This window comes from Cebidichthys violaceus, unplaced genomic scaffold, assembly GCF_023349555.1.
Source record: "Cebidichthys violaceus isolate CVI_PGR_0920_01 unplaced genomic scaffold, fCebVio1.0.p SCAF_6, whole genome shotgun sequence".
NCBI classification, from domain to species: domain Eukaryota; kingdom Metazoa; phylum Chordata; class Actinopteri; order Perciformes; family Stichaeidae; genus Cebidichthys; species Cebidichthys violaceus.
In genome coordinates this window covers 2,464,187-2,730,856 of record NW_027176816.1, presented here as the reverse complement: position 1 = coordinate 2,730,856, position 266,670 = coordinate 2,464,187, and the positions used below count along the sequence as shown (strand labels likewise).

Sequence of the window (266,670 nt, the reverse complement as noted above, 5' to 3'; positions counted from 1 at the left end):
GCCTTTGAAATGTAGTAAAGTAGCATCAAAATGGAAATACTCAGTAGCCTATTTCAAAATTGTACTTAAATACAGCACTTAACTTTTCAATGCTGGCAATGTCCATATTATGCATATAAACATACAATTAAATGCCAGTTTAATCTATGATGAAAATGTTGGTGGTTGTCCAATATAATAATTCTTGACCAAATCTTTTTCCTCTAAAATATCAGTAATGTAATGCCAACTCCTATAAAAACTCTTGCCAAGCAGCAGCATAAAATGAAACTAAATAGCCTCGGTACATCCTGTTCCAAACAGTGTCCAGTACAAGACACTGCACAGTAAATCCAAGAAAAAAAGTATACAGTCATAAAAATAACTTCTTCACCTCTCCTATGGCTTGATAAAAATACATGTCTAATTATGGCATAATTAGTGTGGCACCACACGGTGCACCAATTTGATCCAGACTGAAACATCTCAACTATCCGAAATCCATGACATTTTCTACAGACCTTCATGTTCCTCAGAGGATGAATCCTACTGACTTTGATGATCCCCTGACTTTTCTCTAGCGCCAGCGTAAGGTTTACATTTACAATCAATAAACAAGCAATCTTAAAATAAGGCTCTCTGTCGATCTTCTTTTATCAATGTGACATTGTCACATTCTCCAGGACATACGAGTCCTGCACAGTGTGGAGGGAACAATCTGGTCTCGGAACTGGCCTATAATCTTGTAACTCTGTCTGAAGCCTGTGATCCTCTATTATCACTGTCATTTCATACTCTACTCACACAAGCTGCAGTCAAGTTGCTCTCGCCCCAGTTTCCACTGAGGCATGAGAGAGCTGCCCTACTCACCTTATCGTTATCAGTGTACCATCACCCACATGAAGTATGTTCTGTAATCAGAGTGATGCTGGCTTTAACTGCTCTTGTTGCATAAGTACGACATTTATAAAGTTATCAAGACCTCCAACTTGTATATTAAGTTTCATTACAACACCAGACGAAACATTTCAGAATCTGTAACTCAAGAGAAACATGAGACCAGCTACTTCGGATAACGCAGCTGTAAATTACCTCTCAATCCAACAGCAAAGTCTGTTCTCGGTATTTGATATGACATCTGAAGCATATTGATAAACCCACATGTAATGTCAAACACCATAGTGGGCGTTACAATGTGACTGCAACTGAAGATAGATATGCACTGAGTGACTGTGATTCTGAAGTTAAAGATACACCACAACCCAAAATGTGTTGTTATTGATGCCTTTTAAGTAATCTACAATCAGACAAATACATCAAAGTGCAAGTGACCCTTTGTAAAGATCTATACTTTCTTATTGAGCTGTAGTCTGTCTCCAGTCCTCTGAATTGCTGCCCACATTTGAGTATTTTTCAGTTATTCACATAGATCTGGTGTTGTGCTTGAGAAACAATTGAACAATCAGACCGTAGCAGGCGGGGTAAAATACCTAAGGAAAAAAAAAACACTACAGCAGCTTCCGTATAGTATTGACAATTTTCTACCTCGGTCACCCACCCACACCTTCTGCCCCAAGGTTTAAATTGGTGGAGCTGAACAATGGCGGTTGGCCTGCCCGGGGCTAGCTGGTTAACATGCTCATTTCAGTAGATATCTCTGCGACACAATTCATAGACAGTTTTAAAATAATGTCAACACCGTAACCTCTTCTCATTCTCATTCTCATGATAGGGCTGTTAAAACAATTGATTTAAGCATGGTTACAAGTAAAGTTCAAGGGCCTCTGTGATATGAAGACCTGGTTAAGAGAGGAACTGAAAATAATTTGAGTTTCCTTTGAACCCCCCCCCCCCTGACCTCCCCCCCAAAGGAAAGCACTAAGAGGAAACTTAATTGTTAGCTTTGACGTGATTTATTAAGAAAACAACCACGCCCGTATAAGAGCACAAGAAACCTAATTGGAGGAATGTCCACTGGGTTAATCCAAAATGTTTTCTTTTCACCATGTAATCCAACAAAAAAAGGTTGAATTTCCTCCCTTCAAAATACAAAAATATAAACCAGGAAAAAGCAAAGCAATAAAATAAATCTCCATAAAGGAATCAAACTCACTGGATGTTGGGTTGGGAAAAGAATTATCTGGCCTTGGTTTGGTTTGCTGCTCAATCTTTATGGTCCTCGGTACTAACTGGTTTCCACTCTGTCTTCAGTCTGTCGATGTACCACCATAAAAAGGAGCTAAAAGTGGTTATATTCCCCAGAAGAATGTCTTTCTTCGCATACAAAACTAAAATTCCCTTCCCAATCAATTCTCTTCCCTTTGTTTCCTGGGCCACGCCCCCTTACACCTGTGGGGAACAGAGCACCTGACTGGTGTTGACTTGTGGGAGGCGACAAGTTAAAGCAGGTGTAAAAGGAATAGTACGCCATAGGTCTAACCTTGAAGGGCTTTATTAAACCCTCTGTTGCTAATGCACACATATTCTTTCCCTCACATTTGCGGTGGTGTCACACTGTGGGGAAAGCTTATAGCGGGCATTATGTAAGCTAAGTGCAGCTCCCTCCAACAGATTCACAATGTAAGCTATCTTAGCCTCACTGTCGTAGCAAAATGGTTAGGCGCTAAAAGCTAACGGACACTGGGTTAGGAACTCAAGGCAGCTGTTTTAGGACGTTGCATGTTTTGGACCATTATAGTCGATCATAGAGGCCCACGTGCTACAGGTGCATTTAAGTGATCTCTATCCTATTGTCTTTAAATAATATTGTATCAACATTTAATTCAAGCAGTACAAGATGTACATTCGTGTTTTAACACACACACACACATGATTGTGAGAGTGTTGCACTATACAATGATGAAGTAGTCTGAGTCACTTGAGACCGGACTGGGAATTCAACCAGACTCTAAATAGAGACCAGCACATAACTAGGAGGGAGGTGAAGGGGGTTACATTTTTTCAGCAACTGTTCTGTTGCCAACTAAAGAATTTATAATTCACTAAGGCTTACAAGCTGCTGGCACAGCAGCACACAATGGATACACACAATGGAAGAATAAACAGGAGACTAACTTATTTATTATTAAGTAAGACATATTTTTTTACAAGTGCAAGTAGGGACAAATAGTAAAAATGACAAAAGCAGTTGGAATATGCAGTCTTAAATTTTATTTCATGTTTAGTTGCAGTAAAATATAACCTCTTAGTATGTAAAAATAAACCCAAACAAATCTCATTTCACCCAAACTGTAGAATACAGTTCATGTGGCAACAACACCAGCAGGTGTTTAAACAGGTTTAAAACAGATTCAAAATAATCTACATAAGTCCAGTGTATAAGACAATACACTGAATATTAGCTGCACAATGTCAATTCATGATACATGAATGATACCACTGAATGATTCTGAAGGTTTAACCTACTGTATTATCACCAAATCATATGGTGGCATTAGATATGAAGCAAACTGGAGCTCTGAGGGACCCTGAGGCTGAGAAGTGGTATTTGAGTGGTTCTGTGAAATAATTGAAAACATCCTAGAGCACCTGAAGTATTTAATCTAAACTGAAATGTAATAACCTTTTTTAAAATCGTTGAACTGAAGATAACATAATAATGCTTTGTCGGATATTTTGTGTGCAATTTACAGTCGAAAGATTGTTGCGCTTACATCCTTGAAATGATGGTGCAGATATGATTTGTATTCAATTTGTAACTGCTTGGAAAGTGCAATCATCTTCCTTTTTTAGGGCACCTTGTTGTATGTAAACAGTCACCTTTTGGTCCATGAGCTGGCCCGTCTGCAGAGTGCACAATTTCCTGGAAAAACAAACAAGGAAGAGCATTTTGGGACGGCTCCTCGTACATGTTGCTTCTGCAAGTTTTATAACTAATTTGCTTTATAACTCAGCTGAAGGCCTTTTCCTCAAGAGCTGCATAATCCCTTAGAATTATTCTTCTTCAGTATCTTCAAGTCTGTTCTCTTTGGCTCTCATATGAACTGCTCTCCCATCTCACACTCAAAACGGGAGCGTATCCATGAAGATTTTGTCCACAATCTGCGGCGGGGGAACAAGATCTTCTAATTTAAGGTAAAATATACGCTGGTAGCCTTGAGTGCACAGAGTCCTGAGCTCAGGAAGCTTCCCGAGAAGTCTGGACAAATAATTTGGCCTCAACGAGTCGGAGCCGCAGCCAGAGAGGTGATCTTTTAGGCAAGCGATGAGCTGGTTCTGCAAGTCCTCCACACGTTTTGGCTCCTTGAGACCATGTCGGTCTGCAGAAGAAAATAAGACACAGGTTTGAGTACGAGAGAGCCTTATTCGTCATTGTTTTCAAAGACTTTGAAATGCTAAAGTGACACATCTGATCAATAGAACTTATCAACGTTTTAATTAAATATTTTCAATTTTGCTCATTTGATTTGAATCAGCTATAAAAAGAACACAACTCCAAGTTGATTTAGGAATATCGTTATATAAAACATTAACTACTAATAAGGTGGATACTACACTGCTGAAGCGGACACAAACTGGTGTTGTCAGAAGTGTTAATGCTGCTGCATTGGAACAATTCCTTGGCTTTACATGTAAACCTGCATTGTGTTTATGTTTAGTGTGCTGTGATATATTACTTCTTCTCTGCACTATAGAGTACATGAGGTCATGTTACATTCTGTCATATACACCTGTCGCGTCAATCCTGTGTTGTGCAACATCCTTGTATTGTCTGCACCAATGAAACATTGTTCAAACTGTTGTCCTTACTGTAAATAACTTTAAATCTGAGGGGAAAAAAAGTGTGTTGAAGCCTGATACCTACACTTTGAAAGGCAGATGTGTTAAATAGTGTTAAAGGATGACTGAAGCTCTTACCAGTGATTATGACCAGGGCTGTGAGACAGGAGCAGGAGGAAACGTCCAGCTTCATGCGATGGAGACTTTGAGAAAACTCCAAAATGGAGTCAATCCAGTCACCAAAGCCTTGGACGCACTGCGTTTTGTGAAGCACGGTCCCATTACAGAAGATGAGCGTTTTCATTTCAGGATTGGAACTTTAAAAAGAAAAGGCAACGCAGGTTATTGATTTTATCCAAGGCATCAGGAAAATGACATATAATAAACATGACTTTTAGGGGGCTGCACTCACCGATAAGCAAGACGCAAGATGAAGAGTTCGACAAACGCAGATTCCAGCAGCAGTTCCTGGTCTTCTGAGCAGAACTCAGAGTAACCTGGGATGCTCTTCGCCCACTTCCTTATGGCCTCCATGGAGGATGTGAGTAAGTCGTAAAACTGTTTGATGTCACTTGCCTCAACTTTCTGGTTCGGACTGATTTCGGTCTCACCAAACTGAAATTGCAGACAGCAGAGAAGTTCAAACAGATGCCTAAGTGCGTAATCAAATATTCCCAAAGCATAAAAAAAGAGGGATTTTGTTTGTAGTTTATTTTTTGTTTTTTACCTTGGAGTAATCCAGTTTGCCAATGACTGGGTTTGAGTCAATGTGGGCCCTCACAAGTGAAGCAATCATGCTCACTGGAGACACCGTGGTTGTCACATCCTGGACCACTTTAGGCTTTGAAGGCAGGCGACCTCTTCGTCCTTTCAGGCTGTCTGTTCTCACAACTGAAAAAATTGATGACATCAACAGCTATTTTCAGTTCATCTTCACCATCCTAATTCTAGGCCATTCATCTGGGTTTGTACTGAACTCACCTTCCCTCACCATGCCCACAACTAGACATTTTTGAAAACGGCAGAACTGGCATCGATTCCGCCTCCTCTTGTCTACAGGACAGTCTTTGTTGGCGAGGCAAACATACTTGGAATTTTTTTGTACTGTACGCTGTGAAATAAAAATTAAAATTACTCTTAACCTGCCTCAAAGACTGACACAATATGCAATCATCTTTGTATAGAAATAGGGTAATTGTATGCATAGACAAGTCAGATCTTATTACCTTGAAAAACCCTTTGCATCCCTCACAGGTGCGAACCCCATAGTGCTGACAGGAGGCGTTGTCCCCACACACAGCACAGCAGCCCTCATTCCCACTGGGACTTTGCAATTTGGGTGATAAGCTGCCATCCAGCTGGTCAGTGCCATCGAGAATGCGTGCTTGCTCCATCGCCAATGCGGGGAAGGTCAGTGCTGATGGTTGAGGGTGGGTCAAAGTGAAAGGATCCTGCTCTTGTAAGTGTGTTGGACCCAAATGAGACATGTCCTCCACAGAACCAAAAGGGAAGAAAGTGGGCTCTTGTGGCACTGAGGTGTCCTCTGCCGCCCAGTATCCTGGACTGGGTGAGAACGGCCCGAAGGCTGAATCCCAGTTGGACGCATGCTGACTCTGGAACCGGGGGGTTGAAGGAGACAAAGTCGATGCAGGGCTGCCAAAATAATCTGACCCGCCAGGTGACACAGCCTCATCCAGGTAACTCAGCGTGAACGATCCAGGGTAGCAACCGTAAACCTGGAGGTCATCCAGCTTGAGGGGGGTTTCTTGGCCAGATGATGGGGTGACTAAGGCAGGGGCTGCAGTAAACTGACATGAATATGCATCAAAGTCGCCACTGTGAGTGTCCACCAGGGAGCTGATGCTTGGCAGGGATGGAGCAGAGAGGCGGTCCCGTGGGCTGCTCATATTCACAGCCAGCTTGGAGATAAAGTCTGTGCTCTGAAGCTCCGAGCTGCCAAGGCTGTTCTCATACAGCTGAGATCCATGCTGGGGGTGTATGCAAGTCATAGCTGCAAGACTGAAAAAGACGTAATCAAAGATGTTAGCGCCAAACAGATTGGAGATTTTTAACTTTATCTTTAACACTCACTTCCCGGTAAGGGGTCCAATGGTGCAAAAATGAGCAGCTGGGGCCTTTTTTACTCTCCCTCTCTGTGTACAGTATTCATGTGCTGGCATGTAATACACTAGTGCAACACCCGCTCAAAACGTGCCTGTTTGCAACGAGCTGATTGCTTCGCCTCTGGTATTTCTGCTTGCAGCGTTCTGAAACTGCTCAGCCAAATAACACTCAACACTGCACCCCCTGCGAACAGCATAATAATTTCACACCGTTCATACTGTATATCACACATTCATATCCTTACTATTTATAACGTAGTTGTTCTATACCTTACTGTTTATTCTAAATATCCCTCTGCACTTTACTGCTTTTGCGCTTCTGTTAATACGCTGTACTGCATTTCGTTGTCTCAGCACTGTGTGCAATGACAATACAGTTGAGTCTAATTTGAATCTGAATCAGGTTTAATGCCAAGAAGTTTTCACATACAATGAATTTGCCTTGGTGTTTTGATCAATAACAATAAACAAACTGAGAAAATAAAAGGCAAATACTGCAAAAGTTAAGAAAAATTCACAATAAAATATATCATTAAAAAAACGGCACAATATGTTTTGTACTGTAGTTTTGTGCAGGAATGTGCTAAATATTGGCATAAACTAATCCAATATATTTGTGCAAAATAGCTTTTTTTCTATTGAAAAATCTGTCTTTTTCTTGCATACCCAGTTTTTACAGACTTTGAGCCGGGCTGTGACAAATGGGTGTAACACTGAGACATGCAGGAGCTGTAAATACTTCACTTTGCTTTTTGCTGAAAAAAATGGGGAAGGGGCGGCTACTTTCTCTTCGATTTAAACTCATTTTAATGCCCAGGTGTCAGTTGTAACGTCTAAAAAAAGTTTCCGCATTCACGTATAATGTAATGTAAAAAAAGTCATACATATTTCCTACCTGTTGGGCCCGTCTACAAGTGTTTTGAACTGTCTGTAATCCACAAACAGCCGTCAGTCACCTCCAGTGTTTCTCAGCTGAGGAACAAGTCCCTCTGCACTCTCGTCCCCGCAACACATTTATACCATCCGACTTATTGTACCCATGACGTCCGGGAGGTTTCCATACATGGCTGGCGGTGGGCGGGGAGATTTCCAGCCACCGGCCAATCACAGCGCGCGTTCGAGAGAATAGACGTTGGATGACGCACTTCGGGATTCCGTTGACGCGGGTATACCGAAGAACCGCAGCATTGTCCTCTCGACACACTCACACACCCACCCACACACACACGAACACGAACACAGCGGAGAGAAAGACACATAGACACACAGCTAAACAACTCAATAAAACAGAATATAACTTAATATTTTTGCAGGAGTAAGTTGACACACCGCCAGTTTGCATCAGTGTCTCTTGTTGTATAAACAAACAAAAAAGATAAAGATAAATAATTATATCATTTTTTTTAGTTTTTAGTTTTTTATCTGGCATAAACTGATTATCTGGTGTGTAATAGATGACAAATGACTTGTATTTGCTACAGGAGCTGCTTAAAGTAGTTAACTGCCCCAGGGTTTGAGAAGTCAAGGGGTGCAATGCATTTGGAAATATGCAAAAAGCACAATATCCTATGACATGGTGGGTCCTGCTGTGAAGGCCTCTTTCAGTTGTCAAAAGTTGGTTGTTGTCAGTTTTGCATATTGCTATTCATGTAGTAGGTAGTATAGTCTCACATAGGAAAACTGTACACATTGTACAGGGAGTGGGAAGAACAAGGGGTTGGTTAAAAGGAGTAGAAACAGGTTACTTAATCCAGCAATGTACTAAAGCCATGTTCCAACGATAGTAATATGGTGTTCCTATAATTGTGTCTATAGAGGGAGGAAAGCTTTTCATAATCAGGTGCAACAGAGAATGCAGGCCACACACACATCAAATTAAAATTGCAAAAAAAATGCTGGATATTTTAATGAAGGGACTCAGGTGTCTGTCGCACTGGGATCCTCGTTCTTACCGTCTGTTCACAGTCATAGCTGCAATAAGATCAAAAGTTACATGGCTGCCATCAGCTTCGTCACCGAATTCTTGGACGGTACACGTTTGGCTTGTGAGCCCTTGGTAGTAGAAGACTGCAGTGGAATCTAATAACCATCGCATCGGGGGTTTTTTTCCTGTGAATGACTGGGCATCTGTGATGTCATGCCAGCAGTGGCTGAGCCTCCCTGCTGCACAGAAACTGATTTCACTGGTTATCTGATCTTGGTTACCAGACACAGGGCCCATTTTGTGACTTCAACATCCTTTGGGCGCAGATTCATATGAAACAACTTCAAGTTATCTTTCAAAGTTGTCACTACAGTAACAGTTGTTGGTCCGTTGTGATCTTACCGTGTATCTCTCTGTGTTTGAGTAAAGGCTGACGTGAAAGTTTCAACGTTCTGTGACGTGCAAGAAATGTAGCCTCTATGTGCAACGGTTCTCCCACACAAGCACTGTACTTGCTATGTATTATCACATGTGCATAGCCAGAGCTCAACCCACCACCTGTTGCTCCTCCAGAGTGCTATTTTGGAGTTGAGAAGATGTTTGTCATTGTGGAGAAATCCTCTAGTTCTTCAGGCCAACCTTGTCAAACCCTGAAAACACATCTGTGCTTGTTTCTGGTGATATTTCGCCAGCTTGACATCTCATTTTAAATCTGCAAGCGAGCAGGAGAACTGTGGGGGAACCATGTGGGAGATCAGCATTGTAATGACACTGATAACAGAGGGATTTTATCAGATAGACCCACTCCGCCGTTCCAACTGTTAAGGCCGTAAAGTAGTTACAGCTGTTAAAGTCATTTTGTCTATTAGATTCCTGGTTTGCATACGAATGTAAATGAGGCTGTGATGATGCTATCAGTGATGCTTTGCATCTTTTTCCAAAGTTAGAGGATTTCACTGCTTGTGCACAGTTGATAATGGTTGATTTTAGCCTCATTCAAAGATCAGTAAATTAACAGAGATTATGGTTAGTTCTTTAATGTTAAGTGGTATCTTTCATTCTTTTCATACCTGTTCGTATAAATATGAGTGTCATGACATAAACCGATAATCTGTCTATTTGCTATGCAGATACATCTGATATAAGGCAATCTATCAGTGTGCCAGTCTGAAACAATGCGAAATCGTGCAATTAAAATGACCTTATCTTAAATATATAAAAAGGACAAGGAAACACCGACTTAAAACACTGTGTGAATGTGACATTAGTAAAGCAACACCTGCCTCTTTACTCCATCCCTAGTCTGTTTTAGGACTCGGTGTCTGATTGGTGTCTGATGCAGCTCATATTCTGAACCCAAAATATCAGCATCTCCATCGGGAACTCCAGCACGAGGCGATCATGTTCAAACATGCCGTTGTGCACACTGGCGTCTTCATGCTAAGTTGTCACATATAGATGGTTTTATTGGGTGTGCAGAGGGTAGATTGTTTGGAGCCTTGCAACATGATATAAAGTCATGTCTCTGTACATGTGTGAATCTGTATATATTCCCCTGTGAGTTTTATTTACATGTGCACTTGATCTAATAATCAGTTGTACTTATTCATTAAGTGTCTTAAAAATATAGAAACACCTGCATGATGAGATGCAATGCAAAACCCTTGGTAAATTCTTAAAAGGTTTTAGTGAAGACTATTCGAATAAGCGGTGTATTTTGAAGCTGTATTCTGTGGGTGTTTTATTAGACAGAATTGAGAGGCATTTCTAAGATTTTGACAATTTAATTTACATAATGACATTGGCATGCGATTGGGACAACACAGCAATATGACAAACTACAGCCTCCAAAATTACCATAAAGTTGAGTTACCAACATTTTGACTAACAGTTAAACACGTAAAGTAGCTAAAACTGACAAGCTTTATAACGGTAGCATTTACAGGACTGTTTTTCCATGACAACATTAGGGTCACTAATTTTCTGATTAATTAATAGTGAGTGTTTAAGCACAGTGAAGATATGACAATGACAAACTTATGTTTACAAGGTATATTGTTTATTATTGTCACTATCGCAGTTTAGCATGCTACCATTTGCTAATTAGCATTGAACACAAAGTACAGCTGAGGCTGATGGTAATGTCATTAGTTTTGCAGGTATTTGGTCATAAACTAAAGTATTGGACTAATTAAAAATTTGACCTGATGATGATGCAAGAGCACAAGTTAAGGGATCCATTAATCCCAATGGAGACATAATTGTCTGAACCAAATTTCATGACAATCCATTCAATAGTTGTTGAGAAATTTCGCTTTGAACCACAAATATCAACCTTTCGTGGAATTGGTGCGATTTGCATGTTGTCACTCTTCAAAATCAAATTTCGTTGTTTTTTTTTTCTCTTTTTAGCACCGTATATATTAAAAACAGATCTTTAACTATCAAAAAAGAGTAATTGTCAGTCTCAGGCCATTTGATTATTCATAGAAGTAGAAGATGGTTCATATGAGGAACAGGAGTTTATAGTACAGCATAAGATCAAAGCTGAACACTTAGCACCTTCAAATGGTTTATCAAACAATTGATGCACTTATTGTAAGTCGCTTTGGATAAAAGCGTCTGCTAAATGATTGTAATGTAAATGTAATGTCAAAACTATCTTTAGAAAACAACATCTTAGAAATAATTTGGGTTGCAGGATGCATGTATGATGAGATTTACATTCTCAGTCATACTTACAATATTATAAAAAATACAGAAAGTAGAGCGAGAGAACTTACTCTGGTCTTCCCATGGCCCACAGGAAACTAATGCTACTTCCTGTTGATCATGTGACTTGTTGAATGACCCACATTTTTAAAAGGGGAGTAATCTTTCAGGGTAACAGGACTTAATGAAAACCTGAGAACAAGACAACAGAGGGCCCTCGTGGTGGCACTAAAAGGAAAAGTTAGTCATATGGTATGTTGTCTGGGCACCATGATAATCTGTAACGGATTTCATGCCAATTCATTCAATAGTAGACATTTCACTAAAACCTTGAAAATAGTGATTGAAACCATAAACTAATGTTTACTGTGGTACTAAATCAGTGACTGAATTTCTTTTGCATTCATGGGAGTCACCCCCTGCTGGCTATTAGAGAGAATGCAAATTTAAGGTCCTTCCGCATTAGCTTCACTTTACAGACCCTGAGATTGCCACCTGGTCATGTCCTTGAGTAAAGTGCTGAGCCCGAAATTGCCCCCATGTGAATGATTAGATCAGAATCTGACGTCCAGGTGGCACCTTGTATGGCAGCCTCTGCCATCAGTGTATAATGGTGAATGTTGACATTTAGTCTGAAACGCTTTGAGTGGCAATGTTGAAACAAAGTCCTTTTACTAAGTCTATTTTTACTGTCATTGACTACTGAAGCCTCGTTACTTTTGAAGGGAAAATTTGCTACGTTAATGCAAACTTCCCATCAGTGCTGATGGTAGAAATAAATTTCCCAGTGCTGGCTGTGCAAACATGTACCAGGATGAATTGTGCGCAAGCGGCGAGTTTGCTGATATACAAGTTTTCTTAGCTTTTTTTAGTCTGATAAATTAACAAAGTAAACTCACAAATGAAAGAGTAACTCACATGAGTCAATAAAGGAGCCAGGGCAGACAGCTGCATAGAATCAAATGAGAGCGTATCTGATTACAGCAGTGGTCGTTGCAGACTGGTGAAGATCTGCACTTTTCTTGTTTCTCACCGTTTGTATTTCCCCAAAGGAGACATTTGACTAAATTATATCTGTGACAGCGTATCATTGCTGTGATGTATCTTAGACAGCTTTCAATTTATGGCACTAGACGAAAAGTTTAGAAACTACAAGACAGAAACATCATAAAACAAAAATGTTTCTTTTGTTAAACAGACATGTGAAATGTAAGGGAAACATTGCAAGAATTGTCAGGGATACTCCCTGTCTCCTTCTATACCACAATATAAAACAGAATTTACTGACCATAAAATAAATTCACATATTTGAAGAAGCTGCTGCACCAATGACGAAAACATGATGGGGCCTCCTTGAGACTCTTCCTCTTTTTTTAACCAAACATACCAGGCAGTTTTCCGTCACTCTTATGTTCTACCATGAGGCTGAAGTCACGACTGTCCTCATCAGGTTTCACTTTTCAGTGTCAAATGAAAAGAGGATCAGTCACATGTGAAAGATATTCTACATACAGATCCAATAAATTATGGTCTAGTCTTCTCCTCCATGATTCCTCTTCATAGCCTTTACTGATTTTTTGTTTAACTCTTTGTTATATATAATATCCATTACTATGTTTTAATCAGCTGTAACAAGTTATACAACAGTTTACTGCGAGACAATTTATTACTTCAGTACAGGAGCAAATGAAATCTTATCCTTACCGTCTGTTGTCACTTCAGGGTTCTCAACTTTTGCTGACGTTTGCACCAAGGGGGTCAGTGTCACATACTCTTTATGCTCCATCTGGTGGTGAAACACGGGGGCATGACATTCAAGTCTAACTCTCTCCAGCAAAACTGGCCGTCCAAAAATGTCTGGCCTGCCGGATATGTTTGATAATCGGTAGATGATATTATCAACAGTCAAACTGTCCATTGGGAAATGTGCAAAATTAATAAATAAATAGATTTATTAATGGCATATTAAATCGCCCAATATTGTGTGACCATAAGATATGTTTCCATGGCTATTTAAATATACACTTATACAAATGTTTAGTTTTACCTCCACCATGATTTTAATCCAATACAACAAAGTGGCTCCTAAATGGACCAAGCCACTAGGTACCAAATATCATTTATTTTTTACATATGTTAAGGTTTTCAAATAAAGCTTTGACTGAGAACTGAGACAGTCAAAGAGACAAGGAGCGCCTGATAATAACGATAATAAAAAATATGTCACGAATGTTGTCTTCTTTAATGCCGCACAAAACGAAGACATCGGCACACAATTCTTGTTTCTGACTGTCCTACACAATGTAACCCCAGGGGGAAGCAGTTGACTAAGCAGTTATAACAAGACACTGAAACTGTCAAAAATTCCAGTTGCATTTTTTTTTAGCAATTTCCTAAGTTAGACATCGATTATGTTCTGGCTTGTCATCTAATGGGCTGGAAAAAAGTTAACGCGCCCCCACCCAACAGCCCACCTCTCTGGTTATCTGTAAGGTGGCCAGCAACGAGAACTGAAGAGAAATCCTTGGCAACAATGTCTTATACTTTAAAGTCCCCGCCTGAAACTTTAAAAGTCCAATATCAGCTTTGTGATTGGCTGAAATCCAACTGTCCCCCCCTGGCTTCGGACAGTGTCCACTCTTGGCTGACCTCCTTGGCCTGGTCCGCCCCTCCTCATCTGGAGCGAACCCCCCTCGTTCCATAGGGCTGTATTCACCAACATCTCCGCTTGACCGACACGTCTCCTTCCCCCGTTGTTCACACCTTCTCACATTCCTGAAGCCGGCCTCTCAAAACTCATCACCATATGGTCGCTTTTGAATCTGAAAAGCCTATGTCAAAGGTCCCTGTCTCTCCCTCACGGCTCAACTCTATACCTTTAGTTTAATATATTCAATGGTTATGCTTTTATGGTTTAACACTTCTACAATCAAACATGTTATGACATTTTATATAATAATACCTTTGGCTTTAAACTTAAAAATAAACATTGACATGAGATATCCACCACTAGGGGTGCTATTAAACATACTAGGAATGCTTTCTAAACTTAAATTCTTCACAGGACCTTTGTTGTCTCTCTTTCTCCTCCCATTTACAGTCTCTGTGACTGATATGTTATATTACATTGTTGATACTGATGCATTTGTAGCATACAAAAGGTTAATTTTACTGTTGTAGCTAGTTAACTGGTTTATATACACTACAGTGTAAGTAGGTTAGTTAAGGTTCTAAAAGATATACTCGTGTCCCCTTCGAAGGGTCACAAGATAAATCTGAGGGGATGTGGGATGATTAATGGGAAGAATGACAACAACAAAAAAATCGGTTCTGACTCATCAATTTGTATTCCCATTTTGGTCATCAAACAAATCCAAGAGGGGCATAACAGCTAAGATGGTCAGGAACAGGCAACAGGTCAAAACGCAGGAAAAGCAACAACAACAAAAAGAAAGCAGGAAAGGAAAGGTCCAGGTTCAGGTTCAATGATAGTCTAGCAGGTAATTAGTGGAAATGGGCTGGCTATATACTGCATGACTAATTAGGGCAGGTGGAAGCAGGTGAGTGAGAGAGTCAGATGATTGGGACAGGTGGGAGAGTCTGAGGGCATCTGGTGGATACAATGCAGGGGGCTGGAGAAGTGAAGGTGGCTCACTAGTGACACCACTAGTGTAGTGGGGTAGAAATAGAAAGCAGCATGAACTAAAAATACTCTAGTATAGTTTCTCAAAATTGTATATTGGGTAAAAACATTTAGCAACTTTACATTCCACCATTGACTACAATACATAGGTTCTTTCAGTGCAGACATTATTTACATTAATTCTGTTATTCCGGTTTGTACAAACTAACTTTTTTCTAATGAAGCTCTTACAGAAGTCACACCAATTTAATTGTTTCACCTGTAAAAACCTTAAAAGGTATTGGATCTTAAAATTAAATGCGTAAAATGTTGTTTTTAACATTGATGTGAACACTGTAGATTATACAAGTGGACATGACTAATACATCTTTTTCATAAAGACATTTTGACATGTCAGAGTAGGAAAAAAGAATGTAATTAATACAATTAATAATGGCTGAATCCCATTCAGCTGCTTCAGTTTCAGTCACTGCCACACTTAATATGATGAGGACATTGCTAATGTACCCATCACATAGCAAGTCAAGATTTCTCCTGCAAAAATGCCCTATATTTTTCTTGTATCCAACATGACATTAATGGCTCATCCTCCAAACAAAAAAACAAACAATGGCTTTGTATTCTTCAGGAAGTGAATAATTACCTAACCTACCTCCTCAAACAAAAATTGGGAAAACGGATAATTTACATAAATTATCTTGAATGATGCTGAACAGTAAAATAAATATGAAATATCTTGAAATGAGACTGTACCTTTACGCCTATTCCAAAACATATTCTGTATTGCACACTAGTCTTTTTCGCACATCCTCGATGACGAACACACACAGAAAACATGTTGTGAACTGATTTACCACTGGAGGGCAGCATCCTGACACGATTGAATAGCCTCATCTGAGTACATTTCATAATTACTGGACAAACAAATGCTGCTCAACCTTGTTTTATAAAAGGAAAATTTGTGAATAATCATCATTTGATTTTGGCTGGATATTCAGCAGATGTAAAACAATTTTAGAAATGTATTAACCAATACTAGTTTAGTAAATTAGTTGAGATCCACAGAATTGAAAGAAAGTTGTTGGATGTAAACTCATCATATAAATACTAATGTGAGAAACTAATCAATGGGCCATCTACATACTGAACTAAATCCACAAACTCATGATAAACTCTTCATAGTAGCCGTCAGGGCTGAACAATAACTTTCCTTCCAGATTACATTAAGCGAAAATGACGCAAGGCTTGGCTATGCTGTCATCAGAGGCATTTAATCACAGCGCAGTTTGAATAATGAGCACTGTCTTCATGCTTGTCGACGTCGCCCGGGTGGACAAAATCTTTTCTGTCATCCGTTTGCAGGTCACAAGAATGTCCCCCTTTGAGCCTTCCCACTCTCACATTCCTCTCTCATTGACTGCCCACACACACACACACACACACACACACACACACACACACACACACACACACACACACACGCTGGGCTGCTGGACAGTCTAGCACTGGGTTCATTCTCAGGGGCCAACTTGTCCATGTCACTGGAGGACAGTAAGTGACAGTCTCTGGGCACACTTGCTTATTTTAGGTGTGGATTATTGAGCTACAGTTAAATCAGTTAAGAGTAGGTGGTGGAAGAAGTTCTCACTTCCTTTACCAGTAAACTAAGCCAGAGGTAAATATATTTTCACTCTCTCAACACAGAAAACAATAAAAAAAACAATTCTTAGTTTCAGGTCATTATAATGAAAAGTATATGAATATAGTTGTGTATATTATATTGAATAAATAAATCTAACTAAGCATCTTTGAAGAAGATCTGGAAAGAAGGGAAAGATACGGAGTGGTGTTAGCTAAACAAGACCCGTGGGAGATAATCGGGCCGTCGGTTCCTCTGCTCAGCCGAGATGCATTCTAGACGTTTCAACTCCCGGTAAAGATTTAGTTGAAGCACATGGTCAACACACTAATCCCTAAGAAGTGTGGGGGCACCGCGAAAGTGAAAACTCATCCAACTCTGACTGGAGTTGGATGAGTTTTCTACAACTCTGCTAACCCAGTTATACAATTGGAAGTCAAAAAACAGGAGAAAGTAGTACCTGCCAAGAGTGCAATACTTACCCATAAAAAAATATGCAAATTTAAACAAGCACACCATTTGGAATTATTCAAATAGTAATAGTTTAAATAGATCAGCTCATAAAATACTCTTCTAATGGTACAATGGAAGTAAAAATGAATAAATAGCCACTGACTATGGGGGGAAGAGTACTCTGTAAAAAACGGTTAACTCACCACACATGTGCCCGTGCTTTACACACACACACACACACACACACACTGAGGAAGAAAGTTTAAAATTAAGAAAAGTGCAAAAAATTAAAAACAACCACACACTGTTATGGGACAGAGAGAGGCGCATGTGGCCTATACTCGCCACTAAAGCCTCACTCCTAGAACGGCCGCTTGCGCTACTCACGAGTTTGATCCTATTAAAACACAAACAACAAAAAAAGATCAGTTCACAAGATCCTAAGAATCACGAACTACCATCAGAATAAGCAGTAAACTCCTGGGGGTAACCAAAATATACACAATGTTATAGGAAAACACTCAGGAAGCATTACGTGAGGCCCCAAATCACTTGGTCAAGCCAGAAAGCTAGTATGCAGCGCGGCCAACACCTCCAAGAACTCCGTATCTCCTCACAGGCCTACGCGGCCGCCACGACAGGCTGCTGGTGCTTTTGTTTTGATTCCTCTCCAGGCCTGGGACAGTAGCCATCAGTGACTCACACATACTGGCTCTCGGCTGACTTAGGCCCCTTTTTCATCTTCAATGAGTTTCCTCTTGTTTTTCCAGATACAGTCCATGGATGAAATAGCGGCGTTATTGTCTCAAAGTTTCCTGGACCTGTTCAAGGTCAGGAGCCTGTTGTTTAAAAGTAAGCAAGGGGACTTTATAAAGAGTTTGTGTGTGCACCGGGGTTGATTGCACTGATGCAAAGTGAAATCCCCAAACAATACAAAGCCTCGCTTGTCAGTACGAGATAGGGATTGAAGAAACGTTGTAGAGGGTGGAAGAGAAATGTCAGCTGTTCCAGCCACAGCTGCCATTCAGATGGAAATGGATAATAGCTTTGCCCCAATGTGCTTATGTTTGGTCTCTTTTCAAATCACAATGAATTCCCCGGTCTCATCAGCATGCACAGTACAGTCACTGTGGTGCTGAATTTAGCCCAACAAACTGCTCTCACACTTAACCGAAGAGACCAAATGAGGAAGCAGTGAGTCATGTGAAAAGTACAGGTCTATAGGTGTTAAAGATTGGACGCAAAAGAGTGAGGAATGTAACACTGACACAACCGTAGCTCTAAAATGATTGGAAAAACGAAGCACAGTAACATGCTGTGAGATGTATTCTAGTAATCATGTGATCTAAAACCAAATAGAGAAAAAAGAAGAAGAAGCAGTAGACAAACCACACAGTGAGTAGACAGACGCACAAGGTTCCTCCTTTCCCCTGTACGTCTAAAAAAAAAGTTGATCAGTTTGGGTAGTTTAAGCAACGTGATGTCACAACTTGCGGACTCTCTTCTTTCATAGTCGTCATTTGCGTGTCACTAATCCCCCTCAACGCTTCTTTCAGTTCAATATGAAGTGTGTGTGTGTGGCTCATCATCACCACAGATGAGTCACTTCTACCTTCTTGGATTGAGAGTAAAGGCCTTTGAGGTGGAGAGAGTGTGGGCAACAAGTGAGAATATTTTGAACTGCGTCAGATAAAAGCAACTCTGTATACCATGAGACAACTCTCCATATAGATAAGATACTCAAAGTCTGTTCAGACTACACTGTGTATCAATTTCAGATGCTATAAATGACGGAAGGCGCTGTTTTTGTGGGTCATCATCAAAAAAACTTAACAGAAGTTCAGCTTAATGTAATCATTGTGTTTTCTGGGAACATGTTACAGTATCTCTGGGCTCCATCCTCTCTTTTTTCCTGGAGCTTGTTTTTGAAAAAAAAAACCCGGTGAGTCAACATCCTCTCTCCTCTTGGACAAACACCCCAACGTACGGCATTCCTTCAGCCGAGACACTCACTGCTCTGCAGTGTGAGATTTCAGGCCGGCAAGCTGTTTTCATTTGCTCTGACATGGTGGGAGATGACAACAATATGCTGTACTCGCTTGTTGGCTGTACTGTTTCATCAGTGTCGACGTGGTGGTTGTAATTGCTCAACTTACCCTGGAAAGAAAATGTTCAGAACAGGGTGATCCGCACCACTTCCTGTCTTTGGAGACAGGAAGAAGTTGCCGTCTTCCTCTTTCTGTCAAACCATGCGTGGATATCTACTGGTATGCACGTTGTTACACACATCTATGGTAAAATATTTAGCTGTTTCAATTTCTGGGAAAAGGTTTCAAACTGAAGCCACATTGTTTACAGATATAACCCCATGACACTTCCTGCCATTGTATTTGAGGACTTTCTCTTTCTTCCTCACACTCACAGCTGTCAGAGGTTTTATATAACAGCATGTCATTCCTTGACCCAGAAGCATGGTTCAGAAATGACGTGGTTGGTCAGTGGGACTAATAGTAATATAATAACAGTAGTTTCACGCCAAAAACATTTTAGTATTTCATATTACACCTATTACTATTTTGATTCCCCCATTGATTATTTAAAAAATAATGGGTTATTAACTTTCCATAAGTGAGTCAAAAATCACCCCCATGCATTCAACATGGAAATGAATAGGATGTTCTGTCACAAATAAATGCTACAGAAACTCACTTTGGACCACATCCTAACTGTCTTAATGTTCGGTTGATATGTGGCTTGTGAAACACTGTCCAATATTTTCTTGGGTAACTATGGGGAAAAAGAATCGGTCATAATCTCTGTTCATCTTCACTTTTCCCGTTGGAGTTTATAATTCAGGACCTGCCGCTAGTCTCCTTTTAGCAAGTTGGAAAACATTAATTAGTTAGCTAACATTGCTGCAATTGGATGTGTGCCATAACTGAGTAGGCTAGCTAGCTAGCATTTAGCTAAGTAGCAACTTGCTAACATATAGCTAATTAGGGCTCGCTTGCTAGTGTTTAGCTAATTAGCTTATCTTCCTTTTGTGGTTTGCTTCATTTATCTTGATTAACACCAGGGTTGATTGACCTTTTGGATGGAAGGATGGATAAATGGAAATGCATGTGTCAATGCGGCACTAGAAGAAAAAGTGGGTTAAATAATTTGGAAAAAGTCCCCTTATAACTACAAGGAACTGCCTTTAGTAGTGAAAGAAAGACATTTGCTGAGATTTTATTACATAGTTTAGCTAAGTAAGTTAGCTAAGTAGCGTAACTTGGCCTAATTGCTACAGTTTGATATTTTACTGAAAATGATAAATAACATTAAACATTCTTATGATTCTGTTGTATGCAGATATAGCATATATTTAGCATTAACAAGAACAATTGATTCACAGGTACAGGTGGTATTCTGAATTCTGAAATCTGACTTTTAAGTATAGTTTAGTAACATTTTATGTTTTTCTGTTTGTGTGTGTGTGTGTGTGTGTGTGTGTGTGTGTGTGTGTGTGAGTGTAGATCAGACTGGAAGTGACTGAACGTTGGCAGGTGGTTCCTTATCTGACTTTGTGTCAACATAAAACAAAAACCCGTTTAATAACTGAACGTCCAAACTGAGGCGTATCGTACACCATATGTTGCCTACATCCACTGTGTAGCCTACATGTTTCACATCTTGAGTAAAATATCTCAAATCAAAGACAAATAACCTGGAAATGATTAAATTGAATCCAGATTTTGTTCCTGATCTAATGTATTACTAAAGCTTTTAGAAGCAGGACATAAAAGAGAGAGAGAGAGAGAGAGAGATGCAGAGTTTAAATAAAACACAGTCACATGTGTATTGTATTAAGACTAAGTCTACGACTACTAAGCCTACAAATGAGTCATTCATTCATTCACCCCTGAATATACACTGATACTTGCCACATGCTGCTGTTGTGTTTCCTGTGTTAGCCTTAAAGCTAAATGGTCATGACTGTCTGAAATATGAGCAGCACAGTGAAATAAAAGCACAGGCTATTCACTGACAGAGACATTCACACCTGTCACTGAACAGGAAATACATAAACCGCTAGTGTGTGAGAGAGGTTACGTCCGTGCATGTGTATGCGTGTGTGTGTGGGGGGGAGTCATTTAAGGTTTTACTTTGTAACTGGAGATAGCCACATGAAGAGATATGATGAATACAAAGTGTTGCTACAGTAACTGTAAACGTTTGTTTGCAGTGACTTTCCTTTGACCCCCCCAAAAGAAATTAAAACAGCTCTGCTTTATAAAAGATCTATTCATTAAAACGTAATCTTAATTGCTTTTCCCACTATACACCAGCCATTTAGCAATGAGCTATCATCAGGTTGGGGAACTCTAAAGACAGTTAGGAAATAAAATAATAGTCCAATGATGCGTCAGAGGCTGAGACACCCTGGATTTTAGTCCAAAACACTATCCTACAATTCCCATAATGTAACTCATTATGCAGCCTCTTCTATGAGACCTTCCATGTTGCATACTGATGCTTGGTCAGGACCAGGAGGCAACCTTGTGTGAAGTGCTTTAAACCAAGTGTTACTGGAGTTTTGGACACTGTTAAAAATGTTTAAAAACTGTTAAAAACCTCCTCACCTGATATTCATCTTACCTGCTTCATCAGGACTGTGTGGGTGTGTGTGTTTGATCAGATTGTATTGATAGCACCTTGCAACAGTTGCAAACAAACCACACAACTGCCATCAGATTGTGATTCAAACATTGCTCAATTAGGAATTGTAAATGTAAATATGTAAATATATCCCTTTTTTCCCAATTAAGGGCCTGACTTTCAACAAAAACACAACAACACACACCAAAAAAATCACAAAACAGAAATCTTTCATGTACAATAACCAAAAGACTTTGGAAGAAAATTGTTCATGTTGGACCTCATTGCTCATAAGAACCTGATTGAGAAAACATGTTTTCAGAACTTTTAAGATATTCTTTTATATGTCAGCTGTTGTTTTTACATCTTATTGAATGTTATTGAATCAAGCACAATGCCTGTTGAAATGTGTTTTTGGATCTTGCAGCTACTGGAAAACTATTTATGGACTCTATCTAGGGTGGTTGATAAAATACAAAGCTGTCCAGCTCTTAAAAAAGAGGTTCTAATTGTATAAATGAGACGTCCGTAACAAGCTGCTGGGTGGAAATTATGAGCAGCAGTGTCAGCGAAGAGGCTGTAAAAGCCACAAAGAGACAATATGACCTTTAACGTATCAGCTCACTGCTGCTGCTGGGAAACAAAATGCAGAATCTTTATCTTAGTTACAGATTATTAAAAGTGTTAGTGTACCGATTCACTAAAGTCACATTGGACAGTTTTGGTTCCTCTTGATGGCGCTAAAATCACTCTTTTATGGACATTTTTAGAAGTAAAGGATTATTATTATCTGTAAATTTTGATCCTGAACATGTTAATTCTCACCTGTTGTCTCTCGAGGCAGGTGTCAAGTGTGGTGTTACCTGTTCTCTCTCTTTGTTAAACACACACAGTGACAGACAAACATGGAGATAATCACATGCATGCCATGCTGTCTTTTTTTAACCGTTGTATTCTCTTATCTTTATGGTGGATTTCCGTCACATTTGTCGACCACATCCTGGGCCTTGACAGCCCACTCATTCTCCTATATCACTATCAGACGCAACAGACTCCAAAGTGCCACACAGGCCTCCCACGCTTTAAGACACCACAACTTTTTGAGGAATATTTCTGCTTCGAACGGGATTATTTCTTGCGTGGGAACAACATTGGCGGTTTTGTCTGGTGTCTTTTCTGTGCATGTGTTTAAAGATGCTGCGAGTGTTGAGCACAACCACCAAACCGCTTCCTTAATTTTAACAAACAAGAACATCTGCACTGATCCATTAATATGACCAGAGGCACTAACGGCCCATCAGAAACTGTGACGCACGCCATGCTTCAGAAAGAGCGCTCTGGTCAGAGCTGTTTCACCACAGAGACTCAACTATGTCCTGCAGTCCCTTTCTGCTTCCTCTTCTCAAAGCTTCTCATTTCACACCACTGACTGGAGGTAACAGGACCGGACCGGTATCTGAAGACTGCAAATTCAGAAATCAGGCCCACATCGGAAGTTAGACAGTGGGACTTTTCCCATCGGATTTTGGATTATTGCAGAAAATGAGCTCTTTGGCTTTCTTATCCTGCATTATGCTTCTTAACAAAAACAAGGAAAGATATTTTCAGTTTTGTAAATCAATTAGTCGATCGACAGAAAATTAATCAAAAGCAAAAATGACAAACATTTGATGGTTGCACGTTCCTAGTCATACATTATTGTGGAGTTTTTGGACAAGACTCTGAAAATATATATACCGTTTCTGATGTCTTATACAATAAAAATGAATTATTTTTTGTTGCAGTATTTTGCTTTTAGACACCAGTATGTGATTTTGTTGATCGTTTTGTTTTGAGAACACCTTTTGGAGCATTTTCATCAAAACAATGGAGGGAAACTGATTCAGCCTTTCTCAACAGAATACAAATGTTCAGACATTCTGGTGACACTTAGACCCATTTCAATAAGTAATCATACTTGGAATAGTGGGGGAAATCCACTCAGGATGCAGAAACTGACCTCCATCTGCAGTTCAAACTCAGACTGCTGCAAATCAAATTCACCGCATAGTCTTTGAATCAACAGTGGCGTTTTAGCAGTCGGGCAACATCCAAACATCTGAAACAGTATTATTGGCTAGCCATCCCCCCTACACTAAGCGCCCACTGGGTTAATTGCTGAGCACCCTCCTTGTTTAGGCATTGTCTCTGTTAAATGGCCCTTTCGAACATTGTTTTTAGTGTACCATCATCTTGAATAATTATCCCCTCGTTATGCATTCTGCCCATTCGCTCTAAACCCATGTTTCAAGCCCCGGCGAGCTTGCATAACAATCCCTTATGTCACCCCCTCCCTGCTTCTCCTTAATGGGCCCACGACAGTCGGAGGGCTCGGCTCTAACACTTGGCCGCATACCATCGCTCACCATCATCAACAACACTCCTGACGCATCTGTGAATGAGCGGCAGAGGACAAAAGAGATCAACGCTGGAGAGTGACCACCATGACCTCATGGGTCAGCTGGGAGCCAGGAATGAAAAGACTCCAACCAACCCCCGTCCCACTCCCGCGTGCGCGTGCGCACACACACACACACACACACACACACACACACACACACACACACACACACACACACACACACACACACACACACACACACACACACACACACACACACACACACACACACACACACACACACACACACACACGAGCGTGGAAGAGGAGGAATCAGCATTCGTTTGCAGGAGCTGAAAGAAAGCGGTTGCATTTGGAATTTTGGGTCATGCCTTTCTCCGCACATTCCTCACTATCATCCCAACAATAAGCTGTGTCATAGCCGAAACAACAGCCTCCCTTCTGGATACCTTGCACCACAAAAAGCCTCAAACCATCCGAGGCCAGACGTTCACCTCCAGAACTCGAGTGATAACATTCTTAAAATGGAGGAAGAGTTGTGGAACCTTGAAGGCTTGCTATATTTAAAAGTATCACATGGAGTAGGACACATCTCTGCCTGGGAAAATTACAAACAGATTGTGTGTACACTCGAGGTCTGAGTGCTAATTTAAGTTTGGCAGCTACAATTCCCACAAACAGTTGTGGCTTGTGGAATAAAAAAGCTTTTCTTGCAAGTTCTGCACAAAATAATGAGAGTAAAATCTGAAAATGACACAATTTATTTTTAGGAACCTTAAGACTTGGACGAAAAAAACAAAACAGGATCAATATGAATCATCTAAAGTAGATATCAAAGTTGTCTCTTACTAAATGTCGTGTTGCACAATCACAAATCGTAACAGGTCATTTCCTCAGATGTCAAAATAAAAGGTGGTGAATGCTGTAAAAACTGAAAAATCCTTCATTCTGTACAGTAACATGTTAAAATAAATAAATAACTTAAAGAACAAAAAGGAAACAAAAGTTATTTACAGCTGTGAAACATTGAGGGCTACAACGTAGCCACATGATCATTGGTCAAACATGGAGAGGTGCAACTGTAGAGCCATACACTTTGGTCTCTTCACTCTTTGGAGCTGCTTGCACTTTTTTCTTTGGCAATGTAGGTCGACAGTCAGTGGTGCTTTTAAGTCTTTGGGTCTGCGAAGTTTCGGTGAACAGCTCCGTTTGCTGCTCACAGTTTGCTCTCCTCCTCCTCCAGCGGTCGGTTCAAGCCCGGGATGAACTTGAGGAGGCGCCTGCGGAAGCTCTTCTGTTTGGGCTTCCTCTGCAGCGAGTTGAATCCTCCCTGCTTCTCCCCCGAGGTGGACGACGACGATCCCCTCATGTAGCTGCGAGTGCTGGCGCTGCGGGTCAGCTGCGTCTTGGCCGTTGTGAAGAGCTCGCTGGCCGGTCGGAGGCGCTGCTGCCTCTGCGGCGGTTTCTGCTGCTCTTTCTTTTCGTCTGCGGTGGCGCAGACCGAGTCCACGCTGCGGTCCGCCGGGTACAGGCAGGTCTGGTAGAGAGGGTCGTCCTCGGTGGCTGTGCTGAGAAAGCTGGCGCTGCTGCTGGTGCTGCCGGTGCAGTGGAGGGCTCTCTGAGTGGCGGGGCTGGGAGTGCCGAGGCTGCCGTACACCCCTGCTGACTCCAGGGACTCGTAGACCGCAGCATCGCTGAGCACTATGCCTACAGGAGAGAAGGGCAGAGTTAGGATGGTGGACACATATTTAACTAAGTATCAATGGACACAAAAAGACACGCAGGAAACTATTCAAACAGATGAGAACAGGGGATTTCTTAGTTTGAGAACATGTGAATGTTTGTTAGCTTGTTAGTTAAAATGATTTATAAATCTGGACACTTTGCTATGTTTTGTACGTAAAAGCAGCGTTGACACTAAGTGGGTTATCCTGGTGGAATAAAGGAAAATGAACTAACAAAGACATAAAACCTACCATGAACAAGCCTCTGCTCCTGCACCATCAACGACCGATATTCATCCCATTTCTCGTGAAGAGTTTGCTACAAAAGAAAGTCAGAGATATGTTCAATACAAAACCACAACATATTCCTGAAAAATGACTTTCATCATGAAGTAACTTGTGCACAGTTAAAGATGATGCTACAAAGGTTCCTACAAGTTCATTAACACTGTAATGGGTCAACAGTTTGCAGCTCATGTGTAACAGACATTTCAACAAACTTTTCAAAGCAACAAAAAACTAAAAAGTGTGCAGATGCATTGGCCACAGTTACCTAATGTGTCAAGGGGACAGTATGTGTCAAACAGAAAAAAAACTGTTCTGACAAATTGCAGGCTTCAGCTAACAGGAAGATGATTGACCAGTAACTGACATGCAACGTCATATGAATAGGATTGTCGCCGTTTTAGTTTTTTCTTTACCAGGATACTATTTAAAATGTTATATTCACAAGAATAAATCATGGCCCAAAGTGGGCCTATAAAAACAACAAAGCCTGTTTATTAAGCTGTTAAAGTAAAAAGTGTTCTTAACTTAACCTCTGCATATGCAGATACATTGATTATTTATTGCCTTGTCCTTTCCTCGAGGACACATTAAAGATACGATCATTCCCAGAAAAACAAATGTTGAATGCTAATTTAACATGCTAAAATGAAGTCTCCCCCCCCCTTTCAGTAACATGGATAGCACAACTAAGTGATGAATAAATTGTGTTCCTGCGTGTTGAGCAGAAGGTTAATCTTTAAAACGTTGGATTAGTATCTCAGAGAGCGGCTGTGTTGCGGCTCTCACACACTGGTGGATTAGAGCGAGACAGCTGCGGTAATCTCTGGGAGAAAGCTGGCAGCTTTTTAACAGCCACGGGTTTGAGAATGTCGGCAGACATCAGTGAACTGCTGATGCAACAGGTGGTGCTGTGGGGGAGACAGGTGTGGATGTGTGTGTGTGTGTGTGTGTGTGTGTGTGTTCGGGGGGGGGGGGGGGGGGGGGTCTATATCTAGCATGTAACAAATTTTGTGTGTGTGGGTGGGTGGTGGACATAAACAAACAGGCCGACTCACCGCTGACAAACAGTGAAAAACTGCTGCAGCAACAGTAAAAAAGAAACACTCACCTTCAGATACTGCCGCCGGGCTTCCAGCTCCGCTTTTCGGATTGAGTCACTGTAAACCGTCTCCAGCCTTTAAGCAGAAGACCAGAAGGCAATAGAGTTATTAAGCGTAGCGGGAAGCGCTTATTAAAACAACAAGGGTAGAAAATAGCGATTCAAAAAAACCATATGAAAGACTCTTTTCATAAGAAAAGGCGGGAATGAGTCTGGTGTCAAAGTTTACAAGAGAGAGGGAAGGATAAGCAACAAATGCAATTTCCACTCAAGACACTTAAGTGAACTAACTCCTTTGAATTACATGAGTGGGTAAACAATTTACGGCGCTCGTTGTCACTTTAACAGTTTACACAGAGTAATTTCATGATGTCAGTCTGTAAACTCTGTGCTTACTCTGACGCAGTTCACCTCACGTTTTCAGCAGTAGCTCTCGAGGCCTCGCTAATTGTCATTTTAATCTTTTACAAGCAAAGGAGGAGGATGAGGATGAGGAAGAGAGCGCGGTTCAGATTAAACCCCACTCAGCACTCAACTCAACAGCGATGTTCAAGATACTTGCGCTCTGGGTGACAACTTTTTTTTTTTTTTTAGCTCAATAAAATGAAGTAAAACAGGACATTTGAAAGAATGTTATCCCAGGGTTTGATCTTCTCCCTCTAACTCTCTTTTTCCCCTCACTCTTCACACAATAATATCCGGCGCTTTTCATGTGAACATCGGTGTGAGAGACGGTCTGAAAATGTGCGCGGTTATCCCCATATTTTAATGCAGCTCATCCCTCTCTGTGCTGGCCGGCTTTTCACCCTGCTTGTGGCCATTAATATAAATACTTTTGCTTTCCTTCTTTCCAAGCAAAACCTGTCGAATCTGTGAAATCAATTTCTCACAGACTGAGGCAACATTTTCCAATTGCTAACTTTGACTGCCCATAACACAGACATATGCAAATGATAAATATATGAAGTTAGACGCAAGTCCTCACATTTCAGAAGCAGAAACCAGCAAATGTTTAGTTGGTTTTTTTTGCCAAATTATTAAACCAATGGTTGTCAAAGTTGAAAGAATTCATTCCTACACATTTAAACTGACTTAAATTCTTATTAACCAATCGTTAAAACTTGTAACACAAACTCAAGTTTGATTGATATAACAATATCTAGAACTTCGCCCTCCTTCTACTCATACGTTTCTGTTGTTTTTAGACACAATAGACACTGGGCTCTCTATTTGGAATTTAATTGAGTTGTTTGCACGATGAGCGTCTCGTGGAATCTACATTATGTTTTCCTTTGAATAAATCTTTCTAACAGCCTAGTTAGCAGCAGAACACTCTTGTTCGTTTTTTTGTTTCCACACAAATCAAATTCTTTCAACTTTCCATTTTCAATCATCAAATTGCTTCCAACTTGCTGTCAAATTAAACCATTGTTTCAGCACTAGATTAAATGGAACATGTTCATTAATGAATTAAAACCTGAAAGCATTACTGACAATGATTGTGTTAATTGATCTGTGTACCTGAGTGTGTTGCCGCACGCCCGGATGAGCTGAACAATCTCCTTGTGCCGAAATCCCTCCACGGTGGCCTCGTTCACACTCGCGATGGTATCCCCTGAAAAAACACACACACACACACACACACACACACACACACACACACACACACACAGTCTGTTAACCAGCAGCCTCCAGAATGCACTTCAATCAACTGTGGCTTGAATTACTGCAAGATGAAGCCAACTGAGGCTTGTTTGATTCCAAATGAAACCTCGACACATGTGCAACACAAATGTGGAAGCCGTGTGCAGTCGTGGCACGATCGTTAATGAACTGAAGCTGATTTCAACGTGTTAACGCCTTATTTGTTTTCTTTATGTGCGAGACTCTTATTGTTCCACATCAGACTTATTAGATGTGGTGTGGACTCTCATGCGTGACAGGAGCCTTGAAGAGGGTTCAGCACAAAGCCTATTTTCCTCTTTCAAAAACCACCGCCTATTCTGCTTCATGCGCTCATCACTGTGTTCGCAGCGAGACACAGGGAACAATAGAGCGAGCATGTGAGGAATGTAGGAAGTGAAACTGAAGTGACATACGCAGGGTGGATGAAGGAAGGAGGCGGAGGATCACCTTCCTCCTTTTTTGGCACACTGATGGAGACATTAACGCTGAGAGCGGTCATGAGTTTAAAAAAAAAAAAAAAAACAGAGGTAATAAGAGTGCTGCAGGGCCGACATATTTCTGTAGGCCAGCCCAGAAGTTAGCCAGTGGGATTTTCGGATTATTGGGGGGGAAAAAGTTCTGTGGCAAACAAACGTATATGATACTTAAACGTTTTGTTCAGCAAGATAATCTTCAGAAATTAACACCACTTTTATGATTTTGGAAGCATAAATAGAATCACCAGAAGTAAAAAGATAACCAACTACACGAGTCACATGACTTCCCGTCACCACCACTAAGCTAAAGGCGGACTAGCGTTCAGGTGATGACATTTAGTATTCTCATTTAGCAACCGCCTTTTTTTGAGACACAGAAAAGCTTTGAAATTCACAAGTGGGATATTTAGTGACATATTTATACAAATTCATCTCACTTTCACAAATATTTAACTTTTACTTTTAAAATCACTGTCACGCACTTGTTTCTATCTTTGAGGGTTTTCTATTTAAAGATGCAAACAATTAATGTTTGCCAATTAAAATAACACTTCCTTTAAAACTGTAATTTTAGAAGCTGTCTAACCTTATTGACTCTATCTGGCACATGGGTGAGAGTCGTTTTGTTGACTGGAAAATGAGCAAACAAAAAGTTAAATTTGTACTTCCCTAAACAGCCGGCCTGAAACACACGAGTGCTTTTGTTGACGTACGGTACACAGGCGTCAGCTGGCAGACACAAAAAAGAGGACGAGCTGAACCAAAAAAAAAATCTCTATTACGAGTGTTTGCCCAGGCCTAAAATAAGTCCTCCATATAAAAAGGAGAAATACAAACACAAACTCACCAACTTTAAGTCCTGCCTGTTGGGCCGGGCTGTCATCGTGCACCTTGCACACAAACGTGCACATCTCCACCGAGTTTTGGTCTTGATGGTGCAGCCCGTAAGTCTGAAAGAGAGAACAATAACATTTGAATACTTCCTTCTCCTTTATGTATAGGTCTGTCTTACACAATGGGATTGATGTCAACAGTTTTGAAATAACGTGGCCATACACAACACTAGACTGATAAACCACCGAATGACGAACTGAGGAAGCCATGATGGACGGTGCAGGAAGGCAGATCATATCACTGAACACGCAGAGACGTTTGCTTCTCTTTCAGACTGAACAGAAACTGCTGGTAGACTTTCAACATAAAGAACTGGTTCACATTTTTTTTGTGAACCAGTTCATTGAGAACATGTGCTTTGAAAGTCACTGAAATTGTTCCTTCTGTCCATAAATGCCTTCTGAATGCAGTCTGACTGTAAGAGATGGGGAAGAGAGAAACACCTCTATTCTGTGATGAAATATACTCCAAAGTTGCACAAATGACAAATGTTCAGCTAAAAATATGTTGGAGGCTTCAGCAGAGCTTCTTTTTGTGTTACAATCCCTTTCAAGAAAACACACACACACACACACACACACACACACACACACACACACACACACACACACACACACACACACACACACACACACACACACACACACACTTTTAATACATTTTTTACCTTCTGTATTTGTCACTACAAATTTCTGTCCTTGTGCTCAATCAATAAAGGCTGATCTTATTTTCAACTGAACTTTGTTCCAAGTATTTCTACATAAATAATAAAAAAATATATTGTTTCACATTAGGTGGGACGGGGGGGCAATAACACTCATAACAAAGTTCTCAAGCTAACAAGCTATCACCTCCCTTATTATGTATCTAATATTTTGTTGTCTTGGAAACCTTTTTATTGTTACTTCCACATGCATTTGCATGCACTTCCTTGTTTCGGTCTGCATTGTCTCTCTGCAGAAGGTCAGGCCACTGCGGGCCACAGATAGACTTCCCCTCGTCACGCGATCATCAGTCGCTCAATATGCAATTGAAACTGCCGAGTTCCGTTCCCTCAACAAACAAGCTTCAACTTTTCCCATCGGCTACACTCAAGTGCTCTTATTGAAACATGGATCCATGTGTCTTTTATGGAAAAATTTGCAATGATTCAGATCTGCCTGGCTCATTTTCTTCTCAGCCACCTGAAAGACAAACATTAACCACGCAAATATTGTTGGAACGCAAATATAAAATTTGCATGCTGGATCCTCAACTACATTGGTGTTAACATAGCAGGCACTGAGGGAGGGAAAGAGTCAAACAAACTCCTCTTTCTCTCTCTCTCTCTCTCTCCATCCCTCTCTCTCTAACGTCAAACTGGCCCTCATGATCTCACTTCCTCCTGGCCACAGGCGGGCAGGAAGGGCGGGAACCTCCGTCAAAACAGTAAATAGAACAATACGTCTTTTCCTCGATGCAGTTCTCCACTCAAACAGGCCATATCAATATTGAACCATTTCAGGAAGCTATTTAAAGACAGGGGTCCGCACGACAAAGCCGACATTGTGAGGTTGCGGCGCTTCAAGGCGACGAGGGAGATTGAGGTCAAACGAGTGAAGCGTCGGCTTGCTGGGAGGGTGAGAGTGCGGCAGGTATTACATGGGAAGCGTGTGAGCAAACCACACTGCTCAAAATACAGACGCTAGGAGGAAAGAAAAATAGAAAAACATCTCTTCTCTCGGGTCATGGGACTAACACTAACACAGTTATTTGACTGATGCGTGACCTTTCACCCCCGCCGGAGCAGGCAAATGCTGGGATTAAGAGATTTACAGGATAAGATGTACACAAGTTTCAGCATCTGTCAACAGCGATGTGGCCGATCAGGGAAATCCTATTAAATGGCACTCGAGAGGCTACCAAACCCCCCCCCCCCCCACCCCACGGTATACATCACTATTAATCCTCTTACCTGGATCTCGAAACCAAACGACTCCTCCTCATTTTTCTCCAGGACGACCACGTTTCTGCAACAGGACAGAGATTTTGTCATTTTAGGTACATACTGCAGCTTTCACAACTTCTTGTCTTACTCAGATATCCAAAGATCTTCTTTTAAAATAAAATCATCTGTTCTCAAATGTGAGAAATTGCTGCTTTTCTTGAACTTACAATTAAAAGAGGCATTTTAAATTGTAGATGTGAAGTGGTTCATGTTTACATGTGATACAAAAAGTAGTGTGAAGAGGTCAGCTCGGTTTTTTGTAATTGTAACCTGAATATTTTTGGGTGTTGGATTGTTGGTCAGACAAAACAAGACTTTTGATGAAGTCATTTTAGGCTCTAGGATATTGTGATTGCCATTTTTCAATGTTTTCTGATGTTTTATAGACCAAATGATGTGAAGAACCAGTGGAGTTACTTTAAATCAAATAAATCTGGGATTTTATACCCTATCCGTCAGCTTTTACGGCTCATGGTAATGATGATTTTGACTAAGACTAATTTATAAAACAGCATTTATGTACGTAACGCAAGGCCAGGATGAAAAGGAGGTCAACAAGATGTTTACGTCCATCTCTGGATTCCTCGCTTCCATATCTAAATTGCATTACGAGAACTGTCTTCTGGCTGCACAGGACTTCTTCTGTGTCCGGCAGCATCTAGACGTCACAGCTAAACGTACAGTACGGCGGTCTGTTGGGCCCGACGGACGTCAACTCAGCGTCTCTCATGACGGGGCAGCAAAACACATGAAAATTCATGACGACCCTCAAAGAATATCATGCGTAACAATGGCTGCCATCACTGTGGATGGATGTTTGAATGAGGGCCTTTCACTGAGATGAGGAGGCTCACTTGTAATGAGGAATGGGACGATGTAGGATTTAATAAAAAAAACAAAAAACCACTCAATATGTTGATCGTGGTGAATTTCTATTATCTGGATAATGCTGAATATCCTCACATGAGTGACTGTCTAGCTCGCTATCATGGACTAGAGAAGTGAATAATAAAGCCTAATTAAAAATGACAGGAATTCATGTAAGAAAGAACAGACGTATGTATTTACCTGTGATCATTCTTAGGAGGAAGAAGAAAAGATCAGAGTACTTTGGCTCTGAGTTATGCTCTGCTTCATGCTCTTAGATGCTTGTTTGGAAAAGGAAATGTATTTATGACTTCTGGTGACTAGTAGTTCTTTTGATTACCAATGTTGAATGCACTTATTGTAAGTCGCTTTGGATAAAAGCGTCTGCTAAATGACTGTAATGTAATGTAATGTAAAAGTACAGACAGAAGAATCTAGAGTGTACGGGTAAATGAGGGAGATTGTACCTTTGTGGTTCTGGTGTCAGTGTTAAGGGTTTCCACTTCTGCAACCCACCACCCTGCGAGGAGAAAACGAAACAAGAGATGAAGCGTGTCGGACACCTGCTTGAGGTTAACGCAAGATTACTCATGAGGGTTTCCCCCTCCTCCCTCCACGAAATTTCCCCGACACACCTTCTGTACACACCAGTGCATCAGCCGGTTCATCGAGTCCTGAAGCTGCACACGTGCGTCGTTTGTTGCGTTTGTCTTTTTAAGCCACTCAGCCATTACGCCGGTGTGGAAACTTCAGAGGCAAAACCAGAAATGCGTGTCCGGCTGTTTGTTTACCTCACACAGTCACAACATGTTAAGAGAATCTAAATTTAGCCTCAATTTCACGCAACCTCTGCTGCCTTCAGGCCCTCAAACTGATGGCCTGTGTGAAATGTTTAGGTCGTTTAGAGCGGTTTGTACAAATTCCAGCCTATTAAAAGAAACAAATAAGACACGCTGGGCTAAAATAACTATCACAATGACTGCATTGAGCGAAAAACTCAAGTCAACAGTAGGTCAGGACTCTGCCCTACCTGACTGTATAAATAAGGAAGGTATCTGTCCAGAAGGCTCCACTAAATCACTTACAATCAATCCTCGTCTGTTCCAACTCGATCATTTTCAAATGCTGCCCCTATGAAAGGCTGCTTTGTGCTACGGCCTCTCTGCGCAGTAAAATGTTGCTTTCTTTATGTCCCAACACTTACAGAATTGTCCCGCTCAATGAGTGCATTTATTCCCAAATACCCTCAGAGGCCGACGGGGGCGGCTGGAGCGGGATCTCTGAGCCTGTGTGTGCACAATGCCCTGTTGTAGCCACTGCACACACTATGTATGTATGTATGTATGTATGTATGTATGTTTGTGGATAACTGTACCTCTCCTCACTGTACACTGTCACACTAGTCTGTTATCAACTGCTTTCCCACCAGCGATGCCAGAAACCCCAAAGGAAGTAAAGTTACAGAATTGAATAAAAGCTTTATGGAGGGACACAATGGCCAGGAGAATGGGCCAGTTGACCCACGAGCCACGCAAACTTTAAGGCAGTTTTATGCAACAGCGGCTGAAGCTGCTGTCATTCTGGACCATCGGATGAGGGGACGTCAGTCCCTGAACTTCCTTCTTCAATTGTGGCTTCACTCATCCAGGCTAACATATTGTTACCAGGTTAAAACTTTTGATTTGTTCATCTCGGATGAAGCAATCTTCAGTACGCTCTTATTCCCTATTTTAAGGTCAATGTTAAATGACTGTATAATAATAATTTCTTTTGACATTAGTCAAAAAGTTTTATTTAAATTTTTGTCTTATATTGTCTTATAGTATTAGTACCACTTAATTGAGAAAATTAAATTACACCAAACTTTGTAATCGGTTCTCAATTACCTACGTGTTTAATAATCTCTAAAATCATATCAAAGTCAATATATTTCATCATCCATCAAAGGAAAGGAGTCATTAGTCTGTGAATTAACCTGAACATGTTGCTCGTGTCAAATCCTCCTCATTTGAATCTGTTCTCATATGAAGCACCGGGCCCTGGAGGACCTGACCCATCATAAATCAGTCAGTGTCTGGGTGGTCGACACTTGCCCCTGGATGGGCTTCTGTTGACCTTTAGTGAAGATGCTCTCTGGAGATGAACCAGCAGAGCTTCACAAACATTTTCAGATCAAGAATAGGGATGGAACGATTATAAAAAAATGGTGAATTTCTATTATCTGCATAAAAATGGAGACTGATTTAAAATAAAATACTTTTATTTTGTATACTTTATTCATGCAGGAGGACCTAGTGACTTTTGATTACCTTATATAAGATTGCTTGTTCACTAAACAAAGATGTACCCCATTTGTGATGAGATACAATTATTTGTTTCCCAAAGACAAAATGTAAGGTAAAGTTATTCCAGAGAGTTCCAAGAGTTTTTTATGGATATGTTGATGATAATGAATCGCAATTACTCTGGTCAGGATAATCGTGACATGACATTTGTAATATTGTCTAATCAAGACTGACAACACTTCACCTCTCAGTAGACTGCGTCCGACAGTTAAGATTGTTTTCTTTTAGATAAAGCAACACAAAGCCCATGTGCTGTCTAGACATCGTTACAAATGACCTCGTCCTTCTGCCAGGTGAAATAATCACTCAATTTAACACAAAAAAGGGGCGTTTTTGCTGAGCTGGTCGTCTTGTACATCATGTTAAACAACATCCACTAAATAAGTACATCATTTGGCTTAAAAAACAACTTGATATTAAACTAATGATAATTAGATCTTAACAGTTACTTTTAGCGTGCAGCTGTTAACTAAATTGATAACTTCGGACTACTTGACCCAAATGAATGAGGACACAGGAGAAGGAAGCACTCAATAGTTAACTCCTTACCTTCTTGAAGTTTCTGGGCAGCGTCCCTCCAGAGTAAGCCAAAGTCTTGTAGTTGTAAACCTCCGAGGGGTTCGTCGGTAAGTCCACAGTCCTGCAGCTGTCGGACTTTGACGAGGGGAAATAAATGTCGCTGTCTCGAGATGCGTGTCCACTCTCTGGCCCGCTGGAGTTCACCTTCTTCAGCCTCCTGAACGTCATGTTGAGCTCATATAAAGAGTGGTGGCAAAAGTTGTGGAAAATACAAAAAAAAATACAGTTACAATGTCTCGTTGTCCTCAGAGAAGAACCAGCAGCGAGAGATGCTGACCGAGCTGTGAGCTTCAACGTGGAGCCAACAGCTACAATGTGACTTGAGAGTGTTTCTGTTGAAAGAGGCTGGGGGCGGGGACTTTTGTTGTGAAGGACACGAATGAGTGCCAATAGGGATGTTGACGCGCATCCTTCTCTGCTGCCTTCGAGTGCGCCTCGGACGATTCTGATTCACCTTTCGGGAAACTGGAGGCGTTTTTGTTTTGGGGGTCGCAGCTATACTGTAGATGTAGCAAAAAGTTTTATATTCTAGAAATTAGTGGTGAAATCCAGAGGAAAAAAAAGTACACAAAGCATGTAGTCGATGCAGAAGGATTAGTTTATTATTCAATTAGTCCATCAGTATTTGGATAACTGATTAGTCGTTTTAATCATTATGTTTCAAGCAAAAATGACAAACATGTGCCAGTGTTGCTCACTGTTCACTGTTTTCTTACATGTTTTACAATTGATCATGAAGATAGTTTATCAGTTTGCAGACTTAAATCAATATTTGTATCAAAACAATGGCAATAATTGCCCCGGTTCAGTGAATAGTTATGAAAATGCACTACGTAAGTGACTTTACTCACCTAGAAGATATTTATGTGATTTCTTGCACCCAAAATGGAACGAAATGGACACAAACACTGAGATCAGACTTTTCAGTAAAGTAGGATACATGTTGTGTCAAACAACTAAAATTGGGAAACTAAAAAGATGATTGTTTAATGTTGGTGTCAGAGACACATTTTAAGAATTTGTAAGTAGTGCAATATAGTTTTTTGTTAAAAAGACAAAAAGAGGAAATATTATTCAAAGCAGTGTATTTTATATCTCTTAAAACATGTCTTGAGGGGCTCTTTAATGCTCTAATGTATTTCCACAAGCTAAGAATAACTTTGTAAGGCACATATGTCACATTATTTAAGTTTGTTAGCTCATGTTCTGTTCGTAAAGTTACCAAACATACAGTATGGCAGTAATGATTTGTCCAAAAGTATTTGAAGGCAGCATTTGTTGCTGGCAGACAAAACCTCTCATTAAAAGTCAGGGGTAATATTACTCAGACAAAAACAAACAATATTTATTCCCAGCACAGATTCTTGCTTTGACAACAAAGAGATCAAGTTGTACAACGAGGAGTTAAGGACTTAAAGAGGCAGAGAAAACTATTATTTTGAATCAGTGGAGCGGATCATGGTGCTGCCATCGGACGCCCCCTTGTGGTAGAAGAAATAACCTACCACATAAATAATGAGGTCTACCAAACACTGAAGTCCAGATGATTTATTAAAATCTCTACAGTGTGTTATTTCACGCATATTACATAAACATCTTCCAGATATATTGAAATTATATGACTAATGATTAAGCATTTAAATAAGATAAGTTGGAAGTGAACATATCTCAGCTTCCTTCCACACAAACATACTCGCACACGCACACACGCACGCACACACACACACACACACGCACGCACACACACACACACACACACACACACACACACACACACACACACACACACACACACACACACACACACAGACACACAGGAACAGGAACAGTTGAGTGGGCTGACTGCTGCAATGGATCAACATGCGTCCCTCTTTTGGTAATGATTCTCCCATTACTGTTCCCAAAAACACTTTCAAGTATCTTCTGAAATGTACAAAAAAAAAAAAGTGAAATAACTACAGTCATTTCACAGCATCTTTACAGCCACAACGAAAACAGCAATACTACATGGATTATGTCCAAAAAGCACGTCTACACATCGAGCTCTGTAAAGTCTTCTACCAAAGCCATAACCACAGAGAACAGATTGTAAAAGGCACATGAAGCTGAATATTCTTCCTTTAGCATGATATTCACTTTACTTTAAATGTTACTTTAAGTTCCTACAGAGCAGCATTTCCACTAACTGTGAAGCACTGAGACAGAAGCAGCAAGAGAGTCGGTTATTGATATAAACACTGAGTACATTTGGTGAAAATGATTTTGCCACGATGCAAACATTTCTTACCATACAGTTGTATTCATACAGTGCCATGCTTCGGTTACGTGTTACAGAGATGCAGTTATCTAAACTTTGACTGTTACCGTGCCATTATTCTACAACATACACATTCAAACTGATTTATTCTTTTTTTTAAAAGTGTCAGTCCTCTATTTACAAAAAACGTGGCTGCTTCTGAGCAGTTTATTTGTAGTTGAAAAACCCAGATGATTTGGCCTGAGGAGCCATCAACATACTGGCTTGATTCTTGTGTGTGATGTGAATCTGAAAAGGAAATATAGAAAGCAAAATGTCCAGTAAATTACCAAAAAATCAAATCAAAAACATTTCTACAACTTTTATTGTAAAAAGGGAAATTTGCTTTAATGTTTAATTCATGTTTTTTAAGAGGAAACCATGTCTGTGTGTTATGTACCGTGCAGGGAGGCTGCATCCACGGCTCTCCATCTATCTGCATCGGTAAGGCTTTCTTCACCCTGAGGGTAAAGTAGAGAGGCGTCAGCTAACAAAATCAATGACCCTAGTGTGTAATTAAAATACCAAAAGGAAAGCCAGCATAAGTAATTATTGTTATTCAAAGAACCAGAGGATTATCCTCAGCTGGTGATCAAAGTCAATCACGAGCCATTGTCAAGACTTTTGGGAGTAAAGACCAAGGCTTTAGAGCTCAAAGCCGGACGAGTCTGAACATGTCTGTGAGGCCGTTTCTCACCTGATGGTGATCTGCGAGGTTTTTGCAAGCCTCACAGCACTCTTAAGACCCGTGTATATCTGTCCCATCTCCATGGCTCCTTCAAGGCCGACCACTTCTAATCGACGGTCGCTGAGATCTGACAAGAACACACGGACATACTGAACATCCAGCGCTTAGTCTGAGACAAAACACAAATGTCAGTCATCATTTTTATTCTAAGAAAAGCTCTATAAACTACCTTCCAAGACAGACAAAAGTAGCAACTAGCCGGTGAACACAGTGGAGAAGTTTTTAGAGAAAAAGAGAGTCAATATTAGACAGATGGACACAAACACGACTCCAGATGGATGCTAATGCTCTGCTAACAAGTTGTCATAGAAGCTTGTTGTGTTTAGAGCTCGTTTCTGCTGACCTCAATTGGCCAGAAAAATCAGTTAATGCAGGTTTAAGTACTAGAACAGCATGAAAACACATCAGACCAATGCTTTAATCACATGGGAGCCAGTTTCATTTACTGTATTTAATGATTTGTGCAAAAGACCCTCTTAAAGCTACATTAATTGATTTACTTTTTTTGACCACTTGGGAGCAGCAGATCAAGCAGAAAACACAAAGTCTGATATCCGTTGTTCAGTTAAGTGTTTTAGCAAACAGCAGTCACAGAGCAACATCATTTATTTGGGGTCCTGTTTTGTGTCCACCTGACAAAAGCCACTCCATTATTCACTCTCTCTTTAGCTCTGTTTGGTGCTGAACAGGTGCAGTGAGTTTATCAGGACCTTTGACCTTTCTGCTAAAAACAGCCGACGTTTAATGAAAGTGAAGTTTGTTGGTGGTTAAAACAAAACAAAGAGCTGACAGAGGTTTAAAAGCTTCACGTCGCTGAGGGAAACTGCAGATAAATCAGATTAAATCTCATGTGCACCCTGGTCTAATTTAACTAAAGACAAAATACCTTGGGAGGTCACTTTCAGGATCTCTGGGTCGACAATCACCTCGGGCTCTTCCTGACTCGTCATTCCCTTCGTGTCCCCTTTTTTGGTCTCACCCCATAGGTTGGAGCCACCGTGCATGCTGGGAATGTTTAGGACAGCAACCCCTTCCAGAGACAGGCTACTGAGGTCCAGTGGAGTACCAGAGCACTGAAGAAGAAACAGCATAAAGCATCAGTGCTCTGTCCGGTTGTGGGAACAACAACAGTTTGTTTCAAAGACAAAATACAAAACTTGCAAACGCTGATAAAGCTGATGCAGCGTTCTCACCTCGATTGTTAGACTTTCGCTCAGTTTCTTGCAGGAAGCGGAGATGGTTTCTGAAGTGGCAAATTCAAAATACCACAGCTTGTTCTTCATTCTGCAGTTACAATAAAAAAAGTGTGTTTTTCAGATTTAAGTGGTATTTCATTTTCACAGAACATTTTCTCCTTTTATCACACACAGCTCTTTAGATGCAGGAGGAGTCAAGTTGCAACGCTTGCTGCAAGAAAACAAACCTTTGTTCTTTTTTTGAATTTTTTTACTGCAAACAGGAAAAATGAAAGTAAAACAGACATTGCTCAGGTCTGCTTTGTTGTTGAACGGTACATCTGTTCGAGGTATGATTTTAAAACTGTGTTGTGTGTCATTACTGTGAGTGGGATATTGCTCATTGTTTGCTATTCCTGAAGTAGTGCCCTAGAATCTAATACTATGTTTCACCAAATTGTTGAATGCCTACCTGCTGTTAAATTTCTGGGGATGTTTCTCCCTCATTGTGTGAAACCGGTGGGCGATGGAGGCATCCTGTCAACACAACAAAACTCAGTAATGATCCAAACACAAAGCTGAAAAATAAACACTTCCTCTTGTGTGACGTATTTCTGAGAAACTCACCACTCCAATAGAGAAATAGTTGTTGATGATTTCATAGGGCACTGGGTCGCCCTTCTCCGTATTCTCATCTGGGATGACCTGCACACTCCAGCGGTCCATCAGCACCTGAGAGCTCCCCTCGATGTCTTTAAGAATACGACTCAGATCCTCACCATCATATCCTTCAAAAAGAAACAGCATAGAACGATAAACATGACTAATATAGACAAATATTTGGAGAACTTCTCGTTCAATGAATCACATTCAAACAACACACACACACACACACCAACAGCGACAGAGCATATATGCAGCAAGCTGTTTCAATATTTTATTACAAGAAGACACTCATATTAATTTCTCACCTCCGCCCCATCGCAGACATCGCGCAAGGTCATTTCCTGTGCCCAGAGGAAGCACAGCGACAGGTGGTCGTACCAGCAGATTCGCTTTATCTGATAGCAAGAAAAGGAAAAAGGGAAGCAAGTAGAAAGTGCGTCACATTGGTTTTAACAAAACGCTCATGATGTGGTAGCTATCGCGTGCCTTTTATAGAGCTTACTCTTGCAGTGATCCGACAATCTCACCTATTGCGTCTAGAATCCAGCCAACTGTGCCGTCTCCCCCGCACACCAAGATCCTGTAATCCTGCAGATTTCTGAAGAAACTCAGTCTGAAAGCGAGATGATGGGGATTATAACAGCAGAGCTTCAAGTATTCAGGTTAATGTAATATTTAGCTCAGTGTATTTTAAAATAAAAAAATATTAAAAAATCCATTTATTTCTATTTCATAATGCTCATAATCTACTGTACCAATTACTCACCCTGGTCCAGGTCCGCCATTGCAAAGGTTGTGTACCTGCCGTGGATTCAGTAAATACTGAAATTTATGCAGGACTCTGAAATACAGGAAACCAGGCTAAACAATGTGCATGTATTAGACATCCAGTTCTTCACGAACATAACTTTTCTGGACTCACTTTTCTCCCTGCTTGCCACCACTTTTAGGGTTGACAAACACTAGAAGAGGATGGGTGTTTGGCACAGGGCTGATCTGTTGAATGGTAAACAAATGTAGTTTGATTAACTGATTGAATGCCAAATGACTGAACCCTGTCATTGTAAATATTCAGCATTGAAAAGGCTTCATTGGGGATATTAATAATAATACCTGAAGCACTTGTCCATCGGGAGTAGTATTGAGCTCGCTGTCATCTGTTGACCCTGAGCAGCCATTTTTTACATTGTTTGGTCTCTCCTTTAGGGACAAAAACAAAAGGTAAACATGAAATAAACCAGAGAAAATGTAATAGATTTTTCTGCCTTTTGAGAGTACAAAGAAAAATCTCTACACACTGTCAAAATGCCACACGGGTGAGAAAGGTTTACAAACAAGAAACAGCCCTGGGCTGATGTTGTGCTCTGCGTTGGTGTGACAGGTTTGTATTGTAGGTGTGCCCGAGCATAATTCTGTACCTTTACAACAGGATATATTGCCCATGGAGGCAGGATATGGTCTCTGAGGGGCCCACAGGTACACTCTGTTGGGTCCTGGTCTGCACATGCATCATGACGCTGTAAAACATAAACAAAGATACATCAAATGAACTCCCAGCACAACGGTGATGACAACTGACAAGATCCAAATGTATCTTTTAAATTTATTTATTTTTTTGCATTTTTTTGCATTTCAGTGTAAAGAGAAAGGAAAGTTAGGGGAAGGAGAGGAGGAAACCAGCCTTTACAGACTGAATGTGGGTGCCCGATAACACAAATGCATATTTTCTCCTCATTGCCCATAAATTACTTATTCCTAAAAAATCAGTCACACGTCGAAATACGTCCTCACCATCGTGTGGCACCACACACAGTGTTTTCCCGTTAAGCCTTGATAGCTCTTGATCTTCTTCTGGCATTTTTCACACTTCCTTGAGTCACAGTTCCCACTCACCCAGTCGTGTGCTGGAACCTGAAATGTGAGATGAATGTTTTAATACATAAGAGCACTCAGAACACAGGATAACGTCTAATATAGACTGTGAGTGTCACTGTAAATGGAGACATACCCCTGTTTCTTTCTTTGACTTCACATACGTCCTGGTACAGGGGCCTGGGTTCCTGTTGGCACAGCGGCCGTGGACTGTGTATTTGCAGCCTGCACAACACAACATATAACCCAGCTGTCATAGGATGTTTACATTATTATAATTTGAAGGTATCTATCTAAAAATGTAACTGCAATTCTCAACTTTGACGTTACAGTTTGATAAATGTCGCCCTCTTCTGGTGAGTTCAGGTACTCACAGGTGCAGCAGAGTCCTTGTTTCCTCAGCCCCAGCAGCATGCTCTGACACACGTTGCAGTAAACGGGCTTATTGAAATGTTTCATCCTCCAAAGGTGCTGCCCGTCACTCTGAGTCATCTGGTAGTTGTAGGAGCAACCATTGAAGACGGTAATGCAAAAAGAAAAAAAAAGAACATCATGGTTGGAAAGCATTCAAATAGAAAAATAAATGTAACAAAAAAAAGAAGCTTATATCTGTTTGCTTTTGTTACATTTTGGATCAAACAACACAAACCCATGAATCATAAAAATATTGTGGGCAAGGCCTGCGTTTCACAGTTGTTTTTCACACCTACGCTTGACTGACCTTGCGTTAATGAGATTGTTGATTATGCAGTATGTAGAGGCTCTACATATCATGACATACAGTGTAGCACCATATTCAACACTGACTATAATCTCAAATTCTCAACACAAGATTATAAGGTTGCCTTCAATCTGTTTACAGGGCGGCCAGCGCTTTTATCCGGATTACACACTGAAATGCTTTTTTTCCCCGACATGATGAATCATCCTATCACTTACTGCATGACGCATAGCCAGCAGGCCACCAAAAAGCACACAGCAACTGTGAGGGGGCTGAATTCATGCACCCCAGGCTTCAAATGTCCATTGGTGGCTAGAAATAGCCTGAGGGGAAGTCCCTGGCATTGTTGTAGTGGCCAAACCTAGCGGCAGAGTCCAATCCGTGGTTTTAGACCGCCACAGTGAGCGGGCAGGCAGACAGGCAGTCTAACAGTAAGTGGCTCTTACATCCGTGGCAACATATTAAACAAATCTCATAACAAAAAACTGAGCTGTCCTTGTTCTGTGACGACCGATTTTATGTATACACCCAATGTCAAAATGATTCATTTCTTTAGTCAAATATAGTTCATAAAGATTGTTTTTTTAAGAAAGTACTTTGTTTAATGTGGACAGAGATTCCGCAGAGTAAATGGAAAACACTTAAGCACTCTGATGGTGCAGAGCTTGCATGAGAGGAGATGACATTACCACACCCTGTAACACTGAGTCGGCAAAAAGGCCCTTATCGTCTATAAGGGTGTATAAGGGAGGAGGCAAAGGACAGAGGAGAGGCAGGCAAAGTCAAGGTTTCCCAAGAGCAGTAAAGGTGTGTTTTACAACCTGCTGTAAAAAGAAAATATATATCTGAGTTAAGCGTTTAAGGCCAACAATACAAAGAGAAACGTGCTGCTTTTAAAGTACCTTAAGACCCAACAAGACCAGCAAGGGAACGTTGTTCATGCCTCCCTCCACCCACTCCTCCAGAGACACTGTACCGCTGCTGTCAGCATCAATTGCTGTCATCATGTCCTTCAGAACCTGATGAAATGACATTTGATTTGTTATTATCCAATCAGCACACAAACCTCTATTGCTTAGAAAAGAACATATGGTTTCTGAAACCAGTCATGCGTGGGAATTTGTGGATTTTTATGTGTATCTATTGCCATATATTCTATGCAACAATATCTTGTACAAACGAATAAAAAGGATATACAACGAAATTCAGTTGGTGACTCATCAGTCAGTTCAGCAGCAACAAGGTAGAAAAAACATTAAGACAAGACATTTCTGATTTAAAACAAGACGTTAAATAAATATATAAAAGATAAAACACAGGCATCAGGCATCAATGGCTTTAAAATGTGTCTAACTATACGTATATTAACAATATTGTCAGGGCTAAAAGTACAGTGCGTACATGCTTTTCATGATGCTTACGTTTCAGAGTAGAGCATTGTGACACTTACCGGCCTCAGCTCTGACACATCCCATCCGAGGTATTCTGCAGCATGCATCATCTGAGCAATAATCCGATCCACTTCCTGTTTGAAAAACAACAAAAGACTTGCTTTAGTATTGTGGCTGGTTTGATACAGTACTTCCATAACTAAGCCAAACTTGACAATCACACGTAAAAAATTCCCACTACAAACTTACAGAGCTGTCAAGGACTCCGTTGCCATCTCTGTCATAGAGCTTGAAAGCAACTAAAGAGAGAGGGGAAATGAAAGTGGAAGTGCTGGACCAAGTCATCACTCAAATTATGTTGGGCAGAAAAGAAAACAAGGACTCACACTCCAGCTTGTCCCTAGGCTGGCCATCCTCCAGCAGAGAGAAGTAACATGAAACATCCTTCAGAAAGACCTCCTCTACAGGAGAGACAGAGGAGAGAGAGAGAGAAGGATGGCTGTGAACCATATCTGCACAAACAGCAACTCACAGGCTTGTGGTGAGAAATGAAAAACGTGCCAAATAGGCCACGGCGTAAATTGATATGAGCATGCTGCAAAGTAGCATGGAGGCAGTGAGTTGTGTTAAATACACGCTGTATAATCTCACTGGCACTGTCTTCCTGGGTGGGTTCAGAGTTTTGGAAGGAGCGGAAGAGTCGCTGGCAGAGATCCACAGGGAAGTCCTCCACTTCTAAATAAGTCTTCAGGAACAGACGAAAGCCTTCTTCATTGATGCACTGGGAAGAAAAAAAATTTGGAGAGACACAATTATTTTTACTGTGCTTTTTGTGCATGGTCAAATTAAATGTTTTAACCGTCTGTGTATGTGTGTGTGTGTGTGTTAACTTCTGCATTTTTCAAATTCACCGATTCTGAAAATAAGGGAGGATGACAGTCACCATGTGAAAATCTTTTATCTGACGTGTTGTTTTCTCAAGAAAAAAAAACACCCTTGTTTTGAGCTTGAGAGTCATGGACTGTAAGTGCATCCAGTGGGGGTTGAAAGGCTTTCAAAAGCTCATCATGTTTCTGAAAAACATTTAATCCAGTTTTGAAAGTTGGAGTGGTTACAGGGTTTTCTCTGGAAAATGACCAACAAAGAAACCCCTGAATCAGAGATTTCAGTCCATCTGTTTGGCCCTGGCATGTCTTTCTCGCATGATAATGTGCCGCAGGGGGTAACAAGCAACAGTCCCTTGATAACGATGAACCAAAAACCCAATTCTTGTTGACATTATGCTATTTCCCCCGGTTGATACCCCTGCAGAGCTGCCCCAGTAATAAACTGCAAGGCAGCCAGATAACAAAAACAAAACAAAAGAAAAAAGCCAAATGAATGTAAGCCCACGGAATCAGCATCATAATTGAACACACACACACACACCAACATGTACAAATAGCATTATTATTCAGTGTGTTTTAAAAGCTATTAACTAGTACTTTATGGCTGTATTTAGGCTTCCTCTCATAAAAAAATAATTTCCTTCCAATTATGTAATTAAACTGGCAGTAGCCAAATTATCCATCTGAAATTACTGCGTTTTCGTCCTGCACAAATTAGTTGGCAGTGTCACCCACTGACATCACAGTATAGGAAAGATCTTTTTCAATCACATTTGAGCTTACGCTGCACCAGAGCAGCCAGCACACTGTTCGGCACAGCTTTGCTTGCATGGGCAAAACTAAGAAGGTGATTTACATCTGCAACCTCGCTCGACTGCGCTGAAGATATTTCTCTTGGACAGCTTAGTCGACATGATCGATTGGTTTGAATCTAATTAATTAGCGCGAGAAAATCAGTAACTGTTCAATAAACATAAATCAAATGCTTGTTTCTCATTAAACTGCTCCGCCGCTGAGAGATGAAATTCAGTTCAGTCATGTGCCTCGTAGCTGACATTTCTGTGAGTGAGTTTTGGACCTGATGGTGAACAGCAGGACACACCATACCGTCCCCTCACCTCTCCATGTCTGTGCCGGGCCAGACTGCCATCTGCATCAAATTCCCTCAGCACGTCCTTCACCTTCAAGCTGCAGTCTGGAAGCAAAGACACACAGGTCACACAGGGATACACATGCACTTCTGTATGTCAAAGGACAGCTCTAAAAAGTACATTCTTCACATATTACTCTGAAATATCATGTACGCAACTACGCGTACAGTATGAATACACAATGAATCTAGATTTATCTAGAAAAAATAAAAGTGCATGCTTTATTTGAAAAAAATAAATAAAAATGTGGCAGACTGCAACCTCTTCTAGATATGAGCGAGTGTATATGAGTGTGCGTGTGGGTGGAAGTGGAAGTGAAGGGGGGGCGTTAAGCGCTGAGAAAGCTGCCCGCCTGTCTGTACTCACATTCAATGTACTGCTGGAGCTGGATAAAGTCGACAGGGTTCAGTTCCTTTACCTCTGGGTTTGTGGGGGTGGACATGGCGCCTGCTTCTGCACTAACTGCCCGCCTGTGCACAAGCGAGAGAAACAGTGAGACATAGACGGAGAGAAAAGAGAAGGTGGGTGCATAGTAGCCTGCCTCTTTGTAGAACATAAAAGCATGGCTGCAAGCAAAAGATAGCATCTTCCATCTCGCTTTGTGATAAAAAAAAAAACATGATTGTAGACAGGGAGAATCGTACTCAACATCCAAAGTTTGAGTGAAGCAGAAAGAAGGCAGTAACTGTCAGAGAATATATGAGAATATGTGTGCAGAACATCTGCAGTCAACACTGTACACATGCGAAAAATGTCTTTTCTCTTTTTGGTGAACACAATGAATAATAATAATAGGTTTGTGGATAAATAGATTTCCGTGTGTGCTCTGAAATGCTGCTTCCAAGCATTAACAATGGTGTGCTCTCACATCTTTATTTGAAATCTCTCACCACCAGTAACATGTGACTAGCCACTAAAAACTGGGCCAAAAGTCTGGTAGAAATTATGTCAGGTTAACGGTACCCATGATACTTTAACTCCAGGGATTCTCTGCACCTAAATTATCTTTCCATATATTCACTGGCCCATATTTGATTTATAAAATACCAGATATAGGGAGCATTTGGTTTAGTTCAGCTCAAAGGAGTATTGAAATGTGGCAATAAACAAGAAAAAAATCTTATAGAGGTAAGAAAAAGAAACTGGCTTGTCGAGGGACTTCACCTCCAAACAAAAGGAAGAGACTTAAATGTCATAAAGTCTGAAGCATGAAGTCTGGATCAACATTTGGTGGGTTCGTCATGAAAACTTTCAGAAGTAAACATGCAGTTAAAGCATAATGTAAAGAGATTCCCTAATAACAGGAAACAAAGAGACAAATGTATATCCATCAATTATTTAAGAGAGAAGAGAAACAAGTTAATGGAGGGGAAAAAGATGGCACCCTAACATCCTGTGTAGATGGATGCCAGTAAAATGTTGCAAAATACGTAACGCAGTTGATAATCATGTAAGGGAATTTTGTTAGCCAGAAAATGTGATCTTTCCAGGCAGGTCAGTCAGAATAAGCATTAAACAATAGCACACATGCTTTTTTGGGGGTATTTATGAGCATTGGTGTTGAAGTAAAACCATGTAATATTCTTGTAGATGAAATAACACATTCTCCCATTCACAAGCAATAAGCAATAAAATGCATTCTTGCTCCTTTTGATAACAGTAAGGGGTTTTGTTGTTTTTCTGGTATGACCAGTAGCTTATGGTGGCTAATGTTAGCAAACTTTAGATAGATAGACCATTACTGAATCCATTTACTGACTTTTCTACTCTAACTGTAACACCTATAGTTTTTATACTACGGCTACAGCAGTGATTTCACCTGATTTAGTTAAAACATACTCAACTTAACTGCTCTGTGTTATCCATCACAGCAAATTGCATTAAGTTGTGTCTAAATTAATTTTAGGGTACTGCAGTTAAGACAATAAATTCAGTTTTTACACTACTCTGTTGGAGTGCGCAAATCAAGAATGTTTTAACAGTCTACGGACTAATTTGCATACCAATGTATTGAAATGACTGGCAATGGGGGACTGGAATAGGAAAGGCAAATTCATAATGAGAAACTCAAAACAATTCAAAATATACATATACTGAACCTGGCTCAACCGTTTTGAGGAGTTAAATACACACATAGGACACTGTAGATCTGATATCAAAGACCATTCTGTCATCAACTACACAAAAGTGAAGCGTATAAAAGACTGTGTGGTGGTTTTCGGTCCAGGCTGATGAATAGGTCCTCACTGTAAATGTGTTGTTCACACTGTTGTCCGCAGGTGTTATCACACATTAAAGTGCAGCCCGGCGCAGGTATCAGTGATGGCTGCCTGCACTTAACAGAAAATCAGAGTACTTAAAGGACAAAGAATGTACTGAGAGAAAAAAAAAGAAATAATCTGAAATAACACCCACTCCTTACATGTGATTGTATCCATTTGCGGTGTTTGGACTCTGAAAGGTTCACACTGTCCTCACTTAATTCCCTCAAAAGGTCAGCAGCGTTGCCTAGCAGTTCTGTTTATGCAGCCGATCAGGTGGGCCAGGTCTGTATCAACAGCAGAGTGACACATGGAGGAACCATGAGAATCCATCTGGTACCGATCACCCGATTACAGCCTGAACCTCTTTATTCTAAAAATATGCATATGGCTCCATCTTCAAACACTGTCGTATGAATAAGATAAAAATAGTCATAAAAGACACCTCTTATTTTAGATAACTCCTGGGAGGGGTTTGTCATTTCCTGTTTTCATGCTTTCCTGAGGAGCGTGACGTCGTGAGCAGCATCGTGTCTACTTTGTCTCCTTACCAACTGAGTATCATCATCATTATTGTCTGGTTCGACAAGATCTCAAGCCTATCACAGTAATCCGATTCCTCACTTCCTGATTAGATAATGATTTGCATGCACAACGCAGAGTGGAAATCAGGACCAGTCAGAACACGGAGCACAGGAAGAGGCATTCCCTGCACTTACAGAAGAATAGTGTACCGGAACAAGTATGAATATTTTAGGTGATTTTAAGGAATGTCTGAGGCTTGTTAAGACTTATTACAGACCATGTGACGTACTTCTTCTGGGCTGGCCCTCAATAAGGTTACACCGTTGAGCTTAACTTTGACTTTAGATGCTTAAAGAGGGATCGGTTTATGTTACTTTATGAAAACATTTATGAGGTAGAGACTCTGTTGTGTGGACGCAAGATTTAAGTGTGAGCTAACAGGAGCCATCAGTCATTGTGATTTACTTTGATTCGCTCTACCGACAACACAGAGGTATTATTCTGTTTGAACAAAATGTCACTCCAGATAATCATTACAGAATAGATTGTACAGCACAAGAGCTACACTCTCCTGGCTTCATGTGGGGCCCACTAGTGGTTCTTCAAAAAGCAGTAAAGAACAATTTAAATGTTAAAATGTTTTTTTTTCAAGTAGCAACAGCTTGCGTGCGCAACTTTCACTCCCACATAAACCTCTGAAAAACCGTCTGTTTAATAAGGACAACGCTGGCCTTTACTTCTGACCGCTCAACTGAAAAATGCCAAAGCAACTGCTATACAAAACGATCACACGGTGAAATAATTGGAGATTTAGAGTGGACGGTTCAGTTGGCATTTTCCTTCACATATGCATGCGTTTAATTAGGATCCACAACCATAAAGCACTCTCTTCACAAGAATCAATTCAAGGTACACTCGGGGACGACCCTTTTTTCAATGCAGGCTAATATTTGTGCAAGCTGTCATAGCGCCCACGCCTTGTGTCAAGCAAATCTGCTGTTTTGCAACACTTGCAAAGTGCAAGCCCTTGACTTCGTCATTCTGTGGTTGGAAAACACTACTCAGGTTCTTTGAATAGAGAGCGAAGTCTATGTCTAATTCTTGGGCTTTTGTGTTTTCCCCTAAAACTACGTTTCTCTTCAGTGAAGTGCGTACGTATTTCATCAGGTTAACAGAAGGGGGAGGACGGACATGCTCAGTTGCTATGGAAAGTGTTTCCCTCCATCAGCTGCTCTCTGTCAGAGCACTGCCACGGGTGACTAACAGGTAGGACGAAGCAGAGGGGGAGGCAGAGGGGGGAGCCCAGTCAGCATGGCTGTGAGTCTTCCCCCCGCAGCTTCACCTCCTCCCACGCTATGAGCCTCGTTTGGCCTTCAGAAACCAGAGGCCACGCTCTAAATTGCATTCTACATGCAGATGCTACTGTGACTCACCGCGTGAACAAGGGAATACTTTCTTACTACTATAAATGGTCTGTGTGTTCAAGAGGTCACTTTGCAGGCCGAGCTAGAAGTTTCAAACGAGCAGTAATTTTTTACTTCCTGAGTGGAACAATCATAGAAAAAAAGAGAAAAAAACACTTCTTCACATTCATGTATCCCGAGAGCTACAGCCAGTAACCACTACTTCCCCTGGGTGTTTTATATCTTCACGTTATTTCATTATAGTAAATATCGCTGTATTGTGTACTGGAAAATGTGTGGTTGACTCTACTGAAAGCACCCAAGCAGAGATATAGATTATGTTTCTTTATTAAATTATGTTATGCATGGTCCTAGATGAAAATATTGATCCAGCTGGTGTAAGATTTATCAAGTAAAAAATGCAAAAACCAGGGTTTAAAGTAATGAGTATGTTAAATCAGAGCAAAACAGGGGTCTCCCTTGTCTACTGCGACTTGAAGAATTGAGCCTACAGCAGGCTAAAGTTAGTAGAAACACTGGAGAACACAATCAACATGAGTCGTAAATCTGACAAAAACACAAGATGGAAAACAACAAAAGACTTTCACCACAGAATGAATCACAGATTCTTGAAAAATGTAGGCGAGGCTTTTCTCGCTCTGTGAGGACTGCCCATCACTCTGAGTTCAGTCTTGAATGTGACTTATATAATCGCTTTTTTTTTTGTGTGTGTGGAGGCAGCCTTGTAGAACACCACGCTGCGCTGAGAGAAAATAAAACCTCAAACCTGCCTAGACTTGAGAGAGCGCATGCTGTCATACAGCAACCACTGTTTGCACATATCAGGGAGTCTCGCCTGGTTCGCCCACAGATCTATCCACGACTGAAAATGAAACATTAAATGACACTTTTTTAAATAATTCCATCTGAAATGCAGCCACCTACTCTTCTTCACTATCATGTCAGTAATTCAGGGATCTGGGATCTCTAGGGGATTTCAGTATACTCGATTGTATTTGCTCATGTGAATTATTTTTGAAATATGAATGGATGAGCCTAACTAGGGGCGAATGAGTGATTTTATAAGTTAAAGCATTTGAGACTTGAGCTGCACTAAGACTAAGATTTGAATCACTTTACGTGACAAGAAAGTAGTGACTCATAAAAGCAAAAGAGTTTAAAATCATAGTCATCAATACAGGACTCTGGCAGACTCAAGGGAATATTATAATGAAGGCAGTGAAGGCTAAATGGAAGCTATAACTAGTGAATTTAGAGAAGTGAAATGGCTGACAAACCAAATGTTTTCATGTCATTGCTTTGGTCACACTGGCTACCGCCACACAGCAACAGCTAATATGTATGCAATAAACTGCAGATCGCAAAATGGGCTAAATTCTAGTGCATTTACAGCCTCTAGCCTCAGATGTAACGATGGGACAGCTGTCCCGACAACAGTATTGATCGTCTGTGCCTGAAAAACTCTCTTGCAGCTAAAAACACAGAGACTCCCCAGCTTTCAACTAACTTGCTGGTAATAAACACACAGCTCGACCAGGAAAGTGTCACCTGGAAATAAAGTGGCCTTAGTTGAAACCGAGAGTTCAGGAGAAAAAGGAGAAAACACGGACCTGCATGTAAGATTTTGTTTTACCAGTTAGCTTAGAGCACTTTTCCCAATTTGCAAATGCAATGAAAGGGGAGCTTTGACTAAACAATGACCACACAACAGGGAGAGTGCCCACCATCATCTACTTCACACTGTGGAGGATTTAGTTATCCCACGAGTGACAAAAACACAGTGAAAACCCTCTGAGGTGGTTTTATGTGTTTTTTGACTGAGGTTTCACTGTCCCACATTGGAATAGCACCATATCCTGCATCAAACATAATCTCAGTCACTCAGATAAGACCCTGTCAAACATGGGGCAGTAACACCATAAACCTCCGTGCTCAATACAATAGTGATATCATCAAGCGGTAGCATGTGTGTTTAAATAAAACTTGTAGTCCTTTACACCAAAGTATCTTCAGACACCATCTGAGATATGAATTGCTCTATTCTGTAAATAGACAGAGAGGAGGGTTCCACGCATGTAATTTAAGCAGTCTGGCATTAACAGGCATGACACGCTGCAAAGGGAACTAAAATTATGACGAGTTTAAAAAAGAAAAAAAAAAAGACATATAACCGTGCATTAACATACAATAGGTCTGCCCTGTTGTCTGTTGTTCGGCTGAGTGAATTACTCCGCAATTAACACACGGCTATTCGCTGACATGCGCGGAGCGGAAAGCCTTCGATTACTAAATGCGCAAATTATTGACAGCAGCACAAAAAAACAACAGGCTAAAAATTATACAATGTAATAAGACTGTCGTTCAGCTGCAGCGAGCCGCTCGGGGCTGCACAGAAACTTATCAATACGTCGAGTCCCGGACCTCTGTACTGTTTGTTATTGATAGTCATTTACCTTCTCTGTCGCCTTTAACGAGACCGTCGTGGTGCGGTTCAACAACCGGTGAAAAATCCTGCTTTTACAAGTGGCCGTTAACTTTAAATGGAGGCAGCAGCAGTTTCGGCGAAGTGGAAGCAGTGAACTAATGCAGAGCACTGAACTAACGCAGAGCAGTGACTGAGCGAGCGGATCCTCCTGTCAACTCAAGCACCGCCTCAGCTGCTCTGCGCCCTCTTCTTGGCAAGCCCATACATATTCGGTGCACCAACATGCCTCCATCTGCAAAGTTGCGAAAGTAATGCTCATTCAAATAATGCAGCTTTAACCTGTTAAAGGACATCGTTCCTCTAACGCTAAAAGTAAATCAGTGCAATTTATTTTTAAATAATACTATTAACTAACTAATAAGTGCAGTAGCTCCATTTTCCATATGGAGCCACAGTTCATTTGCAAAGTAGTAACTTTCTCAAAAGTATGCAAGCAACTATGTATTTTGTAACTCCCTATATGCTAGGCTAGGCTATGATTAGGTGATAAAATATGAACGCATTACACTGTGAATATTGGAAAATATACTTTACATAAATGTTACAATATATAACATTACAAATTAGCCTACTATAACTGTTTTTCACTAAAATAAATGCTAGCTTACTTATTGTAGCTTAATTTAACGTTTAAACTCTTTGAATGTAACGTTAGCATAGCGCTAGTTAACGTTGGCTAAGCTAACATTAGCTGTTGGCGGTTTGTTGTAGGACCAGTTGTCCTGACATGGTTCATTATTCTCTCATATCTGGACACCTTGGCTTAGCTATATTATTACTGACCAAAAGAAATAAACACTAGTAACAGAAGAAGGGTAGTTGTCAACTATTAGTGTATTTATTACGGACTTGCAGTTCCAACGTGTTTGGCCATTGATTTAGAAGGTGATTAAGTTTAAGGTCCCCTGTAGCCAATCAGAAACGAGTATTTTTATCTACTGGCAATGGTGGAAAGTAACACAGTACAGTCACTATAATACTGCACTAAGCACAAATTTGAGGTACTTGTACTTTAATTGAGTACTTCCATTTTTTGCAACTTTATACTTTTTACTTCACTACCTTTATTTGGCAGCTGTAGTTACTAGTTACTTCACCAAGATTTTACAAAACATGATAAATGACAAATATATTATTTAATTTTCTATCCATATATTTTAACTGCTGCACTATTTTATGTCATAGATTCGCATCAAAATGGTCATTGCCTTTTGACTACTTCTAATTGTTTATGACAAAAATCCCTTGAAACTAATGGGAGTATTTTCAGTGTGGTACTGCTACTTTTACTTCAGGATCTGAATACTTCCCCCACAGGCCTCAAGTATTTGTGCTGCACATTTTGTAGAAATGTTCCTTGAAACATATTCAGTAACATATTCTGAGGAATACTTAGTATGTGGCTTAGTAAGTGGACTGCTGTACGCCTTGCAGCAACCAACCACATCACATAATGTTTGTAGACAACAGAGCCACGGTATTGGGTAAAGCACATGATTTCACATTCCAGTGACCACAATGGTGAGGGATTAGGCTCCACAATGAGGATGAGGCTGGCAAGAGAGGATAACAGACATGGAAAACATGTGGGTGTCTGGGTCAGACAGAGAAAAGGAGAGTGACACAGGTCAGAGCAGTCAGACCTTCGTCCCACAGAGTTTTGTTGTAAAAATGTTCCTTTTAATTATCTTGACCTGGATCTACAGCATGTCACATCCCACATCTCCTCCTTGCCGCCCAGATTTCTAAAAGCAGCACTAGTTTTCTCTATTCTGATGTTTCTACATAACCTAATCAGCCGACGGTCCCTTAAGAAAAGTCCCACCCTGCAGATCTCTGATGACATGATGTGGTAAAGTAAGGAACTGCGTTTTTTTCCCCCCAATTAAAATGCTAAATATAAAATCTTGTTATCCCGGTGAAAAAATACATTCTTTTGGGATGAAGTTTGACATTTTTTATTACTTTCTTGTCTGTACAACACAGTACATAACAGACACAAAACAAACAAAAACATTGAAGAGGGAAAATAATAAAGGGCACAATCTAAAACATAGGTATACTGTACTTCTGTGGGCTTTCATACTGGATGGTTGAAGTATTGTTTGTCTTACTACAGCAATAACCGACTAATGGTGAAACATTTTACCTCTCAAAAGCCAAAAGAGTGACTTTACAAATATTTTTACATTCTCCATGGTTTGTGGTGACATGTCAGTGAACAGATGTTTGCTTACTGTGAAGAACGACAAGATCAATGCCTATATTTCAATCATCAGAAACAGATGCAAGAATTACCTAAAATATCAAGTGAACCATTATGATTTGTCAAACAAAACTCATTATACATAGTTAAATCCAAAATGTTAAACTTCTAATTTAACACTTCAAGTGGACCCAACATACAGACTATATTTACAACTGAGGCAACAAAGAAAACACAAAACCAATTTTCTTCTGAACTTCAAATGCACCGAAAAAGGCAGATTTCCATACATCAAATGGTAACATTTTCAAGCATGTTTGTGTAAAAAGGCAACACAATAAATAAAACAAATGGCACAGAAGGTTTAGACAATCAAAACTCAGAAGCACAAATGTCTTGTGAAATATTCACAACAAACTAAAAACTAAAGCAAGCACACGAAAATATCTTCAGAGTCAAAGTCCCTGCAGACAGCAACACAAACTGACGAAACAGAACTGAGATAATAAAAAAATAATAATCACAATCCAATTACAGTGAGAGAAATAAGAGAATGACATTTATAATTCAATATAGTATTTGTATTTACAAGCATTTATACAACTGAGCGCATTAAACTGGGGTTCAAGCTTATTACTATATTAGGACATGGAGCAGAACAATCAGATCATATACTGCACCAAAATATAAACCTTGTAAACATCACTTCTCAACTTTTATCTCAGATATCAGTCAGATTAAGTTACTATTAGCCAGGTTCCTAATATCTTTGTCCTTACTTTAAGGCATAGGTATCAAGCTTAGGAGTGAGCCTCTTAGAAGATTTTATTTGAAATAAGCCAGAATCAAATCTGAAGGTTTCACTCCAACGAGGAAACGCTCTCCTCCTCAAAGCAAACCCCCCTCCCATGGGCAAAACGTCCTCCCCACTTGTCTCTGGATCAGGTCGGTAAAGTTATAAGATCTCCTCCACTCCGTGTGCAAAGATCATGACCAGGCCCGGCTCCAGGATCATGTCCTCCCCCATATGCTGATTCTCACAGGCCATCACCACCACGGCCTGCTTGCCAGGGATGCGCTTGGCAACGTAGTTCTCATAGTAGCGCCTGTTCATCTGCCGCGTCTCGAGCGTGGCCAGTCCCTGCGGCCAGTTTCGCTCGTGGGCGTTCTCGATCAGGTCGTTCACGATCGAGAGAGGGCAGCCGCTGTCGATGAGGGAGCGCTTGATGACCGCTTGAAGCACAGCATCGGGAGTGGAGATCATGCCACCCCAGCGCGTCACTCTGGCAGGTTGCATGGAGTTCACCCACCTGGAGATTAGATAAAAGTGACAACCACAAGGAAATTAGGGACCGAGCTGCAGCTCTTAGACAAAGTTAATATTAGAATAAAAAGCACGGGAGAGGATGACATTTTTTTACTTACTCTAAGATCTCGTTGTACTCGATGCTCTCCTCAAGGTTTTGGAGATTAGGATTAGCGCTGCGGATTGCTCTCATGTAGGCTTTTAGCAGCTGAATGTCCCGTTTCTGGAAAATAATAGCATCATCTTCAGTGACTGATATCACAAAATACTCCAAAAGATAAACAGGAATTTATAAATAGACCATTTGTAATATTACTGATCCTAAATCGTGTCAGCTTTGTCAGACTCCGACCTAGCTATCAAGAACATGCATAGTAATAGCAGAGCTTTCCAGGAGCTACGATATTATACACATTTTTGATTCTGATAAAATGGTTTTGACGAACAAGTTGCCTGTACATTTTACCACTAGCCTCTTCAAAACAAAGCGAACACGATGAAAGAGAAACGTCCATATCTGTCTATATCATTCCTGCCCCAGATGCTCTAAGTGTGTGTGTGTGTGTGTGTGTGTGTGTGTGTCGTGCTCAGCTGAGAGGTTGTGTGGCGGAGAGTAGTCTTTTAGTGTTTTGACAAATATTTGCAAAACAAATGATGACATAACACATTAAGAAGTGCATTGATTGCACAGACAGGCGGCATCCTAATTAGACGGGCTACCTCGAAACTACTAATTCTATCACGATTGTGCAGTAAGCATTAAAAAGTCCACTGAAAGCACTTTATTTTCCATATACACCACAGACGTTTATATGCTTGATGTATGAATTATCTTTATTACCATTGATCTTTTTACAGCGGAGCCATTTTTAAGATGCACTGCAAACACACACTAAAACAGTCAATGCTGTCAAACAAACAGGCCTATGTCTACATATGTTTATGAAAGGGAAAATAAATAAATAAGGTCTAATGATTCATCATTGGAAAAGCTATGATTAGTCAGAAATGGGCATAGTTTTAAATAGTAATAGCTATTTACAGACTCTGGGCTAAAACACACAAGAAGTCCGATTGTCCTTTACAATAATTCACTACAGGTTTACAATCTAAAATATGCAATAGTTAAGATGAGTGTATATGATGGAACATATACCACCAAATTTGGGCTTTTACAGCCAAATTACCCCCCTAGCTGGCTACTCTTTCCCACTAACCACTCCATATCCTTGTGGAAAGCCCTGTAGTAGCCGTGCCTTACAGGGTTAAGTATATGAATATTAACATTCTGCTTCTTCGTTACATAACTGTATCGTGACAAAACTCTCAGGTCTCATTCGGCAACTGAGTTAGATAGAATCATAGCTACTCCTCAGTAGAAAGTCATTATAAAGTAATCATGGAAAAGAAATATGCTCTTGGCTATTTCAAAACCTGTTCCACAGACTCCAATATTTCTAAGAACTTGGCTCGTAGTCATTTTTTGGTGAACACATAAATAAGCAGGAGAATGTTCTTACTTGTTCCCCCAACTGGTGTTTATGCTCTGCAACTGTTTTCTCCAGGTCTGAAATCTTTGTCTGTTGCTGCTGGACGACGCTCCGCAAGTGTTTGATGCAGTTGTGGTTGGGCACCTCATCTTTGGGCATCTCATGCCTGCAAGTGTCGGGAGAGATAAGAATAACCAGAGGAAAAAAAAAAAAAAGAGGATTTAATACCATAACATACAGAGGACAGCTCATACATTTTTGGATATCATATATTTATTGTATTTTACAGCACAAAGATTCAATGGTGACAATTATTCTTAATTTTGATTGAGCGACTTCCGTGCTCTGATTAGCTACACCTGCCACTTGACACGTCTCTTGAGGTAATCGCTCATAATCAATGTACCCAACAGCTACGACGCAGAGTTCATTTCTGCCAAAACGAAGCCACTCACCCACATCCTTCCTCGCAGTTGACGGGCCTTTTGGGGTTGTGCTCACAGTCCTTGAGGTGTGATTGCAGCTGGTCCAGCCGCAAAGTGGCCGTGCAGCCAAAACCTGCATTGTCACAGTTGATCTGAAGTTTGGACAGCATGTTACGCATGATGCGGGGCACGGGCCGGAGGTGAGCGAGCGTCACTACCGTGCGGTCAACAGGACATATCTGCTGCTGGGCGAACCACTGCGTTATACAGGCATTGCAGAAGGCATGCTCGCAGTGTGGAGCCTGAAATGAAAAGGACAACCCCCCAAAAAATAAAAAACGTTGGAAATACAGCAATATGAACAAGAGTGGGTAATCTTTCAGACAGGGACTTGCCTGCACTGGTTCTTCGAGCACTCCACTACATATAGGGCACAGCAGGTCTTCATCCACCTCCCCTTGGAACCTCGTAATGTCGTACCCCATGGTACATCACTGGGATCCACAACCTCCTGGGAAACACACGACCAAGGAAATTAATAGTAAAAATGCATCGACATGTGACTGTAGATACTCCATAAATATGTACGAATACTTTGAGCCTACCTCACTCACGAAAGGCCTCAAATGCTTCCATTCAGCTCTTGATGTAAAGCGGATACATCACATCTCGCAGAAAGAATCTGTCTGGTGAAAGAGACACAGACACTCCCTGCAAGAAAAATAATGATATTCACACTGATTATTTGGTTTTCTGTGGACTATTGGAGAGCTGATGGTTGGAGCTGAGCTATGCTACATAATCTAAAAATCACATGATGAATACAATAGATGCTGTTTACCTACAGACATATCTCAACTACATTAAGCATTCTGAACAAATGTTAACAACGAGAGGAATATTGCTACCTACCAAACCTATATATTGTGTTATTATTACATCAATAAAAGCTGTAAAAGTACAATGATTCAAGTCATGCGAGTACACAGCCATGTTTGAGCCAAAAAGTGACGTTAGTGATCCGTAACGTTAGCGTGGTCTTCAACATGTGAAACTGCACCATGTGAGGAGAGCACACTGTTGTCCCAGGTGACTTGTTGTGTCTGACCTCATTTCTGTGGAAGCAGCACACACCGGTCCGGAGGCGGTTTACAGATTCCCCTTTTTTTTTTTCCTCCAATCGCACTCAGCATGCACAAGCTAACACTCCAAGCTAACGTTAGCTAACCTACGTGTATGATGCCATTTCGCTGTTACCCGTTACACTAAAACCACCATTTCATTTGCGTTTATAATGAGCTAAACTGGTGTCGTGTTGAGTAAACACCCCAACGCTTGAGTTCAGATGTCAGTATAGCTTGTCAGACATGAATTAAACGAGGCTAACGCTTGCAAAACCAGATAGCAGTGGCAGCGCCTACGGTCCCGTTGGTTTCCTCTGGATGTTAGCATTTGAGCTAACCAGACAGAACCCAGTCTGGACCAACTACACCGACAAACGGCTCATTACAACAAGCCACAATAGGATAAAACAGTACAATGGACTGATATACTTACTTGAACAATGTAATAAAAACAGATCCCAATCACGATGTTTGTGTATTTTCTGACGTCCTACTGTTGCTAGTAGCGCGCTAGACACGTCCTGCGCTACATCCTACACCTCTGTGATGTCGACACGCAGGCGGCTGGATACGTCATGACGTACAACAGGAGCCTCTAATTGGTCCAGAAAATCAATCAATCAATCAATCAATCAATCAATCAATCAATGTGAAATGTATTCTATATTGAAAATGTTGAATTATGTATTTAAATATCATAAACACATTTCCTACAACAGACATGAAATAAAATATAATAAGCGGTTCAATATAGTTAAGTGTTCATGACATTAAAAATGCTAAATAAATAAAGAATTATAAGTAATATTTTACACTCACTGACATGCATCAGCAGAGGAATACTAATATAACTCCATGCTGACTGAATGAAATTCATTTCTACATTAATTTATTTCTCAATTTGTGAAAGTGCATTTTCTTAATTAATTTATTACTTTACACACATTAGGTATGAAATGCCCTTGTCCTCAGCCATGCACTGTTGCAATTCCCTGTATGAAGCAGAAGGTAAACAGGAAGGAAATGAAGAGCAGCCAGCCTACAGAGAGGAAGTGCACTGCATGCAGGGTGTGGGGATTTGGCTTAACAGAAGGAGCAGCACATTGAAAAGATGAGTCATCATCAGTCACTACTAGTGTTGTTTCACGTCTTCACAATGCATGTGGCTGTGTTCAAATTAAATCTAGCCCCAGGCAATGGCAATGTTAGCAACGGGCAACTGATTACTGCTATTTCTACATTGCCGTCTTATTGACTTAAAAATTGACTTTGGGCAAGTAGATTTCTGACCTAACACATTAACGTTAAACCCTGAAGAACCTTGTTCAGTTGTGACATTTTCACATTGAAATGAAGATTTGATTCAAACTTTTTCAGACAAACATGTAGAAGCAACCCCCCCCCCCCCCCCCCCCCCCCCTAAACTGTATTCAGCTTCATGGCTAGGAGCTATTCCAGCGAATTTAACAGAAATGCTAATTCAGGGTGAATCATGCTAGTAGAACTATGTGATCCGAAACATTGATTCATCGTCAAGAAATAACCCCAGACTCAGGAAATATTTAGCAATAGCACTTTATTGAACACAAACAACCCTAAGCCACAATACTGAATGACAAGACCAATTGGCTGCAGCAAACATTTTATAAAATAGATTCAGGTTTAATGTCACTAAATTGTTTTTTTTTCTTTTTCTTTTAACGTCAGAAAGACAGATGCAGGTTTTTCCAAAACAGTGAATGATCTTTTACATATTTAACATTTTTGTAACAAATCATCATTCACATGTTTACACAAAGGAATAACAAGGCAAAGTGCTTTCAGGATTGCATTGTCAAAAAAAACAACAAAAAAAACTGAAAAATGAATGGCTTGAGGTTTAGGTGCGACAGTGGGTGGAGGCGACGGGGGAGTGGGGCCGGACCTGTCCTGGATCAGGTGTGGGTGGATGGGTTGGTGTGGGGGACCCTGGTCAGTAAACCTCAAACCTTTCACCTTGTCCTGCACCCCTTATGATCAAACTGAATGTAAAATGTCAGGGCAGTGTGGAGACAGGTGCCTATGTAGCAGAATTTGGTTCGGCGTGGACAAATGGATTCAAAGGCATACGGCTCGAGGGGCTCAAACTCGCCCCCGTACAGAATTACAAATCCACCCTACTATCTTCTTTTTGACAACCTGTGGTATCATTACAACTGCAGGGCAATGGATAGCTGACCCAGAATGAAGCTGTAAACGTTGAAAGTATGCATACTAAAGGGCTAGACTGGGAAGTATACATACAAGAGGGAACCAAAGAAATGGATGGTGTTAAAAAAAACAAAAAACAATGCACGGTTACTTATTTTCAAAAAAGATGAATCCTCTGACCATTCGCCACTGAATGTTAAAGGGGATAGACTATCTTTATAATCTGCATCATAACATTGTCTGGCTTCACATTCCAGTGGTAATTTGTCGTATAAATGCTTCTCATAAATATTTTTTTTTCCAACGTCAAATAGACATATACACATACAGCACAACCAAGCACACTTTTTATGTATAACTACCATTGCTTATGATAAATCTGTATTCCTGTACTGTGAATAGACTTTTTTTTTTTCTTCTTCTTTTTCTTAAATCAGAACAGGTGGAGCGACAAACAATACTCAAGGCTGCAAAACAAGGAGGTAGGAGAAATGCTACTGAAAAACAGCAAGTGATGCTAATGTGTTCTTTCACTTAAATAATCGTGAGATACACCAGGCTTCGGCTCGACTTCTTGAACTACGCTAGTGCCAACAGTTGCTATTCCAGTCGGTGTTTAAGGAGCAGTGTGTAACAACTGCAATGTTAAGATTTTCACCGTTTACTTCCAAATTAACAATTGCCGCTCTCCTGAAAGCTCCAGATGAAGACTGGTGTAGCAGTTGTGTTGATTTACTAACTGAAGAAATCTTAGAGGGCCATCCTGCCTTACACAAATTTGAATTGTGTCTTGTCCCTATATTTTCAGACTGGTCATGTTCTAAATTGGCTAATTTCAACCGAGGAACTTTCATTGGTCCTGTTGTCATCACAGGTGTAGAGACCACGCTGCTGGTGATGGCATTGACTCCTTTACACACAGTAGAATAGTATATTTGCAGATTTGTAAATGAGGTAATCAGCGTTAGGCTAAATAGGGAACCCTGTCATTGACGCACATGCCCACTTCATTCACCAGCAACAAACAAAAAGATTTCCTCAATCAGCGGGACAGGACTCTGCAAAAATGAAATCAACTTTGGAATGTTGGGATGGACGAGCCGACTTTTTGAATCTCATCTTTTTTTATTTTGAATCGTTTTGTGAAGGTGCACTGTAAAACTATTTGATTGTTACTCATCACATGCCCTGATTCAGAGTCCTTCCCCTCACATTTCCCCAGATAAGCCACTCGAAGCAAACAGGCAACCCTTTATCCGTCATCTTTTTTCCTTTTTAATTGCAATGAAATAAGGCTGCCTCAGCAGCAGATCAGTGCCTGCTTTAAGTCCAGCTGTGAATGGATTGTTAATAGCTTGTGAGTTGCAATGAATAGGCAACATCTACAGTGAAGCGGACTAAACATAAAAACATGAAAAGGGACTAGGCGCTACTAAAATGTCACAGAACATGCAGTATTACATCCTTTCCTATACAGTAGGCTATTCCTAATAGCACATTCAAAGGGGCTCCTAATGGGCAAATTCTCTGATATGGCTCTGCTTTAGAGTAATCAAGCTCGGTGTGAGACTACCTCCATCGTGGACTCACAGAAGTCTATAAAGGTGCTCCATCAAAAGATGGCTGCCTTATTTCACCTGCGCAAATACTTTTGTGTCATTCAGTTCAGGTTCAAGAGTAAACACCGGAAAGTTTTCTGAACATTTGTTTTCCTTTTGTGTTCATGAAATCCCCCCCCCCCCCACACCCCCCCCACACCCCCTCCCCTCCCCCGAAGACACATCCTCTGCTGGTGAAAACAAACGGCACTTTCAAAAGGGGAATGTTTTTCTAAAACCACAATCACAGGACCTCCAAGTAACAAATTCTGAAAACACATGGGCTGTACAGAAGATATAAATCTCATGAGTTTCTTAACTGTACAAGCTTTAGGCTACACGCTGAAAAGGGAGGGGCACGCAAGGACCCTTAATGCTTAACATTGAAAACAAATATAAGGCATTTCATATTTCCTTTTATCCGCATACATCACTGACAGCAGGTCTAAATATTTTTGAGAAAACATTTCATTCAAAGAGGAAGAGGATGCATATACACATCTACACATGCAAATGAAAAATGTCTACCGGCTATAAACCAGAAGTCCAAACTAGAATACCATCAGAGTCCATCAGTAAAAATAAAAAATATGCACCTACTCAAATCTATCAGTCAACTTGTGCACGGTTCTTTCTCTGAGCAGGCAGCTTTTAAAGTCGGATATCACAGTTTTAAGAATGAAATATCAAACACTCACACGATCAAACGCCACCTCTCTGAACACAAACAAAAGGACGACTTGAAATCCTTCATTTGCTACAGATGAGTGACTTTTGGTGTTAACAAAAAGGGCATATTAAATATGGGGTTGTTGTTTTTTTTTTCAACTGAGGAAGCAATAATAAACAAAAGGTTATTGCACTTTTTTATCTTTTGTCTATTTCAAAAACGAGGTCAGCTTGAGAGAAGAGGATTCATGCCTTAATGTCGTGGTAAGACAACAAATGTTACGTCACGTCTATAGTATGATCACACTGTTATTAACACTGCACACAGCTACTACTGCAACCCTACTCGTCGTCAGTCTACCCTAAATAACACAAAAACAATCTCTACAATCAATTTGCAACACAGTCACAACAAACAGTTTGCCTTAACTTGATCTTGAATGCCGGTACCCGCGTCATCTCACAATTTTGGTTCGTATTGTGAAGTTACTAATCGTCGATGAATACCAAAGAGTGGAGAAGAACAAATCAGAACGGAGCTCTGAAATTCCCAGACAATGGTCTTTCTACAGTTAATGTGTTACTGACAATCAAAGCTCATGTTCTCTGCACTCCAGAGGAGTCCAATGTTTCCTCCTCTCATCTTTGCCTAAATTTGGTCTAAAGGCTCCTTCGCGTCTTGGGTGTTGGGGGAGCCAACCGAGCCCCGAGGTGCCTTCTTTGGATTTGTGCTTTCGTACAACTGATCCCCATCCATTCAATGTTTGATGTGCCGGAAATCGCAACAGTAATGTGCAACTTATTCTGCCAACCCAAAGGGAGCACTCAGTCACTGGAAATGCATCATGACATCCAGACTAATAAAAGAAGGAGCTATTTAGGCTGTTTTTTTTTCTCAGATCACATTGGGTTGAAATAATCATGCTCAGAGGGAAAATGAGCCATGTCGTGTACTTTCAGTGTAATTTCTTTTTTTCCCGTTATAAGGCTTCTGGGAAATACAAATGGAAGACCGTACCTTTCGGTAGTAACAAATAAAAGGCACCATGCCACCACTGTGCTCGATATTACACAGGTCCTATTGGTGGGGGGGATTAATAACCAACTGTTCAGGCAGGGAAGGCGGTCAAACTAGCATTAGTCATACAGTCAAATTGTATTGTTTTGACTTTCAGAGGTAAAGTTTTATAGCTACCTTCATTCCCCACCTTAAATTAGACTGAACCCTTTTACCCTTTATGACTTGCACCAGATAACAGACGCATCTGTTGGTTGTAACGAAGAGAACGTGTTTGAAACTGCTTTTCTGTTCTAAAAAGGGCATGTTTATGAACGTTTAGGTTTTGACATGCATATATTGAAAAGTCTCTCACACACAAACTACTAGAGAGAAATCTACACGACTGGCATCAGGAGAAACGAGAAGAAATCACAGAGGATAAATGTCAGCGTCGTCACACAAAAGATCACTGATGAGGTAAAACTGCAGGTCCAATAAAAAGTACAAGGTGCAGTTGGCTGCCCCTTTGTAAAGGTAGGAAACATGAGACGTCTGCCAACACTAATCTAACACTTCCGCGTCGATACATCTCTGATTTAGGCTGGTTTAAGCAGAATTACACTACCCACACAACAAGATAAACCACAAGATTTTAACTCTTTGTTAGCAAAGCTGTACACGCATATTTCATAAGAATTTCCTTTCCATCCGACTCTCTTTTTTTGAGGTACACCACTTTTATCTCCAGGGTTATTTGGCTCTGGATGACGGAGAAGCCAAAGTTGATTGTTTACGAGTGAATTCTGAATTCGTTCATTCACAGTGGCAAATATGGCGATATCCTAACCTCCCACGACAATCTCTGCACCACGGCAACCTTGAGCTATGTGCTACCTCAATTGATTTGTGTGCTTCTCGACACCCAAACAATGTCTGCAAGACCAAAATCTGCCAAGAATTCTGTTTTTTTTTTTATTTAGCAATCCAACCAAGCAGCATAACTCTACAGGTGACGCAACTCATCAGGTACTGCCAGGTATCATTTCCTTTTTCAGCTTTTAAGGCAAAAGGCTCAACAGTGGATCAGAGAGTTGAATTGAAATTTGCCATTTACTTCAAGTAAGAACCGAGACATCCATTGAGGCAAATCAATTCTATACTGTATATACCATGCTTTTTTTTTTTTGGACATCATTTTTTTTTCTCCAGGTAACACACACACACACACACACACACACACACACACACACACACATTATAAACCTTCTTGTTAAACAAAACGCACAACCAAGGGATTGCTTTGCCAATACCAAAGGGACTAACTATATTCTTCAGAAATGTCCAATTATACAATAGACTTCAACCAACACCGAATCTTAACAGAATACTTGCACTTAAGTACTAATATCCCATGCAAATATCTAGTTTTTCTTTGACTACTATAATTGGTGAAAAGACATGCAGCTCCAAACACAAAACTGTAATAATCCTGCCTACTTCTGAATTAGTTACTGACCAAGTAATAATGATTTATGTCTAAAGGCAAATAAAGGTTTCTATGGCACTAAATGGGTGTAGCTTAGGTGCATTTTTGTCAAATATAGGCTATTAACGAGTATGTGTGATCATATCTACTGTAGACCTTTTTGTCCCTCTTGTTTTACTGTACTGTAAGGCAATCTCAATGGAATGGATGAACATGAATGTTAAATTCATCTGAACTCTTGTCTTCCGTTTACCTTGTAGGCTACACTCCACACAAATGTATATATCTATATATATATAGATGAATAGAGAAAGAAGAGCGATATTACACAACAGCAGGCCTATTTTCCAACAATGCCACAAAAAAATAATCCCTATCCAGACCCTCAATGCAGGAAGACTACTATACGTACTGTATAATATGTAGAGAACTAGGTTATTACATGCTACCTGTATAATCATATCTACACAAGACAAATGAAGAGCAACAGTTTAAAGTCGGGAGAAAGCAAATTGTCCTGCTCTAAACTGACCCTACATTCATTTCAGTTAGAAAAATTCATGGCTCAGATTTGATGGTCAGACTGTAAACTGCTTGAACAAATGCATAAATCCATTGCTGCTTTACTAAGAGGGTTTTCCCCTCTCGACACATTTTGGCAATTAGGCCTTATTTGTGACCAAAGATTATAACATCTAACCCGCATTTAAATCTTCCACTGGCATTTATGCTATGATTTACTGAATTGGCCTAAATGGATGGCAGTGCAATGTTTGTGCTGCACACGATTACACTCACTCACACTCACACACACACTCTATTGCTACAATTGGACCTTTCATTGCTTTTCCGTTTCGGACACCAGATATATTGTATATGCTCCACTCGCTTAAATTGTTACTATATCAAAATTGTGATCTAGCTCCATGCACAATCACTCAATTATCACTGGTACACACAAATAAAATAAAATAAAAAGCATGTATAAGAATACTGTGATACAACAAAGGGATTCAGTTACAACTTGTATATAGTTGTAGGGGCAATGGCTCCATTTACTGGTCAGAGAAGGACATCACAAGAGAAAAAAAATCCCTGCCCGAAAAAAAAAGAAAAGAAAAAAGAAAAGCGGTCTGACAGCACCTACCGACGGCAGAGAGAGTATGTCGAGTGTTTGAGGAGCCTGCCTGAGGTGTCTGTTGAATCACTGGACTGACTTTAAGTGACTGAGGCCAGAGGCTGTATTATTAACAGTAGGCTGGGTAATGTAACCTTGTCACTTTTTTTGGGCTGGTTGCCCAGCAATAGATAACACACACAAAAAAAAAAAGAAGTCAGTGGGCAGTGGACACTGTCCCGAAAGTACTTGGAGACACTTTTTTTTTTTCTTCTTCTTTTTTTTTTTTTTTTTTTAAATAATGCATTATTAGAGTACAATTTCGTTGCAGCCTTTGCTCGTCTCTTGTCACCCTAACCTTCCTGTATTCAGCAGCAACACACATGCATGTAAACATAAGTACATACATTACATCTGCTCTATTTTGCACACTTTGAACCTGAACGTACTAAAGTGCGTGCTTGACTATCTAATTAAGTGCTGTGGGATTAAGGTTAAAAAGGAATTAAATTATGGAACATCCCATCAAAAAAAATAAAAAAAATGTAGACATAATCATCCTGCTGAGATCTGATTGGATTAATAAATTCTGCCAGCTGCTATTTCAGCACAGATCCTGAGATTACAAAACGTTTTGTACCTTTCCCTAATGTTAATAATAGAACTTTTCTCATGTAAATTAGAAATTGATCAAGAGAACAAAGGCTGGGGGATCATCAATTACAGTAGCTCCATTATATTTCAGTCAGTTATGGAGGTCAATTGAAATGCAAACTATGAAACACTGACTGACAAATCACTGCTATGAAATGGACTTTGTCAGTTTCTGTTAATCATGTAAAATTCAAGATTTTTCGCAGGGGTATTTAACGACATCTCCTAGTCTAGGTCCTCATCTCTCATCCAGTCAACTAATGTGTGCAATTGTGCCACTTCATTACCAACGGATATGAAGTTATCACACCGACGAAAACATTCCGACTCAGTGTAATTTAACCACCAGCAGATGGTCTAAAAAAAAAAAAAAAAATAGCATAGATATAACATCTAAAAGTCACAAACAGCTCTAGTGGTCCGATACAATCATCTTTAGTACCAGAAATGGGATGAGGAGACAACAATATGAACACCAAAAAAGCACATATTTGGATTTCTGCTATTCCTGAAATCTAAACAACAGGTATTGGCCGAAGCAAAGATCCCTCTCATATTCCTCTTAGCCCTATCTGCCTCAACAAGGGATATCAACTTCCTGGTCATTGACAATGCTGGGACATATAAAGATATGCCCCCCCACCCACAAGATACTATGGGTGCAACTGTGGTTCAATGCTGTTGCTCTCAAAAAGGGTGGAAAAATAATCAGGCTCAGGGCTCATCTTATTCTGCCATTATGCAATCCAACTGAAATGATGTGTTACAGAAGGCATGGGTCAAAAGGCATTTCATGAGATGCCATAAAGGCAATCCAGTGCATTTGTGTTGACACTGACAGTAAAATGCCCGGCACACACAGAGCCATTCGTTTAGTCTTTAGGTAATTTTTTCATGAAATAATAAAAACGGAAAAAAAATCAAAACACATTCCAGGGAAACAAAAGCCCTTGTGACAGTGATTGTCTATTCAAAAACGTTTTAAAAAAAAAAAAAAAAAAAAAAAAAAAAAAAAAAAAAAAAAAAAAAGGCCAAAAGAAAATATTGCTTGAAAACTGCCCAATAAAAATAGCAGACATTACTCTTTAACCGTTCAAATTGATCAGAGACGACCACCGAAAAGTTGAGATATAAGCTATTAGATGTTTAAGACTAGTTCACCAGCTCCAAGAAATACTCTTTTAGTGTGAGTTTGTTAAAACCACAAAGCTGATGGCCGGTTCAACTTCAGAAAACACAAAGAACAACAAAAAAAATAAAAAAAACGTCACGAGTGCCTAAAAACCAAAACTGATTGCTCTCTTTCGATAATTAGGCCTTTCAAATCTTTTCCAAAAATAACAACAAAAAACAAACACTGTTAAATAGATGGGAAATAAATTGAAATGGCTTGTTCATTTATGTGCTCAGATATATGATGCTTTGATGAGGTGTTGTTGGCAGATATTACTAGTAAAGCCTTCATCTAGAAATAAACAAGGCCTCAGTCAGTCACTATCCTACAGTAGTTCTCCAGTCCTACAAAAAGAGAACGTTAGGCCAACGGACCCTGGGTGAAGATGAAGCAGCTGCTAAACGAGTTGACGAGGTATATCAAGATCTATTGTCTTTCTCTATACAGTACAGTTCATCTCAAATAAATAATTTATAGCCATAATAGTGTTGATCAACTTTGGTCATAAGTTATATGCTTAGAAACATTCTAGCTTAACAAACACTTATTTAGCATCTTTAAAACATGAAGTCAGCATTAAGAACAAATCAATGTTACAAACGCCGACCCGAACATCGCTCTCCTTTGGAAGGAGACATGCCAATGAATTCAGCAGCATTACCAAATTATCTTAAAATGCCAAACAATTCTAGGCCGTACATTTAAAGTACACTATGGAATTAACATCTTTGTGACCCTTTTCCAAAATTTCGGATTGTACTGTAGTACACAAGCATTGCACTCTTAAGCAAAAGTTCTGTTTTTCCCTTGTGTGGTTCCTTCATAAAAATTCTAGGCTAACGGACAATTAAAAACGAAAAAAAAAGAAAAGAAAGTATAATTAAAAAAAACAAAACAAAGAAACTCTTTGATCATTCTTTTGGGAAGGCTGTATGTTCCTCTACAAGGTCACCACAACTGATTTAAACATGATATGACTTTTATATTGAGCGATATGAAGAGAGAGAGAGAGACGGGTGAGGATGCAGAGATTTCCATGCTCTTAGATGTCGGTTATATCATTATGGCGACATGGTTTTAAAGGGTTAAATGATTTCGAGATGGCCAGATTGCTAGTGTTTGTTTTGGACGCCACACTTCATCTGAGTGACCTTGTAGAGCAATCCGCCTCTACATATTAAGCACTACCAGGAGATGGAGGAATGGGATCTAATTGCATATTAGGTTTGACTGCACCTCAAGAGAAGAACAAACACTCACGCACACACAGACACACATACATACACAGAGAACAGACATGTGGGTGGGTGCTCTCCTGGTCCTCTGGGCCATGTTAAAGGGAGTCTCCCCCACCCCCCCTCCCCCCCTGGTGGTGATGATGGTGATAGCAGCTGACTGAGGGGGGCCACGTGACCTCACTCAGACAGACACCCGTCCAGGCCAACCGGTGCACCGTGACGGTCTTTGACGTAGCCGTTGTGGAGGCCGTTGCTGGGCAAGGGGGCGCAGGCGGCGGTGATGCCGCAGTGCTTCAGCAAGTTGAGACCCGTGGAGGGGGAGACGGTGGGAGAAGGGCAGGAGCAGGAGGAAGGGTCCCGCTGGGGGAAAGGCTTCATGGTAGAGAGGATCAGAGCCAGGCAGTCAGCCACGTCCTTGTTGGGAGCACAGGCCAGGGCCGGGGTATGGCCTGATTGACAGATAACACATTCACATCAAACCTGAAACGATTACTAAAAAAATCATCGATGCAAATTCTTTGCATCGAGGCTTTTGTTTGACCCCTCCGCCCACACCAACCTCAGCTACAGAGATCTAACAGGTTCACCATAGTCCTTTATAAAAAAAAGGGATATGTCAATGTGATGTTTGACGCTTGTTAGCTGCCCCCCCCAAGTGGGCAATCTGAAACTATGGTGTGCTGTGGAAAACGGTCAGAAAAGCTTTTATGATTTATAGTTTACAAGCTAAATCATAAGACTCCAACTCACTTCAATGTAACACTACATCTAATCAGACTGGATGAGCTCTAATGGCTAACCGAGCGTCGAGAGGCCTCACCTTCCTCATCCACAGCCAGCACAGTGGCTCCTCTACTCAGCAGTGCCTGCACCACCGTAGCCAGGCCATTACGTGCTGCAAGATGGAGGGGCCTGGAACAGAGTGCGGGAAAGAGTGTGAGACACAGCCGGCACATCGACTATTCATTGACAAGTCTGCAATTTTAACATTAGAACATGTTAAGAACACCTCAAACTAGGAATTAGATATATTGTCTTCATCAGTCATCATAGTGGAATGAAATAAATTTACATTGCTGCTTTAGAGGGAATTTTCTTTAGTTGAAGCCAATGGGATTTAAAAAAAAAAATTGAAACCAATGGGAATTTTCATTGGAGTCTATGGGATTTTTTCCATCATTTTCCAGCCTCAGAGCAGTGGCCAGATTAAAACAGATGACAAACATGGCCTGCAAAGTTTGTCAAGGCTATTGTCTTAATCGGGCTTTTGTAGAAATGTAGGCTCACAATTATTTACAGAAAATCCCAATAAACTCCATGATCTTTGTCCCCTTTTTTTTGTTGATGGCTTAAAAGTATTGCTAGCGTTCTCACATTTGCAGAGCGCTGTTGGTGGCATTTATGAGTGTAGGACTGTGGATTTCCCCCAGAATCAGCAGGGCACACATCTCATGGGCCTGTGGGACAAAACGTGAAAAAAAACACTGCATGGGCATATGTCTCCATACTACTTGGTGTTCATACTCAGCACAACACAGTGGAGCTTTGTGTACCTTGCTGCAGGCCAGGTGCAGGGCAGTGTTCTTGTTCTCATCCAGCAGTGTCAGATCAGCCTTGGCCCGGTGGAGAAGGATGGCTGGGGGGGACGGACATCAAGACACACAGACATTTATTTCCTGCTACTACAGATGTCCTGAGTGTGACAATCAGCTATGAAACAACTAGTTATTTAACCCCTCAAGAACAACAGGTCAAAGACTTACCCACGGTGCCACTGTGTCCCTTGTCAGCAGCTACCATCAGAGCAGAGCATCCACTGTTGTCTACTGCGTTGATCTCTGTCCCGTGGCGAAGTACCAGCTGAAGTCCCGCGACATCCTCAGCAAATGCAGCAGCATGCAGTGGGGTCCTACAGGCGCAGACAGAGACGGTCCAAACAATTACTGTATGATCAGTGTTACGGCTTCAGGGGCTGTGGCAGTACAACACAACAATACAGAAATCCTGACGACTCGTTTAAAAAAGGCCCAGTTTCTGAATACGGGCTGTGTGTAATTCTCCATGGATTGAGCGTTAATACTTTCACAGTATATAGTACGTAGACCTGTTTCATAATAAGAAAAGATACAGAAATGGAGCTTTATCTTTTTCTGCATTCTCACCTTCCTTTGGCATCTCTGGTGTTAATCATGTGGACCCCAGCAGACTCCAGCAGCCTCTCTGCAGCACCGCTGTGGCCATTCATCCTACAAGCAAGACCGGAGTGTTACTGAAATGATTTCATTCTAAACCCTACTCATTGGGTCGTTTCTTTTGAGAAACTAGTTTTGACACAGTTATGACATGCGGCAAAAGCACATGCCGGCTGAGTACTCACAGAGCACAGTGCAGGGGGGTGAAAGGGTTTCCCTCTTCATGGATAAATGTTTTAAATTCAAGTAAAACCTCCAAACAGTCTTCATGCCCTAAGAACAAACATTATGGACAACAGATGTGACAGGGATTCATTGCAACATTTAGAGATTAGCCCATTTGCAGTGGATCAAACTAAGCACACCTTTGTAAGCAGCCCAGTGCAATGGGGTGTATTGTTTGTTGTCCAGCAGTTTATCTTGTTGGTCTGTGGCCATGGCGGCCTGCACCAGACTGGCCAGGATCTCCGTATGGCCTCTGGATGCAGCGTAGTGCAGCGGTGTCCTACCCTGAACGTCCCGACACAGTGCAGATGCTTTGTGCTCCAGCAGGGCTGTCACACAGTCATCGTGGCCCAACACCGCCTGAACAAAGACCAGACAATCTCCATTGATACAAACAACTTGGACTGAAAAAAAAATAACAATTATAACATCTTTACGTTATAGACAGACATCATTTCCTGCTCACATTTTCGCTCTTAGGTATTCTACTTATTGATCACAGCAGCATGAATTTGATTTCAGCTACTTTCTTGGACAGGGAGCTCTTATTCTGAGGTCTGTATTTGAAAGTTATTTATAGACCTCTCATTTGAAAAAGGTTTTTAATCCATGACTAAGATAAATACCTGTACAGGAAACTGGCCACCTAGTATGCCTGGGCTCTGTTGCTTTTATCCTTACGCCTCCTTGACAGATACTGCTAGTAAGACTTTAACAAAGGAGCTTTAACCATCATTCCTTTGTTAATATTTCACTCTTTTGTCAACAGGGAAATGTACAAACCCTGCTGGATGCAGCTTAACTTTTTCATCAGGCAGGTGCCCATTTAGCTATATGATCTCAACTACTATTATTGTCAACATTGACAATGTAAAGCGTTTCACTTTAATTCTCACTACCAATTCAAAGTCACAGCCAAAGTCTTGAATGAGTTTCTGTGGTGCAGCTGATGCTCTGCTGTGGTGTTATTTTTTTTTTGACCTACCCCTCTGTGCAAAGATGTGCTGCTCCTCTTGTCCTTGGCATCTGACAAGGCACCCTTCTCCAACAGGAAGTGGACACAGTCGGTGTGACCTCCCAGAACAGCAAGCATCAAAGGGGTCCTGAAGGGGACAGAAGGAACAATTAAGACATGTTTTACTGAGCGCCGATTGGTCCGATTCGCTTTCGGCATTAAACTGTTTTTGAAAAGCTGAATGGACAAAACTGAAGCCGTGCTTTTCGAAGAAAACAACTCACTGGCCGAATTTGTCTGCGACATTGGTGAGATCTCCCTCCTCCCCATAGTCAATCATCATGCGCAGGCAATCCGAGTGACCGTTGGAAGCTGGAAAGAAATAAAGCACAGGAGAGAATTAAAACAACCTATTCTCAAATGTAGACCATTCCGGGTAGAAACAATCAGAAACATTGTCACGAGATCTTCCAGCGGAGAGCCGTATATACCTGCAACATGAATTGGAGTCCACATGAGGCGGTTGTCATTGAGGAGACAGGAGGCCCCCTGAGCCAACAGCACCTCCACACAGCGGGCGTAGCCTTTCTGGGCAGCCAAGTAGAGCACAGAACGCCCTGCGGCATCCTGCATGTCCACATAGGCTGCAGTCTCCGTCAGCACACGCAGCGCCTGCCAGTGGCCCTTATCAGCCTGAGGGAGCAGAGAAGGGCGGTCACAACTTTGCATGTGGTCAGCATTAAGCGGTCGATTAAAACCGGCTTCGACCAGAGTTGGTTAAATGAGAAACACTCACAGCAAGATGCAGAGGACTGACTGGAATACTGCTCTCTATGTCTCCTAGTGCATTAAAGGACATCTCCAGGAGCTGAGAAATAAACCACAAGAGTGGATTTCATTTAATTTACTGAGGAAATAGATAAACATGCTACACATATTGATATCAATCAAAAGTTACACCTCAACATGTTTTCATCATGCACAGCCTGCAAAAATGATCCTATTAATTAATTGTTTTGGCTAAACAACACGACTGGATTTATATATTTCACTCAACAGAATACATAATTGTGTTGACCTCAGTCTTATGGACCAGATCGGTGCCATTTGCTTGAGTGGAATAGGAGTACGAGTGCATGTAATGTGTGACCTTTGAGTATTAAAGCATGTGCAAAGTTTCAGATTAAAAACAGAAGAACTCACCAGCTCCAGGTTCTGTTTGTTGCCATGATAAGCTGCATAGTGAACAGCGCTGTAACCCTTTGAGTTGACCATCGATGGATCAGCACCGTTGTCCAAAAGATGCTCCAAGCAGCTGTTATTAGAAGACGATGAAACATGTAGAGATGGGATAAAGAACAGAGCAGGTCTCAGCACTAACAACCCATACTGTCATTGAGAATCATTTCCTTCAGTGGCCTTTAGGCACAAATCTTTTCCACAAACTTGATGTCCGTTTATTAAATCTAAAGCCTTGATCACATTCGTCATGGTTCAATGGAGAGGAAATAAAACTCACAAGTACGACTCCTTCGCCTCATCCTCATCATTCTGATGGTTCCCAGAAAAATGACGATCAACTCTGAAAATAACAAGAAATGCTCCAATTTAATAAACTGTCTTGATATCGGTTCAACATGCACATCATTAAACCACACATTCCTCTGTGTGTTGTTTGGATGGTTACACTGCTGTCTAATAAAGCTTGATGTTCAGCAAATTGCTTGAACTGCATATGTTTGAGTAATGAGGAAAAAAAGCTGAGAAAGTCAAGAAAAAAAAAAAAAAAAGAAGCAATTTGACAGTTTGACACAGAAAAGTTTTCCAAACCTGCTGAAGGCTTGGGAGGCGGCAGAGTAGTGCAGGGGAGTACAGCCCGTCTGGTCGGGCTCGTTGACCTCAGCGCCAGCGCTCACCAGGGTCACAGTGCACTGGTACCTCCCATTAGCAGCCGCATAGTGCAACGGGGTCCTACAGGGAGGATGAGAGGGGAGAGAAAATCGTCACTCAAGACTAGTTACATGTATCAGCTGGGACTTCAATTACTGTTACAGCAGCAGCTCAACAACACAGATGAGGAGAAACTCACCTTCCCATTATGTCCCTCTTATTCAAGTCGGTACCGCTACTTAAGAGCAAGTTCAGACATTCAACATTTCTGTAAAGGAAGATGAAGTTACAGATGTTACAGACATGTGCGACCGGAACATTTTCAGTCACTTAAATGTGACAAAGTAAATTCTGCATCTTACCCTCCAGAGGCAGCAGCGTGTAGACAGGTCCTCCCAAAGTTGTCAGGGGTGTTTATGTCAAACCCAGCTGAAAGTACGTGCTCCTTACTCATGGATGAAACTATACTGTACAGCTGACCTGTAGGGTAATGAAGGAACACGATGGCGGTAACGGCAACGTCAAAGCGTATAACAATAGAACGATTTTGTTAATCGGAGTGCACATTTTCTGTGGAACAAAGACAAACCTGAGGAGAGTAACTTGCGACAACAGTCTGAAAACCCGTACAGCACCGCCAAGTGCAAGGGAAACATTCCATTTATTCCACGCCTGGAAATGACAAAAACATACAAACAGAATATTAGACAAGAACCTTTTTCAGTCCTGATTCTGATATCTGGGCTTTAGGTATCGGCCAATATGGAGCACTGATCCGATACCGGTGTTTAATTAATGAGCTCTACATCATTCTTTCATGTGTAAGGCTTGACTTAAACATTACTTTATTTACTTAAAAAATGTAAAATAATAAACAGACCTTTACTAAATTGTTATTTTTTATCGGTAACTTGCTATAAAAAAAAATAAATAAAAAATAAATAAATAAATAAATCTATAAAATGAACAGGAATTACAATTTAAGTGTAAAACTTTTAATGCAGCAACAAATTGGTCAAAATTTGTCAAAATTCTAATATAACATATATAGTAAATAAACATGTCAGTATTGGCCTGATATCTGATATCGGTGCATCCTTTAAACGTAACCCCATTCATAACCAACTGTTTTACAGCATGTATACATTAATGCTTTTTTGTATTACAGGCTGTACTTTACTGTGTTTTTTTACAACCTCATTATACCCATCTGTAGTACAACTTAAGGCGTTTCTGGTACCTGGCCGTGTCTGCCCCGTTGGTCATGAGAGTGCTGATCAGCAGTTCATGGCCGTACTTAGCAGCAACATGGAGAGGAGTATTGCCAAACTTATCCACGCAATCAATTTCCCCACCTGATGTAAAGAAGGGAAGAGGGAGTGAATAAAAAGGCTCTTTGGGACAAACATCTTGTCACAGACCAGTCAGACAGCGCGGCCGTCGTTACCGTTCTGGATGAGGATCTGAGAGCGAGTGAAGCGTCCATGAATGGCTGCCATGTGCAGGGGGCTCTTCCCTTCTTTGCTCTGAAAAGAAGAACCAAATATAAAAATCACATTATTTTTATCTTGAGTGTAGTTCAGAGATAATAATAAATTCACAGTTTGGGATAACTTAGCATGCATGTTTTGACAAGTTCTATGCAGTGTTTCTGCAGGAAGCAATAGCTACCAACAAGTAGCTTCCACACCGTCTGCCATAAATTCATATAAATAGAATACATTTTAATGTGACCGGTCTCACGGTATGATTTATAAAAGGTCTTGTTAGCTATAAAAAGATGATTGATTAATAACATGATTTTTAAATCAGGACATTTTCTTTCTCATGCAGTGCTTTTTCACACATACTATGGAAATGTTCTCGTTTCTAGCAGCTTAATACATGCGTGAGATAAATGTTCCACCCCAGCACATTGACAGAAAAAGAGTTTACATAGGTAGGAATAAACTGTGTATTATCTCCATTTATTCTCCAAATCCATTCCTTCATGTTCATGTAATGACTTTGGACCACAGCATCAAACCAAACACTCTTTTCTTTACATCTCCAATTTGAACTTTAGTGTAAAAATCTTTGACAATGGCCCAAAACCAAAACAAAATGTAGTGCACTGCCACATCTGAACACTTCATTATCACCACAGCATATAGTCAACAGTAGGTAAAGTAAATTTAACCCATTTCATACCTGCTGGTTGACATCTGCCCCATTGTTGACCAGCAACTCCAGACAGAGGGCACCGTTGGTGGAGACAGCGGCCAGGTGCAGAGGGGTGTAGCCGCACTTGTTGGGCTGGTTGACATTAGCTCCGTGGTTCACCAGCTCGGTAGCCACAGCCTCCTGTCCCATGTAGCAAGCCACGTGGAGCGCAGTGTTTCCAAAGCCATTGGGCTCATCAATCTGACAGCAAAACACAAACACCGGATCAGACTGAGCCAATGGCCTGAAAGGCACGAGTCCGAGAAACCGTAACATAAGTGTCAAATTTCCACAGATGATAAAAGACTATTGGTTAAACGCTGTGACATTTAATGATCGGACAACGCGGCAGCTAAATAAGCTTGTTTAAAAAAAAAAAAAAAAAAGTAAAATGGCTCACCTCTGTCCCCATCCTCAGCAGGTACTTTACAATTTCGAGGTGACCACTTGCAGCTGCAGCGTGGAGAGGTGTGTAGCCCTGCTTGTCCTTGCAGCTCTTGTCAGCACTGCGGGACACCAGCAACTTCACAATCTCTGAATGCCCTACGGGAAACACAAAAACAGTGGAGAAAACATTTCAGTATCATCTTTAACACAAATCTTTGAAGGATTCATAGCAATAATGGCCACGAACAGAGAGGTCCAAGTATGAGACACAACAATCCATGATTGTAGATAGATAATGACGTAAGGACTTGGCAATGCTATTGCTCATCATTTGAGTGATTCTTGTCATGAACAATAGAAGCTTTTTACTGCTATGTGACAGTGAAAATGTGTGCTGTGTGCAGAATTGGCAAGAAATCGAAACTTGCTTACCCAAGTAAGCAGCACAATGGATAGGCTGTCTTTCCTTCTTATCGATGGCACTCAGGTTGGCTCCTTTGTTCAGCAGCAGCTTCACCATCTGTGAGGCAAATTAAATTAAATTGAAGAAAAGAAAACAACTCATAGGTTCTCAAAATAGGAAGCCAATGACTCAAGATCTCACCTCCTGGAACCCACTCTGAGCTGCGTGGTGCAGGGCAGTTCTGCCAGTGCGATCTGCCATGTTCAGGTTGCTCAGCTGGGTCAGCAGGGCCTCTGCGCAGCGAGTGGCCCGGTTGGCAGTAGCCACATGCAGCGGTGTCTGCCAGAACTTGTCTCGTGCATTTGCCTCCGCTCCGCGCCTCAGCAGCAGACCCACTGCCCTCTGGGGAGAAAGGAAAACCATCACAAGAGCTTAAAGCATATATTATATCTGCAGTTTGCTGCATTTCCTTCAGTCAGCACAATATATTTGGTGCATAAATCTAAAAAGAGTTCTACAATCACGGTCGGTGAATACATAATGGAATTAAGAGGATGAAGTCATCCGACAGAGATAACTGGACTCCTGGATATGAGTTTATTGCTTACCTCATTCCTGGAAGCAGCCGCCCTGTGCAACGGGGTCAACCATACATGGTCTTTAGCATTTACAGTGGCACCTGGCAGACAAAAAAAAATAACACATTTTAAGAAGTAGTAGAAAGAGCAAAAAAACATGGAACGGTGAACTGACAATGAGGGCAATGTTTATTGGAGTGGTGACAAAGATTTGAGTATGCACCACTTTTCATTAACGCAGAAGACTCAAAACGAACACATAGCCAAGTATCAAGTGATGCACACAGCAGCTCACTCACCTGATTCAATGAGGAGGTCCAAGATATGGACGTCACCCACACAGGCAGCAGCATGAAGTGGCGTGCGGCGCTCTTGGTCCTGTGGGTAAAATAAATCAATTAAGGGGAATGTGACGTTAAACCCTTCATGTTTAACGGTTATAGATAGCAGGACCCAAGTGCTTCGTGATAACAGCCCGTTTGCATTGAAACTGAAAGCACGTCATACATACCAGTGCATTGACATCCTCCTTTTTGTGCAATAATAGTTGAACTTCTTCAGCATTACGGTTGAAGATGGCCTGGACCAGAGGAGGCTGCAACACAGAAATACCTGCTAAGTTACCGTTGCACATCATAACGTCAACGACGATTCGCTAGCTAACATGTAATGTCCCATCTCGCTGCGATTTTCTCTGCGCACTATTCAGTGTAATGGGTCAAATGTGCTATCATGATGTTACATGTTGTATTTAGTGCATTGGTTGGGCACCGAATGAGATTCTTGTTTGCTTCCAGGAAATAGACAGAACCCTGGCTGAGGCCTGCAGGCCCTTGTCTAAGTACTTAGTTACGTCAGCTAGCCTCTGTAGCTAATTCTGCTACATTGCTGGCCCCGACCCAGAGCAGGGCCGATACATGAGCTGCAACAACGTACGTAATGCCGAACATCATCGCTAATCACAGGTGATCATGCTATTACGTTCCTGATATGCACTCAAATAAACATGCACCACCGATAAGCTGAAAACAAAACTACTTGCTCCGCGGATAAGACGTAGTACATTGCGCACAAGAACAGGGCTTTTTCCAGCAAATAGACTGCGCCACAGCACAAACACGGAGCGCTTTCTTTTCGTCGTACCTGGTCTGCAATGTTATGTACTCCCATCTCCCAAACTCAGCCAGGACGGAGCTCCTTCATGAGGATAAAACTTCGAGGTATATTGCGGTGCGCTACTGTATCCACTTTGTCAGACTACACCCATAGCTGGTTTGCAAACAGAAATGCGGTCTCGATCTGTCACTGTTGTTGTCTGTATCCGATGTCTGGTTTGACGATACAGGCTACGACCGTGCTGGGTCCGCCTACAGGCGTGGCGGTCTGTGTTCGGCCTCTGTGTTTCGGGTGAAATGGTGCCATCGTGTGAAAGAAAACGGTAAAATCCGTTTACTGGAGGTGACAACATGGAGGGCTCCAAGTTAACTTCTACGAGGTCAAGTGAAACTTTTTAGGGGTCGGAGGGACACCACAACAAAGACTGAAGATTTTTAGTCAAAGTTATGTATTAATAAGTTGTTATTATTATTATAGATACGATAAGATCCTTTATTAGTCAGTGGGGAAATGTACAGGATTAGTGGATAGTGAAAACAAGAGACAGTAAAAAAACAAGATAAAAACAATTATTATAAATAAGTAATAAACAGTAAAGAATATTTACTAAGTAAAAAAGTAAAAATCCCCAATAGTTAAAATATAACTAAAAATATGATATATACAGACAGAATATGTTTTTATTGCACAGTGTTTATATATAATAATATGATTATAACAACATTATTATTATTATAATAATCATATTATTAATAATATTTACAAATGTAAAAACGTTTTTGAAAATGTTCCTTAATTTAGAAGTTGCCACATCCGGTAAAATTAATAATATGCTGACTCTTTTATTTAGCGTTTAAACAAAAATGTGTTTTGTTATTGCTATAAAATAGACCTATAACTAAATAAATCTAGTTATTGTTTTGATCTTACATGTTTAAAAGAAATGAAATTATACAATACAAATACACAAATTAAATCCCTTAAAAATATTATTATTATTGATATTATTAATAAACTTATACTCTGAAACTGCACACTCCGGTACAGTAGGTGGCGGTATGCTTCTATTCAAGCTGGTTTCGATCCGCCAATCAATTTAGAGAAGAAGACGAAGAAGAAAGGAACAGCTTGTCCCACCGGCGTTTTATTTAGGCACAAGAAGGTCGTTGGCGGTTGGGCGGTATTTAAACGATATTTAAAACCAAAACTACCCCCACATAATTTAATTGTATTGCGAGTGTGTGGATCGAAACGTGGAGTGATGCGAGTATTGTCAGGGGAAAAAAAGAGGAACGCGGCTTTATGTCGCGTTTAGCTCGTCCGGGCTCGTTATGAAACCGTGTTAGCGAACGTTGGCTAACGTTGGCAGCTAACTGACGTTACCGAAACTAACGTTGGTTACGCCGACAGCTCTAAAAGCGGCAGGAGGGCGTTGTTGAAGTGACTAAAATCAACTAGCTAGTTATTCGGCTATTAGCTACAACTACACCGACGTTGGCATTGCTATACCCACACGGAAGCAGGGTGTTTGGACCGGATCTTTGAATCCCAGGATCTATCTTCGCTGATTTGATGGCAGCCACGGCCAGTGCCCGGCGGTTGCCCATGGGTGTGCGGACGTTTAGTGACTTTCTCCAGATCGCCTCCGTGGGCTCCCCTCGCTCGTGTCTCACGGGGGTGCAGAGAGGATGCCTGCGACAGAGCATTAGGTAAGCGAGACACAGCGAGTCCTACAAAACGGAGTCAATGACAACCGTCTCTTTTTGGACCGAAGGGTAGAAGAGAGGGAAGGTTACAAGCTAACTTTATCACGGTTGACGTATTTATGTTATCACTAAAGTGTGACAATTCTCCATTAAGGCAAGGACTTTGATATCCTGGTAGCTAATGTCACCGTTTGTAGTTGATAGTTCATAATACATACATATTCAAGCAAAAGACACCTACACCGTTGATGATGTCGAGTTTGAAAATGTCTGTTACAAGATGGTTTATTCTTTTTCTTGCATAAATAAACATTACAATTGTATTGTAATTGATGTAAGTATTATGTAATGTAAGACGGAAAAAGTTAGGGTACAACATACTTCATCCGCATTTGACCAAGTTGAATGAGAGCCAGAAATCACGTGATAGTTTATTTTAAGTATTTTTCATGATTTTATCCCTTCCTCATAAATATGTTACTGCAGAACTACCGTATGATATCGTGATGTTATCAGAAGGCAATGTCAGCTGTCTCTATTGCCAGTAAGTAGTGATGCATCAGCCAGTGTATAGAATAAACAGGTTACATACTGGAGGACACGTTGCTAAGAGGTAGCCTGAGTGGGTGTCAAATTACAGACCTTTTTGCTATTCACATAAAAGGCCCAACTCAGAAAACACCAGCACAGTCACAGCACAGGGACCTTCCACTGCCTCCTGGTTCAGCATATTGTGTGTTCTCTCATTGACTTTAGTATCTAGAAAAGGGGGACGTAGTGGGCCTTTTATGTTGATGTTGTGGAACTGTGCCCGTGGCACGTTGCACTCTTTCCAGAATGTGGCTCAGAGAAAAAAATATTTCTCTTAACTTTTTAGGCACTTGTCGTCATGCGGCATTTTGATGACGAGAACTCCCAAAGTGCTTTGCCTTCAAGACTGGGACACCATGACAGCTGTTCCTCAAAGCAGAAACTTCATCAGTTTCACCAACAAAAGGAAGGAGTACTCCGAGCGTAGGATACTTGGGTAATTATCCACTATGTGCTACTAATAACCATCACTTATGTGTTGTTTTTATTCCTCAACCGTGCAATGCTTTTATTTTTTTTTATTTTTTTGTCATAGCTTTTCTATGCAGGAAATGCATGATGTGGTAGCCAATGTTGACGACTACAAGAACTTTGTGCCGTGGTGTAAGAAGTCCCAGACCATCATGAAAAGAGCGGGCCACTCCAAAGCCCAGCTTGAAGTCGGGTTCCCTCCGGTGGTGGAGAGATACACGTCTATGATCACTTGTGTCCGGCCTCATCTAGTCAAAGTAAGTGCCAGGAGCTTCACAGAGTCTCGTCAGTCCTGTGAATGATTTCATATCGGATGTTTAACGTGATATCTGTGGGATGGCATGGTTGTATTTGATATTGCTGCAATGTGAATACGTTTAAATGTCAGCACCTGACTGAAAGCAACGCTGTCTTGAGTAATGTTTGTGATGCCAACAAGCAGCCATTGTTTAAAAGTCTCATTTCTAATGACAGAATGTCTCCTCTGGGTTGATTTTTAGGCAGTGTGTACGGATGGAAAGCTATTCAATCACCTGGAGACGATATGGCGCTTTAGTCCTGGTATTCCTGGTTACCCTCGCACCTGCACCGTAGACTTTTCTGTAAGTAGCCTGCAGCTTGCTTCCTGTGGTGAAAACACTTTATTGCCAAAAGTTAGATGAGGAGCTCAATACCGTTCTCAAGTCTGTACGGTAAATATGAAGCTTTAGCGTAGCTTTGCATAAAGACTGTAAGTAGAGGGAGACAGTTAGCCTGCCTAGACATGTCCAAACAGCTCGTTCTAGTTTTTCGGGTGGTTACATGTGGGACTATTTCTTTTTCGTGTGCTGTGGCTTTTCTGGAATCTCCTCTCCGGGGCGAGACACCAGGAAGTCTGCTCGACGAAGCTTTACATGAGTGATATCGCTGAACAAGAAAGCAAATAAACATGTTTTCCAAAATGTTGACCTATTCCTATTCAAACTATTGTATAGTTGCCGTATTTTATGACTTGTCTACTCTCTGTCATATCCTAAAGAGATTTTTTTTTTTTTTTTTTGTATCTTTGACAGATATCTTTTGAGTTCCGCTCTTTGCTGCACTCCCAGTTAGCCACCATGTTCTTCGATGAGGTCGTAAAGCAGAATGTCGCTGCGTTCGAGCGGCGAGCCGGTAAGCTCTACGGCCCAGAGACTCGGATCCCGCGAGAGCTGATGTTTCACGAGGTGCATCAGACGTGAACTCAGCAGCCGTCTGTTCTCATCTGGCCTTAAACCATACCAACCTTTTAGTCCCTTTATCAAACCAAACCTGCATGATGCTTCTTAGCCGCCCATCCCTTCAAGACCCCTCCAGCGCGACATAGACATCCTGGCCAACTCTAGTAAGCGTTACGTTGGAATTCCTGCCTCAACACACTCTAGTTTATCTCCTCTGTCCACTTTCTGTCTACCTCCACTTAAAGGATGCTTGTTAATCAGAAGGAACCCACCTTAGCTCTCGCTTCCATGGCAGTTACAAGCTATATTTGTGTAAACAAAACCGTAAATCATTGCAACATCATGTTGGTAGACTGGACTATTATTTAAAAAGAAAAGCACAGTGACACTAAACCAAACCGCCTTTATTATTTTTTTTTAGAAAAAGGCACAGACTTTCGCTCTCGACGGGGATCAAGTTTTGTCGTTCACTGTGATCTCACAGTTCTATTCCACACTGACACGATATCAAATCTCAGTGTTCACTCTTTAGTTTAGCTTCAGCTGCTCATACCGTATAAGGAAAGCTTAATCTTTGCCTCTACTTTCACCATTTACATTCATTTCAAAGTATATTGTTTGACATATAGTACGTATCCTAGTGCAAAACGATAATTCATCTCATCCTTTTTAATTTATTCATCCCTACTGTTTTATTGGGGTTCACATTAATGCGCCATGTTGGGGCGTTGCATGTTGCTGTATGTTGGGACAGTATCATTGAAGTGCAACATTTCTCACAGGGAAGAAAGGTCATTTTTTCATTGGTCGGCTGTTCCCTCGATTCACTTGAGGTTTGGGACATTTTGCTTTAATTTGGACGTTGATGTGCTGTGAGAATTGTGTTTTTGGACATTGAGACTTGGCCTGCCAAATTTTAATAATGTCTTATTTTACAGCCCAGAACAAGTAACTATTAGGTGATAAACGGAGGCGAATAAATGGGATTACAATTGTAGATCTTATATCTTTTCCAGGTTATCACTAAATGATCACAGACATTCTTTTGATGAGCTGAGTTATACAGCTGCCGTGTTAACATCAATATGTAAAACATGCTGTAAACGTTTCCCGACTCTGCGTTTTGTATTTTACAGTTCACAGAAGGGTGTTACATTTCTATCGTGTACATTGTTGCTTTAAAATATACTCGAGGGCTGCAGAATAAAACATTATCAATCATTGATCATTGTCTATGGGTTTCATGCTTATTTTCTGGGAAGTTCAGCTTTTACTTCTATGCATTGATGTAACTAAGAGAGGCAAAGATAGTGTTTTATGGTTTGCAATATTCGTGCGTGACTTAATTAAGTTGTGATTTATGTTTCATGTATAAGCAGCCCGTGGCTTTATTCCACCATAACGGACTCCTGAAGTTCGTTGATTGTATATCTGCCATGTTGACCATGTTCAAGTTGCAAAATGTCAACGGAAGAAGTCGGCGTGACCTTCCTCATAACAGGCAGAGCGCTACGGTCACATGCTCCAAGTCTCACACCCCAATAAAACATTTGAGTATTTTCAAAGCTGTGTTTCGTCCTCAACGCCGACGTGTTTTACCTTCTTTGTTGGTACGGTCGCTGGACGTGAAGGACAGTTAATCATCAATGCATGAAGAATGTTAATTAAATCACTGTGACTTAAAAAAAGAAAGATCACAGTCCAACTTTTAAAAAGATTGTAAAATGTTACGAGTGATGTATCTTTATGAATTAATATAGACCAAGTCTATTTAATACCATATTAGAATTCTATTAAGGCATGGTGCTTATATTGTCAGCAATGTTGCATCTTGTAAGAATGCATTTGAACTCCCTTTAAGTTTGTTTTTCTTTTTCCTAGAAATCTTTTATTTTCAGTACGTTGCCGAAAGATTGAATTTCTTGCCAAGTTGTATTGTAGCTGCCAAAACATTCAAAAACGATTTCAATATAAGTCAAAGAAATATTTAGAGTATTATATGATCAGCTCAGCTCTCCATCCCCACAGTAACAGTCTAGTATGTACATAGAGAAGGAGGCGTGTCACTGTCACTGGCTGAAGAGTTGCTACAACAGAATATATTATTTTGCTCTTAATCTTGCACTTTTTTTCTGTTGCAAGCTTAAATGTGTCCTTGTAAATACTGTGTGTATTTCAGAGCTCTGTTATTTAAATAAAAAAAGGTGTAATTTGTTCCTCTGTGTGCAGTTTTTTTTTAAACTTGTAAAGAAACACATTTAGAAGAAGCACTGCTGAACTTTAACACCACAAACGGTGTCAGAGGGCGGACGCGGCTCTTCAAAAGGCAGCTGACCGGCACGAGAAACCAGAGCAGGGTGATGGTATTTGGGACAGTTATTAATAACAGCAAATAGTAGAGCTGGGTGTTTGGAGCTATCTTCTTTCTCAATCATGTCAATTGTATTTATTATACAAAACTCAGGCCTAACCAAACGTATGTTGTCACAGAGGAAGATACAGAAGTGAATACATGAGGGCTAATGGTGTACCAGGAATATTAGATTTTTGTCTCTGGGCATTCAAAATGTTATTGTCTGATGCTGCATGTCTCAGCAGGAGTGACGCAAAGTTGACAGAGTAAATAGACAGTCTGCTTTATAATTAGACATGATGGGCACGACCCTGACCTCACTCTACAGTGGTTGCGTATGCAGATCAGTTAGAAATATCACATAATTGGAATAGTCTCCTTAAAGTGAGAGCAAAGGACTTATTTTACAGGCCCCTTTCTATACTTTTAAGAAAATGAGACACTCCGAAAATGTTAATAAAAACCTTTATTCTTTTTCTTATTTTTTTTTTGTTAGATTTTCCTCAAGTTTACCTTGCCCTTTTTGACACATCCAGCCCCGATCCCAAAGTGTTTCTCTGATGAATCCACCTGCACCGAATACTCCCAGTTATCATGTCCAACCCTTCCTCTACGATCAAAATAACCACGTCTCTTGAACAACCCACAAGGAAAAACTACAAAAAAACAAAACACGCCTGATAAGAGCCAGAAGGAAGATGGTAGCAGAGCAGAGATCCAAACATCCGAGTGAATCACTGACCAACACAGCAAGAGTGCTTTGGGGGAAAGAAAAAGAAAGGATGCAAGAATTTAAACTACACAAAAATGGAGTGTTGACAAACCCAGAACTTAAGAGCAAGCTTGAAACATTCAAGTGAAACACCTGAAAAACAGCACCGGCTAAGCCCACAGAGCAAGGCAAGAAATCGTGTATATACAAGATAGCTGCAGGTTGTCTTTTTGTTCGTTGTCAGAGTGTCACAGTGAGGCTGGACACTACATTGTTGGTAAACTACGGTAATCATTGTGGTCATTACAAGCAAGTGATCGCACAGAGCTCATACATTCAAGCTATACATATATATACCTATGTACACAAAGTATAAATAAAACCACAAAATGAGAACCCGAAGATTATAGTTTTATACATTTTCAACACCAAAAAAAACCTCTGTAAAAGAGACACAATCAACCTGGGGGGGTCCTCTACTGCTACAAATTAGGAAATCCAATCAAGCAAGTGCTCATTTTGGAGTAGTTGATGTTTAAAGCGCTCTCTTGTGGGGATTAAGTCACAAACATACACTCAAATAAGACATGACTTGTACAAATACAGCCCCCCGATCTCACTTTGTTTGATTCAAGCTTGCTCTTAAGGATTTACTACAGGCTGCCAATTACAACACCCTTTGTCTTTACTGTCACTGTACATTCTGCATTCCCCACCACTCAGGAGACCTCTTGAGCAGAGAACTATTAAAAAAAACAGGAAGAATAATTTCTATATAGACATATCAGTTATTTTGATCATAGAGGCAATACAGGTCATCATTTAAAAAAAAAAGAAAAAAGAAAACTACAAGTTGGAGGAAACAGGAGGGACCAACGATTTAAAGGGGCAGTATCTTTTAACCAATTTTTCACGATTTCTGAATATCTATCTTGAACAGCTGGTTAATTTTTATTGGTTAGGACCTTAATTGTAAGCTGGAGTGTTCATAAATGGGAGTGAAACACATGGATAGACTGGGAGGGACGACATCTGGGAACGTTGCATAGAAGAAACTAACTGGGGAGCCTTAATTGGAGGAAAAGGGTCTTTTGCTTGGGGATATCCTTTAAAACAAAATTACTGGATTAGCCGAAAAAAAAGCAAAGGTCGAGTCACGTATTTAACTTTAGATCTTTAAACAAATACAGAAGGAAGCGTTTATTCACTTCCACAATTCCCTTTGGATGCTGCTGCTTAGTCATAGTTCAGACCCGGTGCCCAGTGACAAACACACAGACGCTGCACAGGGGATGCTAGCAGACTTATAATGGTACATTGTTGGAGCCTACTATAGGGTACATTTATGCGTCTGAAGTTTTGGAGACCTTATGGGAAAACTTGTCTTTTAAACTAAACGCACTCAAACACTAAATAGTGTGACGTTTTTTTAATTTAAAAAAAGGCCCTTCTTTTCTGAAATGACATTAAAAGCGTACTGTCTCTTTGAATCCCTGGGGTTGGAAATGACAGGGGGTCAACCACTTATGTCTGCCTTTTGATGTTTCCACCTCCTCCCCACCCTTCACACTAACACCCCCCCCCCCCAGCTCTTTCTCAGGTGGTTCTTCAGCCGGACTTGGCTCCCACCAGTGTCATCAGTCCATCTGTGCTCATGGACTTGGGGCGCTCCAAGGGGAAGCCCAGGGCTCTACTCCACACCAGCTGAGCCAACACGCCGAGGGCTCGGGACACGCCGAACAGCACGGTGTAGTAATTCATCTCGCTCATTCCGTAGTACTGCAGACAGAGGAGAGAGAGAGAGAGAGAGAGTCAGGCCCGTCGGGGGTCTGTAGTTGCCGCCACAGGATGACGGGTGCGTGATCTACCACATGTCTCTCACCTGCAGCAGCACTCCGCTGTGGGCGTCCACATTGGGCCAGGGGTTCTTGGCCTTGCCCTGCTCCAGGAGAACGTTGGGCACGATCTTGTACAGCTGGGCCACCATCTTGAACATGGGGTCGTTGGGCAAGTGCTTCAGGGCAAACTCTCGCTGACAGGTGTAACGTGGGTCAGTCTTCCTCAGGACAGCGTGGCCATAGCCTGGCACAACCTACGAAGAGAGACGACAACACTTTAGATTACATGTGAACACATCATGAAAACAGTGTAATTTATTTTCACTGAACAGAGCCTGAACGCATCATAATGTAACTCAGCGCTTCCCAAACTTTTTAGGCCACGCACCCCCTTCTACATCCCCACCGGGTTCACGCACCCCCAAATCCCCAATACCTTTATTAAATAAATAAATAAATAAATAAATAAATAAATAAATAAATAAATAAAATTTAAAAAAAAAAGCAACAGAGCCTATTTATAGCCGCATAAAAATCGGACCAATGACAGAACAGTTTGCTCGCGTGCGGCGTTTGTTGACAAGATGTTGCAGTGTGAACACAAACCGAACAAAGGGGCAACTGCAACATTGTATCATATTAATCCCTGAATCGGAACAAAGCAAACAAACTACAGGTGTGAAAATGCCCCGAAACACTGCAACAAAGTCTCAATAAATTTCAGTTACACAAGGCGTCATTTTTAAAGAGCAATAAGGATGGCGAGGACACACGCACAGGCTCAGAGCCTGTGCCGCCGAAAAGGTAACGGACACCAGAAGATTGGCCAGATTGTCTGCAAGTAGACTCGTCTTAGGCGATTGTGTGAGGTAGCCCCTTTCTTGCTATTCTGTAACTGACCAGATATGAAGCCCGTAGTGCGCGTTTTGTAGACCCAACACATGAATGAGACTGCAGTTGTTTTGGGCGGTTTTGTAACTCCTCCAATTTCGATATTATCCGTACGGATCAACGACAGTACATTACAACACTTCTAGAGTTGGTAGAGGAACTGGTGTCTTCACCCTTCCAGACTTCAGAGTGTTCCAGATGTAATCCCTCATCTTCTCATCAGACACCTCTCCTCCCAACTCCTTCTGCAGGGCAGTCAGCCACACCAGTACCTCCTGTGAGATGCAGAATAAAACACAGTCATTATACACAATAAACATTCATTCCTAATAACAGAATGCACACGATTCAGACTTTTCCTTGATATTATATGAGCTTGTGCTGCATTTCAGTAAGAAATACTACGACAGGGAAATGTGTCTCATAATAATACTAAAGATATGTTCAAGTGTCCCAGTAAGACATGAAAACCATAAAACCAAAGCAGCAAAATGTCGCCTGTGAAAGAAATGCCTACTGGGAGACTAGTCGAGGGACGTCGATAAACACGGCCTTTAGCAGAATTGCATTTTCGTGAAAATAATGATTTGCTTGGTACGAACCTGATTAGCGAGGCCATGCAGAGGACCAGCCAGACCGTTCATGGCAGCGCTGAAGGAAAGGTAGGGGTCAGACAGCGCACTGCCCACCAGGTGGCTGGTATGTGCACTGACATTACCTCCTTCGTGGTCACTGGAACATCACGAAACAAATATATACATTCAAATTAAAACAAAACAAAAAGTGACATCTTGTCTGAGATTAAACTGGCATCCACTACATTTCAACAGCGAGTGGCAAACTGCTATCAAATCACTGATTTTAATGTAAAGGATCTATTTACCTGGTTGGTTTAAAAGTGAAATGCATTACTACCTTTGATAGCAGGTTCTGCTTGGTAAGTAGGTCTGACGCCTAATAAAACTACAGGTTGTGTAAAATGATATCACCCAGTATTTATTACTTTGATAACAGTAGAAGTTGCACCACACAAACTTTGACTGACAGGCCCGTGCATGGCATGGCTAAACAAGACCAATCATGTGAGGTGCCTTGAGATAAACTGAACAGTGTATAAAGGTCTAAATGTAGATGTTTTTACAGCGTAGCTCTAGAGATGACAGGCTTTAGCGACACAAGGGTTACTAGAGTCAAATAACACTCATTACTTTAGTATCAAATGTTATTGAAGTATAATATTAGACAGGTTTTTCAGTTGCTTGCTTTACCAAAGCATTACCCCCCCCCCAATGCTCCTCATCTCCAACAAAAACCTACAAACTCAAACTCTAGTTGATAATGTGACAGGTGAGCTTGAAGTTGCACCTGTGGATGGTGAGGTAGAGCCTCATCAGCTCAGTGAACTGGGCATCGCTGTAGCCCAGCATGTTGGTGAAGTTGTGGGACCAGTCCAGGTTTGAGTCGATGGCTCCGATGCTGCTGCCTTCGCGGTACAGGTTGCGGTAGATCTTGGCGGCAATGCAGGGCAGCTTGGCGATCAAATCCATGGAGTCTTCATAGACAAACTAAGAGAACCAAACACAAAAAGGGATGAACTAAAGTAAACGGCAAACAAGCCACCACACCGGTTTAAGATGAGATTTCCATGCGAGTGTAGACGTAAACTCACCTCCCAGTACTTGGACTTGTGGACGCCCTCAGAATAAGCCCGGGCAAAGCTGCTCTCGCTGTTCAGAGCCGTGATGGCAGCACTGAACTGAGACATGGGGTGCAGGTTTGTGGGGAAATTATCCAGCATGGTGACAACGTGAGAGGGGAGGGCTGCTCTCTTCGCCCACTCTTTGGACACCCAGCTCACCTGGAGGAACAGGAGCACGCAATAGAGTTCACTCTCTCTGCTCTTTCAACGTCAAGATAAGATAACAAATGTGCTACGTGTGCATAAATTAAATTGTAACAGCAACCACAGTGCCAATGAAGCGGTGCAATGCTTTTACAAGTAGAAGGAAAATAGTTTGTTAGGGAGAAACTAACTTATCCTGCAGATGCATTAGAAAAGAACAGAGGGGTTAAGAGGTAAAAAGGTGAAGGCTTATCAGTCAGGTTACCCTCATATCACTCTTCAAAGACATAGCTGGCAGCAATAAAATGCTTATTTAAGAAAGGTAATGAAAGTGTCGTGTTCCCCAGTTATAAAGCAATCTTGAGTATATATGAGATGCTTTTCTGGAGTCATACATAATTGACAAAGTCGTCGGCAACAGTAATCATGTTGGCACTCACATTATCAAGCTACTCTTTGAACTGATCCAACATCTGTCACCTTCATCTAATATTCACGATTCTGCAGGAATATTTCATTTAGAAAATGCTGAAACATGGGGTGGATGAACAGCTGCACAGTCCTCCCTCATTACAACTTGTTTATCTTCGAAGCTCCAGCGCTGCTCTGCCACTCACCTGCTCCTCAGTGGGCACCTGTCCCGTGACCAGCAGCCAGAAGAGGCCCTCCGGCAGAGGCTCGTCACCGCCTGGACCTTTAGGCAGCAACTGCTGACACTCCGGAATGCTGTAGCCCCGGAAGCGGATGCCCTGTGTGTCAATGGAGAGAGAGAGAGAAATAAATAAATGATCCTGAAAAGCACCATCAAGTGAGTGATGACAAGCTGCCAACATGAGCTCTGACTCTACCATTTAATATGTTATTGCATGTGGTGGCCTGTTAAAAAAAAAAGGCAGGGTTGGTAATGTTCTTCAAAAATCTTTTTTTTTGTGTTAAAATTCTAATTACACCCTGACAGCAATCAATGAATCAAATGCTCTGACAGCCATTGCTGCAAGCGTCTTTCATTGGCAAAGAGTTGGCAACACTGGGTTGGATTTTTCGGTTGGATAGTTTTTAAAGTCCAGGGTACTTTAGTTTTTCCAGTTGACAAACCAAGTCTTTAACAAGATATATGGCTCTGCCCCTGAAAGCTCTCAGCTTAATTAAAAAAGAGAAATCAAGATAAGAGCCTTTGGGGCAGGCTAATCTACCAAAAAGCCAAGAGCCTTAAAATGATAAAACCACCTGAAGGCTTTGTGCCACTTTTGAGGCAAACTGACCTCATCAGGATCCAAGACGGAGGTCTCGTACACCAGACCCTTCATGCCCCTCATACCTCCATAGACCTGTGGATGAAAACACAAGCATATTAGTGGCATTGCATACTGAAAACTGTCTTGTTATTACCATGTATACAGTTCTGTGTTTGCAGTAACAACAGTTACGTAACATTGGACCTTTAAAGACAAAATCCTCTGAATGAAGCTCAACAACAGCCAATTTTGTCAATGGCTGCCAAGTCTTTTACAAATGATTGTTATCGATGAATTCAACAATTATTTTTTTTGATTAGGCAATTAATCTAATGATTTTTAATTCAAGATTAGCATACAAATTAACTTACTCCAAATAAATATCTTGTCCAAGTCATATTTTAATATTGTATTCTATCATATTCTCTTAAAAACACACAAATGTAACGAGAATATAGAGCGTATTTGACAGATGTCTAACTGGGCATCAAATTCAAAAGGATTGTTGTGAAGCATTGATTAATTGAAATCACTGTATGTTATAACGACCCTTCCTCTAAACTGGAGAATCAGTATATTTACTTAAGCACCTCACTTCAAACTTTAAGTGGTTTGGACATGGATGTATTTCATCCCTAGCGTAATATACAGTTAACATAATCAAGAGATTTACACACTGTAACGACAGTTTGTTACCTAAGTTTTAGTCATTTTCTCACTCTTACATGGCCGTTAAAGTAAACCAAAAATATCAAACGGGTGACTCACAATGTTGGATCACACGTTACTTTACTATAACAGCAGCGGTTGCAGAAATGACTCAACATGGGGGCGATGAAGAAACATTTAGAAAAGGAACGCGTTCCGCTTGTGGATGTCATGCTCTGGTCACGACCAAAGGAAAACGGGACATGGAGCCGCCTTGACAAAGCGCTGCGGGATGCTTTGGCTATCGGTTTGTGCGGGTGTGATAAGTCATGTCCAATTTGGAGAGCTTACAGAGCGCCTCATTGTCTGGTCTCTGTCTAAAATACTTCCGCACTAATGATGATTGAGTTTTTTTAGCTGCATCTTGTTTTTAAGGGGACATGCATGCTTTGACCGGGCGCAGCCATTCTTGCGACGTACTGACACGCGCTGCACAAACGGACGTAGTTTGGTAATGGGTGACCTCGATTACGTTGACGAATCTCACCCCAGCACTATTACAAAGAAAGGAAGAAAAAACCTAAATCCTACTCAACGTTAAAGTCAGAATGAGTAGGATTTGTCGGTTGCGGTTTGTAAACATAACATATAAAGTTGGTCCCTCTTCCCCGGCTCAAAGACACCAGAAGCGCCGGCCCCCTGACCACAGAGAAGATGCTCGCCAGCAGATTCTCTCTCATAATGGAACTAGCTTTGTCCACATGGCAGTATAGCTTCATACTGTGAACTCTGAGGGAGACGACCGATCAGTGATACCTGACGCAGTAAATGAGGCTGTGCAGGCCTAGACGGATTAGGTGACGCCAACATGCCCTCGTCTAATCCACATCATTGTAGATGGCCTAGATGCTCCTTCCTTCATTGACATAGTGGATCACAAGAATCTTGGCTTTGTCGGTTTATTCTGATCCTTTGATATATTTAACCCTCTAAGAGTCACTCACCATGTCAACAGAAACCTGTCCTATGTTGGTTTTGCCATACTGTTGTTTAAAGTTCTTGATCCTGGTCTGTTCTTTGGGGATGAGGTCTGCCAGAACATCCTTCAGATTCTGTAAAAAAGCACAACGTTCCATCAGCGAAGCCGTTGAACAAACATCTTGTCTTCCAAGAAAAACACATTCCTCCAATGTGAACTGGGGTTAAACAAACAGACTTTATGTAAACATTTTAGTAACTCAAGAGAACACAAACAAGTGTCTTATACTACAGCATATTAACCAGGTTATAATTTGAAGCAAGCAGACTACCCTGGAGTGAACGTAGTGTACTTACTGTTGTTGTTGCGCTGGCATTTCTGGCAGCCACAAGGAAGTAGGTGGCATTCTGCGGAGCAGACAAAATAAAAAGGACTTTGAGTATTAGAAGCAATACTAATATCATCACAAATCCTAATAAAAAAAGGTAAGGGCCACAGCAGCATCTCTAGGCTTCTAACACTCCTTACACATGAACCTAGACAACTTTGCAGCGGCTCAAGTCATAAGACACATATTTTCAGACCACATAGAGAACTACAGTTCTTTTTTATTGATGGTCCTCCAGCTAACGACATCTATGAACTAAATAAACAAAGACAGACTTTAAAACCAAAACATTTTCTAGTTCTTCAATTTATAATTTCAGATTATTTACGACCGCTTACCCTGCAGTACAACGCTACCAATTAAAAAGGGTCTAAATTATAAATCCTTCAACCCTCCCGTACAGCCTTGACAAGCACTTCCTCTCTAAAAATACCTCAAGTGTTTAACTATCTCCATTTTTATCCCTTTTGAATTGAGTTACTTTCTCATCTCAATTCATTCAGATTAATTGAGATGGGGTGAATAGGCAGATTAATACTAACAGCTGCAACGAGTAAGTGCCATGATGCATCGGGGATTACCCTGATCGTACGAACGCTGCTCTACTTCTATCAAACATCACAACGCGTGTCATTAAATAAAACCCAATGCCACACAATCAGGGCATTTTAATGGACTACCACATATACTAACATGCTTCACTGTGACTCACAAAAAAATGAGAAACAAGCAAGGTCAATAAAGACAATTTTATAAGCATAAAAATGACTAAGAAAAGTCTGGCAACATACAAATGATTTTCAATGTGTCCCATCTAGCTGAGCATTAATGATCGGCCGGCGTACATTTGCCAAGATGAGCTATGTGACAGAAAAAAAAGACTCCTTACACTGAGAGATCAAACATTTTTCTATGATAATTGGTGCCTTGGGTTCTTAAGCCTCGGACTGTTGCTGGAACAAGACTCGGGGATGTACGAGAGATTAAAAAAAAAAAAAACTACTGGCCCTGTTTCTGAAAGTGTTTGGAGGCTGGTAATCTCATTGAAAGCTCAGTGGTGAGAAGTTGAGCTCGCTGCTGCTCACCACTGAAACAAGACTCCTCTGTCAGATTATCAAAATTATCAATGGGGAAAAGGGGGAGGAGTCTGAGCCTCTGGGACAGGGGACAGCTGGCTCTGCTCACAATGGGATCCCCTCCTTGTAACCACAACTGGTAAAGCACCAACCAGGCTCACAGAAAAAACAAAAGGTAGGCTCTTGCGTCAGCACACACACACACACGACAAAGCTGAGAGAGAGATTATGTAACAGCTCAGGGCCTTAAATATAGAGCAGCAGTTTCACTCAATCACTCCCACCGTCCTGTTTGGGAGAAAGATGAGAGCAACTACACTGCTCAGAAGGGTATAGGAGTCAACCCAGAGGCTGTCACTTTAAGTTCTCTTAGGTAAACACATCTGAACATTAAACCTGCTTGAAGATACTTTGTTGATAGTAGGCAAAAACACAAAACTGGAATCATCTGAGTCAAGAAACCACATTGACAGTACCCCGATGCCCTCAGAGCATGAATCACATGACTATCATAAATAGTTCAGAAACCAAACATTTTATGGCCAAGAATAATATGCCGCTGCAAAACAGACCACTAACAAAACTTCTGAGCAAAGATTACAGTTGATAAGGGAGAAAGGGTGAGTGTTATATCTACATATTCCTAATTACATTACAAGACAGTGACAGGATTACAAACCCCCCAGTTTGAAAAAGGATTTGATCGCTGAATACTTTTTTTTGGGGGGGGGGGGGGTCTGTAGGGTCATTCGTTCAGTGTCAGCAATCTAGACTGAGAGGTCAGTGGAGTAAAACACTAGATTTCAGTCATTGGAAGATTACAGTCAGCACGTGGGGCAACTACCTTTAATCAATGATTGGAAGTGTTTCAGAGGGCTGGCCTGAACATGCAAAGCCTTGTGGTATCATCACAACATGTCAAGTTAATTATTAAAGCAATATTTTAAATCACACGATAAAATATCAAAAACTGAGATTATACACTTAAAAACTGACGTTGGATGTCTGAATCCAGACTAAAACACGTTGTTCCCACAGTGCTGTGTAACTTTTACATTTAGGAGAATCTCATCTAATGATGTGACGTTAGAGAATTGGCTGAAATGTTAACCTGAAGGTCGACCAGGGGTGTTGTGTTAGACGAAGTTTAATCCGTGTCAGTGGCCGATCAATAATAACAGTTATTTACTTATAACAAAAGAAACGGGACGTGGTTAGTCGTTCCCACTTAACACAGTCTAAGTCACTAACGTCTGGTTAAAGAAACATGTTCAGACAGGCGGTGACGATACCAGGCCAGCACAAGTAGCACGTTAGCTAACAGGAGACAAGTTCACAAACAGTACAACGTAAACGTTACCATTACAGCATCCAGATACAAAAACACCAAGAAATTGAGCAAACTCCTAAAAGCCGTTACACTGTTTACGCAATTATTAGCCAGGCTCTTAGTTAACAGCATTTCACAATGTGGTTGGCTAAGCTAGCTAATGATAGCTAGCTTGCCATTACCTCGCTAGCCCGCTAAACGACGGTTAGCTTCTGTAGATAGCATCAACAACTTTGACTTCTAAAGTGGCATTAAGGCCGTTTCAAGTCCTCTTACCTTTGAATTGAGCAGTTTAGGTGCTAACCTACTGACAGACAGAAAAGACATTGTGTCTGTGTTAATCTGTTATTTCCAATTGTTCTTTAAATCTATGGAAGCCGCTGCCAGTGCACCACGGAGCTGGTTGAAGGTGCCCCTCCAGAAAGCAGAAGGTTGAAGGGAGATTCAGGCCCGTGGTAGGAGCGACGTTGATTGGACGATGGGCTGGATCAGGCACAGTAGCGTAAAGAAATTTGATTGGCTAGGGGGCAGCTGGGTTTACGCTGATTGGATAACGGCTCTTCCCTCTGTTCTGTGACGATAGGTGCTGCTCAGGGTCTGTTCAAGAAAGAGGTATTATTTAGTCTCTCCACTTATCTACTCATACTAAATACAGTTGGTGAAGCACCCGTTGCAACGACCCTTAACCTGGATAATGTGACAAGGATTCTCCTCCACACTCATTTTCATTTATCATGTTTGAGTAGTACCGGTGTTATGTATGTTCAGGTGCAACCAGAGGGCATCTTGGATGTGACTCCAATACAATGGACTCTGAACTTTAACCCTGAAAATGTGGTATCAAGATCAGTGAGGAACATTAAACTGAAGATATGTGGTTGCCTGAATTTAATTATAGGATAAATAATGCTATGTTATAATGTTCTATATGCCTCTGTATGGTGTTTTTGCCAGTTTTCACAGGCCACATATACATTTTATTTACATATGTGGCGTGATATTTTTGGCATTCTCACCTAATATCAGTTGTCATTATCGATGTAGGCATTTAAAGCAGTAATAGCTGATAATAGTTGCTGTGAATGCCACTTTGCAGAGCTCAAAGTCAGTAATGACCAAGTGTTAGCTCATAATTATCTATCCAAATGGCTATATGTTAGACAGTTGTTTAGAGAAGAAACCAAACTAGATTTTTGCTGTAAAACAAGAAGTTCAAACTTTATTGTCAATGATTGTTGGAAAATAGGAGAAGCCGGTTGTGTAGATTCAAGGGCATTCATTTTTCAAACCTACTGCATGCAGTTTACCAGTATGGTTCGGTTGATAGTTTAATGGTCAAGGCCCCAGTCAACTTTCTTTGTGGGCTGTAAGGTAATGGCTCAACAAATTGTTCAAAGAAATAATTTAATTCTGCAATACACAAGACATGTTTAAAATGCTAAGATGTACCAAAACAGAAACATACCCTACTTCCAAATACAGTAAAAAGACAGTTCTACATAGACGTTCTTGCAATCGTCCTTGAAACACAGCTTGTGGTGTAAATAGTCACAGTTGCATACTCATTCTTCATCACAAAATGCAAGTGATGCACAAAGTCCACACAATGTATTTGGCACATTAAGAATGATCCATATGGGTCATTTAACTTTATTTAAGCAGGGAATACATTGTGCAAAAGACCTCAAATAACTCAGATTTTACAATGTTATCTTAGAGCTTGTGGAGAGTCTGACCAGGACAGTGACCAGTAGGGCCAGATTGCAGGTTATCTTAAAATAAAATATTTTGTATGTATTGTACATTTTTTATTTTGTAGGAATGAAATCTGTATAAATCTGAAAATGATCCCGTAGTCCAGAAATAAGGATGTTTTTCCAATGTGTTCCCGGCTGTTGGCAGATTTTATACTTTTAACCCTGATGCGTGAAATTTAGATCTGCAAAACACAGAAAATACAATGTAAACTAATCCACATCATGCAGCCATTATGACATGCATGCTTTAAATTCTTTGTAAACCTTTGGCAGAATCCATATGTTTCTAGTCCACACCATCTCGAGTGAATTTTGTAAACAAACTGCCTCAAACATACAGTATAACAGCAAAAATAACTGCGCAACAAGATATACAGTACATCAATTTTTCCAGAAGTTGTAGGATGTGATCTAATGTGTTTGGTCCCCACTCCTCTGCTCTTGTGCCTGGTAATCCGACCCAAGGTAATGCATAAAATGGCATTCAGTCCAAAGATAGTCCTTCCAGAAGGAGGGAAGGGGCTCTGGGCTCAGTCATCTTCCTCCTCGTCATCCTCTACGGGATCTAGGATGATGCCGTGCTTCAAGCAGGATTGGAGGTAGTTCACCACCGTCCGCTGGAAGTGCTGGATGCTGTGCGCCTCCCTCAGAACATGGCCCTCATCTGGATACAGCTGCAGTGAGTAATTGGCTTCCACCTTCACCAGTCGGCTCAGGAGCTCCGCGCTGTGCTGGAAGTGTACTCTCGCTTTGGCCAAATACACACACACACACACACACACACACACACACACACACACACACACACACACACACAAATTAGAGGCAAGAAAATAGAATTTAAAAACATAAAATTGAAACAAAATCTCACCATCTGCAGTTCCATGAAGAATAAGGAAATTCTCATCTTTTAGCTTGTTAACCTCCTCCAGCAAAGAGGCAGTCTGAAAACAATATAAGTGTTTTATTAGGTACAATTAGCTGAAACTAATTCTAACACAACAGCCCGATAAATCCCACCTTTATACACATTTACATGTTAAATGTTCAGCTTTTGTTGAAACTGTTAAGACTGCATTTGTTTTGGGGCAAAAACAAACTGCAACTGAGAATATATCCACAGCCTCACCGAGTAAGCATGCTCCTCCTTAGCTGGAAGGCCTAGATACCTCTCTGAGAATGCAGCACCTGCAATAAGTGGAATAACTCAAATACACGAGTTATGTGTTTCATCACAATTCCCATGGACTTAGTGTTTGAATAGTTAATGACATGAGCTCAACTCACTATAAAGCCTGAAGTCAGTTATAGGTGCCACAGCGGCTGTGCATTGAAAGAGCTTATCTGTTGCAGCTAGCATCTTGAGAGTTAAATATCCGCCAAATGCCTGCAAGGAGAAACCGAAAAGGGGTGAAACAAATGAAGCATGCAATAGCTTTAATGGCTTCAATAGGATAATTCTGTTTATAAATCTAAAAAAGTGTTGTAACCTTGCCATAGAGGATCATCCGACGATCGTCAATGTAAGGCAGTTGCATCAACAGCCTGTGGATATATCATGACATCCTATTAGTTAACCAATTTACTGGCATTATTCTCACATGTCAATTATATAGCTTTTTTTAAATATAGATTTTGTTTGCTTACTAAACTTACTCTACAACTCCCAGATAATCTTTGACTCTAACTGAGCCAAGCTTGCGCGGATCCACGGTGGTGGTCTTCTGTCCACGACCGACCCCACTCCTCCCGTCCACCCAAGCCAAGGCCACATTGTGAGTGCCGGAGAGGACCTGAGGCCAGTCGAGGGCAAATTCCTCTGTCACCGACTGACTGCCAGGCACGCCGTCCCTGAGTGACAAGACAAACAGGATCAGCAAGTGTGGGGACAGATGCTGGGGGTGAAAGGGTGAATAAAAAGCGAGGGATCATAGGTTGCAAAACAGGTGACTAAATAACTTGTTCAGTGATTCTTACACAATGACGAGGAGAGGGTGCAGGTTTGCCTCGTAACCCTGAGGTAGAGATAGCTTCAGGTGTAGATCTAAAGAAAGCAAACGAGTCGAATAAAGTCAACTGTCCACAGACATGTTATTGCTGCTACATTTGAGCCTCTGTCTGACATCTGAACCTCTGAAGCACATCAAAATAATCTTTAAAAAAATAGTTAATCCTTAACAAAACATGAACAAACATGCACAATCATAGTAAGAGAATAACTGGCTCTGGCCCTTGAGCAGAAGCATATTTGTCCCTTCCAGGCGGAGACACTGCAGCCAGTGCTTAATATAGTCTGACTGCTTGAGAAGGGCACTCAAGGTGATCTGTGAATGCTTGTATCTGTGAGGCCAATATCCTAAATATCAAACCATGTAAAATAGAGCCAATGTTTTCTTTGCTGTACCGTGGTTGTCTGATGGGAGTGTCCTGAACAGAGTCTCAGGAAGCCTCTTGTCCTCCAGAGCATCAGATAGAGGGCTGTTATCCTCCAAGACGACGTATCCTACAGGAGATTAAACACCAGTGTGTCAGATTATTAATACTAAATGTCAAAACAGACACACTAAGCCATCAGGTTGCCAAATCCTCATGATCCCCATGCAAACAGCTCAAACTGAGAGCCACAGACAGAGGGCAGTGTTCACAAGCCTGGGATTAAAGAATCTACTTTGTGGTGTGTTGTGCTTGGTGCTTGAACATAGCTTCCTCTGCAGGCTGTAGCAAGAAACTGCAGACAAGCCTGTGTGTGCACATCGTTATACAATAAGTCAGACAAGCAGATGTAACACTCACTGGAGGGGTCCTTTGTACTGTGAACCGTCACTTTAGGTATTCCTGGGCCTGGGGGATTTTTCAAAAGAAAACATTCTAAAACCAGCTGTCTGAGCAGCGTGAAGCTTGAAAGCAGACTCCTTGCTTTTGTGTTTCTCATTTACCTAGACAATAGAGGATGAAGTGGGTTTGATTGGGGCTGAATTCAGCTTTGAAGAAGCGACATCCATCTATGAGGTAGCAGGAGACGCACCGGCGCTGAAACACTCCATCCAGGTCCACACTTGGACACAAGAGAAAAGAGGTTATTGACCACACGATAAAAGAATAGGAGAGTCTAAAGTGGTTTTATTAGTGCCAGGAGAGGCTCAATTAATTGCCAAGGTACTAAGGAAAAAGTGTCAGTGTCTTGAGACAAACTAAGCAGTTGACTTTTAAGAAACAAATGCGTGTTCAATAAGACTAGACATAAAAGCAGTTATACAGATTGCTTTGTGTCGAGTCTCAATGACCCGCTCCACTCTGCTGCCTACAGATTCCGTACAAGATTAATCACAGGCCAAATTCAAACAAGCCACAGTCCCTCCTACATAATGTTGTGCCATCTCCTGAAGCCCAAAGCTATGTAAGCTTATACAAAGATGAGAGGCTGATGAGGGAACAGACAAGTGTGTCAGCACAGAGGGTCCTAGTCCACTCAGAGGGGTTCTTTCTTTTATGAATGTGTAAATACAGCTCTTGGCCTCGAGCATGTACAGCTCACAAGAATAACGATTCACACATCAACACATTAATGTGCAGTTCCCCTTTTGAATGCTTGTTCAACCATGCAAGCGTTGTTTCGGGAACGGCGATGTTGGCCACCTACTTTGGTCCAAACTAAAATCCATGGGATGAATTTTAGTAATCAATTTTATTTAAGGATATTCATATTGACCAGAGGATGAACCCTTGTGATTTTTGTCGTCCTCTGACTTTCCATCGAGCACCACCATAAGGTCAAAACCTTCACTTATCCACTGAGAAATATTTACAAGATGGATTGGCATACATTGTGTACAGACATTCATTGTCCCCAGAGGATGAATCTTAAACATGTCTCAACAACTATTGGATGGATTGCCATTAAATTAACTTCCTATTACTTTTCATCTAGCGCCACCATTAGGTCATATTGTGTTATGTGTGCAATACTTTTATTTATCGCCAAATACCCGCTAAACCGATAACATTCCCATCAGCATCAGCAATACGTTGTGTTTGGTGCTAATTATCACACGATCACACGCAAAACAGTGAACATGGTAAATATCATACCGACTACATCAGCATGTTAGCATAGTCATTGTGAGCATGTTAGCCGGCTGACATTAGCATTTATCACCACTGTGCTGTAGACTCTAGTTCTACGTTAATAACAAGACACGCTAGCATAGCTACTTTTCAACTAACAACACATATATCTTATGTCTTATATCGTATACATTATAATGTCAATAATGTGTCGGTTTAAACAGAATGTGTACTGTGCCGCCGTTTCAGAGGGAGGCATGTTTACCTGTAAAGGTGTCTACTTTGTCTGGATTCCTCTGTGCTCAGGAAATAGCTGATGATGAGAAAAACAAACCAGAGACACAGCAAGTGATATCAACACTGATCACCTTCGGGCATCTTAACTTCATCATAATTATTCTGGATATCAATTATTCATGACGAGAGTACACAGATTTACATACTTCAGCATGTTAAATCACACTTACTTTGTAAAGCACCATTAGGGACGTTGAATTAAATAAATCAAATGTGAAGTGGATGTGCATCAAAGCATTGTATGTCAACTATCCGCCTCTATGTAAGTAGACTACTGTGAGACAGAATGACTTATTTTGGTATTTAGTATCAACCCATGGGCTTCGGCACTGCAAACAACTGACTAGAGCCTCAATTGACTTTGTTGGATTGTCTGTGATGCTCACGCCTCAGTCAGTTACTTCTTGAGGGGTTTCTGCCCCCAGCAGGATAAAGACAGATTTAAGTGATAACCTGCTCTGTTCCAACGTAAGTAATTCTTTACCCTCTTCAGTGACAAAGCATTGCCACAAGCAAAGTCAAGGTTAAAGATGTTCCTTTTGGTGCTTTTTCACAGAGATCAATACTACATGTAAAAATTGCACTTTGAGTTATTCACCCAGTGTCTGGCCTAACAAAGGAGTTTGCTCTTCAGTAGCTGACACGTCTAGAAATAGCTCTCAGCTTTACAGTGAGAGATGATTATTTTAATGATGGCCACTATTCTACTCTAACCCTACTTTAACCCCAATTCATAGTAAGGAGCCGCAAGCTGTTAAAGCGCTGAAAGGTGATTAAACCCGTCTCCACACACTGTGACTCTTACATACATTTTTCCAGCCGTCTCGTCGAGGGCACAGAGCAAGGTGACGTCCCAGCTCCCTGATGTCAAGAAGCGAGGCGGGACGGAGGGGATGACAGGCTGCATTGCACAGAGAAACAGAGACGAAGAGCAATGTGGAAGCCAGCTGACACACAGAATAAAAATAGGTGCGATACAGCAATTGTGTGTCAGAGGATGGAGGGGAAAAAAAGCAACGATAAAGTTCATAAAGTTAAACCAAATGAAGGCACTGACGGCTACAGAGAGTACGTTTTAATGACTGAAGTGAACGAAACGCAGAAAAAGAGAACTTGTGATTAGAGCCAAAGCCTCATGATTTGCATGAGCCCAAAGGTGTCACAACACCTCTCAGATCTCTCAGTATTACTCTTTCAATATTCTGCCTGGTTGTTCATGTCACTAACTGCCTTGTAATTTCAGGCCCAGCCACGCTTACCTGTCCTCTGGTTACCCCTTTCCACCAGTTCCACCACCTGACCTGTTCCTCCTTCACCTGCTTCCCATTTCACTGATTTCATGTGATAGCCAATTATGCCAGCGTCTGTTAACTGATTCTGGTTCTGAGCCTGTTTACTATACTCCCTGCCTTTTTAATTTGCCCTGTTCTGATTGCTTCCCTGGTTTTAGATCCCACTTGCTTGGAATAAGTCTCTCGGATTTTGGACTTTACCCGTGTGTGTTTCGTGTAGTGATGTGAGTTCTCACCTGTTCTGTGCCAAGAGACCCAACAGTTATGTAACATATGCTACTACACTCTTCATCTGTCCACTAATGGCAAAATGGCATCAACAAAAAAACCAGCATCATAAAACCTTTTTAATTGCCTTTCTGGGCGTGCATTAATTGCCAAATTGAAATTAACTGCACTTCCTTCCATGATGTCAAGAGCAAAACAGCCATTAAAGTAATAATACGTTAAATGACTCCTTAGATAAAGGTGGTGTTTTAGTAATTAGGGACAAAAACAAATACAAACAAATTGCTTCAATTAATAAGAGAGGAGGAGGGGATTTTAAGCAAACCAGACGTTAAAGGTCTCTGCTGCTGAGATCTGTAATCACAGTGTTTTTTTTTTATGTGACTCCTGTTGAAATGTTAACGACCAATTTTGTCAAGAAAAAACTGACCTGGGCGGAAAGACCAGCGATATGGTGAAACTCTCCACGAGCGCCCTGTTTTGCTGGCAAGATTGTATAAAACACAGAGCCGTCTGCTGTAAACAACGGCACATCCTGTTGAGGAAAAGTATTGAGTCAAAAAGACAGACAGTAGTGGCAAACAGGTGTAATAAAACATGAAACATGAGCAATACATACCTGTCGTTTGTTTTGCATTATGTCCATGGCCATTTTGTGCTTCTTTTGTTTTAGAATCACACAATATAGAGAAATGTATTAATCATACTATTTACAAAGCTAAAGCAAAGTACCATTGTGTAAATAAAGCTTATTATATATATGAATTATTAAATATAAAAATAATATACTATTGGCAACGGGTAACATAGAATATGTGAGGATTTACTGAAAGGGTACAAGCAATATAATACTGCGCCACATCACTGAGAATTCCTCTCATGCAGCAAATGACCTTAAATATTAATCCAGCCAGTAGATGTTTGAGAGCTTAAGGAAATCAATCCAAGCTCCCAACACAGTGTAAAAGAAGCAAAAATTCTATTAAAGCCGTATATTGCGGCGGAGGCCGTTTGTGGATTACGAATGCTGAATGACTGATGACCGCTCACCTCGGAGCAAGCCCCCGTGGTGGCCTCGCACACACAGAGCACTGATTGGTTCTGGGCACGATTCAGCCAACGCACCGCGAGGCGAGTGCTGCTGATCCAAGTCACCATGGAGATGTAGTTGTCTCTGAAGAGGCGATGCAGAAAATTATACACGGGGAAAGTGATTGGAAAGCGGAGGAATTTTGACACACAAGTTATAATATCGGACAGGTGATGTCTAAAGACTTTAAGGTTTATTCTGTTTTTATTAGGGATACACCATTCCGACTATTTCAGTCCCAAAACCTGGGCTTTGGGTATCAGCCGATACAAGGTGCAGATCCAATACCAGTGTTTATGTAATAAGCTGTATTCAAATCATTATTTTATGTGTTAACATCAGGCCTGACTTAAGCAGGCTTGTTACATAAACATAACTTTCTTAACTTTGTAAAACAAAAGATCAGCAAAAAAATATATATATTTTTGTTATATTTATTAAAATAATTGTATCTGATACCAGATCAGCCTATTGTCGCTGATATCTATCCAGCAATTTGAGTCAGTATCGGTGCATCTCTAGTTCTTACAATCAGAAAGATGTAGTACCTGGCCCTGAGGGAGTCAGGAGGCATCATCTCCAGAGTGTGAGCTGGACCATACAGATTCACCACAAACAGACTGACTGATGGGATACTCGAGCCAGCCTGTGAGCACAACAAAAAAAAAACACATAAAAAAGATAAAATAAACTCATTAAAGAGTGTACGCACAGGCAAATCTTTTTAGCCATGCTAAAAAAAGTGGCCATTCTCTACCACTTTGGTTCAGACTGTAATGTCTTGAATTTTTTTTTATGAAGTTCCATTAAAATATGGTGCAGATATCAATGGTGCCTAAAGGATGAATCCTTGTGGCCTTGTTGCTCCCCTGACTTTTCCTCTAGCTCCACCATGAGGTGATGAAATTGCCCAAATACCTGCAAAACTAATGACAGTCTCATCAGCCTCAGCTGATCCTTTCATTTTAGTGTTACTTCGCAAATGTTAAGATGCTAACACGCTAAACTAATATAGTGAACATGGCAAATATTACACCCATAGACTGTATATAACAGATGGATATAATCACTGTGACGTCACCTATTGGTTTGTCGATATGGTTTCAAAGCCTTGAATTTGGCATTTTGGCCGTCACTATCTTGTTTTTTTGGAACCAGAAGTGACTCATATAATAAATGGGACGATAACTTGCTAAATGAACATCATACTGTATTGAAGAAGACTTGAAACAAGAGATCTGACTTCATTCTACAACCAGAGGAGTCGCCCCCTATTGGTCATTTCAAAGAATGCACATTAAAGGCACTTTAGCATTGGCGTCACTTTTCAGAACCTCAACAGCAGAATGTTAAGTTCAGCCTCACAGAGTTTCCAGTGTGACTATAGACTTTTGTCTTAATCATGTTTTACCTTGGGGTAGGGGAAGACCACATTGGAGGGGTAGAGACCACCTAAGAAGTGAGGTATTTCCATCACAGGTGTGGCAGAGTTGTTGATGGTGAGGTACGCCAGCCGGGCCCCGTCCATAGACCACCAGTGGGCAACATATGTCAAGAGCACTTCCTCTGTTTTAAAAGATAGTGTAAGTTGTTATATCAGACTCAAAGCATACACCTGCTGTTCACAATCATTGTTGTCAGCTTGGTTCTGTAGATTTTTCACTCTGTAGTTTGAATGCAGGAATACATCCTACCTTCATAAGTCCAGTCAGAGAGCCCGTTCACCACATTCTGCTCCAGGTCAGTGGTTGTGAGACGCAGGGCTTTGCTGGTCACACTTGGCTTGTAGTAGATATCTCCGTCAAACACATAGGCCTGGCATGAGCGGCGCAGACAGACAGGGCAAATCCAATATCAAAGACAGAACGGTTGAAGGCTTCATCGCTGGCTGCTCGAATCGAGCGCCGGTCGGACTCCGTCCAAGAGTGAATGAATCATGAATCATCGGCCAGCACAAGTGAGAGCCAATACATCTTTACTTGCCAGTTAATATGCTGCAGACATAGCAGCAAAAAGCCAATTACACTACAGGGAAGGTAGATGAATGATATTTTGAGTGTAGAACAACTCCAATAAAGCAACACAGTCTCTGCAATAACCCCTGAGATGGAGTTCATCTCATAATGACAGAGACATGATACCATTGATGTTATCATTATGAAAATGATGTTGAAGGACTTTGTTTTTATGGATTGTTGAGGTTGAAAAAATCTCCTTATTATATTGGCAGGTGTAGCTGATTTAGACGACGCAGACAGCACATTGATCAGGTAAATGAGAGCCCCTGGCTTACCAGCTGGCTCCCCTGAGGCCCCCAGGAAGCGTATTGTAGCACTGCCTTCTCCCCCTCCGGAGGATTAAGCTCCAGCAGCTCCCTGGAACACACACAAATACAGGGACGTAAGCCCTCCGGTAGGGACGAGCGTCCAGTTTACAGCCCTCTGAGGTCCATCCATGCCCTGTCCTTGAGCTTTGCTTGAGAGAGACACTGCACTGTGAGGACAAAGGAGCAAGATGCAGACAGGGAAAAACAAAACAGAGAATGGAGTTGGTACATGCAAGAGTGCAACATTTCTTGTTACATATTCCTAGCTGCACTTATTTCCTTCCTAAGGTCAGGCAAATATTTTCCTCCAAGGCATACTCAGGCAATGATCAATACTGCAGGTCCTCCTCAATTCCTTTATCATAACCATTCCTCAGAAGCTCCAGGGATCATCCACAGTTACCACAGAGTTTTTCCACTATTACAATGCTGAATATGAATATCAGGCAGTGAAATCTGAAGTACAGTACAAACCTTATGTTAGGATATGGAACCTGGAAAGACCACTGAAGAATGAATGCATGTCTGACAGAAACATGAGGCTCTGATTCGATGAGACACACTCATTTGGGGAAGTTTTTTAATCCGCAGGTCTGCTTGCATTGGTGACGCTCATGCCCAGTGCAGCCCATGCATTAGCATTCATGATTCCACCTACCCATTAGCCACAGTGTAGATAGCATAGGAGGCTGTGAAGGACTGAGAGAACACCTGAAAAAGGTAGAGGATATCATGCACACAGGTGTGCCGCACTTAGATGACAACACACACGTATTTTAGTGCTCACACATGCTCATACACATGTATAAAGAATGTTGAATACAAATGAAACAAAGGTTAGGGAGGGGCCCTGCCGAGGCCCACCTTACAATGAAACAATAATAAGCATCAGGAAGATAGGTTTGTATCCTTTCATTCTTTTCTAGAATCACTGCAAAGCACTGCATCAAGTGGCTTATTGCTTTTTAAAAGGGCTGCAACATTATGCTACAACATTTAGAAACTCTAACTTATTCTATTAATAGTAGTTTGATAACAATTTAATGTTATTCTTTCACTTAAAATAAGCAGTAGAAGCAAAGTATCTGTAAGTGTGGCGATATTACAATTACGCAAGATAGCAAATGTGAAAGATAGTGCAGCAGATGCAAAGGCATAATGAAAAAAAACGCTATACGACTGAAATCACATTATATTAACCTATTATGCCATTTCTGATACCATCAGCCGAGAACTCGAGAGTTTTCAGAAATCTTCCACTTACGAGGTCGTGAATACCACAAGAGGGGGGGCGTTCTCCTGAACACGGTAAACATGACCCCATTTGAAGGCAGCATGAGAGCATTCAAGTGAATGTTCCAAGTATATGGGCACATGTTCTGTTTCACAACTGAAAACACTATAATAGAACAAAGCTTATTTGGGTAAAAAAAAAGAAAAACATTCTGTGGATCCAAAAAATCTCCCATTTATTGTCTTTGGAGCAGCCACAGACTTAATACTCATGAACTCATGTTCACAAAGAAAGACCCGTGGAAATAATATATAGGAATTATTTATGTAGGTGTGGTTAAGACAGAAACTAAGTTAGACAATCTTATCAAATAGTATCGTTACAGCTAATATCTTTTCCACTGAGATCTATTGTGGCTGGCAACCCTGACACAGGCATCAGCAGCTCGATGAATAATTAAATTAACACGCCGAATAAGACTAAGGGCCCAGAATCAATGAATGTGTGCATGCGTGTGTGTGTGTGTGTGTGTGTGTGTGTGTGTGTGTGTGTGTGTGTGTGTGTGTGTGTGTGTTAATCGCAATTGACCACGGCATTACCTGATGAATTCTCGGTAATCTATTGATTCGTATTATTCTTTTCTTCCTCTCATGCAAAGGGCTGGAAACAAGCTATTTACCCACTGGCCTCTGAAAGCCTGACCCTTCAGAATAACCAGTCCCCAAAGAAATTAAATGTCACATCCTCTATACAGCACGGTTAGCGGTGAAATTGGATTTTTCCTCCGTGTTGTTTGTCTGTTGCGAGAAAATGTATGGATGGAAAAACGCAGCGATAAAGAAAGAGAAGTAAATTGTAAGGCTATCTAAATGAAACTGAAATATGATTGCGGGGTAAAGTCTGAGCATGAAGGTGGAACAGGGTGTACAGCTGTTACAATTACAACGGAAAATAACTGCGAGGACAGGAAGAGGAAGGGATGAATTGGTCCAACATTAATGGAAAAAGTCAGGGAGGGAGATGGAGAGAAAGAAACAAGGACGGGAAGGGAGGAAAGGATGCAGAGACAAGGACCGATCTTGGTCGTCACAGGGAGTATAACTCTTCGAGACCACGGGGGGGATTGCCATATGCACCGCGTTCAATAAGCTGTTTATGACTTGTAAATTAACACAGAGATTCTTCTCATGATTTAACATCATGGGGCTGGTGGCAGAGGCTGTACTTTATTGTGTGTTTGTGTGTTTCAGTGTGATAAACAGACAGAGACAGTGAGAGCATCTGTCTTGGAGAGGAAGAGTGAATTCTAATGTGGCTTCCAGTCACATGTCATAAATCCTACAGATTGCTCTGCCCCCCCCACACACACACACTACTACCCGCCTCCTACCCAATCCACATCTACAAAATGGGGGTGGGGGAATAAAACACAGATTAAGCATTCATAAGATAGCTTGTTAATAACGTGTTAAAGGAAACTTATAGGTATTACAACACCTTTTGCAGGAGCACAGCTATAATATATATTGTACACTGCATGATACACAATACGGAGATAATAGCATCCTTCCCTCTCAATGTTGTTCCTGCCTCACAAGCGTTTTTTAGCAGCCCCACTATGCGCTGCCTTTGATACCAGCACCCATCAGCGTTTGCTGCAGAGTGTAGACACGACTCCGTTGGCATCTTATTTGTCCCTAAACTGCACTGTCTTGGCAGGATGGTATCTCGCCATCACTCTTTTTTATAAAAACATGTGGGACTTCTCTCTCTTGTTTTTAAACCCATTAAATTCAAACAGGCTTTGAGGAAAGACATTTTTTCTGTATACAGGAAATCTGCTCTCTCGTGTTCCTATGTGGCTAAATCCCCACTTCTATGTACACCCTCTTATCAAAATCCATTTATTTTCCCCCAGTAGGCACAAAACCCTCCCTAAAGCCTCCAGAGCTAACACAAAATCCAGAGAAGCCTTTTAACTTTACCCACAGCCTGCTCATCCATTTCTCTCCACTGCAGCTTTCTCCTTTTAGCATCTCTTAGATAACCCTTCTGATTGATTTCAACTGGGCAGTGTATTTGAGGGCAAATGGTGCATATCCTATTTTTCTGCCCAACTCCCTCCTTCGCAAGTGGCTTCCCCCACCGCTCTCTCTGTTTTTCTCTCTCGTTCTCTGCCACTCGCGGCAGCGTGCCGCTCCTCTTTTTGAACAGCAAAGCCGGTGCCTGGCGCAAACTGCTTCAGTCAGCACAAATCCCCTCCAGAGATAGACAGAAAAAAAAAGTGGCAGAGAGTGAGGAAGAAGGAGCGAAGAGAGAGGGATGGAGCTGGAAAGATGAGGAGAATGGAGGAATAGCCCTCCCATGCACACAAAATGCCAACCATGCTCACGCAAACATATCCATTTCTAAATATACGAATTATTCCAGGTGGCGTGCCCACTGCCTCTGATTTCTTCCCGTGTGAATACACACTGAGCATACAGATGAGAGTAGACAATTCCTGCTGACATCAGAGAAAGTATGCTAATGGCATAAATCTAAACCCACAGATTGGACACAGATCTGAGCCCTTTCTCCACAGAGATATCTGAAAAGTGATTGAACGTATGTTAATCACTGAATAATGCAGTTAGAATGGACGCACTGTGTTAGAGACGAAATCATCAGCAATCAGGATCCCACCCCCCAGAAAAGAAGTGACTGAACAAATGAGAGTGCGAGAGAGCAGCAAAACCTAACTTTAATAAAAATGTGCGGGGAAATGTGCTGAGGGTTTTCATTTTATCCTAATTCTGTTTCCCCTCCGTTGCTGATTACTTGCAAATAACACAACTTGCCTGCCCTTTGAGGAAAAACCCGACTATTCATTATTGGTGCGGGTATTTGCAGAGCGAGGCGGCTGGAGGAACTGAGCTATGTGGTGTTAAAGTAAAGGGAGCAAAAAAAGATCTGTTTTGTGTCTACCCCGAAGCCTATCCGAAACCACCTGCGATTGTGATTCTTGTCAGCTTCTCATTAATATTCCCCACCGAACTAGCAGGGCGATTTCATTATTGCAGCTCCAACTTTACCCCTCCACCTCCTTGATCTCCCCTTCCCCCGTTCCCCCCACTATCACACGGATCACTCACTCTAAGCTTTCTTCAGCCCCCTGCACCTTCCGCCATCAGCCAGTTTAAATATTCAACTCCCCATATGTTATCCCAGTCATGTGGCGGGCGGTGTTATGGAGCTTATGAGTGCTGCAGTAGCAGAATCAGCACACACACACACACACTCACACACACACAAACACACAGCTTCCTCAACTTCCTTCTTCATGTTCTCACTCCTTATCTCTGTTGTTTCTTTGGGGCTCTGATTATGTCTTCTGAAGATAAGGATGCTTGACAGAGCTTATTCTGGAATAACTCTGAGTCAATTTGGCATTCAGAGAAAACTTACCAGTCGAATGTTATACGCCAAGAGGACAGACGTCTTGTCTGCAGACACTTGAAATTTAGTAGCAGTCAGGTCCTGTTGAAAGATTAGACAACACATCATCAGCAACTTCCATTTGTTTTCCGGGGAAGACAACCCTGTCTCCTTCAAAATGTCATTCCCATAAAACTAAACTGCTCTCTCAATTACGTTTGGAGGGAAATGTTCACTGCGTTCCAATTTGCATACTTTTTATTTATTTATTTAGTACATACTGCAGTTGCTCTTACAAAGTACGTACTGTTGCATTCAGTATGCATTCAATTGGGACATACTACTTTGTCATAACGTTGCACGTTGAAATTTGACCCTCTTGCTCATATCCACTGCGAGAACAGCATGCTGGCTAAAATACTGCCCTCAAGGCTAAACTTCGATCTCAAAAATATTTTTAGATGAGGAATACATTTACATGGAAAATGGAAATTCAGCATTAATAAATAAATCAAACCTCCATAATGAATAGAAATTTGATCTACTCGGCCCTCTCCTACGCACCTGTCTTATAAAATAGACGTGCGAAATATGTTTCTGGTCTAAAAAGTGTTACCTAAAAAAGTTTAATTAATTACTATGAATTCTTATGTCAATCTTTGACACTATATGTAGCTAAAAATGTGTCAGCCATTCATTTATTTAGAGAAACGCCATGTGCATCTTGGTATTCATACAGGAATAAATATTTTCCTGGAATTAGTAAGAGCAGCAGAGATAACAAATCATATCATAGCACCGAGGAGAGACTTGTTCTCAACCTGACAACACAACCCTGCTTTAAGCTCCTCGATGATGACCCATATAAGGCTGTCAGTGTCGCGCAGAGACGGTGTTCAAAATGATGCCCTTGCTTGGGAAATTCTCTTTGAAGCCACATGTTGAGAGGGCTCACAGAGCAGCCAGATTTCGGGGGAAAATGAGCTGATACTGTCATTCTGCCAATTCTTTTTTTGTCTCAAGTGTGGGATTTGGAAAAGTGGCACTCTACAGCTTCTCTCTCTCTCTCAATCTGCAAACTCTATTGGCCAGTCGATTTGTCCAGCTGTCTGTAGATATAAGCCAATCAATACTGAAATCTGTCCCCTGTCCTCAAAAGCTGTGTTGCTGTAACTCACCAGGGAGCTGTTGTCCACCAGAGTCGAGGTGAGGTTGCTGTTGAGACTAAACGACAGGACGTGTCCTTCTCTAGTGCGGAGAGCCACTTCGTTTTCTGACAGGGTCAAGACAGTTCAGGGAAGAGGAACCTGTGTTATTACAGTGATGGCTTAAATCCACAGAGGCAGAAACAGCTGCTAGGTCTGCAAACCAGTAGCTCAGTTTCAGGTGAGATCAATTAAGTGATATTAAACTGACATGAACACTCTGTCAGTCAGGAATCATTTGCGAGACAGAACAGGGGTCCTTACCGTTCAACCATGCCACACAGGGGTCATGAACTTGGAACTCTTCACTCTCCAGATCCTCCATAGTGAGATGGGAACGGAGTAATAAGTGAGATTCATCTTCAGAGGCAAAGAGACAAGAGTTAATTAGTTCATCAAAAAGTATGTTTACAGTAAAGCTTGAGCGTGTTGGAGCCTGGTCTATATGTCTGCTTCGGTTTTGGATTCATTTTTCACATTTTTTGCCTTTATTTGACAGATTGCAGAGAAGACTGGAAGCAGGGGGAGAGTGGGGTATGACATGCAACAAAGGTCGCCTCCCAAGACGCTTCCATTTTATTTTTCATTTTTAAAGAGACGAGATTGGGAGCATTTCTTTTGCGTCTCAACGACTTACAACATGGCTACTCCTGTGCCGGTGGCTTGTAGCTAACGGTGCTAACGGTACATAAACTATGGCAAACCTGCTGACAGAGCTAACAGCGTTTACCTGAGGGGGAACCGAAGGGTGGGTGTTACGCTTCCATGTTTGAAACATTTGAAACATCTGTAAAATGCTTGTCCACATAAGTGCACGTTTGACATTTTGGGAAATACGCTTATTTGCTTTCTGGCTACTAACTGTCTCTCTCTCTCTCTCATCTGACTCTCATAAGCTGTGCAATAAATATAAGGCTACAGCCAGCAGCCAGCTATCTTTGTCAAAAAAGACTGGAAGCAGAGGGAAGCAGCCTGGCTCTGTCAAACAATAAAAACAATATGAAACCTCTGGTCCATTGCAGGCTGTTTGGGGATTCTGGTTGTGGATTTGCATACCTCTAAAGCCCCCTTTAACATCAGGCAATAGTGTTTATTACTTACATGACTTTGGAAGACGGATAAATAGACTAACCACCACCATAAAAATGGGTGAGATCTATTAGCAGACACATACAGCCCACAATATAACCTATATGTCAAGCAGCACTACTTCCAAATTCTATACAGTCTATGGAACAAAAAAAGGGGAAATTTACTTTTTTATCAGATAAAATAAACAAGATGTAATATGTCAATTTGAGAGCTTTTGAGATGTTGGTAGAACTATTTTGTTAATTTTGGACAGAGCCAGGCTAGCTGTTCCCCCTTGTTTTTAATCTTTGTGCTATGCTACACATAAATACTAACACATTTCCCAAAATATCACACTATCCCTTTAATTCCCTAAATTACAACACATCTCTGCTTTGCTGCCTTTTGTCCTCCATACAGCTCTTCTTACCGGGTGTGAGGACGATGACAGAGAGAATGACCAGAGACATAACAGCCAGGATCACCACCATGGCTATTCCTATGCCCTTCCAGTTCCGCGGGGGACCATCTGAACTCCCCAGGTCCTGATAAGAAAAGAACACACACAAACACGGTGATGAATGCGAGCACAGCAGTGGAGGAGGACATTAATGCTGCTTCATTTCCATGCTCTCACAGAAATTGCCCCCCCCCGACAGGCACATCAACACAGCGAGCCCCAGGGGGGGAACTGAGACCAGTCTTTGCTGAATTACACTCATTTTCCGTATGAGAAATGTATAAAATTGTGGCATATATGGCAGATCACACTTTGATTGAGGCAGCAATTTTGCCCGCACTTTAATTTTTCTTTATCATCGCCTCATTTCACTTGTTACATGACTGATGGGCTATGTGGTTTGGCTAAAAAAGAAAAATAAGGAGGTGGTGGAAGTTATAATGAAATATGTGGTGCCTGAGTGCTTTTTATAGGAAAAGCTGCTACCTATTTCATCTGCTTCGATGGCTCAGAATTTATTCAACAGCACTGGATGAACTTGTTAACGAGGCAATGAAAATGAGGAGAAGTAGTTGGGACTGCATAACTATACAATAAATTATACACAAAGCTTCAGTTATCTAGAGACAAAAGGATTCTGTATATATCCCGTTTCTGTGATCAGGGAGAGCTGATGGAAGGAGCCGGCATCAGTATCAGTTACAATTAAACACAATTGCATGCTGTTCCCAAGCTGCACTTCACTCCTTCATAACGAGTGGCTGGCACTGCTGGAGCCACATAGCCGCTGGAGTGTGAGAGTTCAATCACACAGAAGGTGCAACATTTCAGTCCTCATTATGGCTGCCCCACCCTTTGGCTTAAACTTCACAGCCTCGCCAGATCACCTTCCTCCAGGCATTAGGGAGGCGGGCAGCTGAAGGAAGGCATTATGGCCTGCTGGTCAACAGATTGCTGTTCCTCCGTGCTCCCTGGGTGACACCAGCTGTCCCTGAATCAGTTCTATTGGTCACACCTAACATATCCTCTCCACAAACATACACTTCTCTACCCCCATTGACCGTCTGACTTAAAGCCGCTGGCAGATAGCGTATTAAAGTGCAGAAAACTGAGAATGCACTCATATAACTGGAGTCAAAATGTCTTTAAAATCCTTTTCAGAAAAGTGAAAGATGGTGAATTCAGCAGGGAATGAGGCATAAAGGTCAATGCAGTTGAACCAGAAGCAGAGAGGTTTCTAAATTGTCTTTATGCCTCTGAGTGCCATTTATTTTGATAAGATAAAAAAAAATTTAAAAACACCTTTGAGAATTTGTCTCTCTTATCATAAGGAACCAGTTTTACTTTATATCCATGATGAATGGAAGACAAACACGGTCTGTTCTATCGCAACTGGTTGCCAGCACAGAACTCCTGCCAAGGTCTCATCTTTAATAGATCTCCTTGGCTGCAGTATCATAGCGTGTTCAAATTAAAACCACTACCAGTTGCACCTGCAGGGACAACTTTTGAGTAATGTTTGAACCTTCAGGGCAGGCCAGAGCTGGGTGACTGATGTCCATGCTCCGTCTATCTATACTGGTCTTTCTAACACTCGGTTTTGTCTCATTCTGCCTCTCAGCACAGAATCTCTCCAGCATTATCCTCCCGTCAGATAAAGAAACCTACAGCAGTCTATGAAGGCTTTGGGAGCAGTATACAGTCAACACTGAGTCATACTTCATCTTCAGCACTTTCTGTTTGACGGAACTGTTAGAAATTTGGAAAATTGAGAACTGAATGTCTCTTAACGTACAAGCTGGGTATATGTTGCGTAAAATTGCAAACCATAACTAGCAATGGCGAAGACTCACGGTTACATAAAACATATAAATAATTATATTCCAGGATCTCATAGTAGAAAGGGACATTTTAAATTAAATTCCTCCTCTTGACTGATTCCATCACACAGTATTTTCAATCCCAAGTCGTCCGTCTAATTACTGCTTGCAACGTGAGAGCGGAAACATCATCCTAATGGGATGCCCAGCTCCTATCATTCCCCTGAGCCCAGACATTAGACCATACTTCCAATTAAGGTCACATTGTCGTTGTGACAGACCGGGAGAATCCCACGTTTGGATGAGGAGTTTTGTCACACTTGCGAGATGTGCAGAGCGGAATCCCCAGAGTGATCATTGGCGAAGCTGCTCGTGCCGACTGTTCGCTGATCCCAATGCATGAGGGAATCTAGTGCAGCACAAACTGCAGGCACAGGTGAACAGATGACGAGCTGGGCTGCGTGAAGGGCAGGCTTCTGTTAATCAGGTTTTCTTCAGAGCAAGATCAAATATGAATCTGAGAGAGCCATCTCATTTATTCAGCCTCTGAAATCACACAGGAGTTGGAGTAGAAGCCTAGAGGAGGTGTCAGTCAAACACCCAAGAGTGCGAGAATGTTAATCAAAGGTTATGTTTACGGATAACTCTCCTGAGGAATCCCCTTGAGAGGATTTTTTGGCAAACCATGCAAAACTGCATTAGAGAAGGGAGGGCTCTTCTGTTTGCCAGCGGAGCGAGGGGATTTTTAACTCAACCAAATGAGAGAATCGATAAGGTGTACTGTGGTACAAGGTCCAGAGGGAAACAATTAATAATGGGAATACAGCCATGAAGGAGACTTTTAGAAAGACAACCTCTGTTGAATACTGTTTCTTGTCAAGCATGACACCTCTATGTGGAACACGCAGACCTATTCTGACTTTTCTATCATTTCAACTTAGGAATCGCAATTATCGGACTGGAAGCGTAAATTAAACTGCTTACAAACAGATTCCTGATAACTGCCTTCTTCTTCTAAGAGCACTGCACACAAAATCAAACAATTCCAACTGTATTGATTGAGTTTGCGCTCGGAAAAAAAAAGCAAGCCACACTTAAACACAATTTCTCAATCTGCACAGCGAGCAGCACAACTAGGTTGTGCAGAATCAAGGCAGTGCGGAGAATTCATAAATTAGGCTCTGGAGACCTCCTTAACTCCATCTTCTGTGTCTTTGAGGCATGAAGAATCCAACAATAAATCATAGGCAGAGGAATGAGGGAACCATTGCAGGCTGTTTGGGGCTTCTGGTTCTGGATTTGCATTCCTCTAAAGCCCCCTTTAACATCAGGCAATGATGTTTATTACTTACCTGACATTGGCAGACGCATAAATGGTATAACCAGCACCATAAAAAAGGGGAGATCTATTGGCAGACACATACAACACCTCAATATAACCTATGTGCTCCTTAATTTAATGATACACTGTAATTGCTCTCAAGGGAAAGCTGTAGATTAGCAACCTACGTATGTATGGCTATGTCAATATCCCTCACTGTCTCATTTAAAATGAAGGTCATCATTAGCAGGCTTTAACTTTAGTGTGGTTGGGATGAATGGTAACCAATGTGCTGTAGCAATGAGATACTACAGATCAATATTGATTTATATCTATCTTTCATCACATCCAGACACATTGCTGTGTTCCCACTCACTGTGCCACCATTTCTCCGTTTGTGTTTATTAAAAAATAAAAAAAGTGGGTGGTATAGACACCATATGACACTAACTGGGCCGATTTTTTTGCCCTTGAGGCTATTGCCAGACAATGCAGCACAAGCCTTTGTGAAATGAAAGACCTGCTGCTTTAGCCTCTAGCACTGCAAGGCCGCGCTGTCTTATTCTTTTCACGCTCCCCATCACACGTAAGAAAATGACTGTACAAAAGGGGTATGAGTATGTATGAGGGAGCTTTTCCTCAGTATGTCCAGCCACTCACAGTGACCGAGTTCCTGCCTTAAGGAAACAAGCAGCATCAGTAAAATCCATGTGGGAGAGCTGCAGTTGACATGATGTAGTGTTTAAGTGAAATATGACGAGAGATATGCCATTTGTCACTGGGCTGAGACTCCAGAAATACTCTATGAATAGGCTTATAAAATGCTCATTATACACTAAAACAATACACTTTGTCATATTGTCACATCATCAGTGCTGAGGATGAATGTTAAAACAATACTGACTTTCAAAAAAAAACCAAATTACATCATAAGTATAATTTTCTTCCGTCATGCCAGGGATTAACTGAACCAACGCATTATGTATTTCTGGCATGGAACTTCTGATGTGGTGTTCATATTTGACATAGAGTGGTGACACAAGTCATTTATGTTGACTCTGCAATTCTCTTTGCTCCTACTGTATCACAGAAGGTATAATACTGTGACACACAGATGTATGACACCCACATTATGCCATAAATCATTGCATTTTCTCATAAACGGAGACCGACAATCGTAACTCAGCTTGGCCTCCTTAACTGCTTCACACTGTAAAGAACATTGATTACAGATCGTGACATGAAATGTTGCGACATTTGCAGGTAATGGATTGTTTATAAGCCCCGCAGCCTTGTGTGTCCCCCTCTCAAGGAGACAATAATGCTGCAGTATGATCACACGGACCCTTCAAGCAGGTTTCACCAAGAGTAGAATAAACTGAAGGTTAGTGTGACACTTAATGTCAGACACCACCATGCTCATATTGCATACCAATTAGACATAATTTAACTGCTCCATAGTCTCTCAAACGCTTTCTCCAACAGAGCAGCTGTGCACGAATGATTTAAAATCTTTCCCAAGAAGGATGGCAGTTTGTTGAGATCTGTTATTTAGGAGAGCTCAGTTGGCAAGGTTTTAAATTGTTGCACAGCACTGTAGAGAAAGTGAGGCACCAGAGTAAAATTGTTGTACAATGACTGATGCAACATAGGAAAGTTTGATTCGAAGAAGGAAGCACTGCATGTTAGAGTAGTTACGTAAGTCATGTAAATCCAATTAAAAACAAAGTGTGACGTTAACTAGTGATAAACAGAGATGAAGTGTCTTAAATAAACCAGGAGAAGTCGCATTGGAGCAGGTGTGCATGCTAATTACAATTAAATGGGAGAGCTGCATTAAAGAATAATTTGCATTATAGATATTTCACTAAAGCCAGCATTTGGCATAATCAATGAGTGTTAATAGTGTGAGCAAAAACACAAACAGAGGATGTATTGGCTCTCAGTCTTTGTTCATTGACAATACACCTACACAGCAGAGGGATAATCAATCATATAGTGCAGGCTGTAGGTTTGAGCCTCGTTGTCACTGTACACGTCCTGGCTGGAGGGGACATTTTTTTCTGCTGGGACACATTTTTATATGTGATTATTATACCGGGGAAAAAAAATATTGATGCAGATATCATGGAATAAAAGTCTCCACGGGACAGAGCGACAATAAGAGTGAGAGGCTGTGGACGTCGAGTTACCACAGCAGCCTTGCACCGCAGTGCACAGAGTTAATGCTGTCCAGGAGATGAACATTGACGGAAAAGTCTGAGTGGGCGAAATGGTCTAAAACACTAATTGATAATCATCGTTTTGTGGGTATACATGAGGAATTCCCCACTGCACATCAGAGACTACACACATATACACACACGCACACACTGGTCTAAATCTGAGGAAAAACTAAGTAGGGATAGAAAAATGAAAAACAAACACCACACATACCAGCTCCGTGGTCATGTTTTGTTGAGTTGTGGCAATCATTGTAATCCGCAACAAGCTCTGCTGCCTCTGTAGCTTCAAAACCCGTCGAGCAGCTGCACTGTTGTCTTGCGGAGCTTTTTCTGCATGCTCTGCTTCTTGCAAGTTTGTGCTCACTGGGCTGGTGGTCTCTCTCTCTCTCTCTCTCTCTCTCTCTCTCTCTCTCTCTCTCTCTCTCTCTCTCTCTCTCTCTCTCTCTCTCTCTCTCTGCGCGGGTGACTCTCGTTCAGTCATCACCTATTTCCAATCTGTTATAAACTATTGATTGGCTCAGACAGGCGGCTTGGTAGCCATAAGCGACATAAACTGTTGCAGAATTCTTAGAGATAATCAAAATAGACAAATAAAATAAACAAAATATTTACAAATAGCCACTTTTACCCGTAAGTATTTATATTTTGGTGCTATGATTGAAATGTGCAATATTTTAATTCCATTGATATAATAATCACAAACTTATCATAGTTAAAAGTACAATAATATAGCCTACTTACTCTTGTAGTGTATTGCAATAGCACAATAATATACGTAAGTATATTAATTAGGAGGAGGAGCAATGCTGCAGTGCCTTCATTTCTAAAGAACCTTTCATGACATGCTGGATGTATTTCAATATAACGTATAGTCATGCACATTTCCAGTGTATCCATGGGTATAATATATATATATATACATTATATATAATATATATATTTTAATCCATGGGTATAATATATATATATATATATATATATATATATATATATATATATATATATATATATATATATATATATACATATATATATGGATACCCATGGATTGACATCGTGGTTTTTTAAATTATGAAAAAAAAATTCAAATATGAATCACTTCTGTTAATGTCTTGTCATGTAGCTGTAGAGTTGGATTGACCAAAAATAGTAATATGGTGGTAATTATGATAACGTTTTTATGATAAAGTTTTTATGATAAAGTTTGTAAGGCTTCTGCGGTGCTACAGATGCAGCACATTACCTCTCAGCCACAGCATACCGTTATTATCAACGTAACTGTGTGTAATAGCTTACAGCTTCTGCAAAGTCGTTATTTTTCCACAGAAATAACCGTTTATTCGCCAATTTGGAACGTATTTTGAAAGTTGTGACCGGAAGTCTAACGTTATTCTCCTCACTGATTCCTGCTTTTTGATTTTGTATCAGTCTGTTTCTTTGATTGTTGGCTAATTTATAACATTGTATTTCCAAACCAAACTAACGTTTAATATTCGTGATATTTCTGGTACTCTTTATTCTGCATGTTTATGCCTTTTCTGTGGTGCTAACGAGCGACCGTTACGGCTATTTTATTTCGAAAAATACGCCCACGGAAGTTCTTGACATGCGCGCAGTGGTCATCGCTCATTGGCTAGCGGCGAAATTTGAAATGCAACGCGCTCATTGCAGTTGTAGCTGCGGAAGAATGTGGACAAAGGTACGACGAGGTGGTCGCTAAAAAACGAAAAAGAAACAGCATTTCTGCGTTAAACACCACCGACAGGGTTTTGCGGTTCAACCTTTCTCCAGTACCGAATCGGTAGGTAACTGTTGCTAGCTAATTTTTGCTAACATGTGAGCTAAAAAAATAACCGTCGTGTTGTTTTTCCGTAATAACGTTACAGTTGAAAATGCTAAACTAGCTAGAACAGAAACAACAGGAGGCAGCTGCACTAAACGCATTGGCAAATGAGGAATAACTTGTGGTATTTAAATGAGCCTGTGGCGGCTAATTTATATTTGTGTGCATTGTTATCGTTGCCATTATGTCTGATAATAACTCTCATTTCCTCTTAACAATTCCTCAGATGTCTTAACTTAACGCTTGCTACGTTGCAAATGAGCCACACACCAGCCCAATCTAAACAGAACCGCAACCCCTGTTCTATGAATGAACTGTTCCTAATGTCTCTCTTTGAAGGGTCTTCAGTTATAGACCATCATGCAGACTGCTGTGCAGGGCCTCCAGGGTTTATATGATCAGCTGAGGACGCAAGTTGACCTTCTCAACGAGAATATTGAACCAAGTGAGCACTTTACGATTCTTTTGTTTATCTTTACTATCTATCCTTTGAGACATAGGATCCTACACAGATGCCTGTCACGGTACTATGTGCATCCTCCTTTCTCAGACTTCATCCAGTTGGCACAAAACTTTGATGACTGTCGTCGCAAATGGCTGAGGGCCGAGCAAGACCTGGGCTCCTGCAAGGAGGTGCTCACCAAAGCAGAGACGGAGAGGGGATCCCTGGAGGTCAAACTGAAACACGCCCGCAACCAAGTCGATATCGAGATCAGGCGCAGACAGAAGGCTGAGGCCGACTGTGAGAAGTTGGTAAGTTGGCTCAAATGCAGACCCTTGTTTTTGTTTTACACATGTTGATTTTAGTCTGCTGGTAATTCACCTGGTTCAAGGAGTCTCTCATTTGTGCTTTGCTTGCATTTCCATATTACAGGACCGTCAAATTCAGCTGATCCGGGACCTCCTGATTAGTGAGGGATCCTCCAACAGCATCCAGCTGAGTGCAGAGCAGCGCTCAGCTCTCGCCTTCCTGAACACAAACTGCCAGGCAGCAGCCAGCCTGAATACCAGCCGAAGGTAATAAACCCTGTTACCCGTTGCTGAAGTACAACGTTTCTGGTCATCTATTTATCACATGAATGCACCTTTCCAGCACACTTTCAAATGCACTTCCATTTAGATTTTTTAAAGATGAAATAACAAAACAATTTTTAGAAATGCTTTTGGTGGAGGCAAGTGTAAATATACTGCGTGTCGGGGAAATGCTGCTGACTGGCTTGACACATGCTTTCTGTTGCTCCTGATAGACTGACTAGGATAGATGAGTCCGCCTCCATATTGTCAGATATCAGCTACGACAAAACAGATGACTCCCTCGTAAGTTACTTCCCTTCTCAGTATCATGTAGAGTTAAATTAACATTATATACTGTATCAAAGGATTCTGATGTGCTTGATCTGTGACAGGACTGGGACTCGTCCAATGTGAGGACAGTGCGACTCAAGAAGAGAGAGAAGAGGGTATGATGAGTGCATGTGCACTGTTTCTCTTTAAACGTTTGTGTTTGGAAGATTGGCTTCATGTTCGCTGGAGATACAGATGTCATGTCTGCTGTCTTGATTTCAGCGCTCCTCGAGAAATCATGTCGACGGTCCCCCGGTTGCCTCCAAGCGGTCTCGATCAACAGGCAGAGCTTTAGAGAGGGTAGGGAAAAGCAGATGTTTTGTAGCACGCCTGTAACCAGACTATGCAAGTGCCCAACGTACTGTTGGGCACTTGCATAGTCTGGTTGTATGTCGTTATTCTGACTTTTTTTATTATTCATTTGTGACAGGTAAATGAGACCCTTGTTACAAAGACCACAGTGACTGTCCCTGTGGATGGAGGACCCGTTGAGGCCGTTTCTACCATTGAGAGTGTTCCTTATTGGACTCGCAGCAGGAGAAAGACTGGTAAGATTTCTTTATAACAGAAAAAATGTAAGCTTGGGTTATGATGGGCCCCGTTCTTCATATGTGGCACAACTCATCCAGGCTAATACAATTTGAGCCAGTTCAAATGACCGTGTTTATTTTTGATCCAGCTAACGTGATTCTTCAAACACAACTTGATATATAAGTAATTCGTTTGGGAGAATTCTATTGTTCTTTTTTGTTGTCTTCACTCTGCCTGAAATTCTTTTGTTAATCTTTGATAAAATCCATTAAAAGCACGCTTTACATTTTAAGCCGTTTTAGAAGAACTGACAAATCTAGGCTCATTGTTGTGCTGCAGCCAAAATAAAACCGAATCAGAGGACACTGCTCATCAACCTGTTATTTGCAATGTTCTCATTATTTTTTTATGCGTGTCTTGAATATGCAGCAGCAGTGATTCAACAGTATATCTTCTCCTAACCGCAGTGGTCATGGCAGGTAACACATTGGTATTTATGTTCTATCTCTTGCTCAGCTGCCATGGAGTGGGACTCTGAATCTGTCCAGTCTGAGGACGTCTTTAAGCAGCCTGGCAACCCCGAGGCGGAAAGGAAAGTGGCGCCCAGCACTCCGCAGAGCCACGGGAGTGTCCGTCTTCACGAGTTTGTCTCCAAAACTGTACGAATGCCATTTAATCAGACTAGAAAAGCACATTCTATCACTTTATGGCTCTATTTTTGCCTTAAGGCCAATACGTTTGATCTACTCTTATAAGCTTTTACGTCTGCACAGAAACATGTTTATGCAGTATAAGTTCTTGAGTTAGCTGAACATGTAGGTGGCTGTTGACCCACAATCTTTACCAGCGTCCTAAATCATGTTAAATGTCTTTCTATAGGTCATTAAGCCGGAATCGTGCGTACCTTGTGGAAAGAGGATCAAGTTTGGCAAGATTGCACTGAAGTGCCGTGACTGCCGGGTGGTCTCTCACCCCGAGTGTCGCGAGCGCTGCCCTCTGCCGTGCATCCCCAACATGGGCGCCACGCCGGTCAAAATTGGGGAGGTGTGTGTGAGAACATTTTTCACTGATTCCTCTCATGTTTGCTTCCACTCTGGAATTTCATCCCAGTGCTGACGGATTACCCCATCTCTCATTTGTTCCCAGGGTGTGCTTGCAGACTACGTGTCTGACACGTCGCCCATGATTCCACCTCTCGTAGTCCACTGCATCAGTGAGATCGAGCAAAGGGGCCTGCATGAGGTGAGTGGTGTTTTCCTGTCCTCATAACATGCAGAAATGTGGAAGTTAGTAAAGCCTCACACCCCAGTAGTTTCCTTTTTAATGTCTTTCCCTCAAGATGCTACAGGCAGCTGTAACTAAGATTTGACAATCTGTTCCTGGGAGATTGAATTCCCAATTGCTCCAAATCTCTTGATTGCTTTATGACTGTGCTGATGGTCTCTTCTTTCTATGTTATGTTTAGCTCCTGTCTCACTTTCTCAAGATTGATACCAGCTCTGAGTACGGAGCTAGAGCCAGGAGACAATTAGCTTAGCACACAAACTGGAAGCAGAGGGAACCAGCGAGCCAAAACGATGCCCACCGATTTGAATAATTGTATTTCTTCCTCTCAGGCTGGACTCTACCGTCTGTCCGGTGCGGATCGCACAGTGAAGGACCTGAAGGAGAAGTTCCTACGCAGCAAAACGGTTCCCGTGCTCAGCAAGGTGGACGACATCAATGCCATCACTGGCCTCCTCAAGGACTTCCTGAGGAACCTCAAGGAGCCTCTTCTCACCTTCCGCCTCAACCGTACTTTCATGGAGGCAGCCGGTATGTGTGTGACTGGTGTTAGAAAAGATGCCGTTTTACCCAACATCAGTGCCTCTACTTTGTTTTTGCAATTTGTTTTGAGAAGTGATGGAAACCTCAGGCATGGATTTGTCTGGAACGAACAAAAGAAATTGATCTTCTAGTTTGTTAATCTTTTTTTAGTCTTATTTTTACACTGGAATCGGATACATTTGCTTTGAAATTGTTAATAAATCCACACAGCCTCTCTCTCTGCTAACAAAATGGTTTCCTTTGTTCCTTTTCAGAGGTTTCAGACGATGACAACAGCATAGCGCTGATGTACCAAACAATCAGTGACCTGCCGCAGCCCAACAGAGACACACTGGCTTTCTTAGTGCTTCACCTTCAGAGGTTAGTACTAAATATACTAATATACCTAATTGGAGCTATGCATAACCCAATGCATCTGATAACAAAAGCATTCATTGGGCTTTGATGCCTTGTTGGTCCTGCTACAAACTCATTGCTAAAATTTGCTGATATTCACAGAAGTCTCTCTGTAACTGACCTTTATTATTTTACTGTGTCCTCTGAATTTAATTGGGTTGAATTGCTCTAGGCAGAGATGTCTCATTAACTTATTTCACACAGGGCAATTATTCTGTTTATTTCACCCAGGGGTCTGAAACCTTATTGATTCATGGTGCCATTTCAAAATGTTCTTGTTAATCAGTATGCTATTTCAACATTAGGATCATGACACCACATCAAAATTTAAATCTCAGAACTGCAATTTTATTCCGTCCACATCGGCAATGTGCAAAGCATCATTTTTCAGAACCATTTTTCTCCCATAATTAGGACATTATAATTGTATATTGGAGCGCTACACAAGAAGGCTACCATCCTTATGAAAACATCCACGCCTAAGTTGAAATCATGAACCATGGCAACTTTCCACCAATCCTTTTCATCACTAATAACTGTAACAAGTTCTGTGAAGAAGGCAACAAGTACCAGCCAGTCAGACGCCACTTGCTGCTGTTGGTTAAGCTGTCATGTGCCTATGGTTGCCTAATATACACTTTTAAATGTTGTATATTGTATTTCATATTTACCAAAGAGACATAATTGAGTCTATTAAAATCTTTCAGAGTTGCTGACAGCTTGGACACTAAGATGAACATCAGTAACTTGGCTCGAGTGTTTGGACCAACTATTGTGGGTCACGCCGTTCCCAACCCTGATCCCATGACGATGCTGCAGGATACCAAACGACAACCCGGGGTAAGCCTGAGTGATGCATCATGTCTATTGCGTGTCCTGTTTCTTCTTTAGTCGTATAATAATGTAGAACTTTAATGTTCTGATTGTAACAGCAAGTGCGGTTCAGTAGTACATGTCCCAGAATCCCTGGGGGCAGCCAACACTTGTTATTAAGCAGCTTCTTTACAGAAAGACAAACGGTGTATCTGTTAACGGTGTAGCCAACAAACATGCTTTTGTTTTGATAAAGAAGCCAGTCAATAACTGCCCTTTTTCCATCATGTCATGACATCGTACAGCAACCGCTGTGCGATGTCACTCTGTGAGCTCAGCTCTTCATCTAGCGGCTCACTGTGGCTGCACACGCATGCATCGTTTCCTGCTATTGAGTGCAATGCAGGAGTGTCAGACTCTGCCACTGACAATTACTAACAAGTTTGATTAGTGAGCTAATTACAGAATGTAAATTAATTCAATGGCTGCTGCTTAGACCGCAAATACGGTCTAATTTCCTGAAAAGCTTTTGGATTATAACTTCCTTTCTGTCAATCAAAATGTTTACTGTGAGACAAAACTCAAGCTGCAAAGTCTAGATGAGATTTTTATATATATATATATATATATATATATATATATATATATATTATATCATTTTAATTTTTTAAAGGATTGTTTTTACACAAAACTAATTATTGTGTTTATTAATTATCACACTAACTAAAAAATCCATTCTTTTAACCCACCTTAATAAGTGGCTGACCTACAACAAAACAACATACAGAGACCACCAACAAGCTAAATACTATATAATCCTCCGTTTCAGAACACCATCACAGTACTATGAACTCTTTCAGTAATTCCCCTCTGTCTTGCCCAGGGCATCTACACACACATTCAGCTTAGCGCTGGAAGAGGATGAGGCAACACACTGAAATAACCCTGATCTTTTGCATTCTTGCTAATCTCTCTGTGTTCAGGTTGTGGAGCGCCTGTTGGCTCTGCCAGTGGATTACTGGGCCCAGTTTGTGATGGCGGAAAGCTATCCGACTAACTTGGACCACCTGATCATCGAGAACGCAAACTGCTATGCCACCCCCGAGAGAAGTACGAGCTCACTAGACTAGGCTTTGTGTGGTTTGTTTTTTTTTCTGCAGTGTTTGCCTGGGAGTCTGGGCACAGTTGTTTGCTCGTTGATTTATCATTGTAATATTTGCACTGTTGCAGTGAGCATGCTGGGACCTCTGACTACTCCGGAACACCAGCTCAATAAAACCCCCTCCTCCAGCTCCTTGTCTCAGCGCATGAAGTCCAGTCTGACACCCAGGTAAACACACAAGCACATCATCACATCAACGGGCCTCACGCAAGAACCACTCGCACAATTTCTTCTTAAGTGGCTCGTACAAGTGATTTAGGAGAACGTGACGCTTTCAGTTGTTTTCTGGTATTAGGAATTTTCTCTTTGGTAGGAACACAATTTACGATGGAGTCATGCAATTAGTCTAATGTTTTTCACTCGTTACTTTGAAGCAATGTTGAGTTTGAAAAGCCTATAATTAGGTTGACATATTCTTGTCTGACTGCAATTTGAATTAAAGGCTAATATAATTGGGGGCGGGGGGCTACGCTACAGCATATTATCGATATTTTTTTCCCGTGGCAATATTGTACCGATACACTGACGCCAAGTATCAATCTTTTATTCTATAAACTATTAATATTGCAAATTAAACCTAAATTATTCTTACATGAGGCCCAATGATCTTACAATTACCTCTAGAACGACTGTTGTGTGCTGCTGATTCAACTGTTTAACAAAGGTATTAAATCATCTTGCATAGACTTTAATCTACTGTACAATATCTCATTATCTTTCATTGACTGATTTATTTACTCCTAATTCAATTTAATGCCATTTTGTGCGCTCTTTGTTGCAGATTTGGGAGCAAGAGCAAATCAGCAGTCGGATTTTCTCGTCAAGGAAAATTCTTTGCATCTCCACTCCTTAAATAATCCAAAGCAGCTGCACGACGATAACAACCAACAAATGGGTTTTTGCATTCATGCAGAACATATATTATGGTACCGCTCCTCCGATCTCCAAGTGTTCTTATAATCGTTTTTTAGTGTTTCACAATAGTCAGAGTTGTATTTCTGTGATTTTACGCGTTTGTAAAAGATTTTTTTTAACCAAATAGGTTTTCCTATCTATGCACACTGGTGTGTCTTTAGAGCTAATATTTTAACAAGGCATTCTACTTTCACCTCTTCACACATGAGAATGTACTGTACTGTATATGCACAGTTTTATTGTGACCTGCTTCTAAATTCAGTCATTTCTTTAGACAGTTTTTCAACTCATGTGTCACTCAGAAGTTGAATAACTGATTCTCAAGCATTTCACTCTAGGTTGTAACTGAATGTGTGACTGATGGTAACATTATCTTTTAAGTTGTTTTTTTTTCATGTTTGTATTCTATTTCTTTTGCCTTCATCCTCCAGAGAAATGTAAATGTTTCTTTCCTTTTCATACTACAAACCAGTAGTTCTAAGATGTTAATATGGATCTTCGACCAGCTTGAGGTTGTGAGGTTATAGTTAATTGGCATTAATCTCCTGAGAACAGGGACATAACTTTAATATCGTCACTTGCAGTTGTTTAGCACTGCCAGTGATCAGGAATGATGACTGGTTTATGTCACAGGCTGTAACCTCTGCCAGATAATTTCACTTCTGTTTATTGCTCTGTGTAATGTTTGTACTCTGGGTGGATGCTTATGAGCAGTCCCACGCAAGAGGCAATTACTTTGTAAGATTAGCCAGTTAAGTTGTCGTGGCATTATTTGATTAACTATTGGCACAAATTTTGTACACGAGTTCATGCTTTAAAATTCATGTAACTTTTAAAATACAGTTCTAACCTTAACAAAAATGTCTTGTGTGTCTTTTGTCAAATGTTTCCCTAGTTTCCTGAATCCAAATGTTAGAGGGTGTAAAGAAGGTTTCTATGATCCAGGTTAAGTTTTGATAAAACATACAGAGAGCTTGGTGGTTTCAGTTTGTCAAATTACCAATTTAAGACACTTGTTAGTCTAACAGCTTGCATGAGAATCTTAACAGCCATTTTATTGTAGAAATGCTTAACCTGTAAAACAAAAGAAGCATTTTAGTCTTCACCACGACGCACTTAGTCATGACACGCCACAAAGAAATCTCTCACAAAAAGCCTGTTATGTAAAGGTGTGTGTTTATTTTCCAAAAATAACGGGACACTTTATGACAAATGTGCATATACATTCATTTTGTGAGGCATTTATTGGTACAGCAGTTGAGAAAATGTAATATCAAAATCTAGGCCATGGCCAGAGAAGAGGAGTGTTCTTGACGTAGTCCTGGAAGCCTGGGTCAGATCCCCACTTCCTCACGGCCTGCTTCTCCAGGATGGGGATGCCGCTGACGAAGCGTAGCAGGAACCAGACGAAGAGAGGCGACACCACGCTCAGGTACTGGGGCCCCTCCATCGCTGACGAGGCTGAGAGCCAGAGCCCTGACCACTGCAGGATCTCCCCAAAATAGTTTGGATGTCTGCTGTAAGCCCACAGTCCACTCTGGATGAATTTCCCCTGGAGCCACAAAAAAATACATTTGATCGCAGTTACACACCGTGAACGATGCATTAAGGCTTGCACAACACCAGGTCTGTTAACTTACAGTATTATCTGGGTTTCTCTTGAAAAGCCATTTCTGCTGGTCAGCAATAGCTTCAGTGGCAAAGCCGAGGCCCCATACAGTCCAGCCAATGTAGTCCCTCGTTCCCAGAGGTACGTCACGCTTCTCGCTGTTCAGCATGAGGGTGGGCAGGAGGGTCATAAATACCCACAAGGCTAGGGGGAAAAAATGAATCATCTTCAACCAGCCTTGCCTTAATACCACCACAAACTAAATGCGTTCAACTTACAGCAACAAACAGTTCCTTCATAGAAAACAAGCATACTGAGAGCTAGAAACTAGACCGTGATTTATACAAGGCAACTTGGGTGCTGAGTTGGTTAAGGACTATGGCAATGAGAGGAATGCTTCTGCATCACTTCAAGTACCTTGCACAGTCCAGTATATAAAGAAAGTCCCTGGGCTGTCTCTGACATTGTTGAACCTGCGATCATGACCGTCCTTCAAGATCCGCATGAAGAGGAATGTCCCCAGCCTGCAGAGAGGACATGGTTAACGTCCATGCACATTAACCAAAGGGATTATTCATTAACCTGACGAAGGTCTCACGTTCATTAGTTCCTCCTCTGAACTCACCAAGGACCCTCCGTAACTTACACAAAACTCTGTAGGTAATAATGACAATATAACGGTATTCCTCTGAGTTTTAATCAAAATGTGCAGGGGGTGACACTGTGTTTAACAATGGAGGGGGGGGGGGGGGGCAACGCTGCCTAACTTACCTGAGTCCCCATGCTGTCACCAACCCAGTCTGCACCTTCTGGCGGACATGACTGGCTCCTCCCCAGACACGACTCAGGTGGGCAAGTAGTATAAATGTGCCAGATCCTGGGAGAAGAGAGAGAGAGAGAGAGAGAGAGAGAGAGAGAGAGAGAGAGAGAGAGAGAGAGAGAGAGAGAGAGAGAGAGAGAGAGAGAGAGAGAGAGAGAGAGAGAGAGACACAAGCTGCAGACTCAGGGCGTTTGGGACATGGGCATGGCGGATGGCTCCACTTGTTGCACAGTAAGGCGTGTCCGATAAATATTTTACCCAGGATCCTGCAGACAATTGGTTCCAAAGTTCAAGGGTAAAATATCCGGGAGCGCAGCGCAGAGCGGAGATCAAGAAGAGGACGAGTCAAAGACAAGTGTCAAGGTGATTCATTTGTGAAATTATAAAGAAATCAAGTCATTGTTGTTGACAGGTAAGCTGCACTGTTCTACGCGTAACAAATGATTTGATAATTATCTGGTTGGAAGCCTGCAGTCACCTCTAACTTCGTCACTGCTCGTACACTTAACTTTCTAAGCTGAGAACTTGTCACGAGTGACAATCACCTTATTAAAACTGATAACTATATTAATAGACTTCTGGTTTCTGCTCTAGAGCAGTGATGGGAAACATTTTTACTAAATGGGGGTTTTGCTGTGAAAACTTTTGAAAACCAATGCTCTAGAGGAAATTAATAAACCAAGAATTGAATCAGTAATTCTCACTTGATTAATGTTTTGAGTTTTTAATAATGCAAAAGTGAGACCAGATACCAGTAATCACTTGTGGGGAGACAGACTTGTGTCCATTCTTCATTGGGCCCCACATAAAAAAAAAAAAATAATAATTGGGGGCCCCGTGACGTCTCTGTGCGGCCCTGCAGTGACACAGGACCAGCTACGTTAAGCTGATTGGATATGCATGTCGCTTCTTAGCATGAAGGAGGAGCTCTCTGGCTGTTTCACAACAAAGCTGCTTTAGATAACACAGCTTTCATAATGGTTACAGTTACATTTTTAAGTGCAAAAGAAAAACGCGCAGTTTTAAAAGCAAACCACTCACACAGTTGAATTATAATAGTTGTTTAACCTCCGTATAGTCCGCTTAAATGTGATTCGCTTCTCTGTCGAGTCGAGTTTACACCAATTCAACTGTCCTGAATAACAAGTCAGGCTGCAAAACCATTCTGACCAAGGCAGCAAATCAACATTCACAAAGGAGAAATGTTCGCCAGTTGTTGGTATTGTTTTTTTCATTACCTGCCAAATCATAAAACTTCTCGGTTCTGAAGGCTGCAGACAAAGCCCAGCCGGCCCACTGGATGCCCAGGTCGGTAGCGGCGCATTTGACCAGCGTGCTCCCCATGATCAGGTCCTGCAGGTCGGCGAGCAGCGCGTGAATCTGGGCGGAATTGATCATAGGGCCACTCCTCCGACACCAGCAGAAATACAAACACTCTGGTTAAAGTTCACCGCTGCCATTCTGCTCATGGGAGTGGCTTGAACGCGGGGAACTCTGGGTGTTGTAGTTGTCAGAGGATTAACGCGGTTCCACAGCTGAGGCAGAGGGAGCGTCCTTGGGTCACTGAGTATAGAGGATGGAATATACCAAGAAATAATTAAATGACTCGATTAAAAAATGAATATGCAATCAAATGTACCTAAAGCAATATCAAAATAAATGTGGGCAATGATTCATTTATGAAATGTGATATTTCTGTTTTTATTTGGTTCTTTATGTATTTACCTTTGGCATATTCATCAAGTCATTTATTTCATTTTTTAAATTCCATCGCTCCATAAATTAACAGAAGAGGTTTAAATTGTTCTTACTCAGTAATGTTATTCAGGAGTAAAAGTATTAATATCTCATCGTAAAAATACTCCATTACAAGTAAAAGTAAAAAGCAAAATCCCTGCATTAAAAGTGTTACTTGAGTAAAAAAAATATTATTATTAGCAAAAAAAAATAGCCGTTGTCCTAATATTAAATAAAATGATACTGGATTATTACTTATGCATAGATTTGTTAACGGCATTTTATTGTTGTAGTTGGTCAAGGTGGAGCTCATTTGAATGACTCTATATACTATTAGAGAGTATAATGTATTAATAAATCATATTTTATAAGATTATTGTGTTTTGTTTGTAAAAATCTTAATCTGAAAAGCACCTACTGCTATACACATATTTGCATACTTATGAAAGGAGAAGTAACATAAATATATATGATACAACTCTGAAATTTGCAATTCTGCTGTATAATGAGTACTTATACTTTGACAAAACCAAGTTATACTGGAGTAAAGCTTAGAATGCAGGACATTGCAATACTTGTAAAGGAGTATTCTTATATTGTGGTACTTTTACTTGAGTATAGCATCTGAATACTTTTTCCAACACTGCTGAGAGGCCTCCAGAGCCCCAGCGACATGAGGACTTCTCTTGCTGCTTTGCTCACTGAGGTGAATATAAAGAGGATATTCAGTTATGCCTCACTCTCCCCATGTTTTCCATCTCATCCGATATCATTAAGTTTAAGTACTCTTATAAATACTCCTATGAAAAACCCATAAGAGTAAAGTACTACAGCAGCACAGAGGTAGACAAATAGAGTGAGGTGGTAGCATTAAAAAAACCTGTATACATCACTCACAATATCTTGGACTATAAAAAAAGAACTGAGCATAAATATTTGTGCAAAAAGAAATCCAGTAGTAATACAAGTATATAATGCTATACATGTGTAGTATAATAAATATGTACATACACAATAATAATGGGAAATACATTTAATAAAAATAGAAAGAAACCATGATATAGTATTTAAAAGTACAATAATACTTTGTCTTAATTTGGTTAAATATGTGATGACAATTCTTTCTTCTCTGTTTCCTTTCATCGTTCAGGAACAAACACAGCCAAGTCAAAATATGGCCGAGAGCACGAGTCCAAAGGGCGGCACTGGTGACTTTGCGAAAAAAGTCCAAAGACAGCTGAGCAGAAGCAAAGAAAAGGTAACCGTCTGCACGTTTCTGTTCCCCAAAGAGCAAGAGAAAGAAGGTATTACCATGCGGTAGCTGTGGCTTTGAGGTACGTGCTTTTTTTTTTTTCTACAGGTACTGCAAAAGTTGGGGAAGACGGTGGAGAGCAGAGATGACCACTTTGAACATTGTTTCCAACAGTTTAATGACCAACAGGTAATCATTCCCCTGCTCAACGAGATAAAGGAAACATTGAGTTACTTTCTGTGTTTGCTTTGGACAATAAAGTAGATTAACAATGTTTGAACAATTGAAAAAAAGAGACTTTCAGTTATCACAAATATATTTCCACTGCTCTCTCTACTGTGTATGTAAACACTGGGATGATTTATACTCAGAGAACCAAACACAAGGAAATTCATAAATCTAAAGACTGACAATAAATCAAACCCTCTTGTCTATTCGCAGACTGATGGGAACCGAATGTACAAGGACCTGAGGAACTACATTAATTCAGTTAGAGGTGAAGATGCTTTTTGCTTGTACATGTTGTAGATTTGTGTCCTCTGCAGGTCTCACACGGACGAGTTTGCTTTTTACAGACATGCGCGAAGCTTCAAGACGCCTTTCCCAGTCTCTGTTTGATGCTTACGAAACTGACTGGGCTGGAGAGGAAGATTTAGGATCCATTGTAGAGGTCAGTACAATCATCAGCGATGGAATACAGCTCTACCACGGCACCTTTGTGTGTTTTACAAGGACAAAAGCAACAGGATTCACACATAGCTTATAGGTGAACCAAAACCCTTTCTTTCTCCCTCTCTTCATACATAATTAATGCAATATTTATCCTATGCCTTTTAATAAGGGGGAGGACCTCCTGTGGAATGACCTCGAGGTGAAGCTATTGGATCAGGCCGTACGCACCATGGAGTCCTACGTGAGCCAATTCCCAGATGTCAGGGTAAGACGAGAGAAAGCAAGCATGCAAGCAAACAGACGTGAATACGCAGACAGACAAAAGGCCTGAGAGCACAACACGCAAAACCCTACAAAGACACACACACACACACACACACACACACACACACACACACCATCTGTGTGTTCCAATACCCATACTACCATTTAGTATGCCAGATAAAGATTTTGTGAGTCCCAATACAACGTATTTCTAAGCCAAAACTACCAGGATGTGCTGCTGCATCTGGTGATATTGTGCAGTATGCAAGCCTGCATGCTTTTCTGTCTATTCTGACCCACAATCCTTTATGTAGCTGATTTATGAGCAAGGGCGTCAAAGCTACAGGTGCAATGTTAGAACGTAGTACATCCTACATTAAATATCTACTGCATGCAACAGTACGTGCTTTTTAAGGGCAGCTGCAGTACGTATTAATAGTAAAAGCATGCCAATCTTTTCCAATCTGTAGGAGAAAGTAGCCAAGAGAGGAAGAAAATTGGTCGACTACGACTCTTCCCTTCACCACCTGGAGGCACTGCAGACTGCTAAGAAGAGGGATGATGTCAAGATCAACAAGGTTATTGATAATAACATGCAGATCTCTTTTTTAACTGTGCATTTCGTCCTTCATTTGCCCAAAAGTGTACTTACATTTGTTTCACTCTGAAGGCAAAGGAAGAGATGAATGCTGCTAAAAGTGTCTACGAAGGGATCAACTTTGAGTTAAAAGAAGAGCTGCCGGTGCTCTTTGACAGGTTTGCTAGAATATTTCTTTGTTCATCATCTTATGAAATATAAGCATATACACACGTTTTACATTTTGGTTTTATTTTTCTTTCTCAGCCGTGTTGGATGCTTTGTGACAGTCTTCTCAGCTGTATCCAATTTAAGAGACATCTTCTACAAGGAAATGAGCACGGTTCGTTTTTCTTAAGTTAGCAGGCAAACAATATACATTGTTATGTTTTTTTATTTTGTATTTGACCAATTCTGTCCTATTTCAGCTCAACCTTGAGCTGCAGAATGTGATAAAGGAGCTGCAGGCTCAGCACCCCGACAAAATGTTTGCTTTGAAGGGAATGCAACGGTAACTTTTTTCTTTTCAGCTTTTAAAACATTTTGAATGACAATAAAAAGTTATATCATCTACTCATGACAACTGAAGCTCTGCTAAACTTAAACTTACAAAGTTCCTTCTCAGCATCACAAACTGATGGGTTGTTTTTTGCAGCTCCAAAAAGCAATTAATGTCAATATTTCACATGTTTTTGGGGTTAAACAGCATTATGGGCCCAAAGCTAGACTATTTACTGTAATGTTTTTTATAGAGATAAAGTGTTTTCTGATAGATTAATTTTTTTGGGATGAATACTTTTAATAAGTTAAAGTCTGAATTTGGGGATTTTTGTCTCATATTACAAAATATTTCAGGTATGGCTCCCTGAAGAGACGATCTCTGACGTCCCCTAAGGCCTGGAAAGCCAGCTTCTCTGAGTTTCACAAGAGCTATAGTCCTAGACCTGGCCAGAGGTTTAGTTTCAGGTCCCCGGAAAAGCCTCGCCACAGCACTTTGTCCAGAGAGAGCAGCACTCTCGTCGTCTCACCGCAATCATCCGTTTCGGAGAGCCTCAATTCCGAGTCCAGGGACCTGGACGCGGGGTCGACCCACAGTGAGGTCCACAGTTCTCCTGCACAGGAAGACGCCGCAGCTGGAAATGAGCATAAGTCTGGAGAGGACGGCAATGATGTGGAAGAGGAGAAGGGCACGAAAGAAGAGGAGTCTGAGGCCAAGCCCCCCGCAGAATCTGATAACAAGGGAGACGGTGAGAAAAATCCCCCAAGTGAGAGCAGCTCTGAACTGAACAACTCCTTGGATTCAGAGAGCTTGGAGCTTCAGCTGTCTGTAGCAGACGACGGCCCGCTGCACATTGAAGAGAGAGAAGACAGCCCGGTGGAGCTCAACGCCCCCAAACCACATGGAGTGGAGAATGGTGAAGTTTCTGGGTTGCACTCTGACACCGAGGACCCGAGCCTTCCTCACAAGGTTTGTCATTTAAGTGAGCTGAGCAATGGCGACACAGACCTCTATTCACCACTGTGTTTTTGTCATGACTCGTATTTCACATGACTTTTCAGGATGCTCCTGCAGAGAAACAGGCATCTCCAGACTCAAAAAGCACAGAGGTCTAAAGTATTCAGACTTAAGGTTTGTATGATTCATGCATTATTATCGATCTTATTGTTTCCATCCACCTTCTTCGTGTATTCATGTCTGCCCTGTGTTTATTTAAACAGAGAAGCGGAGGAGATTGAAGTCAACAGCTGCACAAGGAAAAAGAAATGTGGAGACAGCGGCGCGCGGGAATGTTCAACTCTAATTTCAGGAATGATGGACATGTGCATCGACTTGTTGGTGTTAGTTTTCTTATTTATCTTTTATTGAAATCAGTTGTACATACAGTGCAGTTCATTTTATGGGTAAAGACATATTTTTTTGTAACAGCCATGTTTCATTTTAAGTATCCTTTGAAAAGTATAGATTATAAATAGACTTTTTTCCCCACAGGAAATTCAGAGCTATTTTATGTGCACCAACCATAAATGCACCAACTGGTTTACATTGTTCTTACTGACTACACTATCACTGTATACAAATGTACATGTGCTGTGGATTTCATTTCCATTTTAATTTGAATTGCATCTAAGTATATTTGATCTTTTTCACTCACAGAACTGGAATCAGTTAATTAGTTGTGCACTGTGAAGATGAATCATTTTGTTATTCTGAACAATTAGCTTTTTTTGTATCACATTTATACTAATTTGATGAAATATATAAATTCATATGAAATGAGTACACAATAAATCCTTCTGTCTTGTTTAACTTGAATTTAAGGTGTCAACTGCTGTGGTTGCTTCTCTGCCAACAGAGATTATAAAATGATAGGGTGAAAAACAATGAGCTCTCACTCAGCCCCCATTTCTCAGCTTTTTGTCATTGTGAACCCAACATAATTTGCAATAGTTTGCATTCATTTATTTGCATACAAGCTAAGAGAGTCTTCCTGCCTTAAGAGTCATTCATCTTTAATATTTAAAAGTTATTTGAACCAAATTCCAGAGCTAAAATGTGGAGAATACTCCGGCCATCATTGGTCAGTCTTTACCAGATTAGTTCAATGAAAGAAAATGTGTGTTTTCGCTTAATTCATTCTTAGAAAAAGACATTAGATGTGAGTTTCCTCAAATTTCTTATGGTCAGCTAACCCTGGTGTCTCTCACTTCCTGAATTGGAACAGCAAGGAGTTTTATTTTGGTAGTCAGAATCAGGACACAGAAACCACTTCGTGATTTTCTTGATTGACAGGCTGCTTCGTGTTATGAATGAGCAGTATCAATATACATCTATGCATCCTCGTATCTTATGTGACTGACTTTGTGACTTATTATTATTATTTTACCCACTTTTGAGGAGTATCACTCTGCATGTGGAAACACTGTTACTGTCCCCTGTAGCCCTAAAGGGAGCTTTTAGTCAACTCTGACAAAATAACCCTGATGATGTCACCAGTGCTATGTCAGCTTTAGGAGGTTGAAAAACATGGTTGTTTACCATGCAGGAAGGATGTCGGGTGCGACTTGAAATACGACCAGCACAGTGCTAGTTTGAGCCAGTTTGGTGTGGAAAAAGAAACACCCCATTCCCAAACAGGACTGTTAACAAAAGAGTCTCATAAAGACATAGTTCACATGGCTTGTTGTGGCTCAATCCAAATAGAAAATCCACCCCACTGCTAGCCTTTAAAAAAAGAATGAAAGCAAATGAAAGATGCAAGTTGCTAAAGGGAACCAAAAGTCGGTATCTGGCCCTCTGCTGCACAGATTTCAACCCTTTTTTTTAAAAATTAATTAATGAAATGTTGTCACTCACAAGTCCTTCAATGTTCATCCATCCATTATCCGTAAACCGCTTATCCATTTCAGGGTCGCTGGAAGTCCTTCAATGTGCGACACTAACTCTCGCTGAAGTACTGACATTTAGCATTCAGTTCCATTTGAATTCAACCACATCCTTTTAGAAAAATATTGTGCTTATCAGGATACAAATATTGTGCTTATCAGGATACAAATATTGTATATATATATATATATATATATATATATATATATATATATATATAAAAATATATTATATATATATATATATATATATATATATATATATATATATATATATAAATATTTTGTATATACATACATATATGGACGAAATTACTTGACAATAGAATGGACAGTCACAATAAGTGAATATCAGAAATATCTTTGCTGTCTAGCATCCTCCTACTTCTCTCTTCTCTCCTCTGTTTCACACGTCTATCTTCGGAGTCACACATCTCGCGATTAGACGATCTTTGGCTCGGAGAGGGTGGGGGGGGGGGTTGTGGGGGGGGGGTTGTGGGGGGGGGGGGGGGGAGGAAAGGGAGGGGCGGAAACCGAGAGAGTGTGTGCGCTGCATGACTCACGAGTGCTAGGAGAAAAAGTATAGCTGCTTACTGTATTTCACAGACGCAGTTTCAGACGCCTCAACAGACTCGCAGGCAGCTTAATGTCAAACTCAAGTTAGAAGGTGTGCCTTAGTGTTCTCCAGCTTGACGTTAGCTTGAGAGGGGAAACAAAAATTGGATTTTAAAGCCAGCTGTTTGGATCTGCTCCTCCGCAGCCAGGTAGGCGATCTCTCACTCAACAGCTGTGATGAACAATGTCTGATTGTTAAGTGTGAGAAGTACGTCCCCTGAGAGCGTAGCCTGGACGTAGTTTGTATTTTTCTTCGAGGGGGACATTGTGTTAAGTGAACTAACTTAATCAGGACGGAGAAGTTTTGTTTGTCCCTTTTTTAAAATGTTGGACAAAGAGTCAGCACGTCGGTTACAGCGGTCGAGTAGCTGTTGACCGGTTAGTTTCCATGTGAGTTAAACAGATGTCCGACATGGTTTCTTGACGACGTTTGCGGAAATGTTAGTGAGACATGTGGTCGTTTATTTAATTGATTCTATGTGTTTCTTTCTCAGGTAAAGTCAGCCAGTGAGTTAACTGCCACTAATCATGAATAGTAAGTCCACCTTTCTAAAATCAATTGTATTTAAGTGCTTGTATGTCTCTTATTTGTTGTGCTGCTATGACAAAATTGATACTTCTTGATATTTTCAAAATAAAATAACAATAAAAGTGCTATGCTTAGTAGAGTAAAACTATTGAGGTTGTTGTACTATTCTGTAGTGTTTTAATTGCATGCTGCTTAATACTACCATTTGATTAACGATAACTGTTAATCGATACGTTGATCGGAAGTTAATCGGGAACTATTTTCATAGAGGAATTTTACGATTTTTAGGAATCTTTAAGAAAAAAAGGTGACAGACATTTGATGCTCAGTTTCTCAAATGTAACTGCTGTTTTTCCTGGTTTTACATTTGTAAACTAAATATTTTGGGGGTTTGAACTGTTGATTGAAAAAAAAAAGACAAAGACATTGGATGATGTCAATTTGTGCTCGAGGATTAATCAACACATCTCAAAAATAATCTACGGCTCAATTGATAAACCAATCAGTAGTTGCAGCCCAACACTACATTCCTCTGAAAGCTGAGATGTACTGTAGTCACTTTGCAGGTTCGGTTCATACAAACAAAGTGGTTGATCATCTTATAAAATGATATGTTGTCATAGACAATTTACCCAACGGTTTGTTTTGTTTAGTTAAGACCGGCTCCACCTCGGCCAGTAATACTAATCCAATAATATAACCTAACACTCTGATTGGTGCCTTTCTGTAGCCTAATGCATACTTTTACTTTTGATACTTTAAGTACTGTTGCTGATCATGGCTGCAACTAACTAATCATTTAGTCTATAAAACAATGAACAATATATTACAATAAACCCGAGCCAAAGGTGACGCCATCTGATGTCTTCTTTTGTTCGACCAAGAAGTCCAAACCACAAAATATTCCATCTAGATGAATTTATGGCCAAGAAAAGCAGGAATTTCACACATTATAGAGCCTTTTATCTGAAAATACTTTTGTACTTCCATTGTAGTAGAATTTGAAATGCAGGACTTGTTCTGTGTGTTTTATAACTTTTGCTTTGTTACTTTTACTCATTTTAAATGCACCCAGTATTTCCATCACCGCTGTGCTCTGTGATTTAAGTCGTTGCATCAGAGAGGAAACAAAGAGGTTGACAGGTTTGTTTCAGTGCCAGTCCTTAATAACCAGATTACCGTGTCGCCACACTACATATCCCCTCCTCGGCCGGCAGCTATGCGGTTACATAACTCTCCACCAGCAGCCTGTGTGCTGAAGATAGCCCCCCTGTGACATTTTTAACACATTCTTTTAACCTTCCAGGTTTCGAAACGGCTCTTTCGTCAACACTCTCCACGTACATAAACACAAATGCGACAAAGGGTGAGTACACAGTTTTTTATTTTTTATTTTCTATTTATAATATGAACTCACTTTGGCTTCAAATCTCTTGAGTTGCAGCCCACATGTATCCTGATATGATGACCGTAGACTTTGTGCTGTTTTATCGATGCATGTCATGCTTGTGTTTTCGTCCAGCATCAGATATGGGGCTTTTAACAACACTTCCCCCGGAAGCAGACACCACCATGATTCAGGGTAACTCCTACACTGTTATATTTTATTTCAATTTCTATTTATGGCACATAAACCAGCCTCCTGGAAACACACTACTTCCCCCTTCTGCAAAGTAAAACAATCAAATTAACTCTGATACATGTTGTATTTCCCCTCCTCAGTGGTAACGACAGCAGCCCCCGCCAGCTCAGACGCAGTTGTAGCAGGTAATCGGTCGCACTTCAACCTGAACTTTTTCTCCTGGTGATGTTTTAAAGCGGCATTTAAAGCTAATATGTTTTTTTGCCTCATTCTTCCCAGTGGTCGTTGTCGTCATCCTGCTGACAGTAGCTGCTTTGGCCTTCCTGCTTTACCGGTATCTCTGCCACAACAAAGGAGACTACAGGACGACGGGGGAGCCGGCTCCGGGGGAGGACCCCGAGGACCAGCAGAACAACCAGGCTGTGAGCGAAAAGAAGGAATACTTCATATGAACCAGGTCGAGGCGAGGCTCTGTGGAGGACTGATAACAAATAGGACTGTTTTTGTTTTTCTATGCATCTGTGTTTTTGAGGGAAGGCCGTGACTTTCTGCACACGGGGAGGGGGGGGGGGGGGGGGGCAGGCAGAGGAAAAAAAAACAAAACGTGTTTTAAGATGTGTGTTATGAAAAACACGGAGGCGCACAAGCAAAACCAAAGATAAGATTGTTACACTGAGTGAATATTGAAGGATGAGGAGCAGGTGACAACAGGTGTGTTTAGGTTAGCAGAGCTATGCATGAAAAAAAGATTGTTAGTGTGTCAGTTACATGATCAGTAAACACTCCGCTACACTATTTATCAGCCATGTTTCCAAAACCTCTTACAAGACGTGTTATGAAGCCGTTGGGGAGATAAGTTACCTTTATATTGATTTGCTTGTAAAATTGTAGTTTTTCCTATGCAATGCTTTTTATAAGCTAGTTAAAAGCAGCGTCCTCTGTTCAGGACGGCCTAAACATTTGTTGTAACTGTTTTTTTTATTCATTGCGAGACACGGTTAAATGTGGAAGGCAATAAAACTTGTTTTTGGACTAGAGCCATTTTACAGTGTGACAGCTTGCAGTGATGTTTAATGTGTTTCAAAAAAAGTCAAATTCATGAACCCATAACCTGACTTTGAATCGGTGGTCAATGATCCCATACTAAAGTCCTGCACAAAAACACACCGTTAAGAAGCAGATGTTTTTTGTTGACGTTGTCGGGTAAATTAGCTGACAACATATTGGACATAAATTTCCAATAGATAACCATAAACAGTATCAAATGATTACGATGTGAATCCAAAGCGGACAGTTTCAACAAGGACTGACTTTGATGAGCTTCAGTGAAGGTGGGATTTATTGTGGACTGTCGCATTAAAATGCCAGGTGCAATAAACTGGCAACTGTGCAATGCTCCGGTGATATTTGACAAAAATACAGATCCATATTTGACTCAATTCCTTTTATATCAAAGTGACAATATTTGAGTTATTGACTCTTTCGTACAGTATGTATACTAAACTAAGGTGGGAGATAATTATTTATGACAAAAGTGATATTGGTATTAAGGCCAAGCAAGTAGCATCCACTCAAACAATCAAGTAAGTTGGTTAAACGATCAATTACCTGTGATGCAGTCTGGCCAGGGAAAGGCAACATTTAAGCTAAAATCACAACAAAACAATAACCAAAAAATCCCAGGTGTTATCTCAGGTCACAATCTTGAACTTAACAACCTGCCCTGTTCTAATACAATGTATATGTATAGAAAATTAAACAAACATGCAGCATTTCAAATTTCCAAAATAACCTTTATTCTAAACTTACATTTTAAATTTTAAGTTTAGTATAAAAAAGTTAAGTGCACCTAAGACCTTTTTTCCAAAGTATTCCATCTTTTTGACACTCATCTCCTTTAGTAATCTTAAAAGATAGAATGTGTACCAAAGTCTGTCACATCACTTTAGTACATACATCTATTTTACAAAGTGTTGTAAAGAGAATCCCTGAACTATAAATGTCCATAATCCTTCAACAGAGAGTAATCCATTTGCTGGCTGTGGTTGGCATAGCATCTACTGGTCAGCTGTAGTTTACAGTACTTCATATTGCTGGGACAAAGCCACCATTATGCTGCTTTACAAACAAGAGATAAAAAAAAAAAAAAAAAAAAGGAAAAGAAAAACCTTAGACTGAATCATATTTAAAGTTTTGATAGCTGTGACCTCTTCCCCAGCGGAGCTGTATGAAACGACAGCATGAGTGAGAATAAATGAACATCGAGCCATTTAAAGAAAAACACCCGAGTGACACGTCGGTCATGTCTGGTAGAGTAGCTTTGTTTATGAGCCGCTGAAAGGACTTCATCAGATGAATGAAGCACGTTTCCAGACAGCTGCTCTCTCTCTCTCCGACCCAACACAGAAATAACTAAATGTCGGTCGACAGCGGCAGCATTTGTTTTCGGGAGGCCACAGCTGTTAAAACTTGATACGGTGTGTCGGATACCCAGTGACACGACGACGCTACCAGACACCAAAAATGAAGAATATCGACAAATATACGTTTACTGTATCCATACTAACGTAGCTAGTTTGCAAGATAACGTATTATGTAAAGATTCTAAAGTTTAATTAGCAGCACAAAAATGTGTTGGAATTGAACAAGTATGCGGACAGTGATGTAGCCTCATTGCAAGTTTGCAAACACTTCAAGGCTCCCGAACAACACGACACATCTCGACATTACTTTCAAATGGACTAGTTTGATGGATTCTGTGGATTCTGCTCCTTTTCTAAAAAGGAACAGAAATCTCAGTTTTGTTTTTTTAAGTCATGAAAACTGAATTAACAGAAGAAAAAAAAAAGAAGAAAAAAAAAGGAGTAGCCCCTAGTCTGCAACCACTTAAATTAGCTTTTTGCAAGTGCATCTCTGATAAAAAGTATTTAATCAACTTTGTACATAGCAAAGGTGCAAAATGATGCATCAATTTAGAGATGTGATTAATCCACATAAAGTGACATTAGCACAATAACTAATCATTGCAGTCGTGTAAAACTGAAGGTCTTAGTACCAACAATCTCATACCTGCTTATTCAAAGATAGGTTTGCTTTCAAATTGTGACATTTTAAATTTCAAGTAATAACGAAACATAAGTGCATTGTAGACCAAATTTGTGGTACAACCAGCTCATTGGTTATACTAAAATTTGATTAGCCTAACTAGTCGTGTAAATGTGGAAAAGAAAAAAGAAACACTGAAATATTTATTAAAGTATCCCCAATCTTTTAAAACGACAAGAAACTAATGCTATCACAAAGGTGACACTTTTCTACGGTGAATAAATACTTTAAAAATTGGATTCTAAATTATATTGTGTGAAAAGACAAAGAGAAACAGTGGAGGGAAGTTCTTGAAGTCTGTACAATAAAACATTTAGTGTATAAACTCTGGGTATCCGACTGTGAAATAGAAACAGGAGAAAAAAAAAATAAAAATCGAAAAATGTTACACCAACCACCCCTTCCCATTCAACTTACTATTTGGATTTACTTTAAATTTCTTTCCTTTAAGTTTACTGAAGTTAATTTGCTTTAAATTCGGGCTATCCCCAGTGCTCTTTGGCACTTCACTATGTTCATCTACAAATTGCCCAACAAGGTACAGTAAACCACTTTGGATATTGCATGAAATCTTTTCTTAAATTATTTGCTTCAGTTTAGTTTATTTAATTTACAAGTGATTTAAATGTAACAATCCATCAGTTAGACTGTACAACAAATTTGCTGTGATATTTTGGATACTGTGCAAAGGACGAGACAATTCTAGCTAAAAGCATCCAAGATGCTTCTTCTTTTTTTTTTTTTGTATAGTTGAGATGTAATTTCTCATGATCATCATACTGGTATTTACATGAAACTATTACACATCTATTAATTTAACTACACTAAAAGTTTCCAAAAAAGACAAATGGATTTTTTTTTTTTTTTGCGCTTTAACTGCAACTTTGTAACTGCATTTCACTTTCACCATAAAGCAGCTAAACTATATAATGCGGGTCTGATATTTCAATATTTAATTTACGTTGCTTTTACAGGTATACAAGAACATCTCAATGTAATTTGTGATCCATTCGATCAAAGGAGACCAGGTCTCTGGAACAAATACAGATGCCTGAAAGAGGTCCAATCTGGAATGACCAAAAGAGGTTAGACCCATTCAAGAATTATGGAATGAATTCTACGACATTAAAAATTAGCATTTGTCCTCTCCAGGCAGTGGCATTCATCATTTGATCTCGGGGTCAGAAGTGGAGTACTGTACCTTTTACAAGGGCGCTAAAATATTACATTCCGTTAGGTGATATCAGTATTGTGGCATGGCCAAGCAGCCTGAAGAGGGAGGCGTATGGGATGGGGGAAGAACTGGGGCATCATTTGGGGCGGGGACACGGTTTAGGCATGAAGGAGGAGTTGAGGAGTTGCCGTTACCAGATGGTATAACCTCCACTGGATCCACCCAGGAAGAAGTTATTCTTGCGCTGTGCCATTACAACATTGGCACCCTGCATGGCAGCCAGCTGAGCTGCATTGGGGGGATGTCCAGGAGGTGGGGGCTAGAGAAGGGGAGAAACAAGCACAAGCATTGGTAGAGAGCCGACCGACTTCGGAGTTTATAACAGTCTGCAACGACAACCTAACTGCAACATAGTTCTGAATAATTGGACTAGGTGGATACTCACTGGGATGGAAACACCGCTGCTTGCTGTGAAGCGAGCACCAGCATCAAAGCCACCATCTACCATCACTGTTGAACCAGGGGGGTACACGGCTCCCATGGGATAGTAAGCCATGGGGACATTCTGGCCCATTTGCCCAACCTGCATATGTGGCTGCATGGGCATGAACATCTGAGCACCAGGGTAGTGAGAGGACATCTGTGCCACCTGACTGGGCACCTGATGTGGAAGCATATATCTGGGCTGGTATATCTGCAGATAAAAGATACACACACACACAAAAAAAAAAAAAGAAGTGACTAGAACCGTTCACTGAGAGTATTGTGTTATCATAGGATACATAAAAGTAATAGTTACCTCAGAATATGCAGGTGGTGTGTCTGTGTAAGGAGGTGCCTGAGGAGACATTTGCATAGCAGGGGGGTATACAGGTGCAGAGCTCTGCTGAGGGTACACAGCCTGCTGAGGATATGAACCTGCAAAACAACATTTTACTTTAAGAAAATGCTCGTCGTTCAGTGACTGACACAGAAATCCAACGTTTCTCAGGAACAGCAGAAAACGTCATGTTTATTGTCAGAGTAAAGCAAAGAATACCACATTCTCAGCAGTAATAGAAAACAGATACATATTAAAATATGGACTGCAGAGAAATTTAGCACAGACAGTTTTGGTTGAGGGGTGAAAGGTAGTCCCAATGCCCAATAATGGAGAGAGCCTACAAGATATATTTATTTTACACTCTAACATGTAAAAAAAAAGTCAAAACTGTGAACTAAGTTTAAAAAATACAAGTTGAAGTTATTGTTTTAATTACAAGATTTGTATTTAAAATCTGACAAAACGTCAGAAAAATCCCTACATGGAGCTGAAATGCTTAGTCGATTATTTGACAGAAAATGTATTTTGATAATTCATTTATAATTAAAGTGTTTCTTTTAGCAAAAAAAAAAAAAAATGCTAAAATTCTCAGGTCCCACTTTGCCCAAAGTGACTATTTTCCGGTTTTCTTTATATAACGGTCTGGGTCTCCGAATTCACGGTGAACATCTTGCGCTATTTACCGTAGTTAGACAAGAGCAATTATTCGAGAAAATAATCGGTAATTAATCGATCATGAAAATAATCGTTATTTTGTCGGCCTCGGCGCTTCAAACCCCTGGTAGCAACAAAGGATCCGAGTATGTTCAAATAACTAGCATATAGCCGAGGGAAAAAACACAAAACACGCGATATCATGTGCATATAAATATAGGATACTTCTACACATATTGTATGTGCACAGTGGATTAAAACGGTGGATACATGTTTAGATTCCCACGTATGTAAACTAAAACGGTAAAATCATGTTAGCGCTGCCTTTAAATCCTGCCTGTTGTGAGTGGTGATGATGGCTAACTGGAAATATGTGACCTGGCCACTAATGCTACGGTGATATAAGGTGACAGTAGATTTACGCTTTCGTTATTTACATCTTCGGTGTTTTATAATAAAATATATATCCACGATCGACGAGTGTGCTAAAGAAGTTAGCCAAGAAAAACGTCAGTTTATTGTCGTGTACGTAGCTAAACGTGAAGTCCGCTTACAGATGGCCACAGCCACACAGCTTCTTCTTCATCTTCTAGTTAAACCGTCAGCGTCGTAAAACGGACAGTTGACTAATCACCCGAACGGAGTGTGGAGAAATACCTTTGTTGTTCATTGTTCTTGACTGGTGTGGACACGGAGAAATTTCAGATTAAACGGAGCTCAGCGTATATCTTGTCACGGCCTTTATAACAGGTTACGGCTTCACAATCATTCACTTCCTTGTTTTTCAGCTTCTTGTTGTTGTGGAAGTGGTGACGTCAGTCGTTCTCTATCTGTGGTTCGGCGCACTCGGTGTTTTAAGGGCGCGCGCCCCCTACAGGCAGAAAATATAAGGGGGTTCAAGAGTGACTAAAGGGTGAACTGTCGGCTTCTTGAAAAGACAAAAATAACCGGACTTGGCTTTTAAAGGCAAAGAATAAAGCCTGATATCAAAAGAAAGCAAAACATATGCTATCACCACATCTAAATTATGTTAGTGTAGTCCCCCCCCTCTTTTTTGTTATTTCTTTGCTTTTCTCCTTATACTGAGAGGAGGACCATTGTAAAGGCATGTGACTATACTTGACCTCTCCTGTCACATTTATTATTTTTTTTTCATTATCTGGATTCCTTGAATTCTTTCGTGCAAATAAAAAAATACACCTGTGTGCTTTTCCTACTGTGTGGAGTTGATGTTGTGCATAGAGCCATTGTTAATTTTACTGTAAAAAGGCGCATTTGTAGTCATTAATAAAGTGTGTAAGTTTGAAACACGTTTTCCATTTGCAATAACATTTCCATTTCATGACATTTACCCATAGATACTAATATCAAACTGAGATAATACAGTTATTATATTAACCTACAGCTGCATAATGTAAGTGTCATAGTAACTAATACTGTAACTAAACAAAGAACAGTTTTGGGCGACTCTTCGTGTCTAGCAGCATGATCTATTATTCCACTGTGCCAGAGCTTCTTTCTCCTCGGCTTGTATTCTCGGTACTTCCCCTTTAAGAGAACCATGGCACCTCGCAAGTCGAGGCAGACATTTTTCAATGCAAGATTTTTCCGTGCATAAATTATGTTCATGACGTAGTGCTAAAGGCCAATTTTGTTGCAATTTAGTCCGACTTTACAGCTCAAATAGGATTTTGTGAGACACCTCAAGGATTTTTTGATTATCTGAGCTGTTGCAGAAAGGGCATCGTCATTAAACATTAAGAGAGAGGAGATCCTAACGTTACAACCCTCCTTATCAATGCAAATGCCTCTTTTGTGTGCAGTCACAGCGCCCGTCTGGGAGCTGAGATGAATTTTTAATTATGTGTGACTGAAACAAACTGTGACAAGGACCTTTTATAAAAGCGGGGGATTACAGAAATCAAGCTGCATTTCCGCGGTAAGTTGAATACAATAACCGGAGTCTATTCGAGCCTTGCTCCTCGCGCATAGCGGCGACATGGCGAGAGGAAATGAGTTTTGGTTAATATGCAATGTTCGTAATTAGCATAATTTATATATTTATGATAAAGAGAGGGAAATACATAATACTCGGTCTCTAGGCACGGGTAGAGATGGTTTCTGTCGCCTGTGCTTGGTGGTTAGTGCTCGTCTTCAAAAGTGGCCGACGCGACGAGACTTTTATTGGGCAGGATGGGGGTGGGGAGCTCATCAACACCCGCTGAAGTTTTTGACAGATCCTCGTTCCTAACAGGGCATTGCAGCAGGAAATGCACCATCTTGAATCTTTTTTTCTGATCTGCGATGGAAATGTAACCACTTCATGTCGATAATCCGCGTGTTTCGTCACGTTTTCTGCAGCTGAAGTGCAACACAACATGGCCCGTTTTTCCCGGCCCCTCCAAATAGTCTGGTCCTGCACTGACAGAAATAGCACATGAATTAAAATCAGTCCTCCGCATGTGGGTTTGTGTCAACCACGACTTGCCCCTAAATTGCGGATCATTTGGGCTAAAAGAGGTCACCCCAAAGAAACTTCATATTTATTTTTCAAATGGCTGCAAAACATTTGGAAGGAGTGGATTTAAGTAAGTTAAATAGCACCTTTCAAAACCTAGGTCACAAAGTGTCTAACAAAAGGATACATGATTAAAAGAACAAAATATGAGTCAGACACATTTCATCAGGAGAAAATAGCACAATAACAACACAACAATAGAAGCACCACAGCTCAAAACAAGGCTCATGACTCAAACACATAGATAGGTCTTCAGATGAGGATTAGGACCTTAAGGAGTGAATGTTTGCTAAATGTTTGGCACTCAGCAGAAACATCTATTTGAACTGTAAAACAAACAGTTGGCAAAGAAGGCAGAATCCATTATATTTGACATTACGCAGCCCTTGCACTACGAATGTAAGTTCATGCCCTCTGGTTACCTCCTCAGAAAACTAACAGATATCATTTCTCTTTGATACCCTCTGCCATATTACTGCTCAACTTTGTAAAGTACAGGTAGCTTCAGCACATCTCCAGCCATGCCTTTCTTTCTTTCTCTTTTCCTAATATTGTAACTTTTGTACTTCATGTGTTCACCTTTTACTCTTGTATTTATGTGTTTTTATTATGTGTGGGTAGGTATGTGTGTTTAAAAAAAAAAGAAGTATCTTCTTCGTCTTGCACTGCGTTGTTTTTGTTTATTTGTTATTGCCACTGCCGCAGAAACAATTGCCCCTCGGGGACAAATATATGTCTTGAACCTGAACTTGAATTGAATATGAGGTCTTAGTGAGTAGTCTTGCTGCAGTCTTGCAGGACTAACTGTAACCGGGTATCAGCATCCTGCTTATGGCAGTAATAAAAAACATTATGGATAACCATTTCAAACTGCTGAAAACAGTGAAAACAGTGCGCATATTTTTGCAATATTCTTCAGGTGAAAGTAGCAGGACCGAATAACTTGTCTTGACAAACAATGTTCTACTAGTGGCCCGATGGACTCAGGTTTTGGAGGATGTTAGTAGAGACCTCGTCTGGGGGAAGACTCTAAATCAAGAAATCTTCCCGCGTTTGTTTAATGAATGTTTGCATGACTGTTTGTTTAATGACTGTTGGTTTAATGGCTCTTTGTTTACCCAGAATGTCAGGAAGACAGTGACTGTGGTGGTGCAGCGAGCCATGAACTCCCAGGATCCCCATGGCAAAGATGCCCCACTCACAGTCAATGAGCAGGTAACACTCGCCTGTCTGTTAAAACCGGATGAACGGCCCTCTCCTCCCACTGTACTGAGCTCCTCCAAACCCCCGATGACTGATGTGGTCCTCGAGTTCTTTGCCGCCGTTTGCTCCCGTCACCCTCCATGTTCCGACCTACCATATCATAAAGTAACGATTAGCTTCCACACAAGTTCATTGAAAAACACTTTTGTCTTTTATCACCGAATAATGCCTGCAGCTCTATGCTTGTGAGTTACCAGTGAGTTACTGGTCTATAAACGGCCATGCTTAATATTTTTGGCTGATGCTCTTATCATTGCTTTTTGTGTACTCATGCTCTTTTCATTTGTACCTCTTTTTTTCTTCTTTTTTTTTCTCCTGTGTTTGTTTTGGGTCATTGTGTCCTAACATGTGCTTGGCTTCTCTGTTCTCCTTAGCCATTCACTGTCTGACTGCAGAAGTCTTTTTTCAGCCATTTAAATCCTGCACTTTGACATTCCCCGCAAAGACTACCAGGTATGCATCCTCCTCTCTCTTCCTGCATTGTGTCTCTGCACCTTGTCCTCCAGCCCCTCGCTGCTCTTTCATTATTGCATACCATGAACCATCAGTTAAGTCAATGTGTAGAGAAATACTAAATTAAGTTATTGTTAGGGTTTTTGTTGATCAAGTGAGACTTTTACCATATTCAAAGGGTTTTACAAACTACTAACACAATTATAACAAATGTATCCACTATCAAATTCTAGTAGAACTCTGAACAAACAGAAGTAGACTTTTGCACATGAGTCATCTCATATTTTACTCCTAATTGCTGCGCAGGTCATTGTGATGTCAAGCCATGAGACTATTCGTGTGCTAGAGGTAGAGGTCGACGCATCTCTGCCATCATCAGTACCCGATGGGACGAGTGAAGTCAAAGCTGAGGAGGGAGTGGCTCGGCCTGCAGAGCAACCTGAGGCTGGCAGCATACAGGACGACCCCGCTATGCCCCAGAGCACTGGGGGAGTAGGTAAATCACGGTCATGGAGGAAAAATGATGGACTGCAGATGACTTATTATTCATGCATACGTGACACAGTTGTTCTGAAATGTTAATAGCAGCTGTGACAACCACTTTAAATGTCAGTAAGAACTAACCCTGGCTGTGCTCCTGCAGTGCTGGGTGAGCAGCAGGTGGTGTCTGTCGAGGTTCCTGCCCCTGCTGTCCAAACACTGGCTCCTGCTGTTCCCGTCAGTTTGTCCCTGTCGCAGCCCCAGGCCGCCATGCCCATCACTGTACAAGGCTGTCCACAGGTATTGAATTTACACACCGATTACATCTTAAGTCTTCAGAGATGGAATGATGTCGTTAATAGTTTTGTTGTCTCTTTAGTTTATACTTTACCTAAAACCAAAAGTGCAGGAATTCTTCATTTTTTTTTTTTTCTTCTTTTTTTTTTTTTTAACTTTGTCTTCATTGTTTTCCATTACAGTACAATTACAGAGGAAAGAAAACACAAAATGGTGAATAGAGCCTTTGGGGAGGAACAAGACTAGATTCCATTTTGACAACATTACTGTTTCTGTCTTTTTTTAAATTTATACATTAACAATTTTCCCCAGACTTTTGCAAAAATACTTAATTATTAACTTACATGTAAGGTTCCTCTTCACTAGAATATCATCTATAGTGGTTAGCCATTGCTTGTGACCTAGTGCATCAGTATTGAGCCAGTTCTTAGTCACTTATTCTGGCAGCGAGTATAATCTTGAGTATTGGACACAATCAGGGGATTTCTCATCCAAATCCTTACAACGAACAGAACCGGAAAGGTTAGATTTTCTTGGAACACCAAAGAAAAGGGTGTGGTTTGGTATCATGTGATCACATAGTCTGCATCATAGTTGTTGAATATTCATTTGTTCATTATAATTTTGGCTGTGATGAAATATTGAATTTGATTCTTTGAAATAATTCCCTCCATCTCTGTGATTGTGTATTGGTCTGCTGTATTTTCCACATATCGTACCACAACTGTTCATCCAGTTCTCTCTCCCATTTAGCCTTAAAATATAGTGTCGATTTCTTTCTCGATTCCCTCAAATGAAATGTCTGTACAATTTTAAAATGGAACCTATTTGCATTTCACCCTGTTCACATATTATTTCTTGTCCAATATTCGTGGAGGGATTCATTTCAGTATTGTCGCCCACAGGAGGTGATTTACTGAAGTCTCTGGCTGAGGCAATTGTCTCTAGTGCATTGTAAATGTTAAACGTGGAACAGATTTGATCCCAAACACCTGAATACACACAGCCGCAGGCTGAAGAAACATTTCCAGTAACTGGAACAGAACATACTGCAACAACAAAAAAGAAATACCCAATATATATATTAAAAAACTGGGAGTATTTTTAGTACAAAAGCAATGAGAATGTATCACTGTTTAGTTCAGTAAAATTGCCCCTGTAAAAACACCACAATGCCAGTAAATAGATACAAATGAGGTCAAAAATATAATCTGAAACAGCATTACTCTGTTCATCCCGGTCAAACAACTTGATTACACTACACCAGGTGCTGACCCAGGAAAGCTTGGCCACTCTGATGACTGGTATGATGGCCCAGACAGGATCTCTGGGGCAGCCCTTGCTCATCCCCATCAGTATGGCGGGCTCCATCGGTGGCCAGGGAGGTCTGGCTGTTCTCACTTTACCTACCACCAACGTAGCTACTCTCCCCGGGCTCACAGCAGCTAACACAGCTGGAAACCTTCTCAAACTGCCCTTTGCTGGCCTCCAAGGTAAAACACAAACTATCTGTGTATGTGTGCTCCCCATTTAGCCTCTCATATTTAGATTTTGTCTTGAAAGTTGTTCTAGATCACAGTTGATGCCTGACTTCAAAACTGCCATAGAAACACTTTGGTCCACACTGACATTTCAACAACTATTAGGTGGAATGCACATTAAGGAGAATAAAACCATAATCTTTTCCAATGTGTTTGAACTCCAAAATGTGTATATTGATTGATTGGTTGATAATGAATGATAATTCTATTACATGTGAAGCCATAACACTGATTTTATGCATGCAATAAAGCAAGTTTCTCAATGGTCAAGTCAGCCTATGTTCAGATAATTGCCTCTACTATGTCTCAGGCACAGTCAAATAATTAGCAGGCCTGTATCTAATAGTGGTGCAACGGTACAGCAAGCGGTGTGTACGTCATGGGACGGTTCATTTCTTTACGGTTCGGTTTTGCATCCCTTGTGAACATTTTTAAAGAGTACACCTGCTAAACATCAGCATCTTAGTGTTGTCATAGTGAGCTGGTTAGCACACTTACGGTAGCACTCAAAGCACTATGTGCCTGATTACGGCCCCACAGAGCCGCTAGCATGTTGGTAGACTCTTGAGTCTTGTTATTGTGTTTGGACACTCACAGTGAATTACGTCATTACAGAACAATAATAAGTCGCAAACTCTTGAATTTTTACTCAGCTGCGACAGTCCTGAACTCTGTCCAGCCCCAACTGCAGACGAACGCTCAGACGATGTTCCAGCCTCAAGCTGCCATGCAGCCAGTGCAGGTGACGTCTCATCCAACGCAGGTGACCAATGCGCAGGTGACCGCCGCTCAGGTGGCGGCGGCCCAGGCGACCACTGCTGTGTCTCAGTCCAACATATCGTTAGCAGCGCTCCAGACCGCAGGACTCTCTATCAATCCCGCCATTGTAAGAATGCAGCTTCAATGATTTATACTTTTTTTTTTTTTTTTTACTGTTTATGATATAATGTCAGTCATGCATTTTAATTTCCTGCGCTTCTTACACATGTTGGTTGTGTTTTTATGCTCAGATCAATGCTGCGTCTTTGGGAACGCAGCCCCAGTTCCTCAGTTCCCTCACCTCCACTCCTATCATCACTAGTGCCATGTCCAACATGGCCGGCATCACCAGCCAGATCATCACAAATGCCCAAGGACAGGTGGGTTCCCACAACTTAATGCTTCTCAGTTCATTTTTGTGAGTTTGGATTTGCCTTATGGTGTCTCTCTACTTTGTACTTCCAGCTAAAGGGAAGATGAGGATCTTTGTCAAAGAAAATACATAACTCTTTGCCTTTGTAGTGTATCATTAGCCAAAAAAGACTTTGGCAAGAACACAGTGCCACTGGCATTTTTTGAAGGTTTTGATGCATATTGATTGGTAATCACACCCTCTTCAAAATGCTTTTGTGTTGTGTTTCTATTGCCGGGACTAAAAAACAAAACCCAGCCTCAAGTTGACATCAATCAGCTGTGCTATTTCAAGTCAGTGGAGCGTAAGATGATTTCTGTGAAAACTGATTTGCCTTCTCAAACAGTTCCATGAATCAATCTTACCGTTATTGCAGCTCATCTGAGTTAGTGGTGTAGTGTTCAATCTTAAAAGACATTTATTCCAAGTGAACCGCTAAAAGGACGTATTTCACAGGTTGTTGAATGTTCTGAAAGTGGGTTTGGTAAGCGAAAACTATCACAGAGCATTACATACAATTATTTGTGTTTCTCAAACAAATTCAAACTATTTACAGGTCATAGGAACCCTCCCTCTTCTGTTGAACCCAGCCTCTCTGGCTGGAGCGGCTGCGACACCCACCCTTCAGGGTCTGCAGGGTCTGCAGGGTCTGCAGGGTCTACAAGGTCTACAGGGTCTGCAGGGTCTGCAAGGCCTGCAAAGTCTGCAAGGTCTGCAAGGCCTGCAAGGTTTGCAGGGTCTCCAGGGTCTCCAGGGCCTCCAGGGTCTCCAGGTCCAGACTCTCACCCCACAGCTGCTTCTCAACTCCCAGGGCCAGATTATTGCCACAGTGGGGAATGGATCTGCAGTTGTTACTTCGTCTGCAGTCATGCCCAAAGCAGCTGCTCCCCCAACACTTACCAAACCTATCACACAGGTAACCAACAGCATTTGAATTTTGTTTTGAGGTCGGAAAGGACTAAGTCATTTCTGCTTCTACACTTGAAAGCTGAAACAAACTAACTAATTGGTAGATCTTTAACTATTCCTGAAGGTATTTAAATATGATTAAACTTTGCCATTTGCGTCATTGCAGGTTATATAATTTATTTGTTCCCTCCCAGGCTTCAGTAACAACCGTCAGTCAGTCACCAATTGTCATCGCCCCTCAGCCGTCTGTACTGAAGAATGCCACCACGCTCTCCTCCACAGTACCCATCACCTGTGGAGACATTGTTAAAGTGGGACAGCTTGTCAGCAGTATGTACACCTGCTTCTCATATCCAAACATAGATCCATTTTAAGTGGCTAGTTATTTTTAACCAGATTCCCCTGAATTGTAGAACCCCAGCAGGTAGTCAGCAGCGAGGAAGGCATTAATCTGGAAGAAATTCGAGAGTTTGCCAAGAATTTCAAGATCCGACGGCTGTCCTTGGGGCTTACTCAGACACAAGTAGGGCAGGCTCTAACTGCAACTGAGGGTCCTGCTTACAGCCAGTCCGCCATTTGCAGGTAAATGACTCCCTTGTTCATGTTACCTGCCTATGGAAGCTTTCTTGAGTAATGTTTTGTAAAAAAAGAAAATATTCTACTCTATTTTCTCTTTATAAAGTGTGTAGACATTACATTTGATATGTGCCTACATTGGCTTAATTTGCATGCACACAAATTGCAATTGTAATACAAATAGAACATCAATGTAGTGAAGCATCTACTTATCTACTCATTGTGTCAGTGCAGTTATGAGTAGAGGAGTGAATGTATCACAGTGACACATGTATGACTTGAAAAAGATTGTTGTAATAAATCTATGTGTGTTTTCTGGTAATGTTACGATAACATTGAAAAACATTTTCTTTGCTTTTCCGATATTCTACATAAAATTTAGAAAGTCTGTGAGTATAAATTACATTGTTTGCAAATCATAGTTCATATTGTTTATTTATTGGAAAGAATTCATTTAAATTTTTTTTAAAACATTTTCATTGCTGAGGGTACACTTCATACAGAAACAAAATTCTCTATGAGAATATATTTTAAGAATTGTTCAAATGTTTCATGATCCGAAAGTGGCACTTTAATATGAAAAGCAATGGGGTCATAATTATATAGAGAGTAGAAATAGTGAGACATTTCTCAATATGTTGGTTAAAGCTTGGTGGACTAGTACCCAAAATATATTTTGTATCTTAGTTACTTCCCTGCAAACTTGGTTCTTTGCGATATGCAGTGTGTGTTGGCATTAAATGATTTTACTTTTGTAACGCAGGTTTGAAAAGCTGGATATCACGCCCAAGAGTGCTCAGAAGTTGAAGCCGGTGTTGGAGAAGTGGCTGGCTGAGGCTGAGCACTGGAACCAGAAAGGCCAGCAGAATCTGATGGAGTTTGTTGGCGGTGAACCATCCAAAAAACGCAAGCGGCGTACAAGTTTCACACCGCAGGCAATAGAAGTTCTTAACTCCTACTTTGAAAAGAACGCATTGCCAACAGGTCAAGAGATTACAGAGATTGCACGAGAGCTAAACTACGACCGAGAGGTTGTGCGAGTATGGTTCTGTAACCGGCGGCAGACGCTGAAGAACACAAGCAAAATCAATGTCTTCCAGGTTCAGTAACGACCTCATTCTGGGAGGATGCGTTTTTGGAAGTCGAACATTTAATACAGCAACACAGTTGTGAATTGTGTTGTAGCTGAAAGCCAAACTCCATTAAGGAGTATGAACTTTTATGGAAATTACACAAAATTCAAGTGTAATGAAAGAATACTGAAAAGAAAAAAAAAGTTGATATTGTATTTTAAGACTGTACATGTGTACACAACTCCTGTGTGGTGGGCTGCATGGTTCTTTTGTCATATACAGTGATGATAATACAGCGATAATAACGTCATATTTAAAAAACATTTGGTGAAATTTTATACAAGTGATTTTATAGGCTATACCTCTGAATTATAATAAGTGGCAGTGCATTGAGTCACATTGATTTTAGTCACATAATTGTCACTTTGTCACAATGGGTGACATTACGCTGATATTTGAATAACATGCTTTTGCCACCGTGGATATTTTCAGAGTTGTTGCAGCTCGTTCATTTTATATTCATGTAGTATTTGTGCTACATGAGCAGCTTTGCAAACATAAAAAAGCCTCTGTAGACTGAAAGAACGCAATAGCATATAACCTTATTTTTATCAGAATTTGTTGTCTAATTAATGCCAAAACTGACGTTGCTATCTATGGACCCCTGACTCTGCAACAATGTTTTGGGACAATCATGATTTTGATATTTCTTATTGATAATCATAAAGATGAGCTTAACATCTGTAGTAATTTCCTATTGTTTGGCATAAAATGTGTCACAGTAATTTTTGATGTTCCTTGGACAACAAGTTCTTATCAAAATATAATTATAGCTTCAACTATTGCCCATGATGCCACAACTGTAAACTTTCTTTTTGTATTTTGTAATGTTTGTTTAATTTGTGAGTTACTGATTGTGGGTGAAACGTGTGTGAATTCACTACAGTCTGTCCTGTTTTTACACTTTCTGTTTAATGTGCTGATAATACTCTGAGAGTATTTTGTGTATCCTCTTTATTCACAGTTGTGACCGTTCCCTCAATGGTTTGACAACGGTTCTGCAGCATTTTTTTTAAATCTCAAGTTCGATAAAGTGTATGTTAAAAGCAGGAACTTATTTGGACTATTATGAAGGCCGTTTAAAACAGTCTTGCATTGCCTAGAAACATTAGCACCAGGTTTTTAGATACTCTTACTAAGTCCAATATCAATCAAATTACTAAAAATGCAATTATATGTTAAGCCAAGGAAGGGGTTTTGTGGTTTAATGACTTTCAATCTGAATCAGTAAGAAGAGTGTTTGCATGTGCAGTATGAAGTTATTTTTTAAAACTATGGCCATTTTCTTTATCTGTGCCAATGCCAATTCTTCAAGAATTCTTTGCACTTTAGTGACAGTAGGGAAAGTAAAGGGGATACGAATGGTTTATGTACAGTGCAAGATTTAGTAGTTACGAATGTGGGAGAATTTAATTTCTGCATTTTAATGTTCTTGAACAGCAAGAATCTTTGCTTTGCAAAATGTAGCAGTACTGGCAAAATTGCAATCATCAACTTAACAAGCAACGTCTATCACTAAGATTAATGTACTTTTATGCAGAAGAAATGTAAAATACTGCAGTTTAAATATACAAGCTAATATGCATTAATCACATTTTTTCCCCTGATTTTGTGAATTATATGGGGCATATTTTCCCTTTGAACAATTTTTAATAAATGGGCCTATTTTGCAGTGGACATGCATTATACCTAAACATACAAAATGGTTAATATTGCAAAGTTCCTGCTATAATATGTGTTTTTCCTTCTGTTCAATATGGGAGGCCAATGTATAATATTGTTTAATATACTAAGTTATCATTAGAGAAAAGAAGAGCTAAATTACAATAATAAGATGATATTCATTTGCTCTGCAAAGCACATAAAGACTTAAAAAGGGAAGTTGGATGCTTTTTGTCATTTTCTGTCAGATAAATAAACCCTGGTTTTATTAATCACTTCTCATTGTCGTTTATTGATATATTTCAACCTTTGAAATGGTTGTAATTGATAGCGACCCCTGACCTCCATTAAAAGAAACAGAGATTTAAAAAATGGTTGTTTTTAAAAGAAAACTCCCTTCTTCAACCTCATATTTTACCTGGCATGAGCGATGGGTGGCGGTAATGAGCGCCAACGTTCTTTGCTAGCATTGTGACATAACACGAAGAAGAGAGCGAAACGGAAATTACGGTAGCTGTTCCTAACGAAGCTAGATAAACAAACAAAAGCAAGACATTTTATCACATAAATTCAGGAGCCTGAGCTCATTTTGACGCGTCTCTATGTATAGATATGTCTATCGGTAACAACTTGTTCTCGTGAATCCTCAATAAGTGAGGCAAAGAAGAGCTAGCATTATTATCGCTACGTTAGCTGGCAGGCTATGTAGCTAACTGTGGTTAGCTCGTCATGTTTATTTTAGTGCTGGGGCGAAGGAGCGCGACATGATGGCATGAAACTGTCGCACTGTTAGAAAGTAGCTATCCTCTCGCTTAAAGGTATGTGATGTTTCTTTAATTTGATAACGTTATTTAGTTAAATATAAAGTAATACTATTGCTTTACACAGGTTGTTTTCATTTTAACAGTGAACGGTGGCACGCGTGTATGGACTAACGTTACCGTTAACGATTAACTTACGTTTACCTCAGCAGCTCTGCATTGTTCAGCACAACCTGTTATTAAGTTTATGTCAATTGCTTTAACTGCTAGTTGATCCCTGTCTCCTGTTTTTCGGTTAAACATCCACATGTTGCTCTATTTTTTACGATTTTTAAAGTTGGAGCCACGTTCAATTAAAGTAAACGTCTTATTTCACTTTCTCCACTAAAGATTGGAAGGTTGTGGGGAAACTCTGCGCAAGTTTGAACCGTAACTGCTCTCCGAAAGATCTGCTAACCGTCACCATGGCGTGGGCTCTGAAGCTGCCTCTCACGGATGAGGTGATCGAGTCCGGACTGGTCCAGGACTTTGATGCCAGTCTGTCGGGCATCGGCCAGGAGCTCGGTGCTGGTGCATACAGCATGAGGTACTGTACGAGTCCTGTTCTTTAAGTCTGCTCTTGGACATTAATAGTGCTGCAAGTGCTACCAATCGATATTCACCAAAAGATGGTCATCTGGTTTGATTTGTGAAAAATATAAATCTAACCCCAAAGTGAATCCTGCTTCAGTCATCATCTTCTAAAGTTTGTGAAACTGATTTAACTTAAGATTTAAACATGTGTGTGTTCACTTGACCTAGAGCTGTTTTTGCTTTATAGTTTCTTTCTCCTATATATTATTATTATTGTTATTATTATTTTCAAAATCCCGTCATTTGCAGAGAACATATTTGGCCACTTTTATATGGAATTAATTGGAGTTTCTATTTAAAGGTATTTGATATCTTTTAAAGATAAGGAATTCATCTTTTCTGTCTTATCAAATGTGTTTTTATGAATGTGCAGTGTCTCACATTTTCTCTCAGATAGGCTTTGTGTCTACAACTATTCAGGCCCTTTCACTTTTTCACCTTTTTATGTAGCAGAGCATCCTAAAATCCTTGTCACCAGCTGTGCTCCCAGTAGACCACACAACACCAAAAAACACCACAAATCTGTGCAATAAAAATACCCCGTCTGTATATATAATATTTTAGTTTTAGTATTTTAGTTATACTAACTGTGGATTTTGTACTTTTTTACTTAGTTGATATTCTTACTGTTTATTACTTATTTACTTATTTATATTACTTGTTGCTCTTGTCTTGTCCACTTTGCTGCTGTGATCCTGTAATTTTCCCCTCTGCAGGACTAATAAAGGATCATCTTATCTTATCTTAATCATCACTCAATGACTACAATGAAGTCATTGTAGTCATTGAAGTTCTTTTTTTTGGATTAATGATTTATGGCATTATAACTGGCTTAAACTGCACACAAGACATTTTTGAGTTGTCTCTACTTCTAGCCATGGCTGTGTTGTTCCCATAGAGGGGCAGGACTTACATGTTGCAGTGAAAATCAAGGCCACAGAGAGTAAAATGTGACTTAAACTGCCTGGGCTTCAAAGGGTTAAGAGAGGTGAGGACAATGACCCTGATGGTCACTCTGGCTGAGCTCCAGAGATCCGGTGTGGAGAAACTTTAGGACAACTATCACTGCAAAATCCACGATCCTGACTTTACATTAGGAAGCCCTACTCCGTGAAAGCCCGGAAAACTGGGTCCAATCCCTAAATCCAGGTGTGCAGAGCTTATTGTGTCATACCCAAGAAGACTTGAGGCTGTAATCGCTGCCAACGGTGCTTTAACTAAGCACTGAGTCAAGGTGTCTGAATAATTAATGTCAAAGCGATATTTTAGTTTTATGTTCTGTATCTATCTATCTGCTGTATGTGAAGCCCTGCACTTAGCGAGGACTGAATGGAAAATTAATCATCATGCAGATGAACTGCAAAGCTCGGTGACTATCGGACAAGGAATACTCTTTGATGAAATTTGAGTGGGGCATTAGGTTTATCCTCTCTCTATGCAGCATACTCCTGATACAGTAATATAAATATATCTGCACACAGCAGTTTTTTTGTGGGGTCTTTTTCAAGAGGTAGAGAGGAGTCCAAATAGACATTTATGATGCTTCTGCTGAGTTTTTCATGATGGCAATTACGTGTAATACATTTAGGTTTCGCTGACTCAAGTGCTTTGCTTTGCTGGACAAAGATCCCTCTCTTTTGTGCCCTTTCTTGGCTGGTTAAGTGCTCTGTTAAATGATACTGTGCGAGCTGCAAAGTGCATACTTGTTCCTGAAATTCTTCTGTTGAGAGGAGCTATGAGATACTGACTTGGTATTTAGTACTGTTGGTGCTCTAGTGGCCTCCAATATAACTAATGAACTGTAAAGCTGGCGAACACAATAAACCGGCATTCAGCCTCCACTGTGTCCAATGAATGCGTCTCACAGTTTTGGGGAAGGAGCTCACCAACGGCGTTGTTCTTTTTGTCTCTTGTTCTCCAGCGACGTGCTGGCCCTCCCCATCTTCAAACAGGAGGAGTCCAACCTGTCTCCAGACAGCGACAACAAGATCCTTCCCTTTCAGTACGTTCTGTGTGCGGCTACCTCGCCGGCCGTTAAACTGCACGATGAAACGCTCACCTACCTCAACCAAGGTCAGCATCGGGATCCCTGCCACGCTGCACTTTATCAGATTTATGTAAATGTATCAAGGGCTAATTCATAAAAGGATAGTATGGCTTTTGCGGCTGCTAAATCTGTACAAATCTGACAAAAACAAACCGTGTGATTCTCAAAGCAGCCGTTAAGGGTTGAATGCACTCCTAAATGTGCTGCAAAGCCAAAAGCGTCTCAGTGCTCCTCTGCTATTGCAATCATTTAAATGAGGTAATATGCATGCAATTAGAGTAAAATAGGCCCCTTTCTGTGCAAATGAGCCTCATTGCGAAAATAGTCCAATTCACAAAGATCAGAGCCAATAGCAGCACGCAGTTACAGTGAAGTTATTAGCCTCTTTAGAAAGTCGGTGGTAACTGAAGCGCTAAGATTAGTTATTTTGGGATGCAGTGGCATAAATGCAATGGAAGTTGTGTCATAAGTGCATACAACTTACTAACGTATCATTTCTGCTGCGGTGGGATCGCTGCAGGTATTAAACTCAATAATCTCTTATGGTCCGGCCCTAATCGACTCAATGTTCCTGGCTCAGGCTGACTCCCGCCCCTCACATCCCACGCATTGGCCTCAAGTGCGCTTGTACTTTGCAACATGGATAATTGAAATCACACACAAAAAAGGGCAATTTTCACCCGGCTGCAAAACTTTATGGTCATGTTTTTCATTTTATTATCATTCGTGCAATCTCTTTGCGAATAACACTTTGAGACGAGTGGATAGCAAATGATGCACAATTCATGGCGCTGTCAGCGGCCGCCAACCATTCTTTGTGAATTTGTCCCTCAGTTGCCTTTTTGACATATTAATTCTAGATATTCTATTACCTGGTTTATTGTATATCTTCATAGACAAATTTAATTATAGTGGAAATTAGGGGTACGGGGGGGGGGGGGGGGGGGGGGATCTAAATGGAAATATTTTACAATGAGGTGTAATAAGTGACATATGTAAATGATGCATTATTGTGATTAGTATAGCTACAGTGGTTGGACTTCAATTGTGAATGTTCCTTCACGATATGGATTTGTCATTGCAGGGCAGTCCTATGAAATTAGAATGCTTGACAATCGGAAAATTGGGGAACTTCCGGAAATCACTGATAAAATGGTGAAGGTATGAATCGAACGCTTGCATTACAACATATTTGCACAGGACTGCTGGGACGAACCAGTATTCACGTATTAGCTTCAGCAGCATTAATACGATCTGCCTAATTCTTTCTAAAAAAAAACCCTGAGTCTCATTCCATTTCAGAGCATCATCCGCGTGGTGTTTCATGACAGACGACTTCAGTACACAGAGCACCAGCAGCTGGAGGGCTGGCGCTGGAACAGGCCCGGAGATCGCATCCTCGACCTGGGTGAGCACTAAATAACAAAACGCTGGTCTACTTTGATGGCTCCAGAAGGTTCTGGCTCTTATCTAATGTATTGGATTTGTGTGTGGAAAGATTTGTTGCTGTGCAGCCTTGTATGCATGTTAACCATCCAGTAGTTCTGGGATGAATTCAGGATGTTGACTGTTGAACTATAAGTGCAGGGTTTAGACAATGGCAGTATGATGGAGAGGATGGTGTGCATCAAGAACTCTTTTGATAACAGCCTGTTTTACGTTGATCCATTGCAGATATCCCCATGTCCGTCGGCATAATCGACCCCCGGGCTAACCCTACTCAGCTTAACACTGTGGAGTTCCTTTGGGACCCATCAAAAAGAACCTCAGTTTTTATCCAGGTAGCATGACGGACATTCCTTAATTACTTTCATTCATTAAAAAGACGACGTCGGTAATCTGAGGCAATTTGAATCACTTTGGCATCACAGAGCTAAGCTTGTTGACATATAGTGTGCTCATTCAGTTCACTTGACATTTTGCACAAACAGAATAGATGTCATTCTGCAGGCAGTAATTACTAATACAGTTTTGCCTGTTTTATTTTTTATTTGATTTAACTGACCTGACTTTTATGTTTTTTTTTTTCAGCATTCCTGTACAGATTTAAATTCTGTATTCCTTTCCTTTTTTAGGTACACTGCATCAGCACAGAGTTCACCATGCGCAAGCATGGAGGGGAAAAGGGCGTCCCTTTTCGAATCCAGATAGACACGTTTAAAGAGAACGAGAATGAAGAGTACACAGAACACCTCCACTCGGCCTCCTGCCAGTTCAAAGTCTTCAAGGTGAGGGGAACGAGAGAGAGAGAGAGAGAGAGAGAGAGAGGCCAAAAGTGACAGAAAAAAAAACATTGATGTACCGCTAAGCAAATATTTTCTTATACGTGCAGAATGACCACCACTTACATGACTCCCACATGACCCTTTTCAGCCTAAAGGTGCGGACAGGAAGCAGAAGACTGACAGGGAGAAGATGGAGAAGAGGGCGCCACAGGAAAAGGAAAAGTATCAGCCCTCCTATGAAACTACAATCCTGACAGAGGTTAGCATGATGCTAATGTGTTAAAGGGATGCGTGATTAGATAAAGAGAGAAGTCAGCAAAATGAAACACCGTGAAGGTCAATGAAGTCACTGTTGTCCGCAGGGACCGCCAAAATCAACACAAGATGAAAAGTTCTCGTTGTAGCTTTAAATGTAAGGGAAAGCCGCAGCTTGTAACTGGTGGCAGCATACATATATTCCTGAGGTTATTTGGAGGCAACAATAACAAAAGTGTGGTTCTCTTGCAGTGCTGTCCCTGGCCTGAGGTCACATACGTCACCAACTCCCCGTCTCCTGGCTTCAACAGCACACCCAACAGCTTCCCAGTGCTAGAAGGGTACGAGTGTTTCACAAAACCTGCCAGTGCTTCATGATTAGTGCTGCTTGAATTTAATCAACCATGGAATCCACATAGTGAGGAACACACGGGATGTTTAGATTCTAACATGGTACATTTTTCATCCTTTTTTTGTAGAAATGGATCGCCAACCCACCAGCCTGAGCCTGTGGTTCAGGTAGCAGATGTAAGTACATGTGCCTATTCACTGCCTGGCTACCTGAACCACTGAATATTAATATTGATGAATGCAAAGCTAGTAGATTCTCTCAGGCACTTTGATAACATTAAAAACCAAAAAGGGCCGAACCCTGGTGTGAGATATATTAATGATAAACCAAAAATACACGGCCAGCTCACATTCATCTGGACTCTTTTCTATGTGTTACCGGGAACCAGCCAATGATTCAATGCTTCTGTCTTTTAACCGTGAGAGACATCTTGTCAGAATATTTCATACTGTACATGCCGTATATTTGGGCAGATGTCTAGCTGATTTGTTATGCTTTAGTTACTTGCACCTATTAAAAGATGAAGACGTCATGATGGGTGGGTGATGTCACCCAAGTAGGATTAGTATTGATTGATTGTTTTAGAACGAAAGCATGTTTTAGAAAAAAATCAAAAATCAAAGCTGCAGGCAGCAGCGAGCGGGTTTCAGGCTTCACAAAGCTGAGCAAAGTCACTTCAGCTGGTTTAATTCTGTCTCAAGAAGGACTGAGACCTCTCACATGTTTCATCATGACCATGTTTGCAGTATTTGCACTCTCAAAATCCTGCCAGTCATATCTTGGCCATTTGGAACATGTTTCAAAAGCTCAATTAAAAAGATCCAGCAAGTTTGGTGATGTTTGGACAAACTGCGTCAGAACCGTCCACACGTTTAGAACTAGTGGCGTAAAATAACTTTACACACTCCAGTCAATACTTCCATGAAACCTATCCTGTGAGTATGTTTTGATTAGACAAAAAAAAGCATTTGACTGATTTATAGTCTATGTGCAACGTGTTGTCATTTATTTATTATTGTTGCATATGTAGCGCCACCTAGTGGTCAATTTGAATTAAACTTTCAGGGTATGTTTCAGGTGCTCTTGTGGACATATATATATATAAATCCTGCAAGTTTTGTGATGATTGGACCAATGTTTTTTAATAGTTTGATCAGTCAAATTCATCTTTAACTTTGTTTATTGGCAACTGAATTACACTCAAAATATGGAGAGTTCGGGAGTCTGTGACCATAGCTGTATATATAAAATGCTTTAAGAGGCGCTGGATTATTTACACAACATTAGCAGATGTGTGTCATTAATATGATATCAAGGTTTCATTTTTGAATATAAACTAATTGTCAGTACCGGTAGATCACGACACATCTACTCAAATGACAGTGTTGGATTATGTTTGCCCACATTATAAATCAACTCCATAGAATCAGGCTTATTGATATTAAGTCTAAATCAAATCTGTGTTTACATGTGTCTGGTAGATTTTAAATGTTTTCTCAAGTGTGGGTAACACAGTATGGCATGAGGTAATTTTAGAAAATGACAGTAATTGCATACGTGACTCGTACAAACTAACTGTGAGATACCCCTCCAGACTGTTGCAATCAAGTGTTTTATTCTGGGTTGTTTTTTTTTTTTCTTTCTCCTCAGAATTTGTTACCCACAGCAACACCACAGGATGCACAACAGTGGCTCTTAAGAAACCGCTTCTCACCCTTCTCTCGGCTCTTCACCAACTTCTCAGGTAGTACGGCTTTTGAGTACGGACTTGCAAATGAACACTTGTTCTTTTTGGTATCACTTGGACCCTCAAAACAGCAGGACTGAAGCCTTTGTTCATGGGCTCTGGTGATTTGTCGCAACAGCAGTTGGACCTTTTTTTTAATATTTCTATATCAACATGGCACAATGCAGTGCTGTCTTCTTTAACACAGAGGCGCGAGGTAAAACATGCACAAAGAGAAATGTCATGCCCTTTGTGTGATTAGGCCTTTACATGCATCTATGACGTGTTATTTTTATAGTTTTGCTGCACATGTTGCAACTGCTGGAGCCCCCGAAACCAACTTGTTGTGTAATTCTGAGAGGGAAGGTTTTTGTCTTGTTTCCGTGTACCAGGGTCAGATCTGTTGAAGCTGACCAGGGAGGATGTCATTCAGATCTGTGGGCCAGCTGATGGTATAAGACTCTTCAACGCACTGAAGGGACGGTGGGTCTTCTTTAATCGACTCCCATCGTACAAAATGTCAACTTCCTAATATATCAAGAATGAAAGGTTCGTTATTTTCTCTCTGTGGACAGGGTGGTGCGCCCGAGGCTGACCATTTACGTCTGCCAGGAGTCTCAGCAGGCGAGGGAGCAGCAACCCAAACATGAAAACGGAGACGCTGCCGCCAACACTTTCTTTGGTCGGTGTTCATGGCACCACATCAAAATGTCGAACACTGGAATAATAACGAAAAAACTAGATTGTTGGGAATATCTTCAAATACATGAAATAATTTGACAATATCTCGTCTGATTCATTGCTTTAACATTTTTAAAATCACTTGACAATGAAACAGCTGTTGCCAAAACTGTGATGTTTTATCTTGACTTTCCTGTTGCTGACATTTAAAGTCATACTTAATCGTTTTGAGAAATATTGGAAATATTTGCCTTCTTTCCGAGAGTTACAGTAAATGAGAAGATCGACACCAATCTGACATCTGGACAGTAAATTTGAATTGTAATTACAATTCTTATAGTCCTGTCATCACCGTGAGGAGGCCATTTAACCAGCAGAGACCGAGGCCGGGGAAATAGAAATATTTGGGCATCAAAAGTGCAATAATTAAGATATAAGATGTGATATCCTAACACTATAATAACAACCACAAAAGGCAGAATATAGTAGTGAATTGACAAAAATTTCCTCCACACGGCTCTGAACAGACATGACAATTGAGCTTGTCATCCAACTCATGGCAAGAAACAAATCGGCGCATTCCCCAAACTGTCAAACTATTCCTATTAGTTTAAATGTATCTCTAGGTTCCCCTCAGGAATACACTGTTAGCTGTATCAGCACTTTAGCTGTAGTTTGCACTGTTAGTGCTGTTACCGCTGTTAGCTGCGGGCCACCGGCTCGCAAAACATACTTGTGTGAGAAATTTACCTTTTTGTGTTTTTGTACCTGCTTTTCTCTGCAGTATATCATGCCATTTACCTGGAGGAGCTCACAGCTGCTGAGCTGACGGAGAAGCTCGCTCAGCTCTTCAACATCTCACCCAGGCAGATAAATCAGATCTTCAAACAGGGTCCCACCGGCATCCATGTGCTGGTCAGTGACGATGTAAGTAACCCTCCTGCTCACTGCCTGTAAGCTGGGTATACACTGTACGATATCAGAAATGGTTTCGTTTTATTCCAACTGCTACTGATACGTCTGCAATGTAAAGCCAAAGCTCACAATTGATGCGCACCAAAGTTTTTGAAATTTCTTCAAATTTTAGTCCCAGATGATGCAAAACCGATAGACTGGGTCTCATCGCACATGCTCAGAAACAACTTCATCTTGTTTCCTCTCCTACATTAAACATGTACACTCTTTTTAACAGATGATTCAGAACTTCCAGGATGAAGTATGTTTCGTTTTGGACACAATGAAAGGTATTTGAGTGTGGCATTAATGTGTTTCTATATTTAACGTGGCGCCTTGATGAACTTATCGCTGCAGGTTTATTTATAACGCCCTCCCCTGCTATGCTTTTCCTTTTCTCTCCAGATGACACAAACGATGGCTACCACATCATCTTGAAGTGAATACTGCGCAGGAGAATAGCGCTGTTCTCTTCTTTAGACCCGATCCAGTCAGCCCCTCTAGAGCTTCACATTCTTCGCTGTTCCTGGAATACGTGGGGACGCCCCCCGAGAAACGTCTTGAGGCTGCTAGGAGGACCGTGTGACTGAAGCACCTGGCTCTCTCCTCACTATACCTTATTGTCTTACTTTTGAGGTAGTGACTGTTACCACAGTGAAGTGAACAATCTCCTTGTCGCCCTGCCATTGTCTCCCTTAAGTGGTTGCGTTTTCCTTGATTGCTTATGTCTCGTGAAAGACAGCTGCCGTCTCTGTTTATTTGTTAGCTGAGCATCTGGTGTGCCAAAGCTCTGTGCTTCAGAAACAGTTTGTCATCTCTTTAAAAACCAACAACCAAATATGCAAAATAGAAAACTATTCACGGCGACAAAAAACGACATATAGTTACTCTGACAGTACTTGACTTTCAGCCTGCAATGCAGCATGATTTCTCCTCTTCATGCTAGGTTGGCTTACTGGGATCTACTGAAGCCAGTCTGCAAGAAACGCGGTAGAGCAAACACAATCAGTCACATCAAAGAACCCCAAGAGGCATCTAATCAGTAATCAGGACATTAAGGGAGCCTGTTGGAATCCAGCTGTCCTCAATTACATCTGTGAGTCCTTTGAAAGCGAACAATGTCAGTCTTTCACTGGTTTGAAATGTTACATTTGTGGTTGTTACCTATGAAGCTTGAATGATGATGAAACACTGTGTTAGTGATCTCAGTGGCCACACCAGCAAATGGTCTCCTGTCCATGTGTTTTAAATATTATTTGTGAATAGATCATTATTTTAAAATGTTGTCATAAGGAATAATGTGTTTCTTTGGCAGTTAACATCATTGTTTTTGGACGTTACCACATCCAAATACTACATGTAATGGAGCTGTTGGTCACATCAGAGCTGCATGTGAAAAGATACGGTTAGTTTATGTTCAGTCTATTGTACTGCTCACATGAAATTGATAGCTTGAAATTTTAGATACCAATTTTAGCCCCATATTGTCAGCATTATTAAAATGCTTACCCGTGTACTGGCCACCATCTGTTGTCTTTGTCCTTGAGGTGTTTGCAAAAAATAAAACTTTTTTTTTTTTTAACTATCATAAATGTTCTTAAGCTCCTCGTGGAAAAAAAAGGGGTCTCATCATTTTCTTCATATTATTAAAAGCACATCTTTCCCTTTGCTGGACAGATGTGGAGGACGTGCACATGTATGGAAACTATCTTTAACACAATAATATTATGTACTGTAAATCAGAGTGAGTCAGGTTTATGTTAAATGCCATTAATATCAAGATGCTTTCGAGTTTTACACGTCTGTTTCTGAGCAATATGAACAAAGAACCAAGAAAGGGGGGAAAAAAAAAAAGTCACTTCATTTCCCAGCATGCTCCGGCGCAGGGCATGCCTGTGATGTCACAATAAGTATATATACGGCTACGGGGAAGAATTTCTTCCTCCATTGTTACATTGTAACAAACGGGGCCGGGGCGACAGCGGAACGGGGAGAAAGGCGTCTTCTCGTTACAACATTTGCAACATTTTGACACCAATCTTAAGAGAAAAAAAGCAACCAAATTCCGCGTTAATGCGAGACAACAGCGAAATAAGAACCGCCGACTGAACCCGCCCCGGCGACAAAAAAAAGGATAAACGAACACAGATGTCAGCGGATTTCTCCATCGCAAGCAATTCTTTTTTTTTTGTACATCAGGAAGATAAGACATTCGGCTCATTTACATTATTTACGTTGCACCGAAAATGTTGGGAAGTGAATCGCAGCTGATCATATGACGTTCCCCTCTTTCTGCAGTCTGTCCTTTAAATAGATAGGCATGCAACATTTAAATAAAACACGCAGGTCTAACAGACAGCCCCTGCTTTCTCTCTCCGCGACATATCAGTGTGCAGAACAATGAGCATGGAGCCCAAGTAGCCTGATATAGTCCGATTTAAAGGGTTGCAAATTGACAGTCACGCAAGCTTTCGTTCAGATTACTTTGGGTTCCCGGTGCACCACGGTTGCAGTCTGGATACTCGGTTTTGACACCCAAAAAAAGAGCAACTCATAGGGCGTTGAAAGATTGATGTGCAGCTAACATTGGAAAAGGGAAACGACCTACGAGTTGGTTGGAATAAGGGTCCCTGTTTCTGCCCCAGGTAAGAGAGTTTAGTATTTCAAGAGGTTTGCCATTGTGTGTGTGTGTGTGTGTGTGTGTGTGTGTCTTTGTGTGTGTGTGTGTAAAGCTGGTAAACTGGAAAGAGAGGGCGGTTGAGCTGTTGCCGATTAGACTGATACTATCCAACCAACCCCCAACACATTCAGTCGCTGCATGTACACACTTTACCAAATACCTCGCCGACACTGCACATCCCTGAAGGTGAAAAACGTTGTACTATGAAGTCACAATGGTGTGTAAGCGTACTATTCAACTAAGTCCTTAAAGGAACAGGAGGGTGAGTCTGATCTTCACAAGGGAAATGAGCCTGCCATCAAAATTCTGCCCCCTGCTCTATTTGCCCTATTAATGTTGGAGTCCCCAGGTGGGAAATTCATGGTTCACATTCATGTTTTAAGCATAATAGCGTCTCGACTGAACATTTAAGACAGTGCAGCCTCTTCAGATGTGTTGAATAAAATATAAGAAAGAAAAAAAAAAACTAATTCCAAAGAGGAACATGGATGAAAAATCCACATTAAAACTGAATTTCTGTGCAGTTTCAATGATTGTGCACAGTGCACAACTCAGACAACTACAGCATCCATCCTATGCATCATCACGTTCATTATAACACGGTGGTCTTATCATTTTAGTTTGAGGTATCACATCCTATTTTAGGTTGTTTTTTTTGGACTTGTTCACACATCCCAGTCAAATCTCCACGGCTGCAGCAGTTGTTTCATGATTCACTGTAAGCTCCAGGATCTGTCTCTATGTGACATCTTCACTACATTGTCTCTCTATTAAGCTTAAGGACAAACTACGCTGTACGACGGTATACACATGTTGCATATTAGTCCTTTTTAAGGCTGGATTTGTCTTTTGAGAACTTGGAAAATGCCTAATTTGTAGTTGTCCCAATTAGGAATGAAGATGCAGCCCGGTGCTGTCAGAAGCATGTGACATGTTAACCCAGACCCAGTTAAAAATGTGTCTCATGGCGATGTAGAGTTGCATAGTGAACTAGTAATTACCTTTTGGAAGCGCCTGATTCATGGATGATACTAATGTGATGAGCTGAAGTATGGGCACACTGTCTCTATGGCATGTCGTCGTGATTTTTCATTTATTTGGATTGAAAGCACAAAACATTGTGAAATGCAGTTTGACCACAGACCATAATATAACATGCTGCCTCCTTTCACCTTGTTTGCCCTCAACCCGCGGGTGAGATTGATCATCCTCATCTTTCTGATTCACTCATATCGACCTCCATCTGCAACGTCTGTAGCAGAACTGTATGCGAGAGAGAGAGAGAAAAAAAGAGTGAGAATCCATCGAGATCGTTTGCTTCAAGGCTCTGCGCGTTAACCATGCTTGCCTAGTTGCCATGGTGACGTTTCTAGACTTGATGATTTCAAAGTAGGATTTCATGTGAGATGGGGGGGGCAGAAGGAGGAGATGATGGAGCTGGAATACAGATGAAAGGAGACCAAACAGCTGATGTTACCTTTTTGTTTTTCTGGTGTTGAAGAGCTTTCCTGACACGGGAACAGTTCGTCTTTAAGGTGTTCAGTTAGTAAATATTACACAGCACCAATACACATTATACACTCTATCATTATCCACAAAAACTGCCCTTTCTCCACTTCTTTTGGTTCTCATTTACTGGAGACAGAGTGTGTCGTCTGTGTGCTCCTCTGTGTAGGTGGATTATGAGTCAATGGGCCCCTGGGCACAGACATGCAAAATGCCCCACCGCCTCTCCAACATAGGACAAAGACACACAGACTTCATAGTTATTTAGCCTCTTTTTGTGGTCATTGTGTCTCTGTAGTCACTTTTTGTCTTTTTTGTGTGTTTGTTTTGACCCTTTTATTAGTCGTTGCGAGTCTCTTTGTGAGTTTTATGTCTCTTTGTGGTCGTTTTGAGTCTCTTCCTCGCTGGTCCGTGTCTCTTTGAGTGATATTTTATGGTTGAAGGCCAGGGGGGGGGGGGGCTGACACCTTGAGCCCCCCTGGGCCTGTACCCAGTGGGGCCCGTTCAGTAATCCACTCACGCCTCTGTGCCCTCAGACACCAAGTTTCCATGGAGGCAGGTTCGTCCCTCAGCCTCAAACGAAGATATGAAGAGGTGGACCACAGCTCTCCATTCTCCACACCTAAAGACTCCGACGATGACATCTCCAGCAGCGACAGCGCTGACAGCTGCGACAGCCTCAACCCCCCTTCCAGCACTGCATTTACCCGTAAGGAACAGCAGGAGACAGACGTTAAAGGCAATACACTCTAAAAACCCACTCAAACAATTAATTAGCAAAAGTATTTAATTACTCATGTGTAACATTGCATACCAAATGCCCCCATCCCCCTTTTTTTTTCCCCCACTTTAGCCACCTCCATCCTCAGACAGCACAAGCCGTCACCGGGGGGGAAACGGGTACGTTTTGATGTGGTGACGGTGTATTACTTCCCCCGGCGGCAAGGATTCACCAGCGTGCCCAGCCAAGGGGGCAGCTCTCTGGGCATGGCCCGTCACCACTCCTCCATCAGGCACTACACGCTGGGCGAGTTCGCCCGCGAACAGGAAACAAGCCACCGGCACACGTTACGCCAGCACCTGCGCCAAGAGAAGCTCAACGCCCGCAAGATGAAGGTATGTTTTCAAAATGTAGTAAATCAGGTAAATCGAGATGTCTAGTTTTGGGTCAAGTATCCAGTGTTGTTTCGTTTGATGTCTTACAAAATGTCACGCACCCTTGATCAGTTTTTTGAATGTAGAAGTGATTTCTCTATTTGCACTGGTGAAAGGTACATTTTACAAAGTGCAAAGAGTATTTTCAATTTTATGCTACTTTATACTTCTACTTTACTACATATTAAAGGGGAAATATTTTACTTTTTACTCCACTTGGTATATCTGATATCTTAAATTACAGGTTCATTTTCAGATTAAGATTTTACATAATCCATCCAATGTGGTTTCCTACTCTGGGACGAGAGTGTGTGGATGAAGCATTCAGTTGTTACATTTGACTCATCTACTCTGGCTCTCTACGTTAATACTCTGCTGCTCATGTTAGTTGTTACAAAACCTCACCTCAGTGAGTCTGCGACTTGCCGTAAATTTGTCTAATTTTTACGAAAGTACGGACATGAAAATGGCCGCTGCTCTGACCATCCTGCTGCGTTGATTTGAATGGAAATGTCCGTTCTTCTCCTATTTTATTTCTATGGGTAAAACTCTCCCAATATTCATACAGAAAAAAACCTGTTTCATCTTCCTCCTACCACATTAATTATGTCAGTTTACTTGTAACTGGAAAAGACAAAATAAGTAGATTCATGTTTTTGTCACTTTAATGCACAAAAACAAAGTGCTGCATACATGACACCGTGCAAAAGAATTTCCAAAGAGCCGCAGTTTTGGTCGAGTCATCCTTATTTCAGACCAAAAACAGCCACTGCCCTTTAAATGATGGCTCTGGTTACAAAATGCAGTTCCTTGCTTTTTCCCCCAACATTGTCCATTTGAACGTTCTAGTATGAAATAATGAAGCTGTTTTTGAAGTCTTAAGGATGACTGTGATGCACTTGAGCTTTAAATAGGGATTTCAGTCCCTTGCCGTCTCAAGCTCGCACTCCTACGCTGACTGTCGTCCACAGCTGACGAGGAACGGCACGGTGGAGTGCGCTCAGGCGGACCTGCTGACTCTGGAGGACGTATCGGACGAGGACCTCGACGTGGACGGGGTGGAGGTGGACGACTGTTTCTTCCTTCAGCCGCTGCCCACAAAGCGCCGCCGAGCCCTCCTGCGGGCCTCCGGCATCGCCCGCATAGATGCCCGGGAGAAAGCCGAGCTCAGAACCATCCGCCTCTCGCGGGAGGAGTGCGGCTGCGACTGCCGTCTGTACTGCGACCCTCGCCACTGTGGCTGCAGCCAGGCTGGCATTAAGTGCCAGGTAAGGGTGGTTGGCTTGTCTGTGTGCATGTGCAGAAAGAAGAGAGCCGCTGTGTGCCCTGATAGTCACACTTGAATCGTTTTAAATTTGAAGTCACGTGCAATTCATTTTTCCCAAAGGCCTTTTTTTCGGGCCCCAAAAATGATCTCTACGTGGCAGAGAACCACCCTAAAGGACCGTCTGTGCGTGTGCGCTGTAGTCTCGACAGTAAAATATATCAGCCATCATTAGTTATATATAGATAGAGGGCTGCAGCAAATATGATGCATTGAATTCTTCTTTTATAGAGTGCTGCGGGGATGACATGTTTTTGTCGACCAAACAACTCATTCCTGCAGCACTCTTATCGATCGATGCAGTGAAATCGTCAGAATTTATATATCAACGCATCAATGCAGTGAATCAATTAATAATCGTCTATTTGTACAGCTCATTTCAAGTCACTGATTTTAAAGATGATAAACAAAATTGTCAAAGCCTTTAGACACATTCAGAATATTAAGATGCTTTTACCTCTTTGTGCATATGTTCATGTGAGTGACTGTGTGCTGACTGTCAAGAGTTGGAATGGTTGCTTTGGTTCCCATGTTTATTTATATTCTCTCTTTCTTCTCTCAGCAATTCTGTGTCATCTGTCTTTTGTACGAGTTATATGTTCTTTGCACATATATAACTCGTGAAGTGTTAACCTTCTCCTGTTGAAATCAAATAAAACTGGAACTGAAATGACCGTGGCTTTCATCCCCAGGTGGATCGAATGTCATTCCCATGTGGCTGCTCTCGGGATGGCTGCGGCAACTCAGCGGGCCGCATCGAGTTCAACCCGCTACGTGTCAGAACTCACTACCTGCACACCATCATGAAGCTGGACCTGGAGAAAAGGAGGATGCTGATACAAGGTACAGGGGACCAGTACGCGGAATCTGACCAGATGTCCTCCCCCTCCTCCACTTGCCCCACTTCTCCGGACCTGTCCTCGGTCGCCGGCCTGGACTCTGAGCTGGAGGAGAGCGAGGTGCAGGCAGTGGTGGAGGTTCAGGATCTCCTGGCAGAGCAGGACATACTGGAGCGAGAAAACGAGACAGCCGTGTTGCACCTGCAGAGCGCGGAGGAGCAGGAGAGGAGGGAGAGGGAGGAGGCGGCGGGGGAGACAGTGCAGCAGGAGCTGGGCGCTGGAGGGCTCGCGGAGCAGCCTCTCTGCCTCCTGCCTGGTGCTTTGGGAGGGGAGCTGCCCGAGCAGGCAGAGGTGCCGGGTGTGGAGCAGGTCCTCCTGCAGGGGCCGTTCCCCACGGGGGCCACGGTCCTCTGCATCACTGACAACCAGGAGGAGAGTCCCTCTGACCTCCTCAAAGACTCCACGTCTCTGCTCTACTATCAGCTCAGTCCCATAGAGCCCGGAGACTTTGAGACCCCGCCCAGAGATTCAGGAGGAGACGACAGGAAACAAGGAGGAGGAGAGGAGGAGTCAAAGCGTGATAAGCCTGAAGAGATCAACTGCAGGCAGAGTTTAGGCAAGTCTGTGACCAATGTGATCCTGTGCTCGGAGGAATGCATGGCAGCAGTGGAGGAGAGGCCCTCGAGTCCCCAGCAGAGCCTCCCCGAAATGCAGTGCCAACGGGAGTCGCGCTTGGAGGGAGAAGTAAATCCACCGCCTCCTGAAGTTTAGTTCTAGCTTCTCTGCAGATATTTTGCACAATAGCTTCATCTAAGATGAAAAAAAAAAAAAAAATACACGTCTCACATTTATTACTGCTATCATCAAGAATTATTACAGGTTGCAATCTCTTGTAGTGACTGTCGTTGGATTATGTGGAGCATGAGGTCGAGTATTACAACACATGAGGGAGGGGGGATGCTGAAAGCACATACAGATCACTCCCCAGAAGTAATACGGATGCAGTTACAAGGCAACATTGAACGTCATTTTGTTGGAGGGTGATGAATGCGGCCTTAATGGAAAAAAAAAACATGAAAACACTTGTGTGTAGGAGTCATTTGTCAATGAGAAAGTACAGCAAGTAGGGCTTTGTTAATTTCCAACGTAGCGAACAGGAAAACACAATGTATGAATGCTGACATAAGCCTTTTGTTTGATGATGTATAACACTATCAACACTAAACACTAACTTTTTTTGCAGCGCGCAAGAAGCTGGGAAATTCAGGGCTCGACAGTAAAGGGTCGCCAGGTTGCATTTGGCAACCCTTTTGAGACATTGGAAACTGATTCTTAACCTGTAAAAATAAGGAAAACAAATGTTTGTTGAATTTGTGATATTCAAATATTGCTGTTACAGTCATAACCACTTGCGAGCGCACAGTCATCTCTTTAAGAGACTATGGTGATTGACTGTGAAAAGTCTGACCAACCCATCTACATCACTAATGAGTGAGCTAAAGAACCAGATGAACCTGAACGAAAAACAAAAAGGAAATTTGTGGAGCCTTGGCAGGCGAAGTATCCCAGCATCTTTGAGCTGGACCGAGAATTATACTGCAAAGCATGTACAACACCTCGATAAGTGACACAGGAAGTCCACTGACTCGAAGCAACACGAGCAGGCAGCTCACAAAACATATTGAGGTGGAGGCTGCGGAGAGCTGGCACACCCACTGGTGAGCCGATGAACCGCCATTCGCAAGATTTTCATTATTAAGCCGACGTATTAACTTCATCGTATCTTATACTCAAAAGATCAAAAATGGCAACCATATTTCCAGTTTCGGTAACCAAAAGCTGATGCCTGGTTGCCAGCCTGGCAACCACTTTCACAGTTAGCGTTGAGCCCTGTAATTTAAAAAAAGCCTACTGGCTCACTTTCCATTGCGGCAAACATGTGCCATCAAGCCAAATGAAGGCCTCTGATAGGATCATCTGTTGAAAATAGACCTAATAATCCTGGAAATACTTGTTTTTGTGTACTGTATATGTGTTTGCAATGTGCAAGACAGAGCCGAGGTTGCTGCTTTTTCTTTTTCTTTTTCTTTTTTTATAATCTGCACGCACATTGTGAACTGAGGGCCGCGGCGGGTGTTGTGGCTCTGCTGTAATGAAGGTAAACCAACACAGAGCGGCAGACTAACACTGGCCTTAGTTGTTGCTCTCGCTCACCTCGGGCTGCTTGTGCAAATGCAAGTCGAATCTGTCAAAAACCTAGTTTACCTGTAGTTACAATGCCTATGATATTACTTATCATTTTCTTTGAGTAACGTGTCTTTTGTGGATTAGATACTGTTGGTTTGAAGTCCTCACAGTCTTTGTTATCTTTGAGTGAAAGGAAACTTCTTTCACAGGCTACTGCTACACTGTAAGACCATGTAGTCAGTCACGTTGTGATGAAATGCCAGAATAGATCTTCCAACTCCTCTCCTCCTTTAAGAAGTTATACTGTAAGGGAGAGATGAATCAAAGTCAAAGTCATAAGAAAATAGCATTTAAAGAGTCAAAGAAAGTAGTTATACAAAATGATGTGATGTTACTAATTTATGAAACAGATTGAAAACAACCTGAATTTGTATATTTTATGTTTAACCTGTACAGTGTGTGTGTGTGTGTGTGTGTGTGTGTGTGTGTGTGTGTGTGTGTATACTTTACATTAGTGTGTCTAAGTGAGAGAGAAAGTTGAGTATGCATCTGTGTGTGCAAGTACATGTGTATGTACTGTATTATGAAAAGGGGGAGGGGGAGTATATTAGTGAGGATACATATTTTATTCCTGAAAGGTGCTGATGTTACAGATTTACAATCCATTGTTTTGTCCCCCCCCCCCACCCTCATGAGAAAATATGATTTTCATAGAGACGCTTCTTGATGACTGATGTGTTGGAGAGCAAAAGCTACTGCACTGCAAATCATTCATGTGGCGACTCTGGAACGAGGTGTGTGTAAAGGCAACATTTCCTGTCTTTAAATGTCTTTTATTTTTTTTAAGATATGTCTGATTAATACTGATCTGCGTAAGTGTGCTGACTTCTTCTTACACAATATCAGTCCTTTGTTTTGCTGCCTAAAATTGCAGCCGTTGCTTTTTGGGTCGGCGAACACGGGATGTAATGCCGTGTACGAGATGTCTGATGTATTTTTTTGCCTTTTCTTTTTTTTTTTTGTAATTGTCTCAATATAAATCTGCTTAAGAGTTGCACCAAAGCAGTGGTTTCAGACCTAATTAGACGATGCTGTCAAGCATCACATTTTAACAAAGCGGTCTCCTGTAGTTATTGTGAGGGTTTAGATTCATTGTGAGCCTTTTTGTGTGTTCGCGTGACTCGCCTTGACATCGTACCATCTTTAAAATGGTGATGATTAGAAGCTGCCTATTGTTGAGCTTTTGTTCTTGGCTTTCTATTGATAGTTTTAGGTTTGGGACCACTGCATCCACTTAACTCCAGTACACTATGTGATCGTGTGTTTCTCTGTGTGAAAGGGGTGTGCGATTGTTGAAAAGAGTAATACGTTTAGACTTCATCTAAAAGCTATGAGAACTACTCTCGTGCTAACTGTTGCCTAAAGTGGACAAAAAGGTTTTTTTTATACAAAAATAAAAACAATAAAATACTCATTTTAAAAAGGATAACATTCCATGTCTGTTGTGTTGATTTAAGTATCTAATCGATCTGTTGGCATATTTCACATGATTTCAGCCTTACAGGTTATTGAATACCATGATTTGGCTAAACATGGATCATGACGCCCATGATTATGATCCATTTTTGGGATTTCACTGTTCTCAATCATAGACTATATATAAGAAGGCAACAGGTGAAGCTTTGGATCTAATATAGTTTCCTTGTTAATTTAAGGAAAAAGCTCCAATGAAACTATTTTGTAAAGCAATGAATCCCTGTCTATGTCCTTTGCATATCTCAAGAACAATTCATCAGATCTATGTCACAATCGTGTATTGCGTTATGTGCAAGTTGGGCACAAGTTCAACATTAATCGATTACAACACGTCGTTGCGTTGTGGTCCGCAGTTCACTCTACGACCACAACTCGTCTTCACTTCAACTGGAAGCAGAATCTCTCAGCTAGTTAAATCCATGGTACTAATAATAACTAATAATCAAGCAAGCAACATTGCCTCCATTAAGTGTATTTTACTGATGTTTCTGACCGCGAGTCACTGCGAGTGTTTTTCAGTGTTTTTAAAAGGCCCTTTACACAGCAGCCATTTTGACCTGTCATTGCAGGGTAAACACAGGCGTAATTGATAAAGGCAAGGCAAGTTTATTTATATAATACATTTCAGCAAAAAGGCAATTCAAAGTGTATAAAACATCCAAAGACAAAGTGCAAAAGAAACCCATTATAAAAGGACATTTAAATACAATTGGAAACATTTTAGTGCCAAGAGAATAGGAAATACAAAGAAGCTGAAAAGAGTAAGACAGGCAGTCTAAGAATGATTTAAGAAAGGCAGCACCAAACAAAGTGAGAGTTGCAGCTGACCTTCAGTTCTCTGGGAGGAATTGTTCCAAGATATGAAGTGAAAACAAACTGAAACGCTGCTTCTCCATATTTAGTCTGATTCAAAAATGAATTAGGGTCCCATTATATTTAATGTGTCACGCTCATTCCAGTAAGCCGGCACAATACCAGGGCCCCGGCCCACCCACATGGAACAGGGCCATAAATAACGTTATTAATTACACCTGTGTTTACAATGCATCGACGTCAAAGCGGCTGCTCTGAAAAGGGCCCATTTCTGAACTAAGAGTAGGCTAAAAGTATTAATACTGCACAGCAAAAGTCCAGCGTTCAAATGACGAGTGAGACAGCACTGTCAGTTCAATGTACTTCAAGGTGCTAAGTACGAGATTGGGAGCATTTCTGTTGCCTTTTAACGACTCTCGACACGGTGACAAGCTGAGCCGCAGCTAATATAATGCTGGATAGTTTGATGAATAATAGGCTCCTGAATTATACTTGGATTGTTATATTTTGTGAGTCAAATCTGAATCAACAATGTACCCAGTATTTCTCTGGCAGTTACCAATGTTTTCCTTTTGAAGTAGAAGTGCACAATAAGTAATTAGGCCCAGTATACAGTTGAGATAGGGTCCTTTCTGAGTTAGTCACAAAAATATTCAGTATTTTTCACATCTAAATGTCCTAATGTATAGCTGTTTGGGGCCTTTTTAGTTAAGTTGTCTACCTTTCCTAACAATAAAGTCTGCTCCTGCTAGTCTGGCATTTTCCCCCCATGAACCACAGTGTATCTCTTTGTGTTTCTGACCGTAAGTAGCTGTGACTTGGATGTGTGACGCAACTATGTCATGGCGGGTGTATTGCTGAGGACCTAACGAAGCTCAGTGTTCAGTATGAAGTTGCTTTTTGGGCACATCTTGAAAAAGCTGCAAGCAGCAAACACCACAGGCCAAGACTCCGGCCCGTACTGATCAGGCATGTTTTGAACGAGCACTGCACTAGTTGTTTCTAATTTACAAAATAAAAATTAGATGATTTTACTAAGTGTTTATTTTTTTTTCTTTCGTCACTACAATCACTCACTGCAAACTGTTGTGAGTGATTGTGTGTAGCCGCTCTAAAAAATAAAATGTGTCCTTGTTCAGACCCTGGAGGTCATGACAGAGACTGTCTGCTGGATGCAGTACATTGTCTGACCACTAGATGGCGTCATAAACTCGGTGCACTCCTCAACACAACCTGCTCTCTACATGTGTGTCACATAGAGGGTTCATTCACTGCAGTTGTTCCTCTGAAATGTGAGGCTTTGCATCTTTTCCACGCCAAAGGATTATAGTACATCTGGAGATGGCCTATTATACGTGATGCCTCTTTCGCAACCTGTAGTTTTCCACTCTTACTGAGCTGGCTTTGATTCCTCAGAATAATCAGTGACAGTGAGTAACATCTTTTATAGAATCGCTTATGTTATCTTACAGTTTTAGGAGTCCTCTCCCATTTCACTGTGTACAACAGCTGACCGTGTAAGGCAAGATATTTGCTCTCTCTACTCTGGGATGCAGGATGCAGACTCACGGCTCTGACAGATACGGTGTTGAAAACCAAATACTCATAACCACTGGTACAAACAATAGTCTCATAAGTGATTGCGAGAATTCATACAAGATTTCTATGATCTTAAACAGGGCGATCGTATTGTTATACTGAAGGGCACTCCAACAATTTTGCACATGGAGTTCAGTTTGCTCGCCCTGAGGAGTATTACTCAGCTTGTGAAAACAGAGTGTGGAGTTTAGTGGAGACGTGAGCATTCATCAGGTGGGAAGGTTTTAACAAAAGATGCTGTTACGTTGCATTATGAGAAGCATAACATCCAGTGTTTTTGGAGCTTATCTCACGTTAAAAGGAGTGCTGCTTCAACGTGGTCCATTCTAATTTTCAATGTGTTTCCTACAAAGTTTCCCAACCTGTAAGTTGCTGGTGTACACATTTAAGCGTGTCTCTTGAGTTGAAGTTACCTGACTAAAAATCCGCTACTCCTCAGTGCCAGTCACCGTGTGTCATTATTCAGTCTGAGACACAAGCAAACACCACAAACATGCAGAAACAAATTACCTCTGGAACCTCTGGAACAATTGTGGCAACAGTCCACCGTTCCGAAAACTATGCATCATCTGTTTAACTTTTCCGGCCCCTTGCTTTCTATTGTTTAACCCATCCAATGGCCGGAAGAACTCCGCCGGGCCTGATAGCTTCAGGGCTGATGATGGAGACCATCTCGAGCCCGTGGAAATATTTTGAGAGGACATTAAAAAAACACATCACAATCAGAGGAGAGAATTCTCCCACAGCCATCTGAGTGCGTGTTGACAGATGTGCAAAATCACCAGCTTTATCTGAGCTTTAATTTGCCTGTTGTGACTGGACCGAGCCATTGAGAACAACTGGGCCTCAGGAGTGACGTATGTGAAGTGGAAAGTTGCCACACCGCCTCACTCCAGTCTACCAGTCTGTAAGTGCTGCTCCAGTGCCTGGAAAGAATGCTCTCTCTTTCCCTCTCTCTCTGTGACGCCAGCGCTATGGCATCATTAGGCCTTCACCGAAACCAATCCCTTTTAAATGGCACTATTCATAAAACCGGCTCATGGTATTTTCGCAAGTCTGCTGCCGTGCTCTTCACATGCTGGCTGAACTGAGGAGGGGAAGCTAGACCCTCCGACACAAAGTTCACTCTGTGTGCTCAGGAGAGAGGATCCGAATATCCCGAAAGCGGGAAGAAAGAAACAATGAGGGCAGTGAAGGTCAACACAAAACCGAAAGCTGCTTTCAGCGAAAGGACAATATATCAACCTAGACTTGTCTACATGTGTGGTGCCTGTTTGTAAAACATAATTATCTGTTATAGTCTGTTTTCTCTAATGTATAAACTATTTATTATCTTTTTCAGGGATGAATTTTAATAATAGTGTAATGGATGTATGTATAGTAAGGATGCCTTAAAGCAGTGGTTCCCAAACTTTTTGTCTTAAAATAAAAAGGCGGGGTTAAAGGAACCGCTAGTGCGCTTGCTCTATGAGCCCTTTTTCCAGCACATCACTGCGTCTGGGATGTCCCCAAGGATGTCCAGCAATTGGAAAATGGGTTGCTGAAAAGCAAATGTTTTATCAAATAACCTAAATATCTCCCTCCAAAAGCTATCTAAGAGAGGGCACTTCTTAAATCCATAAGCGGATTTCCCAAATTGTCGATCCATTGCCTGTATTACTAAGGACATTGGAAGGGCAATTCCCTTTCCCATTTATCATGATTTTCACAGTAACAGCTGCCTGTTGGCGCAGAGAGAGGGGGATGGGCTGTTAATAGAAAGTAGTATTAAAGATCAGTAGGTTTTCTGGTGGTAACAGGTAGCCATGCTGGGGAAGAGGCCGTTTTATTCTGGAAATGACTTGTCTGTATTAATGTCTGCAGAGGCCTCTTTATGTGCTGCCAAGAATGATTATTCACAAATGTATAAAAGTATAGCACTCAATTGGCAGTATATTAGGTATCTCTTGCAGTCCAACAGTCCTTTAATACATGATGATGATGTTTATAATCATTTTGGAGGATGCAGTTTGTGGTGCTGTTGAATTGTATTGCTTTATACTGAGAGGTGTAGCTATTATTTACTGCCCTCATTTATATAAATTAGTTGGATATAAGCTTAGGTTTTAAAGCAAAAGCTTTAAATCTGTCATTTGGGAGAGTTGACTCTGTAGCATCGAATGCAGTTCTGAATTTGACAGGTGCAACAACATACTGAGGCCAAAACCAGAAGATTTCTATTAAGTCATCCTCCTCTGGGTATAAGATGGCACAGCCAGAACTGGCAAAAAGGGAAACTGAACGAAAGCAAATCATGCCAGCATAGTCGAGAGACTCCAAGCAGAACCAGAAAAACAGCTGTGTGTCCACAGCTGTGTGAAATATGGTGTGTCTTGCTCTGCCTGCTGGTCCCCAAGGACATGTCCGTCTTCGCTACATCCAAGTTCCCCAACAAAAACTCCATATACTGTGGAGGTTGCTGACAAAACATAGCATGTAGTTTCTGTTCCGTGCATGTTTTTTTTTTTTTTATTGTTCCATGTTCTCGCTTCCTTTCAGTCCTGTAATAAAAATCATCCCATTAGCTAAGCAACTGGCTGTGGGCCCAGCTTTCATCGAGGTGGTGGTTTAAATATCTGTATGCTTACATAGCCTCATAACAACAACCAGCGGGGAAACCTCATGTTCATGTTTTCTATCTTACCGTAGGAGACAAAAGAGGTGACTTCATATCAGAAGTATCTGAAGAAAGAGGAATCTGCATCTCTTGTGTGACTTGTGGAAACAAATCGTCAGTCTTAACAAACTGCTTTTAATTTGTTGAAAGTGGTGAGTAATGTTGGTTGTTGACTGTCTTTACTTGTTCAAGGTTTCTCCATGATTACTTATCTTCATTTAAGTCCTTAACTGGCAACTGAGTAGTTATGACCGATGATGTGAACAGGACAAAAGTTTTGGTACTTTCACAGTATAGCACCTAGAGCAGCACAATAATAAAAAAAAGCCTATTTCTACAATGTGCTGAACTTGTTGCTTATTTATACGTCCAGCAGTTATTGAGCAACAGTATTGTTTGTTTAGAGTCACGTTTCTGTCCACCTGATGAATTTAAGTTCAATATTAACTCTCTTTTAGCTCTGATTATGGTCTTTACCAGCTCTATCTGGCTCTTTAGTTGTTACATCCTTCACTATGTTCACCAACTAGTCTCTAAGTGTTTCTGTGAGCAGGTGGTGTTGTACGCTTGGTTTTTGCTTTTTTTTTTTAGCAAAAAGTAGCTAAAAAACAATGCTATGAGACCGTTGAGAGTGAACCAAAACAGCAAAGTTGAAGGTTAGATAGCTAAACGATGAACTAAACTTGTTATAAAGTTCCGTAAAGCGGAGAAGAGCTGCAGATTATGGTAAATACCTGTAGGGTTCGTCACTATGAGTGACCCCTTTCACATTGTCTATTGATTTAGTTACAGTATAATTTATAGCTGGTTTAACTTCTAATTAGCAAATGTTAGCATGCTAACACGCTAAACTGAGATAGTAAACATTACCTGATAAATATCAGCGTGTTAGCATTGTCATTGTGAATGTGTTAGCATAACGGCGCTAGCATTTAGCTCAAAACACTGCTGTGTCCTGGAGTGACTCTAGTAGACTGAGAAGGAAAAAGAGTGAGAGAAGGAAACCAAAGTGTTTCATCACAAGTGTTCTAACAATGCTGTCACAGCTCTGTTCTGCTCTTGATCTCGAGGGCTGCTGTCGCCTCGAGCTCACATGATCGATCGCATGTTTGTGGGGCTCAGACTTTGTGTTGCAGATGTGGTGGGAATAAGAAGGATATGTGTTTTTGCAAATCTGGGAAAGGATGTAGAATCACTTCCTGTCTATGTGCCCTAGTCCCTAATGGACAATTAAGTGAATCATGTAAAATTCCCTCATTGCTTGTGGCCAATGTCAAACCCCCAACACGGCTGGGAAGTCACTCCTCAACCTTAATTAATACCATATTCCTACAGTACTTTTGTGTTTTTTTTTTTCTCTTGCTTGGGCAAAACTGGCAGTGATAGTCACTCTCAGCAGGGGCCAGGCTGTGGTGAATTTTATAGTTCAGTTTTCAGTAGCGCTCTTGTATTTTGATTGTTTTATCCAAATGACCTCATTTCCTGTAACAAAGGGCTTTGCTGGTCTACATGTAAAAACAATGCTTTGCCCTGTAGTCTCTGTGGCTAAGAGTTTCCATACTGTGTGTGTGTGTGTGTGTGTGTGTGTGTGTGTGTGTGTGCGCGCGTGTGCATCGCCCTCGCTTTCATGGAAACATGTATGCAGAAGCAGAGGAGTGTGTTTAGGGAAGGGATGTTGGAGGGCACTTTCCATTTGTGGAACAATCTGAAAGGGTGGAGTCAGGAAACGTGCGGCTTAAGGTTACAGGTGCAGTTTAGTTTGAAGCTGATAAACAATGTTGTATTTTGGCTAACTGCTTTGCATTGGAGTTATTAAAGTGATGAGATAAAGTATCAACGATTTTTTTGTTAACCCTCTATCGTAGTTTACATTATTTTTATCGACATAATAGCTTTTTTTTGTGTTTTGCCACATAACTCCTGTTTTTGAAAGATCAGGTTTTTAAGGAAAAAGTTCCATTTGTGCTAAAATGAACCTGGCTAACACATATTAGATTCACTGCCATTAAAATAAATTTGTTCTACACAAGACTAAAACTTCCATTATAATAAATAAAGAAATAATGAAGAGTTAAATGTAGACAAAAAGCCTCAATTTTCAAATCAATGTGCAGGTTCATCTGTAAATAAATGAATATGCACAAAAAATAAATTAACAAAATATATTAATTAATTTGGACAAATTGTATTAATTCATTTTGATATTTAATTATTTGCCAATTTATTTTCTGTTTTCATGTATGTTTTATTTATTTCCCTATCTATTAATTTCTCTATTTATTAATTTATTTATTTCTGCTTCTATTTTAATTTTATTTCTTAATCTATTCTATGCCATGTTATTAGTGGGGAATGAGAAATCTGTGAATTTAAGTGTGAACAAATAGATTAACCAATAGTTGTTAAGTAAGCATCAAGGCATGCCCCTTTATTAACATAAGGGTTAAGAAATACATACAGAAATAAATAAATAGGGTATTCAGAAATAATAAAACTGTTAAAAATTAATAAAACATGTATTTGATAATTGATACTTTTAGTTTTACATGTCTTTCTTTATTATTTCATTTACTGAGTCATTTATTTATTATAGTGCCAGTTTTAGTCCGCCGTAGCTCTCGGGTTACTGCTGGGAAAACAAGCGTAGCGTGAGTCCAACAGGTGATGGGCTTGATTGAGTGGCCTGTCATAATACTGCAGCGCTTTATCACAAGGGAACTACTGCTGAAAATTAATTACACATCAAGGATGACTTCAGAAGATTATTTATAGCCTCTCTCAGGGGTTTTAGTGGAAAGGGGATCCCCTCGGAGAGAATGAAAGTATCAGTGAACTGCTCTGCTGGACACTGAGCAACATCCGTCTGACTTGTGAACCAAACAAAGTAACGTGAGGTCATTCATAGTTTGGATTTTTAACGATCTGCACTGCATCTGTGAGCTGATGTCAAGTTCTAAGTGTAAGCAATCAGTAACAGATAACAAATAAGTTCAACCAAACGAACGTGAGGTGAAGCTCTCTTAACGCTCTGGAATGCCGAATTGGTTTCTGTTTACTCTGTTCTTCCTTTCTTCTGGGTCGGTTTTTAGAGCTTATGTTTCAGATAAATCAGAAACAAGCAAACCAGGTGCGAAATAAAGACAACAGAGCAGAAGGAAACATATTTCTCTCTTCTAAAAGAAAACTTATATTGTCTCTGCGGGACTCAGAAGATATCAGTACTGGCACGCAGAGTCACCTGAGCTGTGTAAACTGGTGAAGAGGGGAGATTATGCGGCAGCAAGAGGGCAGAGTTAGAAGGTCATAACACTGCTGAACGTCAATTTGATCTCCTTCTTCTTGCTTTAATGACCAGACACTCCCAGCTGCTCCCAGAGAAGATGTTATGGTTCAGCACTTCCGTGAGATGCGATGGCTTTCCCATTGACCCCTCTAGGGAATCACAAAGAAATCTTGTTACTGGGGATCTTCATTTGTCTGGGTTTTTAAGAGTTAACTAAGACTGATGAGGCATTCCTGAAAAACATCAGCGGACTCTGCTGTGATCTTGGTAAAGATTTACTTGCCTCCCATGTCAGACAGCACACTGGGAGCTGATAAAATATTTCAATAGAAACCCAAAACGCCCTCCCAGAGATTAAGCTCCAGAGGAGAGAGAGAGAGAGAAAGAGATGAGGAGTTCAAACTGCCATAAATTCTTGGCAAAGTAACGTGAACTGGAGAGCAGCTAGATGGTTAATGATTAGAATATGTAGTGATCTGCCTCATTTCCCCCTGTGGCGCTTTTCCCACAAGCCATCACTTTCCTTGAGGTTAAAGCACTGAAAAGCCATTGTTTGGAGTGAGCACAAAGGCTTGAATTATATGCAATTAGTCTTTTGTTCCTGGCCTGATAAAACATTAAGATTAGATCTTTGCCTGTATATATTTGGTGTTAGACTGCTAAGGGATTTTAAGTGGATACACTTATACTATGCTAGCTGCTTTTTGAGCAGATGCCATGGCTGCCATCCCAGTAAGTGATGAGTATTCCCCATATTTCATACCCTTAGCTGAAAGGTTTCTTTCCCAACTGTTCCACTATTAAAGTGATTTTCCTCTTTATAGAAAATGATTTAGACACAGTGCTCTTTAAAGGGAGGGTTCACCCTAATTATGAAAGATCATGTTTCCCATGCAAAGAGTTTAACTGAGCAAACTCCATCTGCGGATGAAGGACATGTGATGATTATGTGATCAAATCCGGTCTGCTCCTTGGGGTGAGATTGTTTTTTGCCATCAGACAACTTTGCTTTTATTTATCCAGGCTTTGAGATATTCGTAAACAGGTGACTGGAATTCAGATCATCACTGGAAAATGACATTGAAGAAATATCAATAGCAACATTTCTCTCCAAAAAAAGTTTCACCATTACAGTACTTTCATTGGAACTTCTGTCTACCAAAGAACTGTTAAAGGAATAGTTCAACATTTTGGGAAACAATTTGCTTCACTCTAGTTTCATATTTAGCATACAGTAGAAAGGCCTTTACACACCGTGGGCGTGACGAATAAACAACATGAAATTACAAAATACTCGCCTTTTAAGAGCCCTACAGCTAAATCATTTACCCATACATGCACATGTCCCGTTGTTGGGTGTCTCTAGATTAGAGGGCTCTGTAGCTTCCCACTGACATCAGACTCTGACCCTGCAGGTCTTTCTTTGCATTCAGGCCCCATCATTAAGCTCCTGCAGAGTGTGGCCACTCACCCAGGGAGGGGAGGTCATCTCCCAGCCTTTTGCTAATCACAGCCACAGACCAGCCTCACCAGCAGCTGGCAGGTGAATCAACCTTTGTCAAATCACCTGAAGGTCTGTTTTCACCCCCTGAATCGTTGTTGTGTTTCTGATTACGGGGTAAAGGCCAGTGAGTCAGAGAAGTACCGTTGTTGGGTTTGGACTAACAGCTGCTCCTCATTCATTACCTTAATGTTTCTTTTCTTTCTTTGTCATCGTGGAGGACTCTTGTGATGCATGGTCTTGTATTTATGTGGTGGATGTATGTACTTCATGTGTTCATGTTTAGAACAAGCAATCCTCCAATTTCTCTGCATGTGTGTGTGTGTAATCATGAATTTATGGCTCGCAAATAGAGTGCTGCAGGGCGGATGTATTTTTGTAGGCCAACTCCAGAACGTAGCAATGGCACCGCTTCCCTCGACAAAGAGCCAATGGGATTTTCTATTGTTTTTAGGATTATAGCAAAATTTAAGCCCGGTGGCAAACAAATGTTTATGATACTTATATGTTTTGTTCAGTAAGATAAGCTTGTGTAAACCGCAGACCTTATTTCAGGCATCTAACCAAAAAATCAGTCAAGAAACTCACTGACTGTAAGACGAGGGAACCGGACGTTCAAAAACTCATTTCTGGGGTTTATGACTTTTTTCCCACAGCACTCTGTTGTTAATAGAACTAAAGTTATGGAAAATAATGAATCACATCACATGTAAAGGAAGAAGGGTGGAGCTTCAGGGGAGGAAGGAGAATGATAATTGCAGGATTGTGACAGGTGATATATGAATGTGGAAGGTTTAGGAACTCTAGCTGTTAACGCTTGGCTTTAAATCACTGTAGGTGCAGGGTGTGTCTCTATCAGAGAATACGGGAAGTTAGAGCCTCATGCTGTGCTAATGAGGGTGCCCGGTGCCTTAACCCAGCATGGGGGCTCCTGCTTGTGGAGAAGGTTGCGGGAAAATTGAGTTGCAGAGTGAGGAAGTCCACCGGATCTGGGTAGAAGTATCAGAAGCACAGAGAAAAAAAAGTCTTAAAAAGTTGGCATAAGAAAACTGAGGTCATGAGATCTGTGTGTCTCTCATCCGGATGGTTTAGTCATCAAACAGTTCTAAATGTTATTTTTTAGGGTTTTAACATTTGGGTAAAGTACGCATATTCCCAGTTATGAAGCTACATGAAGCAACGAGCAGAGGGTCAACTTAGATCATCACAAAGACTGGAAGCAAGGTAAACAGCCTGGCTCTCTCCAAAGCTAACAGAATGTGCCCACCACCAGCAAGCTAATCAACACGTTTAATCTTGTTTGTTTTATCCCTACAAAAACGGAAGTGTAAGAGCTTTAGAGGTGCTGGTAGGTGGGTTTTGTTGCCTCAATGCAGACAAAGCCAGGCTAGCTGTTTCCCCTTGTTTCCAGTCTTCATTCTAAGATAAGATAACCGACTTCTGTTAGCGTCAAACTTACGCTAGCAGGCACTGTTAATTGGTAAAGAAAGCAAATAACCAAAATATCTAACTATTCCTTTAAATGTATCTTTGTCATGTTGGGATGCTTTCACCCTTAATTTCTTTAGCTACTGTATATTTATATATAAAGAACACTTGTGGAATATAGGAATATATTAGTCTGTGATTTCACACTCTTAAGATAAAACGTTATTGCTTTTTAATACACTATAGCCTTTATTGTCTATCTGTATGAAGCTTATTTATCCTTCATAAGGAAAATAAAGTCACAAACTCACATTGACAGCAGTACTTTCTCTGGGTGCCCTCAGTTGAAGGAAAGTGTTTCATTAATGTGGAAGAATAATAAAACACCTTTCTGCTAGGATAAAGCTGTTTTGAACATAAATGATAAGTGTCTTCATGGATGAAAAGTCTCATGTTCTGATGCTCAGCTTGTGGTTGCAGTTATACCAGCAAAATTACACCGAAAAAAAGCTTCTGTATTGACCTCCAGGAGGTATCCAAACATTACACGTGTGAGAATGATGGAACCTCAAAGTGACGTCTTCTCACAGACGTGTTAATGAAACACCTGAAGAAACGCACCCTGATTTTTAGCTTGGCTTTGCTGTTTGTGCTCAAACCACGCTGAGGGTGTTTCAACACTTTGCTTTTGTGTCCAGAGGTTTCCAGGCACACAGGGCAGGGAGGGCAGATGAGTAACTGAGAGTCTGAATTTGAGGTAAAAAGATATTTGTTCTCTTAAAGGGCGTAAATTATGAATTGAGTAATAACAACTTCTCTAAAAATGTATGTATGTGCTTGCAAGAAAAACTTTTTTGGTGTGCTGAACTTATGCTGACCTATATTTTGCAAAAATGTTACATCATGAAATGTCTTTTTGTAAAATAGGGAACGTTTTCTTTTACCTTTCCCTGCCCTCACAGTTCTAAAAAATATTTTTCTCGCTTTCAACATTTTGGGAAATTTGTATATTCGCTTTCTCGCTTAGATTTGATGAGCAAATCGATACCACTCATGTCTGTCGTTAAGTATGCAGCCAAAGCCGGGAGACGGTTAGCTCAGCTTAGCATAAATACTGAAAGTTGGGAAAAGCAGTTGCTCTATTCAAGAAAACCAATAGCATTTCCCCAAAAGTCAAACTATTCCTCAAAGTAGTTTTCTGATGGTTAGATGCTTTTCTCTTTTCTGTCAGGTTGCGGATGTCTGCTTCCCCAACGTATCTTCTGGGAAGAATATTTTACTGACAGATACGTAGCTCGGCAGCTTTGATGCAGGCATTCCGTTTTCTCTACACTCAGTTACTCTGTTATTCACTCTGTTAAGTACGTACAAAAGGGAACCACAGAAAGAGTCAGCAACTTCCCACTGATGACAAGACTCCAGGAAGTCACTGTGCCCGGTCAAGAAACACTTACAGCATGTAACTCCTTGTAAAACCACAACTTGAATGTGTTGCATCACTGATGTGTAGGAGTGCAGTCACAGACTGAAGACAAAGACTTTGTATTACACGTCCTCATCTGTAAGGCTGCCTTCATGACCAAACCCCAGTTATCAATGCATTCAATGGTGTTAGTAACAGATGATCATGAGTGTTAAATCTTTTATGTGGCGAATATCAGCAAAGAAAGTGCAGGCCATTGTCAGATCAGTGGTAGTGTGGTGAAAAGATCCCAGGAGTGGGGAACAAAGTGAGCTGCTGTTCTCAGGAACTTACTGTTCCAGCTTGTCTTGCTCGAGTTTCTATGCGATGTTGGGTGAGACAAACGTTGGTCTTTCGGTTTTCAGTGCATTTTCTTTTCGCTCCTCAAGAAAAAACGCACACGTTTGTTGTCCTGGTGCCACCTCTGATCTGCTCCTATTAAAAGGCTTCTTCAGAGAGATGGGAACACCTGGCAGATCGAGGTCAGAGGAACCAGATGGCTCCTGTGGAATTCAGCCGCCTCACCTGCTGCCACGATGTGGAGCGCCTAAACACCTGGATAGCATAGTCTGGGCACTGAGACCATTCTGTTTTTCTCAAAATATCTGGCTTTGACTGTCTGGCTGAGGGTTTATCAGACTGACATGTGTTGATAAGTGAAAAAAAGGATCATCTTTAGAAGTCTCTGCAGAGCCACGGATCAAAAGTGTCTCGTTAAGTGGAAACATAATACTTTATAAATCATGTTCAATCTGTTTCAAATCAGCCAGGGCCATACGTTTTTGGACTGTGACATAATTTTTCTAATTTTGCCTCTTAACACAACTCCAATGGATTTGAAATTAAGCAGCGAATATGTGATTGAAGTGTAGACTTTCAGCTTTAATTCAATAGATACAACAAAAAAAAAATCACAATAACCGTTTAGGAATTACAACCATTTTTACACTGCCCCCCCACATTTTCAGAGGCTCAAAAGTAATTGGACAAACATAATTGTGCCTGTAATCATTATTTTTAATACTTCGAGGAAAATCATTTGCAGTCAATGATTGCCTGAAGTCTGGCTCCATAAACATCACCAAACGCTGAGTTTCCTCCTTTGAGATGCTTTGCCAGACCTTTTACTGCAGCCTCCTTCAGCTGCTGCTTGTTTGTGGGTCTTTCTGCCTTTTAGTTTTATCTTAAGTAAGTGAAAAGCCTGCTCTCTTGGGTTGAGATCAGGTGACTGACTTGGCCATTGAAGAATATTCCATTCCTTTGCCTTGAGAAGCTCTTGGGCTGTTTTCACAGTATGTTTTAGATCATTATCCATCTGCATTGTGAAGCGCCATCCAATCAGTTTTGTACCATTATGCTGGATCTGAGCAGATAGTTCAGCCCTAAACACCTCAGAACTCATCCTGCTGCTTCTATCAGCTGTGACATCATCAATGATCACCAGTGACCCAGTTCCATTGGCAGCCATACATGTCCATCCAAAGCACTGCCTCCACCGTCAAACAGATGATGTGGTTTGTCTAATGAGGCCTTCCTGTTCTTCAGTGTTACCAGTGGTTTGCACCTTGTTGTAAACCCTCTGTATTTAGAATCATGAAGGCGTCTCTTGATTGTAGACTTTGACAATGACGCGCCTACCTCCTCCAGAGTATTTTTGACTTCAGTAGATTCTTCACCAAGGTAAGAATTCTACAACCATCCACTTAAAATGTCTTCCGTGGTCTTCAGGGCTTTTTGGTGTTGGTGAGCTTGCCAGTGAATTCCTTCCTTTTAAGAATGTACCAATCTGTTTAATTGGCCAATCCTAATGTTTCTGCTATCTTAATGATAGGTTTGTTACGTTTTATTACTGAATAATGGCCTCCTTCACTTACATTGACACCTTTTTGGTCCGCATAAGACCAGCTACCAACTGCAAATTCAACATTTTGAATCCTATAATCTGCATCATTTGTCATGAAATAGTGACAGAACAGGCCACACCTGGCCATGAAACCGTCAGACAATTGTCCAATTACTTTTGAGCCTGAATGTGGGGGGCTGTGTAAAAATGGTTGTAATTCCTAAACGGTTATTGTGATATTTTTGTTATATCCATTGAATTAAAGCTGAAAGTCTACACTTCAACCACATATTGACTGCTTAGTTTCAAATCCATTGGAGTTGTGTAAAGAGGCAAAATTGGAAAGATTGTGTCACAGTCCAAATACTTATGGCCCTGACTGTATCTCCATTTCACATCTGAGGGTCTTTCACAATTCACTGCACCGAATTTATCTCATTCCTTTTTTACTAAGAGCGTGGTGACTTTAATTGGCTGTAGGAGGTTGCGGTTCGAGACGTAAGGACGCCCGACATGACTGCTGTGGAAATAACACGTTATAAGCAAAGGAAAGCCTTACTCATAGAGAGCACACAGAGAGATCTACTCTCCATAGCTGTGTCATCAACGTGCAAGCCTCTCAGCTGAGAGAATGGGCCCTCCACAGCCAGTAAATGACCCCACCCAGCTGGGCTTCGCTGTCCTCATCCAAAACCTTCCCTCTCCACCTCTCTCTAACATCATCAGCATGGCCTGCACCACAACTGAGAGACATGGAAGCAATTATAGCAGCAGGCACGGGAACACACTGTGTAGGCAGGGTGAAGTTGAATCTGGGTAAGAAAGGCTCTGTCTCTGTGTTAGCATGCCAGCTTACTGATCATTGATTCAGGAGGTCGTCAGGAAAAGGAAGGAAAACTACTGCTTTTGATGAACGTATCAGAAAATGCCGAGATTGTCGGAGCACAATGATGTTACTCAGCCTTAGAAAACTGCTGTATAATGCTCTCTGTGGCTCTGGAGAAGCTTTATAGCGTTATAAAAATAACACTGATGATGTCATATGAGTTATCTCAACTTGGGCTAGGAGCCATCACATTTTTAGCGGAAAGCCTGCATTTCAAACTGTGGACGAAGAGTTCGTAAGACGTGGGAGTTTCCCAGGAAGGGAGGGTCTGATGAGAGATGGTGGGATGCAACCAAGTTGGATTATGGGAAGTGTAGGTTGCAGATTTTTGGAGCTTGACTTATTTTAGGACCTGTGTCTATTTCGCGTTGTTAGTGTCTTTTTTCAATTGTTCCCAATGACCGTATGCAAGCACTGCACCCAGCGTCTCTTTTCTGAGCTCTCCGCCTTTTTTGTGCAGCGCTATTGCTTGTTTTTGAATATCTTTTCAGAAGAAATTTGGTGATGTAACTTCACAGTCCTCATTTTGAGCAAAGTTTATCTGAAGCTAATGTGAGGCTTCAGAAACGCAAAGAGAGAATATCGTTTTAAAAAGTACATTTTGGAAGACACCCACCCTCTAACTCAGACTGCTGAGGCCTAATATTAACGTAGAAATATATTTTTGTGAAGAGCAATGCATGTGGAGTTTGTCCCCCATTGCTTCTATCGGAAGCAGAATTATTTTTATTGCTAATGGTGATCATAAAATATATTTACAGTAGAAATCCAACTTTAGAATTTTTTTTATTATTTTTCTGTGTTTGAACATAATTGTTCTGAATGGGTTAATGGCCAGTATGTACAGGGGGGATGATTCAATTAGGCAAAAACAATGTTAATGAACATAGGGGTATGTGCATACTACTACTACTACTACTACTACTACTACTACATAAAGATGCAAACCTATCTGTTAAATATAAACTACTTATACTTTACCTTCAATGCTTATCCAAAGCATGTCATACATGTATGGACTGACAACAATTCCCCCTGGCACAGCCATCAGATCTCAGACAGAGAACTCTAACAAACAACAACTATATGTTGGCGAATTCAAGGATATTCCAGATTAATCCTTCATTTTGTTAACAACCCTTTTCTGGTGCTTACTTTTCTGGTAATTAAGCAATCAAAGCAGTCCTATCTAGCATTTGCAGTATGATGAAACAATATCAATGGCAGTGTGATTGAATGCCTATCCCAACAAAGTTTTGAAAATTGTCAGCAGTAATGTATAAAATATGGAATTTACTTGTTAATGGGCAAAAAAAAAAAGCAAGGCCAATGACATCGTCCTTGAAATCACTTTTTGTTTCTGGATCCACACCAGCAGCTTTCATTCCCACAAGATCCATGTAATTATTTCCGAATCCAGATGATAATTTTTCCCAATGCTCACTTCTCACAGGCTCTTCCAACAGTTTCTGTGATCCTCCCAACATACAGAGGTTATTATCATTCACATCACATGGGGGTATTACAAAACAACAAGGTATTTCTTCCAAACTCCTCAGCGGCCCGAGTTCTGACCAGATCCTGATGAACTGAGGTGGGTCCGTCCAAAGAAAGTGGACGCGCCCATGAAAGCAGCTCCTCAGGGAGTCCACCCCCCCTTGTTACCCATGGAAACCAATGTAATAACACAACCAACTGTACTGGGACACTCAAATGTTCCGGGTTGTCTTCCCGTCCCCTGGTTGCAGGGACGTGACAGTGGATTTGTACATTATACATACTGCATGTGCACATGTGTGTGAGTCAAAGTGAGAGAGACAAGCTAAAGGATGGGGGCCGTGTTGTAAAAGGGAAATTTCTGCCTTAACAGCTCCCGTACCTAGGCAAAACGCACGCAGAGGCCTCTGCCAAATCACTAATAGAAACCAGACACATGGCGCAAGAGGAGTGAGCCTTTCACGGTACAGCTCCAGAGGGAACCACTGGAGGAGTGACGTGGGAGAGGAGGTGGGGAGGGTAACTTAAGCAGGCAGAAAGAAAGACAGAACGAAAGAATTGCGTAGATAACAAACTTTTAACCGTTATTTGCCCTCAGAGTCTGCCTGAGAAGGGAGCGTTAACTCCCTATTAGTATCTGAAATGTCTCCATCCACTCAAAAGATGAGCGCACTGACTGATAAGGGGGAAGCCAGCATAGCACTTAACTGAGATAACTCTTTAAAACTGAGCCCGCTGTAAATGTGAGAAAATAAAAATTTTCTTGACATCTTATTGATTTGGCTTAAGGGCTAAATCAACCTAATCACAACCACATGCAGACACACAGATAACCACCCAGCTTCAGCTTTGAACTCACGACTGACAGCATATTGAAATGTAGCCAGCAGCGTGTTAGAAGATACACATGGACAGAGAAAAAGTGAAAAGTTGAGTATGGCAGAATACTTTTATTGTTTTTGTTTTTTTGGACAAAGTACGTCTGAAATGGGAACTGGAGTGCTTGAGTAATGTGTGTCATTGGGACTTCATCTCAGATAATTCATCATCAACATTTTATAAATCAGAGGTTTTCTTAAGAAAACCAGACATTTTCATTTCCTTAAAGCTGCCTCTCCTTTCCTTTCCTCTCCTTTCCTTTCCTCTCCTCTCCTTTCCTCTCCTCTCCTCTCCTCTCCTCTCCTCTCCTCTGCCCTCATCTCTCATTTTGTATAAACCATCACATTTTCTACCCCTGTACTTTACTTGTCTTGTCTCATCTCCTCTTCTCTCCTTTCCTCTCCTCTTCTTTCCGCTCCTCTTCTTTCCTCTCCTCTCCTCCCCCCTCTTCCCATTTTTATGTAAACCATCTCATTTTCTACTATCTTCCCTCTCTTTGCCCGGAGAAGCTCCATGCCGGTCATGTGTGAGACGTCGGGCGACTAAGAACAGAGGCTCCACTTCAGTCTACTTGAGCTGCATGTCAGGTCATAAGCAGGGACAGTGAGTGCTAGGGAGCTGGGAGTGCTACTGAGAAATACACTGCCTTATTTAGAATCACAGTTGAAAGAGGTTTTGAGTCACAAGGCATCTGCAGCAGTCTCTCCCAAGGGAATTCATTAGGGAGAATGAATCAGCATTTAAGCACAAACATTAGGTGTTGGTGTTGACGCTCAGCAGTCTTTGTGTGAGAAAGGTATTACCATGAATGGTCAATTTCTATTCCTAGTGAGACATTTAGTCTCCAGGTGGTGGAGATGAATCAGCTTTCACAGCTGTGACATCACTTCCTGAATGAGTCTTAGAAGGTGGACAAAATGGTAATATTTTATATTAGTTACATTTTCAACAGCAAAGATCTGGCTGAGCTGATTATTATGAACTTTATTGGGTCACTTAAATTGTCAAGAACATTTCATGAGATGTCTTCTTTTCTCCAGTTATCAAAAATGGCTAGTTTCTATAATTTTTTTTCTTTTGGCAACGGCCCCTTTCCCACTCACTACCCCCCTACGTCCAGTGCTCTTGTTCGGACCACACTCATCTTGGAAGTCAACCTTTGTTTTAATCTAAAATACACTGGGCTGACTGGGGAAAGAGTGGCGAATGAAGAAAGCAGCGCAGAGCTCCACGACCAGTTTGCTCTCTGTCCCTTGGAAATAGTCTCTGTGAATAAGGCTTCAGACAGTGATTGGCTTTTACATTTTTGACGTATCAAATCTAGCTTGCCTGGGGAATGTGAAAACATCTCTCTAGGGATGAATTCAGACATTTTGGGGACCTAAATATTAAGAAAAAAAAAATTTGAGTGGAGGAGATCTTGAAGTAATCCCATGTCCTTCCCAGGTGCACATGAATTAGAGGTAGGACATTTCATGCATATGTTTTGAAACTGTACTCATTAGTTAGTAGGGGAGGTTTATAGGAAGTTGGCTACTGGCAAGATAATGTTTTCCTGTTGTTTTCCACCTGGGTGTTCCACAATTGAAAAAAATGTTTTCAGTGAGAGTTAAATCTCTGTTTTTGCAAATGTCATGTTCCCCACAGGGAAGACACCACTGCTGCTCCGGTGTGTAGGTGGTCCTTCGCTCAGCCCTTAGCTGTGTTATATTACATTACCAGTTATGCCAGTTATGTGTGGTCAGAAAAATGCGTTTTGTCAGTGCTATAACCATAATGCATATAATTATATAATTACAGCGCTCTGACGTAAATGCCAGATTGAAGTAAAGTGGGTGTGATCGTCGTGTTTTTACAATGACAGAAATAATGCAGTATTAATTATGGCCTCAGGGAGAGCATTCGCAATAGGAGACGTCAACACATTGCGCCTGAACAACATGTGACATAAAATGAGCTGTAAAATGAGTCTCTTTTCCTTTTGAAGAACAGGCGATTCATCAGCAGCACCAAAACACAACATTCCTCAACACAAACACAGGAAGACTGGGATTGTTTGTGCTCAATACTTGGCTGTGGCAGCATGTCACTTTTTTTTAATAATGCAGCATAGTTTCCCCAGATAAAACAGACCAAGAGAGGCCAATCAATGTCGTATTCATAAAAATTAGGGTTAAGCAGTGCTGAATAGGACCCGGCTCTGTGCTTGGGATGTGGGTTTGGATAAATCAATCTTTTCTGTGCGAAATAAAAGCCAAGCGCTATTTTTAGTCCAATGCAGGCTGTTTGAGCTGTAAATTCCTTACAGCCAGGCGAGTAGTCGTACAAGTATTAACGACTGTCCCAAAAGCAAAAAGGCCCACTAAAAAGTTTTTCCATGGAGGCGTCCCAGACCTAGATGCAGAAGCAATAAAAATACCTGACTGGATTTTTTTTTCCCCCAACACCAGCTATTATTTGAATTTCAGTGATGATTTAAAACTAAATGTTCACGTCATATATTCTGCTGCTGCTCACGACATCTGCTCGCAGGCTCTTGTCATATTATTGAACAAATAAATGTAGAGAACAGGTGGAGATTTGGTGGAGATCCTTTTCTGATATTTTAACACCTGAACCTGCGGTATGTCCGATTTCAAGTGGAGGAAAAACCTGCGGTTGAACCACAATAATACCGCTGACCTCACACCCTTTCATTAGAGAAGACACTTCCCCTCCGCACTGTTTGCTTGTGTGCATGCTTTCGGTTTGTTTGGGATGTAACCCTATCCAGGCGGAAGACATGCTTTGTGCCAAGTCTTCTCTAACGTCTTCATCAATCTCGACCCCCACCAAATAACTGACCATGCCAATCATTTCCCAGAACCCCTCATGCTCTGCCTGTCTGGGACCCTTACTCATATAAGGGAGGGGTTTGAGCTGCTTCACCAGACCACCACGGGATGTGACCACTGCCATGACTTGTACATTAGCAAGATGACAGAATACCCTCTGCATGTTGGTTCACACCGGCTGATGCTACTAATGCACTGATCATAAACCTCTGACGGCTTCTATATAAGGCTGTGCAAGTGTGCGTGACACCTTGGTGGTCTGGACAGCATTAACATCAACATTGACTTATAAGGAGGAGCAGCACAGATTAACAGGAACCAGGGGGGGAAGGTGAAACATTTTAACGGGCATTGTGACTCACCATCTCAAACATTGTTTTTTAATGTTTATAGAAGGTGACACAGCAGAAGACCCACTGTTATTCATCAGCTTCAGACAGGACACACAATACATTAGGAAGTAATCACATAAGTGAGAGAGTTGGAATGATAGAGATTTTAAAGTTTGAGTCACCGGAACACAACATGTTAAATCTATTTTCATATTTTTAGCCATGTTAGCGGCATGACTCGAGGGATGGCGATGTTGGACTAATGTTCAGTTCACTACTTCAATCCAGACTGAAATATCTAAAAAGCACTTTTACATTTTATACAACAATTCATGGTCCCCAGGGGATGAATCCTAATTACCAGCCCATTAATGCCCCCCTCAGGATGAATTTTAACAACTTTTACGATCTCTTCACATTGCATATTGCGCCATTAAGCGAAAACGGAAAATAAATGTGTCTTGATTTGGTTTATGACCACAAACCTGCATAACTAAAAGAAAACATCCAACCTCGGCTGTACTTTGTGTTAGTGGTAATTATTCATAACATGATTTATAGAACTCTAAAAACATGGCTGTTGACAGTATTCACTGATTTATGGAGTGATAAAAAGAGATATCAAAAAGTCCCTCTGTGAAAAACTTTGACTCTAATATGTCAACAAAATGAAACAAGAATGTTGAACCTGAAATATTAGCATGCTAACACACTTAGCAAAGATTTGGAGCATGATAAATGTTATGCCTGCTAAACGTGTTAGCATTGTCGTTGTGATATGTTAGCATGCTGACGTTAACAGTTGGCACCGCTGTGAACAGCCTCACAGAGCAGGATGGTGACTGGGGGCTATTGTCTTCTTACTATACAAAGACAAAAGAAAACAGTAAAGGTGTCTAAGCATTTAGCACGCTGTGTTGAGGGATCCTGCACTAGATCAAAATGATAAATGTGAACCTCCACCACAGGAAGGAAGTTACATATATTAACAAGAAACATTCAGGAAACTATAGTAATGCATTCCACCCTTTGGTGGAGATGATACATGATGACAGCAAATGTTGCTTTTTGTCAACCTGTCTTACTGCAAACATGTAGAGGAGACGGCTTCTGCCGTCATTGTTGTTCTACCATCTAGAAATGTCTCCCTCAGTGGAGGAAGTGCATGTCCCTCATTCAGCTGATGAAGTGCTGAAAGCCACCGTATTGTGTCTACTGGTCAACCGTCCATTACCGTGAGATTACTCAAGTCACAACACAAATGGAGCAGCCAAAGGCCTTTTTGAGGATGCTTTGCCCTCTTCAATCCTACATCTAATACAAATTTGTATGCGCTTAAAACAGCAGTGGTTGATACTCTGTCATGCTGTTCTTGTAACAGTAACATGAGGCTGTAAAAATAAAGACGATATTTATGTTTATGTCTATGACTATAAGAAAAAGCAGTGTCTATATTTATCTATTTTCACTTTAAGTGCAGTTTGTTTTTGTCATGGGAAGTCGGGTGCGACTGTTTCTATATGCACCGTGTCAAACATGTGGCTAAGCGAGTGGGTGTGGGAAAGCAACGGCGGCAAATTGGAGGGAATGTATGAATGGTTATACGTGTGTGTTTATTTGCTTGTGAAACAATACCCAGAGGCTCTGCTGTGATCACATTGATTCACTGCCCTCTCCTGCTGTACCCCCAGATACACATTTTACAGCCGCATTCCTTCACTCCGAGGCACGGCGGCGGCCCCGCGGCACGCCCGCCCCAACAGCAAAACACAGGAGGAGGTCACAGGGGGCACGCCATTACTCTGAGAGACAAATAGGCCATCCAAATAAAACATGACACCCCGAACACGGGACCCGAATGCAAAAACCTGGGCGCCTGGCTGTGCACACATGGCTCGTACATTGTCATCTTTCAACTCAAACATTCCTGTTTGCAAGTTTTCACAGCGACTCAGTTTTGACCTGGTTTCGGAATCGTACCCTCTGAGGTTTATTTGTTGCTCTTTCATTATGATAACCTGCACATGTTGCCTGCTGTGATTCAGCTCAGAGTGTTACCAGTTTTATGTTTTGCCGTTGATTCTGGTATTTCAGAGGATTTTCTTGTACGCACACCTTGCTTCTTTTTTCTTTGTGTGCATCTTGTCGTGGTTTGTCAGCCGGGCCACTCTGCCTCAGTGACCTCCCATTAAAGCATGTCAAGCATTTCATGCTGCCTCCTAAAGAGTTGTGTTTTCAAGCAAACAACTCCAGTGAGGTTGAACAGAGACTAAACACTGCATGAAGCAGAGTGCTGGCTGTAATTGCGGGCGGGACAGGGGACACTTGTGTGTGTTATGGAGTGTAGAGAGCGGCTGCTGGAGCTGGTAGAGCCTTCCAGCAGCTTGCGGACTGCGCTGCTTTACTGCTCTGCACCCTTTGACTGATTAGCAGATGTACATAAAAACACAACGGCTCATTTTCAGGCGTTTTGTGGCTGTTTTAACAAGGCAACTAAACAATGGACACTGTTTGGATCATCTTGCTCCCCACACACGTTGTCTGGATTGACAGTTAAAGCCACAAGAGGAAACCATAATGCAGAAGGGCGGGTGGACTTCGCCTTGTAAGGAGCCTACAGGATGATTTCTCCGTCTCAAACAATCATATGATTCACTCAGCTGCTATGTTGCTAAGAGCTTGTGTTGAAAACAGTGGACAGTGGATGTAGCAACAGGACTGCTCAGGACTTCCACCCCTTCATGACAAATCTGTCATCCAGTATGCAATGCCTCAGACTGGCTGCAGCGATCAGCAACACCTCACCACCCTTTCCTCCTTGTACATGGGGAATGTTACAGAGCTGAGGGGAAAGCAAAGCAGATAGGAAATAGGTGTGTGTTTATGTGTGCGCGTAACGGAGCGGCAAAGAGTAAAGCACTAGCTGAAACAGGAAGCACAAGCAGGCTTTTACATTGGAGGAATTTCCTGTCTGTAAGATGGGTATCGCTACGTTTTCTATGGTTAAGGGGAAACGGAGAGGGGGACGAGGAGGAGGAAGGAAAGTTTGCTCTGTGTTTGAGAAGGCCTTTCATGGCAGGTTTCAGGCTTACTGTTTAGATCAAGAGCTGGTTTGAATCCAAGCCACAGTAGCCCATTCTTCTCAAAGACTAATACTGTACATGGGAGCTGACACAGTATAGCCCCATGTTCAGAAACCACGTTTTCCATCATTGCCTTCAATTTTCTTTCTCAACAAGACATTCGATCCATAGCTAAGTGAGACCCAAATCCAATACATCCGAAAGCAACTGGCTTAAAGGGACAAACACAAATGAAATGCTCTTTCCCTCATTGTTCTTTCTGTTGACTTGTGCGTGTACAAACTAGTATCAAGTGGCCTGTTGTGGCCTTTTATTTGCCGTCTGTTCCCGGGTGGTAAAATGATGTTTATTCTGAGACAGTTGCCTAACGGCAGCCATCAGGGTGTCTCCCCACCCGGCTCCCGGGGAGCCCATCGGTGTCAGCTCACCGTTTGTGCTACAAAGAGAATTGAGATGCTCGGGGGTTGGTGCCTCGAGGAGCAAAGATAATTTGAAAGTTGCAGATAGATGCAGTGAGAGTTTGCTGAATTAGAGGCACAGACCACACCTACAGTTTGAAGTTTAGAGTTTTAAAGGAAGAGGTTGACATTTTAGGAAATCTAATCACACGTCAGTTGAATAAACATTTTTACAGATATATTACAATTAAACTTCCTAAGTTGATTGCTTATATTAAGCCAATAATTTCTTTGTACTGCAGGTTTTCTGAAATATTTGTTTTAAATATTCACATGAGGCATTATTATATATGTGCTAATTTGGATACATTTCTGGAACAGAAATTGAAATATTGAACAAGACGGGTTCAAATTTCTTGTATCATTTTGTTGACACATTGATTAGAGACAAAGTTTTTTTACAGAGGGAATTTTTGGATATCTCTTTTTATCACTCCATAAATCAGAAAATACTGTCAACATTTATAGAAAATATATATATATTTTTCGCCATGTTTTTATAGATAAAATGATCTCTAAATCATGTTATGAATGATATATGAACAAACCCCTCAGTAAAACCATTCAGAATAGGAATGAAACTGGAACGTTTGGTCTATGTCCGTGCTAATGAAGGGAAGATTGCTGGGTCAGAGTACAAACAAAAATTTCACTTTCAAACATTTCAATTTTGAGAACAGCCTGACAAGATATGGATTGTAAAATGTTGTGCATTTTGACATGACAGATGAATGTGAGGTAAAATATTTAACTAAAAGAAATGTTGGCTTTCTGGCAGAAAGTGAGATGAGAAGATCAATACCCCACCATGTATTGAATATTAAACTGCAGCCAGGAGGTGATAAGCGTAGCTTAGCATAAAGACTGAAAGCAGGGTGAAACAGCTGAAGCCTGGCTGAAAAGCATGCTCATGCAGCATGCACACTGAACTCACACCTTCGTATCTTGATATAACTGTGAAGATAAGGGCACTAAGTGGCCTTCTGGTAGTGCTATTAATAATTTGTCAGAAAGCACATGCTCAGTTTTGAGAAAGGATAATGTGTATGTGTGCATGTGCCTGTACATGTATATGCCTGGCTGTGCAGAAGTGCCAATGTGTCAGGTCTATATTTAAAACAGTTGGCCAGCTGTGCAGAGTCCTGTAAAATGTTCTGTAAGTGTTTTGCTGCACTTCAGATCTGTTGCCATAGCGGCCAAATGATGATGTCAAAGCAGAGGCATTGGAGTAAAACCACACCCCCTTTTTCAACGGAAATCACAGTCAGCGGGAGATGGAAAATACTGTTCAGTTAGCCAGACCCAATTCCGCATCACCAAAAGCAGAACAGGCTCTCTGGCTTCTTCACACACACAAAAACATGCTTAACAGGACCCACTTGTGTACACTGGATTGTAGGTTAAGTTGCTACTGGATGACACACATACAGAGAGGGAAGAGAGAGAGAGGGGGCAAAACACTTGAAAGGAATATTTCTCCTATCTCCAGCCAAATCCTGATCCTTTACGATGTCAAATAGATAAATGTGGGTGGCTAGATAGCATTCGAGCTTTGCCGTTCAATCAGGCACTAAAGAAGACAATGACTGAAAGCTGATACCAGTATTATCTCTGTCCAGAATGTTTGCTCGCCCCCCCTTCAACTAACCTCATACATGAGGTCTGTATGTAAATTATTTTGCAGCAGTGGCTTAAGGTAAAGGTACCACGTTCCACAGTGCATGCTATTATGACGGGCCCTAGTGCACGCTAGTTACTATGAAACGCACAAACACACACACATATACATATACATACACCATTAGGCATACACATATGTGGCCAAAAATATGTTGATTTTTACATTTGAATGACTTACTCAGGAAAGAGAACGCATTAAGGACTAGCTACCATTTATCATATTGTATTCTTACATGACCAAACAGAGACTTAACATTGGACAACATCTACAACCATACTACCCATAAATCTTCATTGCACATCCGTGTATGGCAACAATACCAAACTACAGACTTTACAAAAATAATGAATACCATATGTTTGCCTTTTTGAGCATATAACAAACACGGGCCCCGGTGCTACCCAGCTGCCTGCACAAGACATTCCCATCCAAGGCGTCAAACTCTGACTTTCCAGTACGGTAGTAAACACGAGTTTAACATTGTGAATTCAAGCAAAAACACTCAGTTAGGTTACGAAGAACATCACGTTTGGGCTTAAAATAAGTAAAAAAAAGCAGAATTATCTTAACATTAGTATGTTAAACACCACAAACATCACTAACGTAACTGCAAAGTAACTCATTACCACTTGGACACAAACACCGGTGTCCTGGTTGAAAGTCCTGTGTTTGTTTGACCGGCCTGCCCTGTGAGAGTTTTTTCTAAAGAACGTCATCACACTCCCGGTGAGTTTTCCTTTGAGCGTCCACTAATGACGTGGATGGGTTTTTAAATTCAAGTTACTTGAAAACCTGCTGCGTCTCACAAAGACGCTAAAGGGAGCCTTATGCATCGGTATCAGACGTGAAGGGGCATGACAAATTGTTGGTATTTAGCGCCCCGGGAATAAGAACGGGCTGATCTGCACCGTCTATATTTACGGCCCTGCTGTGATGACCTCCAATGGCTTCAGAATTTCAGAAGTGTGTTTGTGGCAGATTGCACAAACATCCTCTCATCTCAGAGTTTGCATATGATGGGGAGTCTGAAAACCAAACCGTGACTTCAGAGGGAAAGTTTTGACTCCAAATAATGTTGATGAGCTATATAATCTTGTTTTCTGTCAACCACGCCTTGAATACTGCTTCATCTACAGCTCATCTCGAGGACCTAAAAACAGAGTAAGAGACCTCTCAGGGATTAAGGCTTTGAACCATCAAGTGCCCCCAACAGCTGTGAACTGCCCCCCCACAGACACTCTGGATCTCTCCCATCAGTCTACAGTCGGGCTTCGCTCCCTGTGTCGGGGAGCTTCAGACAGGTTATAAATACGAGCAGCACTTGACAGAGAGTTCATGTTGCTTTACTGCCACACAGCCAAATTTGGCCCCTGTATTCAATCCCAGAGGCTTCAAGTGAATCAGCTAAACCAACAGTCACTAATTCCAGCCGGCCAGGATAGGTTTATTAAAGGTCTCATTTCAGTGAGTAGTTAATTTTTCGCAGCCTAACCACTTACCTCGGTCTCGTGTGACTCAGAGGCAGGAATACGAAATCTTCCCACCCCCCCCCCCCGTCACCGAAGAGCACCAGAGGACATCGCATGCACAAATCAGATGAACGCTGCCTGTAATTAGATAGAAATACATGTGGATCACACATTGAAATGCAAGGGTGTGTGAGAAAGGTGTAATTAGTGTGAAGTTGTGCAAATAAGTATATTTGGGAGGTTTATTTGACCTGTGGTGAAGTGGCAGTTCATATTCCTAGTTTTATCCCGTTTATGGAATCATTGAAGGATCTGAAAAAAAGTTTTTTTTTATCAGTGAAAACCTCAAAAGATAAAGATCCAAAAAGAGTACCATGTAATTCACAGCCCGGCATCTAAATAGCAGAGCTGTTGGTTGGCCACTGAAGTTTCATTGACCTTCTCCTCACCTGTCAGCAACAAACAGTCACAAAAGCTCAAGATAACTGTGAGATAAAACCAAAAGGAGGAGTTTTTTGATCCATTGTTCCTTTTGGTTAATAATCTTGTGTCACCGATAAAAGAAAAGTCTCTGAACTCAAAAGTGACCACATTCACACCGCATTGGTAAACATAGATAGATTAGCAGACGAGAAGTGTTTTTTTTTTCTTTCTTTTTAGGGAATCACAGGCTCCTCCTCTTCCAAACTTTGTCACGGGTGTGGGAACTCCCTGCTCCTCCGTGTGTCTTGAGTAGGTGAGCAGAGGAGGCGTGGGCCTGGAGAGAGGAGAAGCAGAGAGAGGAGCGAGGACGCTGAGAGGAGCTGACGGAGCATTAATGAGACACTGGCCGGTTAGAGCTACAGGGATGCAGTTTTAGCCGTGATCCACAACAATTTTCAGGCTTGATCAGCGGACTCGAAAGCGCCCAAAAACTGGGACAATTTTGACATTTCAAAGCAATTTGAGAGGATTAATTTATTCTCAAATATGGGCTTGGAACGGTTTCGCGTAAAGACGCCGGGGATCGTAGCCCTCCTCGTCCGATCGCTCCTTTGTATCAGCGCGCTATTACTCACTTTTTCTGTCTGCGAGGCGTTTAACTTGGACGTGGAGAACCCAGCTGTTTACAGCGGACCTAACGGGAGCTACTTCGGATATGCTGTTGACTTTTATCTGGCCGATTCTTCTAGGTGAGTTTTTTTTAAACAATAAGTTACGACTATTTCTCTTTTTTTATTATCATAAAAAGGTTACAAGAGGCTTCTCAGCAACAAGCTCCAGTGCAGTCTGGAAGTTGTTTATGACTCTTTCTGGGCGCCTCTAGATTGTACACAAATATGTTGCGCGCAGCGTGCAAACTTTCCATGGGGGGACTAGATGTTTTGCCAAGCAATGTACATTTATAACTCCCCTGTTAAAGTTATAGAAGAAGTTTCCGAAAGGAAACACGGAACTCGTCTGTGGGATGTTGTGGCGGCTCTGGCATTAAATCCATAGACTGTATATCAGGGTTTTGAGTGTAAACTGTGTTCTCTGGAAGGACACATGCCCGACGCACAGCGCACACGCCTCAGTGTGCACACAACTTACTACGATTTAATATACTCATGAAATTGCATTAGTTTTAAAGTGACTACATTAAAGCCATAGTGCTATCTGTATTCATCATAAAAGTATGAACCAAAACCTTTTTTTTTTTTTTTTATCTCCCTTGAAATCCTAATCTTATTGCCCTACGAAATGACATTTAATTCTGACCTTTTAACCTGCCCTCGCCTTTAAACGCCAGGGGGGGAAAAAGCCTGTTAACTGCAACCTTTAGCCATCAAGTCTTATTGGTCTGAAATGCTGCTGCTGATTGTGATGCTTTCTGGCTCAGTGGGGATGTGATCCCTGTGACACCCAACATGCTGTGATCGTCTAGCATTCTTCCTTGTTGGCATCGGCCCTTTTGAGGGATGCATGCATACATGCCTGTGGTCAGGTCTAATAGTAGTATGAGGAGAAAATAATAGTGTGGGACATTCTGGCTATCCTATAGGAACATGTAGTGTTCATGTCAACAGGGATGCAGCCCCCCAAAAAACAAACTAGACATGCTTGACAGACCTGCATTTGTGTTGCTTTACATTCGGTACACTTTGGTGAGCCTTGGACCCAAACCTGTAATCGTCATAATCATTAACAAAAGGTTGTGTGCCCGCAGTCAAGGTTTCTCTCAGACAAAATCAGACTTCCTGGCTGAGTCTGTGTCTGCTGAGCAGCACCAGCGGTGTCTCGGCCCACTGTTCAACCAGCCAGCATGCTGGGATTTGAGGAAGGGCTTTGTGCCGAGTGGGCCGCCAGCAGCAGCTCTAGTTTCCCTGTTTCTCCTCCCCACTTCCCTGGACGGTCAGACACACAGACATGGGGACATCCCCCCCCCCCCCCCCCCCCTCCCCCCCACCATGCGCTGTCTCTTTAAAAGCCTGCTGCTCTTGGTCTTCATCTCTCTTCCTGGGAAGCAGCGACTTCAGGAGAGCGGTATGATTTAGGACGTGAAGCCTGAACGCATGAACCCCTCTTCTCTCTCCAGCCTCCCCCTCCTCACTTCCTCCTATGCTGATGTCATTCTGCAGCATGGCTTTTTAATTCATCCATCCCCCCACTGTCTAGCCGCTCTCCCCATCATCTCTCCTCGACTCATTAAGTGTGAGACAGAGGAGACGTCATCCTAATGATGACTTAATCTGAACTTTTCTACAGTTGGGGTGCCATGCTCATGGAGGAGGAGATGAGACAATGCTCCTGCAGAACAGGAAAAATGTTTAAATGTAGCCTCCTTCAACCCAGTGCCCTGTAATTTTCCTGTGGATGATATGTATTCAGGAGTCCAATGTCAAGCAAAACAAAGTACACGACAGCAGAATTAAGATCATGACTCATCGCTTTATCTGTAAACCACACGTATCTGCCACTTTTCATTCACAGTTTCTTAGAAGTGGACGCATATCGGGAGATGTCAGGAGAGTCATGAAAGGAGTTTCTGTTATCTCTTGTTATTGCCGTCACATCGTCATCGCCCACACTTGGGAAACATGGGGGGGAAACGGGGGAGTAGCTGGAATCCAGGGGTGAGGTCAGTTGAGGGTTGCACAGGGAGTTTCTTCTTGTCGGGATGAGCTGCTGTTAGCCCGGCTCCGATTTTTAATAACTTGTGTTCATCACTGGTTAGATTAGCAAAATGAGACGGATGGCAGATGCAGAGACGAGGGAGGAGGATACTTCGCCCATCCATAAAGGCCTGCGAACACAAAGGCTTACTTTCTCTCAGTTTGACGCTCGTCCTCGACAACAAGTTTATATACGCGGTGGGGTCTGTCATGCCCTTCGGCCTGGCGTAATAAAATTAAGTTTGGACACTGGCAGACAGCCCACCATGGAAGAACGCCTGAGGATAGTGTCTGTGAACTGTGTATGGAGGCTGTTGTCAGATACACACATACAGGAAGGGCAAGAGGATATATGGTCCCCTGTTGAGTGTGTATGTTATTTTCATGAGTGAAGACTGTCAACTTGCATGTCTGTATGTCAGTCCCACGCACCCCTCCTCATCATCATCATGATTGGAAGAACTTCTGAGGGCTGACTCTCTCCTCAAATAACTTAATAATCAAACAACAGCAACTGCCTCCTCTTTTACTTTCGCCGGTGCCAGGCAGGGATGAGGGAGTGGATCACACTGCAGATAGAAGGAGTCAAAGGGTCAGGGGCTATAAATAATAACAGACCTGGTCTGGAGTGTATGGAAGGACGAGACAGCTTCTGGTGCCTGTTGAATGTTGGACTTTTGAGGAAACATACATTTATAACTACTTGTTTTTGGTCTTGAACTGCTCTAAGTGAGATTATAGAGGCATCAAAAAAATGATGGACGACCAATGATGGACGACCCTCTGATGGAGATAGTAATATGTTCCAGTCCCTGCATGCGTTTCAGTGACGAGTCGGAGATGTGCGTTAGCTCACAAATTGTTTGGCCATGACCAACACATGCCGGGGTCAGCCTGTCCATTTAGGTCATTCTCCTGGAGTTTACCTTCTCAAACGAGGTTAGAGTTGAACTAATGTTGACATTGGACTGAGGTCTCTTTTGGCCACTAAAGCTGCAATGTTTTCTCTCACAGAGGTCCCTCTCCATATATGATCACTCTCATTTGTGTGATTGTTTTCATTGGTGTCCTTTTCTGTGGACATGTTTTGAAATGAAACCAGTAAGTGTTAGAGCGGCAGGAGCACAGCTTGTATATTTGTGTTGCCAAGCGTTTCTTCATCCAGGTTCTCGTCGCTGCATGCAGACAATAGGGCCCTTTGTCTGACGGCAGAAATTGTTTTCTGTTTTCCATTTTCCAGAGTCATTTTCACTATGACTCATTTCTTTCTTAATTTATTGGTCTTCTGAAAAAGCTGAGTTCATTTTCTGTTGTCAAACTTTGTACACACCTATGATAATCAGGCCAGTAGGTTGAGAGCATTAGTGTCTGCAAAGGTCAGTTGGGACATACTTAGCTTGGCTACACTGCAGTCTGTCTGTAACATAAAGTGCCTGTTTAGCTTTTACTGCTCTGTTGGTAAAAGGGGGGTTTAAATAATGAGCCTGTGTGTGTGTGTGTGTGTGTGTGTGTGTGTGTGTTTCACTGGGAAAAGATGTCGGCGTGGCCCGTGGACCTTGCTGTCACGTCTGCTACATTGAGTCAGGAATGCCCAGAGGACGTCATGTCTGCTTTGGAATGGAGTTAGCCATTGGTCAGGGTCCTCCTGACTCATACTTTGCTAGATTTAATCTCTGACTGCCAGGGGGCCTGGTTTGTTTTAACCTCTGGTCACTAAATGACACATCTATGGTAACTTGATAAAGACTATCCTTTTTATATAGCAATAAGCAAATGACGCCATCGTCCGCTTGTGCCGATATAAAATTCCACTGGCTGGAATTCAAATTAGCATCTCATTTTTGTAATGGAAACGTGACGTAACCTCTGGCCATTACGGTCGCTGGATGTACATTTTGTATGTATGCATGCGTGGGTGCGGCTGGGATTGTGGGGGTGCACAGACAAAGTGTTTCAACAGCTGCTTCTCCCCCCCCCCCCCCCCATCATCACATTTAATACAACAGCCTCTCTATCCTGAGGTGAGAGGACTGGACCCCCTGACGTGGGCATTGTGAGGAGGTGTGAACCACCAGCAGTTAAACTCCCAGCAGGAGGACTTTAGAGCGGCTGGACTGTGAAAGGAGTGCATTTGGGAGTGGAGGTGGGAAAACAGTTTGGTATGAGAAAATGCGTTGGCTCGACCACAAGTCATTTTGATGTTTTTTAAGAGTGCCAAGATGTTTCAAATTTCTCACTTGCCACTTGTGAAATGTTTTTTTTTTTTTTTTTTTTGCATGTTTTGTGGTTCAGACAGAGCAGCTGCTGGTTTTCACACATTAACTATAAAAGCGTCCATAAGGATGGTATAATACAGCCACAGAATGATTGCTGCCTGCTGAAAAGTCGGAAGTAAAAACAGCAGTCGCTAAATCAGCTCAGTGGGGACTTTCCTGATTCACTTACCAGGCTAGTGACTTCTTCCCAGCTACAGAGTAGCATAAAATCATTAAGGTCTAAACTATAAAATTGATATTTTACCTGTGTGACTATAAAAAAAACCATTATTTGGCTACCTTGGCCGGCAGCACTTTTATGCTTTTGAGGATACCAGAGGAAATGGTTTTGTGGTGATAGCAGAATCAGATCCTCGACCGACTGGACTGTTCATCCGATCCACATCGGTCGGCGCGGGTTCAGATCTCAATGGCTTCTTTTCAAGTTCATCCTGGAATGTGGAAATGTCTATAGGATGTAATAAAAGACTTGCTTCAGGCCTGTAAGCAACATACAGATCCTTTATCTGGTTCTTACTCTACCATCTGACCGCTATGACAAGAAATGTGGCTTCAGCACAACACAGCACAGTAGATTCTCTTTAGTCAGCACACGCCATCCCAGCAGACACTGCTACTCTCATCATCTTCAGGCTCCTGGACAGCAGCACTGAGAACGTGTGTGTGTGTGTGTGTGTGTGTGTGTGTGTGTGTGTGTGTGTGTGTGTGTGTGTGTGTGTGTGTGTGTGTGTGTGTGTGTGTGTGTGTGTGTGTGTGTGTGTGTGTAAGAGAGTAGACGCTCATCCATATGGCAGACGTAAGGACTCAAACAGCTTCTGTCTGGCCTTGGTTCCGAGAGGACGTGAGGATATTCGTGTGGCTCCATGTGGTCTAGAATAAGTCATCACACACTGCTTGTCCTTCTCAATTCTGTCATTCAGCTGATCTCACTCTAAGTGCCCACGTGTGCTTTGAAAAGTCAATACCGCTGCAAGATAACATCACGCAATTATTCGTTAATTTGTTCAGCGTGTCACCTAACTGTCTGCTCTCATTGATCCAGGTATCATTAAATGATGTTAAGTGATTCTGTAGAGATGTTTGTTTTATTTTGCCTCCATTTCTGCGCTGAGGGAGTGAGAGCAGTGAAGGTCAAGAGCTGCCTCTGGCTCAGGATCAAGTCGCTGCATCGGAGTTTCTCTACTGATATGGAGCCACTCCACTGTTTAAGCACTTGTTGATAGCTCTGCGGTTCGAAGGCAACAACTCTTTTGTCTGTGCCACGGCATTCGTTGAGCCGTGTTTATGACTGCAGGTGGTGACCGCAGCCGGCACTGGCAGGCTTAACATATGCGATTTTTTTCCTCCCCCGTCTTTCTAGCTTAAAGCGGTTATAATAGTGTTCAAGTGACATCAGCTTTTGCAGCTGGGTGGAAGACAATTAAATGTGGAATGAGACGAAAGGGGCGGGGGTAACAGAGGAATTTGCCCTCTGACAACCTCCTTCTGTAACCTCATCATAAACTGTATTAGCCATGGCCATGCACGATAGCGTCACATCAGCAAGTTCCAGCACTCTGCATCACCCCTAATCTCGCAACCCCACATAAAATAGTGGTTACAGTCTGGCAGTTGTGGTGTGGGGTGGGATTTCTTTGTAGAATGTCCTCTGATTGCTTGAGCTTCAAATGAGACAAACCCAGTTCTCAGTCACAGCGAAGCTGTTGTTTACGCATTCCTTATTTGCGACCCAAATTGCTTACAGTAGTTTAATTAATGCTTCATTAGTGGCTGCTGTATGGCAGCTGGTGGGGTAGACTGTGCTAGACATGATGAAGCTGCCTTTACATCTTCCCAATGAAAATGACAAATGAGCAAGTGACGAGTGGTTTAATTCTCCAGTAGACAAAACATTTCAGTGCACTAAAGATTGCTCTTGGCTTTTCAGATGCACCCTGAGCTTTGCCAGCTGTGATCCCCATCAAACCTGTGATGGTGCAGCTCTTAATCCCTCTGACAAGTGAACAGCCTTTTGTCTCCCAGCTACTCTCCACCACTGGGCTGAGGCCCACTGGTGGCCCTTAGAGCGCCATCTAGTGGTCCACGTAGCCACTGCCAAATGGTTTGATTTAATTAAGAAAATTGTTTTTTTGGTAAATTTCAAAGCAAGTAATTTTTATATCTTAATGTGCTCAAGAATTTATGTAAATGAATAACGTCTGATTAAAATGCATAATTTGAATGACCAGTTACGTTTGAATATCACCACAACATTCTTGACACGTCATCAGAGAAATTACAACCTTTTTATTGTTAGCCAGCCAAATTCCCTGGGATGCAGTGAAATGTATCGGTTTTTGAAACGAAAAAGTGATGTGGGAGAAAACCCTGCGCCAGTAAAAACTCCAAAGCGTGTTGTGATGAAGCGTGACCCTAAATACATTAAATGGATACATAATGGCCGGCAGTGATGGGTGACGGTAAGCAGAATATTTATTTTGGTCAGTACAGCTGACAGCGGCATAACACAAATGTACAGCCCCGTTTCATTTTTCCCCTTTTTCCGTAATGTTTTTTTTTTTCTTTTATCTGGGAAGGGTGACCTCAGAATCAGAAGTAGGCCTCAAGTTAAAAAAGATGGAGAACACCTCGGCCTAGACTCACCTTAGCCACAGTGGCTGGGACACAAACCGAGAAGTCTGTCCTTCAGCTGAACAGCTGAGGATTGCTTGCCCCCCTACTTAATGCATATATTTGCATACCCATCCCAAGAGTCGGTCATACACTCCGCCTCCTCTCACAAAGGAATTTGTAATGCAGCACTCAGCTGACTGCAGTTACAGCTTCATTAAATGCTAATGATACTAAGCTCTATACATGTTGAGCACTCAGATAGCAGATAAGGTGTAGGGCGGAGAAACACTAGTTTAGTTCTAGACTGATCCTCACCAGATAAAGACCAATTAAATGCTAATTACTCCTCATTTAGTGCTTTTAGATTGTTATCAATCTGTGTTTGTGTGTCCGCACATCTGCGTGTATCTGTGTAAGGTAGTGAAAACTCGCTTCAACCTGCCAACTTGCTGATTAAAGCATGTTCTGCTTGTTATGTTATTTCCTGTATTTTTTTTTTTTCCAACTTTGAAAAGCTGCCACAGCCAACTAGGCTGGAGTGTGTTCAGATCTGATTCAACAAAAAAGATGCTGCGGCTTCCAGTTTCCTTGGCATCCTTATTGTATACATGTTCCTGCAGTTGTGTTGCTTATTGCACGCTTGTGCTTGGATTCAGATTATTCGGAAAAAGGTTTTTGCCGTAGAAACGTCACTTGATTTCTGTCCTTCTGTCTGCTCCGAAACTTTCACGGCCGTGTTGTTCAGCACAGGTAATCACTCTTACAGTAAAGTTAGTTTTTTTTCAGTGTGGTCTGCTTGTGTTAAATATTTACTGACTGCTTGCATATCTGTGTGTGAGAGGGAGATCCTCAGCTGTCTCAATGTGAGAATCCCTGACCAGGAAGTCCCTCTGTGATTCAGATCATTGCACAGGTGGAGTTCTGGATATTCCTGCATCTGCTTATGTGGTCAGAAAATGCTTCTTGCTCTCCAACTTGGACTGGTTTGTTTCTATTTCTCTCTTCCAACACAAACCAGGAATTTCTGCTTCACATTTGGAATTGGCATTGCACTGTATCTCTTCTCTTCTGAGGTACTAGGACCACATCGGTGCGATATTAAACCCATAAGTTCTGCTCTGTGACCTTCCCTTTGTTCTACACACAGTAGTGTGCTTTCAAAACCACAGATGATGAAATGATTTGAAAGCTTTCTCCTGACCACCAACTTACTCTGGCTCCCGTCTGTAAGAATTTTTTCCATAAGCCATCCAATAACTTTCGTCCGTTTTGTTATGTGAGGTAATAGATAGGTTCAGTGGGATTAATTATCATGGATTACAAGGCCTTGGAATATTGCACGGTTTAACTCCTGTTTTGACTCATGCTGGCTCCCCAGGCTTTCTCTGAAGCCTGCTGAGTACCCTTTGGGGGAAGAACGCTAAGTTAAATCAAAACGTAAACGTTCATGCACTGTTGGAAGATCTGGGGCAGGAAAGGGTGTGCTCTTCCTGTTTTGGAGCCCCCTAGACACCGTCTGGTCTCAGTGGTCCCTTGCCCCCTTTACCCACATCAATGCCAGCGACTGCCTCTGTGTCTGTGATGCTTGTCGGGTCAAGTGGATCCAGAGTGAGGTAATGGCTAAATCATCCACTTAAGACACATTATCTACAGTACTGGGAGATATTGTGTCCAACTTTACCATGCTCAAATCTCTGTTTTCCCCATTAGCGTAGACCATCCCTCAGGTTTCTTCTTCTCTTTCATCTCTGACGACTCACCTGTCGCCTCACGGATTCTTTCTCTCTGTCAGTTGAAGTGATCGGCGGCCCTCCTTGTAGTTGTACAGTGTAGCTCCCAGGACATTGAAGTTTTGTGGCACAGCTGAAGAAACAAGAGCATGACTCCACTTAGCCTGCCTGCTTTTCTGTTTTCCTATTGAACCTGTCCCACAGGGACGCTTGTGTGAGTGTTTCTCCTGACTGCACAAGTGGAGTGAATGTGTCCGTGAGCATCACATGTGCACATGACATAGCAACAGTTTCCCCTAGTTGTATGGGGATTATGTAAAACAGTGCTGCAACCTGTTAAAATGTTTTGCTTGTGAGTCAGAATACAGCTTGCTAAGCGGTTAAATGCGTTCATGCATCGTGTTTTAAAGCTGTCGAGCCGGAGGTCTGGAATGCAACTTTTAATTGAGGCCAGGCTAAGAGCTACAAACCGTAGCAATGGTTTGGTAAAGAAATGCGGGTTTGTATGGATCCTGTGGTTTGGTAAAATTGGAACATTGGATTTACAGCAAATTGTCTCTCTTTCTGTCATTCTTTTGCAGTGTGAGTGTGGTGATAGGAGCTCCAAAGGCCAACACCAAGCAGGTTAAGGTTACAGAGGGAGGATCTGTCTTCTACTGCCCATGGAGCCTCAGCCAAACAGACTGTCACACCATCGAGTTTGATGTTGAAGGTAAGCATTAGGATAGAGCTGTTGGGAAGGTCTGACAGCTGTACTATCAGTTCAGCAGCCAAACCAAATGCTGTTCTAATTTTATGATTTTTTTGATTGTACACAGATTGCATGTGACTACCTGGTTGTTTGAGAAACTGGATATAGGCTTTTAAATTCTCTTAAAACAGTGGAGGTTTGCTGCTTCTCTGTACACTTTTGAAGCCATCAAAGCCTTTCCTCTCTGCTCCTGTAGTCAGCAAACAGGTCAGGATCAGGCGTCAGCGTTCCACTCCACTGAGCTATTGTCGGCTACTTTGGTTCCTGGAAGCAGGGTGAACCTTTTTTTTTTTTCCTGTTCCTGTCCTCTCTTTGGGGATGAAAAGGATAATGGGGTGTTGAAGAGGTTTTTGAAGGATACTCTTACCCTCGTGTTTGTGTTTCCTTTGCCCCAGGAGCTATAAGGGAGATAAGCAACCAGTAAACAAATAGGTCTCACAAAGAAATGTCCTGTTTGTATGACAGGTGAAGCAGACACCGCAGGTCCTGACAAAAAGGCTCCAGTTGAGTCAGAATTAGATAAAGTGGTTTGAGAGAACACAAGGACTTTCAGGAGGTTGTCTAATGAATGGATTCATGTTTCAGTATGTTGTCAGAGTACCCATCAGCCTGTTTTGTATAGAGCCATGGCGAGGTGAGGAAAGGGACAATCAAAGTAAAATGACTGCTGACTTTTAGAATAAACACACACACACACACACACACACACACACACACACACACACACACACACACACACACACACACACAAACAGTGTGAGAGACGGTTACCGCGGTGCTTTTGGCTTCTTTCCTGACAAATCAAAGCTTAGCATTGTGGGCCAACTTAAATGTACTGTCCATAATGCACAATAGGGAGAAATATTCCACTGAGTGTTTCACAAGCCTGGTTTAACAATGTTTTTTTATTGGACACACCACTGCTGGGTACCCTTTGCTCCACTATTTTTGCTCGGTCTTTCTCGCAACATAAAATGTGGCGTTGGCTGGAGGCCACAGGGAGTGATGTCATGTGCAAGCAGCAAGGCCTCACAGTGAAGGTTAGTCCCCTGGGCTGTCGGAGAGTGTCCTTCATATTTTCTAAGGGCCTTTGATGGAGCTGATCCGAGTGCCAGAGCCGGTTCCGACATCTGGATCACAGCAGAACCACCATACAGTGGAGGGACAATCAAAACACAGCCATCTGCATGCAAATGGCAGCTGTTACATGGATGAGATTTACTGCAGCAATTCATTTACTGTAGCTGTGACAATTCTAGAGCAATATAGTACAGTCCAAAATCTTTTTTTATAAAGTCCCAGTGAAATGGAAGTTAGAGCATCTTAAGCTTTTGTGCTACAGAATATTTTAGTTGTATACAATCACAAGATAAATTTAAATCAAATTCTTCTTGTGGGCGGGCTTAGAATGTAGTACCTAAAGATGCTACAGAGGACTGTGTCTCCACAAAATCCTTGTTTGGTTGATGGATGTCATGATATTATTGGTGGGCATTTTCTGGTACTAACTTACATAAGCACACTTCATATTTTGTTGAACAGGAAAAAAAGATGATTGGATTTTCTTCGAAAAATATGTATTTTTTTGCATATATTGTTAACTAGGTGCACGGTATTAACGTGGATGTGATCTAAAAGAGTTTTCATTTCATCTTGATTTTCTCCACTATTAATGCTAGTGTGAAGGAGCATCTTCTGCTAGAGTATTTGGTGTCATAGCTCTCACTGTCTTTTGGTGTGTTTGAGCTCCGACCCACAGGCCATAGACCCTCTTAATTAGCCTAACTAATTGGGTCAAAGTGGCCAGAGGCCTCCTCCCATCCACTTCCTCCTTCATTGAGATAAGAGCCTGTCTATGGATCTGGGAGGAGGAAAGGGGAGCGAAGGCATTAGGGAGGGTGTGAGAAGGGCACATACAAGATGGGAGGAAGGGAGGGAGGGTAAGAAAGCCAGAGGGGAAGGAGGAAAGAGGGAGAAACCAGAGCCTTGTTCCTCCGCTCTGTCCCCCTCTGTCCTCCTGCTGTCGGTACTCCCACAGGGGCAGCTGATGTGATGAGTGAATTTGGCCATTTGTCTTTAACCCCACTGACACACACAAAAATACACACACACTCACACACACTCACACAGAGGCTCTAACTCCACTAATGGCTGTCGTCTCACACAAGGTTCAAAGGCGAGAGTGAGTCTATAGACGCACTCCAGACCCCCACACTCCTCTGCTGGTCCCGGGAGACACTGGGCCCGGCACCATGTCCCATCAGCGCACCGCTCTAACCGGCCTCCCAGGGGGACTTCGGTCAGATGGCATGTTGTTGGGGCCCGTCTCTGGCTTTCCCCCTATCTACACTCTGAATCTCCTCCGACTCTCGCAGACAACAAACAGAACTTTTCATCACCCATTACGGTGACACAGAACTAATGCTGCAACTAATGCTGCCATGCGAGAGCTTTAGCTTCTTAAGACAGTATGTGCTTCCCTCTCTTTTACATGGGTAGATCAATGATCACAGTTATGAATTACAAGGGGATTTTCTGCTGCTACTACTGGTTGCCTTGGTAACATGACTCAAACCAACAGAGTCACTCACTGCCTAATGCGTACTATCTTTAAACCTACTTTTGTGTGTAGTTGGTATCTTTTTGATTGATTTGATTTTGGAGCCAACCACAGCTTACGTTCCCTGGTGGCTTTGCATGGCCTTGTCCAAACAAAGACCCCTTAGTTATGAAAATATTAAGAAAGTGTATGCTTTAAGTACCATGCAGCTAAGGCAGATTAGTTAAAGCAACACACGTATAAGGAGCCGTTCTTCTTTTCACACATAGACTTCTCTTGGGGGCAGGGCTCGCTGCTGTAGGCTCATGATGAATGATGTTTGCAGGAAACCCCGGTTTTGGAGATTGCAGAAATACTGTTGGGTTATTAAAAAAACTATAATCTCTCTGCTTACTGTCGTGGGTGAGGGGGAGCAGCGCTCCCTGAAAGCAGAGGCGAGAAAAGGCCGAACAGACTTGGAGACTAGGGCGAGATAGTGTACGAAAAATGAATAGGAAGATGGAGATAATATTGAAAATGAAAACAAAGAAAGCGGGAGAGAAGTGTGTGCCTAAACAGAGATGACTGGGAGGTTGCTATGAGGAAGCCGGGCCAGAATGTGTATGTTATCCTTGGACCCCAGCCCCTTTGCTGTTTCCACAAAGACACAGAGCAGCTCCGGGCTGCCGAGTTGGCTGGGAGGAATGACCGGGGGCCGACAGCCTGCTTTCTTCACATCAACATAGGTCATGATCTCTTGCAGTATCTAGCGTCAGACCCTGTTCTGCTCTTTTGCAATACACCTGTGGTTTGACAAAGTCTTCAGGGGCATTGGGTCCGAGTACTGCAAAGGGTTAAGCGGGAGTGGTTTGGTTCCTTTTGACCTCACATTTGAACTTTCCTTAAAGATGTCAGCTCATACTCTGAAGCCCTGTGTGTGAGTTTATGTGGAAATGATGTGACTTCCTTGCCTAATCAATTTGTTTGCATTTCATTCTCCATTGCTGCACAGATGTAACATCTGTCTGCCAATAAAATTGTGTTTTTTAAATCTGACTCCCCAGACCATCTGTCATGTCACCTGCTGCTGTCAAAGCGTTGAAGTGGGAGTTCAGCGTTAGTGGCCAGGTGGTCAAACAGAGCGAAGGGTCAACGAGGTTAAGCTAGTCCAGTCCAAAACCGACCACGCTAAGAGAACTACCATCTCCTGAACAGTGGCCGAGTAGCAAATGCCATACTTTTCAAATTCTCACCCTGATTGTCTTTGCATGAAAAATAGTGTAACAACTGGTGTTAAGCTTTCTTTCTGCCAATTGGCCAGATGTTTCCAAGGGCCTGGGAGAGGAAGGCAGAATTAAGAAACTCAAGACCCACATGAAGGAATGCATGTTATTTCATAGTGCCATAACTCAGTGTCATTTTCTCATGTTTTTCTAAGGGGATCGCACCGTCTTGCTCAACAACACAGAACATCAGGCTGATTTCAAGTCCCACCAATGGTTCGGCGCCACTGTGCGTTCTCACGGTGACACAATTCTGGTAAGATGACCCTCTCAGAGATGACTTTGGGGGTTGGGCTGCACCACAACACTGGTGCTCTCTGCTGTTATGATTATGGCTCTCAGTGAAGCCTGCTCTGGCCACATGGCTGTGAGAAACGGTCTACTTTGAGTGATGTCTCACTCTGACATCGTGTTCTTTGTTGGAAATTTGTCTCACATTAAGTTGTTGTCACTGGGGTCCAGTTTTCACCTCCAGTCTCGACACACCACAAAGAAATGTTTTGTGCCCCCCCAGTGACATCAAAGTTGAGCCGCCTCTTGTTTGGTCTGATACTATGGGTTGTGACCCGGGTTGAGTTACGGTGGTTACCCTGCTCCAGATGTACCGCTGACCTAAGCCTGAGTCTCCTCCTGAGTTCACCAGTGTGATGTTGCAACAGGAAAAACATCTCCCACCTAAAAACTCACCCCATTCATCACCACGTCTCCTCCCTCCCCTTTTCCTCCCCGACAATCCTCATCTCTCTCCACCTTCTCTCTGACCCAGGCTTGTGCCCCTCTCTACTCCTGGCGGACTAAACAGGATGTCCCCCACTCTGACGCTACAGGAACTTGCTACCTCTCAGTCCATAATTTCACCAAATTTGTGGAGTACGCTCCCTGTCGCACAGGTAACTATCATCTCTTTATGTGTCGTATAAGGGGGAATGTTTTGTTGATGCAGTAATGCCTTGAAACTAGAAGTTCTGGACTATTAAATAATTGTTACGTCAAATACTTCACGATGCACCACTCCACTGCTTGTTTCAGAGATCAGTGATGCGGTGGGACAAGGCTACTGTCAGGGAGGATTCAGTGCTGACTTCACAACGGTAATAACTAAGTATCTGTTAGTGAACCACCAGAGGTTTCTGGGATAATCATTTCCTTTTCCATTGTAATAATTCCGAGTTTTATCTTTCAGGATGGCAGAGTGGTATTAGGAGGGCCAGGCAGCCACTACTGGCAAGGTATGTAGGGCATACCGATCAGACACGTGAAAATCTGAAAGACCAAGCCTCGAAATGTTCTTCTTAAAAAGTTTATTTTCATTTCACTTTGGTCGTACTTCAGGTCAGGTGATCACTGCAGCTAAGGAGGACATCATCAAAGCGTACTATCCAGGCTTCTTTATGCAGTCTGTGGAGGGACAGATCCAAACCAGACAGGTGAAGTCTGAACATGATGACAGTTACCAAGGTAAGGGAAGCTAAGGTGCTTTTATGATAAATGCACATTTACACATATCTTCATTTTTTCGCCATGCAAGCTGAGGTTGACGTCTGTCCTCTTGTCTACAGGCTACTCTATTGCTGTCGGGGAATTCAGTGGTGATCAGGTGGAAGGTATGTCAATAAAATAGGGTATGCACGCACATGACCAATGCTAGGTGAGGCATGCAGGATGTAAAACACATAATGGCAGTCACATAGCAATGCAAATATTACAGCTGGACTGAACATAAACTATAATATTTTACAGGATTATTGAGCTGGAAACATCGTCAATACTGGAATTCTCTTACCCTACTGCTGGGCTCGACCTGTGGGTTCCCCCCTTTAATCTTTGCTTCATTTCTTTGTGCACCTCAGATTTTGTGGCCGGCGTTCCAAAAGGACTCATGCTTTATGGTTTGGTAAGAAAGCTTTATCATCACTCTCATTTTGGCTACCATTTTGGTGCTTTTAGGATGAAAGGCCTGGGCTTTAGATTTGGGGCCGATACAGGAACGCAAAAGAAAGAAAACAACCTTAGTAATGTTGTCAGAGTGGGAATTATTTTTGCAGTTAATTCCATAACAGAGACTGTGCTTATATTAGACCATATAAAAAGAAGTTCACCATATGTGGCTGCTGTGTTGCAGGTGTCTATTCTGAACGGTACAGATCTGAAGACCTTGATTAACTACACTGGTGAGCAGGTGAGTCCAACCTCAGCAGGGCGAAAGCTCCTTCATGCTCCACTTCCTCTGTGTTTTCATTGCCCGGCTCTTAATTTGTTGAGACAGTGTAAGCAAAAATAATTTCCCTTACAACGTTCTCTTAACTAGATTTTGGTCTCTTTCGTGGTTTGCTGTAAAGCTCAGTTATTGAGGGGAAAGTGCAGTGGCAATTTGTGCAAATGGTTGTGGGAATAGAAACGCACTGAGCTCGTTTAAACAGTGATGATTGACTCAGCTGAATAAATAAAATCACAAGTGAATTTGCTTACAGTCTGGTAATTTAGACTGCTCCTATTATGTGCTTTTCCGACTCAAAGTTCATGACAGAAAATTCAGGAAATTAAACTGATCTGGAACAGAAACGGCACCAAACTGGGCCTTGCCTGTTAAACCCATCAGGCCTTCATGTTTCCTTCAAGCCGCCCTTTTTTTCTAGTGATGCAGAGTGCAGCATGACTGTTTTGTATTATCTAAAATCAAACCAAATCTTGATGTTGTTAATGTCTTTTTATGATGAGCTTTTTAGTAATGGAAACCCCTTTCTTTACAGATGGGATCATATTTTGGGTATGCAGTGGCAACGACTGACATCAACAGTGATGGGTGGGTAGTCGCCTTGTCCGTTGTCTGTTTTTCCTCTCGCTCCCAGCCTTTCTCCGTCTCTTCCTTGCCAGATAATTTGCTGACAGAGTCTAGATTGGATGCCACCAACAACCCATTAGAGGCGTCAATGTGTCTGAGCTTAAATTAATTTGTGATTTTCCTTTGTCTCCAGGATGGCTGACCTGCTGGTGGGAGCTCCCATGTTCATGGTTCGGGGCTCCGATGGCCGTCTAGAAGAGATGGGCCGGGTCTATGTTTACCTACAGCGGGGCCCCGTGAACCTGGAGCTCCGCCTACCTTACCTGACAGGCACCCAGGTGTATGGGAGATTTGGCAGCACCATTGCACCTTTGGGAGATCTGAACCAGGATGGTTTCAATGGTAAGAATAAGGATTGAAGTAAAATTAGTGAGCATCATGATTTTAATTTTGTTTGTACATCTTAAATGGTATGGTTTTAAGTAGTAGTAGCTTTTGAAAGGATCAGTGATTAGTAATAAAGTAGTAAACAAAGGCAAAAAATGAAATTAGAATAAGATATTTTTTTATTACATTCTATTGAAAAGCTCAAATATTTACAAGTGTGATTCATTTGACAAAGGAAGGTTTGGTAGGTTAGCCGTCTAACTCAGTGTTTCCCAAACTTTTTCTTTTGGGGACCAACTTTTTAACAATGACAAACCACCTCTATCCAATTCATAATAGGCCTTTTTCTCTAACAGGCCTTTACTTATGGGAAGAGCAAATTAAAATGTCTTCCTGAATTTGCCAAAAGTTCAGTTTATGACCAAATACCAGCAAAACTAATGACACAATTAGCCTCAGCTGTACTTTGTGTTTACTGCTAATTACCAAACACAGCATTTACAAGTTAAGCCTAAGTATAGCCTCACAGAGCCTCTGGCCTTACACTTTAAGTCTTGTTAGTTAAAGGAATGTGCAGCGTATGATATTAGCTGCTTTCTTTGTTAACTCTGCACAGGACTACTGTGGCTACAGTCTGATATTTTTCCTCACTTTTGACCTTTGGCAGATGTGGCTATCAGCTGTCCGTTTGGAGGGGAGGATCGGCAGGGACTGGTCTACATCTACAATGGATACTCAGAAGGACTCAGGGAAAAGCCATCTCAGGTGATAACTGGCCAGTGGGCTGCTGGTGCGATTCCTGCCAGCTTTGGATTTGCCCTCAGAGGTGCCAAGGACCTGGACATGAATGGATACCCAGGTGAGTGAGGTTGCAAGTATGCAATGGTCATCAATAGCTTTTTATATTTTTTGTATGTTTTCTAATTCCGATCCTTTATTTTCTCAGATCTCATTGTTGGTGCCTTTGGTGTCAATAAGGCAGTTCTCTATAGGTACGTTGTTTTAAATCACATACTGTCTGTTATCATGAAGTCTGTGTGTTTTAAAAATCCAATACTCATGTCTACACTAAATAGATTGTTATTCTAGCCGAGCATAATGACTGGGAAGAGAGGGAAGCTGCTAGTCTGTCCAAATCCACCTACCAGCACATCCAAAGCTCACTTTAATTTCCACATCTGTCTTGTTTAATCTCTACACAATCTGTGTAAAAAGCGCAGGTTTTTAGAGGTTTGGACAGAGCTAGCTAGCTGTTTTCCCTAGTTTCTAGTCCTTGTGCTAAGCTAAGCTAACCGTCTCCTTTGCGGACGGATATGCGTGGTACTGATCTTCGCATTTAACTCTCAATAAGCATATTAGCCTAAATGTCAAACTGTTCCTTTTAAAATGCCAGTGTGTATCATTTCGGGGAATCTCTGTGCAGAAATGGAATATAATATGCATAACTATGGTTTTTATTCGTGTATAATGACTTGAAACTAAGAATAGTTGTTTTTGTTGGCTTAGAATCAGTCCTTTATAACTACATAGGGAGCGGGTCTTCTTCACGGAGTCCAGGTCTTCAATCTTTCTTTTTGTTACCCACAGATCCCGCCCAATAGTTAACACCAGTGCCTTTCTGACAGTTAACCCCACCATGATCAACCCCGAAGAGAAGAACTGCATGGTCACCAGTGGAAACACCAGCATTCCTGTTTCCTGGTGAGTGTTCAGCAGTTTGTCCGGGACCGACACCCAGCTTCCTGTGACTCTGCTTCAGTACTGCTCTGTTGGTATTAGTTTGACCCAACTGCAAAAAAGATGGGTGCTTCCTCATTTCCCCTACATGCATAAACACTCCTATCCTGACAGGAAGTTCTGATAGGGAATACCCTTTCCATAAGCAGTCACGGTATTTATTTGTACCCTTATCTGCTCTTACCTGACCTATTTTCAGAAAATCTTCATATCACACTGTTTCTGTTGAGGAGCAGAGAAATAACTTGCTGAATAGCAGCATTGTTAGCCGTTTTTTTGGCCTCAACCAAATGTGCACAGCATTCAGGTCCAGAAAAGGGGGAGAGGAAACAGATGACGGTTGCTCGCTGCCCGACATGGTTGACACCGTGCTCACATGTCTGCTTTACCCCCCTTTCCAGATCCTGATCCATAAAGGAAACTCTTGTATACACATGTGTCTTGATTACACTACGTTGCCTGGTGATGAGGAGTTTTTGGTGGGGGTGAAAGGAGAGCACAAGGGATAATGGGATGGGGAGGGGCTGGAAGGCTTTTGCTGTTGCTTTTGAATGAGATATTGTTTGGTGGTGGAACACAGCTGGGAAACATCAGGACACGTAGACTCCCGTGAGCGTGAGCACACAGTCAAGCAGACACAGGAGCTTATACATGAAGTTATTACTACTTCTCGGAAGAAGTCATAGTACACTCTGTGTCTTCATGTCTCATTTTTCACCTCTCTTCCCTTTCCTGTGTTTTTTTTTTTTTTTTTCAACACTCTCCCTTTTTCCTTTCTCACTTCTTCCAGAGTTTGCTCTGCCTCTCTTGTGTCGGTTTACTAGATAAAGGATTGGGGGTTTCGGGTTTGCAGACTTTTGGACAGCAGCAGAGTGTTGTGCGGCTGATGTCATGGGAGAGAGCTACAGGCTTATATAGACTGCCATTGACTGGTCAGCACTGAAACCTGAGTCGCCCAATTTCACCCATCTTAACTCTGCTATTCCTTGTGTGTGGTTGCATGTGTGTGGAAACGGAGACAGACCAATCTATCAGCTTGGCTGGTGAAAGCGGTCAGATGCCAGTATGCTAGACATTTGGCATTTCTTCATATTATGCATTGTATTCCTGTTACGTCTCGTGCCTTGTAATGTGAACCATGTAAGGAGCTGACACGAGAAAAGTGGGCCATGAGAGAAAGTGAGAGAACAAGAGAGGGGTCTTGTGTGTATAGTGTATTTATACTGAATCTCTGCCATGAATTAATATGCATCCCTCATCATGTTTTTGTCCCATCTGTCCAAAACAGTGTTAACCTGAGTTTCTGCATATCTGCTGATGGGAAGCACCTACCAGATGTCCTAGGTGAGCCAATTTTTCACATATGCACTCTATTACAAGTAAGGAAACTGTCAAATAGCCACCAGTAGTAATGTTTTGAATCCATAACAGTCTGTAGGTTTGTGTTTTGGCAGGAGATGTGGCTTTTTGTGGATTTTGTTATGACAATAAATGGGAGCGCTGTGATGAAGAATGATGCTCATGTGTGTGTGTGTGTGTGTGTTCCAGATTTCCAGGTGGAGGTGCAGCTGGATAGTAATAAGCACAAGCAGAAAGGTGCAGTGAGGAGGGCTCTGTTTTTGGATTCCCAGCAGCCCTTGCTCCAGAGCAGTGTGAGCGTGCGCCATGGCGAGCGTGTCTGCCACAACACAAAGATCTACTTAAGAGTATGCTCTTTTTCACACTAGTAGAAGACATGTATGACTGTGATTATTCGTCCTGTGACTCCTGTGTCTAAGCATGTTTTCTAAAAGAAACATTGAGTAGTTGTTGTGTTTTTTTTTGCTTTTTTTTACGATTTATAATACAAACCAAAATCCTGGGATATTCTTGATCAGCAGATTCCAATACCAGTATCAGAACGCATCCGTTACAGCCTTAAATGATGGATCGGCGAGTTAATGAGTCTTTGCACTGATATGATATCACGTTACCAAATTATTTACCAACTCATTTATCAGCTCATTTATGCTACACGGGAACAAACGGCACGTGTCACTCACTTCCCGATCTGTACATCCTGCCCGATCGCTACTGCCCATGTGCAACTCTCAACAGAAATGATAAAGTAGCGAGATGTGTCACTTGTCAGCTGCCTCCATAATCAGCTGTTGAGACTTACACATATGCTAGCGAAAAGTGTAACTTTAGCCGGAACTGGCAAAATGCCAGCAACAAAGTATACCAACAGTTGTATACTGTTAAAAATATGTAACAGTATAAATATATAGTGCGGTATTGGATCGAACTACATCTGACAAAAACTCTGGTATGTGTTTCTTTGATTGCAGGATGATAAAGACTTCAGGGATAAACTCTCCTCCATTTATGTGGCCTTGAACTTCAGCTTGGATCCAAAAGCTGCTGCTGACTCCCACGGCCTGCGGCCCATCCTTAACTATCAGACCACCAACGTAATTGAGCAGAAGGTATTTTGACGTGCATTACACTCCTCCAATCTTCTATCCAGCACTGTTAACTAACCCTGAAGTGATCTATGGGCCTTCTAGCATCAATATATGGTTGAGCAGTGTTCCCTAATAGTGTACATGTTGGTCTTAGATTGCTTAGCCTCATTCACTCTGAGCTGACGATAAGAATATCCGCCACGTTGAGTAATCATTCCCTGTATCACCGGCCAGCTACTCACCGACTCTCTCCTGGCTCAGATGAAAGAGTGAGTCTGTTCTTTTTAATGTAAATTCAAAACTACTCCGCTGGGAAGATTTCCAGAGTGTCTGGAAAGCGATCTTCAAAATGAAAATGTGAGGCATGTGTACAGTCGAGTGTTTCCCTTTCCCAGCAGGAATTGCTTTCAGCTGGCTTGGCTGCGTAACAGTACATAGGTGACTAGACACAGAAGGTTGGTAGATATTTCAGGGAGGGGCACAGCCCTCTGCCCATCTGGTTGAATTCCGTCGGCATTTTGCCAGTTTTCCTCTGGCAGTGAGTAGAGTTGGCTAAACAACACGTAGGCACCCTTTCAGCCTTGGCGCAGCATGCACCATATGTGAGTTCAGCAACAGCCATCAGTTTTTGGGGAATGGCAATCAGAGTAGTTTTATCTCCCCCTCTTTCTCCATTTATCTCTCTCTGTTAGGGTTTTCTTTCTATCTTTTTTGGATCACGACTGAACCCTGTCATTGATGTCCTTCCTAGATATCAAAGCTGTTGGGCCTGCAACAGATGTGGTCTATTGCTGTACCGAGACCTTGAGACAAGCCTGAGCTAAATATCATCCGTAAACCTGAAAAAGCCCCCTTTCGCCAAACACCGAGGAAAAACCTGATCTGTGTTTATGTGTGTAAAAGGGGAGTGGGGTTAGCTTCAGACTGCCAACATATTTCATTAATCTTGCTTTAGACTGTTAATGTAACAGTCTTTAAACAGTGAAGGATGACTTTTATCCTGCAGCCTTGGACTTGATAAGACACATGATGCCCTATTGATTTCCACATATGCTTTGAGAATATGTGGCAAGCTCATGTAACATTTCATTGACTCTGCCAAGTTCTTACTCTCTTTGAGCTGGAGTGAGAATGAGAAATGGTTGATGTGTTGGGCACAGTCTCAATCACTGTCCTCTTAACATATTCCACATGTTTCCATTTGGAGTTAAGACATTATGATGGATCTATTAATTGCGATCATTCTCAGATCTTGTTCACAGGCATTCGTTTCTGCAACACCAGAAAGATGTCACCTTTTTAGGACTTAGAAACGGTTGAAATTGTGCATCAATGGGCTCATTAACCAGCCCATGAACTGCAAGCTACCTAATAGTTAATAGTACAGTTTAGACTGATTAAAAAAAACTTACAAAAAATCTTATGTTCCACACTAATTTGCTTCCTGATGCTTTCTGTTCAGATCATGGTAATTGTGGTTGGTAAAGCTGCATAGCATCGCGTATACAGCAAAAGTCAACACAATGGGGGAAAAATGCTTATGCCGCTTTTCAGCTTTGAGTTGATTTTTTTTCTACTTGTGGCATTCAGGGCACTCCCGTAAATATGCGAGGCGCATAGAACAGAAAAACGCGAGGCACTCCAAAATCAGTTAGTTCAATTATTTTAAAGCTAAGATAAGAATACGAAATGAATTCCATTGACCAAATTTAGTCAAGTTTGTGTTTTTGAGTTCGCTGCGTGATGCTCTGCCTCATTGTGTCGCATGCTGAGGTCGCTGTTGTTGTTCTTTAACTACAGCAACGGGCCTACGGACGTCGTTTTCCTTCTTTACACAGACATACAGACCCGGGGTGCACATGTGGCCAAGTTAGCTTGGTGGATACCATGGTGTCCATAATTAGAGCCCCTGGATGGTGTAATGACAAGGGGGGCGTTTTGCTCTCTCTAATCTCCTCCTCCATTTCTATTTATTATCCTCATCGTCATGAGCATCATCACACTGTCACAGGCGCAGCGGGATGCAATTTGGTAATCCGCAGGGCTTTCCCTGCCGCTGCCCTGCCACACGTTCAGCGGTCATGCACTTATCCAGCAGTGTTTCTGTTCCTTTCTTGTGTTTCCCCTCCACTGTAATCTCTGAACCCCCGCTTCTGCTTTTCAGGTCAACAGACATATCCAATGTCTCAGTAAGTTTCTCTAGGATGAAAGCTCCTCCCTCTCCATATGATCATACTATAGGGCTGTGGTTCGCTGGGTGGCGTAGCGTGTGGTGAAAGCGCGGTTTGCCACATAGCGCTGTGATGTGGGACTCCTGTGGGAGCTGGCAGCTTTGTGCTCAAGCTCCACAGGAGTATCTCCTCTGGCACGGCCTCTTTGGGCTGGACTCTTCCTCCGCTCATCATTTCCTTCTCTTACGCCGCAAACAGAAAGCATGTGTGTGCCGGGACAGCTGGTTCAGGGGAGTGCGTCTGTGCCTGTCATAACCTCACGGAGTCAGACAGTGTCCCTCCGAGCCACTTTTTTTTTTTTTAACTGTCTAATGATGCAGTGATGATGTCATGTAGACAAGGGGGACTGCAGTGCAGGTGTGTGTTGGGAGGTGGTCGGCAGGCTGGGTGGTGGAATGCATTAGTCATACCACATGTCGCATCTTGCTTCACACATCCTGTTGTCTCCCATAAACAGACACTTGATTTATCATGTGCGCCTAATTCTGTTCACATGTACAAGTGTGTTTTAGTGATAACACACTGTATGATTATCATGGTCTGCGGCCCCTAACCTTTTATCACCCCAACAATGTGCATCTTATAGGCTCAGATTCTGTTGGACTGTGGAGAGGACAACATCTGTGTTCCTGACTTGAAGCTAGCAGTTAACGGGTGAGTCTGTTCATTTCCTTATGTATTTCTACCAATCCCATAGCGTATAGATTTCGGGAAATATATTAGAATGTGATGGATAATACACGGTAAACTGCGAACAGGGTCACTGAACTCTTCACCTCCACACGGTGCTCAAATTTGAGTGCTAAAGTGTAAATACAGCTGTTTTTGTTGTTCCGCTGCTTTGTTTAGTTTAGCATACCAGAGAGGGACTGTTAACAGCCCCAGAGTTGCAGTAGAGTAGGGGTACATAGTGCTCTGAAAACAGGAAGCAGCTCTGCTCTACAGGTGCTGTGCGGACAGTTAAGGGGAAAAGACAGAAGAGATGAAAGGGGAAAGTATGGGAGCTGTGAGTCCCAACCTTGCCTTGCTCGTCAGGAGCACCCTGCCTTCCACACTATGATTCAAGAAATCTGTTAGCATTTTTCTCAAAAATAACAGCCTCCCCGATACTCCCTTCTCTGCTCTGTCATTTTGATTTTACATTCCTATATTTATCTACCATCTGCCTCCATTTCTTTCAATGTATGGCTGATCCATCACATGTGGAACAACCTGCTGCGAGTGCATGTGAGTGCAACTCCAGAAAGTGAGCCGCAGAAAGTGTGATTGGTGCGATTTAAAATAATTGCTCAATGTTTTTGTCTGCTCTGTTGTAAATTAAGAACGCCTTATAGTAGTAAGAGGGGTTGACAGGATGGCTGTGATTTAGTGGAATTTCAGATAAACTATCCATCGTTCCTGCAATGTTGTTTCTTCTCTTCCACTGCCAAAGCACATAGCACTTTCAACCTCTCAGGGAAGCTTTAAGGTTTCAGCCTGTTTTTTAATTTTGAGCCTTTGTTTGGTTTAAAAAGGGCAATGCAAGTTAGAGTAAGACTAAAGTTGATTCGTAGGTTGGCAGAGGATCAGTTCCAGAAATCTTCTCTCTCTGCGTCTCCTGCTCTGCTTTACGACAGCGGGCTGTAATTAAAAGCGTCTGTGTGGCCCTCCAAATGGAATTTCTCATTGTTCTTAGCTGTGGAGAGAAGCGGAGGGAGAGAGAGAAAACAAGGAAGGGGGAGGACATTTTACAGTGCTTCGCTGTGTTATTAGGCATGTATGACTTTATTACCACATCGGAAAAGTTTTCACTTAATGGTCGGCTTTTGTGAGTTGATTCCAATGTATGTATGTTTTTTTTTTTTGTAGCCTGGCTCTTAAAAAAAAAAGAAGCCAAACACAAAGCCTAAACGTGTATTAGTTTCATTAAAGCAGCAGCAATTTATTGGCCACTCTACTGCCAGCAAACGCAAACACAGACTCATTGTATTCTCATCAGCGTAACACAGCTTAATATATATTTAGGGTTGGGTGATATGGAATAAATCAATTATTGCAATGTTTCTCACCAAATAACTTAATATCAATATTGCGACATTGTAGGGTTTTCTTACAAAATATTCACACAATGAGATTTTTGGTCAGTAATTACTAAATGGATAAAGGCAAATAATGGAAATACTAGAATACTCTGGTAAGGATACAATTACCAGCCCTACATATATATGTCTAAGGAGTCCTGACACTATTTAACCTAAACATCGACCCTATTAGTGATCCACTTTTTCTCTGTCTGGGTCCTCAGGAACAGGAAGGAAGTTTACCTAGGTGATGACAACTCACTGACCTTGACTTTCAACGCCAAGAATGAGGGCGAGGGAGGGGCCTACGAGGCCGAGCTCTACGTGGTGCTGCCCCCTGAAGCTGACTACAGCGGTATCGCCCGCAACAATGACGTAAGTAGAAACGCAAAACCCAGAGAAAACCCACAGCTTCTAGCAACTAATGTACTTCTTGCGACGTGATACGGCTGCTGGTCTTTTTCTTGATGATTGTCCTTTGCTATGGTCTGACCAATCCTCCGTCCTCTTGTTTCTCAGAGCCTGACCCAGCTCACCTGTAGCTATGAAACGGAGAACCAAACCCGATACCTCAGCTGTGATTTGGGCAACCCGATGAAGTCTGCTACCAGTGTATGTACATCACTGTCTTCTGACGGTGTTTTTTTCTCTTGTTCGCTCCATGAACTGATAAGTTTAAGCGTTGAAGGATTGTGGTAAACAGTTGACACCGGGGGTGTCCCGATGTACTGGTATTGACTATAACCAACATAAAAAAAACAAAAAAAACAATCAAACATTGACATCATGTCAAGAAAGCACATTTGATAATATTGTGTGAATGATCCAGCACCTCTTAAATCCCTACACTTTAACATTGCGCTGGTATTAATATTGTGAATTCTTTTTGGCAGAATAATCATGTAGTGAATATCTGATAATGTGACAGCCCCAGTTGACAAAACATCATGATTTCCTGCTCTTGCTTGGAAAAAGTTGTATGCCGTCCCCAGGTTGGGTGTGAACAGCACAGGAAAAGTCAGAATGTGTTAGGAAATGTTGTGACAGGAAGCACAGACTCCCATCTGTGCCCTCAGCTCCCTGCTGGGTAGAGTTCCCCTTTTTAATGATAGTCACAAGCTGGCATGCTTTTAATAGGTCTGTAGAGGAAGACTGTCAACGAAATGTTAACTGGAAGAGCGAGACAGACGTCTCCATTTTAAAAAGAATTTACTGCGGTAAAAATTCGCTCACTTGTTCTTACGGTAAAGGTCTCCGGTTGTAGTGTTATTGATCTGATAGGTTAAAAGAAAAAAATGGTCCAGTATTGAGCGACAGCGCCGCAGACGACAGCCTCTCAATGGGCTGTTTGTTTATTGAACTGGCCACTGCTACGCTATGATAAGCCTGATCGACTTTTGTTTTTAATGATAATTAATATGTTGGATCTTCCTCTTTGCAGCTGTGGGCAGGTCTGCGCTTCACAGTGCCACGGCTGAAGGACACGCACAAAACTGTTCAGTTTGAGCTGCAGATTCGCAGGTACAACTTGCTGTCAACATACATCAGAGACGCTAACGTGTGGTTCAGCAGTACTGATCTCCACAGCTCTCGAATGACATCAGCTAATCAGAATCTTTTCCCTCTCTCTGTTTCCACAGTAAAAATGAGAATAATTCCCACAGTGAGGTTGTGCCTTACAAGCTGGAGGTGGTTGTTCAGGCTGAAGTCATTCTTCAAGGGTGAGTTCAGTGTCAGGATTCCCTCATTTGAACTTTGGGAATTTCATTAAGTCTCTGGGGCCTTCCTACGCATTCTCTCACATCCCTACTTCTCTTTTTAAGTGTGTCTCGACCAGATAAGGTCTTTTTCCCGCCGGCCAACTGGAAGCTGACCAAAAACTACGAGGTGGAGCAGGACGTTGGGCCTGCAGTGGAACACATCTATGAGGTAATCAGCCATGTAGTTAGCTGTGCAGACTCATCGGGGCTGAGCAGATTGGGTCCGAAAGCAGATACTACTGTTCACAAAGCAACTTCCCAGGGTAGCAAAGAAGGAAAACCAAAGAAAATGCACTCCAGATTAAGCAGTGTGATTTATTCTCAGGCGCTGCTTATCCACCTTCTTGAGATTTAACAGTGCTCTACTTTAGGCGACCTATTTGTAGATTAAGAAAATATGTCAAATATGAAAGTTTCAGCATGGAAAAAGAAAAATCGGATGCAACCTCCCAGCTGCAACTAAAATATGAAACTATCAAGCTGCTCTTTAAGTTTTCTAATATTTTACATACTAAAGTTTCTTTTTTCATTTCCTTTTTCCAGCTGGTGAACAACGGGCCCAGCCGGATCAGCCACACCCTGCTTGAGCTGCGCTGCCCCCTCAGTGTCCAGGGTCAAACTCTCCTTTACCCTCTCGAGTTCTCCTTAGAAGGCCCCATCAACTGCACCTCTGACAGAAACATGAACCACCTCCGCCTCAAAGTGAGTGTCTCTCAGAGTCAAACGAGGCCAAATCAGACAGTGAACATCTCCCACTGGTTCCCACTCAGATGTATGATTAACAGTTGCGCCGTCCCGCTGGTTGGCCCACACCCACTTCCTCCCCCCAGCTTTTTAGCTCCACCCAGGACACCAACCCCACCACCGCTTTGAAGTCCCAGCTCTTCCCTGTGCTTAGAACAGCTTGATGAACCACCTCAGCCAGCAACTCACTCATCTTCGACATCCAGCGTCGCGCCCCCTTATACCAAGTTGCGCTTTAGGATTTGGTGGGCAAAGCATTTCAGCGCTGCTGTTTGTGTTTACATTCAAAACTTGACACATGTGGAGCAGGGTTGTGAGTGGTCATCTGTCTTAGCTGTGTGATCTAATGTTCCCCCCCCCCCTGGTGAATTGCTAAGTACGGTGTATTTCCCTGGGAATCCATATGGAGTAGAGCTCACATGCTTCTGATTAATGACAAAAAGCCTTAGGGTCATGCTAACATTAGGTCTTATATTGACAGAAAGGGTGGTGTGCTCTTCTGCCTATAGTGAGGTCAGAGTCTGTGTTGTCCTAATCGGTGGTGTGTGTTTGTTCTTTTTCCTCCTTTAGCTCCAGCACACGTCCACAGAACCACCCATCCTAGCACTGAAGGCCCATGAGCACCGCGTCGAGAGGAGGGACGTCCACATAAATCAGCTCGCTCATTTGACTAATCTGGTAATATGCTTAAAGTGTGAATCGTCACGTTCTATAAATATAACGTGTTATATGCATGGATGAACACAAGTCAAGTCAAAAGGTTATCTCTAATTTAATAGGTGACATGAAAGTGAGAAAATGAGGAGCTTGAGTTTACAGTTTAGGGTTTAATGTGTTTATGTGGTTAAAGTTATTTTTGTGTCACTTGCAGAGCAGGACGTGTCCTCAATGGATAAAAAAAACAGAAGGTTTAAACATTATAGTGTGTTGCCTTAAAGCTAGTCTGTTAATCTTCTTCAGATCCATATTTGTTGAAATTCTCTTTACATCCCGACAGCAATCAATAAATCGAATGCTCTGTCAAAAAGAAGAGGAAAAGTTTGGTTTGCCTTAGTGTGCGCACTCTGCCCGTTTACTCATTGCGCGTCACAGGAGTCTTCCACAAGCTGCTAGCTTGACAGCTGTGAGCTTTAACAATAGCCATGTTCGTTGTTTACATTCATGACAACAATTTTGGGGGAGTGGCTTTGGAGGGAGGCCTGAAGGAACTGTCAGTGTTGCAGACTTGGGGACTTTCTCGCTAGATTTAGCATTTCTTAGAGCTAGTGCTGCTAGCTACTTTCATTGGAGCTGACAACACTGGGCTGGGATTTTTACAGTTGGATCATTTTTGAAATCTAACTTACTCTTGCTGGTTTCTTAAGATTACCAACCTTAAGATAAGCGTGCAGGTCTGGATCTAGTTTGGCGACACTGGCCATTCTCTTACATGAGGCTCCTGGGATTGAGTAATTAGGTTATGATGTCGTTAAAATGGAGGGGTCAGAGGGCACGGGCTTGTCCCGTTGTGGTGATTAACGTTAAAGAGTCTTTAGTAGTGGTGGAGGGGCGGATAGGCTGAGGGGACGTGGGAGGCTTTTTGTCAGTGATGCACTGGTTACTACACAGACTGCTCTCTAATTTTGGGCTCTTGGTGTTGTGAGGCCCCGAGCCCCCACACACTGGCCCTATTGATCCAACCAGCTGCAGGTAGCTTTTCTCTCTGCCTCAGTCTGTGGATACCTGCCTCCACCAAAGAGGTCTTTGTCTGCGGCCTATCGCTTCTAACCGTGCTCGTTTATCAAGCATGTCCAATGACACCTCTGTATGAAGGACCCCATTCTCCTGTTTCCCGCATGTCTGCACTTTTATTTTCTTTTAGCTCTCAAGAGGAGACATCTCTGTTCAAAGTGTCTCTTAATCAGAGTGTGTTAGTGTTTAGCAATGCTTGGATGAAGCTGTCAGCCCAGGTCATAGTGTGATCATTTAAAATGACCTGCTTGGTCTTTGAAGAGCTGAGCTATGCATAAAGAACAAATGACTGTCTTCACATGCACTAATAATTGAAAGGCATTTCATGATCACTTGGATTTTTTTTAATTTATTTTTTTATTCTGTTGTAGTACTCTCATATGTTGTAGTGGCTGTTGTGCAAACATAACTGTTACAGTATGTTTGGCACCACTTTCTAATACGCTGTGCCAAAGGTTTATGTGGTAAATATTGTCTTTGTTGATGGTAAATAAATGGTAATAAAGGTAATATGTACTTAACAGATGGTAATTGATTAGTTATAAAAACTAAAACTAAATAGGGGTTGCCAGGTTGTGATACATTTCTCTGACAGGTGTTCACCCTGCGGCAGGACTTTTTAAATTATTCAGTAAAGTCCTCTGATGAACTCCTTCTGGAAAAACCTGCAGAGGATCTGGACCAAAATTATTTTTTGCAACTGTAGACTTGTTATTATAACTGTATTATTACCAAATACAGTACCAACAGTGTACAGCAGCTGTGTAGTTATTTCACGAAGCTGTGGGAACAGCCTCCAAGCCCCCAAGCTCCAGATCTCGACCGCATATCCCCACCAGGGAGGATATGTGGGTCTTGGGTCTGAGGCATCTTTGGCAATGGTCCACGCTCGGGTCATTTCCACAGCCCTTTGTGGCCCCGGTGCCCTGGAGCTATATGGCGGTCTACCAGGAGGAAGTGGACTGATACGCTCCCTGTCTGTCTGAATACCCTCATTAAGTCTGTCTAAGACTGAGCCTAAGGGAAGCAGGCGGGCACTCTGTTCTCCTTCTGAGTTTGCCCTACTTGATGTAATAAGTAAACAAATGCGCTCCCGCTGGAAACCTGCCGAAATCTCTCTATCTGGGGGTGGTCTAGCTGCAGCACCACCTCCAAAACACAGTATGTGCATGTTCTGAAATGTTAAACGTGCCAAGCTGGGTTATGGGGACCTAATTAAGATTGTATATTCTACAGTCTTGAGAAAAATGGGCCGGTTTTAGTGGTTGGGCAATAATGTGGAGAGTGCTGCATGCTGCATTTTTACAGTCTCATGACATTCCTTCAATCTAATTTGAAGCAGGCGTGGAATAGTGATCATAACATTGGGCTCTTTGTAATATTTATTTGACCTGCAGCATTAAAATGGCTGTTATTTCTCCTTCCCAAATTTGTTCTACTAGTTTCCACTTTTGCCTGTGTGACTTCCACCTGTATTTAGTTACTGTTGTTTAAGTTTTGTGGGAATATCTTCATTTAGATTCTACTTAAGCACAATGATGACTTAAACAAAACACATTTAGCATTCAATTAACATGATCTTTACTCCTTTGTGTCTGCTTCCGTAGTCCTGCTCTAATACGGAGTGCTGGGCGCTCCAGTGCACCGTGGGTTTGCTGGAGAAGGGGACTACTGCTATCCTAAAAGTGCGCTCCCGCATCTGGGCCGAGACCTTCACCGAGGTTTGTCAGAGATGACCCTTGCCTTAAAAATCTCACCAGACATGTACTGTACACAAACACATGTTCCTACCAGATGACAGGAGGCATAGCAAAGGAAATGGCTGTGCACTACAGATTAGTCTTTTCCCACCGGTGCCTGTGTATTTTCTCATGTCAGGCTTTGGCAGGAAGTTAGAAGCCATTTTTCCTCAAAGCATCAACAAAAAAAAAAAGAAAAAAGTTAAAACCTCAAATGTGAATCTGGCAAAGTTAGATAGCTGCAGTAGTCAGTCTCACATATCTGTTTGTGTTGATTCTGGATCAGATTTTAAGGCTTCCAGTATGCACAGTCCCACATATTTGCCTCAACAAATGGGACAACAGTTTCTAACACAATCAAGATTACAGTTTCTACAAGTTTACATTGTTTTGCTGTCTGCATGCCATATTGGAGCTACACACCGATTATTTACCACCTCCTGCATGTTGTAACACTAGGCATCTGTGTGAATGTATTGAAAATTCATTATCTGGTGTCACAGCTTCTCCTAGGAATGGAATGCTGAAGGGATTTTCTTTGTAAAAAGCCTACGGTCTCTGTCGCCGCCTAGTGTATAAGTGGTGGATTGCGTTACTTTTGAATCTAAAGTTTCAACTTGCTCTACTTCCTTTCAGAGAGCTTACAAGCAATATGTGCTGGAGTGCATGGCCAGATACAGCGTGGAGAAGATGCCTTATGCCATCTTACCCAAACATGCTCCCAGTGGACAAAAAAAGGTATTTTCTGATTATTTTTTTTTTCATTCTTTCCAGAGCGTCTACTTCTAACAGTTGTATTGTTTTAATTTTCTTTGTTGAAAGAAACTGACAAAGTGTGTTGTTGTCTTCAGGTGGTGACCCCAGTGGTGTGGAATAAGCCAGATATAGAGAACTCGGTTCCTTTATGGATAATCATCTTGGCCATTCTGGCTGGTTTACTGCTTCTGGCTCTCCTCATCTACGTGCTATACAAGGTCAGTGCTGCTGTAAACAAGGCTTTAACAAAATCTTGTAAACTGATTAGGTATGTGCTCATTTCTAATTTTGGCTTTTCTTAAAAAAAAATGTTTTATTGTAGCTCGGCTTCTTCAAGAGATCTCTACCTTATGGTACCGCCATGGAGAAAGCTCAACTCAAACCACAGGCTGCCTCTGAGGCCTAAACAACAACCACAACTACCAGAACCACAGCACCTGGCCATATGATTGCAAGGGAGAAACACGATGGAACATGTAGACTGAATGAGAAAGCAGTTGAAGAGAAAAGTAAAAGAGAGACCACTGGAACTCCACTGTGCTGCACTAGAGGAAGACACAAATCCAAAGATCTCCAAGCCAAATGAATGTTTCTTTTTTTTGTTTCTTTTTTAACTTATGTCTTGTTTGTTGGCAGGTTGGGATTTTTACTAAATAGAACTTTTTTCTCAGTGCCTCAAGGCTAACTTTAGACTGAACAATGAGAAAGCGACTGCAAAATACGCGCAGGCCTGCGGATGCAGCGAGACACCTGTTGGGTTTCCTTGTGCAGATTCGTGTGGTGGAGAGTTCTGTAATATCCCTTTAACTGCCTTATTTTGGTGCTAATGATCTCACAGGATATGGCCACATGTAGCTTATGGCAGCCAGGAGCTGTGAATTATGCTGCCCACTAAGGCCTGAAAGTATTCTTCTGGTATCTCCTTATCACATTATTGACAGATCAGTTAACAGGTTTTGGGTGAGAACAAGAACCTGGCTATAGCAACGTCAATATTACAGGCCTCCATCTGTTTAATAGCTCTGCTTTTAAGACAACATTTAAAGTTTTACATAAGGCCTTGACCTGTTTGAGGTGTTCCCCTGATTCTTGCCTAATGCATGCTGGGATATGCTCCAGCACCTCGCAACCCTGAACCGGATAAGCGGGCGTAGAAAACGCATAGATGGATGTTTCTTAACTGATCTCTCTCTGCCTCAGGTTGGTGGACAGCGCTTGGTTGAGTTGTTTTTGCACTCAAAGGAAATCTACTGATATAATTCCACCAAAGACTGACTGACTGACCTTCCTTTGAGTTCTGATTTTGACTCCTACTGATCACTTTGTTTATATCCTGTTCGTTCATGTTCAGAGTTACCAATGCTAGCATCATCGTCGCTGTGTAGTCGACTGGGATGGGACTGGAACCACCACAGACCTGAGAAACCTCACATTAGGCTTGAACCAGTGTGGTGCTTCTGTCAAACAAAACAAAGTGGCGTTCTCCTGAAGAATATTTTGCTCCCGCTCGGTTTGAATCAAAGCCACATGCAAGCAAATGAAGCTTAGGGGAAACCGCAGAGTTGATGGCCAATGGCGGGATGATGTCTTGAACCAAAGACGTGACAATCAATTGTAGCTTTGGCAGAAAGTTGTTGTCTGAGAGCAGGCGGGATCATCGCTCTTTTAGTGGAGGGCTGGGCGATACGAAGAAAATCAAATATCAAGATATTTTTGACCACATACCTTGGTATCACTATTGTAAGGTTGGCTATTGGTGCTTTTACAAAAATTTTACACAATGAGATTTTTGATAATCATCCTTGATGTGGATATAATGACTAACAGTCTAGTTCAGAAAATTACATCACTTTACTGTAATGCAGCCTTTAAAACCAGGAAAATATCCAAACTCTAAGACAATATCTAGTCTCTTATCAGTATATCAATATAATATTGATATACTGCCCAGCCCTGTTTGAGTGCGAAGGATCCATTTCCAGCTCAGAGCGTGTGTTACTGTGTTATACTGTATTATACTGTATGTTTGATTGCTTTTAGAGTAAAAGCTGCCAACGTTTAGAAAGAAAAGTGGCGGAAGTCATCCCACTACCAAAAGGCTACAGGGACTAAACATTATAATGCTTTGTGTTGGTTTTCTTTTATTTGTCATGTACATAGATTTCACGTGCCTTAAATGTAAATACTTCATGTCCGTGGGTAAGAGTTAGGGTTGTGTGTGCTTGCATGTGCACATGTGTGATTTCATGCATGCATGCATTTGTGTGAATGGTATATTTATGAATGTTTGTTTTGTGTATGAATTGGTTATTACCTTTCCCAATGCTTAGTCCTGTTCATCCCAATCTGTAGCTTGAGATTGTTGAGGTTAATCGATTCTGCATTAGACGTGACAGCATAACTACAGTCTAGGTAACTTGTTTAACTGCATGGTAGCAGTCAAAACACTGACAACCTCGTTGTAAATCCCAAAACCTTTCTGATTGTGGGGCAAATGTGTAGTTTTCAAAAATCAGTGTGTCTGGAATTCAAACCCCATGGGTCATTAAAAATGTATTCTCTATCAAAATAACTGTGCAACACTACTAAACAATTTAACATTTGACATGATATAGTTTATTGGTGTCCCCATATATTACAAAAAGTATGTCTTTATCTGCTGTTCTTTAATTTAAATTAATTTCTCAGCCAAGAGATTAAGACAGATACTTTTACTAAATTTAGTTGGCATCTAGTGTAAAACTAGGATGTGCAATGTACATAGTGAGATTTATTAGAAACATTCTGAAGCCATAGTCTAGTTATTAGTAAAAATTCACCGCGGGCCATTTACAAAAAGGTTGTTGACAGCAGTTGGAATGCGGGCCATGGTTTGGCCACCCCAAACCTACAGGATGTCTTGTACCTCTAACAAAGGGATAACAACTAGGCACTGGGAACTAAATGTTGTTTGGAAGTGCAATATTTATATTCACTCTTTTTTTTTTTTTAAAGATATTACAGTGCTTTCTTTTGTTTTATTTGTGACAGAGTTGTGATAAACCAGGATTTTTGATTCAAAGTATGTAATGAACACATACGCTAAATCCTTTGTACGGTTCTGGCTTTTTCACTTTCACTTGTTTTCTCACTAAACAAAGTGTGAAACTTTTATTTCCACTTCTGACGTACTCACCACTTCTACGCTGGACCACTTTTTCTGATGGTACTGTTTTTTTAATACCGCAGACTGACACAAAAATGCAACAACCAGAACACATCGGAGCTGAACTTGACATAGCTTCATAATTTATGTGCTCTGCTGTTGCACCTGACCAAACACCGACATTACACGAACCATATGTTTTACATGTGTTTGACTCATCATCACACTCTTTCCATATGCCTCTTCTTATTAGCTAGTGAGTTACAATTTGTCAAATGGTCCACAAAATCCCCATATGGTATTTAATTTAAAACATTTACCATTGTCTGTTCTCCACTGAAAATGTCGACCCATTATTTATAATGACAGGGGATCATTTTACTACTTCGTCTATGGTTACATCAGGGGAAGGCACTGGCTTTTCCTTTCTTTTTCTTTTACGTGTCTCAGCCCATTTTCACTCTCCAGGACTTCCAAAAAGAAGTTGTACATATTTATGACAAGGAGAGTATTTTTGAAATCAAAGGTTAACTGATTTGTTGTGAATTTCTCTCACCCCATATTGGGGAGAACATTTTTGTCAGCGGGAAGGATGGGGGGGTGGGGGGGTCTTTGGAGGTCACTTTTTACCTGTTATGGTTTGTACTTTTGAATAAAATATTTCCCTTTTTACAAACTCTTGTGCTTTCATTGAGACGTGTAATTGAGAAAATAATTTATTTAGAAAACAACATTGTATGAAAGTATATGCATGTCAGTTAGTGGCATCATTGCCCAAAAGAAAAGTGATCTGATACAATATATTAGTTTTAATGTGAAAATACTAGTGCACAAAAAAACTGACCTAAAGTGATAAACTATGGAAAAGATCTGTTGTGTGTGTGTTCTTATGGCCTTTTTGTAGATCCACACAAGGGATCCTTCCATTGACAGCAGTATGAACCTTTTCATTGCCACTCTGTTGCTAAGGCAACAGCTCTGCACCAAGTTTACTTCCTGTCAGCTACTGCATTAACAAACATTGCAACAGAATATACAAAGAACATTTAGAATGTTAATGTTGTCGAGTTTGAAAAGGTCTATACAAAATGTCACATCAATGATTTCTTTACACCAAAGACAGGCATACTTTGCTTAACTGTACATGTTGTAACACTGCCTTTGTGAGGGGTCAGTTTCCACTGTGGCAGACGCTCTGCTGTAAGGCTTTTTGGATAAAAACAAGGCATCCCACAAGTCCCTTTGGACACAGAATTGGATTCATCGTTAGCGGTTATAACTGTGCAGACAGCACTTTTTTGCTCTTGATGCTGTGCAGAAAGCTCATCTATCAAAGTCCAAGCTCCTTGAATTAAAGTGAATCCAGCGCACTCGACACCTCCAGACATCCATCTTATTCAGGCAGAGTGTGGATGTTTTTGTTCATCCAGCTTTAGTCCGTTCTTTGGTTCACATTTTGTGCTTCAGTCTTTGTACATCTTTGTACGTTGATGCCCTAGCATTCTATTGTTCTTGATAGCTGCGTTAGCTTGCGCTGGTTGTCAATCACTTTCAGGTTCTGAATGTAGTATCGGATGTTGCTGGGACTCCGCAGAGGAAGGGCGAGGTCGGAGTCTGGAGGAGAAGGAGAAATCGCTTTTGACTCGGCACGCGTTTAAGTGTTTGTCATTTTTTAGCTAGTAAAATTGAAAAGGACTAATGTGAGAACAAGGGAAAAAGTAAAACAGTAACAAGGCTGTGGAGCCACACCATTAGCTACAGGCGCTGTGTTTAAAAAAGTAAGACAAAACCAAACTATTTGTTAATGATATGGTAGATGTTGCTTACATGTAGATATGCGAGTATTAGGCCCTTCCAGAAACATCCGATCTGCCAGGCCCCTCTGTGGAGACGATGGCACTGCAGTAGAGAAATAGAAGTTTACCTACTTCATGCATCATTCAGCCAAATCATCCGTTTACTTCAACCTGCATGTGCAACTGTTTGACCTTTTCACCTAAACCCATGCCAGTGCTTTAGGTCTGCTAGTTGACAAGCTCAACTGGATGCCTTACCGTAAGGCTGGCTTCTGCATCCTCGTACAATTTTCACTGTCTTGGCAATCATGCGCTGTCGGAGAGGAAGGGTGAGGAAACATTTCAAGTTGTATGCCATGCCATGGTTTGTGAGGAGACTATAATAGAGCTGTGAAATGTTAAAATAACTCTTACCACTTTCTCAAAATTGACCAATTTGTCTACATAGCTTGGATTTCCGTCATTGATGAATGTCATGTCTGGACATAGGCAGGAACAGAAAACATGTCGGCGGTTAGTGAAGTCATTTACATGACATTCTATTGCTGTGTAGGCGACACTGCTGGTATATATCACCTTTGAGCAGCAGAGGCATGAAGGGGATGTAAGGAGGACTGAGTTTGGCCACAGCCAGTCTGTAGGCCCTGTGGTTGCGTGAGGGATCCTATAAGGAGAATAAACAGAGCACCTTTTTTATTAAGTTAGTGCACATAATGAATGTACTAAACAGTACATTTTGGAGTATTTATAAAATCTACTGAATGGGAGCATCTGGTGTAACTTACCATCAACCTCTCATAAGCACAGTAAATTCGTTTTGTCTTGCTTGGTATTCTCTGGAATAGACAATAACACTTTTTGTTATTTAGTGAATGATGATACTTTGTTGTGTCATCATGACGGTTTCATTCAGGGGTTTCTCACCTCCCAGGTCTTGTAAAGCCTGTGTACTGCACTGTTGCTCAAACCGAACATCACAGCGAAGAATGAATTGAGATTCTTCTGCTCCTTTAATCTGTGACAGAGAGGACACATAGCTACAAACCAGTGTTTTTACCAAACTTATTCATGAGGCCTATTGAAAATTGGATCGTAGTGGTTTGTCATTTGTAAATAGACACACTGCCGTAGTGAGCGTGAATGTCTGAACCAAATTTAGGGGCAATCCATTTTGTGACATTCCTCTGAAAAAACACAAATGTCAACCTCATGGTGGCGCTAGAAGAAAAATCAAGGGGACCGCCAAAGTCAGTAGGTCCAAATTTCTGAGGACCATGAATATTTGTACAAAATAATACATTTCAGTGTGAACCAAAGTGGTGGACTGACTACCTACATTTCCATCAAAACATGGCAACGGTTTTAATGCAACTAACCCTAACTTACACTGCGGCAATCTTTATGAACTTCTTGAGCAGAACGGCTCGTTTCACCAGATCTTCACAGAGGCACAGCTCGGTCACCACCCAGTACTGCACCTCATTGAAGCGACGCACAAACCGCTCCAGGTTAGCTGTGATGGCACCGGGGAACTTATTTCGGCCGAATATGTAGTAGACGAGCTCCACCTGCAAAGATAAAAACAATTATTTACATTACAGAAGTTTTTCTAGGTGACTTAATGAATATGATTTTCTTCAGAAACACGTGAAGCATGCAGGAAGTGTTGTACTGGAGTACCAGATGATCTCATGGCAAAGTGCCAATGGGTGTGACTCAGATACATTCATCAAAGAGATACCCTCTCCTTTGTTGTAATGAGGAAGTTGTTATATTATACATAAGGAAGTACTATATATGCTGTAATGAGATATCTGCTGGAGTTACCTCATGCATGGCAGTGAACAGTTCCCAATCATAGTTGGTGAGTTCATTGGCGATATCTTTAGAGCCCATCTGTTCGAGGATGTCCGTTGTTCCTCGCTCTGGACCTTGCTGCTCCTTCAGGGGCATCTGGGAGAAAGAGGCCGAGAGGGAGAGGAAATGAGAGGATAACAGATTGTGGTGGTGTGCACCTTTGATGGTAAACTGCTTTGAACTAAACCACCATGTCAAACTTAACTGTACGTACCAACCATCACGTATTTAAAAAAAAGAAATAGTATGGCGGGCATCTATTCCTCACCAGTTGTTCCACTTGGCTGCTTGTGCAGATGAACAGTCTCTCGTTGAGTCCCAGAGCTGTGTAGACTGCAGTCGCATCCAGCTTCAACTGAGCTCTTTCTGTGTGCATTTAATGAATCAAATACTCATTTTCAGCATAATGAACTGACAAAGAACAGTAGAAAATCACATTAATATCAGCTCTGAGTGCTTTATTACATTTTGCAGAAACTGACAATTTAAATAAAAAAACATCTATGCAAGATTTGAAAAAAAGAGAAAGATGTCATTAATCTAGTCCCACCTCCCGTGGAGTTCATTTTGACCAGGATGTGATCTCCGCAAGGTTTGACGATAGCTGACATCACGTCTTTTACAGATGTGTTCACTCGGAGCATCAGAGTGAGAGGTTTGTTGTCTGGCCTGTAGATCTCATACAGCACTGCAGCAAGAGAGAGACAAAATGTCAAAACATGCTGATTTGATCATTGATGACGTGAGTAAGGATGTGTTATCATGAACAACAGCTACAATGTGAGGTAACTACATGTATTGCAACATGTTGTAGTGATACATAGATAAAAAAAACAAGTTAAGTTCATGGATCACGTCACTGATTTGATTGTTTGATTGCGTGAGTCTTACTCGCCTTTATCTTGAGCTCTGATTGGTTGTAACCTCCACACTGGCTCCTCGCAGTTTGAAAACCAATCAAATTGCTGATTCTGTCGAGAGCATCAGAGTGACTCAGCAAGTCAGTGACATTAAACTGACAAATGACAGCAGCATGACATTTAGTTTTCTCATTAAAATTTATCTCTGGTGTTAAAAATCCTGCAGCCAGTTGTCACGTGCAAAAAGACAAGACGCGTACCCTGCTCAGTGACTGATATCCATTCTCCAATCTGTAACATAAAAGATGAAAAAACTGTTTTGGATCTCATGCTGCAATATCTATGATTTGGGAAATGTCTCAGAAATAGATGTTATGAGAGTTATGAGAGAATATAGATAATTTACACTTTTGTTCTCCTCCTTTCCCTGAACTGTTCTTTCAACATGCTGAACAGACGGAAATCTCCTGCCACCTCCTTCTTCAACCTCTGTTTAAGCACAAACATGGAAATGAAAACAAATGATTATATTATTTTTATAATATATATATATATATATATATATATAAAATCTATATTTTTAAATTGTGATGTAATTATTAAACAAAAGGATAAAATGGAGCATGCAATCCCAACCTCCAGAGAGTCCAAAGCAATAGGGTCTTCTTTCAGCAGAAGGCCATACAGTGCCACCCACTGGCCAATCAGCTTCACTACCTTCTGCTTGGTGGTGAGAATGTAGAAAGCCTTCTCCTGATCTGAACCATCAGAGAGCTCCGCCTGATAGGTGCAACGACGGTTAAGGAGCATATCACGAAAAGCTTTACAGACAAAAAAATCTGAAACAATTACGAGACACTGTATTCAAGCAGAACATATTAAATATTAAAATTTGATATTTACTTATGGTATCGAAATGCTGTTTGTTTAATCTGCTGGCATCATAATCATCATAAGCAGCAGCAGCGGCAGCAGCAGCAGTGGCAGTACATATTATATTCCTATCATCATCAGCATCACCACCACTGCGTATTAATATTGACCATCACAGGATATTGGTGCTGTAGTGCGGTACACAGCTGGCTGGTGGGCATGAAGACTTTGTGAGTGACCAGAAAGTCGCTCACACAGGGATCTGCAGGGAGACAAATATCACAAAATTAATGAAACAATAGAGTTCATCATGCAACTTCCCCAGTTGATTAATTTCATTCATTTTTGTATTACATGTTTTCTGAAATTTGATGATGACATTTGCACATACGGTATTATCTTAACAATTATGTGCTGATTTGCATTGGGTAAAGCCAGGTTAATGATTGTATAATTTTGTTGACATAATAGAGTCAAAGGAGTTTATAGAGGGAATTTTGGATATCTCTTGGAAATTGGAAATCAGAAAATACTGTCAACAGACCATGTCAAAACCATGTTTTTGGGAATAAAATGTTCTATAAAGAAACTACAGACACTACAGGTGAATACGGTAAAACTGTGTCACTGATAGATATCGCTTTGAAACTTCCCCAGTGGATTACTTAAATTTACTTAAAATCTAATGCCAACTTTTCTACAGACACAAATAGATAAAGTAATAAAATGAACACTTAAATGTGTATTTTGGAGTTTTCTTTCCACTTGTCTGAAAGAAGACAAGTTATGGAAGCTAAATTACAACAAATCTCAAAACTGACCAGCACTTAGAAAAACAATCTTTTTGCTTTAACTGACCACGTCACTCAAAAAAACAGAGAAAAGGCAAGAAGCTGCTTGCAGGGTCCCACCTATTGAGTCGTTTCCATTGGAGTCCAACTTTATTGTTTCCAATAAGTGTTCTAGGATTTTCTCAGGTGTTCCTGACATAACTGTGTACCTGCACAAAGTATAACAGAAGGGAGAAAGAACAGATTATTTAAAAAAACGTTAATATGTTCTTTGCATTGCTCTGCATGCATGCATTCTGCTTCTTAGTTGTGTTTGTTGTGTAATTAGTGCCTGATAATGTAGTATAATGTCAGTTCACTACAACTGCTCTTGTACTCATAATTTACATTCCTTTTTAAGGGTGACAGCAGATGACCAAGACTCAGTCTACAGCCAAGCTAGAGGCTCTGTGAGACTGGAGGCACAGTGGGGCTTTGAGTTAATTGCGAACACATCTTAGTTCATACTGTATTATGGGTTTGACTTTGCATATACCTTAACTGAACCCCCCCCCCCCCGCATTTGACGCCATGATTGCATATGTTTTGTTGTTGAACTGAAAAGGCATTGCCTTCCAGCACATACTGTATCTACGTCATAACTAAGTTTGAGGACTTCTTGCCTAATGGCATCAGGTCCAAAAAAATGTAGTGCTCCTCAGATCATACATCTTGGTTGTTTGGTGGTGAACAAGAGCATGCGATAGTAGTGGGATATTAGGATCCAGGACATCTAGTTGATTAAGGGATGACAGATGGGGAAGTAGGAACACACACGCTCAAATATACAGTTGTGGTAATTCCAAGTACAGTAGGTAAGTCATGGCTTTATACTAATGTCAGTCTGCCAACATGTCTTATTGACTACAATATTGGGTGTTGTTTTAAAATGGTAATCTGCCCAGATTAAGATTAAGATAATTTTTCATAACATTTTTGACTGTACATACTAACTTCTAGTTGATCGTTCATGTTGTGACTGTGAAGGCTGAGCGGTTCCTGGAGGACACGCACCACTATCGCTGCCCGGGTTGGGTGAATTTAAATATCTCGTATTTATTGATAACTATCTATAAATCAAAAGGATGTGAGACTTAAATGATTTTACATCGATGATTCGCCTCACTTAATTTGTCTGTCTTTGTCTCTTTAAGTCCAGTCAAGAGCTGATTATCATCTTTTAGGTTTTATTTGTTTGTTAACGCTGCTTCTTGTTTTATGTTTTAAGCGAACTAGTGCTGTCCTGTCCCTGTGCAGGGTGTCATATTGACAGCCAGTGGGTGCACTAGGGATGGTTTCATGTGGTGCCTGGACTTGCATTAGAGTGGTGCGTGGTGGTAGTTTGGGTGTGGTCTCCTTAGGTCGGGTGAGTGATGTCTTTGGTTGCAGTGATTATTCTTTTACCATCTGTCTTTGGTGCCACCCTGTGCTGCCCTCTCTCACTGTCTGTTCAGGCTTTCCTTTAGTAGGACCAGCAGATGGTAGTTTTAGTAATTCAAATGAAACTGTTTGAAACTGTGCTTTAAATGGTTATTTTGTCTGCTGTCTTTTTTTCAGAACTAGATGAATCTTTAATCATTGTCAAGTTTTGTTGCCATACCACAGGCTACAAGAAGATAGTTGAAGGTGTGCAAGTAGGAGAGGTCAACATCATGCTAATTCACTTTTTCTTTATGTTTGCTCAAACAATTTCAAGACTGATAACAAGTCATTACACATTGCAGGGTTGAAGTCCATTTTTTTTCCCCAGGCTTGTCAGATAACAGCGGTTTAATGAGACCGTAACTGCGTTTGACAAAAAGATCTGTATGCTTGTTATGATGACGAATGGCAGCATTAGTGTTATTGGCGTGATACAGTATTTGCCCACGCCCAGGTAGGGTGTCTTAATGATCATAAACCTGTAGAGTGTGTGAGAGTTTCTCACTTGCTGTTTCCTGCCCCTCCCTGCTCAGCCCAGTCGGTTCTCTTCTCCAACACCAGTACAGTTTTCCCATGCTCTTCAAGTCTCACTGTGTTAGCTTCCACATCCTGACGCACAAGAACAAGAGACATGGATGAAAGCACAGGCAAATACTTATTTCATATATCTGTGGACATGAATTTGTGGCGTACACAGAGAACAACTTTTTGACGTTGTCTAGACATGCAAAGTAATTAGTTACTCAGACACACCTTTAGGATGCGTATGAAGTCTTGTTTATCAACACGGAGGAAATGGCAGTTGTCTTCTCTCAGGATGATGGTGGCAGCACGAGGGGCATCATTCAGCAAAGCTAGCTGCCCAAAGTCCTCACCCTCATGTAGCGTAGTCACCAGGCCCTGCATGCACACAGCACTTTCAACATTACATTACACTAACAGACAATTCCAAGTCATTTCATGAATGCCAATTCAGATATTTCTTATTATGCCAGTAAATGGATTTACCTTCCCATGTGTGATCACATTTACAGAGCCTTTCCAGATGATGTACCAAGAAGTGCCTTTGTCCCCCTGACTGAACACTACATCACAAAAAGACAGTCAGTGCTAACATTGGTCTTTTACACACACTGTTTACAATGGGTTTTATTATGTACGCATGACTAGAAGGGCATAGTGAGAGACGAGAAGACTAAAAAAGACTCATGATGACCTGACTGTCTCCACTGAAGTAATGAATCAATTGTGACAGGAGGCTGTTTAAATATTATACAGATAACATATCTGAAAGGTGTGTTGTACAGAAGTGAATGCTAAGAGGCCATTTTGTGCACATGTGAACATAAGTGGTTCAAATCCACGGTGAAATTGTGTCTGCATGTGCATGTAGCAAGGCTGTAGCCGGAGCACTCACAGACTGTTCCGGCCTTGGCATGTGATTCAAAGACCAGCACCGATGCCAGCTCCTTACGCACCTACAAGCACAACAGGCAAAGAGATTAGACTGAACTGCATGGATTACTCCTAATGGCTCCTTGGTCAAAGTAGTTTAAGACTCAGAAGACGGCGGATGTGTGGCAACTTCTATTATCGTAAATGAACAAACAAGGTAGAAACATTATGGGGCAAACTGTTGCTTTTGCATTTTCTTACAATGGCAAGCGTTTTATCGTTGATTATGTTTATGCAAGAATTCTAGCCTTAAGCTTGTATGAAATTAAATTACCATCAAAGTAAAGCCTCTTAAGTGCAGTGTAATTGACCCTTTGCTAAGTTATGGCCCTCAAACACAGACTGGCCAATCATAGCGCAGCATCGGTCAGTTCCAACCAGGGTCCGACAGTTATCCGGTTCTGCTCCATAGACTCTCAAGCTGTCGTTTTAGATTTTCTTCAGTCTGGTTTTGTGGATTTTGAGCTAGTTGTGGTTAAATGTTGTGTAATAGTGATACTCGTTACCCTAAAAGGTTGGAAGGAGATATACGTTTCTAAAACGTTTCGTTTCTATGGCACAACCTGTGGACATTAGCAGGGTACATTAGCACATCATTAACTAGCTTTAGCTTTTACACTCTGAAGGTATACAGAATGTAAACACATGCTGCTTTTGCCTTTTAATGACTTTTTCTTTACAAGAACAGTGTTGTTCCTTCATATCAGATCGCCAGGTGATGTGGTGGTTCACTTTTACACTGATCTGTAGACTTAAGTCTTTATTTTCTTAACCTGTTTTCACTGCTGAATCAGTTTGACATCTGGAATGTATCCTTCAAAACCATATTGTAGACCCTTCTGTCTGCTTCTCTCTAAAAATCTTTTCTGCTTGTTTTTCTATAGTATTTATTCAGGGAGTGCAGTTAATGACTGTGTGGTCTCCGTGGTAGCTCTGATAGCTTGACAGAGTAGCAGCGGGGGGTGGCGGGGCTTAGCGAAGGGTCAATTGCTTGATTGTTTCACCTTTTTCCATGCACAAAAACTGCATACATTGACTTTAATCATAAGGACACGGATGTCAAGAGCAGGCAGTAAAAGTGACTCACAGAGGTGGAGAGATGAGCTGCAGCCTTGACATGGAGCAGCTCCTCATAGATGACCTCCAGGTCCTCAGCACTCCTCTGACTGGGGCTAAACACAGATGTCAGGGGGTAATCAACCACAGATGCACTTAGAAACTTTGTTGAAAGATGCAAGCTGGACTGTTGTATATGATCACTAAGAAAGGGACTTCATCATTAGTTCATTATCATTATTAGTTGTGTAAAGGCTCGACATACTGACCATTTGCGTAGAATCATAGTGAGCAGAGCATCGGGACCCAGCTGAGACAACAGCGACAGACTCTCCTGCAGCTCGTCCTCTGAGTCCTTCTCATTTGTTATGTGGTTCAGGCCAAACTCCGAGTCCTGGAAGCGGTAGAACTGGGTGTCCTTGTCATGGAAGTTCAACTCGTGTTTCACTTGATTGAGGCAGATCACAGAGGAGGGAAAACATCAATAAGACCCACATGTAACGAGACCTTTTAGAAAAAGGGTGATCACATAAAAATGAGATTTAGAAACGGAAATAATCAATACATTTTGACCTTCATGAGAAACAGTTGTTGTGCAGTGACTTTACAAAACTCCTGAATGACAAGATACATGGAAATACGATTCATTTATTCAGAGTGATCCCCTTCACTTGATGATGAAGCCTTTATATCCTGATTGGAGTGGTCTCTTCCAGGAAGACAGTGTCTCGTCCAAAGAGCAAAAGCGTTTGACTGAGTGGGAACACATTGTAAAACATATGCCCTGGCAGGCTCAGTGAACAGATTTCAAGCTACTCAAGCACTTCTGGGGAATTCTTAAGTGCAGCCTGAGTCTTGATCGTCAGAAAAAAATACATACTTCTACAGTCCATTAAGACATGAGCTCGCCCAACACGTATGGTAATTTCTCCTTAATTGTGGTTGCTGGTCATTGGTTGGTAGTATTTCTGTCTGTTGTGAAGCACATCCAAGCAAAGATGGATTTATTCTTGAGACACAATTCTGCAAACTTACCATGAACAAGGATTCCTTCATCCACCAAGACCTGCCACATTCCAACTGCTTGACTTCTTGATTGCAGGCATTCGTTTTGTTTCATCAGCCAATCAACAAGTTCCTTACCAGAACAACATTGTCTGTGAAAGAAATTAAATATTTGAATCAGCATGTATTTTGCAGAGATTTCTTTTTTTTTTTTAACATGGAAGAAAATATGGGTACCTGTATGTTTTGAGGTGATGCTTTCTGTCTCTGATCAGACCTGGGTTGCCCTCCATCATGACATTATACACCGCTCTCGCTGCCTTTACCACACGATCTGAAAGAAACTTAACAAACATGACATAAAAAAAGCAGTTAAACTATTGTGTCATAAATATTTGTGTGAGTTGTGTTGCCTTTTCAGGTGATGAAACAGAGTGCGATAGAGCGAAAAAAGCAGTTAAACTATTGTGTCATAAATATTTGTGTGAGTTGTGTTGCCTTTTATCATGTGATGAAACAGAGAGCGATAGAGCGAGGGGGGGGGTTGTGTACATAAAGAAGAAGGATAATAACACAAGCGGTTTTGTTTACTGAAACAGTCGGCCGGAGTGCTGGCAGCAGACAGAAGTTGGCAAAAGATAAAATTACGTTTGCATGTATAAGTGAAAGAGACAAGTGTTTCTGCATTTCCCCTCAGTGTGAAGATCTTGTGATGGGAACCACGTCATCAATGTGGAGATTTATGTGGGCGTTGTAGTGTAATGTGGTGCGTTTGTGGGTTGCAGGGAGGCGAGAATGTGTTAAAAATGGCTATGTTAAACTCTCCCACACGCTGAGCTGCCTCTACAACTCGCTCTCTGGGCGGCACACAGCGACAACAAACTTTCACTTTCTGACCACCCTCAGTATATTTCCTTTGAACCTTTCTCAAATCTTTCCGCTCCCTTTAACTCCCACCCCCTGACACACATACAGACAACTCACTTGGGTCAGGTCTAAACCCCCCCACCCACCCAAAAAAAAAACTGCAGACAAGGGTGCAAAACCTGTCAACCACTGATGCAGAAGCAAGGCTTATGTAACAGGAATGGGCTTTGTTTTTGCCTGTAATGCAGCTGTCCCATTTCAGGCCTTTTAACGCTTTACACGACAAGCTCTGCTTCCATTTCAAAAACAAATTGGATCTAACAAACTCCTTAACAATAATTACTGTCTTTATGAATGACTGGAGTATACATCTTTATTGTGCTCCTCCCTATTAAACTTACTCTCTCACACACCCTGCACAAAGTCTTGTGACTCCACGAGTGACTGAGATGGTTGCTTGTTTGTTCTTTGGATTTTCCTCAAGGCACTGCTATATGTCCAGGGTGGTCTAGAGATACACACAGAGCCCAACAATAACCATTTCCTATATTAGTGTACCCTCTTAAGTAGAGTAGTGATGTAAGGAAGCAATTGTCACCTGCACCCTTTGCCTTTTCTAGTGTTCTGCAACTCCTTCAGGATATAAAAATGCCTGCTGAACTTTGACCGATCTACTGACCCCTTTGCTCTTAGGGGGCTCAGACACATGCTTGTTAGATCGATGTTCATGCAGGACTGCTTATTATAATGTACAACAATAACAAACTACTGTGGGTAACACTGTACAGCACAAACTGCAACCTATCAACCCCACATTGGGCTGTTCCCAGACCTGACATCAACAGAGTAGCCCAAATGTGCCCCAAAGCGTCTGCTGTGCCCCTCTGGAGTTGTGTTGTCTAGAGGTCACCGCTTTTCCCAGGGGCCCATTTTCCCCTGGGACTCACATTCTCAGGCATGTCAGCTCCAAAAGTCATTTTCTTGATGAGGCCATTTTCCATGACCTAACCCAGTCCCTATAAAAAACAATATCAAAAGCCATATTTCACTGAGGGGTACTAGCCCCCGCTGCTAGACCTGGCCATCATGTAAACATGCAGAAACATTTTCTATCACTGTGATTCATTCCAGCTCTGGCTGTCTGCGTTGAACAGTGTGTTGTTTATTGTCTGAATGTAGGCCACCTAATCATGTTATCTAGGAACCATAACCAGTAGGTAACTGTTCCAAGTGAGTCGAATTACAGAGCAAACACCTTTCCCAGGAACAATGTACAGTGTATGTGTGTGTGTGTGTGTGTGTGTGTGTGTGTGTGTGTGTGTGTGTGTGTAGCAGTGTGCAGTGATCAACACTGATGTATGGGCCATCTGTAAGGTTTGGACAGGCAGTTATTACTCATTTTATGACTCGGCTTGATTGTGCTGTTCAGGCCATTTTACAGTCAGAAGCCTGTATTTAAAAAGTGCCTTAAAGTCCAAGTAAAATGGAAGTTAGCGTGTCTTTAACATCTGTAAAGCGAGTGTTTCCCAGTGAAACGGAATATTTTTGTTATAATAGGGATCTAAATTAAATCCTTTGCATTTGATTGGATCGCTGAAAAGTGGGCATGCTTAGAGTTTTCACCGCACAGAGCTACAGAAGACTGTGCTCCACAAACACCTCACTTGTCACTAAAAGTTGTAGATTGATTGATGAAATTGATTTTTGTTTATAAAAATAGGTGCACAATATGACCGGGGATGTGACCTAAAAGGGTTCAACATTTTATTTTCATCTCAACTTTAAGACTGCTAATAAACTTCATATTGTTTTACACTTAAACTGTCAATTGTAGGATCTTTACCTATGATCCTCAATAACTGCATCTACTTTTCTTGCAGGGCTAGCTACAGAACGGCTGCTCTACAGCCTGTACATGTTTCCTCAAACACTCTTCAGCAGGACATGTGCTCACTGTCACACAGGAGTGAACACACTCATTTGGATGCCAGAAAGTAGTAGTATCCCAGCACAATCACATGATCTATTCTGTGTATTATGTTCTTTCAATTTATTCTGGTCCTGGCTGAAAGCATTAGTCATAGTCTTTTGAAGTCTGTAGTACGTGATTTGGTTTCATGCATGCATCTTGTGGGGTGGAATGATGATGAGTACAGTTATCTACTGTCTCTCCTCTGTAGGCGAGACATTTCTCCGTTTCTTACACTCGGTGACCTTGGTGGGCTGTGTTGTGTGAGAAGGAGCTACAGATGAACACTGTGTGAGTTGACAAGGAGCTGTATGCGGCTTTGTGGACTGTACCTGACTTTCTCTCTGAGTGAGAAAAATAAGACCACACTATAGGAGGCAACATTTCTATCCTGCAATACATGACATATATGGGTTCTTCCTGACCTTTTGATTTAGGTCGTTCAGCATCAGATCTTTCAAGTATACTGCAGCTTATGTGAACTTACACCTCTGACCTACACTAGATGAGTATGGGAAAGTTGCCTGAAAAAGTCAAACACATCATATAACTTTGTGCAACCTATGTATCCAAGCTACAAAGTCCTGCACCTTCAGAACAGTCGCACATCAATCAAAGGCAAGTAAAAGGTATGTGAGAAGTTTTTGTTGACAAAAATGACACTGGAGCATGTCAAACCTGTTACACATGTGAAAAATGTGTTTCTGCCGTTAAGATAATGATCACATTTGGTGGATTCCACCTCAGTGAGTTCAAACACAGGTTATTAAAAACAATCCGTCTTGTATGGTGTCATCAGAATGTATGATTCTCATTAGGGACTTAGGATCTGAAGCCAACATTTGCTAAGCAACCGAACAAAGATACAAAAGGTTAGCGACACCTGCCTCCTGCAGACACGGTGACTCTATTCTCTCTATCGTCTCTCTCTAGCACAAAACCCAATGCACAGGGATTGATTCTTTTGGGGTTGAAAGATGCTCTCTCACCCTCTCTCTCTCTCTCTCTCTCTCTCTCTCTCTCTGAACAGGATTCACTTCCACTTCAAACCCTGTATGAGTGTTTTTAAAAGTTCTCTCCTTGGCATGTTGTTGAAGAACCCGAGATAAGGCAGTGTGAGGGGCCTGGACTGGGTAGGGCTCAGTTAGCTGCGGGCCCTGGAGTGCCCTTTAGACTCCTTGTGACTGCCTGCACCGCTAGGAATGTGTTTTTTAAGACTCGCTTGAGTAGTAATGCAGGATATTATAACAACAAAAGAACAGGTTCAGCAGTTTGAGAGGATGCAAGCACTGCAACTCTGGATGATAGCCGAGGTCAGTAGAGCCACGAGGAGAGAGGGGCATCCAGGCTGGTGATAGTTTAGAGTCACATTTAAGGGCCGCGCCAACCAGTGTCAAATATGGTGATCAGCTAATTTGCAGAGTGGCAGATGGAGAGCCTGATGTGTGCTTACAAACCTGATCATGAAATTGTTATGGATTGAATAAAAACTTGCAATGGACATCACATGACAATAAAATGCGAGCTAATAATTAACCCTGATGACCAAAGCTCAAGGACAATCCACTTTGCAACAGTTCATATTTAATACAATTGTCTGTTTTCAGGTATGTTGCAGGAGGCAATACATACAATCCCGCTTCATGCATACCTTCCTATCTTCAGCAGGAGTTTAAAAACATCAGTGAGAACATTGATTTATTTCTGCTGTAGGGAGGTAGTGTAGCAAAGCTCTCCATCTCTGGCATACACACCTGCTTCATAGTGTCCTTTGAATTCAGGGCCTCTGGCAGCGGAGTCTAAGAGAAACAGGAAGAGAGACGTTATCACCTCTTAGCTATTTCTTCACATCCAAAGCCTCTGAAATAAAGCAGATAACTTGCTTTGGAACGGCATTCCACAGGAACTAGCTGGACTGGCCGTTGATGATAATCTTGCTGCGGTTCCACCAAATAAACAGATTAACCAAGCTGGACTGGCCAGATAGAAAGAATAATTATTTTCTTTTCATTTGGATGAAGGTCAACACAAATACATTATTACAAACCTGCGCTTTGTTACCATCGTCTCCAACGAGGTGTGGGTGGGTGTCAAGTGTGTGTGATGAAGTGGGAGGTAAGAGTACATAGACATCAGCAAAGGAAAGTACAAAGCCTGTTGCCACGCGTTTTGTTAAGTGAAAAGGTTGCTTTTAACTATGGACTGTCCTTTTTTTTTTTTTTCTAAAAGGCTTTTGAATATCCCAACCATTAGAGATAATGCACTGCAGTGGCTGCAACATATAAACAAATGTAATCATTTCTTGTTTTTGGAGACCTTACTCTCTGCACAAAAGCCAAGTCAGCCCTAATTTTATGCCTAGGGACAGAGATATATAGTGCAGGCAGTGTGGTTGCACTATAGGGCCTGAGGGTTTGGAGGTCCATAGAGGGAACAAGCCCTTGCGAGTGATTCAGAGTGCCAACTTGGAGATACACCTGTGTTCAAAATAGAACTCACCATAATGTAAAAAGGGTAGCAACAAAATGTAACATTTTCCTATATAAACTATAAAGACCAAAATAGACCACTATGGGTGGATAGCCCAGATAGCCCCTTGCCCGCAATGTCAAGTGCCCCCAGTGTGGGAAAACCACTGTGCATGCCCAAAGTCGTTGGCAACTAAAGCGGATGGCAGCAATTTGGTACCAGGTGTAGCTGATTGCCTGTTGCCCCGCTGCAATTTGATTGGCTGTTTGCCAAGTACTGCTGTCGTCATCTGCTAGTAGTCTGCAGAAGTTTCTCTTGAAGAAGATAGTAACATGAACAATTTGGATTATCTTCTAGAGCACAAATTGAAAAGTCTGCCTATTAAAGATAAAGTTATGATTTAACACCTCGGTGGCCACTAGCCACGGGATATTGTTATAAACCGAACCGCTGTTAAAAATAATCGCTGGTTCTCCAAGAAAAAAATGGCTAATTTAACTGAGCAGTTTAACAGCAAAACGAGGAGAACAGGTATGTTAAACTCTGTGTGGGGAATGTGAAATTGCACAGTATGGCAAATGGTGTGATTTTCTAGTTTTGCAGTATAGTTGTTGCCATGTGTGTGATGTTACTTCGGCCTAAATTGTACAGTTATTTCCTCTTTGTGGCTTACTTTTTAAATGTTTTTTATAATCCCTTTCTAGCCAACTTTTACCTGTATTCCAAAGGCAATTGCTTTCAATGAATTTAAGTCTGAGACTTATGAAGAACTTTTTCAAACCATTAATTAAGATTGAACATTTTCCTCCAGATCTGGTAGCTCGTGGGTATTTAGTGTCATATCTGGACCCTCACAAACTGATTTTATAGGCACTACATTTCACTTTTGTCTCATTGGGTTGCATCATGTTGCAAGGACAAGTATTTCCTTAATAGGATGGGTACCTCTGTAACACATGAATTTCTTTCTATGTGCTGTATTGATTGCATTGCATGGGCAGCTTACAACATGTAAAATGTGCCAGGTAATCACTTAACATAGCTGTCAATTAAAGTATATTTGACTGAATGTGACTCCATAAACCATAGCATATTTGTAACAGTTATGACCCAACGATAAGGACACGTGCCCCCCTGACTAGACAAACACGTGTGAAAAACAGTGTTCTTCTAGGTCTGCAGACAGGAAGACGCATTAACAGCTTTTATGAATGTGAGGTATTTTGTTCTTCTTTGCCTCCATGTCTCATCCCTGGTATGAACGAGCAATAAAGACAGGGAGACGATGCCCTGGCATCTCCTACAGCAAAAAAAACTCAGTTATGCCTCTGAAGGAATTTTTCTGCATTAGCTCAGATAAAGAATTGGCAAATGCATCAGTGCAAGTTAAATAGGGCTTATTATTGATGTCATGCCTAAAGTCACCATTTTGGGAAAAAATATTACTCTCTTCAACTTTGATTAATCCAGCCTAAGATGTAACCTGCAATTATTAAAGAATGTTGTTATTGAGGTAGATGCCACTACTTTTGTGCCAGTATAGTACAAACATTGTTCCCAGAGAATAGATCATGTGTATAATATCAAGTCAGTGCAATAGGGTGTTTGTCAGTTTGCTGTCAAACTTAAACTTTACACTTTTGTGTGAATCTTGTTATTGGCCTGGCGAGGACGTCTCTGTGGAAGTACTTATGTGTAATGTGTCATGTATAAGATAACCTGAGTAAACACAAACTCACTTGGTGCAAGTTGAACATTTGAGAATATGTGTAGCTTTTTACAAACATATGTGCCAGTTATTTACAATATAATATAATTGTAAAGTCGAATTGTAGTTTAACCTTTTGAGATGCTTTATGAAAAAATGTTACATTGATATTTGGCTGGTCAGCAGGAAGTTCAGAGTGCAGTCTTTTGAGATTTACAATCGCCTTTGACGTATTGTTGGTTAAAAGTCAAGTAAATTTAGAGCCTCGCCACTGTTCTGTGTCTTCCTGTGACCTGGAGACAAAACCTCCCCTTTGTGCATTCTTCTACATACTCTGTAAACTTAGCGGGGATGTTGAGGTGAAGGTGAACAATAAACAATACTGTATTTATAACCCGAGTTTAATAAAAGAAAAGAAAATAAAGACTTTGTGCTGCTTTGTTGCCTTGTTGAATTTCCACTCCCAATTTGCTAAAACAATAGATATGCTTCAGTTAACTAGAAGCATTCTTGAATTATCGTGCCAGCTGCTATTTTGGGGACCCTGGTGAGAGGAAGTGAGGTTGAATAAACCCCATTTTCACAAAACAACTTTCCCCTGATCTCTTTCTGCACCTCTCATGCAACTCTAATTTTGAGTTTCAGCACAAACTATATGCAATGTCCTCCTATGCTGAAAGGTGTCTGTCACTTAAACAAAAACAACTTTTTAAGTCTATAAAACCATGTGTCAGACATTCTATAGACGCCAATTTGTACCACAAATGATGAGCTTTTTAGAATCTTCCAGACATGTACAGAGTAATCAACAGACATGATGATGATGATGATGATGAGGAAGGTGGACTATTATCACCACTCTCTACTCTCCTGGACATCTTTCTGTGCCACTTTTCAGTAAACTAATGCTCGTCTGTGATCCATGAACTACTCAGTTATTTCTCTAAAGTAAACCTGAAAGCAGCATACCCAGCTGATGCCTCGTATGGTCGGTGTTTCCACAGGCGAGCGGTCCGGGAACACTTGGTAATTGTGACTCCGAAACAGATGCATCTTGTCTCAGATCCAAACAACCGACAAACAACTTTCCCAGTCAGAAGATCTGCACACGGACTTGGCACCTCCAGACATTATTCACGGCAAAGTAGATCGACCCGTCTTCCGCTCATTACTGCACACCGACAACGCAACGCAGCGACAGTGTCGGCTCAGGACTCCGCATTTTCGTCCTACAAAAATCCGGGCAGGATTCTGTACCTCGTCCCTGCATCCAAACCCAGACCCGGCTACTTCGATAGACGTGTCTGCCTCAGTGGGGACGGAGTGTGAAGGCTTCTTCAGCCATCCCACGCAGCACAGGCGCACTGCTGAGTTGCGTGTGCGCGCTGCTGTTTGGCTTTGGCAAGGAACTAATACGGAGTCATCAGAGAGACGGCCTCCTCTGGTATTTCTTACCGCTTAATTAATGGCGTTTGATTTATTGGACTTGACATCGATGCACTCCGTGTGCATGTGGGCTGGTGCGCACTGTACAATTTGTCCGGTATTTTAAAACGTGCCGGGAAATGTAAGGTCTATTTCACCATGGCTCATACTGCAGTGTACAGATTTGCACCTGATGGCACAGGTGCATTGTTTAAAGGTGACAAAACCTGTACGGCAAGTTCATTTAAACTGCATGTTTCAGCAACAAGGCAATTGAAAGTGCTTACATTAAAAGCATTGAGACAAAGAAACACATTATACAAGGACATTCGAATACAATTTAAAAGAAGTCACCAAAAAGCTAAAATAGAATAAGACGGGTACAAGAATAAAAGTGCAGTGTCCAAAAAATATTTCATAAAAAGCAGCAGGAAACAAAAAAGTCTTCTGCTTTGATTTAAAAGAAGTGAGAGTTGCAGCTGACCTGCAGTTTCCTGGGAGCTTGTCCCAGATATGTGGTGCATAAAAACTGAACGCTGCTC

At 41.4% G+C, this 266,670-nt stretch overlaps 18 protein-coding genes across 25 annotated transcripts; 8 read left to right on the top strand and 10 right to left on the bottom strand.

The window, feature by feature from the left end:
- Positions 1-3,135: 3,135 nt before the first annotated feature.
- Positions 3,136-7,827, bottom strand: nr4a1 (nuclear receptor subfamily 4, group A, member 1). The gene is made up of 7 exons (XM_068733603.1): positions 7,738-7,827; positions 5,946-6,738; positions 5,701-5,830; positions 5,447-5,610; positions 5,132-5,334; positions 4,858-5,036; positions 3,136-4,259 (listed from the first exon to the last, which is right to left on the bottom strand). Exons 2-7 carry the CDS (start codon positions 6,726-6,728, stop codon positions 4,003-4,005), a joined length of 1,716 nt encoding a protein of 571 aa, XP_068589704.1. The 5' UTR covers positions 6,729-6,738; positions 7,738-7,827; the 3' UTR covers positions 3,136-4,002.
- Positions 7,828-25,000: 17,173 nt separating this feature from the next.
- tamalin (trafficking regulator and scaffold protein tamalin) lies at positions 25,001-36,543 on the bottom strand. The gene is made up of 8 exons (XM_068733004.1): positions 36,171-36,543; positions 33,744-33,796; positions 32,377-32,431; positions 30,376-30,478; positions 28,888-28,981; positions 27,376-27,442; positions 26,232-26,298; positions 25,001-25,962 (listed from the first exon to the last, which is right to left on the bottom strand). The coding sequence occupies exons 1-8, from the start codon at positions 36,366-36,368 to the stop codon at positions 25,472-25,474; spliced, it is 1,128 nt and encodes a 375-aa protein (XP_068589105.1). The 5' UTR covers positions 36,369-36,543; the 3' UTR covers positions 25,001-25,471.
- A 972-nt stretch (positions 36,544-37,515) lies between these two features.
- Positions 37,516-53,949, bottom strand: dgkaa (diacylglycerol kinase, alpha a). Of its 2 annotated transcripts, XM_068732951.1 has the most exons (25): positions 53,771-53,949; positions 49,530-49,655; positions 47,474-47,577; positions 47,075-47,151; positions 45,721-45,850; positions 45,456-45,530; positions 45,319-45,368; positions 45,129-45,203; positions 44,581-44,697; positions 43,332-43,449; positions 43,094-43,182; positions 42,877-42,996; positions 42,504-42,602; positions 42,199-42,285; positions 42,008-42,081; positions 41,852-41,926; positions 41,613-41,698; positions 41,391-41,480; positions 41,047-41,207; positions 40,892-40,956; positions 40,438-40,528; positions 40,131-40,317; positions 39,194-39,311; positions 38,897-38,957; positions 37,516-38,745 (listed from the first exon to the last, which is right to left on the bottom strand). In XM_068732951.1, coding segments are annotated over exons 2-25 (2,232 nt in total). In that variant the 5' UTR covers positions 49,532-49,655; positions 53,771-53,949; the 3' UTR covers positions 37,516-38,664. The 2 variants fall into 2 exon arrangements, with proteins under 2 accessions (XP_068589052.1, XP_068589053.1); XM_068732952.1 differs by lacking the exon at positions 49,530-49,655.
- Positions 53,950-55,744: 1,795 nt separating this feature from the next.
- On the bottom strand, positions 55,745-60,882 carry rnf41 (ring finger protein 41). The gene is made up of 7 exons (XM_068732886.1): positions 60,787-60,882; positions 59,835-59,940; positions 59,625-59,740; positions 59,260-59,531; positions 58,835-58,970; positions 57,434-57,537; positions 55,745-57,318 (listed from the first exon to the last, which is right to left on the bottom strand). The coding sequence occupies exons 3-7, from the start codon at positions 59,712-59,714 to the stop codon at positions 56,964-56,966; spliced, it is 957 nt and encodes a 318-aa protein (XP_068588987.1). The 5' UTR covers positions 59,715-59,740; positions 59,835-59,940; positions 60,787-60,882; the 3' UTR covers positions 55,745-56,963.
- A 3,427-nt stretch (positions 60,883-64,309) lies between these two features.
- On the bottom strand, positions 64,310-81,629 carry ankrd52a (ankyrin repeat domain 52a). Its single transcript, XM_068732642.1, has 28 exons — positions 81,455-81,629; positions 80,823-80,906; positions 80,611-80,689; positions 80,342-80,412; positions 79,935-80,135; positions 79,763-79,850; positions 79,344-79,486; positions 78,932-79,144; positions 78,189-78,267; positions 77,982-78,096; positions 77,331-77,413; positions 77,104-77,221; positions 76,941-77,009; positions 76,682-76,822; positions 76,371-76,433; positions 76,055-76,166; positions 75,648-75,719; positions 75,343-75,544; positions 75,136-75,223; positions 74,882-74,999; positions 74,037-74,256; positions 73,857-73,944; positions 73,642-73,725; positions 73,243-73,388; positions 73,033-73,115; positions 72,854-72,936; positions 72,300-72,391; positions 64,310-71,928 (listed from the first exon to the last, which is right to left on the bottom strand). Exons 1-28 carry the CDS (start codon positions 81,479-81,481, stop codon positions 71,657-71,659), a joined length of 3,234 nt encoding a protein of 1,077 aa, XP_068588743.1. The 5' UTR covers positions 81,482-81,629; the 3' UTR covers positions 64,310-71,656.
- A 915-nt stretch (positions 81,630-82,544) lies between these two features.
- coq10a (coenzyme Q10A) lies at positions 82,545-87,608 on the top strand. The gene is made up of 5 exons (XM_068733775.1): positions 82,545-83,136; positions 84,011-84,160; positions 84,260-84,452; positions 84,696-84,797; positions 85,248-87,608. Exons 1-5 carry the CDS (start codon positions 83,000-83,002, stop codon positions 85,413-85,415), a joined length of 750 nt encoding a protein of 249 aa, XP_068589876.1. The 5' UTR covers positions 82,545-82,999; the 3' UTR covers positions 85,416-87,608.
- A 587-nt stretch (positions 87,609-88,195) lies between these two features.
- cs (citrate synthase) lies at positions 88,196-99,112 on the bottom strand. 2 transcript variants are annotated; one of them, XM_068733773.1, is made up of 11 exons: positions 98,964-99,112; positions 96,250-96,300; positions 95,919-96,026; positions 94,294-94,359; positions 93,649-93,780; positions 92,858-93,046; positions 92,554-92,753; positions 91,791-91,920; positions 91,362-91,463; positions 90,342-90,551; positions 88,196-90,238 (listed from the first exon to the last, which is right to left on the bottom strand). In XM_068733773.1, exons 1-11 carry the CDS (start codon positions 99,012-99,014, stop codon positions 90,068-90,070), a joined length of 1,410 nt encoding a protein of 469 aa, XP_068589874.1. In that variant the 5' UTR covers positions 99,015-99,112; the 3' UTR covers positions 88,196-90,067. The 2 variants fall into 2 exon arrangements, with proteins under 2 accessions (XP_068589874.1, XP_068589875.1); XM_068733774.1 differs by lacking the exon at positions 98,964-99,112 and adding an exon at positions 96,749-96,752 and having other exon boundaries at positions 96,250-96,302.
- A 765-nt stretch (positions 99,113-99,877) lies between these two features.
- On the bottom strand, positions 99,878-122,863 carry LOC137889237 (inactive dipeptidyl peptidase 10). 2 transcript variants are annotated; one of them, XM_068733000.1, is made up of 25 exons: positions 122,707-122,863; positions 117,100-117,214; positions 115,863-115,958; positions 115,572-115,666; positions 114,424-114,495; positions 110,401-110,453; positions 109,710-109,791; positions 109,111-109,231; positions 108,828-108,982; positions 107,965-108,062; positions 107,377-107,500; positions 106,946-106,987; positions 106,757-106,861; positions 105,616-105,707; positions 104,775-104,822; positions 103,381-103,499; positions 103,238-103,285; positions 102,849-102,947; positions 102,422-102,488; positions 102,101-102,295; positions 101,935-101,989; positions 101,732-101,831; positions 101,574-101,632; positions 101,316-101,388; positions 99,878-101,192 (listed from the first exon to the last, which is right to left on the bottom strand). In XM_068733000.1, exons 1-25 carry the CDS (start codon positions 122,743-122,745, stop codon positions 100,975-100,977), a joined length of 2,370 nt encoding a protein of 789 aa, XP_068589101.1. In that variant the 5' UTR covers positions 122,746-122,863; the 3' UTR covers positions 99,878-100,974. The 2 variants fall into 2 exon arrangements, with proteins under 2 accessions (XP_068589101.1, XP_068589100.1); XM_068732999.1 differs by having other exon boundaries at positions 99,878-101,388.
- A 1,295-nt stretch (positions 122,864-124,158) lies between these two features.
- racgap1 (Rac GTPase activating protein 1) lies at positions 124,159-132,163 on the top strand. Its single transcript, XM_068732994.1, has 17 exons — positions 124,159-124,296; positions 124,678-124,783; positions 124,889-125,091; positions 125,213-125,355; positions 125,586-125,655; positions 125,745-125,798; positions 125,905-125,982; positions 126,113-126,230; positions 126,730-126,872; positions 127,093-127,257; positions 127,360-127,455; positions 127,830-128,028; positions 128,295-128,400; positions 129,144-129,276; positions 130,233-130,359; positions 130,480-130,579; positions 131,193-132,163. Exons 2-17 carry the CDS (start codon positions 124,699-124,701, stop codon positions 131,266-131,268), a joined length of 1,896 nt encoding a protein of 631 aa, XP_068589095.1. The 5' UTR covers positions 124,159-124,296; positions 124,678-124,698; the 3' UTR covers positions 131,269-132,163.
- A 322-nt stretch (positions 132,164-132,485) lies between these two features.
- si:ch211-210c8.6 (uncharacterized) lies at positions 132,486-135,302 on the bottom strand. The gene is made up of 5 exons (XM_068732887.1): positions 134,994-135,302; positions 133,707-133,812; positions 133,353-133,459; positions 132,967-133,139; positions 132,486-132,878 (listed from the first exon to the last, which is right to left on the bottom strand). Exons 1-5 carry the CDS (start codon positions 135,151-135,153, stop codon positions 132,600-132,602), a joined length of 825 nt encoding a protein of 274 aa, XP_068588988.1. The 5' UTR covers positions 135,154-135,302; the 3' UTR covers positions 132,486-132,599.
- Positions 133,889-140,571, top strand: bin2a (bridging integrator 2a). 2 transcript variants are annotated; one of them, XM_068732885.1, is made up of 13 exons: positions 133,889-134,167; positions 136,643-136,750; positions 136,853-136,933; positions 137,186-137,240; positions 137,320-137,414; positions 137,586-137,681; positions 138,151-138,258; positions 138,351-138,436; positions 138,525-138,600; positions 138,686-138,768; positions 139,113-139,725; positions 139,818-139,887; positions 139,977-140,571. In XM_068732885.1, exons 2-12 carry the CDS (start codon positions 136,667-136,669, stop codon positions 139,869-139,871), a joined length of 1,431 nt encoding a protein of 476 aa, XP_068588986.1. In that variant the 5' UTR covers positions 133,889-134,167; positions 136,643-136,666; the 3' UTR covers positions 139,872-139,887; positions 139,977-140,571. The 2 variants fall into 2 exon arrangements, with proteins under 2 accessions (XP_068588986.1, XP_068588985.1); XM_068732884.1 differs by having other exon boundaries at positions 133,890-134,118.
- Positions 140,572-142,178: 1,607 nt separating this feature from the next.
- On the top strand, positions 142,179-145,404 carry LOC137889016 (small cell adhesion glycoprotein-like). 2 transcript variants are annotated; one of them, XM_068732576.1, is made up of 6 exons: positions 142,179-142,405; positions 142,751-142,791; positions 144,092-144,151; positions 144,308-144,367; positions 144,508-144,552; positions 144,647-145,404. In XM_068732576.1, exons 2-6 carry the CDS (start codon positions 142,785-142,787, stop codon positions 144,817-144,819), a joined length of 345 nt encoding a protein of 114 aa, XP_068588677.1. In that variant the 5' UTR covers positions 142,179-142,405; positions 142,751-142,784; the 3' UTR covers positions 144,820-145,404. The 2 variants fall into 2 exon arrangements, with proteins under 2 accessions (XP_068588677.1, XP_068588676.1); XM_068732575.1 differs by lacking the exons at positions 142,179-142,405; positions 142,751-142,791; positions 144,092-144,151 and having other exon boundaries at positions 144,171-144,367.
- Positions 145,405-145,688: 284 nt separating this feature from the next.
- Positions 145,689-150,934, bottom strand: dazap2 (DAZ associated protein 2). Its single transcript, XM_068732574.1, has 4 exons — positions 150,781-150,934; positions 149,446-149,564; positions 149,092-149,340; positions 145,689-148,965 (listed from the first exon to the last, which is right to left on the bottom strand). Exons 1-4 carry the CDS (start codon positions 150,791-150,793, stop codon positions 148,837-148,839), a joined length of 510 nt encoding a protein of 169 aa, XP_068588675.1. The 5' UTR covers positions 150,794-150,934; the 3' UTR covers positions 145,689-148,836.
- Positions 150,935-151,730: 796 nt separating this feature from the next.
- Positions 151,731-162,383, top strand: pou6f1 (POU class 6 homeobox 1). Of its 2 annotated transcripts, XM_068733636.1 has the most exons (11): positions 151,731-152,062; positions 153,764-153,856; positions 154,664-154,853; positions 155,001-155,137; positions 156,402-156,627; positions 157,329-157,561; positions 157,686-157,814; positions 158,403-158,762; positions 158,950-159,085; positions 159,169-159,337; positions 160,095-162,383. In XM_068733636.1, the coding sequence occupies exons 2-11, from the start codon at positions 153,803-153,805 to the stop codon at positions 160,438-160,440; spliced, it is 1,980 nt and encodes a 659-aa protein (XP_068589737.1). In that variant the 5' UTR covers positions 151,731-152,062; positions 153,764-153,802; the 3' UTR covers positions 160,441-162,383. The 2 variants fall into 2 exon arrangements, with proteins under 2 accessions (XP_068589737.1, XP_068589738.1); XM_068733637.1 differs by lacking the exons at positions 151,731-152,062; positions 153,764-153,856 and adding an exon at positions 154,129-154,357.
- A 232-nt stretch (positions 162,384-162,615) lies between these two features.
- Positions 162,616-173,338, top strand: tfcp2 (transcription factor CP2). The gene is made up of 16 exons (XM_068732774.1): positions 162,616-162,944; positions 163,278-163,473; positions 165,442-165,593; positions 166,652-166,728; positions 166,870-166,975; positions 167,242-167,348; positions 167,643-167,795; positions 167,941-168,051; positions 168,300-168,388; positions 168,527-168,575; positions 170,050-170,143; positions 170,518-170,608; positions 170,701-170,807; positions 171,591-171,733; positions 171,999-172,050; positions 172,166-173,338. Exons 2-16 carry the CDS (start codon positions 163,352-163,354, stop codon positions 172,201-172,203), a joined length of 1,491 nt encoding a protein of 496 aa, XP_068588875.1. The 5' UTR covers positions 162,616-162,944; positions 163,278-163,351; the 3' UTR covers positions 172,204-173,338.
- Positions 173,339-173,405: 67 nt separating this feature from the next.
- On the top strand, positions 173,406-182,940 carry csrnp2 (cysteine-serine-rich nuclear protein 2). 2 transcript variants are annotated; one of them, XM_068732773.1, is made up of 5 exons: positions 173,406-174,405; positions 176,483-176,655; positions 176,800-177,062; positions 178,073-178,369; positions 179,118-182,940. In XM_068732773.1, exons 2-5 carry the CDS (start codon positions 176,496-176,498, stop codon positions 180,033-180,035), a joined length of 1,638 nt encoding a protein of 545 aa, XP_068588874.1. In that variant the 5' UTR covers positions 173,406-174,405; positions 176,483-176,495; the 3' UTR covers positions 180,036-182,940. The 2 variants fall into 2 exon arrangements, with proteins under 2 accessions (XP_068588874.1, XP_068588873.1); XM_068732772.1 differs by having other exon boundaries at positions 176,483-176,685.
- A 28,488-nt stretch (positions 182,941-211,428) lies between these two features.
- On the top strand, positions 211,429-247,165 carry itga5 (integrin, alpha 5 (fibronectin receptor, alpha polypeptide)). The gene is made up of 30 exons (XM_068733234.1): positions 211,429-211,863; positions 221,026-221,156; positions 225,173-225,273; positions 225,784-225,907; positions 226,047-226,108; positions 226,201-226,246; positions 226,350-226,475; positions 226,577-226,621; positions 226,868-226,911; positions 227,140-227,196; positions 227,768-227,820; positions 227,993-228,201; positions 228,854-229,045; positions 229,133-229,178; positions 229,774-229,887; positions 231,212-231,267; positions 231,472-231,629; positions 232,254-232,391; positions 235,188-235,255; positions 236,886-237,036; positions 237,181-237,273; positions 238,103-238,182; positions 238,302-238,382; positions 238,485-238,590; positions 238,965-239,123; positions 239,736-239,843; positions 242,504-242,617; positions 243,272-243,373; positions 243,487-243,609; positions 243,714-247,165. Exons 1-30 carry the CDS (start codon positions 211,661-211,663, stop codon positions 243,795-243,797), a joined length of 3,174 nt encoding a protein of 1,057 aa, XP_068589335.1. The 5' UTR covers positions 211,429-211,660; the 3' UTR covers positions 243,798-247,165.
- A 71-nt stretch (positions 247,166-247,236) lies between these two features.
- Positions 247,237-266,117, bottom strand: rapgef3 (Rap guanine nucleotide exchange factor (GEF) 3). Its single transcript, XM_068733235.1, is given in 27 exon segments — positions 247,237-248,150; positions 248,364-248,435; positions 248,591-248,645; positions 248,747-248,811; positions 248,909-248,996; positions 249,118-249,168; positions 249,257-249,347; positions 249,719-249,900; positions 250,160-250,285; positions 250,458-250,555; positions 250,740-250,877; positions 251,085-251,160; positions 251,310-251,340; positions 251,456-251,538; positions 251,686-251,836; positions 252,106-252,184; positions 252,834-252,922; positions 254,680-254,783; positions 254,928-255,074; positions 255,183-255,259; positions 255,592-255,652; positions 256,717-256,801; positions 256,955-257,132; positions 257,721-257,842; positions 257,928-258,034; positions 262,281-262,325; positions 265,673-266,117. Coding segments are annotated over 27 exon segments (2,682 nt in total). The 5' UTR covers positions 265,835-266,117; the 3' UTR covers positions 247,237-248,031.
- Positions 266,118-266,670: the final 553 nt, after the last annotated feature.

Bases quoted from the DNA above. Each gene is read 5' to 3' on its own strand.
- nr4a1 (XM_068733603.1), bottom strand. From the start codon at position 6,728: ATGACTTGCATACACCCCCAGCATGGATCTCAGCTGTATGAGAACAGC. The intron at 5,831-5,945 runs GTAATAAGATCT...TTTATTTCACAG, and splicing joins GATGCAAAGGGTTTTTCAAG to CGTACAGTACAAAAAAATTC. The intron at 5,037-5,131 runs GTGAGTGCAGCC...TTCTTTTTAAAG, and splicing joins ATCTTGCGTCTTGCTTATCG to TTCCAATCCTGAAATGAAAA.
- tamalin (XM_068733004.1), bottom strand. From the start codon at position 36,368: ATGACGTTCAGGAGGCTGAAGAAGGTGAACTCCAGCGGGCCAGAGAGT. The intron at 32,432-33,743 runs GTACAATCTCCC...GTCCTGTTGCAG, and splicing joins CTGACACCAGAACCACAAAG to AAACGTGGTCGTCCTGGAGA. The intron at 26,299-27,375 runs GTGAGTGTTTCT...TTTCTTTTGTAG, and splicing joins CCCGGCGGCAGTATCTGAAG to CAAACTCTTCACGAGAAATG.
- dgkaa (XM_068732951.1), bottom strand. The intron at 45,851-47,074 runs GTGAGGGGACGG...TTTTCTTCCCAG, and splicing joins CCCGGCACAGACATGGAGAG to TGCATCAATGAAGAAGGCTT. The intron at 42,997-43,093 runs GTATGTCTCCAT...CTCACATTTCAG, and splicing joins AGTCAAAGAAAGAAACAGGG to GTTCCAGCACACGACTGGGT.
- rnf41 (XM_068732886.1), bottom strand. From the start codon at position 59,714: ATGGGGTACGACATTACGAGGTTCCAAGGGGAGGTGGATGAAGACCTG. The intron at 59,532-59,624 runs GCAAGTCCCTGT...TTTTCATTTCAG, and splicing joins TGCTCGAAGAACCAGTGCAG to GCTCCACACTGCGAGCATGC. The intron at 58,971-59,259 runs GTGAGTGGCTTC...CGACACTTGCAG, and splicing joins AACTGCGAGGAAGGATGTGG to GCATGAGATGCCCAAAGATG.
- ankrd52a (XM_068732642.1), bottom strand. From the start codon at position 81,481: ATGGGAGTACATAACATTGCAGACCAG. The intron at 80,136-80,341 runs GTAAGCAATAAA...CTTTCTCCCCAG, and splicing joins CGGCTGCTTCCAGGAATGAG to AGGGCAGTGGGTCTGCTGCT. The intron at 75,224-75,342 runs GTATATACGGCT...ATTTCTTTCCAG, and splicing joins GACTCCAATTCATGTTGCAG to CTTCCAACGGTCACTCGGAT.
- coq10a (XM_068733775.1), top strand. From the start codon at position 83,000: ATGGCAGCCACGGCCAGTGCCCGGCGGTTGCCCATGGGTGTGCGGACG. The intron at 84,453-84,695 runs GTAAGTGCCAGG...GTTGATTTTTAG, and splicing joins TCCGGCCTCATCTAGTCAAA to GCAGTGTGTACGGATGGAAA. The intron at 84,798-85,247 runs GTAAGTAGCCTG...TATCTTTGACAG, and splicing joins CCTGCACCGTAGACTTTTCT to ATATCTTTTGAGTTCCGCTC.
- cs (XM_068733773.1), bottom strand. From the start codon at position 99,014: ATGTCTTTTCTGTCTGTCAGTAGGTTAGCACCTAAACTGCTCAATTCA. The intron at 96,301-98,963 runs GTAAGAGGACTT...TCTGCTCCGCAG, and splicing joins CTAAACTGCTCAATTCAAAG to AATGCCACCTACTTCCTTGT. The intron at 96,027-96,249 runs GTAAGTACACTA...GCTTTTTTACAG, and splicing joins ATGCCAGCGCAACAACAACA to AATCTGAAGGATGTTCTGGC.
- LOC137889237 (XM_068732999.1), bottom strand. From the start codon at position 122,745: ATGATTGCCACAACTCAACAAAACATGACCACGGAGCTG. The intron at 108,063-108,827 runs GTAAAACATGAT...TTGTGCTCACAG, and splicing joins TGGTCTTCCCCTACCCCAAG to GCTGGCTCGAGTATCCCATC. The intron at 105,708-106,756 runs GTCAGTTTTTTC...TGTGCAATGCAG, and splicing joins TCGCTGGTCTTTCCGCCCAG to CCTGTCATCCCCTCCGTCCC.
- racgap1 (XM_068732994.1), top strand. From the start codon at position 124,699: ATGCAGACTGCTGTGCAGGGCCTCCAGGGTTTATATGATCAGCTGAGG. The intron at 125,983-126,112 runs GTAGGGAAAAGC...CATTTGTGACAG, and splicing joins CAGGCAGAGCTTTAGAGAGG to GTAAATGAGACCCTTGTTAC. The intron at 129,277-130,232 runs GTAAGCCTGAGT...CTCTGTGTTCAG, and splicing joins ATACCAAACGACAACCCGGG to GTTGTGGAGCGCCTGTTGGC.
- si:ch211-210c8.6 (XM_068732887.1), bottom strand. From the start codon at position 135,153: ATGATCAATTCCGCCCAGATTCACGCGCTGCTCGCCGACCTGCAGGAC. The intron at 133,813-134,993 runs GTAATGAAAAAA...CTCTTCTCCCAG, and splicing joins GAAGTTTTATGATTTGGCAG to GATCTGGCACATTTATACTA. The intron at 133,460-133,706 runs GTAAGTTAGGCA...TCCTCTCTGCAG, and splicing joins GTGACAGCATGGGGACTCAG to GCTGGGGACATTCCTCTTCA.
- bin2a (XM_068732885.1), top strand. From the start codon at position 136,667: ATGGCCGAGAGCACGAGTCCAAAGGGCGGCACTGGTGACTTTGCGAAA. The intron at 138,769-139,112 runs GTAACTTTTTTC...AAAATATTTCAG, and splicing joins GCTTTGAAGGGAATGCAACG to GTATGGCTCCCTGAAGAGAC. The intron at 139,726-139,817 runs GTTTGTCATTTA...ATGACTTTTCAG, and splicing joins ACCCGAGCCTTCCTCACAAG to GATGCTCCTGCAGAGAAACA.
- LOC137889016 (XM_068732575.1), top strand. From the start codon at position 144,235: ATGTATCCTGATATGATGACCGTAGACTTTGTGCTGTTTTATCGATGC. The intron at 144,368-144,507 runs GTAACTCCTACA...TCCCCTCCTCAG, and splicing joins AGACACCACCATGATTCAGG to TGGTAACGACAGCAGCCCCC. The intron at 144,553-144,646 runs GTAATCGGTCGC...CATTCTTCCCAG, and splicing joins CTCAGACGCAGTTGTAGCAG to TGGTCGTTGTCGTCATCCTG.
- dazap2 (XM_068732574.1), bottom strand. The intron at 149,341-149,445 runs GTAACTATTACT...TTTTATCTGCAG, and splicing joins CACCACCTGCATATTCTGAG to ATATACCAGCCCAGATATAT. The intron at 148,966-149,091 runs GTGAGTATCCAC...CCCCTTCTCTAG, and splicing joins GCAGCGGTGTTTCCATCCCA to CCCCCACCTCCTGGACATCC.
- pou6f1 (XM_068733636.1), top strand. From the start codon at position 153,803: ATGAACTCCCAGGATCCCCATGGCAAAGATGCCCCACTCACAGTCAAT. The intron at 154,854-155,000 runs GTAAATCACGGT...GTGCTCCTGCAG, and splicing joins CCAGAGCACTGGGGGAGTAG to TGCTGGGTGAGCAGCAGGTG. The intron at 157,562-157,685 runs GTAAGAATGCAG...TTTTATGCTCAG, and splicing joins TCTCTATCAATCCCGCCATT to ATCAATGCTGCGTCTTTGGG.
- tfcp2 (XM_068732774.1), top strand. From the start codon at position 163,352: ATGGCGTGGGCTCTGAAGCTGCCTCTCACGGATGAGGTGATCGAGTCC. The intron at 168,389-168,526 runs GTACGAGTGTTT...CTTTTTTTGTAG, and splicing joins AGCTTCCCAGTGCTAGAAGG to AAATGGATCGCCAACCCACC. The intron at 172,051-172,165 runs GTATTTGAGTGT...TTTTCTCTCCAG, and splicing joins CGTTTTGGACACAATGAAAG to ATGACACAAACGATGGCTAC.
- csrnp2 (XM_068732772.1), top strand. From the start codon at position 176,496: ATGGAGGCAGGTTCGTCCCTCAGCCTCAAACGAAGATATGAAGAGGTG. The intron at 176,686-176,799 runs GCAATACACTCT...CCCCCACTTTAG, and splicing joins GCAGGAGACAGACGTTAAAG to CCACCTCCATCCTCAGACAG. The intron at 178,370-179,117 runs GTAAGGGTGGTT...TTTCATCCCCAG, and splicing joins AGGCTGGCATTAAGTGCCAG to GTGGATCGAATGTCATTCCC.
- itga5 (XM_068733234.1), top strand. From the start codon at position 211,661: ATGGGCTTGGAACGGTTTCGCGTAAAGACGCCGGGGATCGTAGCCCTC. The intron at 226,109-226,200 runs GTAATAACTAAG...TTTATCTTTCAG, and splicing joins TCAGTGCTGACTTCACAACG to GATGGCAGAGTGGTATTAGG. The intron at 242,618-243,271 runs GTTTGTCAGAGA...ACTTCCTTTCAG, and splicing joins GGGCCGAGACCTTCACCGAG to AGAGCTTACAAGCAATATGT.